The sequence below is a fragment of the Neodiprion pinetum genome, chromosome 6 (assembly GCF_021155775.2).
Source record: "Neodiprion pinetum isolate iyNeoPine1 chromosome 6, iyNeoPine1.2, whole genome shotgun sequence".
NCBI classification, from domain to species: domain Eukaryota; kingdom Metazoa; phylum Arthropoda; class Insecta; order Hymenoptera; family Diprionidae; genus Neodiprion; species Neodiprion pinetum.
Genome location: NC_060237.1, coordinates 2953395 through 3239666, shown reverse-complemented (window position 1 = coordinate 3239666; position 286272 = coordinate 2953395). Strand labels below are relative to the sequence as shown.

General features: G+C 40.2%; 19 protein-coding genes and 2 long non-coding RNA genes across 68 annotated transcripts in view; 10 read left to right on the top strand and 11 right to left on the bottom strand.

Annotated features, from left to right (window-relative positions):
• LOC124221259 (uncharacterized) overlaps positions 1-16245 on the bottom strand; it is a 23578-nt gene extending 7333 nt beyond the window's left edge. For 6 of the 9 annotated variants that reach the window (XM_046631060.2, XM_046631061.2, XM_046631063.2 and 3 more), the window contains exons 1-17: positions 16072-16244; positions 15576-15736; positions 14642-14747; positions 14070-14246; positions 13166-13251; positions 13013-13058; positions 12278-12493; positions 11909-12074; positions 10604-10798; positions 10384-10467; positions 9316-9423; positions 8756-8877; positions 8449-8635; positions 7547-7689; positions 3800-4081; positions 1953-3322; positions 1104-1627 (exon numbers count right to left, since the gene is read on the bottom strand). In XM_046631060.2, coding sequence (XP_046487016.1) covers positions 1104-1627; positions 1953-3322; positions 3800-4081; positions 7547-7689; positions 8449-8635; positions 8756-8877; positions 9316-9423; positions 10384-10467; positions 10604-10798; positions 11909-12074; positions 12278-12493; positions 13013-13058; positions 13166-13251; positions 14070-14246; positions 14642-14747; positions 15576-15630 — 3867 coding nt within the window. In that variant the 5' untranslated portion in view covers positions 15631-15736; positions 16072-16244. Of the gene's footprint in view, positions 1-1103; positions 1628-1952; positions 3323-3799; positions 4082-7546; positions 7690-8448; positions 8636-8755; positions 8878-9315; positions 9424-10383; positions 10468-10603; positions 10799-11908; positions 12075-12277; positions 12494-13012; positions 13059-13165; positions 13252-14069; positions 14247-14641; positions 14748-15575; positions 15737-16071 lie in introns of all 9 variants that reach the window. The other 3 variants (XM_046631065.2, XM_046631062.2, XM_046631064.2) reach the window with 3 other exon arrangements.
• Positions 7571-25917, top strand: rig (rigor mortis). Of its 4 annotated transcripts, none has more exons than XM_046631071.2 (16): positions 7571-7727; positions 17138-17461; positions 17610-17971; positions 18144-18473; positions 18612-18867; positions 19593-19824; positions 20183-20267; positions 20448-20805; positions 21210-21540; positions 21654-21944; positions 22077-22224; positions 23135-23392; positions 23590-23800; positions 23938-24144; positions 24272-24719; positions 24987-25917. In XM_046631071.2, exons 1-16 carry the CDS (start codon positions 7722-7724, stop codon positions 25226-25228), a joined length of 4089 nt encoding a protein of 1362 aa, XP_046487027.1. In that variant the 5' UTR covers positions 7571-7721; the 3' UTR covers positions 25229-25917. The 4 variants fall into 4 exon arrangements, with proteins under 4 accessions (XP_046487027.1, XP_068993123.1, XP_046487028.1 ...); XM_046631072.2 differs by lacking the exon at positions 7571-7727 and adding an exon at positions 16684-16903; XM_046631073.2 differs by lacking the exon at positions 7571-7727 and adding an exon at positions 16684-16903 and having other exon boundaries at positions 17055-17461.
• Nup37 (nuclear pore complex protein Nup37) lies at positions 25461-27846 on the bottom strand. The gene is made up of 4 exons (XM_046631102.2): positions 27306-27846; positions 27024-27221; positions 26243-26610; positions 25461-26160 (listed from the first exon to the last, which is right to left on the bottom strand). Exons 1-4 carry the CDS (start codon positions 27453-27455, stop codon positions 25908-25910), a joined length of 969 nt encoding a protein of 322 aa, XP_046487058.1. The 5' UTR covers positions 27456-27846; the 3' UTR covers positions 25461-25907.
• Positions 27783-58173, top strand: Ranbp21 (exportin-5-like protein Ranbp21). 5 transcript variants are annotated; one of them, XR_011177406.1, is made up of 11 exons: positions 27783-27972; positions 29198-29931; positions 30075-30383; positions 31795-33192; positions 33360-33620; positions 36134-36257; positions 36405-36744; positions 36951-37320; positions 38304-38514; positions 52650-52771; positions 58083-58173. XR_011177406.1 is itself a non-coding variant. In XM_046631080.2 (10 exons), exons 2-9 carry the CDS (start codon positions 29245-29247, stop codon positions 38463-38465), a joined length of 3651 nt encoding a protein of 1216 aa, XP_046487036.1. In that variant the 5' UTR covers positions 27783-27972; positions 29198-29244; the 3' UTR covers positions 38466-38514; positions 41636-44699. The 5 variants fall into 5 exon arrangements, 3 of the variants coding, with proteins under 3 accessions (XP_046487036.1, XP_046487035.1, XP_046487034.1); XR_011177405.1 differs by having other exon boundaries at positions 58028-58173; XM_046631080.2 differs by lacking the exons at positions 52650-52771; positions 58083-58173 and adding an exon at positions 41636-44699.
• LOC138191107 (uncharacterized) lies at positions 29465-34552 on the bottom strand. Its single transcript, XR_011177410.1, has 3 exons — positions 33977-34552; positions 33273-33816; positions 29465-33187 (listed from the first exon to the last, which is right to left on the bottom strand). It is a non-coding gene; the product is annotated as an uncharacterized lncRNA (long non-coding RNA).
• Positions 43540-51604, bottom strand: Ac13E (Adenylyl cyclase 13E). Of its 3 annotated transcripts, none has more exons than XM_046631074.2 (8): positions 51279-51602; positions 50549-50902; positions 49261-50438; positions 48924-49178; positions 47733-48220; positions 46987-47142; positions 46610-46812; positions 43540-45090 (listed from the first exon to the last, which is right to left on the bottom strand). In XM_046631074.2, the coding sequence occupies exons 2-8, from the start codon at positions 50824-50826 to the stop codon at positions 43581-43583; spliced, it is 4068 nt and encodes a 1355-aa protein (XP_046487030.1). In that variant the 5' UTR covers positions 50827-50902; positions 51279-51602; the 3' UTR covers positions 43540-43580. The 3 variants fall into 3 exon arrangements, with proteins under 3 accessions (XP_046487030.1, XP_046487031.1, XP_046487032.1); XM_046631075.2 differs by having other exon boundaries at positions 51467-51600; XM_046631076.2 differs by lacking the exon at positions 43540-45090 and adding an exon at positions 45371-45729 and having other exon boundaries at positions 51279-51604.
• LOC124221267 (gamma-aminobutyric acid receptor subunit alpha-1) lies at positions 52137-60521 on the bottom strand. Of its 2 annotated transcripts, XM_069137023.1 has the most exons (12): positions 60214-60521; positions 60046-60071; positions 57836-58173; positions 56928-56995; positions 56639-56859; positions 56427-56509; positions 56045-56244; positions 55722-55809; positions 55305-55465; positions 54692-54847; positions 54330-54478; positions 52137-54069 (listed from the first exon to the last, which is right to left on the bottom strand). In XM_069137023.1, exons 2-12 carry the CDS (start codon positions 60057-60059, stop codon positions 53853-53855), a joined length of 1695 nt encoding a protein of 564 aa, XP_068993124.1. In that variant the 5' UTR covers positions 60060-60071; positions 60214-60521; the 3' UTR covers positions 52137-53852. The 2 variants fall into 2 exon arrangements, with proteins under 2 accessions (XP_068993124.1, XP_046487043.2); XM_046631087.2 differs by lacking the exon at positions 60046-60071.
• On the top strand, positions 52687-70094 carry Lcch3 (Ligand-gated chloride channel homolog 3). Of its 5 annotated transcripts, none has more exons than XM_046631082.2 (10): positions 52687-52771; positions 62684-62753; positions 64466-64590; positions 64737-64804; positions 64964-65109; positions 66649-66806; positions 66915-67199; positions 67402-67635; positions 67897-68156; positions 68659-70092. In XM_046631082.2, exons 1-10 carry the CDS (start codon positions 52687-52689, stop codon positions 68809-68811), a joined length of 1584 nt encoding a protein of 527 aa, XP_046487038.1. In that variant the 3' UTR covers positions 68812-70092. The 5 variants fall into 5 exon arrangements, with proteins under 5 accessions (XP_046487038.1, XP_046487039.1, XP_046487040.1 ...); XM_046631083.2 differs by lacking the exon at positions 52687-52771 and adding an exon at positions 61470-61772 and having other exon boundaries at positions 64737-64864; positions 68659-70094; XM_046631084.2 differs by lacking the exon at positions 52687-52771 and adding an exon at positions 61471-61728 and having other exon boundaries at positions 64737-64864; positions 68659-70093.
• Positions 70095-70333: 239 nt separating this feature from the next.
• On the top strand, positions 70334-80292 carry LOC124221269 (lipase 3). 5 transcript variants are annotated; one of them, XR_011177408.1, is made up of 8 exons: positions 70334-70533; positions 73302-73599; positions 75084-75198; positions 75926-76193; positions 76960-77209; positions 78161-78303; positions 78532-78822; positions 79456-80292. XR_011177408.1 is itself a non-coding variant. In XM_069137024.1 (7 exons), the coding sequence occupies exons 1-7, from the start codon at positions 70492-70494 to the stop codon at positions 78679-78681; spliced, it is 1266 nt and encodes a 421-aa protein (XP_068993125.1). In that variant the 5' UTR covers positions 70334-70491; the 3' UTR covers positions 78682-79395. The 5 variants fall into 5 exon arrangements, 3 of the variants coding, with proteins under 3 accessions (XP_068993125.1, XP_046487055.1, XP_068993126.1); XR_011177407.1 differs by having other exon boundaries at positions 78532-79372; XM_069137024.1 differs by lacking the exon at positions 79456-80292 and having other exon boundaries at positions 78532-79395.
• Positions 80293-96309: 16017 nt separating this feature from the next.
• Positions 96310-113235, bottom strand: LOC124222532 (rab-3A-interacting protein). Of its 5 annotated transcripts, none has more exons than XM_046633624.2 (8): positions 112994-113235; positions 105046-105477; positions 104235-104751; positions 103873-104130; positions 100262-100830; positions 100041-100143; positions 99887-99953; positions 96310-99581 (listed from the first exon to the last, which is right to left on the bottom strand). In XM_046633624.2, the coding sequence occupies exons 2-8, from the start codon at positions 105378-105380 to the stop codon at positions 99502-99504; spliced, it is 1929 nt and encodes a 642-aa protein (XP_046489580.1). In that variant the 5' UTR covers positions 105381-105477; positions 112994-113235; the 3' UTR covers positions 96310-99501. The 5 variants fall into 5 exon arrangements, with proteins under 5 accessions (XP_046489580.1, XP_046489582.1, XP_046489579.1 ...); XM_046633626.2 differs by lacking the exon at positions 112994-113235 and adding an exon at positions 107841-107955; XM_046633623.2 differs by lacking the exon at positions 112994-113235 and adding an exon at positions 107447-107875.
• A 576-nt stretch (positions 113236-113811) lies between these two features.
• Positions 113812-118701, bottom strand: LOC124222536 (lipase 3). 3 transcript variants are annotated; one of them, XM_046633638.2, is made up of 7 exons: positions 118495-118701; positions 116514-116712; positions 115325-115683; positions 115053-115211; positions 114635-114719; positions 114358-114500; positions 113812-114282 (listed from the first exon to the last, which is right to left on the bottom strand). In XM_046633638.2, the coding sequence occupies exons 2-7, from the start codon at positions 116704-116706 to the stop codon at positions 114100-114102; spliced, it is 1122 nt and encodes a 373-aa protein (XP_046489594.1). In that variant the 5' UTR covers positions 116707-116712; positions 118495-118701; the 3' UTR covers positions 113812-114099. The 3 variants fall into 3 exon arrangements, with proteins under 3 accessions (XP_046489594.1, XP_046489592.1, XP_046489593.1); XM_046633636.1 differs by lacking the exon at positions 118495-118701 and adding an exon at positions 116996-118222; XM_046633637.2 differs by lacking the exon at positions 118495-118701 and adding an exon at positions 116804-116822.
• Positions 118391-121065, top strand: mtSSB (mitochondrial single stranded DNA-binding protein). 2 transcript variants are annotated; one of them, XM_046633645.2, is made up of 4 exons: positions 118391-118553; positions 119006-119096; positions 119357-119476; positions 119605-121065. In XM_046633645.2, exons 1-4 carry the CDS (start codon positions 118497-118499, stop codon positions 119811-119813), a joined length of 477 nt encoding a protein of 158 aa, XP_046489601.1. In that variant the 5' UTR covers positions 118391-118496; the 3' UTR covers positions 119814-121065. The 2 variants fall into 2 exon arrangements, with proteins under 2 accessions (XP_046489601.1, XP_046489602.1); XM_046633646.2 differs by lacking the exon at positions 118391-118553 and adding an exon at positions 118609-118754.
• A 1427-nt stretch (positions 121066-122492) lies between these two features.
• Positions 122493-218437, bottom strand: aop (anterior open). 2 transcript variants are annotated; one of them, XM_046633635.2, is made up of 7 exons: positions 218284-218437; positions 188365-188586; positions 142711-142811; positions 125273-125524; positions 124488-125141; positions 123872-124121; positions 122493-123680 (listed from the first exon to the last, which is right to left on the bottom strand). In XM_046633635.2, the coding sequence occupies exons 4-7, from the start codon at positions 125487-125489 to the stop codon at positions 123362-123364; spliced, it is 1440 nt and encodes a 479-aa protein (XP_046489591.1). In that variant the 5' UTR covers positions 125490-125524; positions 142711-142811; positions 188365-188586; positions 218284-218437; the 3' UTR covers positions 122493-123361. The 2 variants fall into 2 exon arrangements, with proteins under 2 accessions (XP_046489591.1, XP_046489590.1); XM_046633634.2 differs by lacking the exons at positions 142711-142811; positions 188365-188586; positions 218284-218437 and adding an exon at positions 136530-137794.
• Positions 138361-140435, top strand: LOC124222541 (uncharacterized). The gene is made up of 3 exons (XR_006884035.2): positions 138361-138582; positions 138662-138964; positions 139770-140435. It is a non-coding gene; the product is annotated as an uncharacterized lncRNA (long non-coding RNA).
• A 558-nt stretch (positions 218438-218995) lies between the features above and the next one.
• Positions 218996-220731, top strand: RpL27A (ribosomal protein L27A). The gene is made up of 6 exons (XM_046633647.2): positions 218996-219086; positions 219342-219405; positions 219592-219689; positions 219884-220036; positions 220289-220425; positions 220651-220731. Exons 1-5 carry the CDS (start codon positions 219084-219086, stop codon positions 220415-220417), a joined length of 447 nt encoding a protein of 148 aa, XP_046489603.1. The 5' UTR covers positions 218996-219083; the 3' UTR covers positions 220418-220425; positions 220651-220731.
• Positions 220447-233769, bottom strand: Nrt (Neurotactin). Its single transcript, XM_046633622.2, has 6 exons — positions 233213-233769; positions 231283-231515; positions 226723-226947; positions 225797-226022; positions 225205-225700; positions 220447-225093 (listed from the first exon to the last, which is right to left on the bottom strand). The coding sequence occupies exons 2-6, from the start codon at positions 231505-231507 to the stop codon at positions 224031-224033; spliced, it is 2235 nt and encodes a 744-aa protein (XP_046489578.1). The 5' UTR covers positions 231508-231515; positions 233213-233769; the 3' UTR covers positions 220447-224030.
• A 559-nt stretch (positions 233770-234328) lies between these two features.
• LOC124222534 (uncharacterized) lies at positions 234329-238656 on the top strand. Its single transcript, XM_046633633.2, has 6 exons — positions 234329-234569; positions 234738-234848; positions 235086-235186; positions 235400-236440; positions 236808-236933; positions 237021-238656. The coding sequence occupies exons 2-6, from the start codon at positions 234750-234752 to the stop codon at positions 237298-237300; spliced, it is 1647 nt and encodes a 548-aa protein (XP_046489589.1). The 5' UTR covers positions 234329-234569; positions 234738-234749; the 3' UTR covers positions 237301-238656.
• An 831-nt stretch (positions 238657-239487) lies between these two features.
• On the top strand, positions 239488-256648 carry LOC124222529 (transcriptional regulator ATRX homolog). 5 transcript variants are annotated; one of them, XM_046633615.2, is made up of 23 exons: positions 239493-239912; positions 240319-240440; positions 240732-240866; positions 241259-241392; positions 242401-245928; positions 246436-246761; positions 246940-247044; positions 247454-247572; positions 248509-248618; positions 248947-249201; positions 249388-249592; positions 250245-250660; positions 250724-251025; positions 251172-251466; positions 251574-251857; positions 252103-252262; positions 252940-253287; positions 254093-254393; positions 254806-255027; positions 255226-255336; positions 255406-255468; positions 255541-255723; positions 256064-256648. In XM_046633615.2, the coding sequence occupies exons 1-23, from the start codon at positions 239858-239860 to the stop codon at positions 256166-256168; spliced, it is 7884 nt and encodes a 2627-aa protein (XP_046489571.1). In that variant the 5' UTR covers positions 239493-239857; the 3' UTR covers positions 256169-256648. The 5 variants fall into 5 exon arrangements, with proteins under 5 accessions (XP_046489572.1, XP_046489571.1, XP_046489570.1 ...); XM_046633614.2 differs by having other exon boundaries at positions 247439-247572; XM_046633613.2 differs by having other exon boundaries at positions 247436-247572.
• Ids (iduronate 2-sulfatase) lies at positions 255754-260648 on the bottom strand. 5 transcript variants are annotated; one of them, XM_046633627.2, is made up of 10 exons: positions 259280-260648; positions 258994-259171; positions 258744-258874; positions 258491-258662; positions 258260-258409; positions 258007-258144; positions 257691-257880; positions 257340-257556; positions 256758-257103; positions 255754-256139 (listed from the first exon to the last, which is right to left on the bottom strand). In XM_046633627.2, exons 1-9 carry the CDS (start codon positions 259499-259501, stop codon positions 256759-256761), a joined length of 1743 nt encoding a protein of 580 aa, XP_046489583.1. In that variant the 5' UTR covers positions 259502-260648; the 3' UTR covers positions 255754-256139; position 256758. The 5 variants fall into 5 exon arrangements, with proteins under 5 accessions (XP_046489583.1, XP_046489584.1, XP_046489588.1 ...); XM_046633628.2 differs by having other exon boundaries at positions 258994-259091; positions 259280-259500; XM_046633632.2 differs by lacking the exon at positions 258744-258874 and having other exon boundaries at positions 258994-259091; positions 259280-259418.
• A 47-nt stretch (positions 260649-260695) lies between these two features.
• LOC124222530 (titin homolog) lies at positions 260696-275799 on the top strand. Of its 3 annotated transcripts, XM_046633621.2 has the most exons (14): positions 260696-260837; positions 261830-261980; positions 262235-262393; positions 262520-262932; positions 263015-263163; positions 263575-263903; positions 264176-264516; positions 264968-265173; positions 265259-265544; positions 265662-265801; positions 265979-266128; positions 268378-270993; positions 271075-271146; positions 275661-275799. In XM_046633621.2, coding segments are annotated over exons 2-14 (4986 nt in total). In that variant the 5' UTR covers positions 260696-260837; positions 261830-261857; the 3' UTR covers positions 275663-275799. The 3 variants fall into 3 exon arrangements, with proteins under 3 accessions (XP_046489577.1, XP_046489574.1, XP_046489575.1); XM_046633618.2 differs by lacking the exon at positions 275661-275799 and having other exon boundaries at positions 271075-275489; XM_046633619.2 differs by lacking the exons at positions 260696-260837; positions 275661-275799 and adding an exon at positions 260891-261067 and having other exon boundaries at positions 271075-275489.
• Positions 275800-280343, bottom strand: Sf3a2 (splicing factor 3A subunit 2). 4 transcript variants are annotated; one of them, XM_046633642.2, is made up of 3 exons: positions 279985-280343; positions 279075-279641; positions 275800-278984 (listed from the first exon to the last, which is right to left on the bottom strand). In XM_046633642.2, exons 2-3 carry the CDS (start codon positions 279618-279620, stop codon positions 278709-278711), a joined length of 822 nt encoding a protein of 273 aa, XP_046489598.1. In that variant the 5' UTR covers positions 279621-279641; positions 279985-280343; the 3' UTR covers positions 275800-278708. The 4 variants fall into 4 exon arrangements, with proteins under 4 accessions (XP_046489598.1, XP_046489599.1, XP_046489597.1 ...); XM_046633643.2 differs by lacking the exon at positions 279985-280343 and adding an exon at positions 279807-279957; XM_046633641.2 differs by lacking the exon at positions 279985-280343 and adding an exon at positions 279843-279957.
• Between the last annotated feature and the right edge of the window lie 5929 nt (positions 280344-286272).

The following is a 286272-nucleotide window of genomic DNA, read 5'->3' as shown; positions in this document are numbered from 1 at the left end:
CCATCGGGAAATTCGCATTCCGAATCTGCGTTATTATTAATCCCTCATTTTAGTTCAATATAAAATGGAATGCCGGAAAGAATCTTAAGGAATTTCGTTGGAAAATTATTCCGAGAAAAATTATGGTAGAAACAAATCTAAAGTAAATATTATTACACACCACGTAAGCAGTACAAGCACACGGAAAACAGGTATACAAAATATCCGCGAATTATATGCATATCTGACGTAACTTAACCCAGCCTCGATCATATCAAATTTATCCGGAATATTGCAAGGAGGCTGAAAACCAGATATATTCACATGAATTTTGTTTTACATTGTTAACAATAAGACCTCCTTTTCTTTGCGTATCAGGAACGATGCCTCGAATTAACGCAGGCACGGGCGCCGTAATCATAAATCCATGGAAATCAAACGTTTTAAACACCTATTTTTCGTCTTTCCTTTCCAACATATATATATATATATATAATCACTTTTCGAAATTATTACAGTCGTGCAGATTTTTATCGTCATTCATAAGAATTTTACTCAATTTTTTTTTCGGTACAAGTTTTTTTTCGCGGCATTTTTTTCCATTTCCCGCGCAAATAAGTGAAAAAACACTCCGAGCTATAGCTTCAATATTAGCAAAGTAATGATTTCATCATGATAATGTTGCGGAAACTTTGCATTGGAAATAATGTGATGTAATTTGAATATAACTAATTTAAAAAACAATTCAGCAAAAAAAATCTCATCATTAATTGATGTTTGCCGACGTGTGGAACGAAAATAACATGTAATGAAACTATGCATTGATTCTCCTCACTTGTAACAGCCAAGACATGTGTGCGTGACTTTTAATTATAAGCAGCGGTTCCTCAACGGTTTGATAACTTAAAAAGGGTTGCCGAAAGATCTCGCGCGCGTCAGATGTCAGTAGATAATTTTATCCAATTTCGAAGGTCATACACTTGCACTGAAATGCTAAGCACAAGCAATGAAAGTGTTATTTTCCGCCCATGTACAGAATGACGGTGTTGTGATGAAAAATATTACGTACATATTATTCTATCACGTATATCAGATCTATGAAACTTGTACTCATCGTTACGAACCTTAAGTCGATGTTTACGATTTTCCACCGATTCTTCGGCAACTCTATTCTCTGTTCTATCCCTGTATGGTGGCGGTGGTGGCTCTTGGAAAGCAAATGCGGAAATGACATTTTGATTGCAAGGGTGCGAGGACGCTGCCTCCGTCTGTGGCGGTTGGTGCGGTCGAATTGGCGATAGCAAAGGTGGCGGTGATGTCGATCTTGATGGTGGTGATGGTCGTGGTGGTACGACCACCTGTACGTTATCCTCGCAGTCAATCTGGTCACGGGCGCACTCTGAATCGGAACTATCTTCCTCGCTGGACATCGCGCGCTCAACTGACCTGGATCGGGGCGATATTTCGCAATCGTTGCTACGCCCTCGCTCGACGTTGGCTAAAGCAACGTCACCGAGTATCTCGTGGTTGGAGGGGCAAAATGTTGGTGTCTGCAGCTGGAAGCTACGAGCGCCCATAATTGCGTACGTGGTCCGGCAGCTTTCAAGGCTTGCTTCCGACTTGCTAGGCTTCCCCGGCAACATCGATTCTGCAAGCATGTTTGAAACCAGGTATAAGTCAATCAAGAATCAAAAAAATATGGAAATTGGAAAAAAGAAAAACAGGTGATTTTCCTGTAAGGCACATGTGTACGATATGACGGAAAAAAAAAATTCAATTGGCTGTCTTTGGATAGGCAGCTGAATTCTGGAAAGAAAAACATACGGAAATCATCGTTCCAAGTGTAACCAAGAAAAAGCGCACCATTTTTCTTATGACGTAGGTCACAGTACACTCGGCGTATACGAAAACGTAAGAATTCGAATTTGATGTCAGTTTCGCAATGCTTTGCCGTGCAACACTTCAATACTAACCAAGTACCCTGTGTGACTGTTGACGTTCGATTATCACGGGAACTCGATCACTTTCTGCCATCGGAATATCCACACCTGCGATGGAAACGTAGGACGGTCCGGAAGGTTCAGTTAGATCCACATCGTGCGGTGGTTTGACCGTTTCGTCTGGCTCTGTGTACCGCGTTACCGTACGATGGGTCGCTCTCGACTCCGCCGGATTAACATCCTCAATCTCCGACACTACGGTCGTTTCGCAAATATTTAAGGACAATAATTCAACCGAAGATTCTGTCGTTCCTGAGATGAAATCGATCCTCGCGTGTGAATCATCAGTCCCGTTACACTGTGCAGAGTCGAACATAAAACTGCCACGTTGCGGTATCGTCGGAGAAACGTTGCATGTTGTTTCGGTTTGTGCCATCACTGCTGGTGCACTCTTCACCCGACCACCGTCATCACTGCTATAAATGGTCGAAATTTCATCGTTTTTTTCTGTAGAAACCTGATGACCAATCGGGGTGGGAGAAAAAGGTCGTACGTTATCCATGTCGAGTTGCCCCGACCCAGCTGACAGGCTCGCAAGGTAATCTTCCGATTCTGTCCTGCAGAAGTTATTACTGAATGTCTCAGAGTCGCTGATCAACGGCTCAGCAAGTTTCCTTGACGGTCTTGACAGTAATTTATTGCATTTCGTGCCTTGATTCGAACGTGTGTATTTTCGCACCCTTAAAGAATTCGTGGATCTTCTTACCGAGGTATCTCGACCTCCGTCAAGTTTACAGGGATCGAAGAACTGGTGGTATACCGATGATTTTCGTTTCGGTACGTTGTCATACGGCTGAAAATTTCCAGCCGATTTCTTCTCCACGGGGTGTCGTTCATTGCTCGATGTTGTTCTCAGAGTCAGTTTCTCCAAGTCAACATTTAGATCTTCCACAACGTCGCAGCCGTTATCCTCGCAACTCGAAGTCCCAGAACCGGCCACTGAATGTTGGATCGGGGCCAAGGCAGGCTCTGTACGATACGTTCCGGGAGTCGGGTCCGTCCTAGTTATCGTTAACGGTGACGGGTCTCTACTGTCCGTCGTATGTAAAGTTGGATCCACCCGCGTCACCGTCACAAGTGCTTTATCCAGGCTGTATTTCAAACTGCTCTCCTTATCGTCGGAAGAATCGTCCATAATTTCTGTCCTCTGGCATCTCCAGGCGCAGGTTTCCAAAAAACCGCGGTTGAGCTCGGATCCCGATTCAGACCAGCCCGTGACAGTTGCATTCGATAGTCTTGACTCAGCATCAGCGGTTATCAGTGACGGGGGAGATTCAACGTCACAGGAGCCTGACCAGCAATCACATTCAAACTCTCGACGCGATGGTGGAGTTTGAACGTACCTGCACCGAGTAAACAATATAGTTTCCTAGCACACAATTTGTTGGTCAAATCGAATAGCAACTTTCTTTTTCCCACTCAACCCTTAGCTTTGTTTTTCTCTACCTTAATATTGAATGCATGAAAATTTCTCAGACGTGTCATCGAATAATGTACGTACTTACTGCATACGGCTTTCCCGAGTTCAGTGTTTCAGTATATACAGAGAATCTCCGATGAAAGGATAGACTCCGAGCCACGCGATCACCCGCCAGTGCAAACACATGCCTAAGTCTAACTTTTCACCAGAGATTCCCTGTATAATTATTTCATTCAATTTTTATCAATGTTTCGGTATATATGCATGTGTATAATACGTACGGACAGAAGGATAAGCGTAAATAACTCTAGCCGAGAACTCGTTGAGCTTCGATGAGTTGTTGATACTTGTTTATACAGATCTTGCGTTGTTCTGAAAAATTGATAATATTGTTAATCACCTGGATTTATGCTCCCGCAGGGATTTTCTAGGGCTGTGTGCTAGATCGGGATCTCCGTTGGCGCAGCCGGAACTTTGAATGATCTCATCTAAGGCAGCGACGATGGGGTCGATTATCGCCTCTTCGCAAACTTCCAGGCTGGAGGACCGCCTCGAGCTGCACGGCAGCGGTGAAGAACGAGGAGTGCTGGTGGCCGCTGCAGACGCATCTCCAGATTTTACCTCGGCCAGCGATGCGACCCTTTTTTCCTTTTCCTTGTGCGGATGTTTTTCCGTTCCCCAACTAAAGTGCGAGGGACATGTATGTATGCTATTTTTAGGAGCACAGACATACGTGTTATATATTCTACAATCCGCGTACAAGGGATAAGTGACCTTAATTCTTGGGTAAAATGAAATGATTACACATCAATAATGCACATATACTGTATGCGCATAGTAATCATTATAACTACGCAGTGGAAGGCTGTCATTTCACATATGGTAATAATTAAACGGCACATTATCGCAATGACGCAATTGTTAGAGTTGGGCTTTTACCTCCACGACGGGCGTTTAAGCTTTACTGTAATATTTCGACTGACGTTATTCGTAAATTGCAAATACTATATCATGCCGAACGCACGTCACCGGTATTTGACAATTACGTTACCGGAAACTTGTGAAATATCACGGTAATAAAAATGAATGTCACGGACCACCGCAAGGCTGAAGGCCGCTGCCCTCTATTTTCGTGGGCATGTAAAAGATCGAACAAACATGCACAGTTTTCTTTGCACGGCGTGATAAAATAAGTAAACGTATAACGCGTGCTAGATTTGAAGCAAATTCTTTTTCCGGTATTTTCCAAGCCCACTTTTTACTGATCATAATTATAGTCGTTATCATAATATTTTACGACGATTTTCGATATGCATTTATCGAGATAAAAAATTATAGATTGACAGATAAAACTCAATCGTTTCCCAGCGAGTTTTCACGTCTAAGCGAAAAATTTTACAAGTGTAAGTCTTTGCAAAATTCTCCTGATTATAAAATATGAGAATACACTAGATAATTATACATTCATATGGGGTTCCCACCATATGACTCGAAAAATGTTACAAATTTGCTTTGAAAAAAATCAGCTGCATTCAGTGATCAACATTTGAAGTTGCCGATGACTAGAAATGCAATTTTTTAACACGACGATAGAACATCTTATGACTCGTGCGCTTGCGCGGTGTCGCGATTTCAATCCCAATTTAATGTCGAGTCAAGGCGTTGCAGATGAATCTGAAAAGATATTATTACTCGACGGCAGTATTTTGGCAGAAAAATAAACAAATCCACTCGCACTTTATAATACAGTTTATTTCCAAGCCGTCGGGAATTCTTAGCACTGGTGTATATAAGGCACGACTCACGAGTGGATCACCGGATTACGCGAGAAATAAAAATATACCGATCAAATTGAATTTGGGTGAAATCTTTCCAGAATAAATATCGAAATCAATTCTGCTAATGCGTTTTGTGCTGGTACTTTTACACCACGTATCGGTCTGCCTACGACGGATATCATATACCTGTAATCACGCACATCTGTATCCCTCCCGTATACTTGCAGTAAACGAACATTGCAATTAGCCGATAAATACGTAGAGAATTAATTTATTATGAGACCGATCTATTGTGCAGATGTTTACGTTCATGGTTTTACCGGGTATTCATTAGTTCATCACGAGCCCTGAAACGCACGATGGCCGAGGGCCAGCCTTAATGGTGAGGATTAATGGCGCGTTTCATTACTGCGAATACTGCGAATTCTCCATACCTAACTATGGTCTGTATAACTGATTCAGACAGCGTTCTGAAACATGCGGCAACGAGATCATGCTGGGAAAATTTTCAAATTGACCAACAAAATCCGATTCTCGCAAAACACAAGATTTAAAAAGTTCAAAAACGTAATTGCATAACAATTCGAGAGGTAAACTGTCGTTCAAAACTTCTAATATCAATCGATTCCAGTTTTTGCAAACTCGTCGTGTACATAGCAGTAAATTATGAAGAAATCGCGAATAGCGTATTACAAATAATAAACGCAGCGTGCGTTTTGATACTTCCAACAGTTTTCTTTGTTTTTCTTTCCGAAACCGTGTACCTACAGTATGCACGCGTACCATATCTGTGTACTTAAAATGACTATCAGTTATACTATTTTCATTTTTCAAGTATTCCTCTCATTTGGAAAATTATCGTTATCATTTATAATTCAAGTTAACAGGTATATCCCGGTTGGAAAAGTGGATTTAAAAAAAAATCAACTTGTAATCTCGCCACTAAAAAGTATACATCTATCCACTTAGGATATACGATGTATGAGGGAATACTTTGAGTTCGGTTTAAAAATTAAATGAACAATTTTCCAAATGAGTGAAATAGTCAAAAAACGAAAATATAACTGAACAGCGTTTTTGAGTACCACATTGAGGAAAGAAAGATATGCGAGTATACAATGGCTCAAAACCAGCTACATTACGTTTACTAGTGGTACAAAATACGATGTGAATATCAAGATCAGTAATGATTATTTACTATATAACAAATGCACAATACGCTGCAAACCGTTGCAATCAAAGCCAAGCCTACTGCAAATTCATACGGTATCGTGATACGTTCCCCACTCGGTGATATTGGTACAGGATTCTATATAAATTTACAGTAGGAAAACCACTGATCCACGTCCGCGTAATACTGATGTACCCCTCTCTCAGTTACTGAATAGTTGTCGTATGATACGTGCCCGCATACGCAATGACATAATACATAGGATCATAAGTAAACTGCAAAGCTCGCATGCCATGTACCGCGAACGCATATACATATGTATATTTAGCCGAGCGAAGCTGCAGGGAGCGTGAAAAGTGAATGCCATCGTGCCGAATCTATGTCCGTAAGATGATCAAGTGTAGAAGAGACATGTGGTTATACTTTCAGGGGTCCAAAAAGTTCTCGACCTTGATCTATATCGCTTCTAACGACCAGCTGATTGCGAGTGGTGAGCCGTAGGCGTTCACCGAGGTTACGTCTCAGCAACGCTGGATGAATCTCGATTTCCGACGGGACCATGGGGATTTTATACGGAGGGCATCTCCTTTCCCTCTTGCAAGTAAGAACATGTGTCGGCATTTTTTTTTTGCAAAGCTCTTACAAACGTGTCTGGACGTATCTGTATTGTACACCCGGTATATGTATATACATTATGTATGCACATGTGCGTATGGCTCCTCACAGTCACACAAGCTGCGATGGCAATACTTGTAGGAGCCAACACGCTGCTGGATTAGTCTGCAGTTGGTAAAGATATGACTTTCAACTGGATAATTGATAGAGATAATAAACAGGTTTAGGATTGGAAAATCTCTTGCAGCTTTCTGGACTAAGGACGCGTCCCCAGACTTTCGGAGTTGGGATCGGTAAGGAATTATTAGGCACAATTTCGTACGAGGTTTCACTTGTTAGATGAGAGCCATACGTTGAGACTGAATAGGTGGAAATAAACGGAAGCAATTGGAGTGAGCTACACGCGACTGATCGTTCAGGCAGGTATGTACGTAGGAAATGAACGCAAGATTCACTACATTACAGTGCACTGTTTTTTGCAACCTTCGCATCACACGTAGTATGCAGTTTATACTATAGCACTCCTACATCGCAGATTCAGATGCCGCGTATGGTGCGATATATACGTCTGTAATGGACTCACTTTGTAGAGAGGTCGTAGTTAATGAAGCCCGTGTTAATGCCTCGAAGAATATCGCAAACTGGCGTCGAGTCAGGTTCGAGTACATCAACTCGAGTCGCGGGATCTGTCGTACTGGCGTTGGTACTGACGACCTTGTGCGAGACCTGGAAACAATATACCTCGGATAAATGCCGTCATGATTGTGAGTACTATCTACCAAAGATGTATACAAGAGACTGCGACGATTCAAACGGAAGAATAGGCGTATGGTATATAGATTCGAGAATACATTTCCACTTGTATCCACGGATAAGGAGCGACGCAATGTAACTTGGCTGCGCAGATGAGATAAATACGGTGCACAGAAAAGGTCGCCCATTTGTCATGAAAATTTCACTTGAGAGCATACCCAAAGCCCCCCCCTCCCCCCTTCAACGGCCATTCTTTTGCTGATTGTAAGACGAAAAATAGTGAGATCCGCATGGTTTTAAGCCCAAATGATTTATCAAATTTCTTTCACGATTTGACTATAGCGATAATGAGTAGGTACACTGTTTGGAAGGTATATGCGCATTAGGTCGAAATCGATTGAACTGATACAAAAAAATTTGTCAGGTGTCAAGCGTGAATTTTTCGGCAATCCAAGGCAGGCTCAACTACCTATAAACCAGATTCCAAGCCGGTTTAACAAACTGTGAGAACTTTTCCGAGGCAGAACAGTAATCACAGTTTCGTTGCTCAAAGAGTACTCAGTGAGATAGGCCGTGGCGTCACCTTGTTTTTTATACCGTGAATTCCTACCTATATGCCCCCATCTACTTTGTCCGCCCTCCCCACCGAAGCCGAGTTCGCACGCCGATAACCCGTATACTACTAGAAATCTACTGAGGTTATCTGCATGCCTCAAACAAAACCGTACTAACCACAATAGAAAATATTGACAGCGTACGACGTATTTCGGATTCTAACATTCGCAACAGCTCCTCGACGCTAGAACGACACTCTTTGTTTCCATCTGCATCTATTTCTCCAAACACAAACGAAGGGTTCCGAGCAGGTACCGTTTTTGCTTTCACCTTGTTACACGCCACTTGAACTCTGGCCAGAACTCTATGGATTGATAAATAAACACTGATTCAATTCGTGATTAGAAGGAACATCAATTCTTGGATTATACCATGTCAAGTTTTCTAACAATTTGATTTCCTTTTAAATACGTATATTTTTCACCTTTCCAGCTGTTTCACAGCTTCGCGTATAACGCTGTAGTATTCGGTGATGCACTGGTCTTCCATTTTTTCGTCCAGTGTTTCGATTTTATTCGTCAAACTGATGTCCGGATCTTCGAGTCCCTGTAACAAGATCGAGGTAGTAATATTACCTATATAGTTCATGGGAGCGGTTACGTGACGTTGTTGATAGCTACGTGCATATACATCTGTAAATTGATAATATGTATAACGACAAATTACACTAAACGTGTATTTGCGGACCTTATGCAGGGACTATGAATTATCTACATTTAAAATGCATGTATACAGGGTCATTTATTAAATATACTGGATGCCCGATCCTCGAATGCAAGAGAGCAGCTTACGCATGCTTCGCAATCAGGTGAAATCGGCTAGCTGCTGCGACTGACGCACTAGCGGCCATTATTCAATAAACGATCCTATGCAGAGTTGCCGAACGTGAATCCCACGTAACACTGTATATATATATTGAGCATAGTACGTATAGACGTGTATATTACAGTTATAGCGAATTATCAGATCACAGCTGTCACTTACCGAAGCTTTCATTTCATCGCACAGAGACCGCGGGATTATTTTTCCCGAATAGTGTGACGTATCCAAGTCGAAGCTTAGCTCATTTTTAAAGACTGGTCTTGCGGATGACTGAAAAGAATGGATGTTAACACCCCAATAAACATGAAAATTTTTCTCCGTATGGATCACCAATTGGGCCTTTATGTTGAAGAAATACATTTTTTGTACGTATACCTATTTAAGTATAAAGCGGAGAAACACTAGGTTCCTATAAGACCAAAAATAACAAGGGAAAAATTTGAGTGTATCTTATTTTTTGGATTCAAAACAGCCTTTCCAATGGAAATATAAATATACGATTTATTGTGTTACAAACTTCAGTGAAAAACAACTCATTTCTCAATTAAACACTTTTTTATCAGACCTACCAGATCCAAGATGTATGAATTATTCAAGAAAAAAAAATTCTTTCTCAAACGATTGAAAAAAATCACGTAGACTACGCTCAACTACAGTACCAAATGTGGTCAATTATTTTTCGCGTCTCTGTGTTTAGGTCATTTAAAAAAATTTAATTTTTACAAAACGTAAAATTTCAGTTACTACATAGCTACCCCGTACAAACTAATCCAAATTAATAGCAAGTCCCCAGACAGGTCAGGGTAAACGGCTGATTGCGAGCCGTAATCTATTTTCGGAAAAACTATCGCGATAATCAACTGCGGACGGGTCACCCGCAACGTTAATTAAACAAGTCGTCATTGACCTTCAGTTAATCCAGCGTGCGCGTGGTACGATTGAAAACCATCCGAGACGATTTGAAGTGATTTGAAATGAAAAAACATCGGTATGAAAGGCATGTCGTTTACATTTTCGGTATTTCTTATTTTTTCTACTTTGCAGAAATCATCGTACCTTTATACCAATATATTAAATTAAAATGTACCTGGGAAAAGCGCCTCAATATGGCAAGTCCTACTTTATTGAAAACAAATTTATCAGGTATAAACTTGTATCTTGGATGAAAAAAACATTTTTGGCAAAAAATCAATGAAGTATCTGATCTTCCATTAAGAAATTGATACTCACCGGTTCGCTATGGGACATATCATCTCGGTGTGTTTGCAGCTCGGAAACTCGGGTCTCCAACTCTTTCACGATAGTTTTCAGTTGCTGAAACAGTTGTGTAGACTTTGTTGAACGATAAAAACAAAAAAAATTAAACCTAACCACCATGAAGCATAATATGATAAATTACTTTTCAACTATTTCCGACATAGGTGTGCAATCAAGGAGTTAAATTAATTACCTCGATAGTCCTCGTAGAAACTTGGTTTTCATCTTTAAGTTGACAGTTAGCTAAGTCCATCTGTGAAATATGCTCTTTCGCTCCCTCGTACAATTTCTGTACCTGTTGCAATTCCTCCCTATAGTGACTAAGCAGCTTACCACGCGCTTCTTTCTGGTCGTTTAACTTATCCAGTTCAAACCTCAACCGTTCTGTCTGCAAAAATTCCAAAAAAATGCACCACTATTTTCTTAATCAAGACGCAAGAGATTATAAACATACAATGGAATGATTAAATGAGGGAAAGGCGAACGAAAAATCATCATAATTATGCATGACGATCGATGATTGTGTATATTGTAGTATTATATGATTATAGTCTATGTGCGATAGTATATGGGACATTCCATGTCAAATCGACCAATGATTTTCCCTCACCATTTTTCAAAAATCTCAACGTTTTATTTTTTATCCTGATAATTCTGCCAATTTTTAGATAGGTTTGAATGATCATAAAAAATTAACGGTTGTAGGAAAAAATCTGAAAACATAAGAAGTGCTTTTTTGTAATCGGACAATCGTACGAAAAATCCTGAAGCAAGTCAAAAATAGTAAAGGAAAATTGCTGGTTGAGTTTATATGGAATGCCCTATATGTATAAAATACACCTATAAAATATTGACTTCAAATCCACATCGCGTCTATGAGGATCTGAACGGCCGCGGCACGTGCAAGAGTTGTAAGGCGGGTCACGTTGATCAGGGGTTAGTTAACTTATAATTAGGGGTCTCTAAGGATCCCACCACGGAAACAACTCGGTACATAACAAAGAGTCTGTATGAACTGAGGATCGTACGTTCACTTAAAACTTAATTAAAATCCCCTGAACCGTTTCGCATGAGGTTTTTTTCTATTGACAGCTTGCTTACTTCGAATGTTTATAGGCTATTTGCTTTAACGATAAGTATCACAGGGGCTGGGCAGTGACGCGAAATGTGAGGGAAGATTTGCAACGCGTAACTAATGGGTGAGGGTCAGTGCTGTGTAACGATGATATGCAAACGTTTGATGTATGGGTATATCAAAAAAAGTAAAAATTCAATTGCATACCACTTTTGTAGCTATCATTTTAACAGAAAAGAAAAAATATGTCATGATTATTTTAAAAACCTTACCTCGTGTATGTACATTAGGGTGGTACTTATTCGGGGGTAGGAAAAATTTTCATTGCCCTCCCCCCTCCCCCCCAGATCTGTTCCACATAATTAAACAAAAAAAAAATTGATCAAGCCGATCAAGCGACGGTCATTTAGCCAAAATACGAACCTCCGTAACAGCATCATCGAGTTCCCTCCTCATCAGAAAATTTTTCCTCTCAAGATGTTGATTTCTTGCTCGTAGAGCTTGACGGTCCCTCTCGGTCTTTGAGAGTTCGGCGTGGTGTTCTTCGTCTTCCGTTTGCAGCCTAACGCACTTTTCGTTTGCCATTTCCCTGAAATATCATAAGATAGCATGCAAATTAGTAGAAATCATCATTATGTATTAGTTCCATTTTACTCGCAGGTACAAAGTATATCCGAGCACAGTCGATTCTAAAGACTGTGCAACGTTGAACTTGTCAATTTGAGGAAGATAAGAATAGTATGCACTTTTTCTAGAAACGACATGTCGCAAAATGTAATTACAAATACGCACAATTTCCTGCGGGTCGTGCCCAGCTGCCTTTCCAATAATGCTATCGTATCTTCGGAGCGTTGCAGTTCCTCTTTGAGGTGGTCATTCTCTACTGTGCACCTCTGCATCCGCAGCTGTAGATCCCGTGTTGTCTCGAAAATGGGATCGTCCGTTGTTAAGTAGTAATTACCGCTGACGGAAGATAAATCCCCGAAGAAACTGTCCTCGTTCTTGCTTCTGTCCATTTTCAAACATATAAGAAAGATGCGTTGTTAAAACGGATCTATAATGAAAACTTTTAAGTACCAGGACGTAAAACTGTACAGGAACGTGCTCTTTTACATACTAGAATGCTCATTTTTTTTTTTTTTCAACTTCCAAAACGCATACTAATACGTAAAAATACGTAAATCATACTGGTGTTACATAAATTACTTTGTCGCACGCGATCGCCTACGGATCACATTGCAAATTTACACTCGGTGTAAAAATACCAACTTTGCATCTTCGGTGGAACTGATCTTCATAAGATTACAGTAAATTGAACGTTTTTTATTGTATCTATATGATGAAGAGATTTGTACTTGAAACTGGTACGTTTTGTTCAATTTTTTATTTCTGCACGGTTTCGCGCAGATTATCAAATAACCTGGAAAGTGAATTTTACTAGACTGTGACCATGGGTCCCCGGTCCTATTCTCACATTAGACATTGTTTTACAGGATGCCCGGATATTCAAACGACTGTGATGATTACCTCTTGCTCGTATCAACGATGGTGCTCGTGGAGAGTTCGAGGAATTCTGAAATAGAAATATAATAGGGAATACAGGATGTTATCAGTTGATAGTCATACGTTAATTTCATTGAAGAAGCGTGGTATAAGGTTCTCTTGGAATGTAGTGCTTACCATGGAGGGTCGGTGCGATGTCTGGTCCCGGCTCAGACGAAACCGTTGCATCGTCGGCATATCCAGTCAGTGGACTCGTAGCTCGACTGCCATCGTTACGATTTACAGTTAATAATGATGCAGGGAATGAGGATTGAAAATGGCTAATTGAGAAGTTGGGAAATTAATCAATCGGTTTACGAACAATGCAACTTGTAAGGTAACATGATGCGATATGTATATGGGGAAGTCCACTAATTATCGACACACGATTCGGGGCAAAAATTTCGAATTTCCTGCAATTTTGAATCCTGCAAGTTTCATATATCTAGCCCTTGCAATTTTAGAGAAATACGTTGGTCAATTTTTTTACGGTGAACACGCCGATGTTCTCACATTAGAATTTTTACCGTAGCTTTATCGCAAAAAACAAAATATCTTCCGAAGTATTTGCGGGTATAAAAAAAGTCTGATATTTCGAATTATGGAACCTGTTTCACCCTAGACTCCCAGGAATTATACGAAAACACGTTTTCTTCTACAAAAAAAAAATTTCATCTGAAAGCTCGCAGTTTGCTACATAAAAAAAAAAATATTTCTTTCAATTTTCTCAGCGAAATGTCCTAACTTTACAAACATTAATAAAACTATCTGTACCGACGTATCTGGTGCTGCGTGATGAAAAGTTGGAGTACCTTCAAGTACCTTGTACCCCTGATGCTCTCATAAATCTCGGATTGAAAATTTTTTATTAACCTTTATCATCATTTTTTGTGCAATAGATATAAAGTGTTTAAATTTATTATATACAAAGTATATATAATAATATTTGGAAGAAAATTGTAGAACGTGTATACAACACCTATTGCGAAAGAAATATCTGTCGCTACGAAATCAGTTGCAGCAAAAGTAATTTTCATCATACCTGCTTTCATCGATGCGGAGATTATTGTTACCATCTTGGTGATTTTCGTGATGATGTTGACCTTTGCGTATTTTCGCCAGCCATGATCGTGAAACGTCATAATATTGCTGTCGTGTTACTTCGCCATTGTAAGATACAGCGCACATCGATTTACGAAGATCATTCAGAATTTCCGGGCTGCGATAGAACACAAATTAATTCACAATGCGACAAATACCGGCAAAACATGCATGTCTCACGAGCAATCAAAGACTTTTACTTTGGTACGAAAGTTCAACCGGAACGATAATTTATTTAACTATTTTTAGGAGTTTGTTTGTTTTTTTTTTTTTTGTAAAGAAAATAAAAACATTTACAGCACTGTGAGTTTGAATGCTTTATTATTTATAGTTTCAATAACAAATTGCTCTAAATGTTTTCATTTTCTGTTAAACAAAAAATCTCCTAAAAATAGGTATGATTTTAGACCGGCCGAGTTGTAACCCCCTCCAAAAGGTGAAATAAATCCATATACGTCCGAAGGAATGAGAAAAAGCGATGAAGGATTTAAAACCCATTACATGGACACTCACCTTCCGTGCGCAGACATTTGATTGAACATGTAGTCCATGAGCTTTGCAACTAAGACTTTGCCGGTTGACGATCCGTCGCATTCCGAAAAGATTTTTTCTAACGCATCTGGGAACGAATCATGCTTAATTTCGGCGAATAATTATACCGATTAGCCGCATATCTGTATACGTGCATATTTATACTACATTGGTGACATACGTCCGGTAAATGTTTCAAAAATTTCAAGAATTTTTTCCCCCTTTTTTTTTAATGTAAGTTTCTTTCCCGCACAGTTCTACATTTTTCTGAAATTGAGAAGCCCCAGCTTCTCCACATATATTCATTGTTGTTCATTGTCATTGGCGAATTTTATTGCGAACAGAAAAATTGGAGGGTTTGCATGTACCAGATTGCAAAAGAAAACTGCTGCATTGGTACGCCTGACATAATTACACTGGCAAAACATAAATTTAAATAAATCCACCTACGCAATTTTTCGTTTTTTGTTATTAAGATTTCAGTTTCGAAAATTGTTTTTTTTTCGACATTTTTTCCATTAAATCTCACGTATCTGCGACTTCGACCTCGACCTAAAAGATTAAATCCGTCGATTGAAATTACAGTTCTCAATGTAATTGTGTCGGGTGACGCAGTGCGGTTAATTTTTTTACGTTATCAACTTACAGATTCGTTTTCCCATCTTGTCTTTGACATGAAGGCTGAAGTTAGTAACGTTAACGTAACGAACCATCGGGGAAAAATATCATTATTGCGCAGTTTTGAATGACTTTCGAAGAGTCGGTTTTGAAAAATATTAATATATTATATTTATCACGTTTTACTAAATTCCAGACATTTCCAAAAGTGCGAAGTAACGACTTTCACAAAACTCGCATTGTTACATTAATTTTAAGCGTGTATTATAGGTATGTATTGTAATTGGACGAATCGTACCATCTTCTTGTATTGGGGCCTGCCCACCTTGGCCGTCATCGTTTACCTCGCACATTTCATTCCAATTCCTTTAATTCGCACTTATCAAACGTTTCCGCAGTGACCCGCCACGAAGTTGTTCTCGGCTCTCTTTCTCTCCCCCTCCGGCCCCTCACAACTCTCTAGGACACAATTGATAAATGCTCTCTCTCTCTCTCTCTCTCTCTCTCTCTCTCCCCCCCTAATACGTACCGCGTACGTACAGGTAAACAGATATGTATGGTAAATATACATTATAATGCGTAGAGATCTTTTAACACGTAGGAGGAAAAGTATCACCGATCGCATAACGGACTCATCGATCTGTCTTGCACATATTTAATGATACTGAACCGAGTGCATATGATTGGAAAAATGGTATTAGAATTGCCGGTAAAAACCGCATGGATACTTGGAAATTTATGTGCCTACGATTTGTATATATTGATGATAGGTTATAACTCAAGTTGAAACTTACACTTTTAAATGATGAAACGCCGCGTCCTCGCCTGCTCCGTTCTGTAAGATTGGTCTTTACGAACAATCATTAACTTGATCCCTGTTTTTCAACGTATATTTGGTATTTAAAAACGATCGGCGCGCCGTCGTTGAAACGAACGTCAATGCAAGGGAAAAGAATCAAAGAGCCGATGCCCGAGTTTTTTATGTTACCCAAGTACTATAGCGCCTTCTCAAACGAAACAGATTCTTGGAACTAAATGGAACTAAATTTCAATGATAAGCGCATAGACACAGGTAACCGAATCCGTGTTTACCATTGCCATGAGAGGAGTCGATAATGCGGTATTTAGACGTATTTAGTACAGTGAGTAAGTGAGAATGAATGAATATTACAAATTTGGCGAAGATACGGAAGTACGTAAACTTAAAAATATAAGAATTTGCTAATGTTTGTAATTAGTTTATTATCACTACTACACAATAGCGATTCGCCGCTCTAAATATCCTTCGCATTATCCTGCACTATGTTAGGCGGAAAATTCAATCATTTTCCAAAGATGCACGTGCTCTCTTCGGTCTTTCAGAGCAGACGTTTTTGGCTATCTCTGATAAGATAATCTCTGACAGCTCTGACAGCGCCAGCCGGCGTGTACGCGGCATCCGACCATACCTCACGTTTTCAAACCTAACCTAATACAACCTAACACAACAGGTTTATAACGGTTTATACCCATGTCCCCACGTGCGTACATTCAGCGTAGCTACGTACATATGCAAGAGTATCGTTCAGAATTGTATCTAGGTTTATTGGATTTAATCGCAGCGTTGTCGACGTACAGTTTACGCACGTGAGTTCGATGTATACATGTAACATGCAAATATACGATTAGTCTAACCGCTATTTTCCCAATAAACATTTTGCTACGTCTTGATGTTCACGGCATGCTGCCATACCGGCGTCTTTATAGTATGCACGTGATAGTTTATTTATGTCTGCAGTAACCTGCACATTTTGAAAGTCGCCGCATGACACCGGGTCGGACAGCAATAATTACGTTTAAACCTTTCGTTCAAATTCTCAGAGTGAAAGAGTCACTATGAACGAAGCAACGTTACCACCGTCACCAAATTGGTATCTTGCTAATATTTTGGCCTGTGCCAAAGATGGAACCGTAGCTTGGGGTGCAAGAAACTCCATTGTTGTTGTAACATTCCAAGGGGATAAAAAAATTTACAAATATTCTATTATCAGCGATGCTCATGTAGACAGAGTAACATCCCTGGCCTTTTCGCCGAAGTTCGGAGAGGCGAATCATAACCTACTAGTCTCCGGGGGTGATGAAAATGTTGTTAGAATTTGGAATATGGATTCAATGAACGCGGTGATGGCTCACTCTTTCATAGACGTAAGTTTATAGCTTAAGTTACAATCAGGATCATTACGAGTCTTGGAAACTTCCCAAAATAAATCCATAGACTTTGACGATGTCTTAATTATGTCATCTGGTCTTTTATATTGCAACTTATACATTCCAGATACCTTGAAATTTTCAGACGCAGCAGAAAGTTATTGGTGTCGATTGGTCAAGAGCCAATACAAACATTGTTTGTTGCCTCAGCACTGACGGATTCCTTGTCATCTGGAATGTAGCTCATAACGTGACACAACAAATTTGCTTAGGGAAAGTAACAGCTACTTGTTTATCCTGCTGTCCACATGATCCTGATTTAGTAGCAGCTGGTACGAAAAGTGGATTAGTCTATGTGATCAATGTACACGGTAATGGCAAAATCGTCTATAAACTACGAGGGCATGATACTGAAATATCGAGCCTGTCGTGGTGTCCAGTAGATTCGAACGTCATAAGCGGTACCCAAGCCAAGGATTCTCTTCTGGCCTCTGGTAGTAAAGACAGGTGATCTCATTAGATTTTGTTCAAATTATGTCATTGAAATATTACAATCTGACTCACTATACCAAACGCAATTATGTATAAACTAATTGTATAATTATATGTGATGATCGCATCCTCTTGGCATTTCTGCAAGTTCTGTGATCATTGGTAAGTTTTCAATTTCTTTGATCAGGTCTATATATGTTTGGAGAGCCGGAGGAGATGGCAGATATCAAATTGTGCTAACCTTGCCAAATACACCCTTGGATTCTCATCAGCATAGAAGTAAACTAGGGGCAGCAACAGGTGGCTGGACAGCGGTTTGTTGGGCAGCACCAAAATTATTGCTTAGTAGCTCCAGCTGGGGCGAATTGATATCCTGGGACTTGTCGATAAACTCGAAGCCAAGACAAGGATGCAAGTTGATTCACGCTTATCATGCCAGAGGACTTTTCTGTATTGCTAATGTGCAAGGGGGGATGGAAGCAAGCGATACTAATTGGAGGTTGGCAGATACAAGCAGGTATATCTATGCTATCTCTGAAACTAATTACCGTGACGTCAATTATTCGATACCGACAACATCAACCACAACAATAATAATGCTGCACTAATAATTAGAATAATTTAATATAAAAAACAATTCATAAAATCATTACAGCATCGTGGTATGGACGATAGCTCAAGATCGTCACGTAGTTTGCTGCCAAGTGACAGCAGCCAATTCGGAAATAACATACAATGTTCCAACGCAAGGTGGCTATACGTACTGTATTGCTGCCTCTCCGTTAGATACATCTAGAGTTGCGTTTGGGGTTGGTGACGCAATGCTGAGAGTGTGGAATTTGTGCGAGCCTCACGAAAATAGTTTCGATATCACCATGCTGTGGCAAAAAATAAAGGGAAAAGTTATGGCTGTGAGTTGCTTTAATTGTTTCTCAATCCAACTCATCCAAGCCAAGCTTAGTAAAGCGACTGAATAAGAACGATAAAAAACTGATTGTCTGATTCAAATTTTCCATTTATCTATTTTTTTATTATAAATGTACGGACTTGTGACACTGAATTGCGAAAGACTGTTGCAAATAAGCACAGCATGTGATGGATGAAGTTCAGAGGAGGTGTAGACATGCGTCTATGGTGAATCGTTAATCAGGTGGTTTAGTCTTGTGAAATAGTAATTTTACATTGATTTGTAAACACTGAGATTAAGTGACCAGATGTTTAATCCTGAGGAAGCTGGTTCTAGATCCTGTATTATTGATTATTAGCAAAGTTGTGAGTAAATAGTAATTACAGGACTGGATGTGACACAATTCCACTTGATAAAATATCCCACAACAAAACCATACTGTTTTAAGCGTGAAGCTGTTTGATTGTTTGGTATTCCGAATTACTTTGAAGTGTCACGCTTGTTGGGTGGTTGGTTTTATTTAAAAAATGATGCATCGAAAAATTCGTATCTTACATTAATATTTGAAGAGATAAAAATTCGTTCCGACCCCCCTTCTCCAAGTACTAATTATTTTTGTCGCATGTATCATAAATCGAGCTATCCTCCTTAGAAGCCCAGTAGGCCTAATATCTTGAATCACATATTTTCCAACTTAAGTAAATGTTATACAAATATTATTATTTGTAGATATCATGGCATCCTCAGAAGGAAAATTTGTTGGCTTTTGGAACTGGAGAAGGTCGTGTGGGTGTGTTTGATACAAATACGAGCAAACCTCCTATTCTGTATAGGCAATATCATAGACACACGGTTTACACCCTTGGCTGGGGTCCAGAACCGAATGGCAAAAGTACTTATGTTCTGTATTCGTGCGGTGATGGGGAATTGATTTACTACAATCCAGAAAAACCGAATCAAGGTGAGTGTGGGGAATGGATTATTATCTGTTATTAAAGGATCTCCACTAGTCTTGTGGAAACTGTGTTTTGGTTAAATTGTGTGGTATAATACAGAGTTATTTCTCGGTTTTTGAACACAAGTGTGACTAATGAAGCCGGCACTACTCACAGTCTGCAAAATCATGTCTCTTTCTAACTTAAAAGTCAATTATTCAGCAACCTCATGACCCTGTATATTGCAATTCAGCAGAAGATGTGAAAAGGTCTGTTAGTTTCCCTGAAACGCCACTTCTGTGAAACTTCTCCGGGGTTTTCTCATAAAGAACCGATCATATTGTCACGTTTTCACATGCATAAAATCTCATACCTGTGTTGCAGAACCAACTTCTGTTATTAAAAAGGATTGTACAGAATTTTCTTGGAAGCCGGACTACTCGTGTCTTGCAATCGGTCTTGAAAATGGGTATGTTGAATAAATATAAATATAAATATTTCAAACCTTATAAGACAGCCGCACACGCATAATGATTGTTACTAATCCATTCCTCCCTTATACCACCCAAGTTGTTTGCTTATGATGACATACTTGAAATCGTAATTCGAGTTTGGAAGTAATTATCATGATTATTCTCTTGCCACCTAGATCTGTTTCATTTCTGAATCGCAATTTGAAAGAATGCGGTCCAGCAATTCATTCATTAAAAAAATCCATCCAATGCCTCGAATGGCATCCTGAAAGTACCGCTACAGATTTTGATCTGTCCCCTCTCCGCCATCAATTGGCTGTGTCAACGATTGCTAACTCTATTGTTGTACTTGATTTGAGTGATCTCGCCACTAATTGTACCGATACAGCCGGCGCATCGACCACGATCAAAGGATCGTTGTTGCCGAAAATTGTCAGTACATTGATGGGACATACAGCAAAAATTTTTGACTTGGCATGGAGTCCGCATATCAGTGGGTATCTAGCATCGGCAAGTTGTGACAACACTGTCCAGGTAAGCAGGCCTAAGTTATCCCTGTATTAGTCACTATTAATGTCTCTAAGAGGGTGTGATGAATTAGATCAACTTCTTTAAATGTCAGACATGTGTATACACACATTCTAAGAAAAAAAAAATCGGGACAACTGACAATGAGACTTTTCCAATGCTCGTTAAAAGTTATCGTGTCAATCTTATATCCATTTAAACCTCTGTTCACTAACATTTTTCAGCAATCCGTCGAACCTTATCTAAGGTCAACAGTGACCCCACGATTCACTTCTTCATAGAAAACGTTTAATTTTGTCATTTCTTTACAAGAAGTAGTGAAAATGAATCTACTGAGTGTCAGAAATAACTACGAGTTTACAGATGTATCTAGAGCGTAATTACTTAAAAGTGACAAATTATGATTTCAGGTATGGAAGACAGAATCTCAAGAGTTGATGGGAACTTACACAGGCCACTGTGGTCCTGTATACTGTTGCATGTGGAGCCCCTTAGACCCCGATTTGATAATCACTGGATCCGCAGATTTTACAGTTAGAATATGGAAAGTGTCTGAGCAGGAAGTAAGGCCTGTTGCTGAAAATCTGTTGAAACCAAAAAAAATAAGAACAAAAAAGAACAAACATAAGACAGAAATGATGGGGATGGATCAAGCGAGCAACCTTAATGAGGTTTCAATAAACGGGCTTGACGATGATGTATCTGACGTAACAACTGTTGAAAATACAACAACCGAACCGGGTATGCCATCGTAAATTTTTATTTCCTCTTACTTTTATGTTTTTCATCATCAGCAAATCAGTATAAAGTATTATGACTTCATGTATGATTGCAAAAACCATGTCTATTTTCAGAAATAAAAGAGAGTCTGGCAATGGATCAGATTAAAAGGAAGAAAAGTAAAAAATCCACGTACTTTCCGACGATGGCGAAGGCTGCGAGTAATAAAGCATCACTACTGAGTTCAATTACAGAGCATTTTGAAAGGTCTTTGTCCAGTCGATTATCCAGTGTTGGAATAGGCCCAAGTCAGATTGCTGATAATGTATGTGATGCAGACAACACTAAGGATTCGATTAGAGAATCTCAAATTTCATCCATTTTCGGAAGTAAAGAAGATGTTATCAAATTACTGGATACGGAAAGTAAGCAATATATCTCTGATAAGTTTTTAGAAGACAACAAAAAAAATTAAGTTTCCTGCCATAGTGACAAACTTTCTTGGACCATTTTCCCATCCAGTAGAGTTGAAACTTATCGCCTGATATGTATCTTAGAATCTGTTCATGCCAAGCTGTCGCAACACGATACGGTCGTTGAAATGGATCTGTGGTGCGATAATCTGAAGCAAAACTTACAGGAAGCAACGAAGGAAAAACGACTCAATGATTTTCTAGTTTCACTCGCACCCAGCCTTTCCTACAAGTAAGCATCCCAAAAAAAAAAAAAAAACCCAAGTATATGTGATATTAGTACATTTTTTTGTAAGTGGTGGTTTGCTAAGAAAAAATTGACGCCGTGATTACATGTGTCATGTTTACTTGCATTTTATAGTGATTACGAGAGATTACTTGATAAATAGTTATACTTTAATCACGTGATTTCTCACTTCTAAGATTTCAGATGATTTATTATGATTTCTAAGATTTTATATAATTTCTTAAGATTACAAAGAGATTTCTGTAATATAGAATTTTATTTCCTTGACTGAAACACCCCTGGTTTTTCTAAACCCTGTTTATGATACAGTATCATTAATTCATTGATTGAAGGTCAAATAAAAAGAATTCGACGAAATTCTTTGTCGGTAACGTTTCGACCTTCGAGAGTCTGCTCTCTTCAAACAAGCTGAAAATATTTATCCATTCAACTTTTTAACAATGACAGTTAATTATGAACATGCTTGTCAAAGTATGACAGAAAATTATGAAAACGTATGAAAAACTAGACTTGATTAAGGTGGATGAACCAAATGGACCATTTATTCACTTAGAGAATACTCCAGGTGCATGAGCAAAAATTCTAATATATAGATATCTCAATCTTAAGGCTTCATGTCGAGTCTTTAAATTTTTTTCCAATTTCCTATCATATATGCTTTAGTTTACATGTTCATACTACTGTTAGTACAATGCTGTATGCATAAGTATTCTCAGCCTGTCAGAGGAGGGCCCACTTCCGAAGGAATCCAGCTTGGTTTTTCTCCAATTAATCTACGAAATTCAATTTTGTTCGAGTTCATCTTCCAACCAATCAATCGATATTTGTACTAATAATGCGAATTAATGAACAAACGGACACTTTATTGTAGATACATACTTGTTGGAATTTTCAGAGAGTGGCAAGTGACATGTGAAAATTATGCCGAGCAACTGGAGTTTGAGGGTAATCGGCGTAAAGCGGTCTCATACCTTTTGTGCATACACAAAATTGAACGAGCTATCCAGGTCTTTGTAGAGGGTAAAATGTTCAAGGAAGCATATGTGTTGGCCAAGACTAAACTCGACACATCGGATCCATTAGTGGATTCGTTATTGGAAACATGGGCAGTTGGCGCAGCTAAGGAAGGAAATTTTGAAGAAGCAGTCCAATGGTGGGTACAGATTGCAATTTTATTTTTGATAAAACGTCTGTATGATACGTGTGTATTGCAATCTATATTAAAGAAAAGTGGCAATCAAATCTATGTAATTTGTATCATTGCTGGCAAATTGAAAATGTAGGAAATGAAAGAATTTAATTCATAAATCTGTACTGACCGGTATAATGCTTATTCACTGTTACACATAGCTACATTAAATTAGGCAACTATGGAGAAGCTGCTCGACTGTTAAGCAGACGAAAAGATATGGGAAGCTTAGAAGTTGCAGCTCGGTTGGCTTTAAAATCCGGAGATGAAGAATTTAGTGCAACCATTACTGAGCAAGCCGTAAATGAAGCACTTTTAAGGGCTGATTACGAATCAATTGCAAACTTGATTAAGACATTTCCACAAATTCTGGTATGTATAAACCAATACATGCTCATTTAGTAACATAGCCTACTATTTACTTGTAGATCGATTGATGTGCATACACACATGCATTCTTGAATACCGTCCTTACATAAACTATAATACGATGTTCCTATTCTTCTTAGCACTACCAAGTAACAGTTGCTGCTCTCAAAGAGCTGAACGGAATACTCGAGAGTTGCAATGATGGACGAATTTGGGACTGGCTTGAGGGGAACGCTGAGCACTCTATGCTACGAAATTTATCACATTGTTATCCGAACTGTGATCATTATTATACACAGCTTTTAAGAAGTTTCGAAACTGTAGGTGTTTCCAAGGACACGCAAGCGGTAATTATTTATTTATTCAAGTACTTAAATACGATGTGCAAAGTGATTGGTTATTACTCTGTTACTTGATATGAAAAATGGTATAATAAACGTTCACTGTTTTTGGTCTAATAACTTTTAATTTTAGCTCTGGGTTGAAGTGGGTAGTCAAATCGCTCTGGCAATCACATGTGTTGACAATGAGAAGAAACTTAGACATCTTGTCGCAGCAGCGGATGCAGCATCTCGATATGAAGCATCAATACAATCCGCTACAGCAGTTGTAGGACGGCACAAAAACTTCTTAATAAAGTTGTTGTCACAGTTGGAGGAAAAAAGCCCAATGTCAGAAGATTGCCTATTTGCTGCAAAAGAGCCAAGTATCCGAAAGAGCTTGAGAGCTTATTTATGTTATGGGATTTTAAACTGGGTCATAGACTCAGATACCACATATTTGGAAAAAGAAGGTAGGCAAGAACTCGTTATATCTTTGATCGAGAATGTGATTCGAGATGCACTGGCAAAGCAGACAATTAGACACAACATGATGTCTGCTGAAATCAATAAACTGGAAGGAACATTGACTATTTCCATGGGTGAGTATGTTTCTCTAGTGCTCAATGATGTCATCGTCTAATTTTACCACTTAGATTTTCAAACTTATTTTCTGCTTTTTGCCGCAGTATTTTCACTCGCAACAATATTTACATATACATCAAGTAGCTGATTCTGGAAAGGTACATTTGAATCGATGTTAGCCCGGTTAGCTACTATCTTTCGTTATTAGCCTTTGAGTATCTTTATTAAAGGTAAACTCGTTTTTATGAAATAACAGTCGTGGTAAATAAAATTGTATTTTACAGGGAAATCGCAGAAGATCGGAAATACCAGTGACGACGCTCAGGAAGATGTTGAAAGTCTGATGAAACGACTTGCCCTGATTCGAAGCAACAGGGAAAAGTATTTGAGCGAACGACTCTGTGCTCCTAATCCTGTCCTTGTGTACAGTAAAGCACGTGAGGTAGTAAGTGTTCTATTTCAAGGTGAAACCGAGGAGAAAATGACGCGTATCTTGATGGAAACTTGGACGGAAGCTACCTCATAAAAGTATACTGTACTGTTTGGATTATAAGCGCTGAACATGACTAAAAAAACGTTTTGCTCAACTTATGGCGTTATTGGTAAATTGTAAAGAATAATTACAAATACAATGTCTCGTTGGCAAAATCAGAAGTCGACTTATGTTCAGTGTAAATTTGTATTCGAAAAATATGGTACAATTGCGCTTACTACCTGTTTTGTTTTGTAAAAAACAAATCAACAAGGCACAAGCATCCTGAATGTTACTTTCAGCTTTATTGTTATGGTAGGTGTAATTTTTCACGTTCAGGTGTAGGTATTTACTCTGAGCATATAAATGTAAATATTATGGAACAAACTCCGTTAATCACACGACATATTTCATCATGTATCTCATATTACGCATATTGGATTCACCCACCCACTAATCTTGGGTATATTCTGAAAAATTCAGAAACCGTCGTTGATCCACCCTGTCATCCATCCTTTGGCATAGATTGTCATCCTGACATCTTTTGCAATGTTCTGTCACTTTTTTTTAATTACATTTTATATATAATTTTTAAAAAATAACGTGAAACTCGACACTTTTTTTCCCTGAATATCATCAGTTCCTCCAGCTGCTTTATGTCAATTTGCAAGTCACCATCATGTAGAGAATCCGCAATTTTAACTTCCAACAGATGATTGGTGTGTCCAGCAAGTTACTTTAGATTCAATTTCCAAAAACAGAGATCTCTGTCATTGCCTGCGCAGATGAAGGGTAACTTATGATGCCAGCTCATTCCGCCGACGAGCTTCAAGCGACTGGTAAGAACTACTTGTTTGGATTTCAAATTTATCACTTTAAGTTCATTATCAGGCCTGCCAATGCTGGCAAGTAAATACTCGACAGCTGGATAAAACTTGATCATCTGGCCTCCTTCCACGTGCAAGGGTCGGGACTCCATAGGCCGGCTGAAAACGATGAGATATCTCTTAGTGAAAAACAAGTTTTAAAATTCGTAAAGAGTGAATTCATAAGCAGCAAGTATCGTACCTGGGTCTGGATACATCCCAAACTAGTAGCTCACCAGCCGCCATAGCTGCAACCTTCAGCGGATTTGCCCCCCAATCAGCAGACATAAGGGGTGTAACACCAGTGTCAAGAGACAATATCGCCTGCTGGCTTATAATGTTGTACATTCGTATTGATCCATTTTTTTCAGCTACTAACAACTTGCCAGTTTCTTCTTTGTGCCAGCATACAGACATGCCTGGAGATGTTAGATAAAATGTAATATTACATCTTTTTTCCTCTTTGGTGTCCCACAATTTACAGGTATGATCGTCGGAGACTGAGGCCAGAATATCACCTTCCAGCTCGTAGGAGATCGAATTGATGTAATCTGTGTGCCCATCTAGAACCTATCAGTTACAACTTTGCTTAACTATGAGTAACCTAAACGGAAAATCTGATTTAGGTAGTAGTCTGTATTTATGTGGTTTTTTCTTTTTTGTTGCATTTTCAGCCAGGATAACTATATGTGAATCATGCACTAGCTACGCTGAAGGTGAGAAGTCTGTAGCATAGTCTCTACTTCGTGAGTTGGTGTGGCTGTGTTTTTTTTCCAACTTTAGCAATAGCAGAAAAAGGGCTGCAATCATTTAAACTTATCTAAATCGTATTGTATAAAAGAAAAAATTCCCATTTTGACCAATTCCGTGTTACACACTAAGCCAACAGCAAGTCTGAACAATTAATTTTTCTTCTCACGCTCACGTAACTGGAGAGAGGAATGGCAAAACAAAGATAAATAAATACCAACAATGCGACTCACTTGATATGTATTGATGTCGTTTAAATTACTATTGTACAACCGTATCTTAAAATCTGCCCCAGCAACACAGAAGACTACGACCTTTGGTACAACACTCAGGGAGGTTTCTGGACTCCAGGAAAGCGCATCTGCTCTCGTTTCGTGATGAAACGTTCGAATTGGACAGTAATCGATGTCTTCAACATCGTCGTCCTCATCCTGCGTATTAGAAAAATGAAATCATACAGCAATGGAATTGATAAGGGCTCGGCTCTGTGCAGCCATGGTAATACGAATCTGTACCTGGAACTTTACAATCCCGATAGTAATCTTGCCGGTGAGAGCAATACAAATCAAACGTTGCGACCATTCATAGGGTGACAACTCGACGCAATAAATCTGCTCGGAAAAGTTCAGCTTATAGGTGGGTGGTGTTACGATAGCTTCGTCCATTACCGCTGTAACACTGCGCTATTCTGTACCGAATGTTTGTCACAAATCACACGCAATAATTCCTCAGACAAGGCGAGACGGTTTGCTCTATCGTTTGACGCGAGCTACGGCGTGACGCGTATTTACGAGGTTATGCCTCTCACGCGGGCTTTCAGGTACGTTGGGGTAGGTTAGATTAGGTTAGGTTGGGTCAGACGCAGCCTCGTGGAGCCAAGAGACAAGCCGAATAAGGTCAGCTCAAAGTACATTGGTTTATATTATCCTCCCATTTGCAGATCTCAGATGTAAATCGCCGTGAACGTAGAAGGACGACACGGCACAACGTTCTGTGTACTTGCGGATAATCCAGCTGAAAACCAAACTAACCTAACCCTACCTTTTCGTTCGGCGTAATCCCAGCGGGGTGTTATGTCGGTGATTTAAAATTGAAACTTCACAGCTCGCCCGTAGGGGGCACCACATGCGAGTACGCATCGTCCAGCCGTTAGCGAGCCGCATCGCGGAACGATCATTTGGGGTAATTATCAATTTTTTCTCAATAGTAATGTTATTCGTGATTTGGACTGTTATCCTGTCTTGTTCATCGGAGTGCGAGAGGAATTCTTGAACTTAGCTTGCCGAAAACGCGCACGACATTTCAGGTAATATTCATTGTTTCCTGGTACCTGTCAAGGCATGGTCGGCGGCGTGTGTATCGTGCGTGTTCTCTGTAGACGATCGTTCTTACCAATTTAGCCAGATTTATCTGAAATTTGCATTATAGACTCTTCGACCCGCGTTGACTATTTTTTTTTTCAAACGGCGAGGAAGCCAAAAATTTTCCACCGATCAAATTCATGATATCTTCGAATGTACATATAGAATATTTGTGTACATATGATATCAGCATCAACGAAGTCATGAGTCAGTTGTTAACGCGGGTTGGAAGTAACAGCATGTGTGTCTTTTACTTTGTGTGAACGTAAAAACGGATTCATACTTTAGTAAATATGAAACAGAAACATATAGTTGCAAGTTTTATTGCCCAGTATGCATGAAGTGAATACGAGTAAAATTGAACCACTCGAATGAGCAATGAAATTTAATTTGAGCGTCAAGTCATAAGTATGTAGGTTCAACTCGTTGAGTGTGTTTCAGGAAATTTAACAGCATTGTGAATTAAATTAGTTTACTAAGGTATGAAAGGTAAATAAATATCACCTTGATCGCTATTGCCATGTAATTTATACAGCAAAATCTTGCTAATCCAAGCCGTTGTGTACTCATCCTAGCTCAAATAATCAAAACATTCGGATAGCAGGAAATAAAGAAATAATACATTTTTAAGAAATGTTAAATATTAATGACGATTTTCTCTATTAACAAACAGACATGTGTGTTTAAATTAAATCAAAAACATTAAACAATGACTATAAATACAAACAAATACACACGTCTTCGGAAAGAACGCATTACAAAAATAAAGTTCAACTGCAATAGACTTATATATTTATTAGCACTTAGAAACAGCAGATATTCGTGTCTGTCGCCGATGAGACGAACTCGAATAATCGCGAAACTAGATGACGTAGACTTCGATAAATGAGGTTCCACTATATTCTTGAGAATTGACCTATTTATTTAGATAAGTCAGAAGTAATTGCGAGCAAACAATGGAGCATTAGAAATTTAGAGTGATTGTTGCATCATTTCATGCAACTGCTTGTAAAGCTATTGAGGTATCACAGGTATGTTCTTTACAGTAGCAGGCAAGTAAGTAGCTGGCCTTTGGTGCTTTAACCAAGGAGGTATGGACGCGGGCGTGGGGGATGTTGCCCAGATATCGGCTGAATTAGCTCAAGTCGTCGAGGTGATGATGTCACCTGGCATACCACACGAACAGCGCCTCGAAGCCTACGCGGCATGTGAACGTTTCAAAGAATCATCTCCCCTGTGCGCCCAGTGTGGCCTATTCCTTGCTCAGAAATATGTAAACAGCAGTTCGGTCGTGCGACATTTTGGGCTACAGCTGATGGAACACTGTGTGAAATACCGGTGGACCCAGATGTCACAGCCCGAAAAGTTATTTATCAAAGAGAATGCCATGAAATTACTGCAAGACGGTACGGAACCGTTTATGCAAGAAGAAACGCACATAAAAGATGCCTTATCCCGCGTGATTGTGGAAATGATCAAACGGGAATGGCCGCAGCAGTGGCCGACACTTTTGGCTGAGCTCAGCCATGCCTGTACCAGAGGCGAAAGCCAAACAGAACTGGTACTGCTGGTGTTTTTGAGACTGGTTGAGGATGTTGCTCTACTGCAAACATTGGAGTCAAACCAGAGAAGAAAAGATATATATCAGGCATTGACAACCAACATGGCAGAAATATTTACCTTTTTCTTAAGACTGATCGAACAACATTTTACAAAGTTCCAAGAAGCAAACAGCTTGGGCCATGTAAATGAAGCTACCGCCCATGGAAAAGTTGTCCAGGTAACTAAACTGATACAAACCAGTTTCACTTTTCTGAGGTTGAGTCATTTCTCAAACGTACCCTTGCGTCATTTTCGGAATTCGCGTGTTCTTGGCAAAAAGCAACAAATAAAAGTTGTTTTATCACTTCATTGTGTTTTCAGGTTGTTCTGCTTACCTTGACCGGATTTGTGGAATGGGTGTCGATAGCTCACGTGATGGCAGAAGATGGTCGGTTATTGCAAATCCTTTGTGTACTGCTCGGCAACCCAACATTCCAATGCCCAGCTGCAGAGTGTCTGTTGCAGATTGTTAATCGCAAGGGTAAAGCGGAAGACAGGAAGCAATTGATGATTCTTTATTCTGAAGAGGCTTTGCGATGCATTTACAGTGCTGCGACAATGCCTGCGCCTCCATCAGGACCAAATAACTCGGAGGAGAATTATTATTTGTTCTTAAAAAAACTGATTCAGGTACGTGACTGACTAAATGATAATAAATGCAAGTAATTGCACTGACCCGCATCTGTATCCTTGCACCAGTGCAACTCTATTACACACTTGTACTATATTCTAATCGCATATAGGGTCATTTATTCGTTCCTGTTCAAATTCTGTTATAAAATTTTGAAAAAAATAATGAGTGTTTTAGGACTGGAAAAAGAATTTTAAAAAATCAGTAGTCATTCAGAGATGCGAATACATGGATTGTAATAGATTTTAAACAGGTATTAAACTAGAAAACACAATTTCACAAAAACGAAAAAAAAATGCACTTCCACTCTGAATCTGGGTGAAATTGTTTTACTTTGAAAGCGGAATGTTTGTTTTCCTTAGTTTGCAAAAATCAATTAGGGTATTTTTGAGATGGGATTAAAAATTCATAGGTGACTACCGTGATTAAAAAAAGTTTCAAGGTTTTTTGGAAGGTTTTCAGAGATCGTACTAATGTAGGAAAAATCCTGAATGGTACTAAAAAATGTCACGATCAAACGTTAACTGAGTTTGCATGGAAAACCCCATATCTTTTAAATGGTGCAATTCAATCCCCTTGCCCGAGGTTTGTAGTCGATATAGATTCGTGCTTTGAAATGATTTTGATATATTTATTTGGAACTGATTTAGGCGAAGGCTCCGTGAAAATTCAACAAAATTCGTTTCAAGAACCACCCTAGTAACATCAGAGTACTTACTACTTATTGTATGTTCTGTATGATTGGCTAGATTGAATACTACAAAATTCGTTTCACGACATATTAGGTCTGATTTAACATCAGGTCTCAAAGTAGCACATAAGTAGAATTAACGTGAACCTTGAAAAAGTCTTGGAAAACATTACCTCCATTAACTTTCATATTGTTTTCCAATTCCACTTCTATATGCCAATACTACAAATGGCCTAAAACTCGTCACTGTTTGCATTAATTAGCTGTGAACAGAACTTTATTCTTCTTTACGTATTTTTACACCCGAGTTTTGTCGACTGCCCACACCCTTCAGTAGGTTCACCCTTTACCGTTGCAAACTTAGTTTCTGACTTACTGGGTTAACTGCTACGGGTAATCTTAATCATCTTTACATGAGTCTAATAACTTTTCTACTATACTAATCTTATCACAGCTACCCACTGCTACGCTCTGTTCTCTCAGACTTGTAATAATATTATCCGAATTTTATCTTAATTAATTTGTCTTATATACTGATTTCAAAACTGTGTTTTCGCATTTTTGACATGATGAAATGCTAGATGTAGACATATACGTACAATGGATCTTCCCATGCATACAAACGAATAAATACATTATGCAGTTGGTTACAAATAATGACACTGTCATATTTTTTTAAGTGCATTCTTAACAATTCTTGTATCCTTAATTTATCACAGATATTAACCGGCATGGCTACGCAACTTTGTATACTTTGGGGCAAGGAAGATGGATCGACCGTACGTCCGGCTCATTTCAATCTATATCTGGATGCCGTAATGACATTTACCACCCATTCAAGTCTGACTCTGTCGCATATGGCTAATGCCATATGGATAATGTTGTTCAAACATGACCAAATCAAGGCTGATCCGCTATTGTTGACCTATGTGCCAAAGTTCGTCGAGTGTACCGCACCTAAACTTATCAAAGTATCGTACACAAACGGCAGACCTACAAATGGAACCTGTAGTATCTCTGACTATGATTCAGAAGAAGAATTTAACGTGTTCTTTCATCGGCTAAGGATGGATCTCCTTGAGGGTTTTCGTCATGCGACCATGGTGGCACCTTTGGTCACTTTTGCCTATGTGCAGCAATGGTTATCTGCCAAAATAACAAAGGGCCTGACGGATTTAGGGTATAAGAGTAACCCAAATGACCCAGTCTATCTGGAGTGGGAGGCACTCGCCCAGGCATTAGATTCTGTGTCCTCGAGGATACTACACGTAAGCGAACGGCCGAGTGTGCAGACCGGCCTTCAGCTATTGGAATTATGCCTGAGTTATTCACCCTTAGACCCATGGCTGTTATCTGCTCTACTGTCATGTGTGAGTGGGTTATTTGTCTTCCTTTCTATGTCGACCGGGTCCATGGAGATGCCTGGTGTGACCATCCTTCCACGTGTGTTGGAAAAAATATTTGCTGCATTGGTATTTGAGGGACAAGGTGAAACCAAAGATAACAGGTCGAGGGCTGTTAAGAACGTCAGGCGTCACGCCGCAAGTTTGATGGTCAAAATTGGATTGAAATATCCACTACTGCTTCTCCCAGTTTTCGAACAAATCCATACTACAGTTCTGGGCTTGGTGCAGGAACCTAGTCAGCTTACTAAGATGGAAAGCGTCACCTTGTATGAAGCTTTGCTGCTCATATCTAATCATTTCTGTGACTACGAGAGGCAAACACGCTTTGTTGCAGAAGTTATCAACCAGGGGCAGTCACAATTCCTTACACTTGGTGCCGAGGCCTTCAAAGGCCCCATAGAGTTTATACGATTTGTCGGTTTAAATTGTGACCCAGTTGAAAATAACTTGGGAGAACGAACATTAAAAAACCGTGCAGATCTCGTGTTTTGCATTGCGACAATTTTAAGCATTGTAAAACGTTGCTCCGTACCTGAAGATCCCGACCGGGCAGCTAGGGGGGGCTTCTTAGCAGCACTGAGTGAGAGTGGCAATCCGGTGTACAGAAATCCAGCCAGTCCACATGTGATTCCTCTACTGCCAACACTGTTTGCTCTCATCAGAGCTATGAATGCACTTTTTACATCCGAGGCTCTCGCTGTGTTATCTGAGGTTGGTGCACAAGGTCGATGGCAATAACAGTTATTCGAGAAGAGTATAAAGTTTGAATTCAATCACAATTTAATACATACCTAGTTTTAATAGTAAATAATTCCATCAATCCTCATGTCTATTCGTCTGTATGTGCCTCAATAACGATGTATGTACCCGGGTATTAGGGATACAGATCAGCTCACGGACTTTTGGAATCAGAAAAATCCAATCTCTTGGGGTTGAATTCTTCTAGCAATGACAACAATCTTGCAGACTCTGACCAAACCACAATTGCCCCCGTAGTCAAGATGCAGACGTTTCTCACAAACATCCATGACAACTGCTACCACATGTTGGGAAGTGGTTGTCACACAATTGGTCGTGACTTCTACCAGTTGTCTGGTCTTGCGCCCGCTCTGCTCAACTCCGTTTTTTCCAATATGGAGGTAAATATTTGTTGAATAATTACATACGTTGATAGCGCATATAATCAATTAACTAAATACTGCTGGTGAATAAGAATTCTCGACCTCGTATTTACTCTATTATAGAATCTTGGTGATCGGTCAATTAGGTAAACGTATTTTTAGTTAACGTTTCGACCCGGATATGGGCCCTCCTCAGAACGATTTATTTATTTAACTGTCAAGAACAACAAAAAAATTTTTTTTAAATAATAATACTAGAAGTACAATCAGACATTAAATATTGTAGATGTAATACTCTTAGGGCTATTATATATTATTGGTTAGTAAGAACAATTTGATTAATTGAAAAAAGAATGGCTTAAAGTGTTATTTACCTTTTTTTTATAAGTAAGTGGACTAAGATGTAGTCAAATTCACAATTTACAATTAGTGGAGACAATGTTCTTTGAGTGACGGTAGTCAATGTCAATCTTCTAGTTATTTTACATGTAGGAGTTAATAGTTGGAAGTCATTAATTAAAAAGATTAAAGAACTATGTTTCTTCACAGTCAATATGTCATTGTGTTAAAAGGTTTTTAAAGAAGGTCTTTTTAGCAGTAAAATTAATTTGCAAAGTGTCCAAGAAGTGGAGGTAGGCTCTTTATGACTATGTTCCACATGTCTAACAAAAATTATTGTTGGTTGAACCGATTAGGTCAACAGGTGAATAACGACTGATGGGAGAAACAAATATGATCCAGAGTGAAGGTGAACCTAATATAAACAATTATACAGAAAAACAAAAAATATTTTGTGAAAAAAATTATGTAGAAAAACTGTGTTATGGGGACAAAAATTTTTTGTATCTAGTTAAGGTTAAACAATATTTGTTGTGTGGGCGGAGATTAGAGGTTTGTAAATATTACTTAAATGTTCAACATCTTGTCTAAGATTAACGAAATTGGTGTGACCTATAATGTTGCACATTTCTAGTAATAGTCTTTTATAATAATTGGGTTCTTCACAAAACTAAAAATACGTTTACTTAATTGACCGATCACCAAGATTCTATAATAGATTATATACGAGGTCGAGAATTCTTATTCATCAGTTTAAAATTGGATTACTTCTGAAAACATGGGCTTTATTCACAACATCGAGCTTACACACAGGAAAGCTACAGCTGATTACTTACGCCGTTGGATCCGGACAGCTGAAAAAATGTCGAGGATGAAGAAGAGTCTTTGAGAAATTTAAATGTTTGGGCATTATTCCTTGTTTCTTACATCGAAGAAGGAAGATCCTGTGGTTCTTCATCCTCGACATTTTTTCAGCTGTCCGGATCCAACGGCGTAAGTAATCAGCTGTAGCTTTCCTGTGTGTAAGCTCGATGTTGTGAATAAAGCCCATGTTTTCAGAAGTAATCCAATTTTAAACTGATGAATAAGAATTCTCGACCTCGTATATAATCTATTATAGAATCTTGGTGATCGGTCAATTAAGTAAACGTATTTTTAGTTTTGTGAAGAACCCAATTATTATAAAAGACTATTACTAGAAATGTGCAACATTGTAGGTCACACCAATTTCGTTAATCTTAGACAAGATGTTGAACATTTAAGTAATATTTACAAACCTCAAATCTCCGCCCACACAACAAATATTGTTTAACCTTAACTAGATACAAAAAATTTTTGTCCCCATAACACAGTTTTTCTACATAATTTTTTTCACAAAATATTTTTTGTTTTTCTGTATAATTGTTTATATTAGGTTCACCTTCACTCTGGATCATATTTGTTTCTCTCATCAGTCGTTATTCACCTGTTGACCCAATCGGTTCAACCAACGATAATTTTTGTTAGACATGTGGAACATAGTCATAAAGAGCCTACCTCCACTTCTTGGACACTTTGCAAATTAATTTTACTGCTAAAAAGACCTTCTTTAAAAACCTTTTAACACAATGACATATTGACTGTGAAGAAACATAGTTCTTTAATCTTTTTAATTAATGACTTCCAACTATTAACTCCTACATGTAAAATAACTAGAAGATTGACATTGACTACCGTCACTCAAAGAACATTGTCTCCACTAATTGTAAATTGTGAATTTGACTACATCTTAGTCCACTTACTTATAAAAAAAAGGTAAATAACACTTTAAGCCATTCTTTTTTCAATTAATCAAATTGTTCTTACTAACCAATAATATATAATAGCCCTAAGAGTATTACATCTACAATATTTAATGTCTGATTGTACTTCTAGTATTATTATTTAAAAAAAATTTTTTTGTTGTTCTTGACAGTTAAATAAATAAATCGTTCTGAGGAGGGCCCATATCCGGGTCAAAACGTTAACTAAAAATACGTTTACTTAATTGACCGATCACCAAGATTCTATAATAGAGTAAATACTGCTGGATCCCAGATTTACTAGCTGAGGACCTTCTCAAGTTTTTTCCATATCCCATTTTTAATCTCAATGATGGTGCAATACTGACAATAACAGGCGTGTTCTACATGATTAACATTGTATGGGTTCAGGTTATTCCAGATTACAGACTACGTCCGATTATTCGGGTGTTTATGAAGCCTTTTATCTACTCATGTCCACCAGCGTACTACGAAACTGTTCTCATCCCTGTCTTGGCCCACGTAGCAACTCACAGTGAGTTACACAATGTCCTTGCATAACATCTGTACATGTAACTGAATGATGCAGCATTCAGGGCATAGCGTAGAATTAAACAGAATTATACAACAAGAAAAATGACAATAAATCAGAAATAACTGAGAGATACTTATATTTGTACAGTGTGCCAGAGATTGACAGCAAAGTGGAAGTACATGACACAGTTGTACGAGTCTGGGGGATTAGATGAAGAGAATTGCACAAACGTGCAAGAAGTTATCGACGACATGTTGAACAGAAACTTGACCCGAGATTTCGTCGATGTACTAAAGGTAGCTCTCGTTGGCGGAGCAGCTAGCGACGCTTCACCACCTGACCTCATGGAACAGGATACCGGTGGAATGGCAATCGACACACCTTCCACAAGGGGTAGCAGCATCGTTGCTGAGGTAGTCAGTGAGCTTGGAACTCTTGTACTGAGGCATTCATCAACTTGTCACAGTGTTGTTCTCTGCGTATTGGGGTAAATACATTTCCATCTGTATTTGCAACATGTATCATCATGACAACTTGCTTAACTAATTTCTTGTGAAAATGGTTTCAAAATATATTCGTGAATCGTTCGTTGTAGCATATATGATCAAGATTTGTATATCGCAAATAAGTATACCTCTGTGTGTCTTTGTACACACCCAAATGTGAATTCAGCACCTCCTTGCATTCATTTAGCGCATTATCGTGGAACGATTCCAATGCAAGCTTGAAGGCAACTCTCCTCACTGGGCCAATTGTGCGAGCATTAGCTGTTGATGGAAGTCTTACACCAGCAATGGCTGCCCATGTTATGGTAGCCGTTCTCCAAGGACTTCAACTTCACGGGCAACATGAGGCTAACCAGGGGTCTCTTATAACGCTAGGAGCACAGATTTACGAGTGTCTGAGGCCCAAGTTTCCAAACATAATTGAGGTGATGCAACAGATACCAGGCGTCAACCCGGCCGATTTGCAAAGGTTCGATGAAAAGATGACTGTCGTCAGCACCAAAGGAAACAAGGTCGAAAAGGGAAAGAAGGATCTATTCAAGAAAATCACGAATCACGTGAGATACTTAAATTTTTTATTACACATAACAAACATCTTATATAGACTGAGTCCCAGGGTAGATTATATTTCTGGGCAATTCGTGTCACTGACAATGAGTATATGTATGATCGTTGACAACACAATTGTAACATGAGAGAGATGAGCATTGCAGCTGAATCAGTGAAAAATTAGCCTCGTAGTTCGAAAAACGAAATGAGGATAAAATATTCCGAAAAATGCAAATTCTTATTCGATTTATCATAGACAGTTTAGAAATGAGATTACCGGCAATTTGTTTTAGTAATTCTTCTCAAAACTCGACAGTTTGGTAATGCACTCCATGTAAGTACCTCAAAATAAATCGAAATTATTAAAATACGCCATTGGCCCATTATGATAATTCAATCATGGGTGAAAAAGAATACGAACGTATGTAGATGAATTGGAATACAGCTTTCAGTTTCTGTCATTCGCATTCAATACTGGTGACATTGTTGTGTCTGTCGTGCTTTCAGATTGTTAGTTATCTCTGCGTCTTCCCCACTAGATTTTCAATACTGGCAGACCAGGTAGTAATGGAATACTAACCCGGTTTAGATGCTACGATCCTATCTAACCTAATCTCATACAATAAGATTCACTTTTCGAATCAAATTTCAATGTGACACTTAACCAATTCATTTGGTCTCCCATTATTTGTTATAATGTGTATTATTTTAAATCGCTTTCCCTTTGTGCTGCAGCTAATCATGTCCAATTTCTTGGTAATATATACGGCAATGTCACATTAGATTGTGAAAAACCAATAGTTGGCTGCAATAGCACTGTTGCTTGGCAGCGATGTAAAAGTTACCTGAATTCAGGTGGAAGAAACCAATCACAGTATCACTGTTCATTGTTGCTAATTACACATATATAGAAATAAAGGAGCATTACACTAATTCCTTAAGCCAAAAGTTTCTCTTGTGAGCTTCAACCAACTGTTTACTCTTATTGCAGTTGATAGGTAGGAGCATGGGTCAACTGTTTCGAAAAGAAGTCAAAATTGATAATCTCCCACGCTTGGATGTCCCTGGCAAGCCACGGCCACTTCGTGTCGACGATATATCGAAAGGTCCGTCCGAAACAGGCCTCACAGCACTTTTTGCAAGCCCCACGTAGCACATGGCTCATGATCGCCACATCTCTCGAGCATGGAGTAATTTATTGTGTGAGTATGAATTGTTGTAAAAAAATCCATAATTTGAAAGTAAGAACAATCTTAACGTTTACAAGATTGGTTATCACACACGACAACAGCGTCTGGTTTCCACGTTATTTAATCATAGAAATATGAAATAGTTGATAATTATACTGTCTTAGTTAATTGACTGCCGGAGTACAGCTTGAAGGTCGAATTCCATATTGAGTTCTGCTTTTTTTATTTTCTTTTGTTTTTTTTTTTACATGAGTGTGGCATATGTCGTACATGTACGTTCCTATTTTGAAAAGATAATGTCTGTAATATATTAATATACTTTATTATATTGAATTATTGAATTATAAGTAATTTACTCATAATGCAAACATATTTTATTGATAGTTTCACATGATCTGAAATTGTCAATGGTCAGAGATTACACTCAGTAATGCATGATATGTGCATTTCAGCAGATTGGTTGAATCGAGATGATGAATTTCATTTACAAGTTTCATTTGTGTCTTCTATAAAGGCACTGTGTTTTTGTCTTGACACACAATGTTGTAAATTGAATGGTTCTGGTACAAATTTGACAATTACTATTAAACAAGTCCAGCTGAATCGTTAATTGTACCATTATTGTTACTAATGGTAATGCAATAGAAATATTTATTTCAGAAATATACTTTCAACTTTTAGGAATAGTTATTTATTAAACGGTAAATAAAATTACGTGAAATTTTCGACATCCTTGCACAAAGAAAAATGATAGTGGTTTGTCACTGGTGTCTCATATTTTGGCTAATGTGTCACAGTTGCACAAAATTTATGTTTTCTGTTTCTTTTTAATGTTATCAGATGTAGCTTTTGCAGAATGTTAATTGGAGATGTAATTCTTAAATTAGGACCCAGTGCAATGAATTGCAATTAGAATTCAAAATATATCTTTTTTTGTCAATATATTGTGCGAATATTGCTACATTCGTGCCTTTTACGGAATATAACTCTAGGTACAAAATGTACTGAATCATTTTATCCTTTTTAGTCATGTTATATTCTCCTTGAACATACAGACGAACCGCACAGGCTTAGATAGCTGTAATATACTGATTTGCAGCAACTATACAGCTTTCTGTCAGTTAGAACTAGATGAATTTACAAAGCATGTATACCGTTGCACTTCGAATTTGATTCGAATATCACCAAGAAGATGAAATGATAACACAACGCTTAACTGCACATTAGTTTGCGTAATTCACTGAGCATCTTGACATTTGCGCCTAATATTGCTTCTTAAAGATTGATGTTTGTGGATGTTGCGTGTGCGCGTGGCCGTGAATGAAGAAAGATATTCCTACTGTTTTCGATAATGTACACCTACGTAAAATTGCCTTTGACACCTCTCTTTTTAGTCGGTCAGATATAATGCTGATGCCAGCAGCTTTTGACCAATGTCAATGGCGAATGAAGCCAATACGGGATGTGTCCTTCAGTCGGCGTATGCTATACATTAGCGCTGTAAGCTTTAGTTCTGACTTACTAAAATTAGGTGGTCAGAATAAACTTTGTTCGGGTGCACAAATTTTTAGACAATTGAAACACGAAACAGCAGAGTCCAATTTGATTACTTTTACACGAATAGACTTTTGCGTTTCATAATTTATCATTTGAAAATAGGATACAAATATAGAGTTACAATTTATCACTTTTATACTTTTTTGGTAGGTCATGGTTTGAAAAAGACATATAGCAAGGATCAAAATTTTAATCTAAAATTAATTGGAACCATTCACTTGTGCGACATTTTCAATATTGTGCAAAAATTAATATCTCATCATCTTTTAAAAATAATTTTTACGAAATTTTCACCAAAAAGTGTTAATTTTTAAAACATTGTAGAGTCAAAAATCATGTAAAACTACGATTGACCCCTTCAAGGCACATGTTTAGATTTATATTATTTCGTACAATAATGTGTTGCCAGTCTAATAGTTATTATCAACGAATGTAAATTGCCGCACGAGTCAAGAAGTCCCTATACGCGTCCATACAACAAATTCTATTTTCTGTGCTACCTTCCGTCAGAAACGAGAATATTGTGTAGTTTTTATAAGCACTAGTGCTCATAGAACTAGAAAGTAGTCGAGTCGATGATGGATGTAGCGCAGAAAGCAATGAACATCATTCATTTGCACTGAGTGATATGCTACTTCTGGTACAAAAAAAAAAAAAAACTTAAACTTGATAGGATTTGGTATACATTCAGTTGAACAAATTTTACTAATGTCTTCTTATTGATGCAGAGCGCTTGACGTTTTTCTCAAGGAAAAACAACGTACGTATATGCTCGTTAAAAAGCACTTATAGTAGACAATTTACCGTTTAATTTCTATTTCTTATCATGATTTATTCTCGTATCAACGATTCACCATGCTACTCATTACTTTGACATGTACATTACAGTTTTTACTTGGCGCAGGTTCGTATTTCATTATATTGATACGTCACGTGATAGCAATAGGTCTCCCACCCATATAAAACATGTATATTATAAAATGAATGTTTCATTATTCGTCAGCGGAATTTTTTGTAAAAATTTGTATTACTACAGTCCACTCAGTGCAGAGGACGCTTTTACATACATACCTGTGCTGAGTCTTGACAGGTGTGAGTCCCGAGCTCATACCATGTTGATGGTTGAACCCATGCAAACGTTGTAATATTTGTGTATTCGAGGAGAAAAAGTTGTGTGGAGCAGCCACAATCGTCGTATTTGCTAGGCAGAGTTGTTTCAGCCTGTCCGTCTACTTATACATGCACAGTGTACATATACGTACAATCTATATTTTATTGTATTTAAAAAATGAGAAAAAAAAAATTGACAATAATATGTAAGCGTATCAAAATTCACTGAACTATGAGCAAGACGAGGGGATATCCTGCTAAATTCAATTGCTACTGATACATTGTGTACAGGTTTTTTTGGGTGTGTTCAAATCACGGAAGGGGGCAGGAAAATACAAATGAGATTGTGCATTTTTAAAAAATATATTATCTAATTCTTCGCATTACAAACTAGCCACACATATCTGGATATATTAGTTGAATTTACACTATACAAAATAAACATTCCTTTACATTTGTATTACAGGCACGATCACAGCTCATGTTACATATTAATCATGTCAAAATATGGAACGATGCGCAGAAGAACGTTTGAGTGATTAAATGTTTACTGTGATTAAAGATGGGCCATTTTGGTACACGTCCAGCGGGTATCCTAATCTCTACTGTCGGACTAGCAATAAAAATGAGAACTGTGAAAATGAATACTGGCCATTCCAAATCTCGTTAATCTGTCTTGCAGCTAACTTATATAATAATTACACAGAACGCGTGTGACTCAGGTACATGATCCCACATTTTGATAGATCAATTGACCTAGCCTCCAACCTCATTATATGTACATATTATTACACATCACACATATATTCATAAAAAGCATAAACTTTACAATTGAGTATTTAGTTACAGTTTATTGCCTCAGCATACACAGACATAAATAGTACTATTATACGCTTCAATCATCATAAATCGTTTTATTGGTCTTATTTTGAAGCTACAATAGGTATGTACTTGCGGCGATTGCATTTGGGATGCATTGACTGCAGCGAGTGTATTTTTGTCACTTTTCAACAAATACTGGTTATGGGCGAATCTGAAATACATGTATCGCCGCAGTCAGTGCGGCCTATTTAGAATCACAATTAATTTCATGCAACTGAATTCTATTCTGCATAGTTGTACTATAGTTTCTATTTGAAATGAATGAAAAACCGTTAAGGTATTTGCGATAGGCTTCATTTCATTGCAGACTGTAATAATACATGTGTAAATCTGATAATATTGTCAAGCTGAAGAAGTGAATATGTCGTAATTATCTAACTTTCAAAGTTGTCATAATCTTCAAGGCACTTTTGTAATTATAATATTCGTCGCCTTGACATTGATGTCAAATTTGAAGAATAATTGTACATACATATATTACGCACCAATAGAATTTTATCACTCTGTTGAACTAAATTTTTAAATATCTGTTCAACGTTTTTTGAACTCCCATCTGTACTCCTGTCTAGAAAAAAATCCCAGCAATTGGACTCGTGATAATACAGGGGATGTCCGTGGCTTGATAACAATAGAGGCGCTCAGATTACCCAATTCCAAGATGATGATTTTCTATATTGGAAACAAATGAACCTTCGAGTCTTCCAATAGTCATGACAGCCATTTGAAACTAGAGACAATGTGACCACAGAATATATAGTCTTGCAAAGCGACACCCGGAAATATAAAAGCAAAAGTATGCCATGTGCCCAGCATCACGCAGCCACAGGCAGATACATGCACACACACAAACTCATCTCATAGGAAAATTAGAAGGAATATTCACGTAGGAACTCTTTCGAACCATACAGATGAAAAAAAAACACTAATGATCTGATAAATTTATAGACCGATCGATACAATTGAGCAAGGTTGTATGCACTACGTGCAAGGTTTAAGGTACAAGGTAGTTCTTTCCTTGGTACAGGTTCTCAGGGTTGTTATAAACCTGGAAAAACTCGGAATTAAAAATGTGTTGACATTCTTAGAACTACTTGCTCACTTATTGTGACAATCTACTTTTTTCTACCAGTCATCGATGCTTAAACTTAATTCATGTTACAATTTGCAAATGAGATCCACACTTTCCTGGAATGCCACAGCAAGAGCCAAGGTACCACTCCTTTACTATCTGAGATAGTTTTACTTGGAATGAACATTACTGTCGCATAATGTAAGCTATCGCTACTACAGTCATACGAAAATGGCAAAATTTTTGCATGCACAAACTGAGTTAATTAGGAAATCCCGAAAGTTGTAATTCGTGACAACCCTATTCGAGCTTTGGCGTCTCTTGCACAAACATCTCCCGATGCAACGGACGCTGGGCTGGTGAAAGAAATCGGACACCTGGGTCAGTGAAACTTAGATTCACAGTAAGGATTGAATAACTTTTACCTTAGAAAATCATCGAAAACATTTATTAATAACTTTCAACTATCGCCTTCCGCACCTTTGACGATCAATAAAAACACATCCATATTATCTTTACCCTTTACATATACCTGTCCCCTTGGTTCGAAATCATATCTCCCTGCAAGTACGTCCAAGCAATTACTTGCCAATTGTATTCTTCCTGCAACACCGGTTGAATCCATGCGAGATGCTATGTTTACTGCATCCCCCCATATATCGTAATACAACTTTGTAGCACCGATCACACCAGCAGTTACATCCCCGTAATTATATCCAATCCTTAATATCAATTTAAATCCAAGGAGATCTCTATTGAAATCGTAGATAACTTTATGCATCGCCACCGCGAATTCCAAGAGTTGAAACAAATGAGTGCACTTGTGCTCGTTTTGTTGCCGTACCTGAGGATTCAAACCACTCGCAGCCATAAATGTACTGCCGATTGTTTTGATTTTTTCCACGTTTGAAAATTCCGACTTTTCAAGAAGTTCGTCAAAATCGCCAATAAGTTCGTTCAGCACGCGAAGGTATTCTTTTCCCCCCAAATAAGATTCGTCGTAGAGCTCATTGAAATTGACAATACTTGCAAATATGATTCCGACAGACTTGTGGTTTTGAGAATATTTTGCAGTAGTCTTTAATTGATCGGCTACATACTTTGGTATAATGTTATGCAGGAGCCAGTCAGCCTGATTCTTCATTGACTGAACCCTAGCCTTGTCCCTTGCTGCAACCGCATTTCCGTGAAAGCTCAGTCTATAACTGATTTCAAATTCACGATTGAGAAACCATACGAGAAGGAGAAGTAACACCATGTCCAAATAAATTTCAGATTCATAAAGACGTTCTTCGTTATTCTGGGGTAACAGATTTCCATCATCATGGTCGTCGTAAGTAGATATGTGAGTAGCAATCAAGCCTATAAACACTAACCCTGTAAGCGTAACGAGCAAGTTCTTCATCCAGCAATTGAGTTGCGTGAAATTACAAAAGTGTACCAAGCCAACAAACACCAAATAGCTGTAGTAATATTCAATATGGTTCTGTTGCATAAAAATCGTGTCGCGGGTGAGGTTTATTAAAATCGAAATAATCGGCAAGCTGACGAGCACACCCCCGCATATATGCCAGGGATGCCATTTTGAGAAAAATTTGAATATCTTTTGCGTAAACGTTGTGTGCGTCGTATTGGGATGCAAAATTTGCCTTATGCACAAAGAAACGGCAAATAGGTGGATTAAAGTAGCTAACGTTGAGAATACAATGTAGTATGTCGTAGGTGGATACAACAGGAATAAGGATATAGTGACCGAGGTAAACACCAGAGCTGATATTAATATGTCGAAATATGTGTTGAATCTGGATGTTGCCAACGTTGGCGGATTGTCGCCAACACCTTCGCTGGACTTGTGTGCTGTTTCCCGGTACTCCTGTTCCAATTCTTTATTTTTGAAAAACAGCGTTAGGCTCGACAATGGGGGTTTTACGAAGTATGAACGCTGCGAGCTCACGTTGTCCTGGACACATCTGAAGCAATACGGTTCGCATTTATAATTATAAAGACAATTGTCTGTTTAACTTGCTTTCTATCTTTTTAAGTTCATCGGGAATTTGTCATATATTACACGTATTATCTCTCTAACGTGTAATCATCACGAAGCAAAAATTTTATCTGCATCTCATTTGAATTTGATATGTGAATTTAATCATTTTCATTGATTTGTACACTAATGGGACTTCAGGAGAGTTGATGCATTTTCAAAAAGTTAGTAGTAATAGTTTGCATACGCAATTTTGATTTAAAAAGAAGCTGGAATATAAAATTGAATCAATACATTTTAATAATTATTCGAGATACCTATCTGCAGATTATATAAAAGCTATTAAATATACTTCAATCTGAAACTTGGTACGTCTAGTAAAGTATCGGCACAGTTCACGCAGTCTGATCATAATAAAATGATCAATGATTAAAATAGTGATACTTAGGATGCCATGCAAAAAGCGTAGGTATGTAGAAGCAACATAAATTACGATCAATATACATGTATCTATTATACAGGGTCATTTATCCGTTACCGAACACGAATGCGAGTAACGCGGCCAATTCCACCCGGCGCCCACACAAACTGCACTCTCACTCAAGGGTCAGCTGTTCACGTACATCTATACACACATTTATAGAATACCGTATGCTTAGGGTTAATCATGAAGCGGAGAAGCTTGCACTCGTGGAGGAGTGCTGGTGTACAAATCAAGAAAAATTTATAAAACTACTTCAATTATATGCAAGGCACTATGGACGACAAAAATTGAGAACAGTGAATACAATTACTTGAAAAGGAACAAACTGACGATACCAAAAGATGTTCTCCATAAAAATACCGTATTTTGTTCTGGTTACAAGTCTACTCTGAATGTAAGTCGTGTCTAATTTCATGAATAATTTGTTTTGAAAAATGGTAGGGGCAGCTTTACGTATAAATTGAGTACGAGATACTTTATTATTTCGTCATCATATTCAGCACCAAAAGTCTCGATTTATATTCATAGCAATAAAATATCTTTAATCCAACAAAACGAAATCAATAATTCATTGGTTGAAACATTGTTACAACATTTTCTAAATTGGGCACGGAAATACTGAATTCTCCGTGAAATTATTAAGGTTTAAAAATGATTGATTCTTCTGTAAGGAAACTTTTTTGCCTTATATGGTGACTAGCTTTGTAAGTGTCATAAGATTTTAATGTACAATTGTTATGAGTAAAATCAGACGATGGGATTTTTTTTTTAATTGCTGTACTATTTCGCGCCCAGGGCATGAACTTCCCTTGTGAACATAACTTTCTTTGCTTTATTTATCGAGGAGCTTGAATATCAAGGTTAGTGCGGTATTTCTGGATTTTTCTTGATTACATTATAGTCATCCAAAGCCTTTTGTTCTAGTTCCCATCGTATATCAAAATTTATAAGTTTCTGACATGTCATATTGTACGTACATAGTTATGAATACCTAGATTTTACAATTAATTACTTAACTTGCCTGATCAACTGTAGGTCGGATTGTTTTCTAAGTTTATGGAAGCAGGCACCAAAACTGTCTGTTACCACGGACGCAGATGGATATTGGGGGGCAGAGGCGGGTTGATCTTGGGTAGAATTTAACGTTGATTGGCTAGACGTGTAATAACCACTGACCCTGTGCCCCAATATGTCTCCCTGGGCCATCCCGTTCATCAGGAACAGCTGTAGCATGGAAACGAAAAGTCAATTCAGATACTGGGCGAGTCCAAGTGTTTCTTGAGTAGGTACTGTAAAACATCTTGTTTAGAGCGAACATTTCAAAATCAATAACTTCTTCGGTATACATAGATGACGCTAGAAAGTTATGCATATTTGGTTGTATCGATCTATTCGCACCTGTTGCTGAATACTGCTACGCCTACTGGTACTACGAATCCCAGAATCTTTTCTACTACAAATTGATGGTGCTTGACTCGCTGGGTCTTGGCTTGGATTAAGCAGCAAATTCGATACTGGCATCGGATCACTCTCAATCCCATTAGCCAATGCTAGCTGAGAATAAAATAAACGTTGGCCAGTCATTACAGATTTCTCTACAGTCAATCGAAATCACATTATTCTTTTAGAAGAACAATTCTATTTTCTCTCACTGACACTCATCGGTGAAGAAAGTATCTCCATGTTACCTTCTTGTAATGAATCGTAAATGGACGAAATAACGACGCCAATTTTATGAATATTCAGAAATTGTGAGAAAGTTAGAACTGCACAAGAGATTCAAACTGTCAGGCAAACTTCATTAGTGTGATAATGAACGTTTGGATAGGGTAACGTTTCCTTCGTGTAAAATCAACATACAGTTATTATCTATAACTATGACCGTTTCTACTTGAATACAGGTAAAATTTCTCTCAAGTGACACTGCTTAGTACCTGTGACCAAACCATGTGAGACCAAAATGAATTGATAACTGCTGGGAATTAACCAATCAAAAAATAAGAAATAGCATGAAAGCAGGTAAGTGGAGTCCGCTGTAGCATAAAATTTATGCACATACAGTAACCAAGATTACAGAAGGAAAACATTAAAAGAATGGTAAATCAGAATAGAATCGTCGAAGACTGAATAGTTACTGGTTATACCTGATCATAATACCCGTTTGTAGATTTCTCGTAATGTGTAGTGGGTACCCGGGACGGTTTAACAGATGGTGTAATCTCTTCGCTACCTTCACCCTTATCCAGTGGAGTCATTTCCTCTGTCGTCTTTTGCCTTTGTAAATATCGCCAAGGTTTTTGCTTAACTTTTTTCTTTCCATAACTAGCTATTGAGGTAGGACTTTTGTTGAGGTCATCTTTCTCATCCCCGGTATCCCCGTCGTTGTCCGAATCAAGTATACTGGGTAGTGAGTTTGCTTTTATCCGATAGCTTGCAGGGCTTGTGACCATGTGCAAATAATGGGGACGTGGAGATTTTACTTGATTGGTGCACAAGGCTAGTCGAAGACGAGTATTGTGTGGTGCTGGTGGCGATGACGAAGGTGTTGGACTTTGGCCTGCTTTATTAATGTTCGTCATGAATTGTGTAACAAGATCCGCTTTTCGACCTCTTATGAAGTAAGACTTGACTCCTAAAAGAAAGTAAGACAGAGCTTGTGTAATTATACTTTAATTATTGTATAGTTATACATCGTCAGTGTCAATTTCTGCAGGCAACATGGGCAGACTGGTTAAACGTCAGTTTTGAGTATACCTGATAACATACCTAACTACACGATGTGAATTTTACAACTTGTGCTTTGCAATTGTGTACTTAGAAACTTGAATGGAAAAATGCAATAATTCCAAAATACTAGGAAATATCCGAAAATAGGAATAGATTTTGAGGGAAATCCTAAATTGATCGACATTTCACGATAGTTACATAGCGCTTCTTGGCAATGAAAATAATATGACTCAAAAAATGGCACTCTATTGTCGTTAAATAAATTCCAACTGTTTCAAATCTCATCCGACAGGTCAGAAGCATACTTCTTGATATATAGAGTCATTTTCAAATGATCATGGATTAGTTACCGCCTGCCACTTTGAATTTTTCCCATAGTGTTTGCTGTTCATGCTACAAATCTACGCGTTTCGAGTTGTGTCAGTGTTATCGAGGAGTATTTTACAATGTAGCGTTTTTTTTACCTCAATGTTAGAGTTCATCGATTTGACTGTCAGGGAATTTTATGTTATGATGGAGTATCAAAGCATAATCTGACGAACCATTTTCTCATTTATTTCGATACTGTTCTTAAAAAATTACTCGAAAATATTCAAGGATTTTCTTACCATTGACAGCATCGCCATTCTCGGTTAGATATATATCTCCAAGAAAACGCATTGTGGCCTCACTGAGATGCACCCTGCCGGGCTTTCCGGTACTTTCAAGTTTATTTGCTAGTGTAACGTCATTAGACCATACATCAAATTTGAACCGCTTTGTGCCGACAATTCCACAGAGAACGGTTCCAGTGTGTACTCCAACACGCATATTAACGCCCTCTCGCCTCTCGATGTCAAATTGCTTTATTGCCTCGATCATTGCTGAAAGCATTAATAAGATATATAAGACAAGATTGTATGCCATTAAATGGACCGAATGTGGTTAGACAGATAACTGACATACCAAGACCCATTTCTACGCAACATCCCGCATGATCTGCTCTCGGCTCTGGACAACCGCTGACACAATAATAACAGTCACCCAAGGTTGAAATTTTCTCACACCCGTGATGAGCGCAGAGCTCGTCAAATCTTTCAAATAAATCATTTAAAATCGCCACCAGTTCCTCGGCAGTTTTATTGGAGCTCATCTTGGTGAAACCCACAATGTCAGCGAATAAAATACTGACGTTTTCCATCGAGTGCATGTTGAAGGGACGAAAGAGCGAATTTATATCAGAGTTGTTGGAGGGTATAGAGCCTTTTTTTAACGAGTCCTCCCGTTCCCTTTCTCGCTCGCTTTCCTCCATTAACCAACTGGCAACTTTCGGCGGCATAACAGAATGAATCATCTTTTCTTTCAACTGCTTTTCCATTTCGAGCTGGCGACGGACCAGCAAAGACTGTCCAACTTTCATGAATGTACCACGCATACGAACAAACGTCATAATTAAAATGTGAAGGCCGATCAGGTGTATAGATACTTGCATTAATATTCTCATGATCCATGTCGAGGCATCTCCGTCCAAATTTATGGAAGGGGTTGCTGATGCAGGGTTGCTTAAATTTGATGCAAAGTAGCTGCTATGTGAATGGATAAGTGTTGGTAGGTTTGAGTTATTTACATCAGATTTTTCCGTAGTAATCCATTCCAATCTTTGATTTGACGAGTCGTTATGTGACCTAATATCGTCGTAGTCAGTAGACCGTGTTATCTGGTTAGCGTTGTAGAAATACGCCGTGAGAAATTCAAAGGAAAACGAGTACACAGAACATATTCCTACGCAGGCGTAAAGTGGCATGGGTATCACTGTGTATATTAGAAGTAAGATCTCCGTACACAATGCGAAGTGTCCTACCCGGGTCAGTCGGTCCGACTGAGGGGGTACCAATGCGACAAACAGCAATGACAAAAAACATAAGACGGAGGCGACTAGCAAAGATGTCGGCAATACGTAGAAGCGGTAATAGTCAGTGTGGGTGAAGTACAGAACTGCGAGAGCCATTGCCCCGACTGCTCCAAAAGCTCCTGCTATGCTAGCTCCTGCTGGCCACACAGATGTGTCGGTGCTTTCCATTCCAATAACTATAAAGTATGCCAGCCATGAGAGGGAAAGGAGCAGAATGTAGCCAAGAGCGTATCTGTAATATAGGATACGAGGAAGATGAGTTGTTGTACAATCAAAGCAGGTTTCAACCCTGGCACATGTTTGAAAGATGTGTCTTTCGTCTTTCCGTTTAATAAGCCTTACCTAAATCTTAGTCTGATCTGAGGATATGCGCTCCTCTTGAATTGATCCTCTAATATCTCAGAGTCAAATTTAGGATGCCACCAGGATCTTGGCGCGGCTCGTTCAAATGGAATGGGTAACCCTATGCCACAGCATCCTGACCCTTGACCACTGTGGGCCAGGTAGGTCTGGATGTAAGGGGCAAGGGATATTTGTATTTCACCTCCGGTATCTTCGTCATCTTTTGCTCGAGTAAAGCTGACAGATGAACCGCGTTTGCGACTCAGAGGCGGAGTCATATCGAGTACCGGCTGATGCCAAAAGTTACGACCAGACGGAAAAAAGGCATCGCATTGTTGCGTGGCAAGGCCAGCGCTACGGATTAAAAAGTAGGCGATTTAGGGATGCAGAGTAGTTAGCAAGTTGCGATGGCGCACTGCAATGTCATCGAATCATAGTTTAGGTTAGGTTAGATTAGGTTGGGTCGTGTGAGTGCGAACTTGTTTCTTAACATTAAAATGGTTAGAGAAACGGAGAGAAGAGGTGATTGGAAATAACAGACGTGAATAGGTATAATTGAAGAAGATCCGTATGTGGGTGTGGGTGAATGTGGGAGAGCGAGCAAACAAGAATGATTGGCAGGTAGCTCGACGTGCATAGTTTTTCGACGCTATCGTTTCTAGGAAATTCCACCGGCAGGGTAATGGTAATCGACTGAATAGCCAGATAACGTGTTAAACCCCGTACTTACTCGGACGACTCGAAGTCGAACTTGACGTTAACTTTGACGGATCATGTTGGGATATTTAAAGACGGCGGATATCAACGAGCGTCAGTCTGCAACATTTCTAACCTCGTCGTTCAGAGTTCTTATTCACTTTCGAAGGGGGAAATGGTAGGGCGATGACTTGTGACTAACACGCGGCTAACTATATCCACCTTGAAACTACGGAGATAAGAAATTATTAAAATACAATCGCCTTCACGCGACCCATCCCACTAGCGGGTGGCCATATTTGATTAACTGGCGACCTGGCGCCAGGCGAAGCTGCCATGACACCGCCCAGATCGGTTTGCACAAGGAAATGCGTCATTTAAAAATGTTGGAAGGCCGTGAGCAAATATAAAGATCGCCGGAGATAAGTTTAAGTGTGTGCACGATTCCCCGGGTGTTTTTATTCTTACGCCTCACGTGATTTCGATCAATTCTAACTGCAATCACTGTTCTCGGGTCCAATTCAACCGGTCCCGAATGTTTAATTGGAACGATTCAAATTTATATGATTTTATTGAGACTTAGAGATCAGAAAAGTTACAGCGGTCTAGACTGAATCCAACACGGATATTGTTCAGAGAAAACTTCGACTTATAATATAGTTGAAATCAGACCAGAAATACATGCTTTAATTAAACTCGCCTGGTTCGGAAATTTCCATACATATTCGGCATTAAGAAAGTCCACTAACGAAAAAGTCGACGGCAAATTATGTCAAAAACATTACCAAAAGGCTTCAGATTTTATTTTAATATCGGCAAATTACCTAGATCAAGGCCTATAGAATTCTATAGCAAAATGAGGAGTATATAGGTCTGCACCTGTTACGTTATGTTATTTTCTTTATTACCATTGTGCACACAATTTAATTACATATGTATATTATTGTGCCACCAGGCCAAACCGGTCAATTGAATAGATTGAGTAGATCGAGATTACAGTAATTTTTAATGAGGATAAAGTTAGTAACGTTACTGTAACGATTCATGTTTAGGAAACATCTTTACTTCCCACCTTTAGGAATGTCTGAAATTTATTGTTAGTAAACCATGATAAATACAATATACTCATATTTTGCAGAGCCAAATCCTTGAAAGTCATTTTAAAATTGTGTAATAATGAATTTTTCCTTTATATTTCTTTATGCAACGTTAATAACTTCAGCCTCCTAATTTTACTGCGTGAACATATTTTCTTTCATATCGTCTTTCGCTGTGTATTATCGGTATAATATATGTATAATAATATTCACTCGGTGGTGATTTAATTTACGCCACCTACGGTGAACGCTTGAAGATACCTTGCTGTTTCCTAATATCTTATCATTTATAGTTTGGGGTTTCTTAGGAATGTTTGCAGCCGCTACACCGGATTTGTGACTAGGATGTTTGAGCGTCAACCATATTCATGTGGGACAAGAAGAACTCACAGCGAACACCTTCGTTTCATATTGAGATTACATCTGAGTGGTGAGTAAAAGAGGCAATTATAAAGATACGAACATAGTGTTAACCCATTACGAAAAATTACACAAGGTAACTGCCACAAGGTTAGAAAAAGTTAAATTCCTGCTTAAAATGTCGGATGGATGAATCGGGTCTTATTGAAATGTTATACCGTTTTTGTGTCCGGTCTCTATAAGGGCCTATTCGAATTCTAACGTACGATAAAATATATAAGAAATCACACAGTAAATGACAAAACGCAGGAATCGTCAGATATACTAGATCAGAAAAAAAATACTTGATCATATATTTTAATATTAATAATAAATTACACATTGATTTCTTTAAAAACATTCTATGATTTATCACATGATCATTCTGATTAGGGTCACGTCTCAAATCATGCTTGAGTAATAGCATAAGATAGAATAAAATTATACGTAATCCAATAGTGCATATAATTGCATAACGTGAGAAAGTCATTGAATATATTAACAGCGTTCAGTGGCTCTTCTGCCAACAAGCCAACGGCGTGAAAATGGGTAAGCCATAATGTGTCTTTGTTATAACTGAAAACAATGACGATATCATAGATTTAAATAGTAAGTAGAAAAAATAAAAAATATTTGGGACACACTTGAAATGAAATATATGAAATAAAAAGTTTTTGCAACATTTCTGAAATATCTAGTGCTTTGCGGGATAGGCTGCGATAGAAAACTGTTGCGAATATGAGCTGTTACATCTTGTCAGTTGACAATGAACCCTGCCACGAGTGCAAACTCAGCAGTGTTGACGCACAATCGGCAATCAAACGCTAGATGGATCTCGCCCAATTAATTAATTAACAGGTGGGTGAGTAAACGTGCATACATTGAGCCAATCAGCGGACGATTGAACAATAGCAAGCATAATTGGAGATTCAATTTACCCTCTACACTTTTTCAAATTGTCATTCTACTCGGAACTAGAAAACTTACGGCAAGTCTATACAACGCTTATGGCTTATGGATAATTCGTAATGGTGATTTCAATTGTCACGAGGAATGCGAAGATTGAGATAATATGGATATTGTAATAAGATCCCGCATGCCAGGACACGGAGTCAGTGAGAAAAGAAAGCGATCGGTGGATCCTGCCATTTGAATTCGTCCTGCCAGGTGACGTATAACATCCAGTAGCATACATTGAGCAGCCCGAACGAGGCAGGGAAACAGATTCTAGCTGCTCTGTCAATGTACGATACACTGTTCACGTGTCTGTTGACGGACTGCCCGAGTCGGCCGCAGATCCCGGCTGTAGCTTCTCGTTGTCTTTGCCTCCTGTCGGGTAAAAAGTTTCCAACATTTATTTCTCATATTCGTACGATGCATGTCTAGGCATGCATGTACGTATGCAATCTCTCAATAATTAATAATAATATTTCACCAAGTTTAAACGGATAGCGAGTCCGAGATCAGGTTCATGATCTTGACCAGGTTGAAATGACGTGGAATACCTTATGGCTTCTGTTGTATAAGGTATAATACCTATTCGGATGATGGATCGATCAATGTAATCATCTACGGTGCTAAAAACTAACCTGTAACCATCGTCGCCAGCCAAACAATACAGGAATTGTCTCCATTTCGGCAACGTACGTTCCGTCTGCGTCTGCCTTTCCATTGACGTTACGTTTGGAGCATCCTGGGGTGAGCGGATACCCAAGCTGGTCGCAGAGCCTAGTGTACCCTGCAGAACAAAGACCGATTGAATCCTGTTTCAATTTAGCCTCAAGTTGAATTAGCGTCAGGTGCTGAAGTTACAGAATATCACAAAAGCAGTAAAAAGCAGTCAATAAACAGTGGCACGGCACTGTACATCACTTATTTACTAATTATATATTTATATATATCCTTTATCCATATACATTATACATCTATGGTACACAGTCTGTCTACCCACATTAGATATGGGACAAATCAGGGAGCTGCGCCTTTTGGATGTCAGTCTGTGATTCATCCGCAAGCTACGAGGTACCGAAGCGAGGGTACCTATGGGTTCTTCGAAATCGTCATCCCAATTATCCTCTTCATCCACAGAGAATTCACCGCTCCCTACCTGTAACGGGTGTGAAATCATATCGCGTCTATCTTAAACGTCTACACATAATTCCATATCGTAAAGATTCGGTGAAGAGGACCACCAGTGACAAATTGAAGAGATCGCATGGTTTTATGGCGTATAGAAATTACGGCACACCAGCATATATTCGGTGTTAGAAAAAAATGCGCTTTTTACGAAAAATTTGGATTTGTGGCAAGGTTGAAAACACATAATTGTCATCGGTTACGGTGCCAATGCGTTCCAAAGTCTCGTGTGCAAAAGTATCGCATGCATTAAAGTTTGTGTGCGCAAATGGACCGTGTGCCAATGGTTCTAAATGCTGTAGACTGGTGCAAGTGATTATGACCTTCTCGATTTGCAACTCGCCTGTTCAACGCTTAGAACGACAGTGCGAAACGATCTCACGAAGTCATATAATTATTAATTTCATGACACGGTTCGGTGATATTACCTTAGTGAAGTAATGGACGCCTGCGAATTCCAAAAGAGTTGCAATGCAGTAAAAGAAGCTCATCAGTAGGAACCAGTCGAGAGCCGTAGCGTACTTGACCTTCGGAAGATCTGTACGCGAATCCAGACTTATGGTCGATAGAGTCAGCACGGTCGTTATTCCTTCAATGTAAGCCACAATTTATATGCTCAATTCAGAAGAATGGATCGAAAAAACGTAGACCAACTTATTGTTCTTGTATAAGAAGATTGAATATTCATTATTCATTGTGATACACATGAAACCTCATTCCGTCAGGTTCAAAGGTTGAAGTAATTCATCGAGGAGTAAGAAGTCCTCGTCAAATGACAAGATATTTGTTTATGCATCCATCATACAGACGTACCTCCTCGAGTGTTTATTTCACAATCCTCTTACCTAGTCCCACTCGGTCACTAGTCGCCTCGCGATGAATCCAAAATGAAACCCAGCTCAGTACAACGATCAGCACGCAAGGTACGTAAACCTGCAAAGTGGGCACTGAGTTATTACAGTTTTAATCATAATTATAAATATTTAAAAGTGTCAAGAGTATTCGTATAAGATAGTGTAAAAGACAGAATGATTTTCCTGGAGTACTAGCGTGACTGAAAAACGGTAAATTTTACGGTTTCTTCGTCAAATGTACCGATACCGAAATTTTCGTAATAGTCACACCAGTAACTCGTTTTAACGTAAGATAACAGGAAATTCACACGCACCTGGATGAGAAAGTAACCGGTATGTCGTTGTAGATTGAAGGATACCTGCAGTACCGAAAAGTCACCTTCGCTTCTAGTGAAGGTCAAGTTACGATAAGGTGAGCCCATGAGGTCAAATTGCGAAAGCGTCATCCCTGGTACAAAGTTTACCGAGGCACCCTGCTGCCATTCATAAATCAACTGTCTTGATGTGTAGGCATCTGAAAAGTTTGTTCAATAGTCTTCTAATATAACGTCTTATAGTGGTAGCTTTTTTTAAGTTCCCATATCAAGCAAGTATCAGTGAGCGTAATGCACATGTGAAGCAATTATCACTTTGTACTGACGATGGGAGAGGGAAAGGGTAAAAATGTATATGAGTGTGCATTATGGAAATACTTGCAGCTTCCCAAAATCAAGGGGCAGGATTGTCGATCCATCGGAAAGTTTCTCAATTCCATTGGACACTTTGCTTTTATTGTAAGCCTGCATGGACGTGCGAAAAAGAAATGTCAGATACGATGGTACGCCATGAGTATAATCAAGTAAATTGATTGGCATTAGCAAATGTACAGTGGGGGTAAAGTAACACTGGATAAAAGGCGAATACGAAACCTCATCGAGTAGAGAATGTCACCATCCTGAGAAATGCGTAGTAACTTGTTTGGTACGGTTATCGTGTGAACGTAGCTGTGTTTTCCATTGTAAAAGTAAGTGTCTGGTCTCCAAATTCTTTCCAACATTTTAATACTGAGACTCAGAGATTTTATTGGTCCCAAAAAACTGAGTCGCGAGTCACGCCAGTATTGTCGGAAATAACAATCCATAGAGTAATCCTGTAAATTCCAATTCAGCATCACTGCTCCTGGTTCTCTTTCGTTGAACGAAACAGCCCGCAACTTACCATATCAAGTTCCGAAATGGGACCCATACTTCTGATAAGAATGTTAGTTTTCACCACGGTTGGCATACCTGAAATTTTTTAAGAAGAGGCCTACAAATTCCCACTCATTTCACACTTCACACATCACAGTTGTGCGGTACAGAGCCCGCGAACAAAAATGAAAAATGGGGCGTGCAAACGGAAGCATGGAGGAGATGTAATTTTTGATATTCTGTTTTTTTTTCATTCTCAGTTCAACAATGTGTGATCAGTGTTCTCAAAAACTCCTGGGTACCAAATTTCATTTGAGTCAGGTCATTTTTTGCAATCTCTTCCACCGCGGTAGTGGATTCGTCGTTTTGAATACCCAAATTTTGAGTTCACATTCTTAGTCAGCGATCTCAAAAACATCTGATTTTCAAATTTCGAAACGATGAGAGGTAAGGAAAAACTTACGTCCCCAAATTGGTAACTAGTGAGCTGTGTTGCGTACGCTTTATAGCTTCGTCAAAATGCACGATATAAAAGTTTCACATAATACCTAAATATCCTCAACTTTCATGCACAACATCGCTACGAGCTTGCTGTACGCAAATTATCGGACATCCTCTACAGAAATGCAAAGAAGGTAGAAGGAAGGTAGTTTCTATAGAAAATTGATCATGCAACTATGGGTTTACGGAACGCCTTTGGGCGGACATAAAATGTAGAAGCGAAGAGCAGAAATGTAAAAACGAAAAAGCCGGCCAAACTCCGAATTTTTTTTCCCCTTAGTCATTTCCTTTTACTGAAGCTAGCTAGTTTTTCGGAAGCAAGGCAATAGTGAGATGAGAATGGAAATTACGAAATGGTAAAGGTAGTACCTACGACTATTCCAAATGTAATTACATGTATCTATATTAGTTGACTGGAATGGTTAATTGCTGAACCTTTTCCGTGGGTAGGAAGTTGATTATTCTCGTAGTTCTTCAACAAATTTTCGAGAACCATGGTAATATTTTTTGATACCATGTCATTCACAGCTGATCTGCCTTCCCTCACGGCCACCGGCAGAACAGTTTTCACGGCAATCCTTGTGTCGATGGACTGCTTTATCACATTATTATTATTCTTGGATATAGGATCCCAATACATCTCGTTGAGGGATAGTGATGACAGTGATGTTATTGCCGACAGGCTGGAGGTGTTGGGCGGGTCCAGAGATCCAAGGTCCACGATCCCCGTGGGATCGTTTCTGCACCAAATCGATGAAAACGAGACCACGAGTCTAGGTAAGACAAATTTAGAAGTAGTAATCAACATTTAATACCCCTTTTGTATGAATGTGCTCAAGTAGAAAATAGATTTGTTGAAATAAAGTTAAGAAGCACAGATGACGCATCGACAATCGATTTTAGGATTTTAGGACCATTTTTAATTATATTCATCCTTCTCTTCGAATGTTGTAAGGCGATACACAAAAATGACCAGCAAATTTTCCGATTAAAAAACAAAACGAAGTTTTCTCGTAATCGCTCGATTAGCAAAATCACTGATAGTCGTAACCAGCAATTTCTATGAAATAGGCAATTCTTCGTAATAAAAAAAAATTTGAATCCATGGTAAGAAGTCAGGCGATTTAGTTTGGGAAATACAAACCAATTTATACTCAAATTGAATCGAAATTGATTATGGCTAACAGTGATTTCGCTAAACGAGCGATTACCAGACGATTGATTTTCATAAAGGTTTAAGATTTTATTCACTGTGTTTTTTTAGTGCCCTGAAACATGCTAACAAGAGGATAAAATTAGAACTGGTTCTTAATGAAGATTCAATATGTTCATTGGAGTTGCTGAGTACTGTATAGTATAGGGTATACAGCTTTGAAATGTGCACACCTGTAAGTTATGTGTAACAGAGCTTGCAGGCATGCAGTTTTCAGAAAGTCGAGAACTACTCGAGTGCCGTTCCCATGCACCTGCATACATTTCGGAACTATCGAGCCGAAATGAAGCGTGATAATAGGAAGAGGATTCAACGTCGTCATCATGCCGGTGGAGCGGATACATAGTACTTAACATATAATTTAAAACAGCATGACTTTTCCGTTACACTGACGATTAGTGCGGGATGATATCTATGAGTTTTCGAGGATGCATCGAAGTATGCAATGTCCAACGAATGCTTGTTGAAACAGAGTAAAGAAGTTTTTCGACACACTTTCTCCAAGATGTATTACACTCGACATCAATGACGGGGATATCTATTGGATGTACAGATTTTACAATACAAATAGAGTATTTTCTTGGGTTAAATAGTAGCTGGTATAATTAACTATTAACACGTCTTTTCCTCAGGATACCAGTGCTATGTACCAATGAATTTAGGTTTCAGCCGACATCAGGTTCAAGCGTACTTCAAAGTCGCTGAGGCAGCAGCAGCAGCATCTCTCTTCAAGTGACGTCACGATGCTTCGAGACCTACTTTTGGCCTCTTTTTAGCCCCAACTCCTCACGCCTGTCACGTTCATGTTTCGGCTGTACGCCTGGGGTCAACTTTTCGACTCAAGTCCTAATCTTGGTATTGCTACTATTATCCTTTCAAGTGATTCTCCTAGTGAATTCTACCTTTGAACGGCGTCACTGAACCTTTTGCCAACGATTATCAGCTGTGTAACCATTGTATTCTAACACGCAGTGTATGCGAACTGTAATATTTATTAATTCCTGTACAACTTGTCGTTTGCAACCATAATATTTATACCCTGTATCTCTTATAGGAAGTTTCTCTTATCTTATACCAGTATTCGGAATACTGACGAAGCATTAAGAGACCAAAACTATTCTACATGGATACTATTTTTCTGTACGGGATTTAAGGGGTCGGATTTATCCAAGAAGGAATATGGGGCATAAAAGTAATCTTACTGTACAACAGACCTATTCCTTGCAAGAAAGTGACTCGATGATAGTCTGATAGCTGGCCTAAAAGTATTAACTGAACGAATCTTCTGTATCCCAACATGTATCCGTTGATTCAGATGCAACAACAGGTAAAAAGTGTCTATACATGGATACGGTTTAGCGCTCATTCTCATCTCTAATTATAAGAACCAGCGATAGAAATAATTTATAATCGCAATGTAAAAGTAGCATACCTGAGAGCTGTCATCAATCGTTAATTCTAACGCAGCGTATATAATACAGTTGGATAAACTGTTAAAACATCCTGACAATTATTACTGGAATAATGGAGAGAACGACAGCAAGAACCACGATCACGATAAGTACTCGGGAAAATAACATCGAATATAAAAACAACTTACAAAATAAGTATCGTCAGCATATTTCCGTGCCAGATCATTATGATCATCTTCATCGTGAATTTATCGAATCACTTTCACTGCATTCACTTTTCGTGTCCCTTGCATTTAACTCGTTTGAATTTAAGGAATAAGCTGAAGCTTCGCGACGGCTGAAAGTTTGGTGAAACCACGTTAAAACCGCCCGAATGCGTGAGTAGCTGATTACATTTGAATATGCTGCGATAAAGTAAAATTTCGCGCGTCGGCATCAACTGATTTTCACATGTATACTTGGAGAAATTCGTGACGCTAGGTAGAGCTAGTCTCTATCTACGTCCCCACTGCAATACCCGCGAGCCAAGCAGCTTTCTACCCTCTGTCGAGTTGTCTTCATGCGCAAGCTCAGAAATTTTGTACGTATTTTATAACAGATATTCACTGCTTTTGAGGTACCTCCAGATCGCTTTTCGGAAAATTTTCCGATCGAGGTATAATTGTTGTATAAAAACAAAATTGCCTCATAGGAGAAAGAGGAACTAAATGGCTAAGGTAAACAAAAATATAACGAAATGGTATAGTTCCCAAGTCATTTTGTACTACTCAATCTTTCTGATGCACACACATATGATATACCATAACTTGATTCGGCATAATGAGATGAAAAAAAATTTGCTCTGACAAGGAAGGTATCCCAGATCGATCTCTCCGATTTAATTTCTTTGAAAATACGTTACAGTTGGCTAAAAACTAAGGGACACGTATTTCTTTTTATCTGCGATTAAACACTTTGAGTACATGAAACCACCCTCCAAAGTAAGGCATGTCAAGGGATGATTTGGCAATCAATTTTTTTTCCTTGTAATCAAGAAAATTACACATTCCATTTCTCGTTATGAGAAAACATTTCCAGTTCAATTGGTTACAAAATGTTGTGTTCTTGTGGGTGAAACTGCCAAATCGCCTCTTAACAAGCCTCACTTTTAGGAGGGTGGTTTCACCCCCTTAAAGTGTTTAATGACAGATAAAAAGAAATACGTGTCCCTTAGTTTTTACCCTACTATAACATATTACAAAAGAAATGAAATCGGAGAGATCGATCTGGAACACCTTCCCTGTCAGAGTGGACTTGTACCCTTATTTGTCTACAATTATGGGCCCTATGTGGCATATCGCGGAAATAACCCTATACGAGTATGTGGATATGTTATATATCTACTTTTAGGTACGGCCCGCACCCCGCGTACATGCAGCAGGGCTGTAGGGATGCTGACGGGCGGTGCGGCTTGGAGTTGCGCGCGCTCGCGTCTCCTCGCCCCGAGATTTCCCGAGCCGATGCTGGGTTTGTGCCAGTGTAGTTCTCTCCTCTGTAATACTGTTTTTCTGTGAAAAAATATGAGGAGCAGGGAATGAATGAGCGAAGGTAGAGTGCGACGAAGGTGGTGTGTCGATGAATGTAAAACGGTTTTCGATGTCGATATGCGGTCTACGTAGGAGTTTATCAAAGTGTCGCTGATTGGAATGAAAGCATCCCCAGAGGTAATAAGGTGGCAATGGTGGTGCAGGTCCGACCTGGACCCAAGGTATACAATTTACCAAAATGTGGATGCTCGTTAATGGCGGGTCACGAGTGGGGTCAATATAAGCCTTGCAAATGGGCGGAAAAATCTTTCCACTCCAACCGCGTCACGCTCTGCGGATGCAAATTATACATCCGCGTTTGATCGTTCGTTCGTTTTAACGGTAAAACTCAGGTACACCTATCGCAATTCATCCTCGTTGTATGTAAACGCGCGCCGATCGGTTGCAGCGAGGTAAATGATAGGAGAATGCACGACCTCGGGTGAGATAAATTTTATGTCAACGAATGGTGATAATGCGGGCGATATCGAGGGAGTAGGAAATTATTTCACTGCTCCGCCGAAAATTAATACATGTTCGCTGGGTGATGCACGATATTCAACATGTGTGTCGCTTTTATGGATATAATCTCGTTGTTGACGGTGACTGGATTAACCTGACGGATGATGGTGGGATAGATGTGTTGGATCTCGAGCATTACCTGCAATTGACAACGTGACAAGCACCGTGTTGCAAGCTGCGTGATGGCATGTTCGCATCGGATCACTTCTGAACAAAGCATGATTATAATTCATCATGGAAATACGATACACTTACCACCTATTCGTTATAATATAACGGTATAATGTTAGGCGTAACAAAGAAAAAAGTGATAAAAACAGCGGTAAAAATAACGAGGAAATCGATTGCAACGAGTATGAGAAATTTTCTTGTTTCCATTTTCACGCTGACGGACGTATATCAATCGGTCAATACTTTGGGAGGACGTTGATTAACTTAATGATGCTGTTGGACGTAGGTGCCCGCTATAAACAACTTGGGTGGGAATCGACCTGCTAATTGTTTTTCAATCGCACGTATACTTAATCATCGTTGCGTTTCTTCCACGCTGCAAAATTGATCCGGACTTTAGACGAGATGTTCACGAAGCATCACGCTCTTCTAATATTTCTTCTTCTGTATTTGGAACATCGCAGAGTTTGGTGAGTATCGCAATAACCAACATACCATACATACATCTGTTATATTCTTTTAATCAACATCTTCGTATGTATGTACCTACTTCGGATGAAAACCAAACGGACGGGCTTGTGTAAACTCATGGTGTCAAAATTGTGATACAGGAGAAAGGTGCCCCTCTTTTACATATTTTTATCTGCAAAGGTATAGAGGAAAATATATTCGTTGCTTAAAAACCAGCGACAGGCCAATGTAGAAATGGGTGGAGATTCGTGGTTGTTTAGATCGTAGGCACGTACCAGGATTGACTGGTAAGGCTGTCACATGATTGGATTCAGAGCCACGCGCCAACACGTGACACGGAAAGAATAAAAGAGCAGACCTTTTACTCAAAACTGTAGGGAAAAAAAAATGGTTTTTTTGGTGGAAAATACTTCTTCAAATGCAGAATTTACTCTAAAGATAGTGAACATCACTATGTGCAGAGGAAAATTTGCTACATTTATAGTAAAAAATATAATTCACGTGGGTATTTTTCATCGAAATCCTTGATCCGCACTGATAAGGAGAGTATCAGATATCTGGATCTGGATGGATTCTGCTCAAACTTCTAGGCTGGTTTCCGTAAAATTAGCTCAAAACGTGAAGCCTGTGATATGTACTTTCATCTTGTAGAACGCTCTTTTGAAAATTGATTGTATTAGCAGTTTGATGAGTGAACTGCTATAAAAAATGGAACCTGTTGTGTATTTTTGCCTTATATATTAATTTTCGTTGTCCTACGTTGTAGTTTAGATAACAGGATCTTATAGATTCAAATGTAAACTGATAAACTATTATTTCAGAGCTACGGTGAAGTATAAATTGCGAATTTTCGACATCCTGATCTATTGTATACTGAGTAAAGTAGGTCCCGATAGATGACAGTACGCTTCAGAAACTTCATATTTTGGGCCCAGTCAATGTCTCCATAAGTTTCAGCAGAATCCGTTCTCCTTGTTGTCTCCATAAAAAACGTTCTCACACCATACCACCGAGGTTTTTCATGGAAAATAGATTATACATCTATACATCATAATACACAGTTTTTACTAATATTGACATACGTCAACACTGTTACGAGAACCACCGTACAGTATATACCTGGTTTTGGATCGCAAGTCAACTTCATAAAATGTACCGAAGTTCATCTTTACCGTAGACTTATAACTGCTCCATGAGGTAAAATCCAGTGCTATCATTCTACATGGTATATTGCTCATGAATAGAAATTTTGTATATTTCCGAAAGTAAGCATCAGTTTTTTATAGTTTTCTGTAACCAATATTTCAATTTATGCCCCAGGCATCTTGATTTCATACAGCTGGTTGTGTACATGCGGTACGTTCCATCTCATGTCATTATTTCGAAAAAGCCTTATTGCGTCATTCAAGAGTTTATACTTGCATGTATATAAGATATGGCTCTTTAAGAGGCGCGTGGGTCAGGAGCGAATCAATTATGCATTATATGTCACAGTTATGCAGACACACATATATGTGACGTATACGTACAGAGTACATGCATATTCATCGACATACCGATAGAATGATATTTACCGACAGTTAGGTACTTGCTACACGTTTATACCTATATGTATAATTTGCCTGCACACACTCATATTATAATACGATACGTAGATATCTATTATGTAGATCATACATAACACGCGTCGTAACTTATATGCCGTGTACAGGAGCACTGGGGAGAGCAGTGAAACCACCACCGACACTAGGATATCGGATAGATTGGAAAATGTAACCCAAACAATTTCTAGGATTCTTGAGGGATACGACATTCGGCTGAGACCAAACTTTGGTGGTATACTGAAAATTTTTCTTCCGTTCTACTTAACATGTATCAACATACTTATGTTAAAGATTTTTTAATGCTCAGCTATGAGTGCGCGGTGCAGTACGAAAGTCTGTGGTAAATAACGTCCTCTGAAATTTTCTTTATACATTTAGGTGAACCACTCTTGGTCGGAATGGATTTGACAATCGCCAGTTTTGACGCCATATCAGAGGTCAACATGGTAAGTCTTGGGAATACTTATGCCAAAACACTGCATCATGATTCGGAGACAAATGATATGGTATATTTGGACTCATCAGATACTGTACCTATTTGAAATATGTTATGCACATGAGTTAAATGTACGCGTATTGAAGTATGGATGATTTCTTGATCGCAGGACTATACCATAACCATGTATCTGAATCAGTACTGGAAAGATGAGAGGTTGGCGTTTTCGCACGAAGAAGAAATTCTGACGCTTAGTGGGGATTTTGCCGAAAAGATTTGGGTGCCTGATACCTTTTTTGCTAACGATAAGAACAGGTATGTTACCTTTACGTACGTTTAGTTTTCGTTTTCTTTTTTTACCTCACTGCATGATACTTACTATTTCACCATCAATTAACGTACAAGCTTATCGAAACCGAGTGGTACGTTTCATAGATAAAAATATAGCGAATAAGAAGTTTCTTCTCTTCAAGCACTGTATATGGAGGACTATAATGCGAGCCTTACTCCGGTCAAGCATCTCTAGACGCCAGGTTCGATTCCTGGCCCCGTCGTTAATTTTTCGAAATCACCAATTTTTCGAATTTACATTCTTTCATAAAAATATAGCATCTGAAGTTTGTGGAAATGATTTACAAGTCAAAGGTGCCTGATTTATTTTTAGTCGAAATTTTTCACGTGCGTAGTATATACCCTGCACAGGCGTATTGTTGTATTCACTTAAAATCTGGAATTAGGTACGTGACATACTCTTTGTGCTAGGCTAAGAAGACGCAGAAAAGGTGAGATACAAACACCGCACCTCCTGCGTGAATATGGGTAAAAGCGATCGATTTGAAAAATTTTCCCCACTCTTGCCTTGTGCTCGATACACGTCTCTAACTGTAGCTATAACTATGCATGATGCACATAAATCCAAAGGTTTACACATGCCTACTATACATATGCATGTATGATAAGCGAGGATATGGGTCAATCGCAGATCATGTAGAATAGTGCTCCTTAAGCTGGGCCACTTGGAAGAGTAAGTGGGGTAGTCAGCGGGTTGTCGCTATACACCGACTGACCTCATTCAATAACTTGCCAAAAGTTTCTCCATATCATTCCCGCAACTTGGACCTTCTGATCCTGCAACCGCATGCGTAATTTGTTTTCCAATGGCAAAACTTGCCGGCATTAAAATACGAGAAACAAAGTTCTTTCCTCCTACAGCACTAATTATTATTAAATGGTTACAGGTGGTTCTGTTTGCAATTAAGTTTCTTTTTTTTGCAGGGTTTAAGTAGCGTGTAGTATATTGTAATTACAAAAGATTAAATCAATACATTGACGTATACAGAAATGGCTTGATAACGGAGAGTTACAGATTTGAGTCAAGAGTTATGGACTAATTGTTAGGCGACTACAAATTGAGATTGCGTTGTGTTCACAGAATGTACACATGTGTTCTTTCTGAAGGGTGACGGGTGATTGACTTATCGAAGGAAAAGCGAAGTTGCGCGAGAGGGTGGAAAAAACTCAGATAAGGTCGATAGGTTTGAGGGAAAAGTAAGCAAGGTGGGGGGAAAAGAAAGTTGCGTAGCACTTGAGAATGAAGGATATCAGCCATAGGGTTGATATTAGGAAGGGTCTGGTTGAAAAAAATCGGCTACCAGTGAGCACATGGGTGGTTGTAAATTATTGATAAGTAATTAAGATAATCTGTATGCGTCGTAACAAAAGTATTCAGCAATCGAATCATTATTCTTAATTTTAGTTGGTCATTTGCAAATGTGATATTTAACGCAATCGGTCGGTGAAATGCTGATTTTAACCAGCTAATGCTAATTATTCGGTATGGTTTGCCAATCTTAGCTTTCTACATGACGTGACGGAGCGAAACAAGTTGGTGCGTCTGTCAGGGGATGGATCTGTCACTTACGGGATGAGGTTTACAACAACCTTGGCCTGCATGATGGATCTTCACTATTATCCACTGGACTCTCAAAATTGCACTGTCGAAATTGAAAGCTGTACGTTTCTACACTAGTCCTAACATACGTACGAATATTCTCTTGTTTGTGCAACGACGGCACAAATATATGAATACATACATTAAATATAGTTATTTTTCTGGACAGATGGGTACACGGTTCTGGACGTTGTCATGTACTGGAAGGAGACACCGGTCCGTGGTGTTGAAGAAGCCGAGTTGCCACAATTTACGATTATCGGCTACGAGACAAATGATCGTAAGGAAAGATTGGCGACTGGCATCTATCAGCGACTTTCTCTCAGCTTCAAGCTGCAAAGAAATATCGGCTACTTTGTCTTTCAAACCTACCTACCCAGCATTCTGATCGTAATGCTTAGCTGGGTCAGCTTCTGGATAAACCACGAGGCAACCAGCGCGAGAGTCGCACTGGGTAAGACTCGCACACCGTACTGAATCATAATGAGTAAAATAAACTGAACTCGTTGCCAAGCCTGTAATCTTACATTTACAAAAAATGTCTGAGGAATGAATTTAGAAGAAGTAAACGAATTATGCACAACCACGTGTTATAATTCACCGTAATGATTCTTGTCGCCATAGCCTTACACGTACAAGATTATACGGAATTCCAGGTATTACCACTGTGCTGACGATGACTACGATATCAACGGGCGTCAGGAGTTCCTTGCCAAGAATAAGCTACGTGAAGGCGATTGACATATATCTCGTAATGTGTTTCGTGTTTGTATTCGCCGCCCTCCTAGAGTATGCGGCTGTAAACTATACGTACTGGGGTGCCAGGGCTAAAAAGAAGACTAAGAAGAAGGAAGGAACGGAGAAAAAATCAGTTACCACGGCAAAAACTGGTACCCATATTTATACGTTGTTTATCTATCTACCTAAAGTGTTGTTATATCTTCGTGGAACTGGTCAACGACTAAATACATGTAGTACAGTACACGCGCAGAAATTCTTATCTAAATGGCATTCGATAAGGACTTGATACAAGTAATTGTGCTACAACATGCAATCTGCACTGTATTCATTTGGAAATTTTCTACAAATATCCTTCTACATGCATAGTCACGTTTCATAAATCTACGTGTGTAATACGTCAACCTGCTCAGGTGGCGAAGCGAGCTCGCCATTTGCCGAATCGACAGATGCAGATATCATAGAGCTCCAAGATCTGAGAATGTCACCATTGCCCAGCATAAGAAGCAGGTCAGGAATCGTGGCTGCTCCGGATGGTGCAGGAGTACCGGTTCGGGATCACGACCCGGCCAAATTTCCTCCAAGCTTCCGAATTTCTCGACCTCCGGGATACAACACTCACTGTAGAACGAGCGGTTTGCGGTACAGGGGCGCCAGGCAGCACAAACCCAAAGTAATCATGTAAATTACATATCCATGCTCTCGATGTATTCTTTCTCGCCTTCTTGGTGGTATTCACTCATGGATCGGGTGACAAGCGATTGCGATGATTTCAAGCAATTTTAAAGCGACCGCTCTCCAAAGTGCTTTGCGATTTCAACGAGTTAATACCTCCTTGCTTTACAGTCAGGTACTCCTTACGTTTATACCTGACAGCGAACTCGTAAGTGCGAGCAAGAATGCCTGATGATACCTGAGGTTCACCTGGCCGGCTTTCTCTTTCGCTGAAGGAGCTGCAGGTAGCACGAAGCGAGTATAGCAAGCTAACCGTAAACCTAATAGCCAACAATGAGAGATCTATCTATGTTTGTCAGGCATTTATTCTCGTGCTTACAAGTTCCGGCCACGCTACGAGTGTTGAACAATGATTGACCGAGCATGGATCGATTTTTGCAGCAGCAAATCTCGAGTAACAATAAGATATGATAACGGAGATTGGTGTCGATCTGTTCTAGGTATTACATGCATTACGAAGAGGTGCCTCGGTATTGCGAGCTTCGATGCCGAAGATCAAAGACGTTAACATCATCGACAAGTATTCAAGAATTGTTTTTCCCGTCAGTTTCCTTCTGTTCAACGCTGTGTACTGGATTTTCTACATCCTCTAAAGGTCTGAACGCTTCGGACGGACCTTGCGTGAATTTTGCCGGTTTAAAAGCATGAAGATATATGAAAAGAATTACTCTCAATGATTGTTCCACGCTGTGCTGGGATAGACGTAGGCAATTATGTAAAAACTCACGCATAAATTTACACGAGTGTCATTGCTGTATGCGAGTACCAGTGCATACCGATGATGGATGCTTAGCTCGGCTTCGAAATACCGATATTCGCTATACTTTGTACGTGAATTTGCATGTATTTATTTGTACAGTAACTAGGGAAGGCCTTGTACCAGCACGAAAGATACCCGAAAGGCCGAAGCTGAGCTCAACACGCGGTAGGTCTGAACATCGGATCCGACCCTACAAGAACTATTTCAGGTTACGGTACAACGTCCATACGTATATCCCCTCGACGCGTTACATTTTAGAAGAATTTTTATTGTAAACTCTAATGAATGTCAAACTAGCGCTTCGGTGAAATACTTATAAATTATAACAATTACAATGTACTTCAAGATATCGACGACGGTGAAAGTTACAGAAAAAAAAATTACGAACTTAATATATACATAATACTAGTGACGCACGCTGTTATTTCACTGAGCTGTAGAAGGGATCCTGGGGTGTCGATTAGGTAGGTATAGTTATACGTATACGTAAACGAATATATACTATATTATATGCATATATATGTTACGTGCGAAGAGCGTACAGATCGCGGTTTGTTTAAAAATGTTTGGTTAAAAGTGGCTTCGCACGTAACAAATGTATATATACAAATATGTATATTTATTACAGTCTCTCAATCAGCGCGGAACCCGTTGACCGCAGACCACAAGACTTGTAAAACTATACATAATTAGTGATAAAGAGTAATTACTAATTATACTCTTAAATGCATACGATGCAAATTTGTCAAGATTATCCGTCTAAGAAGAAAGTTGATGTTTTTTATTTTGTTTGTTTCTGAATTTATTTACAATGTATAATAAGCTGTGAATATTATGTTTTATAGAAAAAAGTGCGTCTACTGATATTTATCAGTATAATATGTATGTATATAAATGTATATGTATACAGTAGAACCTCGATTATCCGAGCTATTAAGGATCGGTCCTATAGCTCGAATGATATGAAATAAAGGGACAAGCGCACATTCTCGAGTCAATGATTATTACAAAGAAATGCACATTTTTACGTCGCAATTTCGTACACTACCACAGGTCTACACAGTCGTTATAACACGGGTAACACGGGGTTATGCAACTCCGTGAAGAGGTCGAATAATCAAGTCGGATGACGTGGGTTCGGTTAATCGATGCTTTACCGTACCCGCATACAGTAGGTACATATGAGATCGGTCACTCCGAACCCACGATCGTTTACCGGAGGCGGTTTCTTCATAATTTGAAAAATGAATGATCACGTGACTCGTGTGTTGTTGGATGAGATGCGAGTCGGGACACTGCGCATGCGCGTAGAATGCGCAGACGGCTGCGCAGCAGCCCGGAATCTAGCCGTTCAGCGATCAGCTGCGCCAGTGTCTCGTGCGTGATTCTGACAGCGAGTTCGTGGCGTTTGTTTCCCGAATCGTAAACAACGACGTTACCCACTCAAGTGGCAATTGCTCCGCTGTGAATAATTGCTACTTCTTGATCGAATCCTTGCCGCCTTCCTCGTATAATGACCGAAGGGTTGGATCACGACGAAGTTCACATATCGACAGTACGTATGCAATGGTATAATATATCATGTTGATATTTGTTTTCCAAAGGTACGCTAGAAGTAACGTGATGCCGTGGTAACTGGACATTCGTTATACTACAAGCGTCGCGTTGCATCGAATTGACTCGCTTTTCCCGCCCGTACCATAGCGGCGATAAGTTTTTGCAATAATTGCGCACACTCTAAAATTTCCCAATCAACTCTTCCATAGATTATTGGTAAAGGTTATCTTTTCTCACTTCACATTATCGTGTACGTGCATGCATTTAATACAACGTCGGCGGGCATCGTTTCTTTTTGATTCGATCACTGAAATCTGCTCTTTAAACGATTTATTACGACGCAGAAATTTGTGTTTGAGGAATCTTTGTATCCACATGTTTATACATAGTTCTCGACTCGTTCGCGAACAGGTAGCAGCAGCTACATCAGTGGCCTTGAATGTGTCAGAATGGATCTAAGGGAATTATACCGTATAACGTATAACACGCTTAGCGCGGTATTTTTAATCCTTTCGTTAACGTGACTAGTTGTTATTTCATGCTCGACTTAACTAGATAACAAATTATGTGAACTCCAGGAATATGAAACTCGTATAAACAGAGAGCGTTATACGCCGCCTGACGCATGAAGCTGTTTGTCGAGTGTCTGAGAGTCACAACACATTGCACTGTTGTCGCGGGTATCAAACCCACGTTCTCATTCAATTCCAACTGTCGATAGTTGTGACGTTTTACAATAAGATGATTATCTTAGATACAATTATCTAGAATAAAGGCATAAAACTTCCGACGGCACGTAGACCTGTTATGTACATACTGTATATATTACGTACTATTAGCGTATACTGTCTTGAATGGAAATATACGTATATCAGGTGATAATGTGAATTTCTAAAGTAGAGAAGAAAATAAGTCCCTGTACTTACGAAAGAAATATTCTAGGTGTGCTGGTGACGTGAAACCGTCTGAAAAACCAATCACCCATGTATAACGCTTATTTTATCGATCGAAATATGCAAGTGATTTCCTTTCTAACCCTCCTGGAACACAACAGTGTGAAGCGTGGCTAGATCCTGGCTAGTAGTAGTATATTTTGTGTTTTTCCGGATTATATTCATAACCGCGGTCAAATCTGGCAGAGGCGTATTTTCTGAAAATATGCTCGTTACAAAAGGAAACACTTAGCTAAGAATGTCAATTTCATGTATACGTTTCAGAGAATTATGGAATCTAGAAGAGGGTCATTTTATTTACGTACGGTAGGAGTTCGTTAACTTGATATTTGTACAGTGACATCGCACATTGTATACGTAAACGCCGAACGTTTCCTGCAGCAAAATAGTCGGGTTCGTTGGAATTCGGGCAATTGTTTTCTTGGAGTTTCATCGACAAATCGTTTGGCATGACGTGACAATTTGCATCGTGCTTGCTTACCGATAAATTCTTTGATAGCACAGCTCTACGAAATAAATACTTTTTCTTGTTGCTCTGATTTTTTCTGTGAATTCTGATGTTTGAGTACGTAAAACTTACGAATATAATTATGATTATATTAGATTGGCTCTGGTTTTTATGTTATTGTAGTATTGTATTCGAGATGACTTAATGTTTATAGGCGAATTTCTCTTGAACGGTTAAAGTTAGAAAAATTCTATATCAGTAGTTTTTTTATAAAGTGTGAAATTTCCTATAAGAATCTGTTAATACAGATAGTTTATTAGATGTACGTTTAGATGGTTTATACGTCAGATGTTTATGAGAAAAAAAAATTCAAAAATTTTCCTACATTTTTTTACGTGTTATTTAAATGGAAAATGGTAAAAAACCAATATTAAGAGCTCGTATTTATCTGAGATATTCTATTTAAGATGCTCGACCGAAATTTTGATGCGTGTTTGAGGGAAATTTTTAAATTTTTTTCGGAACACCCCAATACACCCCCTTTCGAAGAAACTTGTCGTGCTCTCTTTTTCATGGCGAGAACAACAAAGTATTATATTTCTTACATTTTTTATACTTGTGTCCGAATAAAGTAAGTAGAAATAAAGTTATTGATAGTATTTTTTTGATAAACTAGATATTAAAAAAAAGAAATCGAATTTTTCACCTAAACATTGCTTTTTTGAATCATATGTGAAAATGTCGATAAAATAAATAACTAGAGCCAATTTCGAAAAACTATGCTTCCTCCTAAGGTCGTTGACATCGAATCTTTCTAAGACGACTCAAATATCAAGAGCAACAAAACCACTGTTGACCAGTTTAGTTATCCGCGTTTGCCAGGTATTATACACCGCGTATATGTATCTGCCTATACATATACAGTTACCGGTTTTACTTAAACCGCAATTGGCGTCAATAGAAATATCTGCATAGTTATATTTGTTTCCGCATTGCGTCATCGTAAACACGTTGGAGCGTGGAGAGCCTTGAAAAAGAATTATGTTGTCGGTTCAGCGTGCTCGAGAACTCCGTCGCGATTCGCTCGTATAAGGTACATTGATCCGAAGGGAAATGCATGCGTGTACGGTACATTGATAACTAGGGTCCGGATTAACTTGTAAGTACATATTTTTTTAATTACATCATTTTCAATCCTTAATTAGTTTGTTTTCTAAATAAAATACGATGTTTGGAGGCAGAAAATACACTTTCTAATTTCCATATTTTAGTTTTCAAGTCTTTATTGTCTGTACATATTTTCCCACTTTCAACACAAATTTATCCGGGCTCTATTGCCAACTAATGCGAACCGTTCATTTTTAGCCCGAGTTAATAAGACTGCACGGTTATCCAGCCGAGACTCATCACGCCTGGACGAAAGATGGATATCGTCTTGAAATGCATCGTGTGCCCCGGCCTTTGTCCGAGAGGATACCCATTGGCACAACTGCAACGGACGAGGATAGTCCAGTACAGTCGGGATCGAGTGAGGATTTATCATCAGCTGCCGGAAGACCCAGGCCAACAAGGGTCTTGAACGACAGGTTGCCTGTACTTGTTCTTCACGGTCTTCTGTCCAGTTCCGCGGACTTTGTTCTTCTCGGACCACAAAAGGCTCTCGGTGAGTATCGCACTTCCATAAACAAATAAATTTGCCGTCGAATTCTTGATTTTTTTGTCGTGAACCGCCCCAAATAAAAACTTCCGGCACTCCTGTCGGGCGCAACAACAATCTTTGCCCTTTTTTATTCACCGCTGTGACGCAGGTACTTCGATGAAATTGATATATAAGATATATACCGGGCGATTTCCTGGAAGGTTTCTGCCCTTCTTCGAGTAGATGAGCAAACAAAGTTACATTTCAGATCTGCATGTACTTTCACTTCTAAAACGATATTTTTATGTGGCTTGGCAGTCGACGCGGACTCACAATTGTAGCTAAACGATAAAATATGTAATATAGATTTTACATCTGTTGCGAATATATGGACAGCGCTTTTTGGAGTCAAATCTAAGTCATTTGTGTTAGATTTCCCTAAGCATACGACTGTTACGAATGGTTTTGTAACTCTTATTATCGGTTTTTGGTTCTTTGGGACTAAAGTTTTCATTATTACAATATAACCCTAAGTTATAGTCTAAAGTATAATCTGTGTAATGTGCATTATCGGCACTATCTCAGCTGCATACCTACCGGGAGATTATGTGAACCTAAATCACACCGCGCTGATAACCGAATGACAACCAATGATTGGTTTTATTCCCGTGTTAACATAAGAAATTTATTCTCGATCTGACTGTGGCCAGTTTATTGATCTGAAAAGCGGGATAAGAGTCGCATATGATTACCTTTTATATTTTATTCCCTCAAATGCGGTTTCCGATGTTTCTGGTTTTCTTTCTTTTTCTCAATTTTGAACTATTTTTTTGTATATTGGTCCCACCTTTCGAGTCAATAAAGTGGCAATACAGTAATAAAACCGACTATTTCTTCGTTACATAATGTCTCCTTGTTTATGCGTATATTTATAATATTTCATCATATTCAATTTTCCAGTTCTATGCAATTATTGTACTAACTTCCAGTCCGCCACTTTCCTGACGCCTTTTGACATGATCCTTCAAAATTAACACATTGATCATATGTTCTTAAAATCATTTATTCAACTCTAGAACTTTAGGTCCTCTAATTGTAAGAGCTGCCATATTGCGAAGTAAAGTATATATTGATGTAGAAGAGAAGAGTGAAAAAATAAATGTTAAAGGATTGCAAAACAATAAAATTCACCCACCGTCTTGGTACAACTCGAGAGCAAATTGAATATTTTGAAAACTCTATCCAAACTGCCACGGCAAATAAAGAAGGAAGTCAGGAATTCTACACTTTCGGTCATATATGTTGTCATTAATGTCGTAATTTTTGCGACCATGATAGACGTGAAATGAATGATTGCATTGGTCTGCATGTATTTTAAGTATATATTAAATTATCGGAGAAAAAGATCAATAAAATTGCAACTTGTAGTAGGTTCTTGTCAGACTTTTTGCTACTATATGTTCCCCACATGGCGCGCCAACTATTTATAAATGTTAACGTTATTACAGCTTACGCATTGTGTGACAGTGGTTATGACGTTTGGCTTGGAAACTCCCGAGGAAATGCATACTCCCAGATTCATAAACAGTACACGATCAAAGACAAGCAGTTTTGGGACTTTAGGTAAATTTACGTTTCCTGTCACGAATATCATATACGACGTTCAATTCCTGTATGTACATAATTTAGATAGGCAGGTATACAACTTATGTAATTCGAAATGACGCCTATGCCATTACTACGGTCGCTTCAGTTTAACCCAACTCCAGTGAATCAACTCGTTACTTATTTAATTTTTTTTTATATTGAATGATACTCATTGAATGAAACTCACACACGATGGGGTAAATTACAAAAATCAGGAAAAAGTAAAATAACAAAACCGTATCAATTGACAAACAAATTTCTTTATTTTAAAGTATATAAAAAAACAGATGTTACTGTGATGGATTTATTTAAACACAATACACATGATAGCCGCATGAAGAACGGCCTTATGTATAATATATCAGTATGGAGTTGTGTGCATTCGTGAGTATTTAATCCTAGAGTTAATAGTGTTTCAAAAAAACTACAGATTAAGAAAACTAGAATCAGTGATGTGGACTCTTTTCAGGCAACATATAATAAACCCATAATATCTCAAAATATGTGCATATATCTAATTAATTGAGTAAACTTCGGAAGGATTAAGTTGAAAAAAAGTTTGGGTTTTGCCATATATATGAAATTTCCGTCAGAGTATATTATATTAAATAGCTTTAAATATCTCCTCATTCGTTATTCCCTTTTTTTTTCTCACCGTAAAAATCGTGAAAGGGTAGGTTTCGAAAACGCGTATAAATTCAAGAAATTGTCCGGTTTCCGCAAGTTGGCACGAGATGGGCTACTACGATCTTCCAGCGATGATCGACTACATCCTCGAAGTTACCGGGCACACGTCGATGTACTACGTCGGTTACAGCCAAGGTACGACGATTTTCTATGTAATGGCGAGTGAGCTACCGGAGTATAACTCGAAGATCAGGGCTATGGTCAGTCTTGCGCCAATCGCCTTTCTGGCGCATCAAAGAAGTCCGCTGATCAAGTGCACCGTACACTTTTACAATCTTATGGAGGTAAATAACAAGCATTCCCTAGATTTCACCAAGTGACAAACATTCTCCTATTGGTTGTCCCATTTGGTTCACCTTTCTTTTTTACCTGTCTCCACACAGATAATTGTGAGGATGTAGGTACTAGTTGTAGGGGCTCTTCATAAATATTATCAAGAGCAAACTGGTACAGCGGGGAAACATAAATCCTTTGTAACTTTTACTCAAATTTTAATGAAATCACAAGATTGGTTTACATTTTTTGATTTATAATTCATATGTCTATCCCGAATACCTAAAGATTAACTGTAAGCCTCATCGTAAATTCAAGTTCTCGCTGATACTGATTGTGATTGGGCTCTGATCATAGGATTTTATATGGAATAAATTTGACGTGTCGAATTTAAGACCAACTAAATATTGTTGCACTGATCTTTCCTCAGCATTGAGGAGAACTTGAGTATTCGATCGAACATGACCGATAAAAACTTGTGGTATATTAACCACTGCAAATCGTCTTACATGTCTTCATATGATATCCGATTCCCACATGAACTTTGTACATACTTGCATCAATATTCTACTATCTGCACATATATTTCTTGCGATCCATTCCTGCCAATACTTGGTCGACAATTCTGTTTTCTTCCATAAATTTTAGTTTTTTACACGTCCTGCGGTTGGAAACCACCATGATGCGTAACAAATGTCTTATTCCGCAACCATGATGACAAGTAGCAATGCGACGATGTGTTTTGTACTTATACTGTGTCTGATTAATGCTGTGCAGTGGGGTTCTTCGTACTGCAACATTCACCAGTGGTTTCCGCGAAACAAGCTCCAGGCCCGCGCTCTGGGTACGCTGATACGCAATGCTCCTGGGCCATTGACGAAGGGCGTGTGCACATCATGGCTTTACCTTATTGCTGGATTTGGCAGCAATCAACTAGACAAAGCGATGTTACCTCTAATTTTTGGCCACTTTCCCGCCGGCTCGTCGTACAAGCAGATTATTCACTACGGACAAAGCGTTCAGTCGGGTAAGTTGCATAGATGTTATACCTAAAGACTATCTATAGATAAACTTTCTCCCAAATTATTACAATGGAATGTAGAATAAGCAGTAAATAGTTACACACGTCGGTTATCAATGTGGTGTAGCTGTTTTAGACAGAACTTGAATTTACCTTTTGCATGACACTTCGGTATATCGGTAAATATAACACGAAAACTCTTTACACGTTTGCGAAATCGTATGTGTTGGGTGTATATTTTCGTGTACCTGTAATACTTGTATACACTAATTACACGTAAGGTGATTTGCAGACTTATTGATTCAATCTCTTGCATTATTTGCTTAATAACTTGAGATTCAAAAACTAGCAATCACCGAAATTGCGGCGACTCATTGAGCAATGTTTAAAATGAGGTACTTGTAATCCTCTACTATGTATAATCAAGAAAATGACATTCGAGTAGCAAAAACGTGAAAACCCAGGGGTAAATGATTGTTGAAATTGTGTATACCTGTGCATATCTATACCCCAAATTTTCTTATACATTTCCTTCTAACATTGCCTCACAATATCTTCAAGCTTATCCCAAAATTTTAAATTTCTTTCATTGTTTGTAAAAATCCCTAGAAATTTCCAAAAATATCTGAAAATTTCGTAAAATCTTTCTGCAACATCTCCCATCATCAAATATCGGCTTTTCGATCCTACTAATAATTCCCGCTGTGACAACTGCCACTTTAAATTATTGTCAGCAGCTACAGCAATTGATATAGAATCACTAATATAAATAGCGAGATCATAAATATTCAGTTGACATCTATTTGTAGTTATTGCTCAACAATCTATCTCCAGTCACCGATACCATTATAGTGGTTATTGTAAACATGTTAAACATCTTATAAGCTCGATGAAGCGAAATCACTTTATTAATTCATATAAATGAATGGCCGACTTTATTCAAACATTTCATTGTAGGGTCTTTTCAAAAATTTGACTACGGGAAAAAGAAGAACCTGGAAATTTATGGTAGCATTCAACCGCCCAAATACAACCTTGATAAAGTCAAAGTCCCTGTCACGATATTTTACAGCGAGAACGACTTCATGACTGATCCACGCGTAAGTTTTATATTCTTTATATTTTACAACTGCGATACCGCAGATAGCATTAAACTATTTTGAGTAAAAAATTTACAAATTGTCTTTGTAAATTATATCACATATTATATATGACAATCACTGCAGTTTCAATAACAGTACTGAATCAACGAGTAACTGCCTTGAAAATTCTATAAGTGTTCTTAAAGTTTGGCATTATGTAATCCAGTGTATGTCCCGTGTTCGCAGGATGTGGCGCGGCTAGCGGATAAACTACCCAACGTTATCGAGAAGTACAAGATCCCTTATGCCAAATTTAATCACATCGATTACCTGTGGGGTGTAGATGCCAAAACCCTCGTGTACAACTACGTAATAAAAATTCTGAAACGGTCGTAGCATCGAATTGTATAATAGGTATGCATCGAAAGTGAACAATCCCATGTAATGCGAGAACGAAGATGAAGGACACGATGGATGTCGCATCTTCCAGACTGCGCTTATCATGAACCCGATTGAGGTCTTACCAACTTGGTCAAGGCAAGTTTCGATGACATTTTGATTGCGCTACCACGAAGCAGCTGCATATTGTTATTTGACATATGTTATATCTTCCGTATTTGCATTATGATTCATCTCCGACCCTGGTCGTGCCCAGGCCCTGTGTACCTAGTTGGAGAATCACTAGGAAATTAGCTCACCGTTAGGGACAACATGTAACTCATATCTATTGTACGATTTTTACAGCATAGAATTTTCCTATCCACGCTCTATAAACTAACACTCTGTAAACTATAGCTCTCAAATAATGACACATTTCGCTCTCTGGCATACCAGCGAACAATTTTTCATACGTCTCCCAATAATTATTCATAATCACTGGAGATTTTTAGATGTTGAAAATTTAATGATCAGCTAAGCTAACATGTTGCGATGGCGATGGAAACTGGAACAAACCGTCATGTAATGGCTGAAATTTAATTCTTATTAGTAAAGACTAATTACTATGGCTTTAAAAATGTATGGTCAGTTCCACGTTGAATTAATCCATGACTGCAATGTATGGATAAATCATCAAGCTTTTATGATTGTAAATAAAACTTTTGTATTATTTGTCGATGGACTTTATTTTAAAATTGGAAAAAAGCCAAGTTAACATGCGATTGTTTATAGAAGCTACCTGGAAACTAGACAGCAAAAATTCGAAATAGGCAGCATGGTGAGCAGAAAAGGGATAGAAACAAGGTATCCTACAAGGAGGCATTCACTCGGCCATGTTGTTCAACATCTATATCAATGAAGTAAGCGATGCAAAGATGCCGGGTTCAGAAGTAATTGCGAACGCGCATCATACAGTAATCGTGACAGAAGCCAAGACATGGAAAAAAGCTTTCTCAATTACATTCATTGGTACCCTGCATGAAATCAGGGTTGTCGACCTAATTTTACGATCGGAATCGATTACGTGCAATTCGAATACGCTGTAAACAACGGGTCGAGAAATACAGCCGAAAGACAAGAGTACTTGGTATTTTTCGAGCTGTTCTGCATGTTTATTTTGGATTTTTAAGAGTACGATTAGTGTTCATATATCGTAAAGAAGAGAGGCTTATTATTTACAACGGGATCGTAAGTTACGATCGAAATATATGAAATTTGCGACGGGTTCTCGAGAAGGTGGGGAGAAAAAATCACAATCTCTTCAGTCGATGTTTTAGTTTATTCAATATGTCTTAATTCAAGTACATGTGTTTGAGTGTCAGTGTGTATTGATTTAACAAGTTAAAAATAACAGAGAAAGTGCATTACAAATCTGATTCTTATATAACGACCTGAGTGTGCAGCATACACTGCCTTTAGCATAATATGAAAATCCTTTATCAGATAGTGATGATCATAATTATAACGTGGAACGTGAGTATCAGCATGCTGGATGTCATCTGGAATATTGCATGACCTCTATTTTATATGACCTGTATTTCAATTAATAAATAATCAATTTTCACCACACTTGGATTGCATTACCTCAACTGTCGGTCGTGAGCTGTTCATGATAACTTTTTCGAACTGCTGAAGGTCCGATCAGTCGACAACGGGTCACTAAGATCCAATCTACCGCAAATAATTTTTTGCTCAAGGAGGAAAAAAAAGACGAACCCTATTGCATTTTTAGCGAAAATTTTGGTGATTTTGAAAAATGCTGGAATAAATTCTTTCATGCACTATTTCGACGTAATTTTGCAGGAGGAATCGGTTGGGCGCAGTCCCAACACGCTGCGATTAACGCATCAAAAGTTGCAGCCAAAAAACCAGAAACCGAATTTTCGACATTTTTCAGCAGGTGCTTTTTCGCTCGCCATTTCTCTCCTGTTGGTCCTACATTCTTTTTGCTGCGATTTCTGAGTTCCTGAGGGTCCAATTGGTCAGATAAGGGTCGTTCAAATCGAATCTGAGACCAAAAGTTTTTTGCCCAAAAAAAAAGTAAGGCTAACCCCTTTGTGTTTTTGGCGAAAATTTTCGCGATTTTGAAAAGTGCTGGGATCAATTAATTGTAGCACTGATCGGACGTAATTTTGCGAGAGAAATCGATTGGGCGCAGTCCCAACACGCTGCGATTAACTCATCAAAAGTTACAGCCAAAAAACCAGAACCTGAATTTTCGACATTTTTCAGCAGGTGCTTTTTCGCTCGCCATTTCTCTCCTGTTGGTCCTACGTTCTTTTTGCTGCGATTTCTGAGTTCCTGAGGGTCCAATTGGTCAGATAAGGGTCGTTCAAATCGAATCTGAGACCAAAAGTTTTTTGCCCAAAAAAAAAGTAAGGCTAACCCCTTTGTGTTTTTGGCGAGAATTTTCGCGATTTTGAAAAGTGCTGGGATCAATTAATTGTAGCACTGATCGGACGTAATTTTGCGAGAGAAATCGATTGGGCGCAGTCCCAACACGCTGCGATTAACGCATCAAAAGTTACAGCCAAAAAACCAGAACCTGAATTTTCGACATTTTTCAGCAGGTGCTTTTTCGCTCGCCATTCCTCTCCTGTTGGTCCTACGTTCTTTTCGCTGCAATTTCTGAGTTCCTGAGGGTCCAATTGGTCAGATAAGGGTCGTTTAAATCGGATCTGAGACCAAAAGTTTTTTGCCCAAAAAAAAAGTAAGGCTAACCCCTTTGTGTTTTTGGCGAAAATTTTCGCGATTTTGAAAAGTGCTGGAATCAATTAATTGTAGCACTGATCGGACGTAATTTTGCGAGAGAAATCGATTGGGCGCAGTCCCAACACGCTGCGATTAACGCATCAAAAGTTACAGCCAAAAAACCAGAACCTGAATTTTCGACATTTTTCAGCAGGTGCTTTTTCGCTCGCCATTTCTCTCCTGTTGGTCCTACGTTCTTTTCGCTGCGATTTCTGAGTTCCTGAGGGTCCAATTGGTCAGATAAGGGTCGTTTAAATCGGATCTGAGACCAAAAGTTTTTTGCCCAAAAAAAAAGTAAGGCTAACCACTTTTTGTTTTTGGCGAAAATTTTCGCGATTTTGAAAAGTGCTGGAATCAATTAATTGTAGCATTGATCGGACGTAATTTTGCGAGAGAAATCGATTGGGCGCAGTCCCAACACGCTGCGATTAACGCATCAAAAGTTACAGCCAAAAAACCAGAACCTGAATTTTCGACATTTTTCAGCAGGTGCTTTTTCGCTCGCCATTTCTCTCCTGTTGGTCCTACGTTCTTTTCGCTGCGATTTCTGAGTTCCTGAGGGTCCAATTGGTCAGATAAGGGTCGTTTAAATCGGATCTGAGACCAAAAGTTTTTTGCCCAAAAAAAAAGTAAGGCTAACCCCTTTGTGTTTTTGGCGAAAATTTTCGCGATTTTGAAAAGTGCTGAAATCAATTAATTGTAGCACTGATCGGACGTAATTTTGCGAGAGAAATCGATTGGGCGCAGTCCCAACACGCTGCGATTAACGCATCAAAAGTTACAGCCAAAAAACCAGAACCTGAATTTTCGACAATTTTCAGCAGGTGCTTTTTCGCTCGCCATTCCTCTCCTGTTGGTCCTACGTTCTTTTCGCTGCAAGTTCTGAGTTCCTGAGGGTCCAATTGGTCAGATAAGGGTCGTTTAAATCGGATCTGAGACCAAAAGTTTTTTGCCCAAAAAGAAAGTAAGGCTAACCCCTTTGTGTTTTTGGCGAAAATTTTCGCGATTTCGAAAAGTGCTGGAATCAATTAATTGTAGCACTGATCGGACGTAATTTTGCGAGAGAAATCGATTGGGCGCAGTCCCAACACGCTGCGATTAACGCATCAAAAGTTACAGCCAAAAAACCAGAACCTGAATTTTCGACATTTTTCAGCAGGTGCTTTTTCGCTCGCCATTTCTCTCCTGTTGGTCCTACGTTCTTTTCGCTGCGACTTCTGAGTTCCTGAGGGTCCAATTGGTCAGATAAGGGTCGTTTAAATCGAATCTGAGACCAAAAGTTTTTTGCCCAAAAAAAAAGTAAGGCTAACCCCTTTGTGTTTTTGGCGAAAATTTTCGCGATTTTGAAAAGTGCTGAAATCAATTAATTGTAGCACTGATCGGACGTAATTTTGCGAGAGAAATCGATTGGGTGCAGTCCCAACACGCTGCGATTAACGCATCAAAAGTTATAGCCAAAAAACCAGAACCTGAATTTTCGACATTTTTCAGCAGGTGCTTTTTCGCTCGCCATTTCTCTCCTGTTGGTCCTACGTTCTTTTCGCTGCGATTTCTGAGTTTCTGAGGGTCCAATTGGTCAGATAAGGGTCGTTTAAATCGAATCTGAGACCAAAAGTTTTTTGCCCAAAAAAAAAGTAAGGCTAACCCCTTTGTGTTTTTGGCGAAAATTTTCGCGATTTTGAAAAGTGCTGGAATCGATTAATTGTAGCACTGATCGGACGTAATTTTGCGAGAGAAATCGATTGGGCGCAGTCCCAACACGCTGCGATTATCGCATCAAAAGTTACAGCCAAAAAACCAGAACCTGAATTTTCGACATTTTTCAGCAGGTGCTTTTTCGCTCGCCATTTCTCTCCTGTTGGTCCTACGTTCTTTTCGCTGCGATTTCTGAGTTCCTGAGGGTCCAATTGGTCAGATAAGGGTCGTTCAAATCGAATCTGAGACCAAAAGTTTTTTGCCCAAAAAAAAAGTAAGGCTAACCCCTTTGTGTTTTTGGCGAAAATTTTCGCGATTTTGAAAAGTGCTGGGATCAATTAATTGTAGCACTGATCGGACGTAATTTTGCGAGAGAAATCGATTGGGCGCAGTCCCAACACGCTGCGATTAACGCATCAAAAGTTACAGCCAAAAAACCAGAACCTGAATTTTCGACATTTTTCAGCAGGTGCTTTTTCGCTCGCCATTTCTCTCCTGTTGGTCCTACGTTCTTTTCGCTGCGATTTCTGAGTTCCTGAGGGTCCAATTGGTCAGATAAGGGTCGTTCAAATCGAATCTGAGACCAAAAGTTTTTTGCCCAAAAAAAAAGTAAGGCTAACCCCTTTGTGTTTTTGGCGAAAATTTTCGCGATTTTGAAAAGTGCTGGAATCAATTAATTGTAGCACTGATCGGACGTAATTTTGCGAGAGAAATCGATTGGGTGCAGTCCCAACACGCTGCGATTAACGCATCAAAAGTTACAGCCAAAAAACCAGAACCTGAATTTTCGACATTTTTCAGCAGGTGCTTTTTCGCTCGCCATTTCTCTCCTGTTGGTCCTACGTTCTTTTCGCTGCGATTTCTGAGTTCCTGAGGGTCCAATTGGTCAGATAAGGGTCGTTTAAATCGAATCTGAGACCAAAAGTTTTTTGCCCAAAAAAAAAGTAAGGCTAACCCCTTTGTGTTTTTGGCGAAAATTTTCGCGATTTTGAAAAGTGCTGGAATCGATTAATTGTAGCACTGATCGGACGTAATTTTGCGAGAGAAATCGATTGGGCGCAGTCCCAACACGCTGCGATTAACGCATCAAAAGTTACAGCCAAAAAACCAGAACCTGAATTTTCGACATTTTTCAGCAGGTGCTTTTTCGCTCGCCATTTCTCTCCTGTTGGTCCTACGTTCTTTTCGCTGCGATTTCTGAGTTCCTGAGGGTCCAATTGGTCAGATAAGGGTCGTTCAAATCGAATCTGAGACCAAAAGTTTTTTGCCCAAAAAAAAAGTAAGGCTAACCCCTTTGTGTTTTTGGCGAAAATTTTCGCGATTTTGAAAAGTGCTGGAATCGATTAATTGTAGCACTGATCGGACGTAATTTTGCGAGAGAAATCGATTGGGCGCAGTCCCAACACGCTGCGATTAACGCATCAAAAGTTACAGCCAAAAAACCAGAACCTGAATTTTCGACATTTTTCAGCAGGTGCTTTTTCGCTCGCCATTTCTCTCCTGTTGGTCCTACGTTCTTTTCGCTGGGATTTCTGAGTTCCTGAGGGTCCAATTGGTCAGATAAGGGTCGTTCAAATCGAATCTGAGACCAAAAGTTTTTTGCCCAAAAAAAAAGTAAGGCTAACCCCTTTGTGTTTTTGGCGAAAATTTTCGCGATTTTGAAAAGTGCTGGGATCAATTAATTGTAGCACTGATCGGACGTAATTTTGCGAGGGAAATCGATTGGGCGCAGTCCCAACACGCTGCGATTAACGCATCAAAAGTTACAGCCAAAAAACCAGAACCTGAATTTTCGACATTTTTCAGCAGGTGCTTTTTCGCTCGCCATTTCTCTCCTGTTGGTCCTACGTTCTTTTCGCTGCGATTTCTGAGTTCCTGGGGGTCCAATTAGTCAGATAAGGGTCGTTCAAATCGGATCTGAGACCAAAAGTTTTTTGCTCAAAAAAAAAGTAAGGCTAACCCCTTTGTGTTTTTGGCGAAAATTTTCGCGATTTTGAAGAGTGCTGGAATCAATTAATTGTAGCACTGATCGGACGTAATTTAGCGAGAGAAATCGATTGGGCGCAGTCCCAACACGCTGCGATTAACGCAGCAAAAGTTACAGCCAAAAAACCAGAACCTGAATTTTCGACATTTTTCAGCAGGTGCTTTTTCGCTCTTCATTTCTCTCCTGTTGGTCCTACGTTCTTTTCGCTGCGATTTCTGAGTTCCTGAGGGTCCAATTGGTCAGATAAGGGTCGTTTAAATCGGATCTGAGACCAAAAGTTTTTTGCCCAAAAAAAAAGTAAGGCTAACCCCTTTGTGTTTTTGGCGAAAATTTTCGCGATTTTGAAAAGTGCTGAAATCAATTAATTGTAGCACTGATCGGACGTAATTTTGCGAGAGAAATCGATTGGGCGCAGTCCCAACACGCTGCGATTAACGCATCAAAAGTTACAGCCAAAAAACCAGAACCTGAATTTTCGACATTTTTCAGCAGGTGCTTTTTCGCTCGCCATTTCTCTCCTGTTGGTCCTACGTTCTTTTCGCTGCGATTTCTGAGTTCCTGAGGGTCCAATTGGTCAGATAAGGGTCGTTCAAATCGAATCTGAGACCAAAAGTTTTTTGCCCAAAAAAAAAGTAAGGCTAACCCCTTTGTGTTTTTGGCGAAAATTTTCGCGAATTTCAAAAGTGCTGGAATCAATTAATTGTAGCACTGATCGGACGTAATTTTGCGAGAGAAATCGATTGGGCGCAGTCCCAACACGCTGCGATTAACGCATCAAAAGTTACAGCCAAAAAACCAGAACCTGAATTTTCGACATTTTTCAGCAGGTGCTTTTTCGCTCGCCATTTCTCTCCTGTTGGTCCTACGTTCTTTTCGCTGCGATTTCTGAGTTCCTGAGGGTCCAATTGGTCAGATAAGGGTCGTTTAAATCGAATCTGAGACCAAAAGTTTTTTGCCCAAAAAAAAAGTAAGGCTAACCCCTTTGTGTTTTTGGCGAAAATTTTCGCGATTTTGAAAAGTGCTGGGATCAATTAATTGTAGCACTGATCGGACGTAATTTTGCGAGAGAAATCGATTGGGCGCAGTCCCAACACGCTGCGATTAACTCATCAAAAGTTACAGCCAAAAAACCAGAACCTGAATTTTCGACATTTTTCAGCAGGTGCTTTTTCGCTCGCCATTTCTCTCCTGTTGGTCCTACGTTCTTTTTGCTGCGATTTCTGAGTTCCTGAGGGTCCAATTGGTCAGATAAGGGTCGTTCAAATCGAATCTGAGACCAAAAGTTTTTTGCCCAAAAAAAAAGTAAGGCTAACCCCTTTGTGTTTTTGGCGAAAATTTTCGCGATTTTGAAAAGTGCTGGGATCAATTAATTGTAGCACTGATCGGACGTAATTTTGCGAGAGAAATCGATTGGGCGCAGTCCCAACACGCTGCGATTAACGCATCAAAAGTTAAAGCCAAAAAACCAGAACCTGAATTTTCGACATTTTTCAGCAGGTGCTTTTTTGCTCGCCATTTCTCTCCTGTTGGTCCTACGTTCTTTTCGCTGCGATTTCTGAGTTCCTGAGGGTCCAATTGGTCAGATAAGGGTCGTTCAAATCGAATCTGAGACCAAAAGTTTTTTGCCCAAAAAAAAAGTAAGGCTAACCCCTTTGTGTTTTTGGCGAAAATTTTCGCGATTTTGAAAAGTGCTGGGATCAATTAATTGTAGCACTGATCGGACGTAATTTTGCGAGAGAAATCGATTGGGCGCAGTCCCAACACGCTGCGATTAACGCATCAAAAGTTACAGCCAAAAATCCAGAACCTGAATTTTCGACATTTTTCAGCAGGTGCTTTTTCGCTCGCCATTTCTCTCCTGTTGGTCCTACGTTCTTTTCGCTGCGATTTCTGAGTTCCTGAGGGTCCAATTGGTCAGATAAGGGTCGTTCAAATCGAATCTGAGACCAAAAGTTTTTTGCCCAAAAAAAAAGTAAGGCTAACCCCTTTGTGTTTTTGGCGAAAATTTTCGCGATTTTGAAAAGTGCTGGGATCAATTAATTGTAGCACTGATCGGACGTAATTTTGCGAGAGAAATCGATTGGGCGCAGTCCCAACACGCTGCGATTAACGCATCAAAAGTTACAGCCAAAAAACCAGAACCTGAATTTTCGACATTTTTCAGCAGGTGCTTTTTCGCTCGCCATTTCTCTCCTGTTGGTCCTACGTTCTTTTCGCTGCGATTTCTGAGTTCCTGGGGGTCCAATTGGTCAGATAAGGGTCGTTCAAATCGGATCTGAGACCAAAAGTTTTTTGCTCAAAAAAAAAGTAAGGCTAACCCCTTTGTGTTTTTGGCGAAAATTTTCGCGATTCTGAAAAGTGCTGGAATCAATTAATTGTAGCACTGATCGGACGTAATTTTGCGAGAGAAATCGATTGGGCGCAGTCCCAACACGCTGCGATTAACGCATCAAAAGTTACAGCCAAAAAACCAGAACCTGAATTTTCGACATTTTTCAGCAGGTGCTTTTTCGCTCGCCATTTCTCTCCTGTTGGTCCTACGTTCTTTTCGCTGCGATTTCTGAGTTCCTGAGGGTCCAATTGGTCAGATAAGGGTCGTTCAAATCGAATCTGAGACCAAAAGTTTTTTGCCCAAAAAAAAAGTAAGGCTAACCCCTTTGTGTTTTTGGCGAAATCTTTCGCGATTTTGAAAATTGCTGGGATCAATTAGTTGTAGCACTGATCGGACGTAATTTTGGGAGAGAAATCGATTGGGCGCAGTCCCAACACGCTGCGATTAACGCATCAAAAGTTACAGCCAAAAAACCAGAACCTGAATTTTCGACATTTTTCAGCAGGTGCTTTTTCGCTCGCCATTTCTCTCCTGTTGGTCCTACGTTCTTCTTGCTGCGATTTCTGAGTTCCTGAGGGTCCAATTGGTCAGATAAGGGTCGTTTAAATCGAATCTGAGACCAAAAGTTTTTTGCCCAAAAAAAAAGTAAGGCTAACCCCTTTGTGTTTTTGGCGAAAATTTTCGCGATTTTGAAATGTGCTGGAATCAATTAATTGTAGCACTGATCGGAAGTAATTTTGCGAGAGAAATCGATTGGGCGCAGTCCCAACACGCTGCGATTAACGCATCAAAAGTTACAGCCAAAAAACCAGAACCTGAATTTTCGACATTTTTCAGCAGGTGCTTTTTCGCTCGCCATTTCTCTCCTGTTGGTCCTACGTTCTTTTCGCTGCGATTTCTGAGTTCCTGAGGGTCCAATTGGTCAGATAAGGGTCGTTCAAATCGAATCTGAGACCAAAAGTTTTTTGCCCAAAAAAAAAGTAAGGCTAACCCCTTTGTGTTTTTGGCGAAAATTTTCGCGATTTTGAAAAGTGCTGGGATCAATTAATTGTAGCACTGATCGGACGTAATTTTGCGAGAGAAATCGATTCGGCGCAGTCCCAACACGCTGCGATTAACGCATCAAAAGTTACAGCCAAAAAACCAGAACCTGAATTTTCGACATTTTTCAGCAGGTGCTTTTTCGCTCGCCATTTCTCTCCTGTTGGTCCTACGTTCTTTTCGCTGCGATTTCTGAGTTCCTGAGGGTCCAATTGGTCAGATAAGGGTCGTTCAAATCGAATCTGAGACCAAAAGTTTTTTGCCCAAAAAAAAAGTAAGGCTAACCCCTTTGTGTTTTTGGCGAAAATTTTCGCGATTTTGAAAAGTGCTGGGATCAATTAATTGTAGCACTGATCGGACGTAATTCTGCGAGAGAAATCGATTGGGCGCAGTCCCAACACGCTGCGATTAACGCATCAAAAGTTACAGCCAAAAAACCAGAACCTGAATTTTCGACATTTTTCAGCAGGTGCTTTTTCGCTCGCCATTTCTCTCCTGTTGGTCCTACGTTCTTTTCGCTGCGATTTCTGAGTTCCTGGGGGTCCAATTGGTCAGATAAGGGTCGTTCAAATCGGATCTGAGACCAAAAGTTTTTTGCCCAAAAAAAAAGTAAGGCTAACCCCTTTGTGTTTTTGGCGAAAATTTTCGCGATTTTGAAAAGTGCTGGAATCAATTAATTGTAGCACTGATCGGACGTGATTTTGCGAGAGAAATCGATTGGGCGCAGTCCCAACACGCTGCGATTAACGCATCAAAAGTTACAGCCAAAAAACCAGAACCTGAATTTTCGACATTTTTCAGCAGGTGCTTTTTCGCTCGCCATTTCTCTCCTTTTGGTCCTACGTTCTTTCCGCTGCGATCACTGAGTTCCTGAGGGTCCAATTGGTCGGATAAGGGTCGTTTAAATCGAATCTGAGACCAAAAGTTTTTTGCCCAAAAAAAAAGTAAGGCTAACCCCTTTGTGTTTTTGGCGAAAATTTTCGCGATTTTGAAAAGTGCTGGAATCAATTAATTGTAGCACTGATCAGACGTAATTTTGCGAGAGAAATCGATTGGGCGCAGTCCCAACACGCTGCGATTAACGCATCAAAAGTTACAGCCAAAAAACCAGAACCTGAATTTTCGACATTTTTCAGCAGGTGCTTTTTCGCTCGCCATTTCTCTCCTGTTGGTCCTACGTTCTTTTCGCTGCGATTTCTGAGTTCCTGAGGGTCCAATTGGTCAGATAAGGGTCGTTCAAATCGAATCTGAGACCAAAAGTTTTTTGCCCAAAAAAAAAGTAAGGCTAACCCCTTTGTGTTTTTGGCGAAAATTTTCGCGATTTTGAAAAGTGCTGGGATCAATTAATTGTAGCACTGATCGGACGTAATTTTGCGAGAGAAATCGATTCGGCGCAGTCCCAACACGCTGCGATTAACGCATCAAAAGTTACAGCCAAAAAACCAGAACCTGAATTTTCGACATTTTTCAGCAGGTGCTTTTTCGCTCGCCATTTCTCTCCTGTTGGTCCTACGTTCTTTTCGCTGCGATTTCTGAGTTCCTGAGGGTCCAATTGGTCAGATAAGGGTCGTTCAAATCGAATCTGAGACCAAAAGTTTTTTGCCCAAAAAAAAAGTAAGGCTAACCCCTTTGTGTTTTTGGCGAAAATTTTCGCGATTTTGAAAAGTGCTGGGATCAATTAATTGTAGCACTGATCGGACGTAATTCTGCGAGAGAAATCGATTGGGCGCAGTCCCAACACGCTGCGATTAACGCATCAAAAGTTACAGCCAAAAAACCAGAACCTGAATTTTCGACATTTTTCAGCAGGTGCTTTTTCGCTCGCCATTTCTCTCCTGTTGGTCCTACGTTCTTTTCGCTGCGATTTCTGAGTTCCTGGGGGTCCAATTGGTCAGATAAGGGTCGTTCAAATCGGATCTGAGACCAAAAGTTTTTTGCCCAAAAAAAAAGTAAGGCTAACCCCTTTGTGTTTTTGGCGAAAATTTTCGCGATTTTGAAAAGTGCTGGGATCAATTAATTGTAGCACTGATCGGACGTAATTTTGCGAGAGAAATCGATTGGGCGCAGTCCCAACACGCTGCGATTAACGCATCAAAAGTTACAGCCAAAAAACCAGAACCTGAATTTTCGACATTTTTCAGCAGGTGCTTTTTCGCTCGCCATTTCTCTCCTGTTGGTCCTACGTTCTTTTCGCTGCGATTTCTGAGTTCCTGGGGGTCCAATTGGTCAGATAAGGGTCGTTCAAATCGGATCTGAGACCAAAAGTTTTTTGCTCAAAAAAAAAGTAAGGCTAACCCCTTTGTGTTTTTGGCGAAAATTTTCGCGATTCTGAAAAGTGCTGGAATCAATTAATTGTAGCACTGATCGGACGTAATTTTGCGAGAGAAATCGATTGGGCGCAGTCCCAACACGCTGCGATTAACGCATCAAAAGTTACAGCCAAAAAACCAGAACCTGAATTTTCGACATTTTTCAGCAGGTGCTTTTTCGCTCGCCATTTCTCTCCTGTTGGTCCTACGTTCTTTTCGCTGCGATTTCTGAGTTCCTGAGGGTCCAATTGGTCAGATAAGGGTCGTTCAAATCGAATCTGAGACCAAAAGTTTTTTGCCCAAAAAAAAAGTAAGGCTAACCCCTTTGTGTTTTTGGCGAAATCTTTCGCGATTTTGAAAATTGCTGGGATCAATTAGTTGTAGCACTGATCGGACGTAATTTTGGGAGAGAAATCGATTGGGCGCAGTCCCAACACGCTGCGATTAACGCATCAAAAGTTACAGCCAAAAAACCAGAACCTGAATTTTCGACATTTTTCAGCAGGTGCTTTTTCGCTCGCCATTTCTCTCCTGTTGGTCCTACGTTCTTCTTGCTGCGATTTCTGAGTTCCTGAGGGTCCAATTGGTCAGATAAGGGTCGTTTAAATCGAATCTGAGACCAAAAGTTTTTTGCCCAAAAAAAAAGTAAGGCTAACCCCTTTGTGTTTTTGGCGAAAATTTTCGCGATTTTGAAATGTGCTGGAATCAATTAATTGTAGCACTGATCGGAAGTAATTTTGCGAGAGAAATCGATTGGGCGCAGTCCCAACACGCTGCGATTAACGCATCAAAAGTTACAGCCAAAAAACCAGAACCTGAATTTTCGACATTTTTCAGCAGGTGCTTTTTCGCTCGCCATTTCTCTCCTGTTGGTCCTACGTTCTTTTCGCTGCGATTTCTGAGTTCCTGAGGGTCCAATTGGTCAGATAAGGGTCGTTCAAATCGAATCTGAGACCAAAAGTTTTTTGCCCAAAAAAAAAGTAAGGCTAACCCCTTTGTGTTTTTGGCGAAAATTTTCGCGATTTTGAAAAGTGCTGGGATCAATTAATTGTAGCACTGATCGGACGTAATTTTGCGAGAGAAATCGATTCGGCGCAGTCCCAACACGCTGCGATTAACGCATCAAAAGTTACAGCCAAAAAACCAGAACCTGAATTTTCGACATTTTTCAGCAGGTGCTTTTTCGCTCGCCATTTCTCTCCTGTTGGTCCTACGTTCTTTTCGCTGCGATTTCTGAGTTCCTGAGGGTCCAATTGGTCAGATAAGGGTCGTTCAAATCGAATCTGAGACCAAAAGTTTTTTGCCCAAAAAAAAAGTAAGGCTAACCCCTTTGTGTTTTTGGCGAAAATTTTCGCGATTTTGAAAAGTGCTGGGATCAATTAATTGTAGCACTGATCGGACGTAATTCTGCGAGAGAAATCGATTGGGCGCAGTCCCAACACGCTGCGATTAACGCATCAAAAGTTACAGCCAAAAAACCAGAACCTGAATTTTCGACATTTTTCAGCAGGTGCTTTTTCGCTCGCCATTTCTCTCCTGTTGGTCCTACGTTCTTTTCGCTGCGATTTCTGAGTTCCTGGGGGTCCAATTGGTCAGATAAGGGTCGTTCAAATCGGATCTGAGACCAAAAGTTTTTTGCCCAAAAAAAAAGTAAGGCTAACCCCTTTGTGTTTTTGGCGAAAATTTTCGCGATTTTGAAAAGTGCTGGAATCAATTAATTGTAGCACTGATCGGACGTGATTTTGCGAGAGAAATCGATTGGGCGCAGTCCCAACACGCTGCGATTAACGCATCAAAAGTTACAGCCAAAAAACCAGAACCTGAATTTTCGACATTTTTCAGCAGGTGCTTTTTCGCTCGCCATTTCTCTCCTTTTGGTCCTACGTTCTTTCCGCTGCGATCACTGAGTTCCTGAGGGTCCAATTGGTCGGATAAGGGTCGTTTAAATCGAATCTGAGACCAAAAGTTTTTTGCCCAAAAAAAAAGTAAGGCTAACCCCTTTGTGTTTTTGGCGAAAATTTTCGCGATTTTGAAAAGTGCTGGAATCAATTAATTGTAGCACTGATCAGACGTAATTTTGCGAGAGAAATCGATTGGGCGCAGTCCCAACACGCTGCGATTAACGCATCAAAAGTTACAGCCAAAAAACCAGAACCTGAATTTTCGACATTTTTCAGCAGGTGCTTTTTCGCTCGCCATTTCTCTCCTGTTGGTCCTACGTTCTTTTCGCTGCGATTTCTGAGTTCCTGAGGGTCCAATTGGTCAGATAAGGGTCGTTCAAATCGAATCTGAGACCAAAAGTTTTTTGCCCAAAAAAAAAGTAAGGCTAACCCCTTTGTGTTTTTGGCGAAAATTTTCGCGATTTTGAAAAGTGCTGGGATCAATTAATTGTAGCACTGATCGGACGTAATTTTGCGAGAGAAATCGATTCGGCGCAGTCCCAACACGCTGCGATTAACGCATCAAAAGTTACAGCCAAAAAACCAGAACCTGAATTTTCGACATTTTTCAGCAGGTGCTTTTTCGCTCGCCATTTCTCTCCTGTTGGTCCTACGTTCTTTTCGCTGCGATTTCTGAGTTCCTGAGGGTCCAATTGGTCAGATAAGGGTCGTTCAAATCGAATCTGAGACCAAAAGTTTTTTGCCCAAAAAAAAAGTAAGGCTAACCCCTTTGTGTTTTTGGCGAAAATTTTCGCGATTTTGAAAAGTGCTGGGATCAATTAATTGTAGCACTGATCGGACGTAATTCTGCGAGAGAAATCGATTGGGCGCAGTCCCAACACGCTGCGATTAACGCATCAAAAGTTACAGCCAAAAAACCAGAACCTGAATTTTCGACATTTTTCAGCAGGTGCTTTTTCGCTCGCCATTTCTCTCCTGTTGGTCCTACGTTCTTTTCGCTGCGATTTCTGAGTTCCTGGGGGTCCAATTGGTCAGATAAGGGTCGTTCAAATCGGATCTGAGACCAAAAGTTTTTTGCCCAAAAAAAAAGTAAGGCTAACCCCTTTGTGTTTTTGGCGAAAATTTTCGCGATTTTGAAAAGTGCTGGGATCAATTAATTGTAGCACTGATCGGACGTAATTCTGCGAGAGAAATCGATTGGGCGCAGTCCCAACACGCTGCGATTAACGCATCAAAAGTTACAGCCAAAAAACCAGAACCTGAATTTTCGACATTTTTCAGCAGGTGCTTTTTCGCTCGCCATTTCTCTCCTGTTGGTCCTACGTTCTTTTCGCTGCGATTTCTGAGTTCCTGGGGGTCCAATTGGTCAGATAAGGGTCGTTCAAATCGGATCTGAGACCAAAAGTTTTTTGCCCAAAAAAAAAGTAAGGCTAACCCCTTTGTGTTTTTGGCGAAAATTTTCGCGATTTTGAAAAGTGCTGGAATCAATTAATTGTAGCACTGATCGAAAGTAATTTTGCGAGAGAAATCGATTGGGCGCAGTCCCAACACGCTGCGATTAACGCATCAAAAGTTACAGCCAAAAAACCAGAACCTGAATTTTCGACATTTTTCAGCAGGTGCTTTTTCGCTCGCCATTTCTCTCCTGTTGGTCCTACGTTCTTTTTGCTGCGATTTCTGAGTTCCTGAGGGTCCAATTGGTCAGATAAGGGTCGTTCAAATCGAATCTGAGACCAAAAGTTTTTTGCCCAAAAAAAAAGTAAGGCTAACCCCTTTGTGTTTTTGGCGAAAATTTTCGCGATTTTGAAAAGTGCTGGGATCAATTAATTGTAGCACTGATCGGACGTAATTCTGCGAGAGAAATCGATTGGGCGCAGTCCCAACACGCTGCGATTAACGCATCAAAAGTTACAGCCAAAAAACCAGAACCTGAATTTTCGACATTTTTCAGCAGGTGCTTTTTCGCTCGCCATTTCTCTCCTTTTGGTCCTACGTTCTTTCCGCTGCGATCACTGAGTTCCTGAGGGTCCAATTGGTCGGATAAGGGTCGTTTAAATCGAATCTGAGACCAAAAGTTTTTTGCCCAAAAAAAAAGTAAGGCTAACCCCTTTGTGTTTTTGGCGAAAATTTTCGCGATTTTGAAAAGTGCTGGAATCAATTAATTGTAGCACTGATCAGACGTAATTTTGCGAGAGAAATCGATTGGGCGCAGTCCCAACACGCTGCGATTAACGCATCAAAAGTTACAGCCAAAAAACCAGAACCTGAATTTTCGACATTTTTCAGCAGGTGCTTTTTCGCTCGCCATTTCTCTCCTGTTGGTCCTACGTTCTTTTCGCTGCGATTTCTGAGTTCCTGGGGGTCCAATTGGTCAGATAAGGGTCGTTCAAATCGGATCTGAGACCAAAAGTTTTTTGCCCAAAAAAAAAGTAAGGCTAACCCCTTTGTGTTTTTGGCGAAAATTTTCGCGATTTTGAAAAGTGCTGGAATCAATTAATTGTAGCACCGATCGGACGTGATTTTGCGAGAGAAATCGATTGGGCGCAGTCCCAACACGCTGCGATTAACGCATCAAAAGTTACAGCCAAAAAACCAGAACCTGAATTTTCGACATTTTTCAGCAGGTGCTTTTTCGCTCGCCATTTCTCTCCTTTTGGTCCTACGTTCTTTCCGCTGCGATCACTGAGTTCCTGAGGGTCCAATTGGTCGGATAAGGGTCGTTTAAATCGAATCTGAGACCAAAAGTTTTTTGCCCAAAAAAAAAGTAAGGCTAACCCCTTTGTGTTTTTGGCGAAAATTTTCGCGATTTTGAAAAGTGCTGGAATCAATTAATTGTAGCACTGATCAGACGTAATTTTGCGAGAGAAATCGATTGGGCGCAGTCCCAACACGCTGCGATTAACGCATCAAAAGTTACAGCCAAAAAACAAGAACCTGTGTTTTCGACATTTGTCAGCAGGTGCTTTTTCCTACGTAACTTCTTTCCTGTTGATCCCACGCTGTTTTCGCTGCTTTTTCTGAGTTCCTAGGGGTCAAATTAGTCACGAAAGGGTCATTCAAATCAAATCTGAGACCAAAAATTTTCGGCTCCAAAAATGAAAAAAAAGTAAGGCTAACCCCTTTGCATTTCAGGCCAAAATTTTCGTGATTTTGAAAAGCGCCGGAACATATTCTTTCGTGCACTATTCCGACGTAATTTTGCGACAGAAATCGTTCGGGCGCAGTCACAATACGCTGCGATCAACGCATCGAAAGTTACAACCAAAAATCGAGAACCTGTGTTTTTTTGTCGACGTCGGCGTTATTTCGTGAGAGGAATCGATTGAGCGCAGTCCCGAGTTGCCATGAGCAATGGATCACGAATATCAGGGAGACAAGGATGAAATTGCGCCGTATAGGTCTATTTTCGCATTCTTAGCATCCATCAAGTCTCATTAGGCTGCATGTCATTTCATCTAGAGGAAAAGTTCTCCGCTCCAATTCCACAATTCATAGTAATGTGATCACTCGTTGACCTTGTTTATGTTTGACTCAGTGCTCGCGATATTGAGGCCTCAATTGAACGCAAAGTTTCTTTTGTAATAATGACAACAACTTTATTTCATCCTATTTTAACATCATACAAGTTACTTTTTTACAATTTGATTTTTATCGCGGATGCGTTTCACAGGCCACAGCGATCAGTTTTTCCTTGCGTGTCACAAAAATGTACATTCGAATCTAAATTGACGCCCCGTGGCCCCGAATAAACAAAGCGTGATGTTTCATCGCAGCGTGTAACAAAATTCAATTCCTTCTTTTCTCCTGTCTGACCTCTTTTGTAAAAATGCCGGTGTTGCAGGCGCAGAGTTGTACGTTCGCCCGCTTTCAAGTGCATACGAAAATGGCAATTTAGCAACAGCTTTACATGTGTGTTGAGGGGTAATTGTCGAAGGACTGGGACAGAAATATCTTGCGCATGATAGACGAAAGGCGATTTCTCTTGTGTGATTAAACTCGTCTGCTGAGCTAGCAATAAATTAAATAGTGCAACAGTTCACCTTACACGCTGCTAATTGTAAGTGAAAAGCAAGACTCAGGTTGGTTGATGTTGTACCGAACGTGCCACCTACTAGGAAAGCCGCCAAAGTAGTACAAGAATCGTTGACAGTAAACTCCATGGAAATGGCGTTGATTAAATTATGTAAGAAATTGGGACACAGCAGTCGCTGTGAGAGCCGTACCCTCTGCGCGAGGGTGTACTTTTCCTACATCAATATTATTAATAATAATTATACGTATGTACAATTGTACACCACCGATTAATATAAACTATTGTGCGTCCTGATGTTACACTGTATGCACAAAATATTTATCTCATACGACATACAAGAGACATGTAAACATTTATAAATATTTCTCTTACATAATATATACAATATGCACGCGTATGATAGCTCGTAATTATTTATAGTGAAGATGAAACTGTTAGGTTCCTTGGTTAATGTCATTGCTTAATGCCTAGCGATAAATGAAGATGACGATGGTAATGAAGCGAGTGTCACGTAACGCAAATTTCATATGTATGTACAAATTATATAATACAAGACATATACACGCCATGATGAGCTGTGCTGGGTAAAAAATTAAAACACAGACTAGTTTCATTTTACTCCAGATGTATATGTATAGACCGTACCTGCATGCATATAATACGTATGTAATTATAACCTGCAAGTGACATTTTCTGTTTACGGTGCACTAACTAGACAGTTTGTTTTTCTTTTATGCGTGTGCGTAGCATATGCACACACGTGCGTGTAGATGGGAAATGAATATACATAATAGGAAATAATATCAAAAACTTAAGGATTGAACGTAGGATTCCAAGTCTGAACCTACAAATTCGCACCAGGTGTCTGTTATATCAGATGAAATCGTGCAATAAATGTGAAAATGCGTTTTGCTGGATTTTTAGGGGCAAACCCCAGAATAGTGGTGTGGCATTCAATGCGAATACATTTCATAAGCTGCTTTCTAACATCTTTCCAGATTGGTTAATGTAATTTTTGAAAAAATATCAATATATCAATCCGTTATCTCACGTCAGTCAATATATATACAATGCTAGTAAAAAATATTACCAACATTCAACGGCAGTTAAAACTTTACGCCCAGTACGAATCTATCAACAATAATATACAATGTTGAACAGTTATTCAACAAACTAAAAATTTGTCAACGCCATCATCACATCGAGGTACCCAACGGGCAATCATGATCATGATTTTTAAACGTTATCGAAGCACCCACGGTTAATTATTTCTAAATTAGTAATATTAATAAGAGTGATAATGACAGCTACAATAATAATTATAAGCCAATGTTACATTCGATTATAATATTCTACGGTAAGTATACGCATGTCTGTATGTAATTATCAGTATTTATTTAAGAATTATTATTCTTCAAATAAAAACGCAATAGTTGAATAAAAAATCCAACGTAACAGACAATGATTGAACTAATAAAATATCTTTGGCGATCGAGAAAGATTTTTGTCAAACTATTATTATTGCAAAGTTGAATGATTATCAAAAATATTCCAAATGGCGGTAGAAATGCAAAAGAAATATGCGATGAAGTAAATTTAACAAACTCTGTCAGGCCTGGTATACAGGTGCATACATAGACCATCGTACTGCAATTTTTAGGTATACTAACAAAAGAGTGACAGCATTACCGGTCTTGTTTTAACTATATTTTCGTATTTAGTTTCATCCTCCTCTTCCACCTGCCGACCAAGAGAAAGGATTTCATCCCATTCTAGAGCATGACAATTATTCAACTGCAGCATTAGATTATGTACAAACAATTAATATTTAAGAACTAATTGTGGATAAATTTGTTAGTTACGTGATGACGAATATAACTGTTCATAAATACACCATAAAAGCATACGTTATTGTTTGCCTGTCTTATATATATACACGGTTATTCTAAAATAACCTTGATTGGCAGTTACAAAACTCTGCGTTTGTCATAATTTATCTGACACGAAACGTTGGATGTAATAATTGTATTATGAAACTGTTGTGCTTTCAATCCTCATTCTTCGTAGTATATAGCTTTAGCCTGTTAGCCATTTTGCAAGTACCCTTCGCGTAACCTTAGACAGATTTAGAAGCAAAAGGCCTCAAACCCTACAAGGTCGCTGTCGAACAATTGTATATTGATACGCACTCGACCGAGTTTTTAATTAATACGTATCTGTGGATACAATAAGAGTATTTCGCTGGTTGGGAGACGAAACTTAAACTAAACGTAAACCTCGGTGGGGCTTATTTAAACTCGAACTATAACACCATACGCCGTATAGGTGTATCGATATAAAATCGAATCAATTCCTTGCAGTATCTCCCCGCCATGTATCACAAATTTTTTGGCCTCCTTATTCGTTGTAAATCGTGAGATATCGAAAGGGTAGCTAGATTATTGTAGGATAGTTATAAAAATAGTGAAATCAAAGAGATTGTTTATGATTATACACATGTATCCTTATACTTATCGTCTATCTATAGACACGTGCAACAGATGACTGGTTTTAACTATATAGTGTCGCACGTACCTGTACCTTTGTCAAATTTCAGACACGCGAACTCGAACGTTTCTTACCAATGCACGTAGCCATTTTTATACGGGCAATTTCATTGCCTAGCTACCCTGGTAAAAATGAAATCAGTTCGCATAGATGCAATGAGAACACTGAAATCGTTGTAGGATTCAGGAAGAAAGTGCCAGTCCTAAACGGGCCAAGACCATCTCTTTTCGAAGTCTGGTGATTTCCCAGTAAATGTCGTGAACTGTGAAAGAGAAACGACAGTTTATCAGTTACATACATGAAAAGAAATTACCTACAATACCAATCGTCAGCGAACGATCACACGAATTTTCACACAGACATGGTGTATTTATAATTAAAATCGTTGGCACTTGTACACCGAGCAACGATTTTTTAAATGTGTTACAGGGGACCGATGATCAACGATATTAGCATTGCTTTCTTTACGAGCTTAGAGTATGTGGATATATTTCTACGAAATGTCGTCATAGTTTAATACGTATGTCTTCGATCGATGTACGCAGCTGTATTATATTACAAACTTACCTGAGCTTTTGACGAGACCGCGCTCGATGTATCGTAGGTAATTCAGGAAGTCGCACACAGCGATAATCTGGAGCACAAAAAGTTGTCGACAAATCAGCATCGCTTGAATGATGGAAAGTACGTATTGACGTATTAGGAAATAAAATATATTTACCCTATTGCGACAGATCTGCGATATCGAGTACCAGTGGTTCTCTTGATCGCCGAGTCTCATACGGTAGTGACATTGTCGCGGTGCCTCAAGGAGCGCACACTTCCTGTAATTGTCAAGAACATTATTTGCCAACCGTAATTATTTATGATTGAATTTTGTGCGAACAAGTCGATACCCGCCAATTGCTTACCGTACGTTGGAACAAGTGCGTGTCAACTTACTTGGGGAAGGCAACTTTGGTTTTGTCACTGACAGCCTCGACAAACACGATCCCGTCAAGGACGGCCTGCCTAACTTTTCCGCTGAGATCCTTGTTGGCAAAGTCCAAGCATAGGTCGATGTCCTCGCGAAATATTCTCTTGACGAACGGATCGGCTCTGTCGACACAGGGGTTAGTCTTCCACTGTAGGAATTCCTTGTGAACAACCGGGTCCACCTCCAGGCCGTCACGGGGTTCGCGACCCTCGGTCGGCTCGACAGGTAGAGAGGGTCGTTGTTCCTTCACCGGGGATTCTGGCGGCGAGTTCTCACGGCCGTACTTCAAATTAAAGTGTGACGGTGATCTTCGGTGCCGTTTTGCGAAAATTCCACCGGGTGTCTCTTCGCGGCTTCGACCGTCAATCTGTGGGTGAAGATGGGGGTTTGGCCTGGCAGGGGTCGACGTCAAGACGAGGGTCTTCAGAGCGGCTACCTCGGCGGCAAGGACTTCCGACTTCATCCGGCTTTCCGCCAGCAGCCTCTCAGCCGTAGCCTGTCGTACGTTCGCCTCCCTCACCATGTTGTGTGCCTCCTGAAACAATCATCACAGAAAAGCCGATTGTCGTAGGTATACAATGGATATTGACGCATTCTCGATACTTCCCGCGTGACTCGCCTCCTCGTTTCTTATCTCATTATTATTATTGTTATTAGTACCGCTATTGTAAAGTGGCCTCGCACATGAGATGGGATATTGTAAGTAAAACGGATACACGACAGGAAATCATGCATTAGTCGCTGTTTCTTAATAATGAAGAAAAAAGAACACGTCTAAAACAGTTGCAACATTCCGTTGAGTATCCGTTTTATCGAATCATTTTATTAAATGCGGAATATTTCCTTTTACTTCTTCCCTACTTATCGTACAGTTTATCACGTTTTTCTCCCGAGCAGTAACGGTAAAAGTATCGTGTAATATACGTATAATTAATTAATATATATAGGACTTCGTTTTACCTGCCTCACATATAATTATAACAACATTCAATTATGAGCATGCACACCTGTTCCGTGACGTATGGTTCCAAATTTGCAATTTCGAAGTGCAATTCTCGTAAACTGGCACTCAGTCGTTTTTCCAGACAACGGTTCATGTGATCAGCGTATGCGAAATAGGTATTGGGGAAACGTTACAGGTCTACTTCTGAGTAAAGTAAAGAGAATCAGATTGCCCGAGAAATCCCAGATTTCGTCGGGATCGTTAATATGAGTTAACTCGATTCTTTACTGGAACATAGACGCATACTTCGCAATCCACAAATATGACTACCTATATATTTGCACTGAGACATAGGAAGGAATCTAATGCGGCGTGAATATTTAAACACAATTGTTACAGTTTTGACGTACACCGAAATGGAACTAAACTAATCTGCATTCGAAATATAATTATGTCTTCCTAGAGTAAGTATACACTGGACATTCGAATAATTCGTTTCTTCGAACTCGCGATCACTTACTGAAGAAAAGCTTTCTGAAGACTGTCTGGTTTTGCTCATGTAATCGTAGCTACGAGAGCAGGTTACCACAATTTCCGCTCGACGAGAATAAAGAGGCGCTTCCGTTTCGGCTGACAAATATCATACCTATCTATACATACATTTGCTCGGAGGAAACTGCGGCTACACACTCAATGAAACGCCCGCCGTGTCCACCTTCCACTTGATACGTGTAAGAAATTTTCACTCCAGAAAATTAAAATCAGGCACGTGTCATCTTTGAATATATCTTACTACTCGATACACGGTCAACGAAGTTTAACACCACTCACTCGGTATTGTAGTTACATTACGGCTATAGCGCAAGATTGTCGAAAACACTTTAGTTTCGATTTCTCTGGAAGTAAAATTGTACAATCCTATATATAGATTATCTGTACTACTTTTTAGCGAAAGGTTATCGGCATTTGGCGAAGCAAGAGTCCTTCGTCGATTTGTAAAAGCTTAGCAAATGTGAAAACAACAAGATTAAGATTTGCTTGCACAGCCGCGAGAGAAGTCGATTCGAGCATTAGAATAACGAGAAGCACGAATAAGCAAAATGGATTTATAATATCATATTTGGCCTACTAAAGGATGGAAGTCGCGGTGGATAGTTCACCAGATAACAATTATGGGTACGTATTCTCCCCAATGTGCGAATATAAAGATTTTTGAACACTTATTACACGTAGGTTTGAGGTAGCTCATGTACATACATATAGTACTCGTATAATATCGTCAGCTCCACATGGCCGTGGTCTGATTATTTTCTTTTCATCTTACACGAGACCTTGACGTACCTAAATAGGTATGACCAATTATAAGATATCCTATACGTGTGTCGCGTTGGCTCGTAGTTGTTACGTACGTTCTTCGGTAAGTTCGTAATACAATTGCATACGAAGACCTGGATTCGCCGACCGCCGCTGCATCGTCGGAGTGAACATCTGGTACAAGCTTGTCTATTCGGCTGAAGGCAAAGGCTTACGACGGGCTTCGCAGAATATGACGTAATGTCGGAAATAAATTCAGACCTGAGAAGATCAGTGTGGAAATGACGAAGTTAGTCTTTTCAGTTTTTTATTAAAAATTCGCAATTACTCGTAATACTCATAATTTCAACTTGATTGTAACGGTTAGCCGACGAGCTGTGTCTGAACCGAATAGACAGGCAGTAACTGGTAACAGTCCGGCCTCACGAATGCCGAGGATTTGGAACGAATCGGGAAGTGAGTAGAAAGGCAAAGAGGGAGCGAGGTGAAAGCCACGTATTTACCGAGTATTACCATGCGGTACCAGGCTCGGCTGACACGGGTATAGTAGTCATCCATCCTTGTTCAACCTACGCGGTATTCTCCTTTTCATTTTTTGCGACAGCAGCATGATTTCTCGAACCCAGCGATATCAAGGGGGGGCCCTCATTTGTTTCCGATGCCTGATAGGTAGAAACGCGGTAATGAAATGTTTTGGCTCGTCTACTTAAGGTAAGTGTACCAGTTAGTGACACGTTTGCTTTTTCCAAAGTTATAAATTTACGGCAGAAATTGGGAATTTCTCGGTGACTAATGGTAAAGCCAATTTCTAGAGGTTTAGGCATTAGAAATTTATTTTTTGGTAATTTTAGAACTAAGGATCAAACAGATACAACCAAAAAAGGTCAATAATTGGGACAGGGTCGATAACTGGTACGCTTACCTTAATATCTTCAAGCACCGGCAGACGCATGCAGGATACGTGGATACACTTTACAATAGCACAGAATAAATATTACGAATGCATCGCGATTGTAATACGCGTTCTCCTATGCTTCCACTGCCATTGATCAATCAGAGCTGAAACCCTAAATTTCTCCACGATTACACAAACGATGATGATGGTGCGTAGGGACATATCTAGTAATCTGAATAACTGACTACTTAAATAATAATAGGATCAGGATGAAATTGTTTGTCACAGAGTGCATTGATCAACTAACGGAAGGGGTTGATCATTTCCAAATACCGAATGCGTTTATTATAGTTCAGGGCGCACTGACCGCTGCTGTCATGGTCAATGCACGAGAAAGTAAAATAGCATGAAATCGGTTTGCGTACTTGAAATAGACTGGCGGTGAGATCCTCAAGTTCGGTTTCGACGTCTTGCCTGATCCTGGACAGCCTAGTGACTTCCTCGGCCTTGAGTTTAAGCTCTTGATGCGCTCGCCTTAGCTCGTCCTGTAGTTTGGCAATGGCGTGTTCCTTAACCTCGGCCACCGTCCTGCCCCAATGTACTGTCGTCGACGAGCCTGTGGAGCCTCCCACGTTAGACAGACGTCGAAGGCTGTCCAGCTCCTCCCTTGACTGCGATTCAACCTTCGCAGAAGGAAGAAAATGGAAGAAGTATCGTTATACCAACTACCAATCCAATATGGGCTAGGGGTGTTCATACCTATGGTGTAATAATCATATATGCTCACCTCGGACTTGACAAACTTCTCGACCTCGGCAGCGGTAGAAGTCAGCAACGATCGGGTCGTCAGCGAAGCCTCTTGTTCCCCCCGAGGATCGACTTTGGTTTCGCCTTCGTGCAGCGAAGTGCAAAATGGATTCAAGCTCGGTTGCGGAAATGCGAGTCTCGTCGACGCGGGATGCAGAATTCTGCTGGTGGTGGAATCTTGTGAGAACCCATCCGCTTCTGAGGTATCACTCGACGGTTCCACCGCCAATTCCTTTATCTGCGTAGAGGGTGCTCCGTAGGTGAGGTCAAGTATTAAACCTGCGGGTCTCTTGCACATACGAAACTCGAGATCGGAATCGTTTTTCGCGCTCTCCGATGACTCGGTGTTTCGCAACGAGGGATCGTCGAATCGGTTAATGGTCTTGAAGTGGTTCGGATCCTGGAAGACCCGAGCCTCTTCTCCGGACTTAATCGGTGAAGCGGCTTCCCACGTATTCTCTTCATCGTAGGTGCTCGATGTCGTTGACTTCCCAGAGCTAGATCAATACGGAATTCAAACTCTGTATTAATTCGCATCACTCGTAAAATATAACACATGACAGTTCTTCAAGCATATCAACACATAATTACGATTGGTTTCCAAGAAATAGTTCCTTTCACTATTTCGACTAGCTTGGATTAATTATCGCGTCAAGTGACGCAAACTGAAATACTCGGAAAACTCCTTATTTGTCATGCTTGAGAAAAGAATAACTCGAAACCGAGCCGCTAGGAATAATTGATCTAAAACACCTTTCCTGCACGTGGGCGGGCAAGTCGATTATATGTACCTCTTGGCTGCCTCGGTAGAATGGAACTGTTTCTCGTCTTCGTCAAAAAGTCCCGTGGGTTCATCGTCGTCGTCATTTCCACTATCCTTCGCCTCGTATCCAAAGAGATCGGTCGCCGCGCGAGCCAGGTCCGACTTGAGGATCGGATGATTCGTCCCCGTTGAGCACTCTGCTTCCTCCGGATAGAGCTCTTCCTCGTCGGTCGTGTACTCTTCGTCCCCCGTTGTCCCCGTACTCCCAGCACGCCTGTGCTTAGTTGTCAGTGGCCGATAAACGTATTCCGCTGCCGCGACACAACCACCCACGGCATTAACCGCGGGGCCGCTTGAATCCATGGAGACTTGATTCTCCACTTTGAGAACCCAATCTATTGCGCCTCGTTCATTCTGCACGAACGATCAGCCACGAGCCTCGTTTCCCCGTTTCGTCCAGCTGATGACAGAAAATCATATCACGCCTCGATATAGCCGACATTGTAAACCCATAATCACAATTAATCAAACAACATTACGGGTTCTCTTAATTATACGGAATGGATAATCAGAGAAATATGTTCGGCGCGAAAAAACCCAGACTAAATATATCACGCAGTACATCTATAATGTAACCCTCGTAGCGATCGCTTACACGTCTGCAGTGTCGAGACAACGCCGTATCGTAAAGCGTTAAGAGCTAAGTATAGAACCCCTGGAAAAGAAGTTCTTCTTTTATACAACCGTCTACGTAATCCTCCGACATCAAGTCCGCTTTCGGTTCAATCAAGTAATTAAAACACATAAAGGATGGATTCCAAAGTGGTCAATTGTCGCATTGACAAATTGGTCAAGTGGCTGAATGATGAAACCGCAGAAGGGATTATGTTACGGTAGCCAACAAGCGGGAGCAAATTACTACGTATGCGAAGGCGATGTAGAAGCCTTGTTCTACAGTGTTCCACTGCAGGTGATTATCGTTGTGCAGTTTAGTCCTACCTTCTACTTTCTTCTTACTTTTCCCCGTTGGTAGACTCGTACAGATCGGTAGCCGAACATCCTACGCACATTTTTGATGTATTGTTATTTCTTTACTTCTTACGTAATTCGAATACTGTCCAGCTAACGATAAATAATTAATCAAATGCGCTCGCATTGCCGATAGAGCCTCGTTCGACGGCCGAATAAATTTCTATCCCATCTATAGGTTCCTTTCTCTAGCTTGCTCCGCTTTTTATCATATGACACAACACTTGGCACCTTTATTAAAAACGTTTGGCACTCTCCTTATAACGCCGGCGATGATCATAGTACGAACCAAACCCTGCCGTGATGCATATTTATTATTTATGCTTATGAATATACATACCGAGTACATGCGGTTAGTTGGCATAAAGTTTGTTCGCTCTGACTATACCACCGTCATAACAGTTGAATTGCCAAGGTATACACATACATAGACATAGGGTAATAACGCTCCGTCAAAGAATCTGTACCGTGCTGTTGTTGTATTCGGTGATGGTGATCTACGCAACGCACGGCCAAATTAATTACCTCGAAGGCAGGAATTATTCACGTATTCTCTCGACGATGATGGTTAGATACCTATACGCCTAAGATTTGAACACCACGTGCAACACTATCTAACGGAAAACCGGTTTTCAAAACTAAATAGACAGGTATTATTGTACCTTGGCATGGGCGATTTCATTGGCTTTTCGAAAACAGTTATGGGAAATTAGTGGTTAAAAAACACTGTCGAAACGAAGGAATGGACCAGTTGACTTGGATAAAATTTTGATAACCTTAACCTAATTCCACCTCATGATATTAGCATTGTGCACTTTGTACGTATTTTCGATTTCGAAAATGTTTCACCGCTACCATTGGACGGGAATGGCACCTTTTCTTACAAGTTAGTAGAATAGTAATCGTATTACAAGTGCAGAGGTTGAAGTTACACTTACGGGACTCGTAGAACAACGATGTATTACCCGTTTGCCCGGGTTCCCTAGGAGTCAAGATATTTCCATGGTTAGAATTACGACAGAGTTTTAAACGCGAACTTTTATGCGCACCTATCGTTTTTTTTGGCTGCCCACCAACCTAACTCCAACACTAGCATAATAATTAAAATACAGCATGCGAGTTATAATTTTATCAATTTTCGCTGTCCCATCGCACAGACAGCACCAATACTTTCATTGCCTGGACTAACCAACGGCGATTGTATACCCAGGCCACAGACGTTCCGATGCATTTCAACGGACAGAAGCGAAACTTGTCGCGACTTATGCGAAAGCAATGGGCTGTGATTAATTCTTGCCTGAACAAACATCGTATAACACGTAATTCATTGTGACTAGCTTGAAACCCGGATGGCTGAAACTAGTTAAAAACTATTAGGCAGGTAGTATTATCCCACTTACAACTTTCCTTCAATCAGTTGTGTAGTTATACGGGAAGTCTGTAATCAATGGCAACTGCAACACTCACTCGATTGCACGTCCAACCGTGATGCGAAATAATTGTACAAAATACAATAACAAGATCTGGCACAAGGCTTACCAAGGTCTTCGCGGAGACCAAAGAGTTTGGTGCTACAGCGTGATGACGGCACGGGATAACGCGAGTTCTGATACTTGCGAGACAAAGAGGCGGAAACTTCGATACGTTGGCTGAATCACCATTTATATTCGTATTATACACAGCCGGCCGATGAGTGCTAAACCTGGGCAAACAGGTACGAACGTACACGACTTGTGACCTGGTCAATGTACGTTACACGGATAAGGTGTATCTAGGCGAGCGAAGCTGCCTTACCCGGGTTGTGATTTTTACGGCACTAAAACACATCGCTACACCGCAGTTTGGTTTAGGTCTCGCGGCTGACGGTGGCCTCCCACTATTATCTACTCCCACACAGCTCCGAGGAATCTACCAGCCTCTCGGCTGGTACAGCTGGTTAACCATTAAATTAATCTCTCGCAGTAGACCCGCTAACACAACTCTGCACGTGCAGCTACACCCAATGGGATACAGAGTACCAGTGAGCCTGGCGCGTTAGCAAAAAATATCATAATACCGATGTGAAAATTAAAAGTTAGCTAATGTAGTCACCAGCGAATTAAAGCTTTGAGAAATATCAGCAGCGAATCAACGACCATGTTAAAATATACATACCTATAATTTTTTGTATTTTGTGCACTTATTGCTGGCTGTTCATTCTCTGATTCAGTCACCCTATACAAATATTTACCTACAATCGCTTGAGAATGAAAATTAATTCACGAGGTCTGTGCGGATTAGCCTGTGCAATGTTTTTCGAGTAACATTGAAAGTATATTGTACCTACATGACATACGAATCTATCTCAATTTGATAACTTTATCGTTACTTATATTCAACGCTGGCTGCTTTACACCCGATGTCTGATTACCCTTGGAAATATTTTTCGACATTCTTGCAAGAATACTGCACAATACTTGTGCATGCGTACTTATCTCTGGTGCCGTACTAAGCAACGAATAGCTGGGAAAAAACAGGCCAATAAATACGAATCGTAAACACTTATTAGCCTGCTGGTATGGAAATATCGACGTTCTTCCAAGACACAAAACCTCTCCTGTTGCGAAATATTTGCCACACAAGCAACTGAAAGATTATTGCGCAAACAATATTGCGATGTTTGTATCATCAGGCGTCGAATACTGGTAATACTTTTTGTGATAGATCAAACCGGTCGTTGAATGAAAGCTGAATGTTACATTGAAGCTGAAACCCTCGGCAAATGATTTCTCGACAATAAGCAAAAGCGAATCAATTTCGGCGGTAATACAATGATTAATTTACCATTGTTTCTCATAAATTGTTAGCCACGATGATGCATTGAGCTTGAAATTCAATCAATCGCATGATGGTATAGGGAGCTGGACCTACTGTACCACTATTGCGATTGGAAGAGAAGGTATTCTAATTTGGATGAGGTACGATTTTTTCGATAAACAAAGTTCGGCGTATCGTAAAATGCATATGCATGTGTGTCCGTGTGTACCAACAAGAATGAATATCCGCACGTTCCAAGCTCACGAGGCCGCGACGTGACGTGACTGTAATGCATATGTATAATCGCAATGGGTCTGGTGAATTCCAATCCGTTGCAGCTGAGCTTGTGAGACGGTAAAGAGTGAAAAGTACCACGAAACAGATAACGTGGACGATATTTAATCTTTTCCACGAAGAATATCGAAATGCTGAAGGAAATCGAAGAACATTTGGACCGTCTCATTAACGCCATTTTGTATTATTATTTTTCAGTGATTATTACTGCGTCAACAGTTTGTTTAAAACCGTTTTCTTCCCTGCTATCGACGAGTTCTTGACCGCAGCGGCTAGGTCATGACTTGACAAGGGTCATTTCACTCGATAATACAGAACCAGGCAATAATCTGTCTCGGTACAACCCATGAAACGAACTTTCTACGATCTGATTAAATATCCACAATCGCACAACCACCTGACCATACCTATTATTCTGATTACAGGTTACATACCACTTTACAATCCCGTATTTAAAGGTATGCGTAGTCAGAAAATCCCCACACGAAATTATGTAAACGCACATACACGGTGATCCGTATGCACGCAATGTCGAAACAATAACCGGTGGCAACTATAATGAAACAGGACGTCCCGAAACAATCCAATTCGAAATTTCGCACAATACCTACACAGAGGATCTTTTAAAGGTTATCTGCAGTAACATTGTCAGCGTGGTTCATGACATGTTTCCACGAGTCACCTCGCAGTTGGTTAATTAGTTGTAAGATTCGTTTAAAAAGATCTGCATGATATAGTGCGCGAAGTCATACCTGCTATCTTAATTCATATGGTGATATCTATTGGAATTACCAACTAATAAGTGCAAGCATCGTACGCAAAGTGGGAATTAAGTGATGCGTACTCTTCTGTATCTTTAATAGCAGTTTTTTACGAGTCAGTGCATTTCAGGTGGCATAATTGTGTACATGTGTATACTGCGGTGTTTGTTTATTTATAAGTAAAGTGTAGGGACGTGGCTTCGCGAAACCTTATAATAGCAAGAAATTGTGTAATAACAGAACGGTGATCTATACTATACTCGGAATTCTCTCGCTTCGTACGAATTTTTTATTCACACACATACGTTCCAATAAATGTCTGTACAGCAATCGAAATTTACAAAATTGCAAACAATATTCATTCAACTAACAATAAGAATAATTCCCTACCCTCCGCGCTTTCTCTACTCCTTCCTTGTTGCGTTGCACCTATGAAATTAGGACTCGGGTTTCACAAATTCTTCACCCAGGTCTACAAATATTGCTTCCAATTAAATGTTGGCGTCATACGCGAATCCGCAACGGTCGCGTTTATAGGTTTTTCATGTTCTGTGACGTTGTATAATACACCGTGGCCATTGCGCAAAAAGATTATCGTGTGTGATACAAACGAATAACAAAGAAGCTGCAATCACACGATACGTGCGTGCAGGTATATCCCACGTTCGTTAAAATAAGATTAAAAAAGTGAGAATCAAGTATGGACAACGTGAGACGGCTGAGAGGGAGAAGCTCCATTACCGTGGAATGCGTTGCGTTGCGGATGTAAAGGTTGCAGGCATGCTGCAGGAGGCACGAACCGTCACGATCTTATCCAGCATCAATTATTGCCTACCTGGCTCAAGGCTCCGGAGGCGCTTGTAAACTAGAACTTGTATTTACCGTCGTACTATCGTACTTTCCGAACCGTACGCAACGAGGAAAAGGATTGTTTGGATCAACAATGGCTTCTTTGCGACTGGCGAAAAAAATATCTTACTTCAGGGAACCAAATATTTCCTCGGTAGACTAAATGTGTGTGTGTTTTTTTTTTCGGTAACAAGTATTTATTTATAAGAGGAAAATAGCAGAGAAAGAGGTACACGAATCACTGAAATGCAATCGTTTGGGTGATATTAAACTGGTACATAAAATCTCGGTTTCAGGACATGCGGGAAATCGTACTACTTCCCGTAATCACAGGTGCGCAACGTACGCGCATAACTGTCTACGTTTCCTTGTATACCTGTACTGTAAGCATTCAGCTAGAATGCTGCTAGAATGCTGCAAGGATGATCGTCAGCCAGGGAATATCGGGTCGAACACACCGGTTCTTCGGGTTCTTCGGGAGTTCCCCTGCTGCTACCGGCAACGGGCCTCTCGGTTGTTGGCCACAACTCCGACTTAAACAACACGCGTGTAACTACTAGCCAAAGGAGAGGTTGACACTTCCATTCATGAACGCGTTAAATGACGTCAATTATTATTGAGTATTGATCGTGAAATTGCTACGAAGAAGAGGAGCTCCTGTATTTAGACGCTGAACAAATTCAGATTGTATATCACAGGTGTACAACGAGAGAGTGGATGAGCAGATATGCAGACAATGGGCAGGAAAAAGTGGTTTGCGGGAAGATAGATGATTGTTTCATGTTTGATACGCTGCGTGTTGTACAGGATTGTTGGAACACCTTCCGTTGCAACACGGTCATCTTTCCAGTTCCCACTCCCACGCGATCCGCGGTAAACAATACGTCCGTACCTACACCACAGCACCGAGATATTTCAACTTGTTTTATTGTTAGTCGAGCAAAGGGGAGTCGGAAATGGCGGTGGTGGAAACATCAGCCCAACCTTTTCTCTTCACGCAGATAGATGGGTTACACGCGCGCACTTGACTAACTGTAGGTATTTCCACTTGGCTAATTTTTTAACTAACTCTAAATTCATACGTTCACCCCTATGTTTCGTCGAGTACTATTAAACCACACCCAAGTTCTGACCTGCACTCTCTCTAAACATCTCTCATACAACACTCTCTCTATCTTTCTTGATCAGGCCGCATGTCCCCGACCCGGCAACTATGACAATCATTTATCTATAACCTATTCCAACTCCCGGAATAGGAGAAATTATTTCCGCCAACGTTTCTCACAACTGTAATTCGCCACGTCATGGACTACACGTGTGTATGTATGTACCTACATACGCGTACCACTCGGAAATAGTTACCAGCGTGTGCCAACTTTCACCGTAAATTAAGTTCAGGTGCTAGAGAACATTATAGAAATAATATGTATCAAAAAATCAATGCCACGATCGCAAAACTATAATTACAGTTATCAAAGGTACGATATATACGTCTGAAATAGAGTCCATAGTGAGATGCGCGGTTTACGCGTGACAACTAAAGTAAATAGTTGTAAACGGACCGTTCGTTATTCGTTTGCCACAACCACCCAGTGAGATTATATTACGGTGCAAGCACTTGATCAATGCTAGCGTAAAATTAACGTAACGGTGACCGAACAGCAACCTTCGACGAATTCAAATTAACGCGACGAACGGCTTGCTTGGGTCAGTTACTCGATGACCCAAACTGTCGCGGATCTTGCAAGTGAGGCGCGATCCACTTTTGGACGCGATCTTGAACTAGTCTACATTGAATTTAGAGATATATATATATATATGTGGATATTATCGTCGATCGTGACATCTCTTCCTTCGCACAGTCTTTCAAGCTGGCAATGTCACTTTTAGTCCTGCTGACACAAAAATCTGAAGGACGACTTCAACTCTAGAATATAATTTCGATCGAACTTGGAGTGAAATCTATTTTGGGAGAAGCAAGAGACCTCTCTGTTAGAAAACTGTCAATTGATTTCCAACACTATATGCGACACACGTATTCGCGACGAAGAGTATTTTGAACCGTCCACACCACGGTACAAAATACCGTATATTTACACGGTACGTTATATCACAGGTGTGTATATGTACGCGAAGAATGTAGGACCGTACAACGTAAGGTCCAGATACTTTTTAATTACAATCAGCTGGAGTTTTGCCAATTGTTCAAGATTGAAAATAAGACGCGGTAAGAAATATTGGACTCACTCGTTGTTGCGTTACCCGAAACGATTTTGCAGATGAGATGCAGATCTCTCCTGGTATTATCCAGTGAGCCGTGCAGCACACAAGCCACTATTTTGATACGTCCACCACTAGTTTAATCTGACTAGCACACATTAAAAACAAACCACCGAAACTCCTGTGGCTCTAACCTTGGCTCATAATCAACTTGCCGTCTGCGGACGGGCGAATACTGACGAGACTGCGTAGAGTTCTCGGTCTGGTCGTTCACCGTCGCGTCGAGGTTCGAGCTCCGGCAGCCCCCCCTCCTCCTCTCCCGCCCTTCACCGCCCCCTCCCCCGCCATCACCCCCGACCGAACCTCTATTCCTATACTTATTTCATTTCTAGGTATGTATACCCATACGTGCTTACGCATGCATCTACGCAGAGACTCAAGCTCACCTATACGACGAGGCTTTTTAGTTCTCCGGAACGATATTTCTCAAGTGTTCGTCAACCTCTGTGTTTCTATGCATGTATGCATGTACATACAATACATGCTTGAAAAGCGTTACGCATCTTACCGTAGGGTGGACTCGTCGAACTACCCTTATTCACCACTCTCTGTCGGCTCGGTGGTTGTGCGGTTCGCTCCTGCGCACTCCGGTTAAGCAATGCCAATCCGAGCACTTGTACGCATAGGCATACGGTATACCTGGCTAGATTCATCCTGTCATTCAGGGGGATGAAAGTGGTCGTTCGGTTGCGTCGTCAAATTGGCCATTGGACACAATCAACTTCTTCAGGTTTACATTACTATTTATGGTTGTACGTTAAAGAAATCAGAAACGCTCTATACAGTTTTGATAAGTGAGGAACTAATTGTATATTTATAGGATACAACATGGGGTTGATATGAAGAAGAATGTTATAGGAGTGGCGGTATCAATGTACGAAAAAGCCTGTTATTCTCACTCCAAACCAAATATAATGGTATCAGATGTACAAAATGTGAGCTATCAATCTAACAGCATACTCTGAAATACGTCTGATCGTAAAAATCTAGATTCATAAGATTAATTTAATATAAGTGGAGATGCGGATGGATAAAAATGAAATGCGTAACAATGCTGAAGATGATGAAGAACGTTATACAGCAATTCTCTTCTTATTCACTTTCCAGTAGTATTTCTCCATCATGAATATCAATTTGTCGTAGACCAGTTTTGGAGCATCAATTCCCCACAGAAAGTCCAAGTGATTGAATTTTGGGAAGTTCACCCTGTATATGCCTATTGTTTTCGGTAAGGCTTGATACAGCCTCTTGACATCCTACAGTAAAATAATAAATATAGTTATATAAAATTGGGTGACTGCGTCGTTTGTAACACAGTTAGTTATACTCACCGTGATGCTAGCGAGCCAATCGTTGTCAGCATAATGTAAGGATATGGATACGTTGATACCGCTGAGGTTGTACGCAGGCGGCGAGACGCTGTGATAAATTTCTAAATTTTTTTCCTTTCCGTAATCGTATTGTCGAAATTCACCTAAAATAGTGAAAATCAGGACGTGAAATGAGAAAGAACTCTGCATATATGCATATATCGATGCCAAAGTTACACATGCACCTATAACGTATACTATTAATTTGATTAGCAGCATTATGAATGAACTTTCTTACCTGAATTCATTCCCTGAAGAAAATGTAATAATGTCTTTGTTGACGTACCGGCCGGCGAATGACCTAATACAATCGGCAGCAGAGTCTGTTAGCAATTAGTTCAATAATATAATGACGTTTGAGAGAATCCATCATTTATGCAGCAGGCATGTACAGTTTGAAAGTGAAACATTTTTTGCACGAGGCAAGTATTATTTTTTGCCCGACTTCACAAAAGAAAGAGGTTTATCAAATCGTCGCGTATATTTTTTTTTTATTATTTACGTCCATTCGCGTATAACTTATATCGTTCAATTGTTTCGAAGTTGGTCATATTTTATTGTCAAAAATTATTTTATCAAACGTTGTAAAACCTCACAAGGACGATGCATCATGGAGGCCTTGTGTGTATATCAATATTTTATTCCGTTATACTTGCATTGTTGAACTGCTCCTTGTCGAACCCGCAGAAGATGAACACGGCATTAGCACAGATCGTTTCCTCCGATACGTTTATATCGCAACCGTATCGGGCAAGAAATCGAAGAATGAATGACTGAGGTAAAAACTCATTGGCACCAAAAATACGGGCGATCATCTGCAACGTATAAACTTAGAAGTAACAAGTCCGAGAAGTATCAGCAGGAAAGAAATATGGAAAGAGAAATTCGCTTGCATCTACTATAAACTCGTCCTTCCTTTTTTTCTCACCTCAATATCTTGAATATAAGGGGCGACAATGCGAATTGGACTTTTGGCATGATTTAAAAAGGCGATCGGAGCAAGGCTGAACATCGCTCCGACCTTTCGCGCAACATCTGGTCGTTCCGATGCCATAACGTAAAACATCGTTGTACCCATCGAGTGGCCAACGTAGAGGATGCTTTTCTCTTTCTTGTACTTGGTGATGTAATCAATGGTCGCTGGAAGGTCGTAAATTCCCATTTCGTGCCAAGTGAAGTTCCAAAACTTTGGATCTGATATCGATAGTGTTGCGTGGGCTCTTGAGTAAGTGTTTCCGCGTGCGTTTCCGAGCCACACGTCATACCCTCTATCTACCAGTATGTACGCTGCAATGATCCAGTTAAAATATACTTACATTGATTCAGTTATTTATTACCCGTGCTCGTATTACAAAACGACTCGGAACTCTGTTGACAAAATTGATAATTTGATTGGTCGACCGCTTTGGTAATGAGAAACATCATTGCGACCAGCTGGACACCTGAAAAATTGACCAACTGCACTGGACCACGAAATTCGCCATTGCTTTGAATTTATTTATTTCCACTCGAATCTCAATGTCCAACTCAAAACGGTGGATTCATCGGAACTTTCACGATAAGCCGTTCGGTAAGAATGCTCCCAAATTTACCGGATATTTCTGTGACCTACGTACGTAATACATTTCTATTCGTTTATACATTTCAATTACCTATATATTCGTCATGTAATCAATCTCACTGTAAACAAATTCATTGAGTGTCGTGTAAACGCGGTTGTGTCTAGCCGACTTTCAACTGACGCGATAGACAGGAAGAAAAGATTTGCCGCAGCACTAGCAATTTTTAGTATCAATATCGTGATAGGAAGAAAACTTGTTGCAACGGTAACAATATTGGTAAACGGTGAAAAACGCGAAAGACTGTTTAAATTGAACTCAACTCGATTAGCTGCAGTTCCACTTGGAAACTTCTTGCTTCATAATGATGGTTCGAAAGGAATGTAACTTTTTTGACCTGACTGTACGGGCAGGGTATCCCTAATTTTTAATATTAAGCCCAATTCTGAATATGCAAATACAGAACGTTGGGGGCTAAGCGATCGGTGAGAAAGACTTTGTTACATTCATCACATTTACCACACTATTAATCAAAGCTATAAACTTCCGTTTACTTGCCCAATGCCTTCCCTCTCCCTGGTATTACCCAATCGGCAGAACTTGATAAGAATCCGTGCTGTAGCATGACCGAAGGCTTCCCATGGATAACGGGACTACCGATCCTTCCAGGGATTCGATGCAACGTCAAAAAATATCCATCCTTGGTCTCGACGACGTGAGACTCGGCGTAGTAACCGGCCCGCCTGACCATGTCGGGCTAAAGCAGTATGGGGAAGGACCAGTGTAACGCCAAACGTGTTTTTCATCAAATTTATAAATATAAACTTATTTACAGAGTATAGTTACACCATTTACACGTGTAGCGTAAGAGGCCTATTCAATTCATTGAACCCTGACACTCGTTACTTACGTATATAATTAGACCGACTACCTCCTGCAACCGCACTTTTACCAATGAGGCAGGGGTGTGCAATGTATACGTTTATATTATACGTAATTCTAACGATAATAAAACCTTCAAGTTCACACTCTAAACTTACAGTCGGTAAGTAGACCTCCGGATCATAGGTGGACATGGACGCGCCTTTCCCGATTGCTTTTCCATGATAATCGTTGTGATCATCAGTCAGATTGTTAAAGCCGAAATTAGATGAGCTTTCAAATATGTGGATCTCGCCCATCAGAGTACTGACAAGTGACAGCCACGCAAGAACCAGCCGCAGCATATCCGGAAATCTATTCATGTTTCTCGTTGTTTTCTGTTCCGTATGAACTTTACACTCAACAATTGGCTGTGTATATGTGTGTTTATAGAATCAAGATTCGCGACAGCAAATCGCCGCTCCTTTAAGTACTTCTAGGTTGAAAAGCGCGGGCACAAAATTATTCAATAAACCGAAATAGTTGTAATGAAATGGTGTTGATAGATGACGGCAGTGTGTGATTTAGTTGTGGCTCTAGGAAATTTGGCGAAACAAAACGTTATTCACTGCGCAATCCTTGGAAATAATTAATGAACGACCTCAATATGCAGCCGCGCACCAGCAGAGACGGTTCTGCCAAAGACGTATTTACGTATTCACTTTTGGCTCTAATATCCTATCTCACGAAACTACTTATTGTTAGACCACTAATACATTTTACAAGTGCGATATACGTATACATATACATATTCACGTTGCATAGATACCGATGACAGGAAGTTCAAAGTATAGCCAGCACGGACATTGCAGTGTGGTTGACACCAGACTTACGTTCCTTGATGGACTTTGGCCAAGGCACGATTTGAAAACGGGAGTAGATCTTCTAACGCGTAATATATGTATGTATGTACGCATGCGTACACGTACGTACTCACATACCCGTCGCTTACTCATACATCTGATTTAACGACTGAAGCGCCATTTTGGACAAGTCTGAACTTAAACGAGCACTTGAAATCTTTTACATTTTCTACTGAAATTGTAGAACTGAGAATTGTATTCCGTTGAACTCTGTTTATAAAGAATTCTCCGACTTAGTGTACTCGGTTCACGTATAGTTTGATTGACATAAATGGCAATACCTAATAGCTACGCAATTATACATAATGCCAGTAGCGTAATACTCGGGGGAGATGATATTTTTATGCAGGCCTGGTAAATTAACTTGTCGTTATTCCGGCTGCAGACACACTTCTGATAGGCGGCGATCTCACCAAGACGGTGAAATTTTGAGAACTCAGTCGTTTTAGAACCGTAATTTAACCGAAACCTAGCGAAACGCGAGCCGAGACGCCATGATCTCTATCTCTTGCCAGTGGATAAGCAAGAAGATCTCTCAACCGGCATATGAAATCATCACGCCAGCATTGCAGAGTGCATAGTGACCGGCGGTTACTAAAATCGACAGCATGCTATTCCATTTTTGTGATACATACAACACAGTCGGATACATATTTATAATTGATGAATTTATAAAGCTGACACTCAGCGGTAAGCAACGTTAGCTGAAGATGTGTAAGCGGTAATTTGAAATAATAAACGTGAATGCAACTCACCTATGCTGCATCGCAATTCGTCACCACGGTGCAAGAAACAGCCCAGCCTCGATCCTGAAGTACGTATGGATGCAGCCTCGCGTACATTCAATGCATACCACTACTTAGGTACCGCCATTTCATTGATCTTACCTCCCGCGAGTCTAGCAGTCGAACAAAAAGGTGTGAAGACGTGTAGTTCACTGTGCACTGCAGTGGTTTAGTAGTTATCCTAAGTTTATTGTTTTAATCCTGCGCTCGCTACAATGTTTTGTAGTAAGGTATGTAGCGTTCTTTTATTATTAAGATATTTGCTATAAGATTGATCGTTATGTGCCAGGCACGTACTTCTACGCATTAGGCGCTTACAAGAAATGATAGAGGTTATGTTTCACAAGCTGCCCGGTCTCGAATAATTTAAACCTTTGTATTGTATACAGTTGTCCGTATATACTTTTGATTAATCCACTACAATTGATTATATTAATTAACTTCCGTCCTTAGTGTTACATTGCTGTACGTTTCACTTCAGGTTATCCGTGGGGTCTCTAGACAGTTATTGCCTCCAAATAGTACCAGGTTCATGTCCAGTGAAGGAGAACATATCGCAAAAGTAGAGAAATGTAAGTAGCTTGCAGATTTGGAAACTGAAATATATCGTGTCTTCAATACTGAGGTAAACACTCAAAATGGTGAACTTGTTTTTAGTTGTTCTTTGTTGTTTTTTTGTAACATTTCTCCATAAAAATCATTGCATACCGTAATTTTTTGTGTATCAGCCGCTTGATTTCGGCGACTAGCTTCAGCGCATAGTTGGGTGGTTACCTTTTCAGTTTTGAGCCTCTCAACTCTCCAATATCATTTCTTGTCTCTTTTATTTCAGCTCTAAATCAAGTTACCTTGTTGGGCCGGGTTGGAACTGATCCACAAAAACGAGGCTCAATCGAACATCCTGTTATAACATTTTCAATGGCAACTCATACAAACTACAAATATGAATCTGGTATACACTGATTTTTAAATACATTGAATAATACATGTTTTGTATGAAATGAAATTCTAAAAATTATGCATAATTCAATTGAGTACAAATGCGAATAAAAATAATATTTGTATTTGTTTTTTATGTAGGTGAATTCATCCAGAGAACTGATTGGCACAGAATTTGTGTATTCAAGCCTATCTTAAGGGATACTGTTTACACTTACTTGAAAAAAGGTACCAGAGTCTTGGTTAATGGTAGAGTAAGTTACGGTGAGGTTAAAGATGAAGGCGGCAATCAAAAATCTACCACATCTATTATTGCAGACGACGTAATATTTTTTCAAAGAAACGCCTAGTAAAATAATTAGAAAGATAAAAATGGATATAATGGTGTAATCATAACTCGGTTGTAACCTAAGATACATTAAACATCGTTGTTTCTCTACTAATTGACACTGTTTCCTGAATCCTGATCGTTTCATTTCAAGACATACTTTCATTCAGCTTTGAAAAACAAGACTTGTAATTCGTTCGAAAGAAGTGACAGTTTCATAGAAGTGTAGATCAGGGAAGTAGAAACAAATTTCTCATCTTAATAAGTAAATAAGTCTATATTTACAAATTCTCCGTCATTTAGATAACAGGTTACATAATGAAATGACATATTACGAGTAGAATTTTACGGATATCAATCATGTTTTATACACGCTTATATAATAGATTTCTGGACCGTATCTTTATTTTTTCTTATGGAATAAGATCACCTACAATAATTTCAACTTTCAAATATAAATTATTCACATTCAATAAAAGAAAATGAAAAATGTATGTATGATTATGTGTGTGTGTGTGTGTGTGTGTATATATATATGTGTGTATATATATATATATATATATATATATATATATATACGCACCCATTTATCCATCTATCTATATTGGGCTCTCTTTAGACACGCAGGACTTTATTTTTCTTTGTTTTTATTTTTACTCTTTTACTTATAGAGATCACAGTATAGGTATACGAAGCCAGATATAATGTTCAAATATTTCTTTCAACTCGGAAATTTCGTGTAAAAATACAATATCTCTTGCTAATTAATTTTACAGGCGATTAGTTACTTGGATATTCATTTACGAACATCTCGATGTGGAATGTCACGCCACAATCACATCAACAACGTTGAAATTTCGAATATAAATTTTGGTAGTAAAATATATAACTCTGGCCCCAGTATTTCATAAAAATTCTTGTATTTTAATAAATTTTCTTCAATTAGCGGTAATGTTATTTGTTTATTTACATGTGGAGATCCTATGTAATCTACAATATAATTGGGTATTAATTATTCGACTCTATCAACCCTTCTTGCTATCTGTTACTCGCAACAAACACTTTGTGAATTATGCGGATTTATGAAGAAATCAGAATAAAAGAAGGGGCTGGAAAGGAGAGGAGAGGAGACAGGAAGGAGCAGATAGGCATACGTACTTCCGCGGCTCGTATCCGTTCTACCATTTTGGTTAGACCGCTTAAAGCGTGTTATTACGTCATCACACTTCATCGTAATTGTTACTAATAGTATTATTCTTGGCACAAGTATTAAAGGGGGGGGACAAAAACCCTTGCTCGCAACGAGAAAAACATGTATTAAATCGGTAAAAAAAAAGATGAAAAAATGTATTATAATCTCTTTAATTTGAATCGTACAGACGATGCGTTAATAAAAATTAAATGCAATAGAATCGCAAGGGTTCAAGTATAATTGAGAACTACACGTTTCTGCAACAACCGTTGAATCTTTTTGAATTAAATACATTAAAATTAAAAAATATTCGTGGAAGAGATGTGATTTGTCGTGTGTACGCTAGCGCGTGCGTGCGCATGTGCAATTATGTACATACGTGCACTTCGGCAGATGTCAGAGACAGAAATTCGACAGTCGTTGCAGAGATCGGAGATACATCTAAATATCTTATACATGTAACACGTGTAAAATCAACATTTCGGCTCCTTCAAGTTGAAAGCCGCGCGAAAGTTTCCGATAAACGCAGTAAGTTCCTTTAAAGCTTAACCACCTAAACCACAATGGCCACGATTTTGCGAAATTTCGTTGTGTATATGAGATGCGGTGATTATATCGTAATCACAAATATGGCAGAAAAAAATAAAAATAAAATAAGTGTAGCCGAATATCAAATACGTCTGCGTGGATCAGATATTCGGAGAACGGATAATTATGTACGACTGTACACGATTATTGAAACAAACAGTGTCGCTATATCAACGTACATACAGCGTGTACGTTGCACATTTCTCATTTTCATGCAACTGCAGAATGCTTCAAGATTCAAGTGCATACACGCACATACATGTATTTTTGCAATTATACTTTCTGAATTGACGGTTTCTGTAATATATATAGATCCATCTGTATCTCTCGACGACTTTCTGTGCTGAATTTACAGTTATCACACTTGCGCATAAAATATTGGAACAGAAACGTACTTGTAATAAAAATCTATATTCCTAAGTTCAATTAAAAATAATTACATCTATTTATATATCTATCTATATTTATATATATATATATTTATATATCTTATTATTTCATTGTTTCACTTATCACGATAACGGCGGCCATTTCATTTTGGTCAACTTTTTTTTACCACTATTTTATTGTTAATGTTATTATTATCATTATTATTAATAAACGTGACAACGCTGCAACACCCAAGTATTTTTCTCTCTACGAAAGACAGGTTCCGCAAGTCACAATTGCACTTCGTCGAATTGTCATAATTATTATCATAATAATTGCTATCGCCGTAACTAAGATTTTTAATATAGGTTCATATATCCTGTTTTACGATATTACAATCTTGTTTTAGAATTTACAACACACTGACGAATATCACGTCTGGATGGTCTCGAAGTTAACCAGCTGGGCAGTTTCGCCATTCAGCCACGATTTTTTTCCTATACGGAAAACATCGTCACCAAGCCTGAGGGGAGAATTTTTTTTCACGATAAGAAGACACTTGAATCCAAATTTGCACGCACCAAGAGGGTCCAACTTTTTGGAAATATATTTTTTCGAGATTCAGTACTTCATGGTACATGAAATAGGTAGGCAGAGCTGAATTCCTGCATAAATTTTTTCGTATTTCTTGTATATAAATATATCATTCTTCCCCTGGTTTTTGTTTTCCTTTTTCTTTCTATCTTATCCACTGAATGCTTCAATGTTGATTTGCAGCACGTGAGACAAGTTGTGATTTTACATCGTCGTGTTGAGATGGCAACATCTTTTCGTCTCGATTTTATTCCTTATCTACATTATCGGCAACACCCGTAAATCGAGGCACATATATACAATTCATACCGGGTCATTTCGTGCAGAGGACCCCACAAGAAGCTTTACACTGGCAGCTACAACGTCGCCTGTCACGATCTACAGCAGCTGAACCGAACGTGTCAACCACAGCAAATTTTCGACACAACTAGTACTGCGAACAACCACGAATCTTGATGCCACGATCGCTTACGCTAGATCCCACGTTGCACACTACAACGCCTCGCGGGGTATTTGCACAATATTACCCAGTTTGGCTATCGCGAACAGACGAGTAGTAAAATGCGCACGTACTTCTGCACCGTTTGCACACCGCAGGCAGAGGCACATATACAATAGAACATTGCATATGTGGTTGTATACGCATCGGCGTGCAATATAACCGGAGTGATATATCAGCGCGTCGTCAGTCTCGACTCCTCGATTGGTTCGACCCACAATATTTCTGCACACAAGACAGACTAGTCCTGTTGCAATTTACCAATTTCCACTAAACTATTGCACCCAATTGAGCATTCGTGTACAGCTTTGCGATGCTAGATCTCGCGTCACTTCCGTTCGTCCGGCTCCTGGTTGGTTTTAACGAGATTGTAAGCGTGGCTCCTGTACTTCGGGGGAGGGTCATGGAGCGGTAAGGGTTCTTCTTTCGCCTTTCTATGGTTATCGGGTTCAGTTAGAATTCCTTGTACGACAAGCGGCAAGGGTTCGCTGAGTTGATTCATACTCGACATTGAAAGATCCGTGGGCAGTTCTTCGGCCGGTGTTACGTTGCAGTCGACATCCTCGGGCTCCGATTTTATCCGCATTTGTTGACGCAGCAAAGAAATATTCTTTATGTTTCTCAGCTCGGTAGGATTTCGGAGAAACCTGAAATCAGAAAATCGGCAAAGAAGTTAAATGACGGAACTCATTGGCCTGTTGTAAATTTGAAGGAAAACTATGTACATCTGAATTTTAACGAAACATATCTACGCAATTGAAAGTTTTTCAAGTACAAATACCGCGTTGTACGAGAAGTGTGTGCAGGCTGTAATAGATGGTGAAAAAGTATGGCTTACTGATAGCAGTGACGTTCACCCTGAACCTTCCTAAGGATGTTTACTCTGTAGTAGTAGCGAAGGGCCCTGCTCATCTTGTCGTAATTCATCGACAGATGATTCTTCTGGATGCCCCAGAGACGCGCCAACCCTGGCGGATCGACGATCTTGAAAACTCCCGTTTCCCGGCTCTTCCACGCGATATAATGGGTGTATCTTTGGGAGGGGTCGTTCAACAGTTGTTGTAGAAAATCCCAGAGAAGTCGACCGTCTGTAGAGTAGAGCGTCAAAGGTTACATCCTACACATCTATCAATACATATAAGTATATAGGACGATGTTGTCTCCGGTTTGCATTGTTCCGTAATGCGGTGATCGTTCATTTTCACCACATCGGACCCATTCGCGGCATGTTTCCGAAGGGGTGTTTGTGTTCGGGACGAATGGTGGGAACCATAATACACAATATCGGTACGTGCAATAATTGATAAACAGACGTCGTTCAAAGGCTTCCAGTGAATAATTCTTTCCGATAACGTTTCGAGCAATGAAACATGCAACGAATAAGGGAGAAGAATGAAATTTGACAACAAAAAAAAAGTAATACGCAGCGAAAAACCGTAATTTATTGTACTCACTGGTGTTCGGTTCGGGTGGGTCGTTTGGAAAGAATTCCCTAGGTGTCCCGGCTGGCCTAAAGGTCCCCGGTGTGACGTGCATCATTTGAGATGTGAATGTGGGGCTGGGCTGGTCCTTGAAGCATACCTCGCTCAATCTCTGAGTCGCCAGGGCGGTCGGAGTCGCCGGGGGACTGTTGCTCCCCCCCGTCTGGTTGTCCTCATCCGAGTCACTCTTGTAAACTTGGGTCTGTGGCTCGGCGTGGCCAGGAGAACCGGCCTGGCTGTCGACGGACGGTGCCGGTGAGAGGGTTACGGAATTGGCGGACATTAGGGAGGCAAGATTAGCCGCGTAGGGATTCTCGACCCACGTAGGCGTCGGAGGGTGGGAGTGGGGGCTGAGGGGATAGGCCGAGGGTCTCGTTGGCGTAACCGGACTGCTCGGCAAGCATCTCTGTAGCTGGTTAAAGTCCCGGGCGAGCATCGTCAGTACGTTGTGAAGAAGGTCACCCGCCCCGGGGCAACGCTCCCCGAAATCCGATTTGGTCAGCAGGCAAAGAGCCTTGCCGTTCATTTGGAACATTTCCATATCAAATTGGGGAAGATCGAATTCACGCTCGGCCCAGCGTAGAAATGCGGCGACGTCCTCCCGAGACCATATTCGCGGGTCCGAAGCTGTCAACGATAATTATTTCAACGTTAGCATTGTTTTTAGCGTGCACGATAAATCTGGATAAAAACCAGGTACGATAAAAAGAATGACTGGAGACATGTAAGTCGCAAATGAATGTGAGAGTGTTTCTTACCGAGGCTGGTCGGCAGGTGAGTTTTGAAGTCGAGAAGAGGACTCGGGGGTGGATGCGCACTCGGGGAGAAGCTCATTGGTCCGTAACGCCACAAAAGATCGGTCGGGCTGAAGGGAAGCGTTATGCCCGGGGGAAGGCGTGACTCCATACCTGTCATACCGCCACCAGCAGATACCGGCGGTAACTGAGGTAGCTGTGTAGTCGAGAGCAGTTTCATAACACGTGGTGGGGTCGTCGCAGCTTTGGCGGCGTCTGTCATTGGGGAAAAAAAGAGAAAAAACGGACGACATGAGATACGTGCAACGTTCGTTTATAACCTTGGCAGAGGCTTATTCAAGTAGCGACACGCTCCTCGTATTTTTTAGTTTTCTTTTTTTTATTTTTACACATATATACAGCTATTATAGATAGGAGCATCTTATGCCAGCCATGCGTCAGCTGTCTGCACGTATGCATAACAATTTGTAATACGAGCGAGCGGTTTGTGTACGACTACGTCTACAAGCTTGTGACAAAAGACACCTTCATTTTTCATTACTTTCTCACGTTGTTACGAGTACTGGCAATCAGCGGGCTAACAGCTAGACAGAATTATCAATATCGTTATTCTGTAGATAGACCCTATGTGTATACCTAATTGAGTAGATTTTAGTCTAGATTCGCTGTACACGCGACGTTCCAGCTCGACTCGTTTCAATAATGCATACCAACCGATGCAACGCAATATGTTCACACCTCGCGAACGTAAGCATGCGTATTATTTATTCTCGATCGTATCACGTTCGCTAGTACAGAAACGTAAACGTTCTACATGGAATGTAACTTTATTCCTACGTAACTGTGTTACTTATAAAGGCCGTAAGGATCGCGTATTGGACATTCGCTTATTATTTGCAACAGAGGTATAGGATGCAGACTCCAGGCGAATCGATGTCGCGAGTCAGTTGGTTCGACATTTTGGTGAACAAACATATGTGGAGAGGTGACGATAATAACGAAATGAATACGCGGACAACTTTAATCATATCTGCATGACAGGGAAGTGCTTTGCATTGTACATAGCGGCTCGAAAACCATATCCGCTGTTTATTATACACAGCGATTTAAATATTTATATATCACTTCCATTCTTACCCATACCGTTAGATTAGCAAAATTTTCACACCCCAGCACCGAGTTGATACGGGACTGAAAATGTCTACTGATTTACTCAACTTCGAAAGGTATTATGAGAATTCAGAGAACAACGGCAACTCAACGCGAGACCAATCGAAAAGAAAGCAATTCCAATACCGTACGATCGCCAAAACGGTGCCGCAGGTTCGGATATCGATGCAACGATAAACGGGATCGCGTGAAACGTAAGAACAATGATAGACGAGATCGTCGCTCGATGCGGCCTTTCGCTCATCGGCCAATTTATAACGCCTGCAGCTTGTACCGTTTGTACGCAAATGGTTATCATGCGCACTTATAACGAGAATCACCTTGATGGGTACACGTGTTGTACACGCATTAAAATGTCCGTATATAACATGACCGAACAATATTATAGTTTATACAGGTATGTATATGCATCGCGATCCATAAATACCTACAAAGTAAGTGTACCTTCTTGAAATGAGACAATAGGTCGAAGAGCAAAGGTGCGAGACGTGCACCGCATTATGCTATTAAAGAAGTTCGAATTGTATGATAAATTCGACGTCGCACACTCAGTCAAGACAATTGTTATGGACTTGACTATACAGCTTGATCGAGTGTATAATACGGCAACACCAATGAACGTTATTCGCTAATTGAACAACGATCGGTTGTGGTTTTTTTTCTACGGTAAAACAAAAGTCATAGGTTGAATTAACATAACGATATTAAAAAAAAAAAAAGTTTGAACCAAGCATGGATCCTTGAAGAAAACCTTATTCCAATCCAATAAAATTTCTTAAAATCCAGCAAATTTTTGCCATGTACAGTTGAGCCGGCAAATTGGTCGATTCGTATTTAGAGGGAAGTACGAATAATGTACCAACGTCAAGCAATACCGTGTGTCTATGCACAATAAGGCTAAGGCAACTCCTATGACCTATAGCATATACGGTTATAGTTATCGCTTTCGAGCGGAAGTTTAAAAAGAAAACGCAGTTGCCGCCGGCACCGGAAATCCTCTGAGACCGGATCTGAACGCTGACCTCTCACGATTTTTCAAGTATTTGTTGCATTATTTTACATACCGAGACTTTCTTGTACGCATACGTATACGGTACAGAGCTTAGACATTTACGAAATTAGTTTTCTTTCAATTTCTAAACCAATATCATTGGAATTATTATCACTGTACGAGCTGCACTCCCACGAGTCAAAGGTTCTTCTTTTTAATGTTTTATTCATGCGGGTTGTATAGACGGTAGGAAGAGGGTAGTTGCATAATACATTACGTGAGAACGGTCGATACATTACAGAAAGGTGATCGACAATGTGCGAAAAAATACCAAGACGATGCTGTACCGCCGCATATATAACCTATGAATCATACGCTTTAGGTACGGCTTAGCTCTGGCGAACGTCGTCGGTCTTACACACTTCTAAGATTCATATTCGCTTGGATCCTTTTTCTTCCCCGTCAATTTTTAACGCTGGTGTTTGAGCCGTTGCCGTTTCGTTTCCGAATAAACCGAATTGCAACAGATTCGAACGTACAAGCATCACACTTACATGCATAAAAACACAGGGTATACACGGACGTGTTATCTTTGCAAGGATTGAGGTCGTATTGACTCGGCGCATGCCGAACATAAGCTCAAAGTTTGTAACTACAACACAACGAGTATAAACAGGAAAAATATCTTGGGATTGTGGCCCTTGTTTGCCAGGCGTTCCGAATTCCCGATACAACGTTAGAGTTTAAGCTTTTACCGATTCCTGGGGATAACGTGTCTTCCTTGCGGCAATAGGCGGCGTTATTTGCGGACCGCAAGCATGTACGTATATATTTATTTATTTATATACATGTACATAGATATCCACGTATTGTATAACGGAAGTACACGAATATTGTTTGTACGCTTGTATGTTATTATGTACGAACACGCGTACGAAATGAAACCTGGCGTGGAATGGAGGAAGAGGGAGGAATGAGCAAATATTCCGCACACCGAAATACAATTTTGAAATCTTGGCGAGAAAGCTTAAGCTGAGCGGCGCGGCGCGTTTTTCGCCAAGGACCTTCCTTGTTCCGTCTCGCGTCTCTGGCTACATCATTTTGTAGCTCTCGCTTCCTGGTTGTATATTTTCAGCGTATCGCTCACCGCTCGCCACAAAGCACACCGTGTACCGATCGCTCGAGTCCGTCTGCTTACGTCTCTACGAGATGCCGGGCCGTACTTGGGAGAAATTTCAGTTTAAATTTGCGTTAATTCGATAGACGGTGAGCGGTGTAAAATTACTGGGAATATATCCTATGAAAATAAAACAAACCCTCCTATCCGTACGTACAATTATCGATCTATCTTGTGTTATTTATCCGTATCGCAGTCAAGACTGTACCATAATTCGTCTAAAATAACCCGCTGGTAATATTGATACCGTAGAGAATGTTGCCCCGGTCACTCCTGACGTTAAGTTTTGCGGGACGGAAAGGTTTCGGCGCCGAATAACAACATATTCAACTTATTTCTAGTTATTTATTATAACAGCTTTGTAGGAATATAACGACGATGACGATGATAATGTCATCGGATTTTCGAAAGATAAGACAGCGCCGTTGCAGATCCTGCTCCTTACAGTCCGATATAAACTGTCTCGTTCGCATCGCGACGCGTTCTCGTTTGGCAAAAGTGACCCCGTTGCGAATTAATCGCAACCCAATGGCTCAGTTCGCTTTCGTTTCGTCGAGGGCACGCAGCGAGCGACGACGACGACGGTGGCGATGGCGAGGGTGACACGTCGTCGTTCGACATGTTAGACGTACATCATCGCAACGCAGCAGCATCATCACCGACGAGCCGAGCGAGGCACGTATTGCCTGAGATCGGCTACGGGTTCAGCGAACCATTCAAGGTCATCGGGAAGCATCGGAGAAACAGGAAGTGAACGGCATGGAAATACGCATGTATGGGTACCTCTCGAGAGATGAACGGTACGATATTTAACAGAGTCTCCCTCTCGTCAAGCCGTCACGTAGCTTTTATACGTCTCGCCGGATACGCGAACCGACAAGTAATCCTCACGCGATATTAAATCAAACAACCGTTAAAAGCGTCGTTTCTGCTCGTTCTTATCGTGACAAAGGCGAAAAATTTTTGCGGTTCGGTATTTTTTGTCCCTGAAACACGGCATAAGACTCAGGAATAGGAATAGGAATTGGAAAAAATTTGCCAATACAGCGGACAATAAAAAAAAAAAAAAGAAAACCACTAAGTCAACGAAAAAAAGGAATCGCTCCTTGAGTAGAAAAAAAGAAACCAATGATCGAATATTTCGCAATTTACGTTGGCAAGTAAAAGTCGGATGTCCGGGTGTACCAGCAGCTGAGTTACCCGGATCCGAGATGTGCTGGCTCGATAGCTGCCGCGACCTTGTAGAGTGCTGTATTTACACGTATACCGTATAACGTATGGTGTGTGTATATATATATATATATATAAGCGGATTCTTTGTCCGCTTCAAGGAATTAACAGGTACATACGTATACTTACATAGCGACGACGATCTACGCTCCAAGTTTTCGTCTATCGCGACGAAGGAGACGCAAAACCAGTTACCGAGTTTCGTTGCAATGAATTACGGGTAATATTGTCTCTGTCCCATGCCAAGACTCGGTTATAAAATACTATATACGGATTCACGGTTGTCATTGCGAGGAAATAGATTACGTTACTACGAAAATAAAAATGGCGTATTACGCGGTGCTTTTATCCATCGACATGATTAGCGAAGAAACGAACATCCATTTCGCGCTTGTCGTACCAAACAAATCGTATCACATACCGTCGTCGTATTGACAAACAACGGCGCTGCGTATGTTGCATTATCGCTACTTGTTGCAGGGACAATGAACTTCTTCCATCGGCGATGCGAGCGTCGCGTCGCCGTGGTATCGTTGCTTCCATTTGTTTCTTTTCTTTTTCTCTACCGACACTTACTTTTGTTTTTTGATTTTTTTTTTACCATCCGTAAAAAGAAATTAATGTTTAAAAAAAGAACTCGCGTCCGAAAATGACAGGCGACATGGAGCGGGGTTTTATGATACAAGAAAGCGATATATTTCAATGCCAATGCATACCTCTACTCGGACATTATGTATTACACGCATGTTTTCGTTGTTTCTGCATACCTCTACTGGTTGTGAGATGTATTAATGTAAGAAAGTGCAACCCCGTAAGGCAAGCAGTGACGCAAATCGCTAGCGTTATACGTGTGATACTAGAGGTGAAAGTAATCACCGAGGAACAATAACAACTGTCCTATATATTTATATCTTATCTTCGACATCTTTCTTTCCTACGACCGTTGACCGCTGAATAGGCTAGGCTGTTATTATGCTCGTTGATTGTAACGGTTTGTTTGTTGTCAAAAACAGGATACAGCAAAACAAAATTTAGCGTTCAATCGCGACGGAAGTAAAGCAAGGAGGTAAAAATCAAGTATCGCATCATTCTCATCAGTGTACATAAAAATCAAGGATTTTAAACAACTATTTTATTTTATTCATCGCGAAATCGTTTACCTCTGATGTTGAATTAACTAGTCCACGAACGGGGCCCCGTAGAAACATCTTAATGTAAGGAAATAAGGAGTTGTCAGAAGTACCGAAGACCGATTTTCGCACAGTATGCGCATATCAAAAATTGACGTCACAGAAATCACGTGTAAACAGGTTATCTACTCGATGTTGCCAATTAATTTCGGTATATTCTATTAGCTGAAAATCCCAGTTTCTGCGATCAAAGGTTGCAAAAATGACCACACAATCACTAAAGGACAAAATATCAAGCCTACACAACGTCACCTTGGACATGTTTTGCGATTGGTTCGACTAAAGCGTAAGCGCGTTGTTTCACCTTATTTCCTTACACGACGACATTATATACATCAATAAATTTTCATGGTCTCATTTCATCTCAATTGCAAAATGCATCCGAGTGTACAGCAGCGCTTCGGAACGCACGTTTTTATCAAACCCGCCGTCGGCCAGGCTAAGGTCCATCCGTTCGAGGTGTGTGAACCTACACAACGGCCGGCTCAAGTACACTCAAGTACGCTATCGTGGCGAACGGACGCGTGGTAACACTGGGAACTGCCGACGACTGATAAATACCGAATGCCGAGCGAGTGTCGAGTCTGCTGACGAGGTGTCAGTGACCCTTCGTCGGCTTTAGCTCCAGGGCACCTGTTCCCCCTGCCTCGGGGCACACACGCGACGAAGAAACGACGCGGGAGGTGACGCCGATGTGTCCCACCTACTATTTGTGCGTTATCGCATCTCGGAGAGTAGGATAAGCCGCGGTAGCGGACGCGAAGCAGCTTCCACGAGTAATTGTCAAAAAACCACGGAGGAGCTAAACTTTCAACTATTCGGAGAAGAGGAAAGATGAGACAACAAAGAAAAACAAGAAATGGTTTGCAAAATTACTTGCACGACGACAGTGTGGAACACACGTATTCGATGTGGAAAAACAAATAAACGGAACTAAACTGATACATATTGCCATTACTTATCAACGACAATTCTGTGTCTAATAGCAAAGTAGAACCCCGAATTCAGTTCCAGTAACGGCTGTCGTATAAATATCCGGAATCTGATTGATTCGAGCTTTTCGTGTCGGCGTATGTACGAGTGAATAAAAGTTTAATACACTTGCGAAAAGGAAGCACCGTCAAGTCAAGGCTTCCGAAAAGTCTGGTGCAACGTCATGTGATCAAACGTAGATGTTGAGAGCCGCTGATCACTTCCCGAAGCTCAGAGCAATGTTAAAGGCTGCACGTGCATGCGAGAGACGAGTAACGCTAACCGGAAGTCGATAAAAACCTCGCTCTACCCTCGTCACTCGGCACCAGATTCTCGTCATGGGAACGAACGAGCGAGCGCTGCCGGGGAATGGTCCACGGGTCCGGGCGTGTTCCAGAACTGCTTGACACCGCTACATTCTTGGATTTTTTGATACTTATACATACCATATACAAACTCAATAACCGGCATAGGCGTTACGAGACGACTCTTTACGGAGTGGTCGAATAAGGAACAACATTGATGAAAATAAAAAAAAAAAAAAATCGGACAGAGCGCAAGTTTCCTCAGGTGCGTAGAGGTACCTTTGAACCACGCGTCTTTTAATTGGGTTGAAGTCAGTAACGTTACCTTAACGATGCATGTTCAGAAAGAAAATCTTTACTTTGAATATTAGAATTTTCTGAAATTCGGCTAGTAAGTAGTAACAAAGAAAACATGTTAAAATTTTTGTCGACAGTTCAACTCCTTCAAAGTCTTTCTGAAATTGTACGATAACTATTTTTTCCATGATGTTTCGTTACGTTAACGTTACTAGCATCAGTCTTCTACCCTTTAGCACTTTGAAGTTCACAGACGTCGAGAGAATGAGCATATTAATCTGCTGTCTCTTATAGACGTTGCGCGCCGCAGTAGAAAAACGTAATTACACGTAGATGTCCTGAATACCGATCCCTTTTTAAATATTACTTCATTACTCAATGTCTAAAATACTTCAGATTTTAATCATTTTATACATTCTTTAGTCTCCTATAAGCTGAAAATTGAATCCTGTGATTGAAAATTTTATATTACCATGATCCTGCAATTGCTATAACGGTCGGAGTTTCATTTTGATCTGTTTCAATCTTCGAAATGAAATCGCTTTTTTCCGATATAACCTGCGCGAATTCCTGCATAACTCTCAGCTAGGAATGAGCATAACAAGACTTTAGGATAACAAACAAAAAATCGAACATAAATACGACATATTTTTCATGTGATCCACTTCGCCCCAGATTTTCAAAAAAAGAAATACTCGTGGTGCGAAATTATTAAAATATCGTATTCTGCATGCTATCGGAGGCAAAATTCCTTAAAAGGGGTCCATTTTGTCCCTGCTGCTACGACGTGTAAAATCTCTCGAATTTCAGACTATATTTGGATTTCGCGTACGAGGGTCCGTTCTATCATATTATACGTGCAGGCTCGCCGGATAATCTCCTTAAACTTTGTTATAAATATGCGAGAAGGAAGTGTCTAATAATAGACCAGTCGGTCGGTCTAACGATGTACGTATGGGTTAATACAGGAATAGGAGGTTCGTTCGCTCTTGTCTGCGATCCAATTCGTAATAATAGTTGTAACACGCCGAGGAATTCCTGACCGGGTGTGAGCGAGGCGTGCTCGTCGAGCCGAGGATAGATTTTAAATTTGCGCTCTCTATTACCAATCTTACACCTATGTGCATTCATTATAGGTCACACGTTATGCTCATAGTTGCATAGTTTTCATAACACGCGTATATCGATAATAATAGATAATTATAATCTCTACTGTGGATAACCTACACCGCGACGACTAGAAGTTTTACACACACACACACACACACACACACACACACATATATATATATACTCCTTGGAAGTATTCTTTTTCTCGTCGCTCGCTTTTTGCCTATTTCTTCTCTTCATTTAATTCGAGACTACTTATTACAATCATTATCATTTCTTCCTCTTCCTGTTCCATCATCGTTATTTAGTATCTCGTATCACTTAAAAGCGGTAAAATTACCGCTCGTGTATCGCCACGCTGCTTTCCCCATTTCTGCATCGAAAACACATATGTGTGTGTGTGTGTGTGTGTGTGTGTTAAACGACAGAGCAGTACAGCGCAACGCATTCTCAGACTACGGACAGACCGGATGTCATCCATCGCTGTAAAGCCATGCCCCGTTTTTCCCCGGTCACCGATTCTACCAGACTCCCTTGCTACTCCGTCGTCTTCAACTTCTCTTCTCGCCTCGAGTTATCTCTCGAGATGAGATCGAGGAGATCGACGGCGTTCCGAAAACGGAAAAACGTCTACCAATTATACAATAATATTACATGCATACGCTGTGACAGGCGTTTTCCTCGGGGAGAATGGGGAAAAAAAAGGAAAAGAAATAAGAAAACGAGGGGGGGGGGGGGGAAGGGGGAGGGGATTACGGAGTGCTGCTACGTTGTAAACGTATCACCTGTGATGTCGCGGCGAGGCACATTGATATTCACCTTCATCTTTCTCTCGTGTAATCAGCTGCAGTAGTACTACTTTTGTTCTTTTTTTTTTTTTTCCTCGAAAATTCCATTTATATCCATAGGTAAATGAATGTGTTTTCTTTTTGCGTTTATCGGATTGCGACCATCCTGACCTAGCATTTCGGATTTTGATCGTAAACCGTTGAGAATCCAGCTACTCAAAGTGTGTATACAGTTAGGTACGTAGCTATTTTAATAGCAAGACATTACGACATAGATTACAATAGGCGGTTTTTCTTTGCCCGAAGACAAATAAAACGCGTCGGTGGCTGTTCCAATATCACATAACCGTATTGGTCGAGATCCGTTTCGATGCCTCTTACAACAATTAGGTGTGGAAAAGTACTCTCGGAAAGTGATTATGTTATAAATCGTCAGCTGTTGCATTTGTGTGCCCGACTCTCTCGCTCCAGCATTCGATTTCGAACCGTTCGCTACGTACGTTTCGTACATTGATATTTGTTGCATGTGCAGTAAATACAGTAGCCTCCTTATCGCCGGTGTTAAGGACTGCTCAACCCGTAATGACTTTCCCAACTTCACCCGAGCTAAACATCCTCTATACACCAGGTTCTTCGTCTTGTATGCCGGTAAGCCAGCCGATACGTTGTGACTGCAACATCACCACGTCTGTGATAAATCCTGAGTAATTGATCGCTGACGGTTTTAGGTTTTAGCTATCGTTGCCGAGGATAATTCCCGGAAACGTGTATCGCTATCTGGCATGGATGGTTATACATAATGTTCGGTTCGACTGCTTACGGAGTACGTATATAAATTCCGGCAATTATTCCTCCACGCTTGATTTCCGGGGCGTGCACGTAACGGATGACGATCTTACGTAATCTGTAAATTTCACGAAGAAGACAAGTCGCGAACAGTTTTATCGCGTTAATTTCGAAACTAGGCGTATAAGCGGGCAGCTACCGACCAAAAGTAAACAGGAAAATGAACTTACGACAGGCCCGCTTCTTTCCTTATCTCAACCGCGTGCTTTTCTTATCACTTCTTCCAGAATTTACCCATTAACAGTTTTGACAATTTTACACGCTGCAAAAATTTCACTTCCCCCGCACGAGTTTAAGATCCAGACAATGGGACATAAACACGTTTCACTCCCTCCCTTATCGCTCGAGAATATCCAGCTGCGAGCTTCACCGAAAGATGGCATTGCGCGCAGTCATCGACAAAGGAATCCCCACCGCGCTCAGTGTTATGTACCGCTCTATAAATACGATCCCAACCATTTACGACCATCTCTCAAATCATTCGTTATTCGTAACGATGCGTATGTTCGTATTCAAAATCAATTCTCCAATTAATCGTTGGTCCTTTGTCGTCCAGCCGAAATATACCGTAAACAGTAATTTTATGCTACTCGGTGACTTACAATTTCATCTAGCGAAAGATCGCTGCAACGTCAGTCTTGAGTACTCTCAATTTCGGTAGAAATTAATTTTTTTAAATTATGATCAACGTACGTATATCCAATGAAGCAATGCTGCCGGAATGTACGGAAACATTTCAACGTATGTCTAGGCTTAGCGGTAAGCCCCCCCCCCCCCCCCCCCCCTTCCCACCCGTAACTCCAGCCGACCAAGAATCGATTAATAAACAAATTACTCATAGTTTCAGTTATACCGTGGAAAGTTCCCGGAAGTATTGCACTTTTACTCGTTATTAGTCCGTGAAACTTCGTAGAATTAGACCGTCAGTGTTTTGACAACACAAGGTTTCGAAGAACAGCGTCACACACATCACTTGTGCGACTTCTCGATTCCTTAATTTTAATTCGCTCCGGTATTAACCGAAAATTATTTCGATAATTATATATTTGTTCCGAAAACCGGTGAGGTAGTTGCATCGCATTATTCTATCAATTGCACGTGATTCCGAAAAACGTGCGACACCAACATTACCAACGGGAGGTAAGTGAGTAAGATTTGACGAACAAAGGTGTTATGATAATTACCTGTCGTCCCGTTTAAATCCTCCGATAATCACTGGCACTTGCCGCCCAGTTGTGGTTAATATGTGTCACTTCTATGGTGGTCATTGAATAAAATCCACACAAGATAAATTGTCACCAGAAATTTGTTGTACTCGCGGTACATACATACATACACACATATATATATATATATATATGTATATATCACAGATAAAACTGATAAATCATTTATTTCGTTATGGCACCCTCCGTACTGAGATGAGTCTTTTCTTTTCTTTCCAATTTATTTACAGATAAACATACGCGCGCGTACGGGTCTTTAACATCACTCTCCCGATAAGGTTTGAGAAGAAGGAAGGAATAGTGAGGAACGGGGTAGATGGGTGGGTAGGGGGAGGGGATGGTGTTGAAAAACTAGCTTAACCGTACACTGAGCGTAACGTAGCCAGTCGCGTGTTCGGTACAATTGAAGTTTTGTTCATCACGAATAGAAAATCGTGTGAGTTTCTAAGTATAACAACACACACTTTGGGAATACACCGGTTAAACTCTGTTATACGTTTTAAACTCCTTTGTATCGCCGTAAGTATATATCGTATCCAGTAGATCCCTTCGCGGTTCTCAGTTCGTTCGTCTCACAAACCCTGGGCACACGCGATGTTCCACATTTGAATCAACATTTATATATATATATATATATATATATACTTATTACACGTAGCTCGCGGACAGCGATATCAAACGACAATACATATAAAACGGCCGTCTCGTTTCGAGGTTGGCGAGTGACTGATCCTGATCGGCAGTTCCCTGCCGCGCGCGCTCGTCGCTCGAGAGTCGGGAGTCGGGTCGGATCTCGGAGCCGAGGGAGCCGCAATCAGCCGTTCCGAGTACACCTCTTCCGTCCCACTATGAACCGATTCCGTCCCGCTTCCGCAGCCGTTACTGCAGATCGACGATGGTAGCCGGTGCCTCTGTCTCTCCCTCCACCCGACACCGCCTGCGCCGTCACCCTCACTCTCTCCCTAGCCGCCTCGCGTTTAGGAAGTACGCGACATCAAATAAAAGGTTATGCATGCCTCCGTGCCGCGCTGGCGCATCCACTGATTGGCAACCGGGCAGAAATCTCGGCGCGCGATAGGCTCTTCCCGAGCGTCGAACGGAAATAGTCGAAGTCTCCCAAGCGTCGAGTGGTGGATGAAGGGCGGGGGGGAGGCGGACCGCCAGCGCCAGAGCGCGGCAAGAGGCAAGCAATCGGTGTGGAGGGGGGAGAAATCGGTCGGTCGGTCGGTCGCTCGGTCGCTCGGTCGCTCGGTCGGCCGGTCGACCGTCCGGGTTATTACTGGCTGCTGGGCTGCTGTTGTCGCAGCCGAGAGGGAGAAGGAAGGTGGAATGAGGAGGGGGGGGGGGGGGGGGGAGGGAGAGAGAGCATACTTCCTTGTGCTTCCTCGCATAGATGCGTGAACGTCTGTCGCGCGCTGCGTCGGAGTCCGGGGATAGATATGCGAAGGCGGGGTTTACGCGCGACTATTCTCAATTCTAACGTGTTGACAAATGCATGCTTATGGCTCTTCGATTAAAAACTACGCGTAGATTGTGTTATGTCCGTTTTATTATTACAGACTGTTATGTTATTAGCGACGTCACGTTTTCTTTCAAGTTTTGAACATCTCGTTGCGCAAGACGACGGTCATTATGATTTTCTCATATTTACTTGTTTATCTTTGATTTGAAATTGAAAGTCGTATATGGGTGATTGTGCGTTATTACATGCATCTGTTTCATATTCCGCAATGTTACTTTTTTCGCAATACCGATGAGAAGATTTTCAGATTGCCAATTGATTACAAGTGAACACAGCGAGACATGCGTAAACATCGCGCCTTATCGTCGACAGCGCTGATGTCAAAATGTCACATTAGAACAGAGCGGGAGACGGACGATGTCTACCAAATGCGAGGTGCGTTGTCTTATCGCATGCGCAAACGTCAAAGGGTGAAAAAGGGTAAAAAGGTGAAGTCACGCGTGATCTACGTGCGTCCAATTCCTTTCACCTGATTTGAAATCAGGTACGGTACGTCGATTTCTGACATACATGTTATACATAGCTGCGTACAACATATACTATAGGTACAAACACTTTGGCCGTTTAGATTGCACGTCCTAGTTGTGGCCGGGGGTGGGTAAGATGAGGGTTGATCCATCGATCCACACAGCGGGCGTCTCGGCGGGCGTTGAATCAACGCTTAGTTGCAGTGGAATGTCAGAAACCGTGAAGAATGTCTGTCATAAACGCATTGAGATGCAGCGAAAAGATTCGATGCATGCTTCAGATTTCTTGGAAAACAGCGCCGCGTCGGTGTGAGAAAGAGAGAAAGAGAAGCAGTGAGCTATGGTGGACCCATAAGCCGCCCTTCGGCCGTCCGCCCGCAGAGAGGACATAACAGGTCGAACAGGTTTGTGGGTGTCCGGACAGCTACCTGTCCACTCCCCCGCCGTTGCCTTAGACTTATCCGGGCCCCGCTTAATTCCTGCGGAAGGAGCCCTGAATCGGAGCCCCCCTCTCTCTGCTCCTGCCTTAACTTCGTGACCCTCTCGCCTTGATACAGTCCGGCGAGAAAGTAGCCACCCTTTTAGTTCCGAATTTTCACTTGATCCTTCCGCACGTATATACAACAAGATCACGGTTGCATATTTCAGTTTATTTTTTTTTTCTTTTCGAAAATTACACGAAAAACAATCGTACAACTGTGTTATCCGCGCATATTTTTGTGTATTTTGATGATGACAAAGTGTTAAGGGTTGGTCATACCGTGTATATACCTATAGGTAAGTATTAGAAAGGGGAGGGAGGGAAGCACCGTTGCACTAAATAATAATAGGTTTATACCCAATTCATTTCCTTAGTACGGTGTAGGGTTGTGAATGCAATACTGGAACGTCGTATAGAAGACCGAAGCATACCATAGACCATAACTCTACCATCAGCGGAGATTTGTCCAGAGCAAGTCCTCTCGGCAGGACTTATCCGTCCTTACGGGTACACACACACACACACACACACACACATTAACCCCGGATCGTCGTCGCTTGATCAGTCGACCATAATACGTTATTTCTATAGACTCACGCAGGTTACACCTGCAGCTGTATTACCTGAACAAATTTCTGTCCCGACTCAGGGTTCAGGTTTTGTGCACTTGTAAACCGAAGGATTAACGTTATCCTTGCCATATATTAATAAATATTGTTTTGCTTCAGGATCGACTCGGTGCGGACGCCCCTTCATCGTTAATCGTAGTCGAGACGGACAGGCATTCTCTTCCGACGAAAGTTTTCATTCGATAAACGACTAATTATGGAGGGATTTACGAATAAGCTTTATCGTAGTTGCATATGTATAACAACTGCGTACGAAGACAGGTATATGTAAGGTACACGCCGATTGTACCTCCAACTTTGTACAAGGGGACAGAGTATTGAATAGATCGGTACGTCTACCCAATTACTGCTGCTGGTACGTCATTCCTCGTAACATAATATCCACGATGATAAGGCACCAACGAATCGACAGTGATTTCGCAAGTCAAGTAATTGAGGATACTCAAAATTTACTATCCGATAATCTCGTCGTTAAAGAAATTTGGCATTCGCCTGTCAACGCCTAGGTATTACAATACCTGTCCCTATACCGCAAACGACCTTTGTGTACCTTACATTGTACCATACCCCTGACCTAGTGGGGGATAAGAACTAGGTACGAGGGGTTTTTAGGGCCGGGGGACAGAAACGAGTCATAAACAAATCTTTCCGGGTGAGAAAGGATCTCTCACCGTATCCCGTTGCAGGATTTCTTTATATATATGCACACCTTGCCTATCTGTATTTGCTGTATTACTTATATTATATATCTTGCGCGATAAATACACGCGTTGGTTTATGTTAGTCATCGTTGGTGGCCGGTATAAAAAAAGATAATTATCAATCCGAGTATTACATTTTCACCCGACTGCATCGACAGTATTATTTATTGGCACTATCATTTCATAGTTCTGTTCACCCTGTACCTCGACAATTGGACAAACGTATGAACCACACGGTGTATTTATTAAACGTTCCCGTCACAGCTCACAACGTGTATTCACGAGTGAGCAGTCCGCCGGATATTCTCGCAAATTTGCCAAGTGCAAAAATGCAGGTTTAACTATTTACGAGCAGACACCCTACAGCCAGTCTTGAAGTTGCGATTTCCAACCCTTATATACCTACGATTTACGCGATCATTGACACAACATATTCGTTGACCGAGTTTCTGGTGAAATTGTACGCAATGATTATTCTACCGAGGAATTACGTCGAGGACGTTGTAATACATATTACTCGGCCGTTCTCTTTGTACGCTAGTTGCGAATAATTCGATCATACTAAACCGAAGCTTGATGTTGCGGGCTGCATATTACGTTTGTAATTGCCATCCAAGTTTAACCAGATGAGTACACGAGTTAAACAGTGCTGCTGGGTGTACGATAAAACGAAAATCACACACTCATCGTGAATGGTAACTTAGTTGCAGATTGGTAAAAGCAACCACAGCGCATTGCGTTGTTTCTAGAGAATATTATTATCATTATCCGGAGTTGATGAGACACGATATTTTCGAAGAGTTCGCTAATCAGCCGGCTTCTTCTCCCACCAATACCACCTTCCACATTCTCCTTATTCTCCTTTTTCCCATTTCATAATTCTTTGAAACGGAAGTGCGTAAATTGCAGATAATGTGGGCTGAGCTGTGTCGAGTGAGTCAGTTTCCTTGGAGGTACAGAGCCGAGACCGGGCTTCCGTTACCGTCGAGGCATAGTTCCTTCCTTTATACGGTCACACAACAGTATACAACTTCTACGGTAACCATTACTCAAACCGATACCGAGTCAGGCAGCCCGGAACTAAAGATGAAGACTCGGTTGTTGAAAACTATATAAAATACGCAGCTCTTGCCCGTCTATACGACTGACTGATTATTAAAATTTTAAATTCGTCGATGATCTCTGATGTTATCTGCTAATAAGATAATAATCTGTGGTATATTATAACCGTCCTTTGTCAATTGTATCGCGCTCGCATCGCACGAGTATATTTATATTATATATGTAATGACGGTATCCGTTCTTCATCGCGCCAACAAGCTGAGTGATTCCAACTTATTGTTAGCAGGCACCGCCTTGATATGAAGAATCCAGCGCGTCATCCACAAGTGGGAAGCAGGAAAAATATTTCGTATCCCCAAGCGAGTGTTGAAAACCGGTTCCAAGTCGATTCCTTGTTGATTTGCAAACGGGAATCCCTCCGAGCTGACCATTAGTAGAAAAATTCTTGTATATTTTTCATATTCCCATACGTACCGTGTAATACAGTGAGTGGAACAAGATCTTAGCAAGTTGAAATACTAAATGAAGTGTTTTGTCTTCATACCGGGAAGCGAATAGGTAAAAATGAAGACCGTAATTCGCCTTTCCAGTTCCGGGTACACCTCAATATTATGAGGAATGTAAAATGTGACAAGACGATGAGGAACTATACAGTGTAAACTCTTACAGGTGTCGGCTAGGTGTCCAAAGATGTTCTCCGACTACCGGGAGGATTCGAGTTTAGACTTCGATCTATAATAATATCTGTATGCGTATATACGACAGATTTGCGTCGGTATCCTTGAATTTTTTTTTTTTTCTCTCTTCTCAAACACGCACATTACGCTCGCATGCGTCGTCGTAAATCTGTAACCGTGTGTACTCCATGTTCACTTATCACGGCTAGAGTTCTCCTAATTATTATCAGTCAAGCGGAGGTAAGCCTTTGCTTGTACTCACCTTACCTACCTACCCACCTACAGCGTAGGCTGCAGACATCTCTGAAACGGAAATTAGATAATCCGACTTCTCGCATTCCTCGACACTTTGGTAGCAGGGATATCATTTTCCACTTAGGCCCGGCGGCGCGAGTACGTAAATGATCACATACAGTCTACGTATATATACATATGCGCGTGTACGTATGTAATATATTCTCGCGACACGAAAGTGCATGCTGAATACATCAGCCTGGAAGTTTCTCAGCGTCTGCAAACGTCAGTTCGAACGGGATCGATGAGCGCTTTACCAATCTAATCCCCGTAAATATTATCGTTTACAATCTTTGTCATACTCACAGAATAATAGGATCCGAAATTGATTGGCAATTTTATTTCATCCCCGCCCTGCGTCACGTTGACCTGCTGCCGAAAGTACGGATCATCGTATGGTTTGCCTTCTGAAAAGATAAAGTACAAATTGTACATGCACATATGCATATATATTTGGATAACGCGAAGTGTGTATGCGCGTAAACACGAACACACATCCGCGTACACACGCGCGCGCGAAAGTATGAATACAGATCTGAAGAAGTTACGGCAATTAATTCGGCATGCGTTGAATCTGATTGCACATATGTCTAGATATCTCATCATGCACTCGCTACGTAAAAACACACATACATAGATCGCAGAAGTAGCCGCACAGTTATGCCGTTGTGGCGGGGAGGTTTAAGTTCAGCGGAGGTTCAAGCCTCTGGGTCTTTGTTAAAGATTCTGGACGCGACGTATGCAGGACGCACAAGAATGCCACGTAACGAAGCCCCGCGCGGAGGCGCACATCCGGGAGGATGGGATGCTGGGCTCGTCGGAGCGGGGATAAAGAAAAAAAATGATAAAAATAAAAATGTAAAAGAGAAAGAACGGCGGGAGGGAGGGAGGGAGGCAGAGCGAAGAGAGCTCGGTCTGCAGAAGCGGCGAGGGACGAAGGAGGAGGACGTTGGATGGAAACAGGAGTGGCGTAGCAAGGTGATCTGGTCTTGGCGGGTATATCTTCGGGCTTCCCGCGGAGCGGAGAACGTTACGGAACAGGAAAGTCGCCCGTTTTAATAGATCGTTTGTCTCCTGTTCGCTTATACCGTACAGGTATACTTTAAGCAGGTATCTACCCGGATTATTTATGATCCGCGCATGCGTACACGCGGATATTTATCGTTGTCTCTTTGTAGATATAACTTAGTGCGTGCAGTCTACCTTTACAGCGAGTGTGATATGCTTACTTACACCGCGATACATTTCCAAGCAAATCAAATTTTACGTAACCTGCACCTCGATTGCTCGTTGTGTCTCGACCGGATGCACGGCATGGATCCGTGTGAGATGTTACGGGACGAACGGAAAGTATTTCGACGGTGTCATACCATTACATACCATTACATATGGTTTGGGTGGAACAGTTCCTGTTGTAGCGGTGCTAGGGCAAGAGAGTGCGGAGCCCCTACTTCGTCGAGACAAATTTACTGTACCTCGACTGAGAACGGTAGTCTCCCCCCTCGATCGGAAGGCTGGTTCCGATTGAGAGGAGAAACGCACACACGTCAAGTTGGGTTCTTCGTAGGCTCGCCTAGGGCTGTGTACCCCGTACAGGCCAGAAAAAAATAAACTCCGACCCACGTGATATATACACCGAGGAATGCAGGCACTTGCTACGCGAGGGTCGCCCCTCGTTGTAATGAAAAAAAAAAAAAAAAAAAAAATAAAGAAAAAGTTAATCGTCCCGTGGGAGACTGCACGCCACGCATGGCGTAAGATGATAGCCGAGGAAGTTGGGTCAGTTGATTATGATCGGTCATCTACGAGACATACCCGATGCGTGAGTAAATGTATAGATTTATGCGGAGGGTGCCAGACGAGAAAGTCACGAGAATCGAAGGGAGATCCGAGGAAGGAAGTTCCAGCAACAAGTATGAAAATACATAACTCGGAATACTGCTGAGAGTTTCTGGAAATCGAGGACTATCGGGTTCTATCTAATATGGGTTTTATACCCATTGCACAAGTACCATGTATGCGGAGTAATCCATGACATCTTGATCAAGATTCTACGTCGATGTCTCAGATTGGCTTTGTAAAACATAAAAGCTCATTACAATATGGGCCGAAAAATATCTATTCACAGAGATGTTATAATGAGCTTTTATGTTTTTTCGAAATTTTATTCAGATTTAGAAACTAGGGTTATTTTGCTTCCAGTTTTTAAATCATACGTAAGATACGCTGGGTCGAAAAATTCTTAAAATGATTGCGGTTGGGTTTTTCGTCATCTACTTTCATACGAAAAATCATAAAGCCAAACATAAACCCGAAAGTGTAATATTGTTGTTGTTGGCACAGTTGCGTAGAATTATTTGACGAGGTTTCCGTCATTATAATGCAGTTTATAAATGAAATATATCAACTTATAAGTAAAAAACGGCACGTGGACTTCGGAATGTAAATGACGAGTATAAACTTGATTTGATTTCCGAGATTTGCAAATTTGCTGGTATCAATACGTAAATCAATACAAAGCAATTCTCTTCATTGCGTGGCTGCAGAGTGGAGATTAATGTACGCGGTCTCGCAAAGATGCGATTAGTTTCCTCTCTTCTTCCGAGAAGTCATTTGCAACGGTTGGTAAAGACATCTCCGGAACCTTTTCGTTTCACATTCTGTTCTCCTGATAAAAGTTTCTTCGATATTTCCACGTCACGGCGAGCTGCAGCGCAGAGTGCATAAATTGAGCCACGCGAGTCTCTCGACGATTGGCATTGAGTTCTGTGCATCAAAGAATCAGCTTGAATATTTCAACCTGTTTCACCAGCCTGCCTGCGCTTTGCGCATCAGAATATTTTTCAACATTTCAGTCTTGGATTGAGTAGCAAAATCGGAAGGATTGCGAAATTCATGTGTCATTGTTCAGAATGCGGATGAAAATTCGCGCGACCGAGTTGTGCAAAATAGAAAATAAAAAACCTCAATCTTCCTATTTCGAAAAGCAAAGTTGTTCAAACACATAAATACATAATAAATAAATTACTGTACATTTTTTCGTTACATTTAACGTCACGTTTGTTCCTATCCACGAGCACGGATCGCATGGACTAATAATAAAAATGACAGCGCGAAATGCGTCGCAACGATCTTCTCTTTTCATCAAGATTTTGTCGCTACTGTAGAGAAATCCTGTGTGATAAAATAAAGATTATCGCGAACAGATTCCTCGAAAGGCGCAATTATGTAAACAGTATCTTTTTCTTGTTATTCTCAATCACGTAATCCCGATATTATAAACCCTTTACCGTGGTATCCAGTACTACATAATTTTCTAATGAACAACGAGTTCTGGGCCGACCTTTTTAATTGATGCTCAACTTTAGCACCGTGTTAATCGTCGCCGTGACCTAGCTGATATCAGAAACGTAAGAAGACTTTATTACGCTCTTCCTCGTTCCGGAGACACAGATTCTGTCCTAGACATATTAAAGCGTACAGTTTTATACCACCAGGCATCGGTTCGACCGTTACCTCTTACAACTGAGGTAATATTTCCGTTCACACGAAATAGTTGTCGCAGTAATTACCATATACTCGATACGCGATGTGTTTTCCAAATATCTAGTTTGTCCAATGTTTTATCTACGATCACTTCGGTCTGTTTACAATCTTATCAAGGCGCGTCATCGCTCGCCAAATTTATCCTAGAACTCGATCGAAAAGACTCCAACTGTACCTAAATACGGCATACCGAGTACACACATACCATTCGTACCTACGGCAAATTTGAACAATGATTATTAGGGATACTGATAAAGATGCGTTTTCATTGGTAAGGACAATAATCCGTACAATATATAAAGTAGCAGATTCAACAGTCGTTAAGGTCTGACAATCAGGCCTGCGGCATGCAATCAAAGAGAACGACGGAATTTTTATTTTTAATTTTATGTTTCCACGAGATACAATCATCTATCGTCAAATATGAGTTAAGCAAACGGCTAACAGTCTTTATTTCTGTTGATACTGTAAAATGATTTGCGGTTCTACTTGGAAACGTTGATTTTCCAATGTAGTACAGGAAACAACGCTGGTAAAACCTAGTATAGAACGAAAATTCACGCGACATGAGAAACGGTAGCCGAGCTCGCGGTCAAGCAGATCCTGCCTAGTGCGAATCATTAGCGAAACGCATAATGGCGTTGCCAAACCGCAAGGGACTGCCAATGGAGTTCGTCTTCTAGCTCCAGCAATGCGTTTCCTCCTTCGAAAGCGTCTAATCGTATTTTCAAAACCAGAAAAATTAGGGTTAGAATCGCGTAATGTCAGATTAGTCCGCGACGGCGCGTGCGCGGAGTACGGAAAAGACCACTTTCAACTTTTACGACTTAAAAGTGGTATTTTCATTTATCCGCGCATGCGCATTCGCAGACTCTCTCTACCGTCATAGAAACAGGTACTTTGCGTACGGAAAACAGGCATGAAAAAACGGGTAAAACATGCTCGGGTTATATAAATTGTATTTGCATAGCTACAAAGGTAGGCAAGAGAAGGGTCGGTCATTCCCTCGTTTGGAATGGAATTCCGGAGGCGTACCATCACTTTGCTTTATACATTGTCCTCCGGTACCGCGTAGCGCCTCCACCGCAGTTCCGCTTAAACAACGTCGTGATTTCATCCAGCTATTCGTAAACTCAAGTTATACAGCTTCGCACCGACACAGTATCGCCTTATACTTACATGCGAGAATGCTGCGTACAATTATACATGAGAGAGAACTCGGTTGACGTGTGTTTTCGGAGAGTTCTTTGTGCCCGCGTGAAAATGAGTCACGTGTGACTAACTTACGTAGACTGTATGTTTGCATTAGATGCGTATGCATATAACCCTGTATAAACATATTCGATATAACTTAAACGCGATGAAGTACGTCATCTTTGACAGCTTCTGTAACGCGAGGGTCGCTCGAAGTCTGCCGGTCTAGGCAACCTCGCGTCTTGTAATTAACGCTCTGCTGATTTAAAATGCATACTTTATAAGACCGGAACTGATTGCGGCATAACTCGCAGCGAGGAAGGGAACTTCGAGAGAGGCGACACGACCGGGCTCGCTGAGCCGTGACTCATTTCAGAAATATACTTACCGGTTACTTGACCATCGTCAGAAACTCGCTCGTTCCCTCGGCCTTGCACTTTCTAGTGTACACCGGGTAACGAGGATCAAATAATATTAGAATATCAATGATCAATTGGCCAATTACAAACGCCTGTAACAACGCGACAAGAAATTGACTAATCCTTTCGTATACGATTACATACGCGGTACCTTATGCTCACACGTTTACCACTTTCATTTCGATGAACAAAAGGCTTCCGAAAAATACCCAAAAAGAAAAAAAAAAAAAAGTATACCTAGTATGAGTGTAAGTATAACGACAAGGAAAGACAGTTTTTATCACGCCTAACACTTTCAACTTAAACTCGCTACTCTTAATGGTGTTATTCGTACACAGAACCGAAATATTTTCAAAACCGATTCCGACACCTCACATTTTCATTCCAACAGCGGGTGTTGTGATATACTAACTTCAACATTTTAGACCTTGCTTTATCCGCACACAAGAGTCTGAGCTACCTGTTACACGGTGCCACAGAATTAAATGGTACGCGGATTCCTGTTTGTAGAGATCTGCGGTTTCTCCACTGAGGTAAGTGTAACAGTTATTGACACGTTTAGACCCAATTATCGACCCTTTTACTTTCCCAAACTATAAATTGATGACAGAAATTGTGAATTTCTCAATGACTAAAACCAATTGCTAGAAGATAAGAAATCAAAAATATATTTTTTCGTAACTGTAAAACTAAAGATCAAACAGATACAACCGAAAAAGATCAATAATTGGGACAGGATCAGTAACTGGTAGACTCAACTTAGGGTTGCTGGACAGAGCGATAACAGCGGACGAAGTAAGCGTATGGAAACACAGCGTTCAGATTATTACACTATATAGTTATAATGTTTACGTGTAATATATATGTATAATATATCAGTCAGACACGGGAGTAAATATGTAGTGTGCCTATTTTCTTCCTGTCTGCTTGACTAGCGGGTCTGCACACTTTGTAGTATTCCGATAAAATATATACATATATAGGTAGGGATATCTCGAACCGATTCTGCTGGGTCCAACGGCAGTAAAATGTGTAGCACTTACCGATTTTCATATTTTTAGTAATAATTCAAGTATATCGTGCAAGTGACAAGCGGTTGACACAACAGTTCGATTTCTACAGTACTAGTTACAGCCTGCAGGCGATGAGTTCCTAATTTTTTAGTAGATATATTCACGTGGCACTTGCGGGGTTATAAATACCATAAGTTACGTACCGATCGACCCACTTTTTCCCTTACCTTAGAGAGAGAAATATTCAATACTTAGGTCGGTTCCACTCGAGGCCAAGTGCGACGAAGGCGGAGTATGAAACATGCATAAAGCTGCAGTCTGTTTCATCGGGACGAGGAGGTAAGACTCGCGATCGGCACCAAGACCTCTGGACTATAACCAGAACTGCATCGAGAAGGATAGTATAATTTACCATCGATGAAAGTTTTACATGTCAAAGCATACATTGACACTTGTACCAAAATAACACACATCCGTTTGTTTGCTTCTCATCAGTCCAGCGTTGAGATAATGAGTTCTGTTAAAATTCATTTAGGCCATATCGTATTGGCCAACACGTGTTTATATTGAAATTTGAAAAAGAAAGCAATCAGTATCATCGATTAACAATTATTGGATGATGGTCCAAGGCCAGTGAATTCCACAAATTGGATGATCCAGAAGGAGTGTAACATTATCACATGAAGCTCATGTGACTGAATATGACCGTCAAATTTCTTTGCTATTAAAGTTTGGTAATGCTCACAAAATGATGTGGCAGGTCCCTTAGTTGTTTCTTTATAAATAAAGCATCCTGTTGAGATTCGTTGTTTGCTCACTTTTTTTTACCAAAGATATAATCGAATTTTTACTTGTTCCATCTTCTGTCACCCCTAACCCTTTTTAGGGTTGAAAACATCAGGAACACCCACGTGCGGCTTTCAGGGTTGTTGGAAGAAAACTCAACGAGGTCTTCAATGTTTACGGTTTGTATGATTGGGTGTAACGACTGTGCGAATTGAATTCCAGCCAGGACATGAGGACCACTGTTCCTGGCTTGGAGTTCCTAATATTTTGCTACACATTTTCTTCCAACTTCCACTCCGTATCAACATCCAGCATCGCTTTGATCGTGGCTACTCTACCGACCGCATAAAATCAATCATGGTATGTAAATTATACTTGACTATATATGTATAGTGAATCAATCGATAATGTTAATATATTGAGAATAAGTATGGTTAATAACATCGATTTTTTTTTCTTCTTCCTTCTAAAACGGTATCATTCGTAGAATCATGAAGGTTTCTGAGAAGGTGAGTATAAATATCTAGCGTATACCAGTCGCTTGTATCAGCTGATTTCGTACGTTGAAGATTTCCTTACATAATGTGTCAAAGTAAAAACATGTCTCGAATTATCTCAACGCTCTCGTGAGTCTCGTTCACAACTATTGTCTGTGAAATCGATATGTACTATAGAGAACAATAGTCATTCAAGGTAACCTGGTTTCTAACCAAAACTAAGAAGCACTTGCAACTTTCCAAGAAATATTGTCAGTCATTATCCGCGACAGCGCTCGTATTTATCTGGGAGGAGGGTTGCTCTGGACTTCCGGTATCCCGGAAAATTACGATTAGGTATACCAATGGACCACTACTCGGATGTACCGTATAACATTCAGGAATTGGCTGACTTGCATCGCGGACACGTACAGCTCGTACCAAGTGGATTGTATCTTTGTCGCGTAACAGACTGGTGTGGTCACGTGCGACTGCAACCGATTATGTAAGTTAGCGCATAAGACGCGTGCGCTGGAGGTGCCACGCGGGCACTTTCTCTTTCACTTGTCTCTTTTTTTCCTCTACAATAGTACAAGGTAGGCATAATATCTTGTACAGGGTAACCGTATTTTAAATGTAGCCGACAACAAACACCCACTATCGTCGGTTGACTTATACACCTACCCTGGACAGTTTCCTAATAGTCTACCAGTCATCCTTTGATTTACTGAGGAATGGTATTTCGGTAAGCAATGCTGCCATCGGCGCTGCGAGTAGATAAGAAAGGAGGAAGAAGCACCATCTCCTATTTTTAGTCCTTATCAGCAACTTGATTATCAACCCGTGTCCGCAGATGCGCTCATTTGGAAGAGATTAGAATCAATGTACCCATAACTCATTCGAAGGACTCTACGACTGTATAAGGCATGAGCCTTCACTTTCGGTGGTATCTACTCATCGTTAACCACTTGACCCACGAATCAAGTTCCGATGTCGCGTGCCCATAATAAACAGCAAGGTCGATCACACATTGAAACACGCCGATTTTTATCCGTGATTCTCATCTTTGGTACCTACCACGTCTCTCACGGTATATTACAGGCAAAGAGGTCGAACAGATGTATTATAGAAATAGCATACAAGTCCCAGAGCGAGCACAGGCAATTTCGACTATCGTGTTCAACTTCCATGCGAATATGTATCGGTAGGAATCCCGAATAGTTACTCGCGTGGCCAAGTCTTCTTTCACCGAAACAGTTACAGTTGAGGTATATATATGTGTAAAGTGTCGATCCTGCAACTGGTTGAATCTCGGAAGAGGGTGCGTCGCCGGGTTATCGCCTCTTTGAACACGGAGCTGTCCGTGGTGAAGAGGAGGTGAGGGAGGACGGGACGAGACATTGCTACCGGGTATAAGTAGAAGCGTTGCTAATAGCTCTTCGACTCCGGGTCATTGTTACGAGAAGTCGGTCGGTTGTGGGAGAGGACACCGAGGCATCCGAGCGTATCCGAAAGAACGGAAGTGCCGCGAACCTCAGTTCCGCTCCTTCTCACTCCTGTCTTGTTTCCTATCCAATCCCATCGCAAACGCACTTGGGCCGCATGCACGATATATCATAAGCGATTCGCTTCGCTACCTCGAGAACGTCCGCCGTGATTGCAGTCCATCGTCGCCGGTTCCTCAACGACGGTACTCGAATCGCAGGGTCCAAGCTAATCCGACCTTTTCAAATTACACATGCATTCCTGTGTGGAGGTTACTTCCCACTTGGTGAACGATTCGCTCGGTGCTGCTCCTTTCATTTATACTTACCGCTATTTACAGTTGCGGTTGGTACTCCACCCGATTTCAGGATAATTAAAAAAAACATGAAGAATGATGTTGTACCTATACGGGAGGAAGATTTGGACGTTATACGGCGTAAAATGCGAGAGTTCGAGAGTGTAAGGTAGGTACGCTGGCGGGTATGACGGTCGTAGATATAGCGGACTATTTTACGTAGAACAACGCAACTACTAGCATATCGTAGGATTGTGCCGTCGGCGTTAGATAATAACCGGAAGACATGGGAGTTGTATAATATCGTTGGTAGTGGTGGTTGGTGTCGTTGCACAAGAGGTGTATACCTACACCAAAGGCTCGTGCAGGCCTCCTTATTGTATATCTGGTAAGTGTATCCGTGTCGGGGAGGTCTGCTTGTGCGGTGTTACTTACGAGCAACCGCTTTTCCTTTGGTGGAACGCGATCGTTTTTTTAAAGTAACACCAGCAGCCTTGGTCCCGATCGGGCATTATCAGTATTCGCAATGTTTCATCACATGTAGCTGCTGAAACAAAGCGACACAATAAGACCAAGAAACCAATTCACGTCTAAGGAGATAATTTGTCGCTCGTTGTTTTAGGATAATCTGCAGGCGAATCGTCGACCGACAATGCTTTTCGACCATCAATTAATTACTTACTTCTTGTCCTGTTTCTTCGTCCCAAAAAGACCGGAAGTCACACACAGTACTAATTGTAAAAGTTTTCAAAGAGAAAAGAATCTACTCAAAGTCTCTCGCGGTAAATTATCCCAAGTATACTTTTTGCGTTTCGTTCTTTGCTTTTGAAAGCACAGCAAGATGTGTAAGGTTCAACAGTAGATTGGATACCAAGAAACAAGAACCAGGGTATCGCAACGACTTTCTATCGGTGGAATTTAACGATAAGAAATTGATCCGCTGCAACAGCAGCAACAGCAGCAACAGTAGCAACAGCAGCGCCCGCACGAGTTGTGCTACCTACCCGATTCTACGTGGGAATTTTACTCTATCGTGAAGCGAATCTCACCGTTATCGAATTTTCAATTTCCAATTTCTAAATATAGATAGATTAAACTTATCTATATAGTGATTGAACGCACTTCGCCGTCCAAACAATCTTCACCCACGTACGTTTATATGTCTTCATTTTAGCTTGTGTTGAACAATGGTTTATGGTAATGTTCGAAAGTGGCGATGACGTAAAATCGTATTTAGAGCAAGTTTTACTAGCGCGCCCATTTTACGTCCGCGTAACAACTCCATGCAATGCCCGGTACAGGTATCTAATTGTAAGCATGAACGTAGGACCTCACTCACGAGTAGGTACAAGCCATGTGTAAATAAATATTCATCGACGACGCCTTCTCCTGCTGCTGGTGCTGATGCTGGTGCTGCTGTTGCGAACTCGCTTTAGCTACCGATTATTATACATATATAAGTTCAGAGATCATTCGAACGTCATTGTGCGCTCACTACCGAGCTTTTTTTAAACTTATTGTTCATATATATATATGCATAGACGCAGGCCAGTGTATTATATCCTGTTCAAGAATAGGTATTTCTTACCACGTCCGGACACGTCAAGGCAAACACACGATATACATACTACATATTACTACATCCTCGATCCCAAAGCAGAACGCTGGATTGAAATACTTGGTTGCAATATTTACGGGGCTTAGCTTTTCCTTGAATCAAACTACACCTTGCGCAAGCATAATGCTTATTATATTTCACAATCAATTGCAAAAATTTAGTGGGTGAATAAACTTGCTTACACGCGTAGGTACGTCAACCGCGTTAATGCCGAGAGGCTGAGCAGGAGCTGTAGGAAGAGGTGGAAGAGGGAGGACGGAAAGAGGAAGAGAGGGGGGATGGGAGGGAGCATGCAAATCGGAGATTTATTATGTAATCATACGATTTTATTCCGGAGAGCTTGGACATTCATACCACGTACCAAGAAATACCGGCTCTATGTACATGAAGCATACATACACAGTCCAATTAATGTTCCCCCGTCTCTGCCCCGCATATTATGATCATTGAACTAAACACCTTTATAACTATCGGGATACGTACCAATGGAGAATAGTTTTCATTTGTTCTAGTTCGCATGAATATCGTACAGTGTAAGTCTGACGTATCATATTTGATGTGTTTGGAATGTCGTCAAGTTTCTCTCTGCCTAATAATTGTATTATACTTACAATGTTGACTATCGATAGAAACAACGGTAGCAGTTAAGCGCGTGAGATGGTCCTTTTTTATCGACTAAGTCAGTTAATTCTCATCTTTGGCTACCGTTAATAAACTAATGACTGGATTGTTTTTTTGTTTTTCAAATTTAAGCAGAAAACTCCTCTTTTATCGTAGAATTCGGAAATCTCATTGATATCCGTGAAATTGTACAAAAAAAAAGATTTAATTGTCTACAAAATATTACTATTTTCGCGATTCCCAGACTTTTTAATCTATAAATAACGTAGTTGAGAGAATTTCCTACCATTCTGGAAGGAATGCCGCGTAGAAGTAGCCAACATTGGACTATGTTTTTTTGAACCAATTCCATTCATTAATTTATTAATGATATCGAAAAATAGGAATATGCCGACTCGGAGGATAAAAATGGACTATCACGTACCCTTAAGAATGCCTGACAACCGACCTTGTTCCTCCGCTGCATACGACACATATAAGCGGGTTGTTATGTTCTTTATTTCTTACCGTAATGCTATGCTGGAGAACCTGTATTGTTTATACACATAGATGAGCATCAGGTTCACATCGAGATATAACATACCTGTAAATTGTATATCTAACCAGGTATACGAACATGTACACGCATGTGTGTCAAGTCAGTGTTTTGGATCAATCACTCAAGCGTTGATTGTATATTACTGCATATAAGATAAAACAGAACGATCGAACTAAGATGAGATGAAAAAAAAACTCTAAGAATGATAAAGTGAGTCTACCAGACATGTGTCAAAGCGTTACAGGGCGAGCACCTATATTGAGTTTCACAGATTTGGTAAAAAAAAAAAAACAGTTATACGCAGAAAAGCTCTTCCGACGTACTGAGTATTCATTCGAATTCAGAACTCTGTACTTGACGTGTCATCGCAGTGACCAGGCAGAGCTTGGGGGTGTAAAAATTGCCCTAATCCCTCGAGAGATGAAATACTTCAAACACAAACTGATCAGCAAAACTGGGAGCTTGCAGAGAATCTTATACATAGGTGGATGGCTATGTGCTGTAAATATATATATAATACATACATACACCTGCCTATCTGTACATGCCTAGGCACATATGTATACATAGGTACACGTAGATACATACATATCGCGCGAAGTTGGGTAGAGACGGTGAAAAGGAAGGAAGCCCGGGGAGTGGTACTAACTACGGGAGAAGGAAGTTCCGTAGAACGGAAGCGAGCGGAAGCGAGAGGGGGGCGGTGAGGGGGGATGAAAGGGGCCGAAGAGGCGCAGAAAGTCGAGCGCGGAGGGTGGAGGAAAGGGGGATAAAACGGAGAACGGGCCGGAACCGGAACCCGCGCCGTGGCCCCGATATAACGGAAGCGTCGCGTTTGCCGGAAGTCGCCAAGGAAATGAAATGCCTCGCGCTGCCAAGGTTCCCATTCTGCTTGCGGCACCATTTCCCCTACTCCCCGCCGCCCCGTCTCCCCGACTCGTCGGTTCCTCGGTTCCACGACTTCCCGGCGACCCCGACGACCCGGCATCGCAGGCTTCGACCGAAGAGAATCCCGCGAGCACGAAGAAATAATATTATTCTTAAGGAGAAATGTTTTTTTTTTTTTCCAAATACCAATAATCTCGATTCTATCGAGTTATGTAATCACTTTGGTGTATTTTTAGCCTCTCAAACTTTCCAAACTTTAATCAAAGCTAAGCTCCAAATATCACCAAATGAATGTTAATACAGATAAGATAAATGAGTGTAAGAACCTGTCTGTGAGGGTTTTTTTTTACTTGACACCAGACGAGATCGACATGCAGGCATCTTCCAATCGCACAAAACACACGGTCCAGTTGAAAATTAAGAAAAAAAACATTTCGTCGAATTGATAAGTGATTACCAAATCATGCTGCTTATGTACTTCTACGGGAAGTAACAATAACAACAATATATAGGCGTCTATTTCCCGAAGTCAGCAATGGCGCTAAGATCATCACAGGGTGCGGTCGGCAAAAGTACATAAGGTCCAATAAATATTCATCGAACGTAGTCCGGACGGCTTTATTATGTTAAGTAATTTTCCAAGTTTCGGAGGTGCGTGAGACTGTGGCCGATAAGGTGGCATGAAATTCATTCCACGCTCGGTAACAAAACGGTATAAGTGACAATCATACGATCACAATTCTCTTCGAGCTGGGCTGAGGATAATGTTCATTATAACACCGATGAAAAGTCAGTTACGAGACTCGCCTTCGAGAAGAGGAAGCAATATTAGTCGTCGAGCATCTCGCTTGACTCCGGTTTTTCCTCCTCCGCACCTCGCCTCTCCATCGGCATTGACTGCGTTGTTTTCTCCCAAGCTGACAAAATGTTTCTGAGACAATTCACCTGCTACCGAAGCGACGTTTTCATTGCCAAGCAACCTCGTACAGGTATTACCGTTGTCGAGACGTACAAGACGAAAGCTTTACGCAGCCCACACTCTGCAGCGCGATGATAAATCCTTATCGTACGACCTTAAGGCTATAACCGAGGTCAGCGAATAACGCCCGTAGCACTAATGGGCTTCCGTAGGGAGCAGACGAATCGTTCCGTCTCCATTGTTACAGGTATAATAATATCATAATAGGCTCCCGCGATTCTAATGGAAGGAGTTATTTATAGTACCGACGTAACCATTGTCTTCGGCTTTTCTTTCGCTCGTGAATCGGCGATATTCATACCGTTCGCCTGCAGTCTGGACTGTTTATAATATCGCGAAGAGCTTTTCTGCATGGCATCGAGATCTGGGCTAATTTTCGCTACGATCTCTACATGGATGTAGAGGGGAAGAAGGAGAAGGAGAAGAAAGAGGTGGTGGAGGACGAGAACGAGGAAGACGAGCCCAACCGGAGGCCGCGTCCCATTAGGCTCAATGTGCCTGTTAATTTATTACATAGCTGAACGCCGTTCACCCCTGTATACATACATACACTTTATACCTATGTCCACCACTATCGTCGTTTCCTTCTCCTTTTCCTCCTCCTCCTCAGGCCCAGGCCCAGCTGTCAGCCTGGCGGGCAGTACCGCTGTCAGAAATAACTGCATAAATTATTATAAGACTTTTCAATGGAATTAAAAGCTCCCAGTAATCTTTATTGTTAATAAAGCACGTCAAGTGGTAGGCTACGACTCAATGAGAAGTTGGTCGTGTTGCTTTGTTTAATTTTCCATTAAAACTGTCACATGAATTTCGCTTGATCGACAAGTGAATATTTGGATAGAAAAAAGATAGCTCAATCGGTCATCTTAACGCAGCCGAGTCAAGTGATTCTCCATCAGAATAATTCGGTCGATATAATTATTATTACAACAAGTTTATTTTCTTTCTTGATACCAAGCATCGTTCTCGAGTATCTTTCATGCTTTTAGTTTTATATCTGGAGTAAAACCGGAGAGTAATGAAAGAAAAATACTTCAAAGTTTACAGTTTTTTCTAAAGGCTTCCAAGCCACGTAGGACCTTCTAATTTCTAGTACCGTGATGTAACGGCTTCCACGCTAAAGAAAGTTCACGTCGACTGGCATCGCCGGAGATTGAAACCATATGAGGAGCTGGGGATGGAATGCCCTGGGTAGGGTGTGTGGTCGCTGCAGTCCGTCGCTCCAAAAACCTCGGGACCACGAGCCACCTGCTACCAACGTTGCGACCGACCCCCGTGCGCATCATTCCTCTCAAGTTACTTCCAGACTGAAGTTGACTTTCGGAGAGTAATAATATTCTACGAAGAGGAGAATCTGAAGAATAATTCCTTACGTCGTTTGATAAGTTGGAATGACTCAATTCCGTGGAAAAGTCACTTCCAACCTGAGGTAATTACATCATCGAATGACGAATGAGGTTGGGACAAGTAACAACCGCGCTCGAACTCTCGGGAGGGAATAAGAAGTGAAGGAAGCAAGAAAGACGAGGGATGCTGACGAGATATTGCTTGCACTACACGTGTACAAGTCCACCATATTCCATTCGACGAGATGGCTGCATAACCTTTCACACGGTCTCTGAGACAAAAATGAGCTCCAAATGTCCATTTGCGCAGGAAGTAGCCATTTTTACTTTGATGCGTAATTGTAAACCTTGTAACCTAACAGCAGGTGATAATGCGATGAAAGAAGATGCGGTCGCATGTGCTGAGTCACTAAAATCTACCGTGGAAAAATCAACCTAAGTCTCAATCACCGTATGAAAATTATCATCAATTGTTCAACGACACGCTAATTACAGCAATGTTGATCATTTTCATCCCAGATTCAAGGATCGCAATAGTGCCTAACTGATAACGTTACTCTGAAATACTTATAGAGTTACAGGTCGAAACGTCACGGAAGCATCAAGGTCAAAGGGCTCCGAGGTTTTGTCGACGTAATATGTGGGGCACCTGCAGCTGTGGAAAGTGTAACACGCTAAGAAGGCGCGGAGCAGGCTCAATCCTCCGTGCACCCCAGGGGAAAACCTTTCTTCCCAAGACCAGATCACCGGATGCTTCGAATCTCAGCCCTCGAGCCTCCGCTTCGAGTCAGTGGTTCCCAGTCAACGAGAATGAAGATTAAGTCAGGATTATCCTGGGCTTGTCTAACTTACGGTGGCACAACGTAGTGACAGAATCCGTAATATTCAAGCAGTTTTATCGTAACGCCATTAAGTACTCGTTGGAAAACAGTCATTGAGCAATCTATGATACGGAACGAATAAATCCGAAATGTTTTTTGTTCGAAGCGACTACCTACAACACTCGCCTTTACGCAATAATGTCGTTATGCCGATAACCAGTGATTGCTTCGGAACTTAACGTGACATTGAAATCCATGGGATGTAATTACAGAAGGAAAAAGCTGAAAGTTTACCAGGCCCCCGCAAAGACTAATATCAGGACACATGGGATGACGTCAAGTTTCCAGCGTAAGTTCAACCTGCGACGTGACTAACTCGAGTGGTAGTGGTACAAAAAAACGAAGTGTCCATGCCGTTATCCGACACTCAGGGTACTCTTTCAATGCAGGGGTAGGTGGATCTCCCTCGGGGGCGTGTAGCTGGGGCGAACGCCGATATCCCCTTATGTGCGCCTCGTAGTTGACGGCCTGCGACCCACGGGGTCGTAAACCACACGTGCTACAGACGCTGCTACCATCTGGACACATGCTTGTTCCCTCGTCCGCGGTTGTCTCAATCGAGGTTTGATCCGCACGTTCGCAATGCCTCGATATGGGGGTCTTGGCGATAGTTCAAACCGAAAAACGATTTGATCAACAGAGTTTTAAAAGAAATATATATTTATACATTCTCGAACTCGAACCGAATTCTGTAGAACCGGGAATCGTTGAATTCATTTTCTGTAGAGACAAATTGTGAGATATAATTTTTGTAGAAACGATCTTCTCCCGTGCCTGTAGATTCAAACATCAGATGAGGAGTTCGAGGCAATGGGGTGTAGATGCGCGATTCTTTAGTTCGTGGAAATTGTGCGAACGGAATTGGAGAACCAGTATGTGCTGATAAAACAAGCAGCGTATGCAAGCTTGACGCTCCGCTACATATTAGGATCGATTTCTCATAAAAATGAATATATTTTTCGGGGTAATATAAAATGTACTGAGGGTGCAACGCGAAAGGATAAGGTGGGTAAATTCCGAAAGTGAAAGTTATCGTTAATTGGACGCCACCAGCCACTGCAGTGATTGGCATACATCGTTTTGCAATATCCTACGTATCAAGGACTGATTGCATCGATCTGAATGCACCTTGGTTCCTAGAAAATTCGAGGCTTGACGAGTTCTATGGATCTCTGCTCCTCGACCATTATTTTTCGTTGTTAATAAAACTGACCTTTGGAGTGCAATTTGAATGAGGTAACACAAAAACAGACACTAAAATTTATGTTCGCGCGTTTCGTGCCAGATCTGATGGTAATTTTCCTTTTTGCGGTTTAATTTCACAATCGTTTGATCTGGCCAGTCAGTAACCGCATTGACGGTATTACGTCATCGGGCGGCGAGGTGTCACAATTATTAATAAAGAAATTGCGCGTATCGGAGCGCCAGGATATGGCAATACGTAGATATACAGTTGGTGCCCACTTTGTTTGCGCAACGTTGCGGTTTACTGCACCTCTCCGCCGTCGCAGGCCCCCGTCACGCTCTTCAGGATAGCCCAGCTTATAGGTTCGACTACAATCTAACTGTGGAACTGCAGTTCTGTAGTACCAACGTGTCGGTAAGATGTGCAAAAACAGAAGAAAAAAAGTAGGAAGTAACTACTGAAGCTGGTGAAAAACAAAAAAAAAAAATAAACAAATAATAATAATCCGTACCCAGTCCGAACTGATAAAAGTAATGAAAATCAAACGCGAGCACATGTCATTCCTGTTATGTGAACAAGCTGGATGCATTTATGTATATCGACACCATCTGCAGTTGACACATGTTTATGGTTCCGGTTGAGTCTCGAACGTTGACACACCGCAAAATACGCCGAAAACGTTCGAGAACTAATAGCAGAACGGCGATCATAGACGTCGATATTCTCGCGAGTCGATAAGTAATAAATATCCAATACAAGTCACAAGTCCTTCCCGTAGCTTATACATTGTTTTATTGCCGTCAGAAATGAATACCGCGGCTTGGGATGACGTCACTGACAATCTGCGTGTAATTTCGATTATCACAAACACTGATCCGACACGGAGGAGAGGGAAACTGGTATGCGATACGTCGACGCGTTGCGAGGATTTGAACGGTTGCAGGAGAGACGCATTTGTGTTTTCAGGGTGCAGGGAGTTGATTCCGGGGGGATGATAAAACACCTCGAGCAGTCAAATCGAAAAATAAACCGGAAGAGAATGTAAAGAGTATACTTAAATAATACAGAGAAGAAAACGATGCGTGTTTCGGAGTTTTTGCAGGAGTACTGGAGATTTGAATTTCAGAGATACATCGACGTTCAAAAAATTGCTAATGCGGATTTTGCAAATTTTTGTCTACACTTACGAATACGCATGGCAAGCTTAAAAGGAGGCGTTGAAACTCCTCCGCATATTCAGAAATGCCGGACGTGTAATTCCTCTTATAAATTACAATTATTTAATATAAATACGCTGCGGCATGCATTATATGACGAATCTGAACGGATGTCTGTCATCGTTGCATTAAGATTATATCTCCACCCGCAGAAGACGCTGAACAATCTTGTTACTCATTTCCTGAAATCCTGTAATTTCATAGCACGTGATAATTTTGCAATGTCCTCAACGCGTAGAATAACAGCGGTTTAGTTTAATACCGATAAGGATACAACCAGTGAGACCCCGTTGTGAGAGGAAGAGTTTTTATTCCACTCGTACGTGATGAACGCAACGATGAAGTCGAAAGTCACAAACGCCGCGCGCCGTAAAAGGAGGTATACACGTAAAGCATCCATCGACCAGAGTCCATTCTCATGTCTCGTATGATCCATACGCAGTTACGGGATCCACCCTTTGAAAGGTTCGATGTGACGAGGTGGTTTTCAGACATTTTTACTCTTGATGTAAGATAGCGTCTCTTCCGTGTTTTTCTGAACTTGGATCTCATCGTCAGCCACGTATCTCGATTCGCGTTAGTTGTCTTGCCACGTGATAATGCTTGATGGTGCGTAAATATCCAAACAGGCAAGAGATTAGGTTCTGGGTATAGAGAAGCAGTAAAAGTACCGCCGCGTCATCCTCGATTCCGTCTCGAGAAGAAAAAAAAAGGCATTTATTCCGACATCCATGAGGATTGTACCACTTGTACCATATCGGTCCAAAGCTCTGCAGACTTCCGGATTGTTCCTACACCCATAGCTAGGGGAACCCGAGATCCCAGCTGTGCTCGGGGTGACTAATATGTGAGTACACGATACACAGGGAAAATCCTGCACCGCACCTAGCCACCCCTGGCATCGATTAAACGGAGGTGGAGGGTTGATTCAATGGGGCGAGGGGCAATGCCAACCCCCACCCCCTCCACCCTGCACATCCCCAACTAAATGACTTTGCACCCTCCGCGCGATAGTTGTCGTCTGTTTCGTAAACGTTGATGAACAAAATGGCACGTTCTTCACCACTCATCGTCTGCTCTTCCTCAGCAGCGTTTTTTCCTCTTTTCAAGTGATATTACCAACAATAATTGCAAGGGTATTAATGAATTAAAATCAGAGAAAATTCGTGGAGATATCTAATTGCTGAGGTTTATTATCAACACGGCAAACTTACGGTCCCGGGCATGGGTCTCATCGTTGACCTGATAACAAATGACGCTTCAATCAGGTTGCATTAAAATCATTAATCTGTAGAGAAGTGGGATGGCGGCCGGGGCGGATTAAATCTGGATCCTCATCTATTCCCACATTAATATATGTATGTACGTTATGTGTCTGAGCGCTCCACATATGTACAGCTATACATATATACAGTGGGAGACGGCGAGGGGTTGGAATAAGCGACGAAGGATGCAATAGGACATCTGAACCGGGCTACCCCGAGTTTAACGTTTGAATTAATATAGATTTTTTGAGACCATCTCCTCGCGAGATGGTAATACCAAAGGGTCAACTGGTTGAATCGACTTTGCGCCTAAAGTAGAATTTTCGTTAGGCACGACGACGAGCGTCGTACGAGTCGCGGTGCATCCACCCCCTTGTTCCCTTTTTGCTACCCCTCTCACCGTCCCACATTCTGAAACTACATGGCACTGACAATGAGTGACGTCCACGTTTCTACGTATATTATAACGTACGGCATGTACGATGTTATGCCGGGTGCTCCTGTAGTCATGTATGTATGTACAGCGCGTAGTGTCGTTGACCCGGGTTTGATGCGCGTTGTCGACTCTGCCCGGGGACGAGTACGTAGGGCAAAGAGTTCTACTAAGCGATTCGGAATCCAAGGGTCCGGCTGGACTAACCGCTAACGATCCTGATTAGGCTTGATGACCTCGCCGACTCCAATTGTCTCGAGTGAAACCACTCTCTGATCGCAAAGGAACTGCGCCATGCGAAGAGTCAGTGAAGGTGGCGGTGCATGATAGTATTCGTTGTTGCAAGTTTCAGGCGAAACCGTGTAAAAAAAAAGCACCTCGTCGAATTCCAACCTTTACCGCTTTCATTTCGTTCGAAAAACTTCACGGTAGAAGTTGATGGAGAACCTGCAGATTCGGCCGTAGTACAGATCGTTGTTGATTAGAGAAAAGCTAGACTTGGTGATGATGCGTGTAGAGATGTTGGATGTATCGTAAAACCCGGACAAAATCGCGACCAGCGCCTCGTGCCTAATCCTTGGGGCCTACGGGATCCCATTTGCCGGCACGTGGTCTAGTTTGAACGAAATCCGAGTGAGAGGAAGGGAAGGAAGGTGGGGGGGGGGGGGGGGGGGGGGAGCTGGACATGAATTGCATTCGACGGCGCACTGCGGAACGGAAGGGTGTTGGTTGCACAAAGGGATGCAGGGCTACTAACCAGGGCATTAGCGGAACCCCCGCGAGTGTTTCCCAGTTCGAACCTCCTGCTACTGCACGTTTTATCCTTGCACTACGTCACTCGCTGGAACGAGAGAAGCCCCCCTTTCCCTGTCCTCTTCTTTTTCTCGGCTTCCCCATCGCTTTGTCTACTTGCAGGCCCTCTTCCGACAAACAAATTCAACCCAGGAATAACCCTGGACGACGGGGTGACGGTATCCGATAGTGAGAGGGATAGAAAAGGGGAAGCACACGTCGTTTGATATTGATTACCAAACGACAACCAGTTCTCTGATTTTATACTCCAGTAGGCATCGTTTGTTTGCCCCCTCTTTGATCATCGCTTTGATGTCGAGGAGCCAAAGCAGAACGAACCTTCGCCATATATCCCCCGCTCTCTACTGTCTCGTTCATCTTTCCCGCTCGGATGGAAAGGCATGGGTAGTATATCTACGGCGTCGTCATCTTCACTCCACCACATCGGTTCTTCGAGTTGAAATTTCTATTTGGATACAAATAGAAGTACATGTATATACAGATCCGTAATCTACTGATATTGGTAGCTCAGTTCGCCGCAAAATCCATATCTATGATTAAAATATCTAAATTTTAGAGAAACATAATTTATTACAGCAGCAGGACTAAGGCTTAAAACGTTGATTTGATATACAATCCCGCACTGTTTGATTTGATGTTACGTAAATCATTTGTCAGAAAATGCATTCAAGGTGTACGCAAACTTTTACTCTCACACAAATTTCAATATCTCGAAACCCACGTCTCGCTAGAATATACACACTGCAGCAGTGTTCGCTGCTTGCATGATGCTTGATATATTTTAATAATATACGTCGTTTATTAGAGTGCAACTAGAAATTTTTATAATACCAACATCGTTAGGCTCAAGTTTTTCAAGCTTGAATACTTATCGTTACCACGAGTACCGTTACGAAGCGCAGTATTAACGTCAAACAAATATTTTTACCCGAGTAAAATTAGTTGTCAACAGTCACAGGCATTCTTTAAGCGGCTCAACGCTTGCTCGGAACAATTTCAACGAAATTTCGATCACAATAGTCCTAGACTCGGTAGAGTTGTCTGATTGCGAGTACTCTCGCGGGGTTATATTGTACTAAACTCTCACATCACCGCCTTGCGATAGTCGTCGTTGCAGATTCACGTCGTGTAAAAAATTAAAAATTCCAAATTATTTATCAACAAAGTTGACCGAATGAATGACCCTCGCCGCTTGGACGACTGATAGAGAAGTTTGCGAGAACTTCTTCAAGGTTATCTTGACTGCTCGCGATTAACCGTTCCATTCGGATGAGAGTCTCATCGGTTATTTTAACTCCAAGAGTGCATTCCATGCGTTTGAGATCCCTCCTAACCCGACGTCTGTTTCCCCGTGATTGATAATTAAAATTTATTGCCTCTCAGTCAAACCTCCGAACGTCCCAAACATAATTCTTAAAGTATGAAATCAACCAGACTGCAGCTAAGAAGTTATGCATATATGCATAAGGTTGAGCTCCAATGGATGCTACGCCGTTTCGGTAGTTTAAATATATACATATAGTAGCTGATAATAATACGTCAACGTACCAGCCATGTCGAATGGTACGTGTGTAGCCTCGGTGTACGAGGAAAGGTCTGCGGTGGCTCTATGACTCGGTCCAACTCGGTATCTCTTTATAAATGTACATTATACCACCGGCCTATATGAGCATACATTTTCTAACGGCTATTGTTTTGCGTGCACTTTGTTCGTGCGCCATTTTTGTTTCGCGAGTGTGTTCTTCGGGTTCGTGGTGTCCCGTTGTATTTGCGTAATGGGTCGTGTAATCAGCGGTGACTGACGCCGACGCCGAGGCTGACGGGGATGCCACGCTTATGCATACGAGACCCGCGAAGCTCGACGCAACCGTCGGATGCAGCATTTGTTTCATTGCTCACAACGATATGTCTGCAGGGTATTGTTAAGCTCGTTCCTAAAGCGAAACACCCACGCGTAATGTTTTTTGAAAAATCTCATTACTCAGAGTGGTCGCCCATATCGTTGACCGTTTTCACTCGCCTCTCAATGTGCGTCATCAAATGATGACGATGCTATGGGGGGAAAATGAAGTACAAAGTCCACCAAACGGGTGTCTATATCAATTTTGAAATGACCGTATTGTGAATAAGAGCATTGGACTCATTCTCGTAACAAGTGAATGCCGGAATCTCGTTAATTGCATATATAAATATTCATATAATTTTTGAAGAATCGAACAGTAACCCAAGTCAGCCAAAGCCGAGGAGTTTCAAGCTTTTCGATCAATTTTTTTGACAGTACGGTGGAAGTTCGGTCAATGGATGACTCGGGAGGATATGTAAAACTTTTCTTGAATTAAAGAATCTACCTTTTAAGGCTTGATGCTCTACAGAATACGTGAAAAGCTTGCGCATACCAACGAACCTACTTGATATTCGGAATCAAGGGATATATTTACGCGGAACTGATTGATCCGTGTGATTCGATCGATTAGAAATAATTCGGCACAAGACGCGATGAGGAGAGATGTAAGAAGGAGATTTTTCGAAGGCTTTGACCAGTTGTCAAAGTAATTGCCAATCGCGATTAAATCAACCATTTGGCACAAACCGAGTTACGGCGGTCGTAGTCATAGAAGGAAGACGCGGTGTACGGCGGTAGTAGATAGTATGTGATGAATGTATAGATGGCCGAGTGATAACCTCGCAGACGTCCCTCCCACCGCTAAGTGAAACCGAAGCAACAAAAGCAATTTTTTCAGCTCGTTCCTCTCTCCTTATTCGGAAGTAAATAGTCGCTGCTTATCTGCGACGTCATACCGCTGGGTACTCGATATCAGATAACACCACGTTTATAACTCGTAAGCCAATGATCCGTTACATACAGAAGTAGTCGACTCATTTTGCGATAGAACGCGACGACGCAGCCATACGTCACATACGAAATATCGAGTTCTGAAATGACAATTATTTATTCCTGCCGGTTTACATACACATAAGCATACTTATCGTTGCTAATACGAGCACGCGAGTCACAATAGTAGACCTTTATACACTGGCCACACAAGCTCGGTTACGCGGCATAAACCCAGTCAAGTATGCTACACGTAAGCACATGTCCGTAAGTACCAGCTGATTGGAGCTACTGGGTGATATATCTGTTTTGTACCCGAAATATGGCCTTGTAGCTCTGGGTATTTCCCAAGTTTATCTGAAGTGGCTCGGGTAGGAATCAACAACAGCGATCGCTGCCAACATAAAATCAACCGTGATATGATCTATAAAGTATAATCGAATTATTACAGTTTCACAAGTCAGCACGTTCAACGATCTGAGTTATAAGTGGTTACTTATTAAAGTCTCAATGATCTAATATCCGTTTTACAGCTAATGGACAAGAGCCTTCGGCGGTGATGTATCTGTAAAATTTCGATAAGCCCAAACCCCATCATTTTATTCAACAATCCACGTTGTAACCTCGTCATTTCTCTGCTTGTTCTACGATCCTCCGACCCTGGTACATCAAGAACCACGGTATTCCGGTACGTTAGCTTCTCTCGCAAATATAAGGTAAAAATACGACAACAAGCAAGAAAAGTTATGAGGAAAAACATACAATGCAGCATGAAAGGCAAGGGTGAAAATTAAGCGTCCCTCCCGCAAAGGCTGGAGTGGTTGATGTTCCGATTTTGGCCAACTTTTGTCGGCCGATATAGTTCAGGTATAGACGAAGGTCATTTTCGGAATACCCTGCAGGCGTTGGAGGCGTGGCATCCCTTTTCGGGATATAACGCCCGAACGAACAACGGCTGAAAGTACATTATTTACGATCTGCAATAAGGGCAATCGAACCAAAGAATATCCTACAATTTCCCCGCAATTTTTCGTCCACTCTTTCAGCTCTTTGGTGGATACAACTGACCGTTACGGAAGGAAACGGATTAACATCCCTTCCCTGAAAAAAGACACCACAGAATATCCCGTAGCCAGTTGCAGGTTTTGTTCGTTCGGATAACACGAAGAAAGTAATTTGGCATGAGGTCTGACTTGCTCTGTCTGACAAAAACTTCCAACTCGACTATTACCGACACCCATCCAGGTAAGTTCGAGGAAAAGTTTGACGCTCTTATATAGTGATAACGGTTATCACACAAAATCCAATCGAGTCAAATCCATTTTCCTGGAGACAGTATTCGATACACAGAATATAGTATAATATAATAATAATATAATATAATATAATATAATATATATATATATATATATATATATATATATATATATATATATATATATATATATATATATATATATATATATATATATATATATATATATATATATATATATATATATAATAGTTCAATAAATAGGTTATCCTCACGTTATATCGCTACCGAGACATGCGCAGGCGCGGGGGCGACTACGCGGAGCACACCGGGTCTTTACATAACAAGATTCTCTCCAACTAACGTAAGTGGTTATAAGGTCGCACTGCACAGGCGTGGGAACTTGTTCTTCTTCTTCTTCGGTTAACCTGGCTGATCAACGCCACAGCTACATCGTATATGTATATACGTAGGTATATAGGTATATATTTAACAAATCTCTCGTATTGCCAACTCCCAATGATTTCACTCTTTCACTGTAGGAGACGTGAGCACATAGGAGCCTCACTCTCCTCTCTCTTCCCAGCAAATACTTACTCAGGTGCGATGGACACACATGAGATAGCAAATTTCATCGACAATTTCGTTATACGATTGTGTTATCCGACAAATGGGACCACATCGATAATTCGTACAATAATTGCTATTCAATACTCGAGGGAGTCGCACCGTAATATTCTCATTACATACTTAACTTCTGCAAATACGAAACTACTTGTAAATAGTGTGCGATGGATGGTTTCAACCTGTTGTTAGACTGGACTTTTTTCATACGGTTTAGAATCCTCATATGGGCTCCTCGTAGTCTTCGTTACACCCGTAAAGTATCCCTCTATATCTGCTAGATGCCCTGAGATATGGGAACAAGGAGTGCATACGTTACACGTAGATGCAACGGACCGAGTCAGGCACACGTATGCGATGGGAGAGTTCTTCCCACACTGTAGGCATTATCAAAGAATTTACGTAACCTCGACGAACAGATTCGTGCTTCAAGAATTGTGGGCAAACTCACCTATCCGAGAACATGACCTCCATCCATCCCGTCACTATACGTATTTAAGTGAAACTTTCCGAGTGTTTCATAGATCGGATCACGTTTATGTCCGAGTCGATAAGCCAAGTACGAAATTAATTGATCGCTTGATGCGCCCCATTTTTTTTTTTTTTTTTTACTCGTGTATTCTCGTGTTCAGTTATTCGATTAGGAATGGGTTTCAAAGCGTGTCGCCGTCGTTTTCTGGTAGTTTGATAATTATTTCTAATATCCCTGAGCAGAAGTGGAAAATTTTTGAAATACCGAATACTGCCGTTACCCACCGCGTCGTGTTACATCAGTGTTGTTTTTGACACAAGCTCGAGGCAACGGGACCGAACGCAGCAACAACCGTAGCGGCACGGCGTCGTAGGTCCATTAGTGTCGTCCATCACCGCTGAAGGGGCCCCGAAGTAAAAAAGAGAAAAAAAGAAAAAAAAATTGCCATGCATAACATACTTATGGGGTGTGCTGGATGATAGAATACGTAAATGGTCTAATACGGAGTCATTCGGGAAGTATCTGGCTGTGACTTTACTTTGCAGCTCTGCGTACATAATGGATTACTGTTTAGGATCTTTTAAAAGTTTTCCGGCTACCATTGAATTTACACCCAACTCTTTCCGTACCACAAATTTCAATAATGGCTCGAAGGCTCTACGCTGCGTTACCGCAATGAACAAAAGACGTAGATTTCGTCCATATAGGCGGATTTTCATTGAATAAATATTTCGACGCCAGGCCCCCATTCCAAACGACAACCACCGACCACTTGTGGAAATCACGTCCCGAGCCGGGAGTGCTTATGAATATGAACAGTTGCAGGTACAAGTATGTATAGGTGTAATAAAACTACGAGTAAGCCTGCAATAGTTTGTATTCGCAAAAAATATGTTGAAGCATATATAGGTATAGAAATAACTTGACGGGTCCCTTTCCCAAGTACCTGCAATCGTTTTCATTTTCTGTCCTCAATTTGAAATGTTCGTTTCTACGGCTATTTTAAATTGACCGTTTAAGTCCTGTCCATGTGCCAAGTATAGTCTTTTCTACGGTAGTAAGACTTTTGCTGTAATAACAGTTTTTACTCCGTTAACAACTGGCAGCTCCTACTCTATAACAACGAACAACGTTTCAAATGTTATATACCTATACTTACTTTGTCCAGCTCACCGATTGCCTTTTGTACTCATCCGGCGAACCGGGAACGCACCCGGGAGGCAAGAACTTGCCTCAATGCTCCAATTCGTTCGCTCGTTTTGTCTCTAACCTCGATCGTAGTTTTACCGTCGATCTTGCCGGCGCTTCTGTCTTTGCCAAGTTTTTCCATCTTCGTTCGACGATCGAGTAAATAATAATAAGAACAATAATAAAAACAACAACAATAAAAATAATTACTTGACGATCGGAGGCATTTTTTTTCATCTTTGGTATAAATAACAGCATCGAATACATCACGCTTGATTTCGGATTAAACTCGAGACACGTGGTTTGAATAACGCATTCCTCTTTTTCTTCCGAAATTATTTCCTATTTCAAAGCGCAATCGGCTTAATTGTTTCAACGAATTTTGATCTACCGGCAAGATTAACGAATCTGTTGTCAACACGGCCGAATAAATTGTATGTCATTATATACGGTATAAGTACTTTCACAAAGTCTTGGGGTATAATTGAGGTTCGATGGTTTGATGATCGCTCAAATTTTTTTTAGCCTTGCACTTGGTACTCAAAGCTCAAGTATATTGTGTGTAGCAAAGAAAAGTACGCCACGAATTTTTATTTAAAGGACCGTTAATGCTTAAAAATTCTAACCCAACAATGCTGCTGCACGAATCTCTGAGAACTTGACCAATTAAGACTTGAAAAAAGACGTATAAAACAGATTGATAGTTATCGAGGCTGAATGGGAATACCACATTATTCCTCAAACCTTCGAATTCGACCCACTGAGAGGTTACACGTTGGGTTTATTGTATGTTATATTTGACACTTGTTGCTTCGGTGCCGCGCTCGTTGGTTGGCTTGTGATTCAGTTACTCTAGACAAACTGTGTGATGTAAGGGGGCAAAGTCAAGAAGGAGCTGCAGAATAGCTACCGACGAAGTTGTGACTTTTGCTTTTCCACCACCTTGTCAAGACGCGGATTTCACGCTATCGATGCATACATCCACGAACAGCTTAATGCTTATTTATACCAATGAAAATACACGGTGGAAAATTATTATAGTTATTGTGTCTTATAATTTCCTTCTTTATCCTCATCAGAGAATAATTGTTCGTAATTGAAATTCGAATCATTGCTGAAATTATGGTTCTGTATATAAGCACGTAGAAAGAAGGGAGAGGATTATTGTCTTGGTTGTCTCGTATAATTTTCAAATTTACAATTGGTTCGCTCAGGCAAAGCCGGGTGAACGAGACCCCTGCATCGGCTTCGTTGCACTAGATCCCGTGGGATATTTCAGACAGCAACGGTGACACCGCGGGTAACGCTATTACCAAGAAAAGACGGTCTTCGATACGAGATGGCAAGATGAACAGTTACATCAAACAGTTAACAAGGGCGCGACGCCCGGCATCGTCAAGAGATGATCTGTCGCAACGGAGCGAGGATGGCGGTGGATGAGCCCAACACATGTCTCTGTCATTAACGAATCGGTTCACTTTCATTTACGACTTATTTACCATTAATTTTACGCCCGTCTTATCGCGGGATCAATCAGAGGATGAAAGGCATTATGTATTGGCGAAAGGATAACATACTAAAATTTAACCTCGGTGAAGAAAGAGAAGCGAGATCCATGTTAAAAAGCTTCAGCCACTCAATCGCGTGGGTGACCCAATGAACCTCTGGGGTTTTTCGCCCGAGAATTGCCGAGTAACGGTATTATGAACAGTGACGTTTGTTTAACTCCACGTTCATCGTTGGTCGGTCGGTCACCAAGTCGCCAAGTTCGTTAAGAACAGGGTTTTTTTTTCTACCCTACATCAGTAGAGCAGAATACGGTGCTCAGTGTGAGTTCCGGTAGTCTTTAGATGACGTGGCTCGAAGGTTCACCTCTGTCACTTGTCAGGCTGATGAAAACGAATCTCTCGCAGCTGGCCCATCTTCGCTGCCGCCCAGCTACCCAAAAGCTTTGCTGCAATGCTTGGTTCAAATTACCTACCTATCAGCCAGTTAAACATTTCATACATCACGAAAAATACGGATACTACAGATCGTTAATGGAAAATAACAACAGTCACGAACTTAAAGTTTGTGCTACTCATGTGTGTACATACCTACATACTCGGAAATATTATCTTTCCAACATCTAGTTATCACAAATTGGTTGCTCTATACCCTGCTCCATTATCAACATTCATACTTTCGTGGAACTGATTATAAGATTGCGAGTCCATGATGTAAAATCACTTCCAAGTCTTCATGAATTCCTTTGGCATTGCGTGTTATACAACGAAGAATGGCTCGAGAATGCCATATCCTATACACGGTATGGCCTGTAGACGTAAATCATACGGGTATGTATTTCGGTTCTATCATCGCAGCCGGAAGTTGCGGACAAGCGAGATCGGATACGTAACACTTGGTCCGTGGTTGGGTATTTTATGAGGCGCGGGCAAATCCCGCAACAGTACGTCCTGGACGTGATGCATACCTTGCAAGACGAGGCCTTCGGAGGGCCACAGGTGATCGAGTTACACGTGCGACATAGGCCCGTGAGACAAAAGCCCCCTACCCCGTGGCATCTTCATCGTGCAAAGTGAAACATCGATACTTTGGTAGGTAGCGTGTTGGCACGCGGTCGACAGCCAATGCTCGTGGGTCTTTGGCTGCGATCGAGGCTTCGGAGATGATTATTATTTCGTCAGCCGTGAGGACGCTGGAGCCACCCCCACGAGTAGCGTTCCAACCGCGACCTTACCAGCCTTCCGCCTGACACACGAAACCCTGTCGAAAAAATAAACTTGCGTCGGGTTGACGTGCAACGCAAACACGTCGTTGTATACCTATACATACCTGAGAATAATATCCTCTCTTTTTTGCATTTCTTATCTACTGTTGCTTGCATTAATCTCATGCGGAGCTTAATATATTTTTTAAATCGGTACGGTATACAACAAAGTACCTGAACTTGCCTTCTAATCAAAATAAATCACGACTTGCATCCTTTACAACCTATTCGGAATGACACTCGGGTGCAAAACTCACGAGGTGTTTCACCGGAGCAAAAATTCACACCATGATTACGTGATTTCTCATGATTTCGCAAGATCACAAAGAGATTTCTGTAACCCTAAATGATCTCTGATGATTACCATCATGATTAATGATTCAGAGTTTTATTTCAATATTACCGATTTCAGTGTGATTTCCAGAAGTTACGAAATCATTTCGAATGACACTAACCCATCAATCGCTTCGGTGAAACCACCCACGGTAAAACATTGCATTCCAATGTATCAGTTCCATTGTACAAGCCTAGGATTGAGATGCCTATTATTGGTTCTACGCGCTCTTACGCTTTCGCTACCATCCTACCACTGAGAATCATTCCACAACAAGTCAACCAAGCTAAAAATGCTGAAAACACAACCCACCCCCGACACCTGCGAAAGCGAGATCAGTTAACTAATTGTGACATAGATAGGGATGAATTTGATTGTGAGATCTGCTAAGAAACTTAACGTTACGTACGAACCAAACGTAAATAGATATACGTGGAAGTGAATTTAAATACGCAGAGTTGTTTCAAAGGCTTCTTGAGCAGCGTGCTAAAACTGGAATAACGTGCGCCGCCACCGTCACCGCCACCGCCGCCTTGCGACGGCTGAATGTCTAATTGAGATCAGTTTGACTCAGTTTATACCAATCTACGGTAGTCGCGAAAGTTTTGTCCTCGGTCTCTTTAGTCAACGTGCCGGGGCAGCGTCTTGATTGAAATTTTTGAGAAATCCAACGGCACCTCAGCCACCGGGTATCGGTGTCTAAATCCAGAGGGAGACTCAGCCCTCGAAAGACTCTGCCCTCGGTAGGGAATGACGGGTATGTCGGGATGAGAGGAGAGGGAAATTCTATCGCCGCCGAAATCGACCCTAGTCAAGTGTTAATTCAGACAATTTGCGGTGCCGCGCTGAACCTATTCTGGTGCGGCGGACACAGCGCTACAAATTTTATGAGACGAGATGAAGTTTGATTCGCTCACGGATGTATTTATTCTCTGTACGCTCGACTCGGCCACGTACATACGTACACCTGTTACATTAGGTATATAAATTACGTGTCCTTAGTCTAGACCTTTCATAGATTTCCGCTCACGTTTACGACCGATAGACGTAAATGTATACGATTACACCTACATGCGTAAATGCATACACCGATACATTCTCCCTTTGTTCCGCTGTTATGCCGTTCTGAGCATGTAACGTGTCGTATGTGCCTTTTAGCTAAAACCGAGAAATTGAGTGTCAAAGTTTTTTTCATGATTTTTGATTTAGAAAATTCGAAATTTTAATTTTTTCTTTTAGTCAGAATGTTTTTAAAGAACCTTCAGTGAATCTAGCTCTTCACTTTTTAGTGTACACTTGTATGAAATTAATCAAAGATACGACAAATCTCGACAAAATTTCAACTCGTCTAATACTGTTTAAAAACGTCGTATGTACGTCAAAATTGCTGCATACGACATTCTTACTCCGCAAAAGAACAGTAAATTTATAATAAATCGTACCGTATCTACACTTGGCAAATTTTAAATTTTAAATACGACGTTTTAAAAGAGTTTCATTAAAAATTTATTACCGTATGAAATCAATAATTAATTAATTGACCAACTTGAAACCGTTTTAATCGAAATCTGATTGCACCATCGTATTAAGCGTGGTTGATTTTATAAAAATGCGTCGTTATCTAAATTTTGACAAAAATAACACACACGACGTTACGCTCAGTGTTGTAAGTATTCGAGTTATGCCGATTTGCATGCGTTAATGTTCCGTCGTAAAATTGGCTACGTTTCGCTCCGCTCTATCAAGCGGAGGAGTGAAGTTCGCGTTACGGTAGAACCGTTATTGCGACTGCGGTTTATAAATTAAATCTTATCCGGACGCCACCGTAAATCGAGATAAGTTTTTCCGCTGATGTACTAGCCTCACGGGCATCCAATAAATAAAATTACGATCAGACCATGCGGCAGCTACACTGAAAATCGAGCTCACGATTAACCCGTCATCGGCGTTGTACTCGTATCGCCGGCTGCTTTCATGCGAACGCTGTCGGACGTGACAGAGACCGAGCAAAGTCCGAGCTTATACGTATAAATATAAGCAAGTACGATTTCCTCGAATATTCTACTTCCTTATCAAAAGCATCGGATCGACAAACATCCGGTTGCGCGGTGCCTGTTACCGATAAAACGGAGTCCTGATTCTGTCGCAATCGATAATACTAATTATTCCTCGGCCTTATATGCGATCGTGAAAGACTTTTGACTCATCCCGTATGAATATACATACCGTCTGCATTCTTGCCTTTATGGGCTTCGTCAAAATAACGCGGATTCAAAGCTCATACGATTTGCGACGACCGTTCGCGAGGTGAAATCGTTCACCGTATACGGCCATGTTCACGTTGGATCGTTAGCGGATAAATACTTTTATATAATTCCGTAATAATGAAATTCCTTCCGGTGGATGATGTTAGACGTGCAGAGCTATCGAGGGAATCCAGACCTGTTCCAATGCGATAGCTGTGTGTAAGATTACGCAACGAACGCTCCGAGATCCACGGATCGAGCAGGCAACAACGTACTCACCTTGACCCGCTCTGGGCGTCAGTTTGACTTCCGCGTATCTCGTACTCCCAGCTTCCGCAATGCCGTAAGATGCCCAGCTATCAATCCACCGATATAACAGCCGCTGATCACGACGTGGATACGTTAACTCATCGTAGATCGTTCCAGTCGACATATACCGGCCATTAAATCGTGATCAACTGTCTAAGGATGACTGCGATTTTTCATCGAATGAGTGATCGACTGTTTTCCATTCGCGAGTGAAGCAGCCAACGTAAAATCGCATCTAGCGTTGATACAGGAAAATTTATGAGCAGAGGCTAGCGCTTGGCTTCGGTTTGGTTGTAAGGCTCGCTTCAGTTTAGGAAGTAGGTTAACTTCTAATTGCGGTTAATTGCTAATTTACCGGCACTTGCTAGTCGCCACGAGCTCTACAACACGCCGCCACTGTAGATATTATGCAACGTACAATGTGTAAGCTCGTTTTAGGTTATTTTCTCTTCTCGCAATTAACCAGAGTCCTATCTCGTGAATCGGGCATAGTGCGCCGCAACGAACCACGTGCAGCACAGAATCACCCGACCAATCGGAAGGCTTTCGGCAAAGTCCCAGCTGGGTCTGAGACTCTTTGTTAAATGCCGGCGTACGGGTCCGATTCCCTGTACTTTTATCCTACCCTTTGGAGAAAGAGATGAAGATAATATTATACTCGGTGCATCGAGTAATTGGAGCAGCGAGTCAAGTTCGTGACAAGTAAAAGTAGGTAAGGCAATGTTTCGACTTCCGGTAACTTTCAAATTTTCAGGACAATTCCGCGTAAGGATTCAACGCTGCAACCTCTATTCTAACCGTATGGCTGACTAGCGTCCTCGGCCTGAGTCCTAAACAGTCTAAACGGAACAAACGAACCACATAGTGAAATTTCGTACCTACTTTTCGAATAATTCTGAACTTATCGAAATAATAATTTTTCTGTATGAAATGAGCTTTGCGGAAACGGTCTTCTACCGATTATCCCAAATCCGGCGTAGGTTCTAAAGTCGGATTCGTTAATGACCAAAAGCTCAAAGTCTCAACATCCTCAAACTTGGATACGATGTAACATTTTTTTAACACATTGGATATATTTCTCCTCGACGATTCCGCACACATTTCTATACGACTTGTACACACGCAAGGTGGGAAGGTACCGCGATCCCCGGAGGAATAACGTCTTAACCTTGCCGAGTAATTTCCGGGTTGCGAAGCGAAGCGAACGCTCCGCCGGCTGACTTCCGGCTTTGCCTCGGCTTAATAATGCCTGGCTTGTAGGAAACGCGGGCGCGGCCGCGTCGTCCAAGTATATACGCGTCCTGTGTACACACCTATAATCTACAACGTAAGTATTGCAACGTACGTATAGGTAGCCCGGCTACCTTTAACTCACCTTACACACGCATGCTATTCCAACGATATCTTCCTTCATCTCAATAACACCGCACGCCGGCGTACCTACGCAGCGAAGCTGATTGCGAAATATTAGGTAGGTAGATAGATAGATACTGCGGTAATATAAAAATCTGCCCGGAAGTGTTTATTCTCGAGGAGACATACGAATATTTATTTTTATTTTTTTTTCATCTTCGATCAGATGTAGCGCAGAGTTCTTGCAGCAGCATCGAATATCGGAGCATTGGTACCGTTGTTTAGTTCGTTAAATAGTTTACATTGTACATCTGGATCTACGAACACTGCGTGCGATTTCTCAATAATCTGAAAACGGTTTGAAGCAATATTTTCATGCACCGTCGGTTTTAGCTGAACGCAAAGGCTACGATAGGAAAATGAATGGTAACCTGTCGTACACAGCAAAGGAGTTTTTCATACATGCGTACATGCGAGGAAATAATTTATTGAATATTACAAGCATGGCGAGAATAAGTTTTTTTCGATTCATAGGTACGTTGTTTTGTATTAAAAAAAAAAAAATAAAATAAATAAAACAATAAAACAAGTGGTTGGAACATCAAGTGTTGTCGAGTAAAAAATCTCGTACACTAAAATTAACGAAAAAGTTTCTCTTTCCATAATAGATCGATGAATTCGACAAAAAAAGAAATCAAAGAAAGAAAAGTCACGAGCACAATAAAAACCAGTTTCTTGATACCTCAACCGTGCGATCGCTCCCTAAAATATTAAATACCACACGTCAGATTCTTTGTTATTCCCGGCACTATCTAACAGATCAGATAGCGAATCAAAAATTATATCTAGAAACGAGTAGTTTCGTAGACCATTGATGCATTAATTCCTGGTGAAGAAAAAAAAATGAAAATTTCAACCTTACGGCCGAGTGTTTAAATCGTAACGGCGGGAATGCGCGAGTCGTTGGAGAGTAAGTCGGATTGCTTGAGAACATCAAGTTGCCAGCTCCGTATTTTCCGTATAGCATACTTGCTCGCCTATCTTCGTAGGCAGGGTGGTGGATAGGATAGAAGGTTCGGCCCGGCCTCCTCCGAGGCCTCGTTTGCTCGCGATGCCGGAAATTGAGCAGAGTCCCGCGTGCTTCCGTTCGGAGCTTCCGCGTTCGTCATCAACCCCCCTCCCCGCCGCCCCAACCACCCCCACACCCCCCGTCGCTAAGCTCCCGCAGATCAATAGCATGTTGGCGACGGCGCGTTGGTCCAATTTATCCGCAGGTTTTGTTACGCGGGAAGGAAATTTGTACCAATGCTTATCAGCGATTATATGAATTTTTAAAAGAATACGAAACTTGTCAAACTTTTGTGGTAAAATAATTCAATACAATTCTGATACGATTCTGATGCACGGAGGCGTGAGTAACAATTGCGTAATTATGGGTAAGAATAGCCTGCGATGGTTTTCCCCCTGAGAATACCGAGTCGTAATTTCGGTAGGTATTAAGTTAGAGACTGTGAAAAAAATGTTTAAAATAAATTACATCGCGTTAATTTTTTGAGATTTTTTTTTCCGTTTTTTCTGTGTTCTTAGTACTACTAAAGTCAACTTCCAATCTCTTTGGTGATTATGTGTATTAATGGTAGTGTTGATATTTAGAGCCATGTAAGTACAAGGGAAAAAGACTGAACAGAAGTTTTGAAGAAAATAGAAAAAGGATATAAGTCTTTTTGATTTGTCTAGTCTCGCAAGTCTTTTGTGAAACTAATTCTGTGTTCATTTTGTAACTAAACATTCAGTTTTATACTCATGTTTTATGTAAAAAAAAAAAAAAAAGAAAAAATAGCACTATATTTTAATTCAACATACCTAAATATCTAAAATTTGAAGTTAGGGAAATTTGAAGTTATATTTCGCAGGCTTCTATAATTATATAGAGATTACATCACATATTGATCAGGAGCGAACCAACATCTTCTTCTCTACAATTACTAATCTGCGTATCACAATTGTTATACCAGGAGGTAACCGTAACTCATTGTTTATTTTACCCCATGATATAATTATAAAAATTTGCAGCAACATGCGGCAATTATACGGGATATTACAAAGTTCATACTTTCGGCAACTTTGACAGGCATTACGTTATAGTATCAGGTAAACCGATGTATTAGCCTTCCTCCGGCTTTCGTTTTCATCCTGCATGTCAAATCTTCCACCACCTGTGAACCCTTCGACTTTAGTGCTTAATCCCTGAGTACCAGATCAATGGCTACCCATTTTGATGAACGAGAGTGCAACAGACGCCGTTATTGTTTCTAGCACCGGTATAAGCGGCTCTCTTCATCGCTGAACGGTCAGCGTTCAGTGACCAATAAATGAATCTGTGCCATTATAGTTACAAGTAGTTACAGGTACGTTATACATTGTCACGAAAAGTGAAATCACCCGTTTCCCCCCCTTTCTAATGACCCAATAGTCGTCACAGATAAGAGGCACGTAAGAGCTCTCATATGTTATAAAATGAATAAGGTCGCCACAGCGACCAATATTATTGTGAGAAGAACAGTCCCGTTTCAGACTTTAAACTAATCAACACGTATCTCTAATGAACGCATTTTTCCCATCTTTTACTTTCCGCCTGTCTTGGTCGCTTCTTTATCGCTCAACGAACCCGATTAATTTCCGTAACACCCAAAAGTGATACAATATAATATACATATACATATTTGACTCAAACTCGGGCGGAATCAAAGGATTCTCTACGCGGTTGAAATTAATTTTCATTCCCGTACAACCGACACCTTTGGCACCTTAGATTTTGTTACGGTGCGAGGCTCGGTACGAGATTGAGGAATCCGTTGACCGTTGTTCGACATCACACAAGCAACAACTGAATGGGACATGGGACTGTATACCTACCTTGAAGCGTTTGTCGGCCGCGAGCTCGCCGGCGAAGCGAAGTCAAGTGGAGGAAATCTACCGTTGGCCTATACGCCGACATGCTTACACTTCCGTGTTTGACTAGCAATAAATATGAGTTTTATGCCTCTGCCGATCGAAACGCTGCTCGTGTCGACAGACTCTGGTAAGTCCGAAAATGAAAATATAGCACATACTCCGTACGTACATGTAAAACAGTTTTTTTTTTTTACTTTTTTTATTTCTTTTCGCGTACTCTTCAAAAACTTAGTTTTTAGCCTCAAACGAAGCCTCGTGACACCGGAACTCGGAGACGAAATTTTAAAAGCTTACTGATACGGTTTCAATTTTTCAAACACTAACCGAAGTATCTCGAAAACTGTAAAAATTGGGAAGCTGTTGTTGGTTTCATTTTGTAGATAATCAAATTTCCCATATATTAAAAAAAAAAAAAAAAAAGGTTTAGACTACTATACACCAAAATGTTTATCTTGTATTCGATACTAAACTTTAAAGCAAGTTTTTAAATCATACTTCGGATACGCTGGGTCGAAAAATTCTGAAATTTAATAATTGCGATTTCGTTTCTCGTCGTGTCCCTTTCATAAGAAAAATTTACAAAGCTAATCTGCGACATCGACGTGGAATCTTGATCGAGATCTCATGGAATGGCTTATATATATATATATATATATATATATATATATATATATATATATACATAGATAGTCCACTCGACTCGACTCGTCTCCTCTCCGAGCCGGCTATGCAACATCTATACATCCGCGAATGTATATTAGGTGAGGAAAATCGCGGCCACAGAGAGATACGGAGCATCGTATCTTTAACGGCTGCGCAAGTACGGGTACGAGAAACGGTGACGGAACTTCGCCGGTCTCGGTGGTATCAAGGCACTTCCGGTTCCGGGGGCGACTTCGCGGGACCTCGGCATCCTATCCTACAGTCGGGATGTCACCCGGCACCGACGCGATAAAAAGCTCGTTAATGCTTTGAAAATGGAGCGCTCTAAAGAGAGTCCCAACCTCGAAACGACCCTGGCACGCTACCATCCCCCGGGGGTGGGGGGGGGTTAACCGACACTCTTTCGCGAATCCTTTGTTCAACTTCGTGCCTTAACCCTTGAACACGTGATCGCGGAGCGTCTGTATACCGGAAAATTGACTCAACGCCGCCGATTGATAACCAATTGAAAAAAATAGTCAAAGTGCAACGTTTCTCGTTTGTGGGAAAATCCGGAAAAGTAAGAAGAATAAGTATGTCTCGAGATACGAGCCGTATAAAAATATCCACTGGAAAAACGAATCGCGAGTCGAATGAGGATGAAAAAAAAAGAAAAAAAAAAAAAAAAACGAACCGATCTCTTTGATAATTCAATTCCAAAATGATATATGCATATATGCTGTTAGAGATCGTCTGTATAACATGCACTGCGTACACGCTTTACAAATAGATATACAAATTTACACTCTGCCGAGAAAACGATAAAGTATAGGTAGTTTCTCTGCCGATGAAATCGTCTCACGCAACGGGCATATTATTCGCTCAAAATCTGACCGTCGAGACGATTTACCTTCCGTGTATCGGAACGATGCAGAGGTACAAGGTCGGATGTAGAACGCGAACCGGAAAAGAAGGAAAGAGTTAACAGGCAATGATGGATCATGACTAGGTATGGTTCTTTTCGGCCCTGAGTTAGGTATACCAAGGTATAAAACAACACCTCGACATAATATGTCATGTATATATATATATATATATAGACCGTATACGGTATTCGTAATCCTTAGATCATCCACACGACGCGCTACAAGTCGTCCGACCACGAAATTAATTTCTTTCTTAGCGTCAAATAATCCTATACCTGTGTAAGCATGTGAGAAAAGACTTTCGAGAGGAAGTTGAAGCTGTAAACAGGGTGTCCACTTGTTTCACCGATCAGGAAATCATGACGTTTAAGATTTTTTCAGAAACAAAATAAGAATTTTTTCATTACCTTTTTTACGACCAGCAATACGCGCAATAAATGTATCGATATGTTCCGTATAGGTATTTAGGAAGAAAGAAAATCCTACATTTTCGAGTAACAATATTCCATATATTGCTGAATTCCGAGTTACCAATTAACCTAAAAATAAAACTTTCAGGGTTGATTAGTAAAATTTCATGACATTTCCTGACTTTTTAACAGTCACATTGAATTCCATAACAATTAAGAATTTTCAGGTTTTCTTCAGGCCGTTAGACACCCTTAGTAAATCGGAGGAAACGAAGGTTAGAGGGAGCTTTTTCCCTGAACACCGTCTTACCGCGCAGCATGGTTAGAGACACTCTGTATATTCCCAAAACTGTCCCCTCCACGCACCTGAGACGAGGGGTTGGGCTGTGTTAGGCAGAGGAAACGAGTTTGCTCGTGATTGATAGAGTTCCGGTGCAGGTCGTCGTTACGTCATAATTGATTTAATCTCGTCTGGGTTTTATCACGGCGCATGTGTGACATATACACATGAGAACAAACATATATCGCTTATCTTTCTACGTATTACATACCGACTCCAACTCCCACGCGCGTATGTCTACTTGTAACAAACACACACACACGTAGTATAATAGATTATCTCACAGATTGAGGTGAAGCTACAGGTACAGCTTAGGTGGTGCAACAGAAGGAAAGGGAACACGACGTGATGCTAGTTGGTCGATGGTGAATTGATGGATATCAAGTATTAACTTGGAACGGCGCATGTATCGCGCCAATAATTTTTGTAGCTACTCAGAAATGGAGTTCAAAATTTTCTCGATCGATATCGATTTCAATCGAATTACATCTACTTTTTATATATTCCTTCTTTTGGGAGGAAAAAGCTAGGATTGATTTTTGGATAAAACTTGAACGATCACTTTCCTGAATCGTTTCATTTGCACTTGCACTTTCAATATTACCTTTCAAACCTTTGCTTCGTGTTTCAAGTTTCAACGATTTTCTTACAGACAAGAGACCGCCTACGTGTCGAAATAGGTCCCCGAAAAATTTGAACTGTAGGAAGTGAGACGTGCAACTTGCGTGATCGTGCATGATAAATTTGTCCGAAAGAGTTCGCACAGCGTTTAAAGGCTGGCTCTCTCTACTTCCAGGTGTCTGTATCCCGGATCACGTGAAGGATATTTGGGAAACACTCCAGACAGCTTCAGACAGCAAAAATCTTGATTAATAATGCATTGCGAATTTTATCCGTATAATATATCCGACAGAAGTAACTTGACGGTAGGTTGTACGTAACGCGAAAGTTCGCACCTCCAAAAATGGTCCTCTCCTGAGGTATATCGGTTTGCCGAAGGAGATGTTGGTTGGTGGGAAGAGGGTGGGGAGCGAGCTAAGGTGATCACGGAGGTGGAGAGTAAGGGAGGGGAGTTTCCGTTATCGCGTACCTCCGCATAACCGTACCTCTGCCCTGGACTAACTCCAGGCTACGGAGACAAGTTCAGGGCGCTGGATGGATCCGAGATAATTTCGTGCTAGTAAAGAAGGAAAGGCCAGGTCATCTAGCCGTATATACAAGGTGTCCCGTTCAAATCCTTATATTCTTCACATGCCTGTAACTAAGCGTTTGATCACGTGCGACCGAGCATACAATCGTGCGTACACCGTACGTGTGGCTCGAATACTTCCGTGTCGCTACAAAAAGAAAAGCAAAGAAAAGAAAAAAGCAAGTCGGTCGACTTGAATAAACTAGGCTTCAATTTCTGTGAAATACGTCATTTTATTAGCAATTAGCGATATCGTTTCTCGTCGCCGTAGCACAAGCGAACCACAAATTGAACCAACGGACTTGACACGGACATGAACACTCTTTCCGAGCGTACGCGTTGCCTGGTAGTTATTATCCGAGAAACGGAACACGCAGGCACAGATTACGTTCACATCACGCTCGAGTGACCGCGGGATATAATTTTCGATAAAAGCTAATGGTTCACAAGTATTGGCGGGGTTTTTCCTGCTTCACCTCTACAAACCATCCAAATGAAATACAGTATGCAAATGTATTTGAATAAACTGTGCGCGGTAGCGTGGGCATCGTGTCGTTTATTCCACGATCTACGTACGAGAAGAAACCAGAAATTTGCGACGATGCGGACTGAAATGTCGTCGACGATTTACTTCCTCTTTGCGCGTATACTCGGTGGAAATAACAAAACATGAAGAAAGTACAATTATCGAAGGATGTAAAGTCACGGGTTAGGTCAGACTAAAACTTTTGCAAGAAAAGAAGTCGTTGGTTGGCATGCGAGGTAGAATAATAACCTCCTCTGGTCGCGCGGAAAGCCCACAAGCACGTAAAGCACGCTGTGTATGGGTAGGTATACATCTTACACCCGACTATCGCATACCGTGACATCACTTCCGTGTTCCGCGATTAGCCAATAACACAGTATGTACAGCAGAGGGATGGGAGGAGAGGATGGAAGGTCTCTTCGTTCGGTCGGGTCTTCCGCAACAACGGAGATCCCCGGTCCCACTTGCCCGAGAAGCCGTTGAAGAACGCGCGTGTGCAGATGACCCCCGGGTCGAGGCATTTCGTCTCGGTAGACGTCGACTTTTCCGTAGACATATAATATTATGCGCAAAATAGTCGTGAAACCAAAAACTCACGACGTTGTGATAAAAATGATACGCGTCCGGAGTTCAAACGCCGCAAGTTATAACGATCCAGGGGACGTTGGTTCATCGATTGCGGTACCGTATAAATCGATCCTATAAAACGACGATCGTGACTTGTTCCTACCGGTTACAATGACAGTTGCGATTAGTTAATAAATGAACACAATATCCCAACGCAACGCGAGAAACGATAAAAAATAGAGGAGGCGAGGGGCAAGAGCGAGATAACGTTGCTCGTAATACCCTTCCTGACGTATTCCGTAAACAAAGCCCGGTCGTCGAGGCGATAGAAGTGTAAGGTAGTGGGTTACCGGTAGATCGCTGCCTACTTCTTCACCTGCACGTTCGTCCCCGAGGACCTTATCGGTCTGGACGTAAGAGGATGAAAGACGGGGAGAGAGAGAGAGAGAGATAGAGAGAACCAAAGCGTTGTCACACACCGGTGCTCACAATCTATTAGTTGCGTGTGCACTATATCGGAGATACGTTGGGGAACCACGCAGGTTGCAGTTAGCATCGAGGAAAGTGGAAGAAACATATATCCTGAATTGCGCCTACTTCGGAGGCGTCGGTTCAGTTTTTTACCCAGTCTCCGTGATTGTTATAAAAAGTTTCCCTAAAAAAGACTGGAATCGATATGATACCACGGTGTCCGGTGGTCCTGGAAACTGTCCTTGAATTTTTCTTGTGTCCTGAAAATATTCTGGAAATGTCCTTCAATTTTTTATGAATTTTTTATACTTCTTTTTTTATAGATGTTATTTTAATGGGAGAGAGTCAAATGGTACGTGAGGCACTCCTTAGAGTCGAGATGAAGATCCTAATACGATCGAGAAGACTCCTAGTTCAGCAACGAATAACGATTGGACCTTGTCATAGGTTTTCTTTATACTCTTACAATTGTATGATAAAAACGTAATTGCGTAATTAAAGATGCATTTTTCAACTTGTATCAAGTGCAAACTGTGCAGTTGGATAGGCTATAGTAGTGTTGAAATTAATTCAACCGGTTTAACATGTAAGTGAAATAATAACAATGCATGTGCGTACGTGCATCGATCAGAGGAAAACAACCGGCTTAACCAAAATAAAACAAAGCTGCATATATTCCAAAAATTGACCGCAAACGATGAATTTTAGTTGCGGCTTTGTGTGAAATGGGTAAGAAAAAATTGAAGTCAAAGCGGTAGTGGATATAGGTTAAAAAGAATTGTTATTTTTTGTTTCTTTTTTCCGTTGCAGTCAATTCGTCACGCGGATACTTCAACTAACCATAAGCGCGTACTTCGCACGACCGTCTCGCGAAATGCGGTATAACACTAATTGCAACGATAACAGCAAAAATTCGAATGAGATTCGCGTCGTTTCGTCATATAAGAATTTAACGATACAGTAACGCGATAACGTTATTTTCGCGAATCTCGCCGGCATATAAATCGACGATAAACAGCAAAAATGTTGAAATTTATATTCAAACCGATCACCTCTCGCGCCTGCCTCGATCAACCAAAACCAGCATTCTTTCACACCGTAGAAAGCAGCATCGTTATTCTAACAAATAAAACCGTCAGCGATTAACTAACGATCCGTATTCCTGACCACGTAATTAATATTCATACATAATACGCATTTGCTCGCCCTCGTTTATAGATATAATAGAAATAAACCGATCTTAAGTTTGTCCGGGGATTTAAGAACCGAATCGAATGGAATAGAATTGGCATAGATGCGGACGTGGAACGGCGGTCGGTTGGTTGGGTTTATGAAAGCTTTTGGTTAAAATCCTGTTAAATAGATACATGTACAGGCGTACAAGCATCTGCGGCGACGCGTCGATATAGGTGTGTGATTGTTATGCTAATCGGAGGCGAGTGCCGGGAGTCTGTGCCAAACACGTTTTGTTCAAGGGCCATTGTACCCGATAAGCCGGCGCGAAGCAAACACTTTCGACGGAGAGTCTTGTCGCCTGTCTGTCCCTCTCTCCTTCTCTTTCAGCCATCATTCTCTCTTTCGACTTAACATCGATCCCGTGAGGCGTGGAAAAGAGTAGCCTGAAAAATGCACCCGTAGGCAGGGGATTAATAATAATTTCCTAATGTTTGTCTTCGGCGAGAACGGACCTGCGCAAACTAGCGAGACACGTCGATACACAAGAATAAGAAGAAGTCGAGGTTGAAGACCGCTTCACCTCTAGACATCCTAACAGGCGTCGCGTTCGTACACCACCACCAACGACACGTCACGTCTCCTCCCGCTGATGCCCGACGACGTACCTAAGTCTCGTTTTTATACTTTTCCAGGATCTCGACAGACTTATCAAGGACGAATTGGATCAGGCCTGACATTTTTCTTTGATTCCAAGCGCTTGTTGACGCGTGGGATCGCTCCGATTGAAACCATAGTTAGCTAGGCCTGTCGGATGGAGCATATATCGGATTAGAAAAACCTTAATGTAGTAGACTGTGAAACCAAAGGGGTGAGAAGAAACACGCTTGCCTACACCGGAAAGTCTACCCCGCTGTGTTCCGACCTGTAGAAAAAACATGTAACATGAATATACTTTCATACGTATAAGGTACGATGTCGCGACATCGCATCCCCAGGATGCATTTACAATCAGTTCAATAGCGGTTTCAATATGCAAAAGTTTGTTTCACGCGTTAATTATCGGTCAATCGATCCTTCAAGCTGAGACCACAACGAACATATGATATATTTGCGAGGAAATTGTCTATCGGATGGGTGAGAAGAATGTAAAAAGACGCAGCGTGTAACGCTGGAACAACAAAAAACGCATTTTTGAGTTTCGCACTTGGCACGCTCGGCCTTGATGTTTAAACCGGAATTCCGTGTCATACAGCCTCATATAGTCTACGATAATTGGTTTTGAAAAACATAAATCTGTTTGGCTTGTTTTAACCAACTGGGATTACCTGAATGAGTCAAGTGTATTCGGTGTAACGCGGTTCTGTAGATAAACATGACGTTCGGTTAAACTTTACTCGCTTGCGTCACTGCATCACGATCTGCCAGCCCGATACTCTCGGTATAAGCAAAAAGAACTTCTTCCGCGAAATATATACATATACGTACACATGTACATATACCACAAGAGACGAAGTGAGGAGATGAGGTTTGCGGTAAATATAATATGATCCAGGAAAGCCAACCCGTGTCTTGTTCACCGTAATTACAAAAAAAGAAAAAAAAAAATAAGAGCAATCTGGATTTCGATGGTGGATAGCGGCTCTCTTGTTATCGATAGAACACAAAAATATCGATGTAAATATATAGTTCAGGTTTGTTTGGTTGCTCGCAGTACATCCGTGGTTCGACATTGCCTTTGGCAAAGGTACCTTTTCCCCCTTTATGATCTTGCAATTAGCAGTTGGCGATCGCGTCAACTGTTCTTCAAGGAAAAAAAAAAAAAAAAAAAAAACAATTTTATATTACAAATTTCAAGAATCCATCCTCTATATCTATCTAAACTATTATTGTAAGAGGTAAAGTTTGTTTGTTTGTACGTAGAGGAGGTAATCTCTGGAACTACTGAACCGATTAAGAAAATTCTCTCACCAATAGAAAGCTAAACACTATCCCTGAATAACATGGGCTATAATTTATTTTTATAAAAATAAGTTTTTACTTCGAATTCTCAATATTTGTACATAAATTCGAATGAAAAAGCACTACGTTTGACTGCTTGGTCGACGTACGCTAACCAAATGGTTTCACATACGTGAAATATAACATTAGCGTGACGCGACAGATAGCTTTTTCGTTTCGGGATTACAAAGCCATCTTTTGTGCAAGCTTCAAGCTCAGAAATACTTACGTGATCAAGTGTACATTTAACTTAGATTTGTCTTTCCATGCTAAGCCGGGACGGGTCGGCTACTTACTGATAAAAGCGTTTGCATCTAAGAACACCGACGGTATAATAGTATGATAGTGTATGTCATATCGTGTATTCTCGTACTCACTCATTTCTCGACTCCCTGTGCAGGTAATTGGCTGGAGATATGTCGTGTCCGAGAGACTGTGGAGTCTCAAATCGTGGCAACACAGGATGGAACGTGGATAGTAGCTTAGGATGCATCGAGTCGCTGGGTTCGAAGGTGCCGGATACGAGGTGCGATTAAATATGTTCCGAAAGAAATTCGAGACGATTACAAGCTGTTCGGCAAAGTCAACATATCCTGTATCTGGAATGAAACAACGAAATTAAGCAGTTTATTTTAAACATCCCGGCAATGTACATATATTAGGGTGGTCCTTGTTTAGGGTGTTGACGAATTTTTACCGCCCCATCATTGAAATCAATTTCAAATCATTTAAAAAGCGTCGCCAAATTTTTTCAGATTCTTACAGCAAGTCTGAGATAGCCCGCGTTGCGATCGAAGTTTCTTACGGAAGTGACGTGAGAAAAACTTTTTTTCGCACTGTATATTTTATCGCGAAAGTAATAACGTTCCAAAAAATCTGTAACTGCGAGGTTTTAGTCGGCACAAGTGATGCTGTATGTAAAAAAAAATACACATCATCGTACGAGGCAATCTAGACGAATTGCACTTCCTCTAAATAAAAAAAAAGTCAGGTTTCGAGGTTGTGCAATTCGTCTAGATTGCCTGGTACGATGATGTGTATTTTTTCCCAGGTAGTAGAACTAATTCTCACCAAAACCTCGCGGTCACAGATTATTTGGAACGTTATTACTCTTGCGATAAAATATATACTGAGAAAAAAAGTTTTACCCGTGTTAATTTCGATAAGAAACTTCGATCACAATGCGGACTATCTTAAAGTCGATGTAAAAATCTGAAAAAATTAGGCGATTGATTTCGAATTATTTGAAGTTGATTGGGAGGATGGTCTGGCAAAAATTCGTCGACATCCTGAATAAGGACCACCCTAATATATATATATAGGTTATGACATGGACGTTTTTGAGGTGGGACGCTGAGCATCTTATTAGTTATTATTCGATATATAGAATCAAAATTCATTCGTTAAAATATAATATCAAGAAATTTTTTGTTTTTGTCGTTCACCTGTATGAATCGTATTTGCATAGAGTGAAAAATTGACAGTTTCTCTATAGACTGACACATTGAAGATCGAAAAAACCCGAAGTGACAACGACGAAGATTTTGACATCGTGCGTGCGCGGCTGTACTTTCGGCGTTTTGAAATCGGCGTAGCCTATGGGCATGCACGTATCGTTACGCAGGCACGTAACTATGCCGCAGACGCGCAGCGGCTTGAAACATACAACGTGTCGTACGCGTAGAAAGATAGCATGTACAGATGTATTGAAACGTATACGTAATGCAGAAGCACTCGCGCCCTCGAGCCTTGATTAACGCGGCGTCAGTCGCACCGGGTCAATTGACCCCACGACCAAAGCGTCGTCTTCTTCCCACTCGCGGGAATAAAGATAAGAACTAGGAAGAGGAGCCTCGAGCTCAATTCTACTCCGCAAACTTTTACAGATCTGTAGCGACAACCGACGATACGCGCAACAGTTGCACAATTTATTTGTTTCGCTCGTTTCTCCGATATATAAATTGCGGACAAGCATCAGCTACCTAATTTATTTCTATCGTATTTCATCGCAACGCGATCAAGTCGCATTCAATGAAACGTTCAAGGACAAGTATATGCAATAAATGGCCGCATAAACTTTAAAAATATCATGAGAAATACGTATATAATATGTAAGCGATCTAACATCGAACAATTTTAAATACTATGCAAAGCGTGAATCAAAGATAGACCTTATTAGTATTAGTAATGGAAGAATATTGGATAAGAGCAGCGGCCTCACATTTCCTTATCCCCTCCCTGCACGTCGCTCCGAGACGAAGAACCGGCACTAAAAATAGAGACAGTATGAGATTCCTTTAGCACAGAGGTGGAATCATCTTCCTGAATACCAGTGAACTCTGCGTGACAATACTTGGGCAGTTCCGGAATCCTAGCAACGATCTACGCATTTCTCGCCGTAGGGATCCACACTTTTGGCAATACGTTCGTTCTTCGGATCGATACCCCCCCCCCCCCCCTGCCCAATTTCTTTCGTCCTTGCGACCATATCGTAAATATTTTGAAAACATCGGCGCTACATTATTATTGCACGGTAATTACGCTGCTAATAACTGCAATGCCTAAATGCGTATACGTGTCACGTGTGAGACAAACAAGAGGTGAGAATATACGCTACCCGGATCCGCGATGAGATGAAAAGAGAAGTACTCGTATGTAAGTTTCTTTGCTGACGGCTACTATCGGAAGGTTTTACTGGAAGGGGGATTGTTTCGACGATTATCAGAAAAAACAGCTGCAGCATCGACAACAATCGGAATATTCAATGATCGTCCTTAATTGTACTGTTAGAAACAGTCGACGTGAAAATGTGAGTACCACCAGAAGGCTATGAAAGCTTCAACGATCCAATTACAGTGATACGCTAACAATTAGTCTGATCCCAAATACGAATGATCATGATTTATGAAAGTGTCACTGATCGGCAGTAATTCCGATCAGTGACACTTTCGAAAATCAAAATTTCGAACAATTAATCTTTGGTTGTTTGATTTTCGCATCTTTGTAATTTCGAAATATTGACTCTTCCAAGTTTTGACCCCCACCCAGAAGGAGGTTATCGCATGTATGTATAACACGTACATATGCGGCGTCCGGTCGAGGTCGTTGTATCTTATCCTCTCCGACGTTTTTATACCTTCATCTAACTTTTGACCTCCGTTTCGTCTTGTATCACGTTACCCTCTGTAAGCGCGTCGCGCCAACTGCAACGCTTTGATTAGACGCGGACTGTAATGTCACAAGCATCTGGGTACGCTTGTTTTTAATTACATGTCGGACCACCGACTGCGCATGATTATAATAGAATATCGGAGGTGTCGGGGACGCGATTAAAGAGTATAATTCCACCACAGATTCAGTCTAGACTGTTTAACTTAAAAAACATTAATATTTTTCAGTTTCGCAAGTGAAGTCATCGTCGTCAAACGAGTCACTGCACCTTCGGCAAGCTGACCCAACAAATAATTTCAGCAAGTTACGCGGTATTCTTGTTTACCTGAAACGCGAAAAGAAAGCAATGCCATATAACATGCAATAACGCCTCCTTATATCAGAGGCTATCATGTACAGCTACATCTATTTTAGAGGTTGTGTTACTCGCTTCGTGCCGACGCTTCAATATCACAAAAGAATCGTTACTCTGTATTAAATAAAAAAAATTAATTCGTACGCTTGATAAGTACAGGGATATTTGATGTGGGTGGGCAAGTTTCACGATCATAAGATGCATCAGCTCGATACCAATTGGGTATGATCTCGTTACCGGCGATCTTTGTTGAGAACTACTACCTAAGCCGACCCTGGACAACCATCTCGCATAAAAAAAAAAGAAAAGAATAAACAAAGAAAAAAGAAAAAACTTTAGCGGCAAATGTGCATACGTAACGTAGAAGATAGATTTATTGAGTGTTGTATTTGCTTATTTCACGTTGGAATCCTCAGCTTCCTGTACCACGTACGAAGGTCGTAGGGGCGAATAAGAAAGAAGAAACAAAAAAAAAAAAAAAAAAACGATGAAACAACAAAACCGATGACGCGTTGCCGTTAAGATAAACAAGAAGACCTTGATTGAAAATACGAACGAAGCCTTAACGGCGGGCTATCCTGTGAAGAAAACGCTCGATGCTTGAGGAAAAAGAATAAGAGGTATAAAAAAAAAAAAATAAAATAAATAAAACGTGTGATTAATTTAGTAAAAATTCGTAACACGCACCGGACGAGCGTGAAATGCCAGAGTCACCGCAATCGTTCCGGAGGAATAGAAAATTTCGCTCGGAAGGCGGGAGTGACGCGGGAGTGACGCAACTGAATGACAGGAATTATTTTTGGATTCGAACGAGTTCTCGCGCGTGCAGGCAAACGCCTAGGCGAGATAGGCTGACTCGATCGTCGAGGAAGTAGCGGAACAAAGAGATCCGAGGCGACGAGGTCGCGCGACCGCGAGGCCGAGATATTTCGAAGGCACGCGGAAAGACGTCGCGGCGCGTGATACGCCTTACCGGATAACTCGGTCTCGCGTTTAAATTTCGAATCCTCTTTCATGCCAAAAGCAACGGCAATTTTCTCGCCAGCGAACGTGGATTTTTGCCTGAATTTGCACCTTCGGAGAACCCCGACGCTGTCTTTTCCTTGTTCCTTCTTCCCGGTCGTGAGTTATATTTATTCGTCGTCGTGACTGACCAAGAGTCTCTTTCTCAAGTCCAAGGCATATTTGTAATTTACGTTGAGGAGACTACTCGGCTGTGTAGCGTCGTTGGAAAAAAAATCTGCTACTTTTCAGAATTTATTTCAACTTTATCGACGTATGTGTTGGTGGAAAAAATGATTTGCGATTTTCCACCACGGTACCACCTGAAACAGTTTGTTTAGGTTAAAAGAAAGATTCTGTCAAAAGACGAGCGTTCTGATTTTTCACTTTTGCACGTTCTTTTAAATTTACAAAGTATCGTGAATAAATTATTATCGTTTTCTTTTTTACAATTTTTTATCACTTACATCAATCATAATATCAATTTACGTCACAAGGAAGGTACCGCACTTGTAATATCAAGTCTCCAGTTGATGTTTGAAAAGTGTATCCGACGACTTTTTTATTATTAATTCAATCTGATAAAATAGTTATAATTTAATATGAACATTTAATTTGGGAGAACAAGATTCCCGAATGATATATCGTAGTGTTATGGATCGTGATCTTTGGGTTGAATATAAATGTCAGGAGAGATGTGATAATTCAAGTGCTACGACGTGTTTCTTCATAAATTCAAACAAATGTGAAAAAAAAAAACTGGATAAATCAAACAAGCACGATCTTCCGCATAACGTAGAACGCTCAGCTTTTAACGGAACCGTTCTTTCAACCTGAACAAACTTTTCAAGGGATGGTACCATGGTGGAAAATCGCAAATCATTTTTTTTCCGAAACACCTTAACGTACCTATACCAACTTCCCTGACTTCCTTCTCTAGTCCAGGATGCCAATCCTGCAGCTAGCTTCTGCGGAATTTTATATCCTGAATAGGTCGGGGTATCCCGGATTCCAAGAGATGTTTCCACCCGTCCATAAGACACGGAATCGAAAATCCCTACCGGGGTGTAAAAGCTTGATTTCTCTTGAGATGATATTTTTTGGCCCGCAACAACGAGCGCAATTAAAAGTAAACCCGAAAAACCGTAATGTTTTCCGATTCGTACATGCAAAATTCGTAGAGACGTAACCTAACCCCGAGTTTGTTTAGGATCAGACGCACCGCGTGCGATCGCTGCAGCTTAATGGCGGCAGCTGCCGTTTCGCTCCTCCCGTTGGTCCCGGATCCATAGGGAAAGACCACGCGAGGAAATGCGAGAATCGAAGAAACGGGAGCCTGTGCAGGCAACCGAGACGTGGACAACGGGGCCGCAAGATGGAGGATCGGGGCCCAGACAGAAGATACGGAGAACGAGACGGATATTGAGATAAAGAATCGTTCGAGGCAGATGTGTCTGTGTTATTACAGGTTTCGCCTTTCGAAATTTGACACCCTGCAGTCCGACCCGCGTCCTCAAGCCCGTCCGTACAGGTCCAGCTGATGCTCATATACGCATTATACATATGTGTATACATATATATATATATACGTATATTATGTACATATAGCTAATTGGTCAATCAGGTATGATACATCCTAAATATAATCCGGCAAACCCTCGATCCTAAAGCGTTGTGCGTTGCAGCAAATCCCTTTAGTAGTTATGGTTGCAACGGTGTAAAATTGCCGACTTAAACGTGTCTGCACGCTGAACGAGGAGAGAAAGGAAAACAAAGGGATAACACTTTAAGACAGAAATTGTGAACTTCTCGATGACTAAAGCAAACTGCTACCAAGGTTATAGGTACTATACGTTTTTTTTTAAATTTTACTAGAGACGAGTAATTATCAATTGTAAAATAGTGGATATTAGTTTCGCCTCTTCCCCAGACGCGATAAAAGGATCGTGACGTCACCTCTGATCCCCTTCATTTGCATACACGCTCCTTAGACGATAGCTGAAACTGTTCTATCAATTATGAGATTAACCCAGGCAGGAAATTGAATGAAATTACAACGTACGTGTTGGGCAATTGGAGGTATGCGGTTGGTTCGTGTCTTAAAAACTACTCCCTGATCTTCTAATGGCGTATCTATGCCTATCGACATTATAAACCATCGAAATGGGAGGATGAGAATTGTTAAACAATAACAATTGACCAGTTGCAACCACTCATAGCACTATATCGAGTATACCCGATCACACGTGCAACGACCTTTAATTGTCAAATATATTTACAACGAAGTGCTGTGGTAAATTGGGAATGAAAATATGTTAAACAAAGTAAAAGTAGGTATAAACAGTTATAACTGTGCAGTGTTTCCACTGATCTTGGGTTTTAATTTGGGTGATTTTTGTAGCATAACTTACATTTACAGAGTAATTTGTAAGGCGAACACGTAACGGGGCAGGTTTGGTCCGGTAACTTTGGTTTCTTCAACCGATTTAAAAACCTTCCGCACCACTCCAGCCAGCAACTAATTACGAGATAAACTTTTCCGGGGAGATTTTTTTCCAAATCATTCGGGATGGTTATTAAATTCGTATTTGCTCTCAAAGACCCTCGAGCCGAATGCCAACAATTGAACGTTAATTATTGAAGAAAAATTGGACGGACGACAGGATAAAAATCATTGCCGAATAAACATTGTGCCAAAAAACTCCTTGAATAATGAAATTATTAGTAGGTATTTGCATGCTGAACAAAATAAGAAAATGAATTCGTTACAATATTTTGAAAGAGCATTTCGACAGGAAGGCGCCAGCGCGCACTTCTTATTTTCAAAAGCGTCAAGTTTTGCAGACAGTACGAGTTTCTTATGCATACGTATATAATAAGCATATGTATAAATATTACAGCTGCACTTATGCAGCGCTACCTTTTCTTACGGTATAAGGTAAGTAGGTAAGAATCACTGGGTAGATTTGTAAACATCACCAGGAAGGCTTCTTAACTTGTTTGAATCCCTCCTCATTGTAAGAGGCAGAGGTTCGCAGCCGCAGCCGAATTTCATTGAAAGCACAAGTGCAGTCAACTCCTTATCAAGCCAATCAGAGGTAGTGTTTTCGTTAATGAGAATAGTTTTCGGGTGTGGTTCCAAGGCAGAAACCATTTAAAACATATGCACAATGAAACTTTTGAACTCGGTCATGTGTATTACTTGATATACGATTATACTTGAAGAAAACCTGCGAATAAATACCGAGGATGTACTTTTGACGAATTTTACCGACAGAAAAAAGACCCTTTTCACCTTTTCGTTGAACAAGTTGCGGTGGCCATTGATCGGTAAAAAGTTATCCACGCCAGCTTTCACCCGATTCACAATACGCTGTAACGAAACACGTTGGCTCACCTTTACAGGTGAGCCGATAAATAACCGCGAGTCCCACGAGTTTTTCCCCAAAAATTGAAGTCAAATATTTGGGGGATTAGAGTGATGTTAGCCAAGTTGAATCCTACAAATGTTTTCCCCATTATTTCATTAGGCATCCAATCATGTGAACAAGTGATCCTTCATTATTTACTCTTATTGTTAGATGAAAACCCACCAAAACCGGTGATCCGCCTTTAAGATTCCGTCACATTTAAGAGTAAGAGTAGAATTAAGAAAAAATAATACTTATTGTTAGTAAAACACGAGGACGAAGTTAGTAACGTTACCGTAACGAAGCATGCTTCAGAGAAAAATGGCTACTTCGCATCTTCAGGAATGTCTAAAATTCGATAAATCATTACACCCAAAATAAACTTCAATTTCGAAAAGCCAACTCGTTGAATATCGTTTTAAAACGTCCAATATCAATGATTTTTTACCCTGAATTTTCGTCACGTTAACGTAAAACTAACTTCAGGCTAATAATAAATAAAAATTTGCGTTCAAGACTCGACCTTCAAGATCTTGGCATAATGTACAATCGTTTAAACAGGACACACCTAGACTTGAAACAGCATATTTTCCGTCAAGCTCACACGAACCGTGATAACGAAAGGAAGAAAATGTTCCATTGAAATGACAGGAGTCGAGACTTGGCTGCAAGGCGAATATTAAAAAAAAAAATAAAAAAAAATAAAAAATAAAAAAACAAATTCCGCGAGTACGGTCGAGACACGTAAAGAAAGAGAGGCCGGCGTGTACAGCAAACGGATTCGAGCGCCCTGGGCGATAAATACGCGAGGCGGGCAGCAAAACTGGTTCCTCTTCCTGTCCGAAGGTAACGCATGGCCCACGGTCCATCGAGACGCGGACGCTGACAACACACAGCAACGCACGGTCTTCGGAACAGGTATATAGTAGCAATACAGCCAAGGCACACGGTCTCGAGCGAATCTTACCACGTTCGACGCGTGCGTGTTGGTATATCTACGTGCACACCCGCCTACCTTCCTACCTACCACCTACCTACCTTACTACCCGGCAGGTATCCGAGAGTCAGGCGCGCGAACCTGTTTCTTATTACAGAATCCAAACGACCGGAAGCAAGCCGGCGAGTCGACTCCTTTACCGACGTGCGCAGCTACGTGTACGTGGGTATCACCTCGGGCGAATTTTTCAACTCTTGCGAGTCCGCGCGCTGGTTATACGATGGTTAAACCTCAGGCCCCAGCCTCCTTCTTTCCGTCGACCATATCTGTGAATAATTCGACTCTCGGATTTGACTTGAAAAATATATTATTATTATTTTTTTTTTTTTTTAAAACACTGTTTTTTCGACTTGAAACTATATCCCGTAACGTTTATTTTTGTACACTTTTACCGTTTCGACTAATCTGGTGTACAAAATTTCGAAGGTATTTGACCACTTGTGACATTTTATATCTCGAAGATGAGTATGTAGAAAAATTGCGAGGACTTGTGACGTTGATGTTCACTCAAAGATTACGAGAAAAATAATTCCAACTACCTAGAGTAGACACGTACCGAATATTTTCGAATTTAAACGCAAAATATAGGATTTTGACGATTTTCTTTAAAAAAAAAAAAAAAAAACTATACGTATGATTGTTTGTACCGAATTTAAATGGGATTTTCGAAGAAGTGGAAAAATAAATATAATTTGGCAAATTTTTTTTACAAACATTTCCATCTATTTAAAACGAAACGTACTTGGAAAAAAAATTTATTACCTACCATTATTCATTTCGTTGAAAATTTGATTCAAACTTAGTGCAGATATTTACAATTAGAATTGTCGAAAACGAATTTATAACTATCATGAATGTAAATTCTGTAAACAATTGTCGTTTTGATTTCGGCGATTCCTAATTGAAAAATGACTAATAAATCAATAAAAACTCAGCCCATAACGAATCAAGAGTGAAAATTAACGCGAGTATTTCACATCGTCATTATCGTCATTTTTCAATTCTACAGAAACAAAGTAGGTTATTAAAACTTTTTTACAAGCACTAGCACTGGGTAATTTTTCCTCACTTCCTCGGCCGGTAAGACCCAAGTCTTTACGGTTCATCGCACCTAGCGAGAGGAAACGATTGTCAAAGTCTTTGCAAGTAAATTCCTCCAGGTGAATGGAAGTCGGTCAGCCCAAAGGCAAGGAAAAGACTGACAATGAGAAGAACACCATTTGATCAAGCGTAGTAGGTATCCAAAGAAGAGGATATCAAGTACGCTGTAATCCGGCGCAATCTGCTGTAAAAGAGAATCGCGACGACGTGTGGAAGCAATAATGGTAGGATTGTGTCAGTGATTACATTGTGAAAGACATCGACTGACATTTAAACTTCACGTATACAACCGCATAGGTATACAGAGATCGTTACGTTACACCGGTTTTCATAGACCGCAGCGAAACGGACCCCCGTACACACACGTCCATCGGTAAAGTTACAATAGTGTGAGTTTGTGTCAATTTTGCGTCGCTTTCGTCACATCGATACGGCGGCGCAATATTGCAACATTTATCCTTTCCTATCGACTGTATCGGACACGCGTTAATACCTACCTATCCATAGGTAGCCATATCATAATTCGTAAATTCGTTAATAGCCCGAGGTTGAGCAATTAATCGTAGAACCACGTGCGATTGTAAGCTGCGTGTTAGCTAACACGAAATACGAATTGAAGATGCCAGGCTCGCTTACATACCAATGTCCGACGAGGACTGTTCGTTTCATCGGATGACCGCACGCCACGCCGATCATCGCCAATGGCATGGCACGTTACAGCCATGGCAAAGGCAATGCCGTATCACCTCTCTCTCTCTCTCTCTCTCTCTCTCTCTCTCTCTCTCTCTCTCTCTCTCTCTCTCTCTCTCTCTCTCTCTCTCTCTCTCTCTCTCTCTCTCTCTCTCTCTCTCTCTCTCTCTCTCTCTCTCTCTCTCTCTTGCTCCACATACCAATGTGTGAAAGAAAAGCTGTTAATACACCGAAGTATAGTTACAAGAATCATCAAGTTGCAGATTGACGAATTTCAAATTACACCTATTACCGTCATCAATATCATTTCGGATTTTCCACTCCGTTGCAGCTGTGTGACGAAAATTCATTTTCCCCTCAGGCACTATTTGCCTCATACCTAATCAGTGCGCTTATGAGAAAAGCGCCGGCACAACCACATGTAGAGATGAATCGGTAAAACCTTCCGTTTACATGCACGGACATACACACGGATGTCGTCACACCAGGAATACAACACAAGTGTGGTGCGTATATTGCATATAACGCGATAGTGGTACATGCGAAGAACTGACCCGGCCTTTCCCATGGTGATTAGTCGTGGCTCGCCGATAGCCTCGGTTGAATGATTCACCGGGAGAGATGGGACGACGTCGAAGCGACGGGGAAAGGGCGAGGAATTAATTCGATCAAGCGATCGTAGGAAAGCTCTGGTCTGCAGCCTGGCTGCACTTGATTCTTGCTTTATTGGGGATAATTTTGTTGGTTCAAAATTGGTCAAGCGTTTGCCTAACTGGGCACTCGGTGCGTCTAAGACCACGACCAATGCCTCGGAACAAGATGGAAGACCCAGAAAATGGAATAAAAATCTTTTCCAGGCTTCTCGAGTAAGTGTAAACGGATTCGGATCCATGCAATAGGGGAGCCCCAGTGATTCCAATTCCCGAGGCCACGTGTCGGGCGTGCGATATTATTAGGGACTGAGGACTGGGAGGTATTACGACCTGCAATACCGAATACCAAGCCCCAGTAGGTATGATTATTGCCTAGGGCTTGGAGAGCCCCTAGATCTAGATCCACTCTTTACCCCCGGGGTGTTCCTTGAGGGCGCCAGATTTTGGGAGCAGGTGCCACGGGGAGCATGGGAACGTATAGACACACAATCGTTGGGTAGTATGGATTTCTGAAAATCTTCTTCTGCTCCTCAGCTGCCTCGGTAGGTGACCGAAAAGTCTCCGAAAAGCATTGTTGCATGTACTTTTACCGAAGCAATCTCGCATTCGGAAGAGGGATTTTTCCTACCTAAGTGTAACCAGTATGAATTCTGGACCAATGTTTCATATCCAAAAAAATATCACCTATGAGGCCCAGACATCTTCAATTTGGACTCACGAGCATCGTTTACAGAATTAAAAAATAAAACGCCACATCACGAGGGCAATTCAACACCTGTTAAATTAAAGTCAGTATGCAATGATGCTACACATATCAGTCCATCAAAAAATCATGCATCAAAACATGAAAATCCTCAATAAATGCTTATTGTTTTTATATTACACGATCGGAGAACACTGCATGTAATATCAGAACTAATTATCCCCGAAGGAAAAAACATAAACTGTCAGGTGAATAGCGGTGAGGAAAACTGTTCGGCTTTTACCGTATTATCTGTGACCTTACAATTTCATCCTGCGGAAATATAGTATAAGGTATTTTGTCGAGATGCACGCAGAACTTTGCAGTGGTATCTCGTGCAAGGGAAAGGCTTGCCAAGAACCCCAAATTGGGCCGTTGGTCGTGCGGTCTGTGTCATTAAGGATCCGGATACAAAGAACCTCGATTGGCTACCCTTTACGGCGGTAATCAGATACCCGACAGCCGAATGTAATCATCCGTCGGATTTCTGGAATTCACAATGCGCCTAAACGTGCGGAATGAGGCTGAAGTTAGTAACGACATTGCCATGGGATGATTAACGTTTCGGAACAACCGTTGTTTCACAATTTCAGTAGTGTCTAAAATTCAGTATACCTACTGTTACTGTTCAACATACAAATTTAATTTCATTACTAACATTGTTTCAACACTTATAAAAGCAAAGAAGGATTCACCGTTATTGAAACAGCAAGTAATACGTACGAACACCGAGCTAAGTTTACTATAAAAGATCGTGGTTTTGCCCTTTTTTTTACAAATTCCCCTCCGATTTTCCCTACACATAAAAATTCCCTAAAATATCGCGGTTTTCCAGAATTACATCTATTACGGGGATCCTGTCGAAGCGTCCGGCATAAACGAGTAACCTAAACTAGTGTGTAACGTAACGGCACACGTGCAGTAGTCCCCATTCATCCCGATTATCCGTCGAGCAGGTATCGTTCAGGGACGGGATACACACCCTCCTCGAGCCCTGGGCGAAGCTTTTGCGCTCGCATGCCCTTCCGAGGGTGGAGAACGTCAGTGAACCACAACGGCACAACCCCTGTGAGGCAGGTTTGGTCGTGTGTCGGGACAATGAGCCGCAGACGATCCATGCCCGTACGATCCTTGAAATTCTCAAAAACCTTCCTAGTTCCTGCTACGTTCCAACTAGCATACCCTGCCTGATGTGTGCCCACCCTCCTTCGCAGTCGCGTCTTCTTTCCCACGAAACCCTCCTACGATCCAGCGACCGAAGACCGTTACAGGTTTTCTTTTCTATGCGACGACGGCGTCGCACGTCGGTCAGGGTGCGTGCCCCTCGTACCGTTCTCCCACAAAAAAACCAACATATAAGTAGAAAAAATGGAAAAATATGCAGGACGGGAGGAAAAAAATGTACGACAGAAAAAAATAAAACACCCAGGCACACGTGTTCGTCGACGAGGATACACGTATACATCTAGCTACAGTCTTTTAGTAAAAAACGAATTGCGTACCGCTTGCTGCCTCAGGCTGGTGATATTTTAACGAGGTGGTGCCTTCCTGACCCCCCACACCCGCCACCATAATCTCTGACAACCCTGGACGAAGGTTGTGCTGCGGACGGGAGACAGCGGTTGACGTACATATGTCGTAAACGATCGGATTATTTAGTGATAGTGACGATGAAATCGGAAAAAAAAGTATAAACAAACAAAGGTATGAAGGACAATTGGTAAAGTAACAACTTCATCTTGCAGCGGAAATTCGTTTAGACATCCTTTCCGGTATACCCTTGAGGCCTTGAACAATGAATTGGAAACGCTATGGTAACCAAAGGAAATTAATCTAGGAAAAGTTGAGCGAGATCGAGATGTAAAATAAGAAATGGTCAGGTAGAGGAAAAGAAATAGAAAATGAACCGATAGTGGATGGATTGAGGAAAGATTTGAGAACGGCATAACGCACCTCGAGGTGGATGCAACAAGACCAGAGGGATCGAGGAACTGAAAATTGAAACGTGACCGGGCTAGACGCTTTGGAAGGTAGGGTCGGATCACCATCGCTTTGTGCTTGGAATCGGGGTACGTTTGCGCAACACAATTTTCCCACAGGATTCAGAACCTGTCCGGGGTCTCTTTGGCTCCAACAACACACACGCTTTCTGCCTGCAAGACAAATCTCTCGGAATTCCCGCCTTTGAGTATTGTACTCAAGATACGAATACAAACGAGGAACTATTTCTGATTCAAGTTCGGCATTTATTAGGATTTATATAGGCAGCCTCGTGTGCCTGGCTAAGTCTTATGCATTGGTATGCGTTGCTCTTGCGCGTACCACCGTGACTATACCTGCCGTATACATATACATGTGCAGTGTGCATTCATCGATCCCCCACCCACCAAAGCTTCCACTTCTTCGAATTGCTCGACAATCAGATCAACCCATGGCCCAGTGTCCCACCTGGAACAACGACCACACCCAACGATCATCTCAGTCTCGTGAGATATGCGATACTCGCTTAGGCGGCTTAGGAACCTCACCCGCTCCGAAGTATTTCGCTGGTTTACAATCGAAAAATTTCATCGAGTGAACCAAGCTAATCACAAAGTCACCAAGAAATTTGTTTTCAAGCATTGGTATGGGTAACCTTTGTAAATGAAGACCGAGTCTAAATCTAATCGGGTTAAACAGATTGAGATAAATCCGTGAAAACATGTTTCGTACCCCCTTCTCGGTATTTCCACTGGGCATTGATGAGTCAGTTAGGACGAGTTTCTTTGTAGACATGTAAAGAGATAGCCAAACGTTGAGACATTTCGTTTTTTTTTTTTTTTTCTTAAATCAGCACCGATCGGCGGCAGATTATACCATCGTTGCGCAATCCCTTGATGTCTAGGAGCCTCTTTCAGTTCTACGAAGGTGGGTCTTGCGTAATTACGTTGTTACTTCACGAATGGCGCTGTCCCACAACGCGATTCCCCGGACAGGATCTCCTCCGCGTTACGGCCGACGATAGGTGTAAAGATACCCAAATGCCCCGGGGGCACCCAACAAGACGCGTCCACCACGGATGTAAGACTGCCGACCGTTGCCGTTACTTCTCTAGATCCCTCGACGATCCATCCACCCGGTGGCCTTAGGCTCAAAACCGTTGCGCGGAAAGACCTTAAGTCGGAAGAGCGTTATTTTCGGAGGAAAGGTATTCAGATAAGCCAAGGATGCGCACGGGACGTTAAAAGTACTATCGAATTAACGCGACCTAACGCGTTGCGTTGGTGCGACGACGTCCGTTATGTCCGCCAACGACGACGACGACGAGATACATCGGAGATTATTTCATAAGCGTCCTCGATATGGAAAAGTTCATCTACTCGTAATGTGGAGGTGAACTCTCGAAGATTGCGTAAGCTCGGCTAATGGCTATCGCGGGTAAGGCAATGGAGGGGATGTTGCAACGTGCAAACTGCCAAGGAAGACCGGATCGCTACGCCGGTCCGCGACGGGGAACCAGGTCCTCTTCTCCGTGTATAAACATGTAGGTAGGTACGTCAGCCGGGTATTGAAATGTCTTGGCGCAATTCACTACTTTCATTTCACGTGTAGACGGCCAACGATCCTGTGAAACCTTAGGTACCTACCACCTATCATCACGGCAAAACCAGTCAAGTTACAAATATTCATTCGACAAATTTGTGTTCAGGACATAATTGATCGAAATCAGATTGAGTTTGGTAAATTTTTCTTTCACATTCAAACGTGACTATACGTAGACAAACACCGTACGTTGCGACGTACGTTGATGGACTTGATTATTTATAGCTTAATGACACGGCGATAAACGCCACGTTTTTCGTTGAACGCGATTGAACGTCCGATTGCTTGGTGATAATCACCTCCTGTCACAGTTTCATTTCTCGCCCCCGCAGGCCTTGCAATGGGATTTGAAAACATATTTACTGGATGAAAAATCGAAAGCAATTTAAGGCGGCAAATACCGATTATTGACCGCGGCAATTCTCTGGAGGCAAGGAAAGAAAATTCTACCAGAAAAACGTGGCAGACGGTTCGGAAACTAATTTGATGCTGTATAATCCAAATCTAGTCCATGGTCAGGGAAATTTGTATTTGAAAAATGGTGACTTGCCGAGCTGGTTTACCTCTCTTCGAGGCAGAGCAGCTGCAGGTGCATTGGAATATACAGGTCTGGGTTTGAGTATCTGCACCCACATAATCAACAGGGTGTGTTCGCATCTATGTAATATACGGTGCGTTTCTGGCCGAGGCGAAGATTTTTTTCATTTTATTCCTTTCTGTTATTTTTTTCCTGCTGGTCGAAAACGTCGAGTGAAATTTTCTTCAAACTTTTCAGCTCTAGCCAAGGTAAGGCGGCAGGCGCCACAACTAATGTGAAGATTCGTCCGGATTCGTTCGAGCGAAGACGAGAATTTTGTACCACGTGAACCAGTGTCAGATTTATATGAAGCAGTGCCGTGACTACGTCTTCTTCGGACAAAAGCAGCCAAGGTTCGTAGACTGCACCGCGTGCACTCTCAACCGATCGCATCTTTGAACGCAGGTAGAAAAACCTTTCCGAACACCATCGTCTTTCTCATCTTCCAAGGGGAATGATATTTCGCATCCTGAAGCCCTAGCTGGATCCTTATAGAACTCACAAAAATTCAAAGTCATTGCCGCCGACTGGTTGAACAATCGATCGCTGCACTCTTCGGACGAACAACATTGTCCTGCAGGAACGGTGACAAGTCGGGCGTTATAATGGACCCTCTGCACGTATGTTCCGCCTAGTTTTTTCCCTTTTTCTTTTTTTCATTCTCTTCGTCCTTACTCACAATCAGTTTGGATCGTCTGGTTCTTTTCGACCACGCCTTCGTGGCTTCGACTATCGATAATATACGGTAACTTAGAGAAATGTATAGGTTCACCATGCTGCTATATTTTGACAAGTTTCAAGTCTTTCACCAGCAAAAAAATTCTCTAATAACCTTTTGTCACCTTCATACCATAAGTTGCTTATACCTGGAACGGTCCGATCTGCTATCCTGATCTTCTACCGAAAGCTATATTTAACAGCTGAAAACCGACTAGAAACGATCGATACAACGCAATTGGTAAAGGGCGCACTATCGAGTACTTACATTCGATTTCCTACTGAGGGATAAGTTCAAAATGTCTTTAACCAAACTCGAGGATTGAAACAAAGAGTTTTTAAACGGTTGCCATTCAAAGTTGTCCAATGAGATGATTTACGGGCTTACGGTTTGTCCTGTTTTAGACTTTATGCCAGACTTTAACCGACTCCTGTTTAAAAACGGTTCAACTCTAGAACCTGATTCAACCTATTTCCGGTTTATTTCCGATGAGAAATTGACTGGTGTCCGATGGCACGCATTTCACCTGCAATCGGGTTGTCGACGATGAGCTGTGGCAAAAATATTTCGTCGATTGCCAAACAAAGTATCTGCAATTCATACTTAGCATTGGGTCGTCATATCAGCTTTTAACAAGTATGTAACGCGGATATAATATCCAATAAAGCTTCTCACTTATCAAGTCTCCAAAACGTTAGTGACGGGTGGTTCGTCGAAATTGTGTGACCGGAAGTGAGGCACTACACAGGAAAAGACAAAGGGATAAGAAAAGACTTATGAAACCTGTATATATAACATCTCGAGCTTGAAGTTAATACGTGAAGAAAATGGTCAGGTAAAGTTTATAATACACGAGATTCTACGTTGTTCACCCTATGTTTATTTACTTTTACCACCACTCTCTCTCTCTTTCTCTCTCTCTCTCCCTCATTCGCTGTCTCGTGATCCATCAAATAATGATATACATAGCAGATGAAGCTTCTAGTAAGTTTATATACAGCTAAGATTTAGTTACCTCTACTGCTCAATTTATCTGGGCATTTATCTGAGCCCTCTTGCAGAGGAGTTCTCACGAATAACATGTTAATCTACTTGATTAGGAATTTTTGTAAGCTCCCGGTACGTGGCTCGTTGTACGCGATGGTCATGATTCGCGATTGTCCGTAGCAAGCCACGTCCGGGTACCGACTCCTGGTAGAGAATTTTAAATCTGCACACCTCGATCACAAAGTCAACGACTCGCGTCGATAGTCCGAGACACGAAACAGATATGAATGCGTCGAATGTCGGATTCGCAAATTTGCAAAAAAAAAAATGAATTCCGTGCCAAACTCCCTAAAGTTCCGAAAAATCTCGCTCAGTAACGATAATTTCTTTTCAAAACAACACTATGTGATTGAAATTGGTAACGTCACTGTTGTAACAGTGCATGTTCAGGAGAATATGCAGCCTTAGAATTGTGTGGAATTTAATACACCGTACTGAACCAAAGATACCCATATTTTTCAATCAGCCAGCTCCTTGAAAGTCATTCTAAAATTGTAAAATAACGAACTTCTTCCCGATGTTTCCTGTCGTTAACGTAACTTACTTCAACCTCGTACAAGACTTCTAAATATCGTCGCATTCGGTGACCATAAACGACAAAATCAGTCTCGCCAAACGATCCATTCCCACCACCAATCCTTTCGAGAGCTGTACAATACAAGACCATGATCGTGAGGCAATGTAATTTTTACCGTACCACCAACAGAAGAGGTGGTTTTACCTTTTTCCGAACAACATTATTCTGTAAGTTTAATGGTTTGATCGCGCGGTCAGCCGGCAGCTGAGAGAGAGAAAAACCGACCGGGACATAAAAAGATTTCTGGTGCACCTCGACGGTGTTCGACGCGAGGGCGGAAGTAAGCCTAATTTGTTCCAGCTGAATCATTACCTGTAAGTAGGCGTACGTCGAGGTATGTGTGTGTGCGTGAACGTCGACACAAAATTACCGATACCGACTCGGTGTTGCGCACCTAAGGGCAACGCTACGGTGTCGGTTGGTTCGTTCTAGACCGAAACGGAATCCTCGAGGCGACGGCATACCAGGTAGACATCGCGGTGAGTGACTGGATGGACCCCGATTTCGTGGTCACTCGAGCTGATCGCAACGCCGATAAAAAACCAAGCAAGACCGACTTCCTGTGCGGAGCGCGCACATCTTGGGGCAAGTTTTTACCACGTGTCCCCGGTTCACCGCGTGTCTTCGCGTTTAGTCTCGCGCGACGACGGAAGCGCCCACCAGCTTCACCTCCGAACATTATCTGGTGTGACATCGTAGACTAAGGGCTTCGTTCGAGCGCCAACGCGATCGGTATCGAATAGATCGACCAGACTGAAGTCAGTAACGTTAACGCAACGAAATAACCATGGAATAAGTCGTTGTACGATTTTGGAAAGACTTTGAAGAAATTGGTTTTTCAAAATATGAACGTTACCTGTTTGTATGTTATGACACTTTGTTTTAATCAACGATTTTCCTAAACACGCATCGTTCAAGTAACGTTATACTAACTTCAACCTTTTCTCTAGTTACCTTCGTTGTTTCGTTCGTTGCTTGGATCTCTGATACAACAACGTAACACGACGAAGACTGAAACCTACCGGAATATTTCCTCTACCTAACCGTGAAGACAGCGTGAGAATAAATGAAATAATTTCGTAATTTTCCGCATTCCAACAGAGAAACAAACAGACTGCCTTTTTATACATAACGTGTACAAGTATGTATGTATGGAAAGGATGCCTGAATTTTGAACGGATTTTTCCTTCCTATACCACATAATTTCAGCAGTCGGATTTCAACGAAGAAGAACCATTGCGCGAAGATCATTGCTACGAATTTGATACCATATACATACAATAATCTGCAAATAGAAATGAATAAAACTGCTTCCAACAGTCACCAAATTTTCGAACAATCTTCGACCAAGATACCGTCAATGAAAAATGTTATCACTGCATTTGTCAACCCAAAGAGTACCAAGATCAATGTAAGGATCTATAAATTCAGCGTAGGTACGCCTAAGGATAGACCGTTCGAACGTAGATCGATGTGAATCTCGGTCTCACGTGAGGTGTAAAGTTATACCATCGTCAAGATGAACTTTCATTCATAAATGTCACGGCAGCGTTCATCTTCCATATCTCTCCCTGGCGCGTCGAATGAAACTTGCAGCACCTACCTACCTACCTTTCCCTGCCCGTCGAAATCCTTACCGCGCGAGTCTTACGTCGACGAGTAACAGCGTATAAGAGTTGAAGCGGTCCGAAGTAACTCACACGACGACCACGGTTACGCAATCAGGCCGGCTCGCTTTCCTGGTGACATAATATTGTTTAACCCAGAATAATACCGGCTTTGCTCCATTGCGTAACCCCGGGTCTGGTATTTCATTTCGCGACTCACGGGGTGATTCCTTCTTACATAAACCTACCGTAACACGTCTGCACGAGATACGGGGTATGAAGAGACACGGAGTTGAACGAGTTGAAAACCACCAAGAGAAGAGACCCGACTCAGTAACGATCGCTAGAGTTGTATATATGTATATACATATATGCAACATCTAGCGCTACTTGTTGGTTCATCTGGTAAGCAAACGGGCTCTTTAACCTGTGACGCGAGCCTTTTTGTTTCTCCTCTTCGAGGAGCCGGAGGTGCACTTGTCGGGAGACTCGACGGTGAGAAGAAAGAGAGAGCGTGAGTGGATGAAGTAGACGCGAGGAGATGAGAGGTGGAAAATCTACGTGGTGCCTGTGTGATCAACAGTTCATCTTTCTGGTTTCTTCCTGTACCGAGTAGTTATGTAATAAATCCGATACACGCACACCGTAGTGCGCAAATTTCGCGATAAATAGAACCCCGGGATTTCGTACCTTCGCAAACTTTGAGAGAATTCCAATAGTATATTACAGCTTTCAACTCTGCGATACATTGTCCAATCAATGGAGATTCCAAACGTTAATAGCCGATACCAGTTCTTTATATTACTTTATCGGACTAACAACGAGGCTGTTTTTTAACCCAGTAAAAACCATACACGCTATATATTCAATGTTAAAATCATCCGTACACCCTATCAGTTTGAAATCAGTTATAAGTCGCCGAAAGTAAGGAAGAAATTATATGATATTGTACATGACATGACTTAAATTGAACTGACATCGGTTTCAGTCAGTTAAAATCATCTTCGGTACTGCGACTGATCTGGAAAATTTATTATATTAGTTCATATGATGCCTGCATAAAAATTATTACAAAATTGTTATACGGGTAACGAATAAAAATACGTATTTTGGCAAACACGTGGGGTGGGATGGAGTGGGGAATGTAGGCGGATTAGAAAATAAAAGTTACAACATCGTATACATTCAAAAACATGAAAGTCTGTTTTACAGAAATTCATAGTGTAAAGTGTCGAAATATTATAGAAATGTCAAAATGTAGAGATGTAAAGTATATGCAAAACCAAATTTATGTAATATAAAATTCTTACGATTCTACTTGTGTTTTAGCTTCCTATATTCTTCATCCGATAATATATTCATTCCGACGATTCAATATTTTTGGCTTTTTTACATCTGACCTTTCGACATTTTGACTCTTTTGTATTCCGACTTTCTACCTTTTTAAATTCTGTGACACAGATTTTCGCGTGTTTCAAAATTTGATATTATCACTTCGATTTTCTAATATTTCTACATCTCACTACCACTCATCATACTGGATGTAAAATTAATTAAAAGTAAAATGTTACGGACGCGCAGCAGATTGTAAAAAATATCAACGATGTGAAATTGCGTGATATCTCATAAAATTCAGTTGAGTATCACATCCATTCCTTGTTCGCAGGCCGAAATTGCATGAAAATCACCGAGCGCATCAAGAATTTAATCCAAAATCAGCCTGAAAGCCATGAATTCGTGTAAAATCGTTATGAAATCAATTCGAAATTTCGTGTAATCAAGTGTAATCGCATCATAATCATACATACGTGTAAAAAATCACACGCAGCATTTTTTACTCAGCCCAGATAATCTGAAATCACTTGAAGTCATCCACAATCGCTTGAAATCATTAAAAGTCACAAATTCACTTGAAGTAAACTAAATTGAACAATGGGAAATATGGGCGTCCTTTGGGTTTAAAAGGATCAATTCCTGCTCAATTTCACGCCCACGATACATTAAAATGTTTACTAAAAACTTGTCGATCATTTGTTAAATTCGAACTGATTGGACGTCATGGGATAATAAGTTGACATTTTAGCAACATGATAAGCTAATCGTAAGCGGTGCGCGTTCCAAGTCAGACCACGACAGGTAGACCACATTCAATCTTACGAAATCTTTAGAAGATTACTCTGCGCAGGATGTCTCGCGTTAGAGAAGTACGAAAAAATGTACGTTAGAAAAAAGTAATTCATTTTATGCTGCTGCGCATCCTTCAACCTTCGGGTGGTAAAAAATTAGCTACACACACCAGCAAATTTATGAAGATGATTGATCTGACCCATCATCGACCGGTTGAGTTCAACGACTTTACCCTGCATCATCATTGGCTATACGATTACAGTTTTTTTTTTTTTTTTTTTTTTTGCAATCACTTTTACTTCTCACATACAAAATGAACGGACTTTCTTTGTCGTTTACCTTATTTTTAGCGAATTTCTCGAATGATTCCTCGCGTGAAAATTTCATCTTTAATTTTTCACCCGAGCACCGACTTAATCGTTAGATTCGAGGCCGAGTCGTGAGAGAAAGCGAGGCTGCTACGGAACCGCGAGCTTCTCTCGGCAGATTGCGACAATACAATTGCGCATATCATGCGGTAACGTCGCTCGAGGCCCCCGACACATTTGATGCAACTGCAAGCAACTTTGTTCCTCTATAATATCTCGCTTGGGTCGTAGAAATATTGTCCAAACAAAGCGGGTTTGTTATGAATTTTTTTTTTTTTTTTTTGAGATGGGGGAGCAGCATTGATGTATGAACACGATGATTGAGTTTTCCAATTTTACGATACGTAATGAATTAACAAAAACGTAAATAAAACTCGTCAATCTTTGATCTTCAAATCAAGTTTGAATGTTATTTATCTTTTTGGAAATTCTATTCTTTTTTTTTTTTTTTTTTTTTTGTTTTTTAATTTATTACACAGTGAAAAAAATTCTCACGTTTCGAAACAAATGATTTCGCAGATTCTTCTTAACGGATCACAGATTACACGTACATACATACATATATACTATGTATGTCCATAGCTCTGTTTATATTGCTGAAAGTGTACAGCGAGTGTAATTAATCGTATGCGTACGTGATCCAATAAGGTACAAGACCGAGTACAAGTTCTATTACAAGTACCTATTACGAAGAAAGAGGTCAGCTCGAGCGGGTAATTTTAAAATTCTAAACGCGATGCGAGTTAGCCGTAGTTCGACGACAGACGTCGCGGGTCGGTGTACCTCGATCCTAGAGTGAAAAATCTGCGGCGACGCATGCAACGATATTCGTCCGGGTGCGCTTCTGGGCGAAGGCGATTCGTTTCGAAAATTAGTATTCAATGGGAGTTTAATGTGTTGTAAGGCAGTTGTAGGCTTCGGGTACGTGACGGCGTGACCGGCTTATCATCGAGAAGCAACACCGTGCGTGCGGTGCTTACTTCAAGCCCCATTGTTTGCAAGATCGCGGCCCACCTCTACCATCATCGAGACTCCAAGAGACGGCACGATGCAACGCGATGTCATGCGGGCTGATTCCCTTCCTTCGACTGCCGCGGCCACTTTCATAACCAGGAAGAAGAACGAACGTAATATCTGCACATTTCCCTGCCCGATGCATCTCTGGTGCCTAATATTCGGCTGCACTTTAGGAAAAAAGAAAAGATTGTCGCGTGGACTTAATTAGAAGACGTTTTGGTGTCAATCTAACACTATTTGACGGTCAGAAGTTCAGAATTGACCGCAAAAATTGTTTTATAGTAGTTCACAACGCCCACTATTAGTCGATTTTAATACCGCCATTTTTTACAGTGTACAGTCTACGGATTCGTCATATCGAAGTTAGTAATATTATCGCAACGATTCATGCTGAGGAAAAACCGTTATTTCGCCGTATTCGAATAGTCTGAAATTTAGTAAACCGTAACTAAACAAAAAAACAATATATACTCATATTTCCAAATCTTGGTTCGTTCAAAATCATTGCAAAATTAAGAAAATAGTGATTTTTTCCTCAATGTTTCGTTAAACGATAAAGTTATCAACTTCAACCTCGGCATTTATTATATTTTCAAGAAAGGTATATTCCAGATTATTTGGAACGGTGGTGTATTTGTTTTTGTAATCGGAAGAACAGCATAATTAATCTTTGGCCACGCGAAACGTCCTTGGAAAATTTATACTTCCAAAAGCTGCATATTTGTGCTACGCGTCTCGTATCCACGAAGAGCCTCAGATATCTCTAAGGTACGTAGATGAGAGTATTCTTACGTACGACTAACTGTAGGTAAGATGGAAGGGCTGAAATAAAAGAATTATTGCCTATTGGAACCCTTCGTGTAAGACGTACACATATTGCGTGAAATATACGTAACATCTCGGAATAATAACGTTCCCATGAGTCGATGATGTCTACTTACACCCATATTCCAAGGTGAAGACAGGAGATATTGTGTTGAAACTTGAACTATATTCAATGCGTAAGCCATGACACAGAGTTAGCCAGTACAGTTAGACGTATGTGAGTCGTTCCAGACTAAAGTTACTACGTATTACATGCTCATGATTTTAATTCAACCGCTCTTTCCTTCTTTTTCGGTAAAAAATTTGTTATTACAATACAATAAAAATCTATTATATACCTAATCGTGAGAGATCTCATTGAAATTACCTCCAAACGCCTCGAATCCAACATATCGTACGCAATATGCGGACACGGATGTGGATACGCGAATAAAGAAAAATGGGCTGGGTCGTCGTCTTGCTCTTCCAAGTATTATACGCGAGCACCGGTCGAAGTACGTCGTGCTTGGACTTGCGATTGAAGGGACACCGACATCTACCAAGCTCGACCGTCCCACCCAGGGTGTGGCATCTTTGTCAACTACAACGTTGTCGATTGTTATTCGAAATTCTGCAGTTAGATTCTCTACTTCCAAGGTCAGGTTATCATGACCAATATAAACCAGCCGTAGGACAAGTTGCCCGAAAGGAAATCGCAATATCACCCGAGTATAGAATGTACACGATCAGATTCGATCGTCCTGAACGTGTTTTCGGCTACGTTATATAACCAACCGTCCTCTGTGTAGATCAACATCCGTCGATCATCTTGAAGTTAGTAACGTTACCACAACGATTCGTGCTGAGGAATTGAAATTAAGTAAAAAAATCATAGCGATTTTCTCTAAAGAAAGAAGTTAGGATAACGTTACTAACTTCAACCTCGTATCTGACGCACACTTCGCGACATGCGAATCTGGTCGCAGGAATCGCTTTATCTCCCGTTCGCCTTATGCGACTATAGGCAAAATATGCATATTACGAAGCTAAGACAGGCACTACGTTGCACTCGCGCAACTCTGAGCGACCGGGTCGCGCCCGAGGCGACTCGTTAATATTCATGCCACATTATTTCCTGTTACGTACTCTCGCGCACCGCGAGTCTCCACATGCACTACGGCTACCTCGAAGCTGTTTCGTACGTGCATATACATGTAATATAAGTGAAATACCGCGGTTCGAAGAGGGTAAGAGGCGATCCCGTCCTTTCTCGCATATCTGATGTTAGATTCTCGCCTTTCGTTCGTTGTCGGTTATTGATCGTATAGGTAGGTAGGTAGGTAGGGTACGTATCTATCTATACTTTAGGGTTAACGATGCGAACGACGCTTCGCCGGCAGATAGGCAATCGAAGTTACGTTTTACACGCAATTCAGGCACCACAGGTGTAGCTTCGGTTGCCTACCTGCCGGCGAAGCGTCGTTACGATACGGGTTTAGGTCCGCACCTACGCATATAATGCGGAGGGTGATTTTATTTTTTTAATCACCACAAGCTCGATACCTCGGAAGCAAAGCGAAATACGGAAGAGGGATGAACGCAAAATCCTTAGCACTCGAATGGGGATAGAATTGGGCAGTAATACGTTTGTGGCAAGTTGAACTGTTAACGAAAGTCAAGCGTCAACTTGATTTTTATTTTCTTATGGATTGGTAAATTTTTTTTATTTATTTATTTTATTTTCTTTTTTTTCCTTAAAAAAAAAAATACCTCCATACTTGAGGCCTCAGCTCAATGGCTTGTGAAATATGAGCCGGGCATACTGGTGCAAAGGGTGCCCTACGTGATACCGGTAACGAGGGGGAAATAACTCGCTGAATTGATGTGTCGATAGGTTTGTGAGTTAATTATAATTCAGCTGAATTAACGAAAATTATCTCAATCAATGCAAAATAACTATATTAACGAGAATTGAGCGGGATATTACAAATTAACTGAAATAATGATAATTAAGTAAGAAATAAATGAATTGCGGAAAATTAAGTCAATTTGATTTAAATTAGCTTGGATTTGTACCAGAATTATCTGTTTGCTGAGGAAAAAAAAATTAAACGTGAGATCGAAAAAATTAAGTCGAATTAAAGAAAATTAATTTGAACTAATGGGAAACTCAATGAAATGATCTGAGATTTCTGTTAACTCGCTTAAATTATTGGTGAATTATCAAGAATTAGATGAAAAAAAAAAAAAAGTTGAAATGAATTAATTGAAAAAAAAAAAGAATTAAAAAAATCAATTTCCAATAAGAAAAAAAATTAAGTTGAATTACATGATTTAATTTGAATTAAATCAACTGAAAAAATTATTGCGTAGCTCAAATCTCGAGTTATATCCCCGCCTCAGCTGGTAACTGATTTTTTATCCACTTTTTCGTTCGCGCCCAGGAATATCGATAATTACACCTATTGAACTACACCGTGTTCACATACTGTGCGGTTTCTTGACCGTTGCAGATCACTGGGGGGAGGGTAGATGCCCCGTAATATTCACGGCTATTAGCCCTTTTGTGCGTAAGTTACATACCCATACTCGTTTAGGCGATGAACGAGGATCGAACGAACTGTTTTACGAATTCATAAGCCCGCGGGTCCGTTATTGCCTTACGAAGGAACGTCTAGGTATGCGCTTCCGCTCTAGTGAGAATCAGAATCGGGCGCTGGCACAGGTATGTATGTGAATGCATATGTGAATACGTGCATGCGTTACGTAGCGAAGATGTGATAATACCGAAGAAGGGCGTTGTATTTTGGGATGGTTGATGGACGGGCAGGGGGAGGAGGGAGGCGCGACGTAGGAATAACCAATTCGTAGCAATGCTGCAACGATACGTCTCATGCACCACGCGTGCGTTACGCGTCGTCGCGTATTACTTGACATTTTTTTTATACGTCGTATGTACTACGTGCGTACGCGAGCAACGCACCCACCCAGGCGTTATGCTGGCCATTGCTGGCCTTCGCAGGAATGCAACGTGCGGCACGCCGTAATAAGTACGCTGCACCTACCGAGAGCGATCATCGTCAAGGAACTCCGTGCTCAGCGTTCACCGTCGATTCCCACAACCAAGCGACGACGCTCTTCGTCGCGGAAGTGCTTGACCCGAGAACGGGACGGACGAAGCCCACGCGTTGTACAGAAACCGCCGTTAAGCGAGCCCGATGAAATTTCGTTCTTTGAGGCAAGTGTACCAGTTATTCACACGTTAATACCCAATTGTTGATGCTTTTGTTTTTCAAAATAACAAATTTTGAATTTCTCGATTACTAAAGCCAATTGCCATTTTAAAACTAAGGATCATTGGAATTTTTTTTTTTTTTTTAGTTGCCGTAGATACCGACCAGTCGGCACCCCGGTTTCAATGCACGAGGATAACGATTAATTGCGACTCTGAGAAATCTGCGGCCGATCAAACAACTGCAAATCACTAGATTGAACTTTTACAAGTTGACCAAAAATTTTTGGAAAAATATTCCATCAGATTTCCAGGTTTTCCAGGACCCAAAACCTAGTTTTCCCTAACGCATTTTCCCAGTTTTAGTAATTTACTAACAAACCTAAATCGTTCAGCTTATTAACACTATATTCGGTTAAAATCGAATTCAACAAAAAAATCAATCCAAGCCAATTTGTTTTCTCGACGAGAAAGGGTAAACTTGTTATACCTTAAAAACTCATTTCTAATTCCCGTGATGAAAAAAAAAAACCAGCTAATTCCAGTTTTTTCCATATCCAAATTGAAAATCCCCTGACGTTTGCAAGTTCTCCGTGTTTGCCACGTGTGTGACCACCCTGTCTTCTCTTCTCTGCCCTCCCCCGCAACCTGCAGCCACGGGTTGACGGACGACGCAGGCTTCTCACGTGAGCAGATCTCAAACTGCTCCCCACCGGGCGTACGACTTTACGAGGAATGACAAAGAGCCGCGCCCCACCCTGACGACGTTTAGAAAGACTTGGACAAGGGTACAAGGTCGTTGGACTCTTCGACGACGAGCAGCGGTGCTCCCTCTTCGCACTCGGAAGAACAAGGCGAGCGACGTGTCGGCCATCGCACAGATCTAAGTATAAGTTGCACATAGGAAGCTGAGGAAGGGTCAGGGACGTGACCGAACGCATTTTACGCACGCATGTGTGTACCTAGTGCAGTAAGGATGCATGTACCAACGCACCGGTGCGTGCAGACAAAATTATTATAGCCAGGGTTGAATTATCATCGCTGAAATCGATCCGGCAATTACTGGAGGAGAAAGTTCAAAGTTTAATCGAGAGGTTTTGAAAAATTCTGGCTTCCGCTATACTCTCCTCTTTCTTCTTTCCACAAGAGAATCGAAGAGGAAACCGACGCGGGCCACATATTGAGGGAATGCTGAAACCGTGAGCGGTAATCCGTAGGCAGTAACAGTGGTTGCGTGTCTTATTCAAGCGTACGTTCCTCTATACCATAAACATTTAGAGTCGGCTCAAGAGTCTTCAGAACTAGCAAAGAATATCTGGCCTCCGCTCCCAAATACCTTCGCATAACGTGCCGTTTTTAACCCTCTAACGGTAACTTTATTTTTTTTTCTTTTTATTTATTTTTTTTCTACCTATTCCGGTAATGGAGGGGTGAAAAAACGCCCCAACCTTGTAAATTCCATATCTCGAGAACACCGTATCGTTAAGGGTCCTACAGGGTATAATTTTCTTCGTTTGTAAAAAAAGAATCACGTGGACAAAACTTTTTTCACCATCGGATAATAAAGTGGAATTATGTAGTAGAAGCAACGCCGTATTTTTATGAAAACTGAACATGTGCCAGTGACATTGAAACACCCACCCAAAATACAAAAATGCCAAGTAAATAATATCGATGGGTACATAAGTTTTAATAAACTATTACTGATAAAGTTATCAACTTTCCCGACATAAGTATCATTCGTACTTTGAAACTGATTGCCGATAGAATTTAAGAAGTCTTATTACGAGGTCGGCGAATCCACGAATAGAGAACTCATTGTGTAAAATTAATATCAACTTCAGTTATTGATTGTGTTTTACCTATCGTTATGTTCTTTCGAGCCTACTCGAAACTGTGCAAAATTTAATCAAAGTAAATAGAAATCAATCATGATTGCTACTCGACCGAAAAAACATTTTCTTTCGGAACGTTAGTTTCAAATTCTACCCAAATGTCCTACGAATTCACAACTGTTTTGCAATTTTTTAACGTATGACGCAATTATTCCGAACCTGTTCGAACCCGCCGCTACAGGAATGTGAAGTTAGCTCATCTTGCACCGCGCCAATCGCTACACGTAGGTAAAACAACGACTGAGGAAAACAATCGTAAAGAAATTTTTTAATCTAGCTCTACAGCCTTGCGCCATCTATGAATGACCGCATCGCTGGTGATTTTTACAGCTCCGTCGAGAATATGAACCATCCGAAGTGGAGACAGGTTAACATTGCTCCGAGATATACCATCGGAGGTGGTAGGCGATAATAAGCGATCCACGGACAGTTTGATACAAATAGACCACGACATTGCGAGTATTGTAATATTGTAGTAGACTTAAATCGATACAACAAAGCGAAAACAATCGAAGCATTCATTTAACAAGTATGACCGAATCACGCAATAAAACGTTGATGAATGACAGAGGCAGTCGGTATCTACAAATTTCGACTTCCGAATTGGGCTTGTGTGTTACTTACTCGTGAAGAATTACATCCTCTTGAGCACTTTAACCCTTGATCAGCGTCAGCGTTGCAGTAACCACACCACATTTATGTATTGTTCTTTACAACACACGAAAAAACTTGCAAACACTATCCGCACATTCTCACGAGTGATATCGCGGCCATTTTGTTTCCCCGGCTCGGCAGTCGGTACGGTCGGAAGTTAGCTGTTTGAAGCCTAAACAAAAAAGATGTGTCCCTTATTTGGTAGCGCCCTCTAGCACGAAATAGGTTTTTCGAACTAATTTTCGTCGCTCATGTCAACCAAATTCATTACATTTTAATAGAAATTGTTTGTTCGTTGATAATTCGTTCGACGATGAGAGAAGTAAATTTACGTTACATTTCACAACATGACACTTACAGCTAAACAGTCTGATTGGATTCGATTATTTTCATTGTTGATGAAAAAACAATTGAATGTTTTTTCAATTAATATCAATTTTCTACCAGAACTATTGAAGTAAATATTTTGTTCTACGATAAACTCTATATTTATCGGTCTACCTGTGAAAAAAATGGTTCATTACCTTGAAAAGGAAAGTATAACGTGATCAGCAAAACAAATACTGTTATACTCGAATGCATTTCGTAGATTAAAATATACTAACGAGAATATTCTTCGCTATCCACTCAACGCGCGATTCCATAGCATTCCATAGTTCAACTGACTGACGCTAGACGCGGCACATATTTCCGTCGTGTGGCGTTTGGGAACACGCAACCGCCTGAATTTGCTGTTCTTCGCGGTCCACCTTCTTCACGCCAGATTCAAGATGGTGAGTGTCACGTCGAAGCAAGAATTTGTAGTTAATCCATCGTTATCGCTGTACATCCGTTCGTGTAATTGCTCGAGAATACCTGCAAAGCGTATTTCGTTTTATCGCAAACAATTTCTTGCGGTTATATGTGTAACGCGTCGGCTTTTCTGCTTATAATCAGACAATGTATCACGTGGATATTTCACCCGAGTCCAACAATACAAGTATAATCAGTGTGGAAGTAACAACATTATTTATTTCTTCTGTTCACAGTCCACTCACAAGAAGAAGACAAGGAAGCTTCGTGGACACGTAAGCCACGGCCATGGCCGTATCGGTAAGTTCATTAACGCGTCGCTAATCCAGTAACTGAATCAGTTTTATCTTTAATTCAACCCTACCATCTGATCGTAAACACGTCGAGAATTACTCATCATACGGTCATTCTGACTCTAATTTTTGGTGGGTGTACAAATTGAATTTTAATATAATATATCTCATATAATAAATATTTTGCTCACAGGTAAGCATAGGAAACATCCTGGTGGTCGTGGTAACGCTGGTGGTATGCATCACCATCGTATCAACTTCGACAAGTACCATCCAGGATACTTTGGAAAGGTAAGCATAAACTTCACTGGCACAGTCGTATCAGTCATTACCAGCATATGCCAACTATGATGAATCTAAGTACCTTTCACCGGCGAACTGATACGTTGTGAATGCACTCGCAGTTCTGATGTTCTTGTACAAGATTTGAATTTTTGAGTGAACACGTTGCAAGTTTTTGAACCAAACAATGCCTGTTTTTTCAGCTTGGTATGAGGAACTACCATTTACGACGAAACACCAAGTGGTGTCCGACCCTGAATTTGGACAAATTGTGGACCCTTGTTTCCGAACAAACAAGATTGAAGTATAAGAATTCGAGTGATGGAAAAGCTCCGGTCATCGATCTTGTCAAAGCTGTAAGTTTATCACTTGACTTGAGCATCTTTTCTTATTAACTCGAGCCAAAAATGTATCTTTCAACTTTTACCTCAGTTTGACAAACAAGTCATGATGATTATGTGAACGGGCGGACTTAAAAGTGCGTACAACACTTTCCATGTGGAATGTTCATTACTGAACAATTATTTTTTTTGAAAATGATGCACAGCCTCTATTTAATTACTCTAGTTTTAATTGCCCATTCTCTACGTTACTTTTGTGTTTTTCAGGGGTATTACAAACTTTTGGGTAAAGGACGCCTGCCCAAGCAGCCTGTCATTGTTAAGGCTAAATTCTTCAGCAAACAAGCCGAAGACAAGATCAAAGCTGTCGGCGGTGCATGTGTTCTCAGCGCGTAATTATTTAGGTAACTGTTTTTTCAAACATCTTAACAAATTGTAAGCAAATTGTCAGATATTCTCGACATGGAAACTTCTCACATTAAATGATGATTATGTGAACGGGTGGACTGAGAAGTGCTTACAACTCTTCAAATGCTGATCGTTCCTTTCTGATTGCGCAAATAAAGTGCTTTTACCAGGGGACACGTAACTCAAACTAATTAGTCGTACTCTTTGCGTTCATTTTGCAGATTAACAGCTAAAGGGATACTCAAACCTTGCACATACGATCACCATCTGTGTACTATTCATAATAAAAGAAAAATCTTGAATTTTGTTGCACTTTTCATTCCTCGAACTAAACGTAATTTAACAATTAATCTTTTGAACAGATTTTTTCGCCCACATTACTATCGAATTTATTAACGAATTCAATTTACAGTTTGGGTTTTTAAGTCTCACTGTTTATTATTGGTACATCAGATACAGTACTTAAATATATACCTATGTAATAATTTAAATCTATCGTTATAAAGTTGGCGTGCGACATGTATACAATACATGTTTTACCATCATTATATGTTAATTTGAAAAACGCAATATCAGTCAATAATATCAGCTTCAGAGCTATTCATTTACAATGGAACAATTTCCAACTTGCGTGAACAAAAGCATTTTTGAAAAGAAATTTGTTTGGATAGTTTGAACATTATGTTACATGTATAAAGTTGCATTTGAAATATCAGTATATCACATTTCATTTATTTCAAGTTATTGTTCATGGACCTAATTTATTGAAAAATACATCTAGTGCAATGCAAGATTGCTACAGATGGAACGATGATGATGTATACTTTTGTGTAAAACCAATACATACTTATATATAGTAAAAAAAAAACTTATAAAATGGACTCAAAACGCGTTAAAAATTAGCAAGTCTTCAAGTTTCATAGAAACTCTGTTTCATATATATATATACTAAAACAGGGGTGTGTGTCTCTGCGTATGTATGTGTGTGTATATACTACTACTAATTTAGTGCTTATATATATACACACATGTATATCTTAATTGGCCCACACATGTAGAAAAACTACAAAATTTGGCAATTATTGAGTCAATTTGAAGAGACCTCATGCTACTTGTCATTCGTCAGTCACCTCATGAACATTATTTCGTTTACTTTGAAATACATGTCACCAGTATTGAAAATTTTTGAGCACCTGGAGCCATGTTTTAAATACCTTCAAACAATCGTCTGTTTTTGGTATCATCTACTTTGTTTCTTCGTTTGTGATTGAATTTATTGAAAATGGGCAAAAAAGAATTTCATCATTTGGCGTGATTAATGACAGAGTAATGCGTTTTTGAACGAGAAAAACTATGCACACATTTTATATTGGCAACAATTTAATGAATTGCCCATTGTTGGAAAAATTGTCTGACACAAAGACTATTAATATACAAGGTTGAGAAAAATTTTAGAGAGATGACCATTAAACCTCACGTCACCATATCAGTCATGTAAAACTTGTACGTCAAAATTGATACACCTTAAAATAAGACTATGCAACTTACGGGTACTTCTCATCCATGGTTGAGTATTTTATATTGTAAGGTTATTTATTTCTAACCACTTGAAGTTTGAAGTAGACTACGATATACCGCTGAAAATACAAATGCCTTCCCATGCGTATATAAAAAATTCGGATCAACAATTTAAGTAAAAAAGCTACTTTTCAAAAACTGTGCACCAAGTACAGTTTGTCTATTTAGTAAAGACATCACAAAAAGTGAAGTCATACCGAGAAGATGGGGATTGCTGCGTATTTCAAGTTCATCAAAAGTCAAGTTTAATAGTTTCAGCATGGTATTTTTCAAAGGAAATTTTCAAATTATCCAAGAACCCAAAACTAAATAGACCATCTGTACACTAGCAGATACTTAATATTTGAACAAGTTGACGTTGACCATAAGTTTATACCATACGGTAATATATAATTATCTTCATCGAAAATGGTAATAGACCAACCTCGGTTCAAACCTCATCATCAGACTATTCTCTCAGTCATCCTACTTTCGAGCGCTTGTACAATTCTTCACACAAATATGTACTACCATTCTGACCTGACCGAACCTAACATACAAACTCTGGAGGGCATTATCTCTGAATGCTCGTTCATACTTGATGTTTGGTCGCACCAAATTTATGTAAATCAAGCTATAGCTGCAACGCACTTACCGAACCGCCCTTTGAATATAAAGCCGGCTGCATGTGTGTCGGTAATGCAGTTGGTACATTTATTTGAAATGGACAATCAACAACAATCCACGGTTGTCCCACTCTGGTACCTGCCTACCTACCCTTAATCCTCACAATAATATAATAACCAATGTCATTGTCATTTATACTGTCGCCCTAAGTTACGCTGTCTTCACCCTAATGACATAATATATTACAATTTCATTGACATTTACACATTGACACTTATTACTCATGGTCTTACCGCGACACTGCATGACTCGTGAGTTATAGTACACGCGCCAATTTTATGACAATATCGTCCCTCACTGACAGGGTTTACTTACACCAAGTGAAAAGGAAATTAAGAAAACGCGTTTTTTTTCAATAAATAACGATAATGATAATAGAAAAGAGAAATAAAAGTCTGAGTATTTAGCAATTTTATGCATGTAGTTAGCAGAACGCCCCATTGCGCTCCTTGGATATGACAAATTACCCCTGCTTAGGTAGATAATTTTATACTGCACGAGGTTATTAAATTAATTACCATATAAATAAAGCGCAAGTAGGATTATATACCAAGTGATTTAACTCACCTTGTTCATTCGCAAATTCGATTAGTTTACCCACACAGGTAATTTTGTTCATGAACTATTGCTAACAAGTGTCACACTGTCCACTGGTACAGAAACACTTTATGAAAGAGGCTTACTCTTCAAATGTACCTGTAAAAAGTAATGGCCATAGAAGCTTGCCAAATTTACTCGGAACTATAAATATTATTTGCCCAACCAAATAACCCAAAAAAAAAAAAAAAAGAAACTTGGGGCTCGTTGACTTTCTACTTTGATGAAAAATTGGGTATCAATAATCTGACACTTTAATTTTCAGAATGTGGTACACTGACGTACACACCCATTATGAGCCAAAAATATTAAAAATTGTAGAAGTTATTCACTTTGAGACCAAGTTTTTTTAAAAATAAATCAAAAAAAATTATATATGGGAGGAAGCCGTAATAAAATACATTTTCCGCATCTGTAAAATCAGACGCGATCTTCCTGTTCTTAATTATGTTTCAGAATAGTAAAAATATGTATTTCATCACGGTATACTTGCATATTTAATTTGTTCCAATTTTTTTTGTTGGATTATGGTATGTATAGGTATGTTATATCGTTGTTACAACAAATGTCAACAAAATTGGCAAGCTTCTACGGCTCTTACTTCTTACAGGTACATTTGCAGGGTAACCCTTACTTAATAATAAGTGAAATCAATCAGCCTTGCATTCATCAATAGCAAGGAAATGTAAACTAACGTATCTATGTTACGGGTAAATTTATCCAAAAGATTTCAGTGAGTATCTGTGGATTATAGACCTATTTAATCGGCCCTCGCGTATCTCGGGACAATGTCTTTACTTATCCAAAAATCACAATTTTGATAACTCTGTACTGGGAGGACATCTTGACCGACAACGAAAGTTTTGCTTGATTTGAGATTGGAAGTGGCCTGGGCGACCTCCCCGTGCCATACATAGTGATTGAAAAACTGCTGCATCGCCGTGACGTGTCTCTTCTCTTCGGATGTTCTAGCTGCGTAGGTACCCAGAATCGCGGCCGCGTCGCTGTCGACGTCGGCAAGTCCCGCAACACCGCGAGGCTGAGTAACAACGTAAAATGGGATGGTCGACTGTTGCAGAGCGACCGTCAGAAGAGGACAAACCACTCGTATGTCTGAGATCATCGTTGCAATGCCCTCAAGAGTCGGATTATACCGACGTAGCGCTTCGTCAGCGAGACCCATAGTACCTAGGAGCGACTCACGAACCATCTTCTCCGCTTCACTCGCGTTCAGGGTTGCGTTAGGAGCCAGGAACTGCGCCGGGGTGCCAGCCTGAGCGGTTGTACCCATAACGAGACTAACTGGGAGAGTCGTTCCCGCCCATGCCTGGCCAACGTGCTCACGCAGGATCACGTTGTCCAGGACGAGCCACTCATGCCTACGCTCCATCGTGGTTTCTCGTGGCTCAGGAAGTTTCGTGTCGGTAAGGTACCAGGTCGTGGGTACAGCATTCATAAGCTCCTCGGCGCTCTTCTGTCTGAGGCAGGCTGCGTCCGTACATCTCACCGACTTGATAAATTGGTCATTTACTTGTTCAGCTTCGGATAGCGGCTTGCCTGGGAATATCGCACTACCGCTTGACACCCAGGCGCGAGCAAAGAGACCCTTGGTCCGCGGTGAACCGACGAGCGTCGTCACTAGGGTTCCCCCAGCCCGGTGACCCCACAACGTCACCGATGACTTGTTACCTCCGAAATGCTCGATGTTCAGTTTTACCCAGTTCAAAGCCGCAACCACATCAGAGAGACCGTAATTTCCAGATGTCGGTGGGTGGGTTGATCGCGTCAACGGCTCGGCCGCGAGGAATCCGAAAATTCCCAGTCTGAAACAATTTCATGACGTTAAACGTGTATCCGGTATAAAACGGTTTTAATCAAAAATATTCTGGGGTAGACTAATAATGAGAAACGATCGACCAAAATTTGTAACCCACCTGAAGTTGGGTCGAACGAAAACTATGTCCCGGTCTCTGGCAAGTTTAGCCGAGGCTTGCATCACACCCGGTGAAGTGCCACTGAGAGTTTCAGCACCGATCATCACGACGACAGGTAACGGAGAATGATACCGCACGTCCGGAGTGAACACGTCCAAATATAGGCAATCCTCGACGCCGTCAGCGCGACCTGAGGCATCATACTGCCAGCACTTCTCCGAGGCGTTATGGGCCGCGTAAGTACCCGTCCAACAATTTTCGATTCGCTCAAGGTTTTCTGCTGGCAACCATCTACGAGTGTCAACGGGTGGTATGGCATACGGTATTCCCCGGAAAGCGTATGCACCGTCTTCCAGGACACCTTCGACGGGACCGCAGGACGTAACAGCCGAAATGAATCGCGAATCACGCAGTAGAGCAGTGGGCTCATAACGTGGACCAGCGCAGGCGATACCCAAGATTATTATCATCAAGAGAAGAATAAGCAGCGTGCCAACTGTTGGTAGAAGTTTCATGGAATTAGTTGGTTGTTTAACCAGACGTACAAATTAAATACAACGCATCAAACGTTACGGCCTTAATTCCAACGAACCTGTCACAAACAAGTTCCTTCTCGCCATCGATAAGAAAGCTAAAATAACGTGTTGTTTCGGCGATGGTGCCGCTGGCTCGGTACCATCTTTGTCAAGGCGTACCGTCTCCATGCCGTCGTCGTTGCTCGTGGCTGTTTTTTCACCAACAGCAACCCCCTCGTCGAGTGTCTCGACACTTGCCAAGCCAGCAACTCCGGTGCTTCCACGTTCTGCGTCGCACCCTTCCTATAGATCGTGAAAACCCATATTATTACGTAAAAGTACATGAAATAACACTTCTACAAGTCTGTACATCAGAAAGAGTATACAGTTGCGCTAATAATATAATATTTAGGTACTGTTGTGTTGTGTCAAGTTGTGTTGCTGATGGTATCAGAAACGGTTGCAAACGGTCGCGAAGCCCTGGAAACTGGAGACTGACTAACTGGGTTTGAGTTCGCGTCACCGGCAGGTGGGGTCATAGTGTGGTACAAATAAAAATAACAATAATAATAATGAAACACTCCCACGTAACGCATGTATACGTGATATTACAGCGTAGCAACGCCCTTCAAACTATGAGGGTGGATTAGGTACTCCAAGCATAGCGTGTTCTTTAAGGCCTCAACCGAGTAGACACTGACCTGAAGCGGTGAAAGGACGCCCCATCGAACTATCGGTGTAGTTTACAATTACAATATATTGTAGTTGCTAGAACGTACGGTGGATTTTTAACGCGATAGTTCAATAACGGGTGGTTGAACGAGATGGTTATTACCCGACGTTAAGTCCTACGAATTTATGAACAGGATAGACCAGTAACATTATTGCGAGATACGGCGCTAATCCGATTGTGGTTGTAAACGCATAAATCCTGAATTTACAGTTAGTGAATGGAAATGTAATCGGTAAAAGTTCCAAATCAATACGAATAATATGTATTCACATTGTTTTTCTTCCGGGGAAACACAGACACCAGCGGAAGCCGTATGGCGTCGAGTATACCACGACGTCCCTCCTTCTCCTTTCCCTCTTTAACATCCTTGGCATCCTTGGCATCCTTAGCCTCTTTGGCCGGAGTCGTGGGTTTCTCAGAGGTTGGCGGCTGCGAGTCTGTACTCTTTTTCGGAATTTCCAGGTTCACCGATTCCGTGGGTTTGCTCTCGTCGTCCTACGACAGGAATATTTTATTTTTATTTTCTGCTGTCCATTTCCAATCTGACCAACAAAAGCTTGCGCGTTTACCAAAGGTCTTTATGCCGTTCTACGACTTTGCGGATCCCGTTATTGGAGACGAAAATAATTTATACTGCATCACTTTATCCTATAATTATCCTACACCTACAATGTATAGATATGGAAGAGGGTAAAATCCGGTACCAGCGCTACGTTGTAAATGAAATCGAGAGTGTAATCGTCCGTGAAAGATGTTCCAGAAGGGTCATATACAACTCCAAGACGGAGAACGACAAGGCCTTGGATTTGGATACTTTTACTCGTGGTAATATAACTGAAACTATAAATTATTAACTAATTATAATGCTAATAATATTATCACTGTTTGAATTCAAGTGAAGCGAACGCATTCCACATCGTCGCGCGTGTCTACCTAACAGATCACATAACTATGTGATTACACGTAAGAATTACATTTTACGCTGCAGTAAGCCTTCTTAGTAGACAAACGCGAAATGATATCCCAAATGTATGCAAAAATGTGAAGTACAGGTGCGAAGCCCGGAGACAAAAAATCCAACGAAACTCCTCGAAGGATGCAGTGCACTGCGTCTGGCGCACTCGCAGAGTGCGATTGTCCTCTTTGCCCTTCTGTTCTTCGGGGTTCTGGTTCTGGTACACGTATTCAAAGATAAGTGAAGATAAAAAAAAAATCCAAGTTTAGCTAGTAGTAGGGGAGCCCAAGCGGGGATTTCGGGATTTACTAAAGCGCGGCAGATTAATATACAGGGGGATACCTTGTACCCGGTTAAGTACCTCCACGAAACATGAGGCCCATATATAAGGCCGCCCGTGAAGGATACAGGATCAGATTAGTAAAAAAAAATTGACCATCAGAAATTCTCGAGCGCGTCAGATTAAGATAGGGTGAGTTAATTACATCCTAAAAAGTATATATTCCACTAATCTGACAATTTGAGAGTGACGTAAAGAGAGGGGAGGGCAACAAAGTTGTAAAAAAAAAACGTTATCTCGACATTCTCGAGCGTAGCTAAATTTTTTTTTATTTTGAAGGAAATAATTCAAGAATAATGAAAAATATATAATCTGACGATTTCCGCAAGCCGAAATAACAAAAATTCGTCGATAAAGTTAAATGCATGCAGCTGCGTGATGCCTACATTTCCTTCTTCGCGTTTCTATTCCTCTCTCACTCTTTCTCTATCTATTACTCTCTCACTCCGTCCCCACTCTGGTTTCTGCTGCCATGACGTCATCACAACTGATCATAAACACTCGTTCGTGGCATACTGTTTACAACGTGTTTCCAACGTTTTGGCTTTTCTTGCTATTTTAATATTATTTGTGTGAATTAAAGTTTATACATGTATTCTACTAAAATACATGTATTCTACTAAAAAAGCATACACTTATTTATATGCATGCTATTTCCTGAGCTTTTCAACTAATTAAGTTCAATGATTTAAAAAAATGAAAAAAATTTTTTTCTTGAAAGTGGTTTTTTTGGAATAACTTTTAAACGGCTCTACCGATCGATTCCAAAAACTAATCAGCTCTTAATATCAAGAAACCACGTCGATTGCCACCAAGCTGGTCAAAATCGGTTGATTCGTTCGAGAGATATCGTGAACGAAAGAAAACCGAAAAAAGTGTTTTTTCGGGATTACTCCGGAATTTTCGGTTCGATCAATGAAAACCTGAAAATCACTTATGAGGATGATAAAACTGCGTCGAATGGTGCCAACCGCGTGAAAATTGGTTCATCCATTCAAAAGTTATTGCGGTTTGAAAATTCCAAAAATAGTATTCTATGAAACTTCTATCAGACTTTCGAGCTGAGAGAGCTCAAATGCATAGAAATATTATTTCTTTGAACTCAGCGAGCTCAAAATATCACATAAATTATATTTTGAGCTCAAAAATGTCATAAGTACAATTTTAAGCGCCCAGGAATGGAATTAGCGGGAAGTTGCAGGGATGGCCTTTAAGGTGAACCGTTTTTCTAATTTTTTTTTGTCAGATCAGTCGAATCCCTCTAGATAATCGTCAGATTATGAGACAGTACGTTTAGAACATAAAGATGAACTATATATATCTTAATCTGACGCGCTTGAGTATTTCAAAATGGCGAATTTTTTTTGCACATTATGAAAATGGCCGCGAGTTTGCGTCCCATCGAAATCGTCAGATTAGTGAATGAGAGCTTTTTTTTGGTGCACTTAACACTCCCTTAGAAAATCTGACGCGCTCGATTAAATTTTTTTTTTTTTCATTTTCAACCCTTACATACAACCACCGGCATCATGCAAACGATCAGATTAATATACGTACATTATTAAAAATACGTAGGGCATTGATGCTATCAATATCTGACGCGCTCGAGGATGTCCATGCAACAGTTTTTTTTTACATATTTAAAAATCTATATCCGCTTCCCCCACCGATGTAAAGGTATATATCATATAACATTTTTTTCTTCTTATCATCTAAGCTTTGCAACCCAATAGATCTTTACGACGCTCGAGTAAATCCCCATTTAGCATCGTGGGCTCCCCTACTATAGGGTCTGGAACCTCTCCGAGACTCTTGAAATTAGGGATCTAACGATGCCGGTTACATATGGGAGAGTTCTGTAACGCCGGATGGCACCCAGTAACAGACACTGCTATTATTTGCTGAACTCAAAACTATATAACTGATTCCTTGGAGTGGTTCCGTACGTGCAGTGCAGAGAATTTAATGTGCCACTAGCGGCAGTATGCGTGCATGCATCGTCGACAGTCAATATTGGTGCTTGAACCAGTAGAAATTTATGTACTTTCTAAGTTTCACATGCGCCTAGAAAACTTATTTTGAATAAATGATGCGGTTCTGCTGTTTTGTTTTTAATCTGAAATGTTTGCTGATAGGTATTCGTTCGGAAAATGTGTTACAAAATTTAATTTACTTTCGAACTGACACCCACTTTATCATTTAAGCCCTCAATGCCGAATACAGATTTTTCGCCCATTTCCACTACTTGCTATGCAAAAGTTGTTCTTATTCGGTATAGCCGCATTTTACTACTACTAGACAATCGAAAATACTGAAGAAAGGTAAACATTCTCTTGCAGAACGATGACAAAATTCGTTGAAAAAGTCTCGTCTGTAAATATGACGTGTAGAGAATGATGAGGACTGGTTCATTTTGCGCATATATTTCTAAGTATTCCAACCAATATATTTCAAATCGCTGAAAAATTTCGTTACATTACTATTATTTTGTCCATTCGCATATATGCCACTCTTTACACGCAACACTTTTGACTAATAATAGGACTGAATACAAAAATGCTCCAAAGTTTGTTAAGAAAATAAAAAATATAAAAATTCCTATTCGTATTTTATGAATTTATTAATGTATTGCTGATGCAGCTCCAGGTTTCTGGCGGCTGCAAGCCGATGCTGCACGGGCCGTAACGAAACCATGCAGCACATGGCAGCAGCCAGTATACCTGCAGTGCACATGGCGTTATACGGTTGACACTGACCAGGGTAAAACGAACCGACTAGTACATTGTAGGTGTATACCTGCCTACAAGCCCTTTCGTTTCTGGGTATATACAGGGTGTCCTGAAATGAAACCGAAGAGAAGCTGGTAATATCTCACAGGCAATTGGACTGCATAGTCTGTCTTTGAAATAATACCTGGACATTGATCGTTCAAAAATTTGAATTTTCATTTAGATATATTTTTACAACCACCTTGAAATTCCTATATCTAACTAAACCTGTTCGTCCTCACTCTGTATAACATCTTGCGAGGCGAAACGTACACTATAATACCCACGCCCGAAAAAAAAGTAGAGTGCCCTCGTGCACCTGGCGCGATACAGGAAACACGTCGGTCAACGGTTGGTGGAATTATTCTCTTTGCGGGGGAGTTAGGGGGGATGCAATATTATACCACGCTCGATCGAATTTGACGCATGCATTCGGGCGTTTTTTGACTTGGCCGCGTATTTGTATTCACAAGCAGAGTCGATCCTACTTATGGGGATTTCCATATACCTACCAAATCGTACGACGGCCAATCCTCGCCCCTTTTTATTGCTTTTGAACCTTTCTTTTAGATTTCTTGGAACGAACTATATACTAGGTATTTTTTTTCAACATTCTTATTTCGTACAGTTTTTGAACGTTAAAATTTTTTTATCTTTCAATCGATTATTTTTGGTCATTCCAAGTGCACTCGTTTGTACCAGCAGAAGGCGGATGTGAGACACTTCAATGTACGCCCCTAATATGTAGAAACGACAGTTTACGATACCTTACAGGGCTCCTTGCTCTTGGTCCGGCAAAATCCTGGCATTTTTATTCCCCCGATTGGTATCTTCTTCCTCGGCCGTTGCTCCTCGGCGTTCTCTTGCGTCTCGGGGGTGTCTTGCCTCGTGTTCTCCGCGTTCAGCATCTTCTCTCTTTCCTCCTCTTCGTGAGCGATCTCTTTTTTGTCCGTGCTCTTTTCCGTCGTCTTGACGTCCCCGTGTTGGCTCATCTTTGATTCTGCGGCGACACATCAACGAAGTCGAATTACGTACTATATGTTCGATATGGGACATTCCGTATAAACGCTCAGCCAACCTGGACTCGCGTCAAATTTCGGTACTGTTCAGTCCAAAATTATAGCGCGACAAAGTTATACGGTCAAAATAATCCGGCTGCTATTTCAGAATTTTATAGATAAGAATACTCAATTTCCTCTCCAAAGAGCACGAGATATTCTGAAATAATTATCTCGCACGTTTCCCGGATTTCGCACAGGCTACATTGAGAAAAACCTTATTTCTTACAGTTATTAAAAACTTATATTAAATAATTGTTATCGTGACAATAACGGTTTAAATTACCAGACAATGTGCAAGTTTAATAGCACATACTGTTATACAAAAGTTCCTACGAATCACCGTCAGCGACGAAAGATGTTCCATGTATATCTACAAGTCCCTGGGGCTCAAAATCAACCGTTGTAGTTTTCTGAAACGCAGGAATTTTCCGCTGGTATACAGGTATTCACACAGTATACTATACATGCACCATTGCTCTATGCACAGGCAAGGCGATTGAGGCGCGGAAGCTTTTCATCGCCGACTTCGTACTCCAGCTATCCCCTGCACGCGTCCTTTCCAGATGTGCGGTGCACCCTTTGTGAACGATAGACGTTACACGTGCACGCACAACACATTCACGCGTATTATGCCCACGCATACAATGATTCCATGAGCAGCTCGCAGAGATCGATCCGTTCAGGCGTGTTATGCACGTCTAACGACAGGGTCCCTTACACCATGGGTCCTAGCAGCACAGGACGCTTACATTCGCAACACGATATTACGTTTCTAGAATTTTTTTTACAAAATTTTTTTGTTTTTAATACCTACCAAAATTGGAAAGAAAAATTCTGAGAAAGTGAGGAACTCTGTTTCTTTTTTTGTTAAATTTTTGAGTTTGGTTTTTTTTTTTCTTTCCTTCATTCATTTACGGAAGCACAGCTCCCTCGTCGTCGCGAATGACTGCGCGCATTTTCCAAACTCACTGTCGGAAGTGAAGTAAATACCGAAATCGTAGAAGCGGTGAATGTTCAACAAGTCGGTCATTTCAGTCATCCATGTTTTGTTGTGACGTGATTTTATTCATCATTATTCGCAATAAACATTATTTGCAATGACTGAGTCAGGGACGCAATACGTTTGTTCAAGATACGATTTAAAACGTTGCTCGGTCAGATTCGTATCCCCGTTTTCGCACACTTTAAACAAGGAAATACCCCCGCTTTTGGCGTCAAGAAATATATGTATGACCTATGCGTATTATTCAATAAACAGCCTGAGATACTGTATTGGTAACAGAGTCCTAGAAGTTGGCTGAATAATTTTTGCTGCCCAAGATAGCACGGTTTATTATCGTATTTGTTTCACGCACAAGTATTCGAATAACCGGTAAATTTGCAATAATTATCCCTGAATTTCTCATCCTCCAGTCACGATCCATACTCATACGGACAAAAGTATAAATTACAATTGGACTGTTTTCTTCTGCGAACTATTATAACTATTGGAAGTATGCATACGAAATATGACGAAGCAAATTCATAATCTACAGGAAATGAATTACAAACAATAAATATCTGGGCAAACAAAGCGGTAAGCGGTGGAAAAATAAGAGTGCAGTTGAGCACCGGATAAATAATTACAAGTTCTCACCTTTGTAACGTCCAGCTGAAAATAGGGAGTTGACGGATCGGTGACGCGCTGTCTGAAATTCAGGCACTGGTCAAAGTGCCCTGAATATCACACTAACTGAAATATCGCGATTGTCGAAAAAAAATAAATAAGATGGTTACCACGAAAATCGTGGTCAGTCACTATTTATTTACTTGTCAAGTTTCTCGCAGGACGCTCTCATCGAGGGTGATGCACTCGGCGCGTCTGATATAGCGTCGTGACGATAAACACAGTACACTATCCTAAATTGGAAGAATGCGGTATAAAAGGAATTAAGAAAGCAGGAATCGACACAATGGTATAATTATTGTTACGCACTGAGTGAAACTGTCCGTGATTTAAATCGTTAGCGCTGATCACTTGACGGTTGAATACTTTGCACGTACAACAGCAAGGATAATACAGCACAAAACGAAACACACTGCGTACGTGAATCGATTCAAATGCAGCTGCGCCAGGATACATTCGAACACACGGTCAAATCACAACGCACACATATACACGCGAGCGCGCGCATGAATGCACAAAGAGAGCCAGCCTTATGGGGGAACTGCGTGTCAGACTATTGAATAGCGGACTTTGGCTAGAGCTAGATGGCGTTAGGTTTGGTGATCGTAGCTTTCGTTTGGCTGGTAGAAGAGTGGGAGAAACTGGTAACGCAGCTGCCTGTGTGCGGTCGTTGATCAATTCGGCGCCAAGTTCAAATAAATCTTGTTGTTATAATAAAGTTGATGTGAGTGTATTTACCTTCGTACCCATTGTTCTTTTGACTATCATCCTTCAATAGGATATGGCCTGTTACTAGAACGGATAGACAATTTGAGACGAAGATAGATAATTGAAAAAAAGTGTTTTCACGATGCCTACCACGGACTTAATGCCTACTCGTACATGAAAAGCCTCGAAATAAGGTTATGTATGGCAATACTTTGGGATGCCAATTGTTCAAAAAAACCGGCACCCCTTAGATATCGTGATTCATGTGGCCAATATTAGAATTGTACAATTTACGAGACCATAGCTGTCTTCCTCGCTAGAGTAAGACTTAAGATAGAAAACTCGCCCAGGTTCACAAAGACCGCATCAGAGAGGACACTCTGCCCTTGAATAGGGATCTTCTACTAGACATGAGCGCTGTGGGTAGTGGTTTTGGCAGCAGCATGTTGGAACCAAATCGTATCCCAGTCTTGTACAACATCGAAGACAGGTCTTCTAACTTCTTCCTAATTTGTACGTGGGTGCTGCCGACGGCGCGAGTAAATTGTTTTTATTGACAATCATGTTAAAGGGAATTCAAGAAATAATTGCTCGGAGTAAAGAATTTTAAAACCGATCGGTAAGTGCTGGTCTGATATTGCAATTATAATGATTGCGAATACCCGAAAGTCCTAAGCTCGCGTTATTTCACAACGTATATTCTATCGACATTCCGTCCATGTCTCTTGTATCATACTAGGTTATGTTATGTTTGTTATCTACCTATGTATTATGATTCTTTATCAAGGCGTTGAATACGATGGGGCAAGGTACGGAGACCTGTGACAGACCAACAGAAGTCAGTGTTATCCGGTTTGTCTCAAGAAATCAAACAATAGAAAATATAGCACCGAAAAAGGTATGCAAAGTTCACACCAGGGTTCATTGACCTCTAAATAAAAACAATTTGCTTGGCTGCTGATATTTGAATAGAAAAATACAATGCTTTCACCTCCCTTTTGAAACGGGTAGCATGCTCGTTGTAGCATCATCTTCTCTTCTACAGGAATTCATTAATAGCTTTCTTTTTAAGATTAATGTGATAAATAAATTGTGTTTAAATTTTGACCTATCTCGTTGAAATCAATATTTACAGGATGTTTACACGTGCAAGCAAAATGGTTGCGGAAAAGTATTTACCAATCGGGATGAATATCGAACTCACGAGGCTTTAGAAGCTTTGAAGATAAAATTCATGTGAGTGTAACACCTTGATCTAGCATCTGCTCACTCTCAATTGTCACAATTTCATGGGATGGTAATAGAAATTTGTGTAAACTAATCATGCATCGTACGGTTATCATTTATTTATTTATTTATTTTTTTAAGTGAAGTTTCATTCAAGAGTGAAATCACTTGTTGGATGGTTGTTAAAAGAGGCTGATAACTGTTTTTAATCTGCTCATTTAGTTGTCGCGAACCAGGATGTGGAGAGGAATTATCCGATCCTGGAAGTATGTGGCGTCATTACCAGGAATGGCACAACAATGAAACACATGTCTTTGCTTGCCCTTATACCAGCTGCAATTCCCTTCATGCGACCAGCAACAATTTGGAAGAGCATATTGATTCCTGTCATAGGCAACTGCCAACATTACCAATCGAACCCGAAATTATATGTCTCGAGGGACCGGAAGGTATGGTAGATGATGAAGTTTCCAAGAATGAAGAAGAGGCTTGCAACAAAAGTGTGAAGGGTGACCTACAAAATGTTGATGGTCAACCAACCTTTGAATTCACTCTGGAAAATATTAGTGTATCAACAAATGCTGCAGAAAATCGTGAAGAGAGTGGGTCGTTGGAGTGCGATGAAAATCTCAAATATACTTCAAGTTTAAACGAATACAAGTCTCCTGTCAAAAAATTAGATTTTCCATTAAAATTAGGGGAATTTTCGTGTAGAACTGAATCAAGTTTCCAGGATGATTCCAAGTTTTTCAAGACCGAAGAACTCTCTATAGCTAAGGAAAATTTCTTGACCAAATACGATACCCTCACCTCAAATGCAGACGATGTGTCAGATGCGGGAAATTCTTTGGATAAAAATGTTGTATTCGTCAGCAAAGAAGTAACAATCACAAAAAACTCAAAGAGTGATATATCTTCGGTGCAGCCATATTCTCAATGCCACAGAATAGACTTGGGTAATTTGGAGAAAGTTTTTCGAAGTGGGTTTGAGTGCGACTCACAAACAATAGAAGAAAGTATTACCGAAACAAATAGTAATTGTTCAGAGGACGAAGAGTATATGCCAAAGAAGCAAAGAATGTCACGAAATAAACAGGAATCTTATAAATGTGAGATATCTGGTTGCGGAAAGATGTACAAATATATTTCACATTATCGACACCATCAAGACAGTCACAAGTTAGCCATTAGTACCACCAACGTGAAACCTACCAAGCCACTAAAACCCCGGTCTGGAAGAGCCTCCACCGTTAGCTTCTTCTTGTAAGTTTCTGGCAATGAGCATTACTAATGTATCTATAGAGACCATGCACGTAGACAAATGGCAATGCCTTGCAGTAAATAGTACCTCAACTGATAGGAAAGCATTTATCCATGATTGGCTAATGAACTTTACCTGCTCTGACCGTTCGATAAGAAAGATACACCCATCCTATCACAGGGTTCATCAACTTTCAGTTGATCAAGGTATGCCTATTATAGATGCTGACGCTAGTTTCATGCAAGGTCTCTGTAGGCAATTGTCTTGTCAATGCTTGTTGTATGTTATACAATCACCTGCATGTTCTATACTTCAGTTTTGAATGCTAAAAATAATTATATACGTATTGATTGTATTACGATACTTTAGGTGCAAAATGCCTGGATGTGGTGCTGAAGTGACCAATGTCACTGCTCTATGGAAACATTACCAGGATAATCACGCTAATGCTAAGCCCCCCGTGGTTCCGACTTCCAAGAGCCTTGAAATATTTCGGTAAGGTTCTTAAATGATGCACTTTACACGAGACTTTTACAGTATTTCGATTAGAATCCCCCCATTGATTTCGTGTTGGCTCGGCAGGTGCAAGGTTCTCGGGTGTGAATTGGAATTCAATACAACCTTGGCCCTCTACAAACATTTCAATGAGATTCACGGCAGCAATTTCAATCCAAACACTAAGACTGGAAGTGGAAGTAACTTTCAATTCACCAATCAAATGTTCCATGATGAAGTTACTCTCCAACAATTAAACTTTAAGACTGACATTAAGGCCAACATTAGGATTAATTCGAGTGACTATCCTGAAAGCGATGAGGATCAATCGCCAGTACAGACTGTTAAAAAAGAATCTCACGGCTGATTCTTTAGAAATTAGAGAATACAATACGATGGATAGACTTAATTATTTGACACCTTACTATTAATTCAAAGTCTCCTAAATACACCAACGGATCCAACGCATAGCAAATAAATCTAATTTTCCTCCAAATACATCTAATTTCAATTGGACATATCCCACAAAGGCAAAATAGTATAAAGGATTGAACAAATTTGGCTATGAAACGTTACATTAGGATCATATGATTGACTATTTTGTCTAATTTTTGAATGGTCAGGACAGATACATAGACATATGTGTTGGCACTAAATAAATGAACTGATGCTCTATTGGAGATTCTATAAATGATAATAACAAATACGATCTACAGGTATGCATGTAAATGAATTATTGTAGTATACTCTAAAAGCTGGTTAATGTTCAAAGTATTATACTGTGGTGTGTAAAGATCTTTGACTATTGACAACAGGTTGAGGGTCTTAGGGTCTTGTAGAATAAGGAATTTTTATAGTTTTTTTTTTTCAGTACGTATCCCATTCGATTTGCTTTCTTTTTTTTGCAAAGTTATGGTGCCATCCTAACTTCACTTTCGGGTGTGGTAACTGTATTCTTAATTGAAACCGGCACAAACTCCCGCAGGCAACAATTGAATGTGACTATCAACATTGACATTGTTGAGGCTGACCTCTTAATCTCATAACTTTTCGTAATTAGGAATAATGGTCAAGATGGTTCCTGCGACACGTTCTCAAGGTGACATCATTGGCGCAAACCTGCATCAATTAATATTAAATATACTGTAGGCTTGTAACTCAACACTATCATGTAGTATAGTGGATTTCTTTTACATGGATGAATGGTTAAATATAAGACAAGATAAGAGTTGTACATCAAGTACCTAATAAGCATATTTATGCAGCTAATACTTTTGCGAGTAGCGTTTCTTTAAAATCAACTGTATCTTCGATCCTATTAAAAAAAATTACAGCAGTGTCAGGTGGAAGCGTATAGAAAAAATTTACAAAACTATGTGGACATAATCTGAAGCAGATCGAAACGCTATACATTTGTATGCGTTTATATGCTTTTGTCTACTTTTAACAGAATATTTTCAAGAGAGTACAGCTTAACTTTCAAAAGTGATTAAATATCAGCAATTTGTCGTATTTAAAAATTCTTGTAACCTGTATTTAAAAATTTGTAACTTGTTATCGTGACAAAAGTACTGATTTTATCCAGATTTTATCGAACCGTTACGAAAATGTAACGTCGATTTACTATTCATATTGTATGAAAACATTATTGTTAACTTTAAGAGTATGTATTGTATGACATTTTTATCGGTACGCGTGTATGTTCAAAAATAAAGGTGCAATAATAGCGTATGGTAAACACATTAATATTCTTTGCCACGTGGTAATGTTATCTTTGACACTATTATTGTGTTTACAGTCCACTTTGCTCTTCCTGTGACATTGGAATTTAGGAAAGCATGTTATAGGGGTATATTAGCGTGTCGACGAGCGCATTTACATCCGGTTACAGTCGACTCGAAGACGGGCTAGATTTTGATGCAATAGAAAATACTTTTCACAAATTTTATTTAAATAATATATTGTAATTTACACCTCTTCATTCAAATTGAGAGCAGTTGTACGAACATTCGGTTCGCAAACGCAAGTCTAATTCTAATCCGAATCCAACTCTATTCTGCACCCTTGCGTAAACGCGCCAGCTTCTGCTACCGCCCTTTGACTTCTTGGTGTACGCGCTCTTAGGAATGGTGAATTTCAAGTTGGAATAATGGAAACGAAGTAGTACTGGGAAATGTTGTAAGAAAATAAGGCGTGCTCCTTGATCGCATACATTTTCGTCCTGTTCTGCGCCGACCCGTTGATTGCAAATACTGCAATTAACTGAAGACTGTTAAAGACGGTTACCCTAGTGGGATTTCGTGTGTCTTACGGGATTGCATGATAACAGATTCCCATTAAAAAAAAAAGCTACTGGATCGTTAACACTGCTCATCGGAACCACATCCATTTACCCGTTGACTACTGGTCACGAAATTTTGCCGGCAGGGAAAGGATCTCGAATACGATTGGTTAAAAGTCCAAGATGGCCGTCATACGGTCGGGGCACACGATTGGTTCTTGAACCATGTCTGTGGCCAGCCTATGTATACTCTGCGCATAGCTGTGACTTGTGCAGCTTGCGCTGGGAGTCGTGGGACAAGAACGGCGTACTACGTAGAACCACAGACAACTTACAAGCGCAGAAGAACCGCGCGCGAATTATCTCTTCAGCCTTAAGAGCATGGGTCAAATTTCTGAAAACGGAAAACCCAGATAATATGGCTGTACTGTAATTTTACGCGTCGGACCCGGTGAAACGTTACTAAATATCTGAATTTTGCATTCGGTTAAATGTTTAAACGTATTGAAACGTCAAATCCGTGACTTTACAAGCTTGACGCGAGTACTTTCACTCGCTGGCCGATTCTTCTCTCATTACCAATTGATTTCGAACAACTAACTTTCTACAGATTTCTATCGATTTTTTTTATCTTACCGTTCAAATGCCTATCGACGTGACGAAGCTGGAGTCGGACTACCGTGCCGAGAATTACAAAGGTACGTGACCTTATTCTCAACGTTCGAACGGACGGTCGTTAATATTGGGGGATGCATCGCGAAGGTTTAGACATCGTACATGTCGGTTTATAGATATTATTGCACTTGAGGGTCCAAAGAAAATTATTGTCCGTCTTTATTGTCATATTGCCGCTTGCCTTGTCATGATTCCATTCAAAAATTCTAAACAATTATTATGAATATATATCACGTTTAGCAAGTATTTACGAGACTTTTTTCAATACAATTGTCATGATAATCAGATTCAATTTATTGTCACCTTCTTACCTGATGTCCATAAATCAATCCTTATTGCAAAATTAACTTAATTGGCCAACAATAGGTCTAATAGAAATTGTTGTGCTTGTCAATTTACGATTCCGATGCTCATGTTCGATAATTTCAGATTCTAAATCGATTGAACGTAAGCAGCTTATTTGTGCAACATGTGGAACAGATCTCAGTGGGAAATTCGACAAGCCAGGTGGCCTGTTTATCCACCCGCTGATGACGACGTTACAGTGCAAGGTATGTTGAAATTTGCCTGTAAGTACATATAAGTCATTAATTACAGAAGATTGTGAGGAAAGTGTTAATGTTTGGAAATTTACCAGTTAATACTTACTAAACTTGCCTTGAGCCAAGATTTTTAATTTAGAAGGTGATACTTAAGGCTGAGAAAAAGAAATAGACATACATTTGAAACTAAGATAATTTTTGAAATAATCAAGAATCATATGCACAATAGATGATTTGTTGACAAGTTTTCTGAAATCTTGTATCTGTGATTCACAACTCTTGCTATTAAATTTGTTACAGACATGCAGCAACTTCTATGGCGACGGTGATTTTAGTATGGACGAAGATGGTGACGACAAGTACTGTCGCATGTGCGGAAATGGTGGTGCGCTATATATTTGTGGGAACAAGCCATGTCCCTATGGCTTTTGTCATGTACGTACTATTATCCTTATTTGTAACAAAGCATTGCAGCAGTTAAATGGCGGTACAATTTTATGCAGTAAGTCTAGAACACGTTTTCTGAAATAACATGCTGTGCATTTTTAGTTTTGTCAATTTAATTTTGGAAACGAATTTTTCTATTTCTGCAATATGTCGTCGATGCTCTGCTTGATGACTGCACGTCAAAATGACTCATTGTTGGCAAATATATTGAATGCAACGTAAGTCAACTCACCTCATTATTTCATACTGCCATTTAATTGTAGGATCACAGGAATCAGAACATTCAACTGCTGATTGCAAACTTCAATTATTTTACTAAGTATTTTTAATAGAAGCATAGTTTGAAATTGATTTCACCACTTTGCGTCACCTGATTTTAGGACTGTATAGAACGATACGTTGGAAAAAATTCGCCCGAAGTTCAAGCAGATAACTGGAAATGTCTTCGCTGTAACTGTAAGCCTCTTTGGGAAGTGAGAGCTGTCTGCGAGGTCATTGTCCGAGAAAATTCTAGGTGAGTTTTTTGTAATTATATGTACTTGACGGTGATTCACCGCCATGAATCTTGATGTGTATTATATTTTAATGCCTGAAAGCATTATTTTTACTCATCAAAGGGCAAAGTATAGTAAGTTTTACTGCATTCTGTGATTCACTTCACGATCAGCGTGTACTAGTTGAAAGCATGTGGCTGGTATAATTCCGTTTTTACATTCGAAGATGCATTAAGCAATTCAGTTTCGGTTGGTTCATCAAACCTTACATAAGAATGGATACCAATATTACATCAAACACATTTGCTCGTCCTTGACCTTGTGCTACACTTCAATCGGTGCTTAAAAACCACACCATTCGCTGACTTTGACTATGACGGATTCATAATGGTTTAAGACAAACTTGTAAGAATGTTACCTTCTTGTATTTCACTTGTTAAAGGTAAATTTTGGGTGCCATTCATCGCAGATGATAGCATCGATGATTTTTATTAGTAATTGAAAAACCTCTTGAAACTAGTATTTGAAGATTAGTTCGCGTTAGATCTTTTGCAATGCAACCCATATTGCTTTGTTAACCGCAGTGTTCGAATAATTTAAAAAAATTAGTTTTACTTAATATTACTAATGGTAGTAGATGCTTGTTTTAGAAATTAGTTTGTGTCTTCGTATTGCATGCGAATCATTTTTATCAATACCCTGTATAGCAAACAACCTTCCCTGGCATAAAATTAGTTGCACTGGTGCATGATTCTCGTTTTCTTGCTTTGGTCCTTTGAACTTCTGAATTACTCTCCTTATGTTGTTGGATAATTTTGGCAGTGTTCTGAGCAAATCCTCATCAGTGAAAACAGTTTACAAAAATCTGCAATCCTCAAAGCCAGCTGATAGATAATAATACAAAAGCAAGAAAGTGGGAAGAATTTTTGAGGAAAGTGAAAGTTTTCATAAATTTGAAAAATTTAGTCTCCTAATGGAGCTGAGAAAAGATGCAAATGTAACACAGGATTGGAACTTCTGTGTTTCAGAAAACGGAGGAAGCACAATAAAAAGCCAACTAGAGGTGAGGTCTCCAAATCAGATGCCGACCACAGCCTATCTGAGGATTTAAATAATGATTTTCAGAACTCTAAATTGACCAAACATCGTAATATGAGATACAGACGTAGCTTTATTAAGACGAATGAACTGGTGAAGAACCTTGCAAGAATCTGTAACAGTTCAGATGATTCCTCCAACAATGAAAATTCAAATGTACAAAATAGATATCGTAAGCCTGGCGATAACACAAAGGCTATGTTAGATAAAAAATATACTAAAACACACAGAGAACATATGAAATCACTCTCCAGTGATGAAGAAACTACTGATTTTGAGGAAGAAGAAAAACGACAGAAAACTCATGTCAACTCTAGGTTTAAAAATAAATTGTCGAGAGTAAAATCTCAACATCAAACTAAGCATAATAACACGACGTCCAGCTATTCCCATCGCAATAAAGAAAAGGGTCAACTGGCCCAGAAACAGCCTAGAATTACGAAACCTGAACGAAATTCGAGGAATCCATCACTTTATTCAGAGTCCAGTGGTCATGAGTCGGCTAATGAATTTGTCAAGTCTTGGAGACAAAACAATTCAAAAGTTTTGGATGAAAATTCAAGAAACCAGGATTTGAATATTCGTGAGAAAAAGTCAAATAATATTGTAAATCCAAATTCTATATTAAGTTCAAAACGACTCTACGATAAATTTGAAGCTGTGATAAAACCGACTGAATTAGCATCTATCAAGCCAAAAGGTTCAAATAGTAAGCATGATAGGTTCCCTTCTGAGGATTCATGCTCAAGTATTAGTGAAAAGAAAATTAAGTGGAGTAATACGAAAATTTGTGAAACTGCTAGAAATATGAACAGTTTCAGTGAATGTAATAGGCCAAGTAAACAGTACTTCGGTTCTGAAAACGACTATACAGGAGATTCCGAAAATGCTGAGATTACCAGCAAAGTTTCTACATCGGTATGTAGAAAAAGTGAGGCAGATCGACTTTTGGATAACAAATCAGAACAAGAATCTAATACAAATACGTCTGCATTAAAAAAATCAAAAACCTCGTTTTTATTAGGTCATGAGAATCGACTTTTGGGAATGAAAAAAGCATCCATGAAACATACCTATGCAAAAGTTGCCAATACCAAGGAATATGTGAATAAGAGTCAGGCACGAGTAATCAGAGCTCACATAAACAGCTTCATAGATGAAATGGACAAACTTGGTGCAGCGTTACATGTAGGTGCTCGTAAAATTTCTGAGACGCAATTGAATAACAATTTCACAGTAGTGTCAGCTGTTTCAAAGACTGTACTAAAATGTGCATTAACGGTAAGCCGCTGTCAGAGAGAATTGAGTCGTAGGGTAGAAGAATTCATGGAATTTTATAGTACATGGTGTAATACTTGTAACGTGAGCAGTATTCTATTGAATATGGATCATTCCAATGCTGCCACAGGCAGTGAAGAGGATTCGCCATCGAAACAAATAAATGTTTTAAAAGCTAGTAGAAATTCCAAAATTATTGAATGTTCTGAATCGGGTGGGGCAGTGGATGATACGAGCCAGAGCTCAGATGAGTTGGATGTTGAAAATTTGAGTACCTTCAATAAGTCTGTTCATACTTTATCGGAGTTGCCTCAACAACTTGCTGATAATCATAAAAATATCACCAAGGGTGATATATCGTCTTCTAATGTTAAAGGAAAATCTACGGTTTCTGACAAACAATCTGATTGCGAGAGTTTGACAAATAGTGAACAAGACATGCAAAATCCTGTGAATGCTAAAGTTGCGGAGAATTTGAATGGAAATGTTAATAACGACACACTTCCAAATTCTCTAGACTGTGATGTAATATCAGAATGTGACAGCAACGAAATATTTTCAGAAGATGAAAATAGAGCTTCAGCCAAAAAACCTAAAAAATCCATATTTATGGAAAGCTTGATAGAATCTCGATCACCAAATACATCTGAAAACCAAATAACCGAATCAGCCGAATTGAATTCTGATGAAAGTGGAATACACAATGTGGCAATTTCACCTAGCATTCAACAAGAATCTTTGCAATCTGTCGACACATTCAACAATATCTCGGTCTTGTCAGAAAATCAAGAACAAGGTAACAAAGAGAAACTTATTAACTATTCAGTACAAAAAGGTGGTTCACAACAGCCGTTGGTTGAAGTTTGTAATAAGAACACCAAACAATTAGACTCATCAGTTGAAGACAATTTTAATGATATGACATCGCCAGATCACTGTAAAGAAAATGAACCGACAATGGAAGAGAATAGTTCTGATGCCGTACAATCAGATGACGGCGATACTACACTAGAATTGTTCGATTATGAGCCAGAAACATTAATTCACGATTCATCGAGGAATACTAATACAGATATGCATGATATGTCCGATTGCGAGACTGAACTTGTCTTCACTCAAGATACAAATCATGTTGCAAATAAATCAGATTCTTTAGCAAAGATGAGCGACCTTCGAGAAAGTGAAAACAAAACTATAATGGAAGTTGAAAATGATAACGAAGTTGCATTATCTCAAGCAGCTCATTCTCCTAAAGAGTTACCTTCTATTGAAACGGTTACACCAGAAATTGATGAAATTGCTGATGCGAATATAAATGAAAATTTGTCTGGGAGAGAATTGAGGCAGAACGAAATTGATCAAGAAAAAAACAACGGTTTGCGACACTTAGATTCTGAATCTGGTACATTGGAAAAAGTCCAACAACAACTTGAGAATAACGAGATTGATCGAGTTGACTCAAATATTCCATTACCAAATAATGTAGAACACGAGTCTGATGAAGTTTCTGATAAAGTCGAACAAGAAAACATCGAATCCCTGAAGGACGATATACCTTCTGGACTTGATCAGACTGCAGCAGTTCACGATTCGGAAGAGGCGATTAAGAAAAAAATTCTGGAATCTGACTCGGAACAGTTCGATGACAGTACATCTCTTTCTTCAAAGTCAGATGATCATGATTTGAGATTAAATTCAGATGGGAATAATTACTCGGAAAAACGAGATTCTACAGATGATGGAGTAACTGCAATTAACAAAAACAAGTATCGAAGGTCGAATAGCCCTCAATTAGAGAATGAAGATCTTGATATTGTCATGTTGAATAATCTTGCTAAAAGTCGACTCTTATTATCATCTGACTCCAGTTCCACAAACTCCGATGATAACATTGCATTAGTTATGTCTCCATCTTTGGATGACTTAAATTCTCCGTCTTCTGAAAAACAGGATGAAATCTATTCAAACTCCATTTACAAAGATGACCGCACAAATTCAACCTGTACAAAAATTAAGAAACAAAAATTTTGCATTGAAAAAAATTATTATTATCTGAGGGACAAAAAATTACAAATGTCATGCCAAGTCGTAATTCGAAGATTAAAAAATAAAGTCTTGGAGCAATTCACACAATTGCTTGGTAAATCTAAGGAACATCAAGAATGGCAGGAATTCAAAAGGTATTCACATATACGTAAGCAGAATATCTCGATCATTATTTTATCTTCTTACTTCAGATCCTCAGGATAAAATTACGCTTATAGTTTCTGGTGACTAAAGATAGAAATTTGGAAGATTAGGTGTTCTCTATGATACTCTGATAATGCCAATTCTCGTAATAATCATTGAGAGATAGCTTCAGCTGGTTTGCTGTAGTGATAACAGTGGTATTAGTCTTAAGTAATATGCAATTATTTCGTATAATTATTTATACTAACAGTGATTTGCAAATCGAGGTTGAATTTCTACTCTATCTTAACCAAACTAGCAATTATCTTTTAGGTAAACAAAGCTTACAAAGAATGATCTATGCTAATCAATGTCTACATATTAGCCAAATCAGTTGTTCCTGACAGCTTGTACAGAACCTGTAATTGTCTTTTAATATTTCAAAGCCACTTTTATACCCACTTAGTTCCATAGTTGACTGTATTACTTAAAAAGTTGTCATAATTTGCCCCATACAGCTTGATTGATGTGGATAATATCAAGAAACGTAAAAGAGGCGCATGCAATCAAAGCGACAGCTCAAGCTCGAGCGAATCGTCTAACTCGAAATTATCGGCAAAGGGACGTGCGAAGAAAACAAAATGTAACCAGATACAGGAGAAGGAAGAAACCCTGATGGATCACTTGGAAAAAGTTAAAAATGGTGAAAACGTCATTAACTTCTCCGAGAATGAGTCTGATGAAAATAATGTCATTCTGAATACTAATACAGAAGACGTGTCCTTGGCAAGGGCTAACGAATTGGCCAAAGATCGCCTAATCCAGAGTTCGGATTCTGAACATGGTGAGTTGTCGTCATGAATAAATTTACTTGTACTCCAAATGAGAGTCAATTTTACTCTTTAAATTACAATTCATGAGCATTGATGAAAAACTTGTTTGATTTTTATCGCTTCCAATTATTGTAATGTAAGCATTTCAACCAGAGAACAAATATATTCCTGCAACAAATTGTTTCGCAGAGATACTTGCTAATGTGGAAAGTGAAGAAGAGAAGATAGTGGAGGATAATGACAGAATACACACGACAAAAAAGGACAAAAAAAAGAAGGACAAAACAGACGATGGTAAGTATATTGATTTTGCCATTACTATTAGCGTTTTCAGCTTGCATTGCTTCGCTCAGCTAGCCTCTGTTCTGCTGTACCGGTACAGTAATTTTACGTGTATTTTACATGCGTAATTACTGTTCCAGTGCAGTAGAACAGAGCAGAACAAAGCGGAAGAGTGCAGGCTGAAGACGTTATAAATGTGACATCTGTGTAACGTACGTTGAAGTTCCGTTTTACATATTCGTTAATATATGTAATAATTATTTATAAATATGAGCTAATAAATACAGTAGTCGTTGAAGCAGGGCACTCTATTGCATTACCAGCACTACCATTGATCAGGAGTATCGCAAAGTAACATAAATACAATGCTTTATCAAATACAAGAGATTGTTTATCTTTGTAGAAGAATCCGCAAATTCAGGGAGCGACCATAAGAATGAATCCGATGCAGAGAAGGGCAACAAGAATACAACTAACGAAGAAAATGCTGACTCACAAGACACTGATAATTCCGACAGCGAAAGAAAACGTGAACAAAAAGTAAGTCAACTCTTTCAGGCATTCCATGCATACAATACACAATTACATCTGCTGACAATTCATATGGGTAAAGCGGATGAAATGTTACAAAATACCAAAGCCTAGATCAAACTACCAAGAAACCTCAGTAATACCTATATCTTTCGATTTGATGTTTGACTTGCCTGCCGCAAGATAGCGTGCGCGTTTTGATGTTTCGTGTATATCTCTACCGCTGAATGGCGCACCTTGACCTGTATGCTTAATGCTATCCCAAGCACGTTCTGACAAGATCAAGTCAGTGCTTCAATACGGAAAGATGATCTTTACTTACCATCACTAGATTAACTTTTACCCTACAAGAACACGCCTATTTTTCAATCATGCAAAACAGTCTGGATCAAAATAACCCTGTCCCACTTTTGATGTGTTAATTTTTCAAATGTACGAGATCGATCTACTTGAAAATATTCAGGGGTATACTTTCACTATCGTAGAATGTGATAGTGAAGTTTAGAAGTATAAATATAAGTCATACGTATGACAAAAATCAGTAAAAAAAAGAAACTTTTGACAAATTAATGTTTTAGAAGAAAAAGGTATGGGTCAGAATGGCTCAGTATGTTCTCGAAGGGTTCACCTAGCATCCGCTGCGATGTAATGCTCTAATTGATAATATTAGTCGATTTTGATAGCATGAATAAAATGACAAGATGATACCTATAAAACCACTGAAAATCATACATTTTTTATTTTTCAATCATGAAGGTTTGGAATATTTATGTATTTCATTTCAATGTTATTATCACTTCTACGTCTATATTACTATATCCTTTGAAAAACGTATAACTGAACTTTTACTGTACATTAGTATTCCGTTAACTCTGTTCGATAATTTCGTTCAACCTGACAATTTGTATTTCACACGCAACTTGCAAAAGCAATATATGTTTACAGAAAATGAAAAATCTGTTGGCTAAGCGTCATTGGAGATTAACAGATTCTGACAGCAGCAGCGAGGAAAGGAAATGGCGTAAATCTCAACTTAAAGAAGAAGATGGAAAGAGGTATAACTTTTTAAATGCAATGTTATTTGTGATATACAAGGTCATTCAATCTTTGCTGAATACGAGGCCCGAGTGAGTGAGAGAGAGAGATAGAGATAGAGCTACTTATGCGGGCGCCGGGTAGAATGGCTGCATCAGTCCCACTCGGTATTCAACACTGAATAAGTGACCCTGTATATCGTATGGCCTGTAAAATTAATGAAAATATTTCATTCGAATGTATTTGTGCAGTTATTCGTCTTTGGTTGCAAACGAGGGTAACTTCATCTTTTTAAAGTTCCTTCTTTAATTAAATTGATGAATCCATGTATGCGTATTTTTTTTTTAGGGATACAGAAGTAGAGAATATCACTCAGCGTAAAAAAAGACCAAAACGAAGAATGTTGGGGTCAGATTCAGATTCCGTTAAATTAACAGATCTGAGCGACGATGACGGAGACGATACCGCTGCAAAAAAGAAGAAATCAGGGTCTGAATCTGAAGATTCAGACCTAATGTTTGCCCAGCTGAGAAAAAAAAGATTTACTAAAAGGAATACGCGAAACTCTGACTCAGATTCAGAATCTGAACAGGATGAAAAACCGTAATCCTTGAGCCATATTAACATTGATTGAACGTATATGTCTAGCTACTCATTATTGCCGTTGAGTTACTATTATTTGAATGATGTAAAGTTCAATTCTGTTTGCAGTTCGCACTTTATTATCCTTGTTTAGAGTAGTTGTTTGATATGAATGTAAAATTTACGCTATTTTATATCTTCCATCAGAACTAAGCAAAAAAGGAAACGTATAAAGAAAATGGATTCTGACAGCGATAGCGACATGCCTACAAACTCACAAGATACACAAGGAAAGTTTCATAGGAAAAATATTCGAAAGGTTTTAAAGGACAAGCAGGTGGCAGATGTCACGAAAATTGCGGGTAAAGAAGAAGAGGAAAGATTGAAACGTATAGCAGAACGTCAAAAATTGGTAAGTTTGCAATACCAATTTCAATATTTATATCAAAGAATAGTGAAAATTTCACAATATTCCGATATTCCGCAATACAACTGTTCAACTTTTTTTGTTCCATTTTGGAAAACGCCAATGAAGTGTACTCTTAATATTTTTCCACTTCTATTTACAAGCACAGTCTGATACATCGACTTCAGAGTGATCCAGGTATGCATGTGCTACCATACACATTGTACAAGAAGCTATCAGCCATGCAGACCTGGCATTCTTCTTCTGTTGACTCTCCCTACTCGCCAAGAGCGTTTACAGAACGATATATGGTGCAGTTATTGCAAAAATTATGTTCCAAATTCTAATGTAAAGTACTTATGACTAATGGTATTCAAGCTGGTAATCTGTCCGATACAATTTAATATGGATTCATTTTTAATAGAAAAGTCACAGTATTTTAGTTTAAAAAAAAAAAAAAAACTTTCAATTTGATCGATGATTCTAGTTGATAGATGTCCAAGTACAATTATTCATTACTACTTTCGTACACATTAAGTTATATATCAAATACTTTATTCATTAGTACATTTGACAATTTCCATCGATTTTAAAGTTGACTTAGTTTTTCCATGTCTACTTTATTTAGTGCTCCCAAATTTTTTTAATTACTTTTCAGTATAACGAGATGTATGAAATAAAGTTGGCTCGTGAAGCAAAGGTAGATAAATTGGTACTCGACTTTGATGAAGAAACAAAGAAAGAGTTGATCAGCGTACATGAAGATCTTGTCAAGCGTTTGAAACCACATCAGGCGCAGGGTATTAAGTTCATGTGGGACGCATGTTTTGAATCTTTGGAACGGACAAAGTCTACCAAGGGTTCAGGCTGCATTGTTGCCCATTGTATGGGATTAGGAAAGACTTTCCAAGTTGTGACCCTTGCTCACACTCTACTCACACATCCCGAAACTGGTATCAAAACAATTATGGTGATCTGCCCACTGAGCACTGTTTTGAATTGGGTTAACGAATTCAAAAAATGGTTGGGTGATATCAATAATGACCAAGATGTCAGGGTCTACGAGATGACCAAGTAAGTATGAACATCGAAATGTCCATGATCTCTATGTTAACCAGCCCCTATTCCGCTTTTTAGAATGAAGAAACACTTTGAGAGAAGATGTCAATTAGAAAAGTGGCAACGTACTGGAGGTGTAATAATTCTCGGATATGAAATGTTCAGAATTTTGAGCAACCAAAAAGCAAAGAAAATGCGCAAGAGTATGCATGAGGGAATTTTAAAGTGTCTGGTTGATCCTGGACCTGATCTAATTGTTTGCGACGAAGGTCATTTACTCAAAAATGAGGACACAGCTTTGAGTAAGGCTATGAGGAAAGTTAAGACTCTTCGACGAATTGTTCTTACCGGTACACCATTGCAGAATAATTTGGTTGAATGTAAGCATCTGCTAATATTTCATATGGAATAATGTTTTTATAGTAATTGTCAGCATCGCTCTCTGTCAACACATGTAAAAATTTTACAAGTACTGGTAGTGTTACTCAGGACCCAAGAAATTTTTTTAAATGCTTCTTTATTGCAGACCACTGCATGGTTCAGTTTGTGAAACCGAATCTTCTTGGCACAAAGAAAGAGTTTTTGAATAGATTTGTCAATCCTATAACAAACGGGCAATTTGACGATTCAACTGAATATGACGTGAAATTAATGAAAAAACGCGCTCACGTGCTACACAAAATGTTGGAGGGAAGTGTTCAAAGGTTTGACTACTCTGTCTTAACACCGTTTCTACCACCGAAACAAGAATATGTGATCACTGTCAGATTGGCAGATATACAAATCAAGTTGTACGAGTACTACTTGGATAATTTTTCAAGGTAAGTTTCTTTACCCTCTCGCACTAACAGTGCTCGCCCGCTACTGAAAGATCCACTCAAAATTTCGTCTGCCAACAATATATATGCGTTCTTATAATATTTTATAGGAAAAAGGTTGGTGCAGGAACTTCCTTATTCGCTGATTTCCAATCACTTCAACGAATATGGACTCACCCTATCGTTTTGCGTATGAATGCAGAGAAAGTGGAAAAACTGAATGAAAAGAAACGTTTGGAAGCGAGCGATTCTGAGGGGTCATTGAGGGATTTTCTTGATGATGGAAGTGAAGATAAATCAACGACTACATCCGACAGTGACATACAATCTACTCATGGTTCCAGTGACGAGAAATCTGATAAGCCAAGGCGTGGTACTAGGGCCAATCCTTTAGGTAAGTTGAAGAATAATTTCTCTGAATATGATTATTTACATTAGTATCCATGTGGCATCGTAGATAAAGATACAATTAAGATTAATCGACATTCCATTGATTTACATTTTGAAATTTGGGTATAATTTGATTAATAATGTTGGAATTGAATGGATGACACTGTAATTTGGATGAGACTTTATGTTTGAATGAGATTTTGATGAATAATACAAAATTTAATCCTTTATTATTCGCTCGTTCTCCAGATGAAATTACAATCAAATCCGAGGACGAGGACGCACCACAGGCTGGTGAATGGTGGAGTCAATTTGTTGAGCCTGAACACTTCGAGGATTTGAGGATATCTTCCAAGTTGGTTCTATTGTTTGCCATTTTAAAGGAGTGCGAGCAAATTGGAGATAAGGTGTACGTATACATTTGTTGTTTAAGTTGGTCAGGTTGCTATTGCAGTGTTATCTGAATTTAAAACATCCTCAATGAGTAATAGGCAGTATTTATGCACAATACGGTGAGCCGGAAAAGTTCTTGTTGGGTCTGACTTGGTGCTGAGGAGTTTTGCATCTATGCATTTCCTAGATCTGACCAAAGGATACCTGATAAACATCCGTGAACCAGGCAACAGCTCTGCGTAGAGATATGAAAGATCTCAACACCAAATCTAAACTTACAAAAATTAATTTCGGTCACTATATGTACACCTATGTGGATTGATTCTGAAACAGAAGTAGCATCTAGGGTGCTGATTTAGGTTGATATCGCACTGCAGACCAGTAGTGGCAAGAGGTAAAGGCGCTATCGGTTTTTACTGCAATACCAACTTGAATCCCTAACTATCACCCTAGACACTACTTCAGTTTCAGAATCAACCTATGTAGATATTTGAATAAAGTTAATTTTGACCCCCCTAAGTTTTAGAGTAACGCACGCCTCGTTGGTTACTTATGCCGCCAATGCAATTGGTAAGAGCCTGCCGAAACTGCTAAACCAACAGGGGTCAAAATCGATTTCACTCGGATGTACATGCGTACGATCCTGTCCGTGTATTCGTAAATTTATCTATTTATCTTTGTTTCAACTTGCAGTTTAGTTTTCTCTCAGTCATTGTACGCACTATCCTTAATAGAAGAATTCCTCAATAAAATTGACGATGAAACTCAAAGAGGAACATGTAGTGAGCTAATTGACGGCCATACCGGCAGCTGGTCCCTGGGCTTGGACTATTTTCGACTCGACGGTCAAACGGCACCCGAAAATAGAAGTCAATATTGTAGAATTTTTAACAACCCTAAGAATAGCAGGGCCAGATTATTTTTGATATCTACTAGAGCTGGCGGACTCGGAATCAATTTGACTGCTGCTAACAGAGTAATTATATTTGATGCCAGCTGGAATCCTTCGCATGATGTACAAAGCATATTCAGGATATACAGGTAAGATTCATACAATTATGTTGACAGCAGTTCAACTTTTTGGTATCCAAGGTCATTGAAAAAATTGTCAACCGTGCTGGCGTTTCGACCCATTAGGGAGGGGGGGGGGGGGGCACAGAGCTAAATGTTTATTTATAAAAAAAGAACAACCAAAAAATTATTCTGTACAATAGAGAAAACAGGTATAGATTACAAGATGAAAACCGTAAGAGAGGTACAATGTTCTTTTACAAAAATTCAAAGTGAGTACTTATATTGCAATATATGAATGAAAAATGAAAACAGCTCATGTCCCAGTAGAAATGGCCAACAGTCGTCAACTACAACGGCAGTTGGATTGAGAACTGTCAATCTCTCTGCAATTTACCTGAAATATAACTAATGTCAGGAACTTTACAGGAAAAGAAAGAACCTGTGGTATATTACTTGTTAGGATCTTTAGGTACCATTGCAGTACTGAATCTTGCAATTATTTTATAAAATACTATGAGGAATGGTGTTTCCCTCTACAGCTGCTTCCGCAGTAACGAGGAGGAAAAACTGCAAAGATCGGAAACTCAAACAGACAACCATGCAAAAACATGTCGTTCCTGCGGGTTATCAGCAAGTGGTTGTCCAGTTAAACACTACTCCTCGTAGTTTTTCAGCTGAAACATTGGTATGACAGTCGACGATTTTTTCACCAGTGATGACCTTCGATACTGAGAAAATTGCACAAAAGTCGAAAATTTGTTTCTACATTTAAATTTACCCTTCACATTTCAGTACAATTTGTATAATATTTTATGGTTCAATTTTGAAACAGATTCGGACAGAAAAAGCCTTGTTATGTATATCGGTTCTTGGCCCAGGGTACTATGGAGGAAAAAATTTATAATAGACAGGTGACAAAGCTCTCTTTATCTTGTCGGGTGGTCGATGAACAGCAAATTGAACGACATTACAGTAACCACGACTTAGCTGAATTGTATCAATTCGAACCTAAAACTAATAAAGATAAGCCTACACTTAACTTGCCAAAGGACAGATTATTGGCAGAAATTTTTCGGAAATACGAAGACAGGATAGAAACGTTTCATGAACACGATTCTCTACTGGAAAATAAGGTAAGACCACATTGTTCAGGATTTTGAACCTGAATTCCAGAGATCACAACAGGAAATCAGATGGTGCATACACCTCTGCATCTCCATTATTGAATTTGGATTGTAAACGTACATACATATCTATTATAATGGTTAAGAGTTTTCATTTGATAAGTGCATGATCTTGAAAGATCCAGCGCTTGACAACCGATCCCTGCAGTAAGGAGCTATACCCTGCAACTATTTTCACTTTACAATTCGCCACTTTACACTTGTCAGTGCTAACAGTGACAGCTCACGACGAATTGTGTTGCGAAATAGTGCAGTGCCCTCCACTAGTGGCACCGAACACTGGTGGATGAACACTGAACACCAAAGAAGAGTTTTATGTGACGAGTTACGAAAATATAGAGAGAAAAACTTCATGTTACAGGCAGAAGAAGAGTTAGATGAGGAGGAGCGCAAAGAAGCATGGAAAGAGTATGAAGATGAACGTACAGGACGAAAGGTGTTGATGCACAACCCCCATAATCAAAATCTAATCCTGCAACAGCAGTACAACGAAATGCTTCGTTTAAATCCGGCCGAGGTTGCTAACCGAGCAATGTATTCAGGAATTAATATCGAAAATCTCCAAGCTTTGATTCGAAAAGATGTAAGTATAATTGTTGGATATCAAAGTAATTTTTCTAACTAATAATCATCAACAAATTATTGTCGCTATTTAGTTGCCATTGAGATGGCACAACCAGGTGCAGAGTATATGATATAAATCATGAGATAATTAACTAGCCAAATCTTATAGATTATATAGCCATAACAGATTATAACGCAATAATTTGTTTATGCCTAGTATCCCAATGAGACTCCAGAAGCTCAGACAGCGATAACAACACGTGCGATTATGGAAATGTATACATACTTGGAGAATGAAACCATCAGACGACAACACTTAGCAGCATCTGTAAGAGATTTCCTCTAAAAACGCTACTATCATAGTTTGATAAGTTCATAACTATTTGTATTGTTACAGAACTTCCATTACCCGACTGTGAGCAACCTTGGGACAACAAGCTATGTTGACTCAAACATGATGGTAAGTAAGCAAGAAATCAAAATGAATCCTTACGTTTAAAAGCCGATAATCTACCGTTTTTCTTGTTCATAGATCCCAGCGCAGCAACAATATGCTTTACAACAACAGCAAAAACAGCAACAGCTACTCATGCAACGCGATCAACAAGCAAACTATGCAAAACAATATGGCAATGTCAGAATAGGTACTTCCACCCCTGTGACAAGAATACCGCCAGTAGTTGATTTACACATAGAAGACAACGATGTTATAGAGGTAAAATTTGTATTTATTAGTTCGATTCCATTTACTTCAAACGATTATTGCTTTATTATTCTTTCATTACTTTCCATTAGTATATACCTGCCTAAAATTAATCATATATTCTGTCCTACTCATAATGACCATATTGTTCCGAGTATAAGCCAACCCCCAATTCTAAGACAGTATTTCAGGATATTTTTCTTAGTCATCCGCACATAAGACGCGTTCGCGTATCGGACGATAGTTTTCGCGGGTGCTGTCAACGACAAAAACCTCCGACTCATATTCGGAACAGTACGGTAATAAATGATGATAAACAACTACAACTAAACGTAACTGCTCTTGTTTTCAGGTACCAACGACACCCCCATCGGCAGTTGGGATAGCACCATCTTCGTCCGTTCAAGCAACCCCAGTTTCAGCACCAGCTGAAATGAGTAAGAAACAAGAGGAGTGATTTGAAAACTAGACAATTCTTTCAAAAAAGAAACTATAAACGTATGGAATGAAAAAAAAACTTTGGCAGTCGATCTATCTGTCTATGCAACATAAAATTTTTGAAATTTCGTACGAACATTATTTTGTGTTTCGGCGATTATTCTGCAGAACGTGAATGAATATCGCCATATCAGGTTATAGGTACACATATTACTCCTTAAATATTTCGTTGCAATAAAATAATAATCTAGATTTTTTAATTCCAATTCAAGCAATTCAGTATAACGATTAACCGTTGCTTCATTGTTACATGATGTAAGTGTAGTACCTCCAAGCAAGTATGATACTAAATGAATACCATTCGTAGTGACCGCCTCTTATAATTCGAATATTCGAAGTGAAACAAATTAAATTTTCACACAATAATACAATGTATTCCGTATATTATGTATTTCTCTGTCATACATGTTATAAAAGCTCACGCTTTCTGTAGATCTTTCTTAGGTTGTTCATTTTAGTTTATACAAAGTCTAGGGACATTACACACAAGAGCTCCACACGCAAAGGAACCAATAATTTGAAACATTTCTTGTGTATTATTCATTCACCTCAATTTTTATATCGTTGTGGCAGAGCTTTTCTCCAACCATTTTTCAGTTGGTTCCTAAGTTTATTTTTTATCCGTGAAAATTCTGGTATAGTACTTAAATTCAAATTTTCTTCAACATCAAATTTGTGATAGTATAACTCTTCAGCAATTATCGTACTCCAATCAGTTTTCACAATGCTACTATTGAATGATGCCCATGCAGTATACCGATATTCCTTTGTTCGAATTGTGTAACCCATAATAGTTATTTCGCTTAAACGTGGTTCGTCACTGTTTGGATTTCGTGTGGGTACTACACCTGGCCGAGGGTATTGACTAAAGACAGCTTTCTTCCATGGAATGATCTATAAGACACAAAACTATCAACAAAGTGAGCAACAAGCGACGGGCTTTCTACTTTTGTCCATGTCTTTTTTTTTCTTTTGTTTTTTGTTACAGCCACTGCAAACCTATGGCACTCTGTCCAATCTCACTGATGAATAATTATTAATCTGGTGCCCTCAAAGATGAGCTGGTTCAAATAAATAGTGAATCACGTAAGCAAAATATCAAAGATTAATAATAGTCATGGCATATGCACCTTCTCATACATAGTTGCATAAATGACAGGTAAGAAGCTGACACCTTCACTGCAAAGATTAGAAGACATCGATGTAGAGTTGCTCTTGTACTTGTGTCGATAATCCCTGTCATCGATGCATAACGGTATTGGCAGATTTGTTAAGTCAGCTATTGTTGGAAAAATATCTACCAATTCTATCATAGCATCTGACATAACATAGCCCTTCTTCCGATACCTTCAGCGATGCAAGACAAAACATAAATATTTCAGTTTATCAATTTCTAATCAATATTCAAACCTTACTCTGAGTTCATAAGTAATACAGCACATACAAAGGCGAACATTTCTGTACTCGGCACTATATTATACCTGTTTTCGATGCATCCCAGCTTTGGACTACAGTCTGAATTCTGGGGTAGCGTAAAATTTTTTGTTGCATAGGTGCTCTCAATCCATGGATCAAACGTCACCTGAGGAATGGTAATTATAACAGGAACTCTCAGGGCTACTTCAAAATTACTGTATTTTGCCCATTCTCCATGTTCACCCAGTGACCAGCCTATCAATAAGATGAAGCCACTAACAGTATGACTCATTGTCAAATGTATTTCTTATCGATTTATATAGTCCACTGAGAAATGGACTGTTCATGTTGGCAAAGTATAAAAGTATTGACAACAATTACCGTGATCAGATATAAGAACTACAGTTGTGAACCGCTCTATGTTATAAACGGCTAGTTGTTTCAAAAGTAATCCAATCAAGTCATCAACGTAAGTTACTGCAGCATAGTAGGATTGGATGATCAACTTTGCATAGTAGCCTATAATAAATTCACACGAATCTAACTCCTGTAAGCCATATGTTGGAGTCTATTCCATCTTTCGTTTCTTGACATTTGCAAAGCAGAAAAAATAACTAAAAATTATCACACGCACGTGGTATTTTTTGAAATGGAAATTTGAGATCAAGTTTTTTTACATCATCACGTTTTCGAAGATCCAGCCAAGGGTTGTAGGCTGCGTAACTCACATTCTCTGACCACTTGTAGTTATCAGGTACATCAAACTTTTCTAGTGGATGATGCTCTGCACACAAGAAACAATTATTTACATGATGCATCTGCATATTACGGTACATATGATGAAAGAAAAGAAAATTCTGCACACCAAGACATTTTCGTGGATATTTCAGTGGAATGTGAGGTTTTTGAAAGCCAACCGCAAGGAAGAAAGGTTTCTTATCTCCACGATGTTTGAATAGAAATGATTTCGCTGCTCTTAATGTCTCTATATCTGGTAGTGTTTGATTAGGCATATGAGGAACATACACAGGGCAGACCTATTAACATGTAAATATGAAGGGTTTCAATATTTAAGGTTGAACAATTAATTTTTTACACTTTTACAGCAAATGCGTTACGATATTGCGGGCAGGTGTTGAGTTTGATGTAGTTTGGCATAATCGTGCATCTTTGTAACGATCTGTGTATGGATGAAATGGTTTCTCAGACCAAGAATACGGAAAATCATCTGATCCATTAGAACTTGATCCTACATGGAAAATCAGGTTCTATTGATATGAGAACAATTCAATAGATGTGAAATTCATGGGTTTATTTTTCTCAATAAGAGCATGTGTGATGCTATGGTGATTCGGAATAAACATTTACCTGGGTGAAAGACTTTTCCGATTGACATGGTAGTATAACCATGACTTTTCAAATGTTGCGGCAGAGTAGAAAAATTTCCAATTGTATCCCGCCAATAGCTGTAGAAGTCATAAAGTTTGAGTGTGTCTGGCCTCCGGCCAGTTAAAAAAGAATTTCTGCTTGGAGCACATAGCGCTTGCTGAGAAATTTGAAATGCAATTGAAATTAATCATAAAATGGATAGCTACTACGTATCTTTTCTGTTTCATCCAATTATTTCTATTTGAGGTATATAAAATGCCGGTACCTGAGCGAATGCTCGAGTAAACAGCACGCCTCTCTTTGCCAAAAGATCAATGTTTGGTGTAACGGCATTAGGATCTCCATAACAGCCGAGTGATGGCCTTAAATCATCAACTACTATCATGAGGACATTTTGCTTTCCAAACACTCTGAATATTGTGAAATTAATAAAAATGAACAAATTGCTCAGCCGAAAGTGAACGGAATTTCGAGGCCGATCCCCCATTGTTTTGAAAAATCGAATTGATTATTCATATAACTTCTCCGGGGATTGTTGACGTCGTTGAACCACAGGAAATATTCAGACGTTGACTTGTAAAGCAGGAACTTTTACTTCCGCGTTTGATCGGTTTTTCATACACATACAGACCAAGTAAATATCTCGACAGTTCGGTTGCAACTCTTCTCTTTCAATTAGCTCTTTGATTTAATGGCACATGCGAAATTTAAATGTTGAATTTCTCTGTAATGGGTGAAGGGAATTTGAGTTTTTATTCGAAAATTCTTTGGGCATCTAACATTTATACTTTCAGAATGATGCGCTTGGCACTCTGAGAAGCAATTTAAAATTTTTAACAAATATTTCGAAGTCCAGTCTTGAAACACTTTGAAAACCGAGGCGGTGAAAGCTACACTATAGATCGTGACTACTTGGTGACTAAAGCGTTGACTGAAGACTGTTAAAAACGCTTATCCCGGTAAGAAAGTTACCGGATCGCTAACACGGCTCCTTATGGCCTCAGGTCCACTAGCCCGCGGAGTACTGGTCACAAAAATTTACCCAGGGGTAACAGTCTTCAAATTCTTGTTATGGGTCAAAGACCCATGGTTCGGACTGGACTGAAGATGAAGATGTACGAATTAACCTAGCCTTATGGATTTTAGCGTATCTGTTAGGGATGCCCTTAGAACATATATTACGGGGTTCTGAAGGGCGGAGGAGGAAATTGCAGTACTCTGCTATGCTGACTGAACTTTATATTCGGATCCCGTAAGACGTCGGTAAGTGCACGATAGTAAAATTATCCCCAGACCCGACAACCATTATTAAAAATAACCCATGTTTCGTCGATAACGGTAAATCTGCGGTCTCTTTCTAACAGATAAAATAGAGAAGGGCAGAACAACATTGCCTGTCTGTGGTAATACACGATCGAAATGCGATCAGTGGACTGAATGGTCTATGGCCGAATCAGCTGATTATTGTTTTCGTTGGGCGAGTAGAATTGATAGGTGAGGCTCGACTGAAACGTTCGAATGGGTGATTTGGCTTTGTTTGGTGAGATTGGTGATTATTTCGAGCAGTGAACGTAAGTGTGAACGTGAACTTGATCAGATCTTGCCTTTTCCCTACGTGATTATATCGATAAGAGACTAAAAAAATATCGGATTAAGTTCAGCTTGGTTCGTCGTCGAACGTGGTAGTGACATCGATGCTGCGAGCTAGAGAGCTGTCAGTAGTTGCAAAATGACGCAGTAGACCCTGGACGGAACGGACTGGGAAGGACGGACGACCGAACGATGCTGCGCTCCGCACGATGAGTGGGAGATTTTACTTTAATGTAAGTAAAACTGTAACGAGTTTTGCTACCGCGGTACAGATCGTCTGTGATCGGATTTAATTTTGGCATAAATAAACACTTTATCGGGAAACAGCTGAGAAAGCTCAGCTTCAAAAATATCGCCTTTGTTGTGGTGACAGGAATCTATTTTTCGCTCTTGCACGTAACAACCTTCTACCGAGTTGTATTACACCTACGCATAATGTGTGACTACTGCAATCGCGTTAAATGTATGAAAACAAACTTAAAATTATTCCGTTAATTTTGTTGTACTCCAGCAACTATACTAGCATTTGAATTTGCATTGTTTTTCTTTTTTCACCCTTTCTCTCTTCTTTCTCCCGTTGACGATACATTTTCGGAAGACAAAGAAAATTACATGAAATGTTAAAATTGAGCTACTACCTTGGAGTACTAGTGCTGGTTCAGCAGCTGTGCTCAAATTGCGCAATGATTAAGTGGTAAAATAGATGTTCCCCTGCCATAAAGTCAGGGCCCAACTTATTCTTAATACTCGGAACTGTACTTGCATTCCGTTTTTCGAATAACATCAGACATTCTGATTGTAACTTGTTTTTATAAAATCCTCTGTCACTTCTATATTATTTAACTTCAAACCCTGAAAGATTGACTAAGAAGATAATTGATTGATGCCACTTATCAATATGGCTTTAACTGTTTGAACTTTGTTCGACTCTTCGATAACATTGCATCTTCAAAAATTATAATTGATGGTATTTAATATTTGAGGAATTTTACTTTTTTTGTTACAGAATCCTATTTTTCAAAATTAAATATCATATTTTTGCAATATTGCTCTATTTTTCTTTCCCGACATAAAGTGACGAAGATTAAAATTCAAGTAGAACTGAATAGCATTACGAGTCCTCGACAAAATAGATAGCCAACTACAGATTACGCTCGTTAGTAGACTTATGTCCATCTTCTGTTTGTCCCTTGCAAATAAATTGGATTATCACCCTATCTTTCAGAATCAAGGTGTAACTTCAACAAGGCAAAATGTCAGCTGAGTCACCGAGACGAGGGATACACAAAGGAGCGCAAGTGGTATCACCGCAGCCTGTCAGCGACCGGTCGATTATTGAAAGTGTGGCTGGCATTATAAATGATATCGTCCCTCAAGTTGGTTTATTTTATTTCGTATATTTATTACTTCAATTTACAAGATTAATATCCTACATATTGACAACTCGCACGAAAACGTCAGTCCATCTTACAGCACGTTGGGTAGATTGTGAAACTTCACCTCCACACATTCTGCATTTATGTGTATTAATAACACAGAAATTCCCTCCGAGTCATATAAAGCATGGAAAGTTCCAAAATTCAATGTATAGCCGGATTGATGTTACATTACTTGATGCTCTCCCTTTCAGGCCTATACTGGGACACCAACCGTCGACAACAAGGAATCAATAACATGGGCTAGGTTTGAGTACGCTGACGTCAATGACCCCATTCTTTATCCAGACTATAACGAAGGTTCAAGTACACCTCCGCTGTTGTTGGTCCTTGGGTATGGGACTGGTGTACAGGTGAAAAATTTACTCGTAAAACAAGTTCTGTGTACATGGCAATGATGCTGTTCGAAGTTTACTGCATGTTTATCAATTTTTGACCTAGACTTTAGTTATTACATGAAATGAATATTAAAACTCCAGGTATGGTTGATAACTGCATCTGGAGAAGCTACCGAGGTTCTTTCCTGGCGCCAAGGAGTTGTTCGTACTTTAAGATTTCTCCCAAATCCCAAGGGAAGCAATGAGCAGAGTGATCTTTTCCATTCTAAGAGACCATTGGTTTCCATCTGTGATTCAGCTGGCCCAGGACCGCAATTTTGCAATATCGGATTTATTTCTCTCAAAACTGGAGAACAAGTGAAGAGCATCAAGTTTAAAAACCCTGTCAACGACGTGCTTGCCAATAGGAGAACTGTTATTGTTTCTTTCTCAGAAAAAATTGCTGTCTTTGATGCCAAAAATTTAGAAGATATTTTAACAGTTACAACTTGTTATTTGAGTCCTGGGCCTAATTCTAATCCTGTAGCTCTTGGAACAAGGTGGTTGGCGTACAGGTAAGTCAAGTTGAATGGTGTTAATCTCAAATACTATTACTATTACTACTGCGACACATTATTGTATCTATAACAATTGCAGCGAAAAAAAATTAATACCGGCAAGACGGAGCAGTGGAGGGAGCGAAGGAGAAGGTACACAAAGTTATACTGCTACTGTCTTGCATGCTGCCAAATCGCTTGGAAAAGGACTTAGGGGTTTGGGCGAGACTGTAGCATCCACCCTGACAGGCAAGTAATCAGGATTGATATTTAGACGTTGGAAAGCTGTTTGTATATATCTATTAACTTTTTGACCACCGTTAAATGGTATATCATAATTGTTTAGGAAATTTCTCAACAAAACTTGCGTACACATCAGATACATTTGATAAAATGCTTCTGTTAGTGAACACGGTACTATAGTGGCGTGTCAGCGTTAAATGGAAAGCAAAAAAAACCAGTGGGCCTATTGAGTGCTTCAAATTTTCGGCACAGAAATCACAGATATTTATCGATTTGAAAAACATATATGAGAAACAGAAACAGGCTGTATAGTGTTAGTAGTTTTTCGAAGCTGACGTTTAATCAATTTTTGATCAACTTAGGACAGAATTATACAAAATATCTATTATACGTTAACTTCCTGCTACCTCTACTTAGGAAACTCGGTGCCTCCGTCAACTCCCAATAGCGTTGGCTTTGATACAACCCAGCCAGGTGTTGTGACCATACTTGATCTTCAAGCTGCCAAAGAAGATAAAGAGTTGGATGACGGAACAATTGAAACAGTTCTAGCACATTTCACAGCTCATAGCGATGCGATCGTAGCCATGACGTTTGATTTAACGGGAGCTTTACTCATGACTGCTGATCGTCGAGGTCATGATTTCCACATATTCCGGATACAGCCGCATCCTGGTGGACCTACATTGGCTGCTGTTCATCATCTCTATGTATTGCATAGAGGTGATACTACTGCCAAAGTACAGGTATGTTACTATTACAAATCGGTGTACCAACTCATTTTACATCACGACGCTGAAAGGAAAAGTCAATTCAATCGGTCATTTTCTGCTGCTTTTGTTTTTTGTTTAATCAAATGTCCGAACATTTTCGAACATCTATAAAATATTTCAAATGCCTAGAAAGTAATGTCAGTACAGTTAAGGGTGTCGCTCGTAATCTTGTTACATACTTTTATATAGTAACGGAAGATTTGTTTAATAAGTTATTCATTCAATTCGTTGTATTCTTATCATAGGACATGACGTTTTCAAGTGATGCAAGATGGGCAGCTGTATCGACTGTTCGTGGCACAACCCATGTTTTCCCTGTTGCACCATATGGCGGTCCTGTCGGTGTTAGAACCCATTCAACTCCACATGTTGTTAACAGACTCTCAAGATTTCACAGAAGTGCTGGATTGACTGCCGACGGCACAAGATCTCATTCTCCGGTAGCTCACGCTGAGATTCCAGTGTCAGTTTATCCTTATTCCAATCCTCGGCTACCACCGTACCCTCATCCAACTATTCTTCATCCTCTTGCTCAGATACGCCAACCGTCTACGTTGAATCACGTCAATAACCAACCTCTACCCAGGTAAGAATATTGTTACAGACGTTATTGCTAATGACTGTATTCATTGTACAAATGGATGCAAATATCATTTATCGTCCTGATGTTATATAGTTATATTGCGAAGTGAAGTAATTCGTCGTTATTATTGTGGTTACTTTTGTTGTTATTATTAATATTATTATCATTACGTAATTATTATTCGTTATATGAAAATGCTATTACTTTATAGGATTAATAACAATAATAATAATGATATCAATAATAATAACAATTCAACCCCCTGTACCCTTTTGGGTATGTTTCCATAAGCGATTACTTTATGCGGGGTGAGGCAGGGATGGGTTAGTAACCATCATCGTGTGTCTGCAGCAATCTTAAAATATTGAACATAAACTACCACGTCACAGAGAGTAACCTAGCCTAGCCACGTATAAATAAATATTAGCATTGTTACTTTTAATGTTTCAAATAGACCTCAGCAAAGACAACGCCTTCAATCTGAAGACAGTGGGAGTTTACCATTGAAAATCTGTTGTTGTTTTGCACCGCAAAGAGCATGGCTCTATGCCCAAAGAGATGCCGGAAACAAAGTGATCAAACGTTCCGTTGACTCGTTGTTCATAATGGCGTGTCACGGCAACATGATACAATACGACCTAGAACCGAAACCAGCGGCAGGTACAGAAAATTTTTAAAATTTGTGCTGTGAATGTTTCATAGATTATATGTAATCTGATGAAATGAAAAAAAATTTGATTGGCAGGAATTCCAAAAGAAAAAGTCTGTGACGACACTACGATCGAGTTAGATGTCGAGGCCAAAGGGCAGTGGCCGTTACTCAGATCCACAAGTTCACTCGAAATATTACCACCGCTCCCGGGATCAAGTCTACTGCTCAGCATACCTGTAACCCCAAAATGTAAGCCTGCTACAGAGTCGATAGAAGATCAGTGGCTGAGTCAAGTTGAGATCGTAACTCACGCTGGACCACACAGAAGATTATGGATGGGGCCGCAATTCATTTTTAAGACGTACAATGCACCCAGTGGGTAAGTTTAGTAATGTTTCGAATTAGCAATCTATGTAGCACTATTATAGAAATAATATAGCAGCTTGTTGAACCTTATTGCTGAGACAATTAAAAATTAACTCATCTACTTATTTAGGGTTGCAGTGAACCTAGTCGAAGCAGAAGCTGTGGAAGTTGGTGTTACAGCAGGATCGCGACCTGCACGGTCTAATCCTGTTAACATGCCGCACACTACCACAAGACCATTGGTTCCCGTTGTTATTGACGGATCAGGGAGTGAGTCAAATACTCTTTCCACTTCAACTTATTTTTACTTATAGAACCTTGTGAGGTTTTTCTTTCACTTGTAAAATGTAGAACAATGGAGTGAGGTTATTTTTCATCTTAATTGATCTAGTGAAAACTTAAGGTCTGGCATTTGAATATTGCATGGTTAAAAATACATGTTTACAGGCAGCTACGAGCAGTCACCTAGGTTCCTGGAAACCTATGAAGACTCACTGGAAAATGATACTATAAGCGTTGGCGGTGGAGAGAATCAACTCCGAGAAGATTTAGCAGAAGCTATGTTGGAAACAGCCACCACGCCGCACCGTGTTCCAGGTAAGCTTTGTCCTAACGTAGGTTTACAAGAGCACAAAACTCTCCCCGGACACTTGAGACGTATGTTTATTTATGAGAGGTGAAAATATTTGTCAGATTAATTCATATAACATCGTCTTTAGATATTATCTGGAAAAAGTTTCACTTATACCATTTTGGACATTTGTACAGTCTTGCTTATCTTATCTTTTCGTCCATGGGGGGAAAGTATAACTCCTCACATGATTGTATACGTACTATCTCAATAGAGACAGACATTTAGTATTCGATTTTCTTAGTTTTCGCAGTTCACCTTCTATGTTGGAGAAGTGGGCTCATTTGAAATCTTTAGTATTCAATAAATCGCAGCTACTTCTTGGAAGTCTGAATTCTAAAAATCTGAAGTATGAAGGCAGCACTGTACACGTTATCTGCACATTTTCACAATTTACGTTAATATAGCTGATAATTAGCGTTTTTTATACCGTTCACTAATTTGTGTCACTGTTACCCATACACTTATAAACGTAGATGGAGCATTCAGTAGAAACAACTGAAGTCAATGCTCAACGAAGATAGAACTACTTTAAAGTACTATGAAATAGTTAGGTTTTCTTCTAACATCGTATTATCTCTGTCTGACTTGCGAGTAGCAGGAATACAGACAATACAAACATTACCAATCCTGTTATGCCCAAGTTCCTAATGTGCTGCCAGAGTGAGAGAGAAGGAGATATTGCTGTCCCTCTCTGTCGATAGGTTCAGTTGTCCTCACTGAGTGCTCCAGATACATTTTCAAGCAAATGCTGCTACTAGACTACATTGTTGCCCATATCTATAACAATATCTGAGTCCATGTTAGATAATGGCAATGTTTATAACTTTCAACCCTTGTCTTTGAGCAGATGAATGTTGAATAAATGAGCTTGTGGGGGCGACCATTTTCAGTGGCACTGAGCAAATGCACTCGGGTGAAAATATGGAAAAAATATTTTTGAAAACTTCTCTGTTTCATAAGGCAGTCTCAACCGCCACCAAGTTCAGAGCAATAGTTAATAGTAACCAATCTTATTTCAGGAATATGTGTACTTTTGTCATCCGCTAATCACCAATTGGCAAATAATTGGTTTGCGTGTATACACAACTAATAGCTTGGCGATCGTTTGTCACCCGGTTATTGTGTACGGACAACTATACATACTTGTAGACCTCAAACGCTGCATGTGGCACATAATTATTATTAGTATTTTAAGTTCTAAATAATATACAGAACTGGCCAGTGGCAGGTATCTCAGTTACACCCGTCGGGTATACTTTATGAATTTAAGCCCATCGCTAACACACATTGTACAAATTACCTACACCCGTCCTGATGTCTTTGCTTGTCGCAGAAAAAACCGATACCCTGCACAGATAAATTTTTAGCCATGTGTACTGCATTCGTTCATCAAAAGATGCGTTTACACCATCCACAATATTAAATAACACTCTCTTTGAAATTAAGACGGGATTGCTTATGACTATGTCTTGGATAACAATGACTTTTAAATTACGTCGACCCTCCTTCGCTTTAACAGTTTTTGCAAGCTAGATAAAGAAATTCACAATTGGCTGTAAACTTACAACCAATCATAAAAGTTAGTCTTAACCCAAAGTGCAAGGTCTATGATATGTTTATGAAACATATGTATACTTTTTTTATTTGCATTAACTTTTTAATCCTTGTCCGCAACCTAAACTATACGAATCTCTTGCTATTGCACACTCATTTTATTACAAATCTCGTATGCAAGGCCAAAGTCTCAATGTAGAATTATATTTGACATTATTATAGATCGTAGAAATTATTTAAATATTAATTTCCTCCAGAGTGCACTTGCATACGCTATACTCGAGTAACCTGATTCTGACTCTTGTAACGTTTACCGTTCTCCTATTAAGAGACTGTCAGCATCTGTTGTTGATCCAGGTATACCATTAGTACTCGTACGTATGTTCAGACGATGTGCAGCTACCTGCGCAGACCAGTAAAGGAAATTATCATTTGTTGAAAGCTTTTTTAGTATGCATGCAGTCATATGAGTCTCTGAAAAAATTCACCCCTTTCAACCCCAATCTGTCGACTTTTGATCCTTCGTTTTAAACTCGTTTAATTACTCATGGGTAATTCGTCTGATTTTACTTCCTCCTTTTCTATACTCCGTGCAACAATTAGTTTACTTGGTAGATCGCTGCGATTGATACCTGCCAATGGCTTTTTCTGTTACTAGGGAGGCGAGTGGTAGTTGAAAGGATGGGACAGCCCGTCACTAAAGTTGTCAACCCTCTGGGCACCGTTATAACTATCTCTGCCGACGAGGAAGATATTGTTTCCAGTGATAATTATGAAATGGACAACAACCTGGAGCCGCTCCGAAGTCTTTGCGCACAAGAGGGTCCTGCATCACTTGATGATTTTAAGCAGGAATCACAACCTGTTAAAAATTTAACAGAAATTTGTGCTGAAATGCGTACAACTAGTGATTCAGCTCTTGACTCACTTGCCAGTCAGGATATAAAAGAAGTTGTCGAACAAAAAGCACTATATGCAGAAGCAATGAAGCTAAGATCGAAAGATACAGTCAACTTTGACGAAGCCGGAACTTTCAGTGACGTACAAATGACTCTAAATTTATGTGCTGAGGCTGGTCAAATACCAGCAAGCCCAATGACTCAAGCTAAGGAAAACCCTTGGAATCAAAGATCAACATCCGCCCGATGGAAACTGCAAGAGACTCAAATTGCTAGGGCAAAATATGTTGTTAACTACGATGAAGATACAGTCGTTTTCACGGACAACAAGGAAACAGTAACTGAAAGAACTCGTAATAATGAAGAAACCTCCGAAGAAAGCGATCATGTTCAAAATCCCCTCTGTACAAGCAAATACAGTAATAATCCTATCTTAGATAACACAGTGCGTGAACAAACTAAGTGTGTTACATCAAAAAATTCAGGTGAAGGACAAATCAATACAAAAGAACTAAAGAATTTTAGTCTACACACGGGAACTTCATCTTTTGATTTGACCTCAATCAAGGACCAGAAAGAGTATAAAGATAAAAAATCAAAACAAAGAAATGAGAGTGAGAACAAGTCATGTTTAGCGTTACAATCCAACCAACAAGACGAGACAAACAAAGTCAATGTCTCTACGGCCAAAGGTATTCAGAAATCACTACCAATTAAAGAGAAATTTAGCAAGAAAAAAAATAGGAACAAGCACAAAGATGTTGACCGATTCGAGTCGTCATTTGAAACTATCAAGGATTCAGAAATACATGCGATAACATTACCAGCTACAGATTCAACTTCTGTAAATGAATTTGGCTCCTGTGCAAATGATAAACTTTGTCAGTCAGACAGCGGTACATCAAGACAGAATCATACCGTGGAAAAATCATTTTCTGATCAGGTATTGCATATCAATGACGTTAGTGAATATTCGATTTTAGAGAAAAACGAATACAAAGACGGTGTATCTTCAAATCATTCAGATGAAGATTTGGAGCACATTGACACGTCCGAAGTAACACTAGATCTGGCATTCCAAATCATGCCAAGTAAAATACAAGACTTTGAAACGGCGAATAATCCTGGTAAAAGCCCAACGACAAAATGTAACGATTTACTAACGAAGCAAGAGAGAAATTCAAGCAAAGCTACATCTTCTGACGATGATATGGAACACATACATTCTTCAGAAATATCAGAAGATTATTCAAGACGAGTTCAACAAAAGCATCAATTTGATACAACAGGAACTGGATCTGACGCTGAGTGCATTAAACTTGGGAAATCCCGAAAAGCTATTGCACATCAATCTGCAACTTCTCCCAGGGTCTGTGAGGATGGTACGTGTTCAGAAGGAAATTATGTTACACTGGAGACTGATGTACACAAACGATCTGAAATCACAATTGAAGACGAGTGTGCGGGGCAGCAAGTTTTCCTCAGGAATGAAGCTGATCGGATCTACCCAAAGGTACTTGCAAAAGTTTTGGATGCGGAAGAAGTAGTTGAATCCAATCCAGATGTAAATAAGGGGAAGGAAAGGGTCAAGACCACCAAAAATCGAAAAAAAAAAGATGACGTTCTGGTCGTTGTTGTTTCCAATACTGTGGAAAAAAATGAGACTGCATTAGACGAATGCCCTGATGATTATGTTAGCAGCAAAAGAAATAAACCACCAGGAAACGTTGTAACTGAGGACATGGATGGGTGCGTCGATAAAGCAACAGGTGCGCCTGCACCCTCCCGACGCTTTGCACATAGGGATGGAAAACTGATGTCCAACGAAGCTACATCTTTGAGTAATATTGAAATCATTGATATTGATGCCTTGCGAAGAGCTGAGGCTCGATGTGAAATTGATGCAAGTCACGTCAGTAGCGGTGATTGTAGAGTCTCTGAATTTAGACCTGAAATCTTGCTGGGTCGACCAAAAAAATCACGGAAATTAAAGAAGATCACTCATTGCGATACAAGCGGAGACGGTGCACTTAATCCTAGTCCTCTGAGTTTGTCTAAACTAAAATTGCTCGAGACAGAAATACAACAACATGAGCCGCCTGAGATTTCTAGTGCAGCACAAAGCGAAGAACGGAACCCTGCAAGCTCATGGAGCTCTGTTGTGAAAAAAAGTAGAGATAAATTAAGCTCTGGAATTTGTGAGAGATCTGGAGATGCAGAAAAAGAAATTGATCTTGAATCGAAGATGCTCCAGCGAATGGAACCAATTTCGATTAATCAACCCACATTCCCAGGAGATAGGCTCAAGAACGTTAATAAGACATTTGATGAGGATAATGAAACTGAAGAATGTCCGAAACCAATCTTGACTCCTGGTAAATACAAACAGTTGAGATCTAATTGTGCATCTAATGAATTTTCTCAATTTCCCAGTACTTATTTTAAACCAATTTCAGGAAATGAAGTCAACGAGATTTTAGATGGATGCAGGAGATATACAGCTGTACAAGATGATCGCTTGCAAAAGTGTAAGGATACTAGAGTTCACAGAGATATTAAAGACCAAGTCAGAGAAAAAGTCAATGAATCTATGGAGTTAGAATTCTCTGACTCTGTTCCGTTTTTATCTACTCGCGAAAAAGATACCCTGAAGTGCGACTACCCAGCGCAATCTTTAGATTGTGACCAAAATCTCGCAGAAGATTCGGAATTGTCATTGTTGTTCGACAGTGAAGACAAGTCGTATATAATTAGCAAAAGTGAGTCTGTAGCAACATTGGTACAAGCTGGGGAACACTCATCTTCATCAGGTCGTTCCTCGAAAGAACCTTCACCTGAAGCAGAAGTATCACCTTCAAAAGAAAATGATATTGATCCAGAACCTGCAGCTGTCGACTCTTTAAATTTGTCCGATGATACGAACGTAAATAGTAATATGATGGATACAGAGGAAGAAAACTCGTCAAAGGAAAATATTGACAAGGGTCCTGGAAATGGTTGTACAACTGCTAAAAAGGGGAGGTCGAAAAAGAAACGACGCAGATGAGTAAAGGAATGTGTAGACGTGCAAAAGGCCAGCCTTGCCTTATATTTACTTTTTATGCATGTCACCGGAGTTGATTAGCGAATTGTTATTTATAATTTAAATACTTGAAATGTCTTGATCGATTATCATCTATATAGTAGCATAGTCAACAGTAACAAATAGTATTGTACTCCTGGTGTATTGGATTAAAATATAACCCTTCTGACTACACAGACTATAATCCAATAAGCCAGGCATATAATAAATAAAGTCTGGTTTACAATGGGACACATATGCTGTACAGATGCCATACTTGGAAATAATATTCATGCGTTCGCTCATCGTTATTAAAGTGTATTGTATCTATGGCAAGTACGTGTTCCATTGTAAACTGGGTTTCACAGAATTGTAAGTTAGCTTTAAACTTAACTTATTGTGTTCAAGAATTGTAAGCCAGTTGGGTATATTTAATGGCAATTAAGGTCTCTAATTTATAGTAACCCAGGCACTTCCATCTACAAGGTTAATGGATGAAATTTGGACACTGTAGTCACAGGATACATAAGGGCGACATAGAATTATTAAAAGGCATAGTAAATGATAATGCATCGGGTTTATGCGAGTGAGTATTATAGCAAGCCTTATGCACACCAAAAGTGTATCACTGTATTCCTTTCAATGCCACCACTGACAAGTATTAACGTCAGCTAGGAAATACGAGTCTTTTCATGATTGTACTTACCACAACAATGCGTGAAGCATTACCCTGACAACGCAATAATTTTCAGTACCCCGTTGTTCTATATCTAGGTAATTGTTCCCTTATGTTCACAATTGTTCACTCTTACTGTCATGGTATTCTGTCCTACTAACTAATTGTCGTATTTGAAAATCAGAAACTGGTGTTAATTGACCGCTAGGTGTTCAGCAGAAATTATTAAGAAATATTTAAAAAAATAAAAAAATAAAAAATAGATAGAAAATGCAGGAGTAATAGAAAAAAAATTACAAAAGCTTATGCAATTTATTTGAATGTAGCTATCACTAGGTACTACATACACAACCTTAAAGCACGGAAAAAATTGCTAAAAAAAATTATACTTAGAAAAATAGAAACACATCAACTACACTTAGGTAAGAAAACTGTTGTGTTATACTCGCTTCGTAGCATGATCTTATTGCTGTATTGTTCGTCGTCATGATTTAGTATCTGATCATCAGCTTATAACTTATTGACCGGTATCGATAGGAAATTTTAGGGTAGCCAGTTGAATGATAATATGCATTAACAACGGAAGTCAACCTACTCACTTTTAATTTTATGGCTCCTGACGAATCTTCAAACCTTCAGATATCGTTAGCAAATTGTGGAGTACATTTGAAAGAATGCAGAATATATTTTTTGAGAATGAACGAATTAGGTTCAGAATTAAAAAAATACTAAAAAAAATATACACAACGTATATTTGTAGAACATACGTTGCCCTATTGCTTTCAGCTCGTTATTGTCTGCCGCTGTTTAATTCAACCGTGTATTTATGTTTTCTTCTGATTATTAATAGTACATTACGACCCTAGGCCCGAAAGTTGGATTTCCTGGCCGCGTGTGATATAAAGGCCGAGGCGAAAGGACTAGTTGTTCGCAACATTATCTAGATTACGTATAACTATTATTCAAAAATCTGTCTGATAAAATCGTAAGAGGTAATAATTTCACGTATGTACAATATATACATACAAATACGATATAATATTTTGAGATACCAAATGACAGGAGTTGTAATATATCTGTTATGAATACAAGAGAAAAAAAGCGCTGAGATATGAAACAACAAAAATTTAGTAATAACTGTATAAGTATGACATAATTTGGGATAACAAAGGCATAATTAAAGAAATAGTTCTACGAACACGATAAAGTTTGTTGTGACGAAAAACATGGCAAACCGGTATTTGCTGCAGTCCAATCTTTGAGAATGTTTACTGCTTTTATTATATTCGTATGAATTTCTTAGTTAAATTATTCACGAGAAATAAAAGTAATTGAATCATGGACACTATAATTTCTAACAGCAGCTTATAGTATATATATCAACATTTCGAAATTGTTCCATGACAGAGGATCGTATTTTTCAGTTTATTAAATCTTCCCTCTCGATATGCAATTTACCATGGTGTTTACAAATTATTAATGAAAATGTAAAACAAGTACCAGTAACGTTTTGACTCTTACTTCAAATAAATCACAATAGTAGCATCTTGATTTGTGTCATACTGTGGTTCCTGCACAAATCTGGAAATGCCCTAGAATTAGAGAATTGTCAGGCCGACTGCATAATTGGCTGGTAATACCTATTACGGTAGCTGAATTATTATAATAATAAACGATTGGTAGGCAATTTGCAGCTGGAGGAGACGCTCTCTTGAAACTGTCCGAACATGCAGGCATGTATCTATTATTATTTAGCTTATACTATATTTATTTTTAATTATATATTTATTGCTGCAGCGTGTAGGTGTATGTATATTTATTTCTGCAATTTTATAACCATCGGAGAACTAATAATCAATATTCGATATACAGTGAATATGGGGAAACATTTTATTTGAATGCTCCAATAATCATCAACATTCATGGATAGGCAATCAAGCATTCACTCTTGAGACTCAAGTGGGAAAAGCAACAGATTTTGTTTTGCCCATCATACGGATTCGCCCAGATGTAAACATAGATTGTAGACTTACTAGTTTATTTTATAGTATGACTATACACTCGATTATCATATTATACGAGTATTGTGCTCTAATATAGTTTAAGATATCGCATGCTACAACATAAGTATTACATGGACCATCAATATGTTGAATTTTGTGTGAAAAGGTCAGACTATCATGTCCAATAGCTTTTGCTTACAATTAGTTCTTAATTGTAGAAATTGTTCTTATATTGAGTGAATTAAAATATAAGTTGGATAGTTAGTGTGCAAAATATATTATACAATCTATCAGCTTATATGAACGTCACACGAGTAGGTTCATGAAACCTACTAAATTTTGAAACTAATAATATGTACTGGAAATTGGAATACACGAAAGTAGTACAAAAATTGAACTATTTATCGACTTTTGAATTATCTAGCACCAGTCTCAATATCACCATGCTTGTGGGTCATCTTATTATATAACAGGCCTAACGTTAAATGCCATTACTTACAAAGTAATATTTATTCTTGTGATTATTTGTGTAAGTCAAATATTTTTCTGGATATTACGAAGATCCCATACCAAGCCCGCGAATACATTTGATAGTAACTACCCATGCGGATCTGTACTATGTAATTGTTTGGATGTATAACTATAAAACCTTATTCGATCTACAAGTTAGCAAGGGACTAACAAACGCAAGATTCAGTTTCACTCCTTTCAGTAAAGCAATAAAGTTTCAAAATTATTTCTTCACTGTGAATAATAAATGATGTATTTCAATATAGAGTTAGAACTCCGCTAGTGTCAATTGCAATATGGTCAATATACATTTCCTATCCCAGTACCCTTTCTCTGACGGTTTGCTGCTTTGCTAGTTGAGGCTGCAATCACTTACTGCAGCTAGAAGCGAACGGGTTGAGGTTCCCTGTCACCCAAGGACCTAGAAAAAGTCAATGAAGTCATTGAGCTCTTCCGACACCCTGAATGGTCTTCCCGAGCATTTGACACAAGCTAGGTTCCAATGTAACAAGTTTCTTGAACTGGTAATTGACATAGAAAAGAAGCAGATCGAGTAATCTAGAAAAAAAAAAAATTAAAATAAACCGTTAGAACCACAATTACTCGTCTTAATGTCGTTATCCTCCATATGATGTGTTACATTCTTTACCACCCCACGGTTTTCTGCTATACTTTTGAAAACAACTTTGCTATTTCACTGATTCTCAAATCACTTTACTAGCATCCAATTCCTTCAGTAATAATTGTATTTTGTGATAAAGTGCCTACAAATAAAGGTCTTCTGTGTTGCAGGAGGTAGCCAATCTGTAGCGAGTTACGAAGATTTGAGCTCCAGTAGCTTCAGCTCGGCCAGCAGAGCCTCCCTGGATGCACGAAGTTCACCAACGCCTTCCTACGGAGCCGAGAATATGATGGTTTTTCCAGGGGACAGTAGTGGATCTATTTGAGATTATCTGAGGTGCGCAGCCATGTTGCCAAAGTGGTTACGCTGCCTCAGATAGAAACGGGTTATCGATAGATAACCATTCATTGATCATTCGTCAGATGGTTTCGACAATCGTGCAAAACCTTCGACTCCTACTGAACACGGGGTTAAATTTGGAACTGGGGGTGCAACTATGCGATAGTGGGAAATTTTTGGATTTTGAATTTTCAGCCAAAACCCGAAGTACAAGTAGCAAAATTTCATGCTGTTCCAAAGTTGCACCCCTAGTTTAAAGTTGTCCGAGTTAATGGTATATCAGAATATAAAAGCATATATATAAATATGTACGCACATTTATGTATATACCACGTGTCGTAATGCCAAATTTCATTATCAGATCGTGTGAAAGAGTAAAAATCTCTATACGAAGTTGCCTGAAGATGCTGAAAAGATCTTATTCAGCCCATGGCATTTCTAATATGTCGAAATCAAATTAGCAAAGTTTATTCTAAATTCAACGCTACAGATTTTTTACCGACATGTATTTAGTCATGGTTGATGTCAAAATAGATTGAACTAATCTTTACTGACCAATGTTTCAACTAATTTTGAAATGCAAAATTAATGCGAACCATTCTGCTCGCCGTCAATGGAATGCTGATACATTTAATTCTATTGTACGCTATGTACCCTTGGGACAAAGTGTCATAGGGCATACCATAAATATTAATAATTTACTGTATGATACATATTACTATGACATTGCAGGAGCGTAAACTCCTACGTATAAACATATTAAAATGCAGCTCTTATTTGATACATAAAATGGAGCACTGTTAGCACTGCAAAACTGTTCCTTCTGTTGGTAGAGAAAATTAAATTAAAAAATTTGCAGTATCAGCATCCATATACATAAGATTCATTGCTCATAAACATACAGATCTACATATTGTGCATTCTATACTTGTGAAAATAATGAAAACAGACCCGGGGTACAGAATGCAGCACTAATTTAAACCTCCCAAACTAGAAGTGTGCGGTTTTGCACTAACAATAGAGCCAACTATACTCTGCGGCTAATCGGGTGTTTATTACAAGACAAATTACATGTATAGCATGCAGATAGATTGTCGTTTTATATTTGAGACAATTGATCAGTAAGAGCACTTAATGATTATAAATTTAAGGAGAGCATCAGATTAATCCTCATGGCAGAGTCTGTAGATAAGTCGCACTGCTTTCAAAATTATAAGCATAAGAATACTGCTGCAGGTACATCTACCTTAGCTACTATTAGTACGAAAGAACGTAAACAGAGAGAACACGACATAAGTAAAAGAAACAAAGTAAAAAAAACTGGTTCAAGAAACAAGCATTTATTTTGCACCTAAAATATTTTTTTATTATGTCGATTGTTATTTTTATATAATGTAGTGGTAGTGTTGAAAATTCCAAATAGTATATAAGTCTTCATTTGAGTTCGATTTTTGAAAGTTCGCAATCATTATAGGTATATCTAATTCTATGTAGTCACATCTCATTAGTTTGTACGGATTATGAAATTTATTGTTAGTACACTTCATATATCAGACTTGATGCACTGACACTCCATTCCAATTGGTGATTGTATTAGTGTAACATGATGGAAAAATTCTCCACAGATAAATTATCATAAAACGCTGTATTAGTTTGTTATGGGGTTAGTAAAAATATGAAAACAGCTGTCAGCTTATGCAAAATCGTTAAGATCAATCATAGAGAGTATACAGATATATATATATGTGCATCATACTTAATGTAAATTCAACATAAGTTACAAACGTCAAGTAATTCTGGACATTCCATACCATTTGTTGCAAAATTTACAATTACGCAAAGGCAGTGTCGTGAAAAAATTGCACAAGCAATGACTTCATTCGTAATCAACAAATTCTCTTCCTCGTAAATTATATGACTCCATTGGTGATTTAATAATTTAAGCTGTGATTAAGAATATATGATACTAGTAATAACAATGATGCCTAGTGTGAGAGAAAAACTTGTAAGGAGAAAATTATACTAACGAATAAGCAGTAATAATCGGTCATGTTATAACGATACTTAATTATTCAAGCTTTTATATTATACTATACTACGGATATCATGAGATGTACCTATAATAAAATATGGTAGACAGTCTATGCTTGTAATCAGGATTACACTAGCGTAGCCGAATGTGACAGCAAGTTTTGCTGATGTATGACGCCGGTGTGAACTCAATTCACTCTATGTACTTTCAAGGTGGTTGATTTTGTCACAATGCCGTTAGATGAAGAATTTAAGTTGTCAATGATAGAATCAATTGCTGTCGGTGTACACATTCCACCACGTATGATACGTGGTAGGTAATTGAAACCTGCATTTCATTGTACCGTTGTTGTAATATAAAATTTTGATACATTCAAACGCGTGAATTTCATGAATATTTTGTATAATAATGACTTGCTGAAGCACAATTGAATCAGTACCATTTGCAATACCTCTTATAAATCGATGCATTGGTGACATGTTTACAATTGGAGTACACCTTGAAACAATATATTCCAACCTGAAATCCTTTGGAAAGTTCGGATCACTCTCACATTTTGTCTTGGTTAAAAAAAATCAAGATTGGTTTATTACATTCTTCCTCCATGATATTAATATTGCATGTGCAGCATCATTTTGTAGGAAGATGACAAGAAATATTCATGAAAACTAGAACACATAGGAGCTCTGTAGACTACACCACTTCCATTTCCAACCTCAAATTTTTGTCGTAACTTCAGAACCAATCTCTGTCCTATTCTGTGATAGTGCAACTTACACTTGATGGATGAATGACCATTGAACAGATAAAAATATTCAGCTTTATCCACACAGCTACTAAATTTTATTTAATTCAGATGAGGTGGTGGAGGTGGAATTTGCATTCCAGCCAATAATGCAGGGGGCGGGGGTACCGGATTGAACATTGGGGGTTTTGGTGGCGGTGGAACAGGCATCATAGGTGCTCCCATCCCTGGCCGTATAAGTGGAATGGGAGGAGGTGGAATTTTACCAATTGATGGTTTTTCATTTTTGAATGCAAATTGAAGAAAGAATTGTTTCGTGTCCTTATTCCAATGTGTCCAAAATTTGCCCTCAGCCTTCTCTACTTCTCTGCTGGGAACCTGATGATGAAACATTGCAAATATTATTCAAATGAGAAAGGAGGAAATCTGTCTGAAACATTCCGTAATCCATTGCTGTAAGCAAGTTACCTTGAACGCGATAGTCTCGTATGGTTCGGCAGCAAACAGCAGGTATTGCCATTTACGATCTGGGGGTTCAACTCGTTGTTCATATGCAGACATAAATCTGTGTCGTGGTATCACATTGTCAGCAACTTCTGGGTAGTCAACTTGAAAAAGTAAGCTTTGCTGACCAGATTCTGGATCTCTCTGTTTTGTCACCCTATAACCAGGCCGACCAATTTTGACAAATTTTTTTGGTTCAACTCTCGGTTTTTCAGGAGCAAGAGTTTGCGGAGCTTCTTTAGCTTCCTTCGCAGCTCTTCTAGCTAGATTTGCCTGATGCTTTTTACCCTGTGTGTGCGCCAAGTAACTTCCTTCGTTGTTGTGCAGCGTCAAGCAAAGCTTGCATTCATATGAGCCCAAGTGATTTTTCATAAAGTAGGGATCCTTGTTTAAATCAATTGTTTCCAGAGCAAGTTGTCGAAGGCGCTCTCTTCGGTCGCGATTACTTTCTGACCAGGAGGCCACTCCTCCGCCCCCAGTTTTACCACCTGGCCTATTTTGGAAATCCATATTGGCTGGGATCTAAAAAATCTGAATATTTCACGCTATTAGTATTCTAAAAGTAATACTGATAAAAATGTGTACTAGCCTAAAATGCGTCAGTTAATCATGCGGCATAAAGCATTGTGGACGCGTTCTGTTCCTAAAAGTTAGGTTATGGTGTTTTAAGTTTCAATCAGGTTTCAATAATAGCACCTTGAATTTAAAGTCTTTTAGAAAAAGTATGTAAACCTGTAAATTTATAGAAAGTGATGATATTTCGAGCATCGAGAGGTTACCGCAAGCGTGTCAACTATGAAACTTCAACCATTGCACCGACTGCATGTAATCGATAGCTACATGATAGAAATATGCATGTAAGATCGATACTAACCTTAATTGAAAATCGACTTTTCGTTGCTTTATACTATAATTGCACTGTAGCCTTATTCAAAATGTCTCAATATTGACAGAATTTTTTATATATCGCTGCAGGTGCAATACTCCTCTTTCGCAAATACCCGGCGTATAATACAAATGAAATGAGTATAGTGATATAGTATGTCGCACTCTCGGGTCAAATGTTAAGACCGTGGTTACAAAGAATTAATCTAATGGTCTTTCATACTATCCTCAGAGAAAACTTCGTGTGATTCACCGACGGGTATATAAAAAAAAGACATCGAGAACATCGTGAGACCAATAGTGGAGAACACACAAACAAAATACAGAGAAAGTTCATGTTTTCCGGCCGTAACTTTTAGTCCGCTGCTCACAGCGAGATGAGACGACTGTACGCACGAGAGTCCTTTCGAAAATGACATCGTTATAGGGTCCGAATGAATCAATTTCAGCATTTTTGAAAATCTGTAAAAGATGAATCGGTGAAAAATCAAAAGGTGTTAGCCTTACTTCTCTCGTGATTTTCGTCGAGTACGTACTCAATTCCATTCGCGCAATTAGGTTGATGGAATGCAATAGCATGAAAGAATTTATTGTAGCGATATTCGGAATCGTCAAACTTTTACCCTAATACCCAGAGGGCCTTATTCACGTTTTTTTGGTGATTTTTGAAACAAAAGACTGTTTGTCTTAGGGTCTATTTGTATGACTGTTCATAGACTGATTAGTCCTTAAGGTTTCCATAAAGGGCATTTAAATCGATGTGGGACCAACAGCTAACAAAAGAGAAATATAATATGGAAAGGATCCAATGTTTATTTATTTCGATGCAAGATACATAAAGTAGTAACAATACAATACAATACATAATGTTTACAATCCTGCAGAGGTGCGTCGGACTTCTCCGCAAGTCAAAACTTGGAGTATAATCTTGATACTATGTGGCAAGTTGTTAAATTACTGTACACTGACACGTAAACACTTGTAATAGAATTAGGACAAAATGAATGAGAAGCTGAGACTTCGTAGCTACAAATTTGTGAATTTTCTTTCGCACCTTTCTGATGGCCGTGTGCAGATTTTGTGTTCTAGCCAGATCTTTTGATGCGTTAGTCGGGAGGTTTAACGTTGTTTATTTCCGATTTTTTAACTCTACACTTTTTCGACTCGGAGCTATTTGTAGGATTTCGTTTTGACTAATTGGGACCTCGGTGACGGAAATAGAACAGCCAAAGAAGTACTCATGAATTTCCGTATTTTTCGGCTGTAACTTTTGATGCGTTGATCGCAGCGTATTGGGACTGCGCCCAATCGATTTCTCTCACAGAACTACGTCGGGACAGTGCCAGAAAGAATTTATTCCAGCACTTTTGAAAATCGCCAAAATTTTCGCAAAAAATGCAAAGGGGTTAGCCTTATTTTTTTTTTTGGCAAAAAACTTTTGGTCTCAGATTCGATTTAAACGACCCTTATCTGACCAATTGGACCCTCGGAAACTCAGAAATCGCAGCGAAAAGAGCGTAGGACCAACAGGAGAGAAATGGCAAGCGAAAAAGCACCTGCTGAAAAATGTCGAAAACACAGGTTCTCGTTTTTTGGCTGTAACTTCTGATGCGCTAATCGCAGCGTATTGGGACTGCGCCCAATCGATTTCTCTCGCAAAATTACGTCCGATCAGTGCTACAATTAATTGATTCCAGCACTTTTCAAAATCGCGAAAATTTTCGCCAAAAATGGAAAGGGGTTAGCCTTACTTTTTTTTTTGGCAAAAAACTTTTGGTCTCAGATTCGATTTAAACGACCCTTATCTGACCAATCGGACCCTCCGGAATGCAGAAATCGCAGCGAAAAGAGCGTAGGACCAACAGGAGAGAAATGGCGAGCGAAAAAGCACCTGCTGAAAAATGTCGAAAACACAAGTTCTCGTTTTTGGCTGTAACTTCTGATGCGCTAATCGCAGCGTATTGGGACTGCGCCCAATCGATTTCTCTCGCAAAATTACGTGTGATCAGTGCTACAATTAATTGATTCCAGCACTTTTCAAAATCGCGAAAATTTTCGCCAAAAATGGAAAGGGGTTAGCCTTACTTTTTTTTTGGCAAAAAACTTTTGGTCTCAGATTCGATTTAAACGACCCTTATCTGACCAATTGGACCCTCGGGAACTCAGAACTCGCAGCGAAAAGAGCGTAGGACCAACAGGAGAGAAATGGCGAGCGAAAAAGCACCTGCTGAAAAATGTCGAAAACACAAGTTCTCGTTTTTTGGCTGTAACTTCTGATGCGCTAATCGCAGCGTATTGGGACTGCGCCCAATCGATTTCTCTCGCAAAATTACGTCCGATCAGTGCTACAATAATTGATTCCAGCACTTTTCAAAATCGCGAAAATTTTCGCCAAAAATGGAAAGGGGTTAGCCTTACTTTTTTTTTGGCAAAAAACTTTTGGTCTCAGATTCGATTTAAACGACCCTTATCTGACCAATTGGACCCTCGGGAACTCAGAACTCGCAGCGAAAAGAGCGTAGGACCAACAGGAGTGAAATGGCGAGCGAAAAAGCACCTGCTGAAAAATGTCGAAAACACAGATTCTCGTTTTTTGGCTGTAACTTCTGATGCGCTAATCGCAGCGTATTGGGACTGCGCCCAATCGATTTCTCTCGCAAAATTACGTCCGATTAGTGCTACAATTAATTGATTCCAGCATTTTTCAAAATCGCGAAAATTTTCGCCAAAAATGGAAAGGGGTTAGCCTTACTTTTTTTTTTGGCAAAAAACTTTTGGTCTCAGATTCGATTTAAACGACCCTTATCTGACCAATCGGACCCTCCGGAACTCAGAAATCGCAGCGAAAAGAGCGTAGGACCAACAGGAGAGAAATGGCGAGCGAAAAAGCACCTGCTGAAAAATGTCGAAAACACAAGTTCTCGTTTTTTGGCTGTAACTTCTGATGCGCTAATCGCAGCGTATTGGGACTGCGCCCAATCGATTTCTCTCGCAAAATTACGTCCGATCAGTGCTACAATAATTGATTCCAGCACTTTTCAAAATCGCGAAAATTTTCGCCAAAAATGGAAAGGGGTTAGCCTTACTTTTTTTTTGGCAAAAAACTTTTGGTCTCAGATTCGATTTAAACGACCCTTATCTGACCAATTGGACCCTCGGGAACTCAGAACTCGCAGCGAAAAGAGCGTAGGACCAACAGGAGTGAAATGGCGAGCGAAAAAGCACCTGCTGAAAAATGTCGAAAACACAGATTCTCGTTTTTTGGCTGTAACTTCTGATGCGCTAATCGCAGCGTATTGGGACTGCGCCCAATCGATTTCTCTCGCAAAATTACGTCCGATTAGTGCTACAATTAATTGATTCCAGCATTTTTCAAAATCGCGAAAATTTTCGCCAAAAATGGAAAGGGGTTAGCCTTACTTTTTTTTTTGGCAAAAAACTTTTGGTCTCAGATTCGATTTAAACGACCCTTATCTGACCAATCGGACCCTCCGGAACGCAGAAATCGCAGCGAAAAGAGCGTAGGACCAACAGGAGAGAAATGGCGAGCGAAAAAGCACCTGCTGAAAAATGTCGAAAACACAGGTTCTCGTTTTTTGGCTGTAACTTCTGATGCGCTAATCGCAGCGTATTGGGACTGCGCCCAATCGATTTCTCTCGCTAAATTACGTCCGATTAGTGCTACAATTAATTGATTCCAGCACTTTTCAAAATCGCGAAAATTTTCGCCAAAAATGGAAAGGGGTTAGCCTTACTTTTTTTTTTGGCAAAAAACTTTTGGTCTCAGATTCGATTTAAACGACCCTTATCTGACCAATCGGACCCTCCGGAATGCAGAAATCGCAGCGAAAAGAGCGTAGGACCAACAGGAGAGAAATGGCGAGCGAAAAAGCACCTGCTGAAAAATGTCGAAAACACAAGTTCTCGTTTTTGGCTGTAACTTCTGATGCGCTAATCGCAGCGTATTGGGACTGTGCCCAATCGATTTCTCTCGCAAAATTACGTGTGATCAGTGCTACAATTAATTGATTCCAGCACTTTTCAAAATCGCGAGAATTTTCGCCAAAAATGGAAAGGGGTTAGCCTTACTTTTTTTTTGGCAAAAAACTTTTGGTCTCAGATTCGATTTAAACGACCCTTATCTGACCAATTGGACCCTCGGGAACTCAGAACTCGCAGCGAAAAGAGCGTAGGACCAACAGGAGAGAAATGGCGAGCGAAAAAGCACCTGCTGAAAAATGTCGAAAACACAGGTTCTCGTTTTTTGGCTGTAACTTCTGATGCGCTAATCGCAGCGTATTGGGACTGCGCCCAATCGATTTCTCTCGCAAAATTACGTCCGATTAGTGCTACAATTAATTGATTCCAGCATTTTTCAAAATCGCGAAAATTTTCGCCAAAAATGGAAAGGGGTTAGCCTTACTTTTTTTTTTGGCAAAAAACTTTTGGTCTCAGATTCGATTTAAACGACCCTTATCTGACCAATCGGACCCTCCGGAACGCAGAAATCGCAGCGAAAAGAGCGTAGGACCAACAGGAGAGAAATGGCGAGCGAAAAAGCACCTGCTGAAAAATGTCGAAAACACAGGTTCTCGTTTTTTGGCTGTAACTTCTGATGCGCTAATCGCAGCGTATTGGGACTGCGCCCAATCGATTTCTCTCGCAAAATTACGTCCGATCAGTGCTACAATTAATTGATTCCAGCACTTTTCAAAATCGCGAAAATTTTCGCCAAAAATGGAAAGGGGTTAGCCTTACTTTTTTTTTTGGCAAAAAACTTTTGGTCTCAGATTCGATTTAAACGACCCTTATCTGACCAATTGGACCCTCGGGAACTCAGAACTCGCAGCGAAAAGAGCGTAGGACCAACAGGAGAGAAATGGCAAGCGAAAAAGCACCTGCTGAAAAATGTCGAAAACACAGGTTCTCGTTTTTTGGCTGTAACTTCTGATGCGCTAATCGCAGCGTATTGGGACTGCGCCCAATCGATTTCTCTCGCAAAATTACGTCCGATCAGTGCTACAATTAATTGATTCCAGCACTTTTCAAAATCGCGAAAATTTTCGCCAAAAATGGAAAGGGGTTAGCCTTACTTTTTTTTTAGGCAAAAAACTTTTGGTCTCAGATTCGATTTAAACGACCCTTATCTGACCAATCGGACCCTCCGGAACTCAGAAATCGCAGCGAAAAGAGCGTAGGACCAACAGGAGAGAAATGGCGAGCGAAAAAGCACCTGCTGAAAAATGTCGAAAACACAAGTTCTCGTTTTTTGGCTGTAACTTCTGATGCGCTAATCGCAGCGTATTGGGACTGCGCCCAATCGATTTCTCTCGCAAAATTACGTCCGATCAGTGCTACAATTAATTGATTCCAGCACTTTTCAAAATCGCGAAAATTTTCGCCAAAAATGGAAAGGGGTTAGCCTTACTTTTTTTTTTGGCAAAAAACTTTTGGTCTCAGATTCGATTTAAACGACCCTTATCTGACCAATTGGACCCTCGGGAACTCAGAACTCGCAGCGAAAAGAGCGTAGGACCAACAGGAGTGAAATGGCGAGCGAAAAAGCACCTGCTGAAAAATGTCGAAAACACAGATTCTCGTTTTTTGGCTGTAACTTCTGATGCGCTAATCGCAGCGTATTGGGACTGCGCCCAATCGATTTCTCTCGCAAAATTACGTCCGATTAGTGCTACAATTAATTGATTCCAGCATTTTTCAAAATCGCGAAAATTTTCGCCAAAAATGGAAAGGGGTTAGCCTTACTTTTTTTTTTGGCAAAAAACTTTTGGTCTCAGATTCGATTTAAACGACCCTTATCTGACCAATCGGACCCTCCGGAACGCAGAAATCGCAGCGAAAAGAGCGTAGGACCAACAGGAGAGAAATGGCGAGCGAAAAAGCACCTGCTGAAAAATGTCGAAAACACAGGTTCTCGTTTTTTGGCTGTAACTTCTGATGCGCTAATCGCAGCGTATTGGGACTGCGCCCAATCGATTTCTCTCGCTAAATTACGTCCGATTAGTGCTACAATTAATTGATTCCAGCACTTTTCAAAATCGCGAAAATTTTCGCCAAAAATGGAAAGGGGTTAGCCTTACTTTTTTTTTTGGCAAAAAACTTTTGGTCTCAGATTCGATTTAAACGACCCTTATCTGACCAATCGGACCCTCCGGAATGCAGAAATCGCAGCGAAAAGAGCGTAGGACCAACAGGAGAGAAATGGCGAGCGAAAAAGCACCTGCTGAAAAATGTCGAAAACACAAGTTCTCGTTTTTGG

Coding starts and splice junctions, on each gene's coding strand:
- LOC124222534 (XM_046633633.2), top strand. CDS start 234,750: ATGGGGCAAGGTACGGAGACCTGTGACAGACCAACAGAAGTCAGTGTT. Junction 234,849..235,085: donor AAAATATAGCACCGAAAAAG/GTATGCAAAGTT, acceptor CAATATTTACAG/GATGTTTACACGTGCAAGCA. Junction 236,441..236,807: donor TCCACCGTTAGCTTCTTCTT/GTAAGTTTCTGG, acceptor ACGATACTTTAG/GTGCAAAATGCCTGGATGTG.
- LOC124221267 (XM_046631087.2), bottom strand. CDS start 60,266: ATGAAGATGATCATAATGATCTGGCACGGAAATATGCTGACGATACTT. Junction 58,174..60,213: donor ATGCTGACGATACTTATTTT/GTAAGTTGTTTT, acceptor TGTCTTACCTAG/ACTCGTGGTCTCGTTTTCAT. Junction 56,510..56,638: donor GACATTCTCTACTCGATGAG/GTTTCGTATTCG, acceptor ACGTCCATGCAG/GCTTACAATAAAAGCAAAGT.
- Nup37 (XM_046631102.2), bottom strand. CDS start 27,455: ATGGACGAAGCTATCGTAACACCACCCACCTATAAGCTGAACTTTTCC. Junction 27,222..27,305: donor TCGGGATTGTAAAGTTCCAG/GTACAGATTCGT, acceptor TCTAATACGCAG/GATGAGGACGACGATGTTGA. Junction 26,611..27,023: donor ACGACATCAATACATATCAA/GTGAGTCGCATT, acceptor TGTAACTGATAG/GTTCTAGATGGGCACACAGA.
- rig (XM_046631071.2), top strand. Junction 20,268..20,447: donor GCAATCGGTCTTGAAAATGG/GTATGTTGAATA, acceptor CTTGCCACCTAG/ATCTGTTTCATTTCTGAATC. Junction 22,225..23,134: donor GCACCCAGCCTTTCCTACAA/GTAAGCATCCCA, acceptor TGGAATTTTCAG/AGAGTGGCAAGTGACATGTG.
- Ranbp21 (XM_046631080.2), top strand. CDS start 29,245: ATGGACGCGGGCGTGGGGGATGTTGCCCAGATATCGGCTGAATTAGCT. Junction 33,621..36,133: donor CCGTTTTTTCCAATATGGAG/GTAAATATTTGT, acceptor GTATGGGTTCAG/GTTATTCCAGATTACAGACT. Junction 36,745..36,950: donor GTTGTTCTCTGCGTATTGGG/GTAAATACATTT, acceptor GCATTCATTTAG/CGCATTATCGTGGAACGATT.
- LOC124221269 (XM_069137024.1), top strand. CDS start 70,492: ATGACCGAAGGGTTGGATCACGACGAAGTTCACATATCGACA. Junction 76,194..76,959: donor ACTTTTACAATCTTATGGAG/GTAAATAACAAG, acceptor AATGCTGTGCAG/TGGGGTTCTTCGTACTGCAA. Junction 77,210..78,160: donor CGGACAAAGCGTTCAGTCGG/GTAAGTTGCATA, acceptor ATTTCATTGTAG/GGTCTTTTCAAAAATTTGAC.
- Lcch3 (XM_046631082.2), top strand. CDS start 52,687: ATGTTTGAGCGTCAACCATATTCATGTGGGACAAGAAGAACTCACAGC. Junction 64,805..64,963: donor CCATATCAGAGGTCAACATG/GTAAGTCTTGGG, acceptor TCTTGATCGCAG/GACTATACCATAACCATGTA. Junction 66,807..66,914: donor CACTGTCGAAATTGAAAGCT/GTACGTTTCTAC, acceptor TTTTCTGGACAG/ATGGGTACACGGTTCTGGAC.
- Nrt (XM_046633622.2), bottom strand. CDS start 231,507: ATGAGCCAACACGGGGACGTCAAGACGACGGAAAAGAGCACGGACAAA. Junction 226,948..231,282: donor AGAGCAAGGAGCCCTGTAAG/GTATCGTAAACT, acceptor TTCCTGTCGTAG/GACGACGAGAGCAAACCCAC. Junction 226,023..226,722: donor TTCCCCGGAAGAAAAACAAT/GTGAATACATAT, acceptor CACGATCTATAG/GAAGGGTGCGACGCAGAACG.
- RpL27A (XM_046633647.2), top strand. Junction 219,406..219,591: donor CCACGGCCATGGCCGTATCG/GTAAGTTCATTA, acceptor TTTTGCTCACAG/GTAAGCATAGGAAACATCCT. Junction 220,037..220,288: donor TCATCGATCTTGTCAAAGCT/GTAAGTTTATCA, acceptor TGTGTTTTTCAG/GGGTATTACAAACTTTTGGG.
- Ac13E (XM_046631074.2), bottom strand. CDS start 50,826: ATGACTCCGCCTCTGAGTCGCAAACGCGGTTCATCTGTCAGCTTTACT. Junction 49,179..49,260: donor TTGCGTAGAAATGGGTCTTG/GTATGTCAGTTA, acceptor TAATGCTTTCAG/CAATGATCGAGGCAATAAAG. Junction 48,221..48,923: donor GAATGGCGATGCTGTCAATG/GTAAGAAAATCC, acceptor ACTTTCTTTTAG/GAGTCAAGTCTTACTTCATA.
- LOC124222530 (XM_046633618.2), top strand. CDS start 261,858: ATGTCAGCTGAGTCACCGAGACGAGGGATACACAAAGGAGCGCAAGTG. Junction 263,164..263,574: donor TGTAGCATCCACCCTGACAG/GCAAGTAATCAG, acceptor ACCTCTACTTAG/GAAACTCGGTGCCTCCGTCA. Junction 270,994..271,074: donor GAAACCAATCTTGACTCCTG/GTAAATACAAAC, acceptor AACCAATTTCAG/GAAATGAAGTCAACGAGATT.
- LOC124222536 (XM_046633636.1), bottom strand. CDS start 117,199: ATGAATAGATTTCCGGATATGCTGCGGCTGGTTCTTGCGTGGCTGTCA. Junction 115,684..116,513: donor AGGGAGAGGGAAGGCATTGG/GCAAGTAAACGG, acceptor GGATCATTGCAG/CGTACATACTGGTAGATAGA. Junction 115,212..115,324: donor CTTATATTCAAGATATTGAG/GTGAGAAAAAAA, acceptor TATACGTTGCAG/ATGATCGCCCGTATTTTTGG.
- Sf3a2 (XM_046633642.2), bottom strand. CDS start 279,620: ATGGATTTCCAAAATAGGCCAGGTGGTAAAACTGGGGGCGGAGGAGTG. Junction 278,985..279,074: donor ACGAGACTATCGCGTTCAAG/GTAACTTGCTTA, acceptor TTTCATCATCAG/GTTCCCAGCAGAGAAGTAGA.
- Ids (XM_046633627.2), bottom strand. CDS start 259,501: ATGGGGGATCGGCCTCGAAATTCCGTTCACTTTCGGCTGAGCAATTTG. Junction 259,172..259,279: donor TTACTCGAGCATTCGCTCAG/GTACCGGCATTT, acceptor CAAATTTCTCAG/CAAGCGCTATGTGCTCCAAG. Junction 258,145..258,259: donor TCCATTTCAAAAAATACCAC/GTGCGTGTGATA, acceptor AATTTATTATAG/GCTACTATGCAAAGTTGATC.
- LOC124222532 (XM_046633624.2), bottom strand. CDS start 105,380: ATGGATTCAAGCGGCCCCGCGGTTAATGCCGTGGGTGGTTGTGTCGCG. Junction 104,752..105,045: donor TCTACCGAGGCAGCCAAGAG/GTACATATAATC, acceptor GTATTGATCTAG/CTCTGGGAAGTCAACGACAT. Junction 99,582..99,886: donor CGGTCTCGTCAAAAGCTCAG/GTAAGTTTGTAA, acceptor TCTCTTTCACAG/TTCACGACATTTACTGGGAA.
- LOC124222529 (XM_046633613.2), top strand. CDS start 239,858: ATGCCTATCGACGTGACGAAGCTGGAGTCGGACTACCGTGCCGAGAAT. Junction 246,762..246,939: donor GAGTTCGGATTCTGAACATG/GTGAGTTGTCGT, acceptor ATTGTTTCGCAG/AGATACTTGCTAATGTGGAA. Junction 254,394..254,805: donor ATTCTCTACTGGAAAATAAG/GTAAGACCACAT, acceptor TTCATGTTACAG/GCAGAAGAAGAGTTAGATGA.
- aop (XM_046633635.2), bottom strand. CDS start 125,489: ATGAAACTGCTCTCGACTACACAGCTACCTCAGTTACCGCCGGTATCT. Junction 124,122..124,487: donor CCCACCCGAACCGAACACCA/GTGAGTACAATA, acceptor TCTACTCTACAG/ACGGTCGACTTCTCTGGGAT. Junction 123,681..123,871: donor GGTGAACGTCACTGCTATCA/GTAAGCCATACT, acceptor TTCTGATTTCAG/GTTTCTCCGAAATCCTACCG.
- mtSSB (XM_046633645.2), top strand. CDS start 118,497: ATGCTGCATCGCAATTCGTCACCACGGTGCAAGAAACAGCCCAGCCTC. Junction 119,097..119,356: donor TATCGCAAAAGTAGAGAAAT/GTAAGTAGCTTG, acceptor CTTTTATTTCAG/CTCTAAATCAAGTTACCTTG. Junction 119,477..119,604: donor AAACTACAAATATGAATCTG/GTATACACTGAT, acceptor TTTTTTATGTAG/GTGAATTCATCCAGAGAACT.